The following is a 282,276-nucleotide window of genomic DNA, read 5'->3' on the forward strand; positions in this document are numbered from 1 at the left end:
GCTTCCCTCCCCCCCACCCCAGGAGAGTGGAAAGAGTTTAAAATGTCTAGGCTGCCTCTTCTGTAAGGTTACAGGTATGGTTGTATAGGTTGCACACTGCACAAAGGTACCTCGTCAGGGGGGACAAGCCTTGTGCCCGCAGGACTATAACTGCCCAGAGCAGGCAGTTTTTCTCATTCATATAAATATGTCACAGAGGTGATCAGTGGATTTGCCCCTCAGCCCCTAAGCAAGTTCTTTCCTACAGTGCCTCTTGGCTTCGGTGTCCTCAGCATCAGGTCAGAATGAGCTCAAACACTGACCTTCAACATTGGTCCAAAGTGCTGATGTGATTCCCAGGGCGGAGAAGTGGTTTACAGACTTCTGGGTGAGGCTTGGGGGTGCAGTACAACTCTGCGTTCTGACTCAGGCCCTCCGCGGGCTCTTTGACCTTGAGCACGCTGGCTACAACACGGCCAAGACGTTTGTGTCCTTAATTACCAAACTGACCCGGCGACGCCAGCTGGTAGGTGAGATGGGCGCCCTGGGAGGGAAAACTGTTGAAAATAGCCTGGGGATGTCTTGTGAACTGAAAACTCACATGCGGCCCTCGATGACAGCCTGGGGATTTCTTGACAGCCTAACAAGTGGATCTCCTGCAGCGTCTCCGCTGAGGCTTTGGTTCTGGCCCCTTGTGCCTGGGCCGCCACAGGATGGGTTTGGGGGGTCAGTCCCACGGCATTGGTGGGGCACAGCGGCCTATATGTTGCAAATATAGCTGGTGTGTGTTTCAAGTCTTGATAGGCAAGCACCAGGCTGATCCCAAGGGCTGGAAGCCTGCGGGGGAGGCAGCTTCAAGGCAAAAGGCCACGTGGAGAAAGCCGCCAGAGGAAGCACTATGGGTTTATTTTAAGTCTAGAAAGAAGGAAGGCTGAGGGAGCGTCATACGGTGCAGAAATCAGGGCCCAGAAGTCCCTGGCCTTTGCTTGGATAGCGCCCCTGAGGCAGGAATGAAAAGGAACTAAGTGTTCTACTTACCCTAATGCTGGGGCCAGAACCCAAGAGAGTCAGGAAGGGGAGAGGGTTGGGGACAACCGTCTTGGCTCAAATACGACCCGTTGGCTATGTCGGCGGTTCCAGACCCTAGCTGTGGATCAGAACGATCCTCTGTGGGCCAGAACTAAAGACCACTGGATGGTGGAATAATGCAGAGATTGCCCAACTGTGGCCCATTGGCCAAATCTGGCCCACCACCTGTTTTTATAGATAAAGTTTTATTGGAACACTGCCATGCTTAATCGTCTATATGTTTATCGGCGGCTGCTTTTGCACAGAGTTGAGAAGCTGTGGGAGAAACTCTGTGGCTCACGGAACCTAAAATATTTATTATCTGGCACTGTACAGAGAAAGTTTCTTGACTCTTGGAACGATGGAAGAGGCTCGGAGGGTCTAAAAACTTGGATTGAGTTTTGGGGCACCTTTCTCCTACCTGGCGACCTTGGGCAAAGCGTTAGACTCTCCAAGCCTGAGTATCTTTATCTTCCTTAAGTTGGATGGTAATGGTCTGCCCAGAATGGTTTACCCAGTTATCATGAGCATCCAATAGGTTATATATCTATTATATTTCTTTGTATTTTTTTTTTTTTACTTTTTTTTTTCAACGTTTTTTATTTATTTTTGGGACAGAGAGAGACAGAGCATGAACAGGGGAGGGGCAGAGAGAGAGGGAGACACAGAATCGGAAACAGGCTCCAGGCTCTGAGCCATCAGCCCAGAGCCCGACGCGGGGCTCGAACCCACGGACCGCGAGATCGTGACCTGGCTGAAGTTGGACGCTTAACCGACTGCGCCACCCAGGCGCCCCTATATTTCTTTGCATTTTTTAATGGTTATTTTAATGTTTATTTACTTTTGAGAGAGAGAGAGAGAGAGGGAGAGTACGAGCGGGGGAGGAACAGAGAGAGAGAGGAAGACACAGAATCCGAAGCAGGCTCCAGGCTCTAAACTGTCAACACAGAGCCTGACGCGGGGCTCAAACCCACAGACCATGAGATCATGACCTGAGCCGACGTCGGACACTTCACCGACTGAGCCACCCAGGCGCCCCAAAGAATATTTTTTTCTAAGAAGAAATTGTCTTTTATTTTTACCCAAACACATACCAATTCTGGTGTTCTCGATTCTTCCTGCAGATCTGACCTTTCATCGGAGATAATTTCCCTTTAGCCTTAAAGCATTTTCTTTAGTGTTTCTTATTGTGGTTCTACTGGCAGTAAGTTCTCAGGTTTTCTCAGCTTTTGTGTGAAGAAAATGTTTTCCCTGTACTTTTCACTAGAGACTTCTGGGTTGACACGTTTTCCCTTCAGCATTTTAGGCGCCATATTCCGTTAACTTCTGGTTCTTTGTTTCTAAGGAAAATCAGTCACCTTTGTTGTCCCACTGAAGATGCCCTTTGGCCTTTGGCTATTTTTTTTAGATTTTCTCTTTAACCCTGGGCCGCCTGGGTGGCTCAGTCTGTTAAGCGTCTGACTCTTGGCTTCAGCTCAGGACATGATCCCAGGGTTCTTGAGTTCGAGCCCCACGTCGAGCTCCACACATTCAGTGCAGAACCTGCTAGGGAGTCTCTCTCTCTCTCCCTCTCTCTCTGCCCCTGCCCCCCCACACACTTGCTCTCTCTCTCTCTCTCTCAGAGTAAATAAATAAACTTAAAAACAAGATTTTCGGGGCTCCTGGGTGGCGCAGTCGGTTGAGCATCCGACTTCAGCCAGGTCACGATCTCGCGGTCCGGGAGTTCGAGCCCCGCGTCAGGCTCTGGGCCGATGGCTCGGAGCCTGGAGCCTGTTTCCGATTCTGTGTCTCCCTCTCTCTCTGCCCCTCCCCCGTTCATGCTCTGTCTCTCTCTGTCCCAAAAATAAATAAAAATGTTGAAAAAAAAAATTAAAAAAAAAAAACAACAACAAGATTTTCTCTTTAACCCTGTATTTCAGTGGTTTGAGCTGGACCTGCTTAGATGTGGTTTTCTTTGTATCTGCCCTGCTTGGGGTTCATGAAGAGTCACGGGTCGTCGCTGGGATGACCTGGGCTTTGCGTCGTCCTGCCCCTCCCCTGCCCTCCCCTCACCACCCCTTCCTGCCCCTTCCGCCTTCCTCCCGGGCTCCCGCTGTCCGGACGAGGAAGAGACACCCACAGACACGAGCAACGGGTCTCTGAGACCCAGGGCAGCCCTGAGAGAGAGACGAGCCCCACAGAGGGTTTTTCCCTAAACACCTCCCCGGAGTCAGGCCCTCCGGGGTGTGTGGGCATCCACGCAGAGCCGCCGTGCCCCCCTCAGCGCCGACGTCTTGGGTTCGGATGCCTGCCCCCCCCCCCTTCCTTTTCCTCTCCATTTGGAATCCAGATGCGAGCCTGCTTTTCAGTACAGGCTTAGTGTGAGGTCTGTACGTACACGGGGGCGGGTGGGAGGGCACATTTTCAGCCCAAGTGACCCACTGCTCCCCGGGGGACGACAGTGCCCCACCAGGGCCTTATCCAGGCCCTCCCGCCTCCCCGTTTATTTATTTATTCATTTATTTATGTGTATGTATTTCTTTTGAGAGAGAGAGAGGTGAGGGCGAGGGGCACAAAGAGAGGAAGAGAGAGAATCCCAAGCCGACTCCACGCTGGCAGCGCTGACCCCGACGAGGGACTTGATCCCACGAACGAACGGTGAGATCAGGACCTGAGTCGAAATCAGGATTCAGATGGATGCTTAACCAGTGAACCACCCTGGCGCCCTGTGTCTCTGCATTTTGCGATCCATCTGTGAGAGGGGCGCCTGGCTGGCTCTGTCAGTAAAACATGTGGCTCTTTCTTTCTTTTTTTTTTAATATGTTAATATTTATTTATTTCTGAGACAGAGAGAGAGAGACACAGAGTGCAAGTGGGGGAGGGGCAGACAGAGAGGGAGACACAGATTCCCAAGCAGGCTCCAGGCTCTGAGCCGTCAGCACAGAGCCCGACGCGGGGCCTGAACTCAGGGACCGCGAGATCATGACCTGAGCTGAAACCAAGAGTCAGACGCTCAGTGGGACCGAGTCACCCGGGCGCCCCCAAAACATGCCACTCTTGGTCTCAGGGATGTACGTCGGGGTCCTGTGTTGGGTGCAGTAATTACTTACAAATAAAATAAAATAAAATCCATTCGTGAGAATTACCAGCCGGGGTGAAGGTTTAACTGGTGGGGGTTCCTCCCTGAATCTGGAATAAGTCCAGAACCCCTGACCAGCCCTGGGGGGCTGCCTCCTGCACCCTCGGTCCTGCCCCCAGCGGCCACAGGCTCCTTCAGTTCCTGCGGGGGGCGGGGGCACCTCCGTGCCCTTGCACCACAGCACCCTCCTGGGTTACTTTTTATTTTTTAAGCGTATTTATTTATTTTGAGAGAGCGAGGGCACAGCGGGGGAGGGACAGAGAGAAAGAGAGGGAGACGGAGCCTTGTCCCTCCTGCCCTACAGCGCTCGCTCTCCAGCTGGCACTTCCTACCACCGGGAACCCTCAGTCCCCTCGCGTGACCGTCAGTGTGCCCCCGCCGCCGCCCGTTAGGCCGAGTGCCACACGGGGGGGGGGGGGGGGGGGCGCGGCGGGCCCGGCCGCCTTGTTTCCCGGGGCAGCCCCAGCGCTTGGCGCGGAGCCTGGCACCGAGTCGGCGCTCCGTAACTGTTGGTTGAGTGAATGAGCGGAATGCCATCGCGCCTTCTCCAGATCTGCGTCACCGGCCCCGGGGGATTCTGACCACTCCTGGGGGCGCTGGTTGGAGGGGAGCCACGCGGGCCGCCCGGGGCCGGGAAAGTACCGCAACCCAGCAGTGGCAGCCACGGAAGGTTCTTCTGTCGCCACTGTCACCATTCTGGAGACCAGAGGTCCCACCTCGAGGTGTGGGCGGGGCCCTGCTCCCTCCTGGAGGCTCCCGGGGCAGGGGAGGGGGAGAGGGAGGGGGAGGGGGGCCCTTCCTTGCCTCTGCAGCTCCTGGGGAGTCCGCGCAGCTCCTGGGGAGTCCGCGTTCTTCGTTCTTGGCTTTTGCACCTGCATTACACAGACCTCCGCCCAGTGTCACGCGGCCTTCTCCTCCGGCGTCTCCGTGTCCCTTTGTATCAAGACGCGGGTCCTGCGGGACCCTGGAGCCGCCCTACTCCCACGCGACCTCACCTTCACTAGTTACGGCCGCAGACACCCCCGTTTCCAAACGAGGCCACCCTGTGCAGCTCCAGGAAGGGCGTGGCTTTTGGGGGGAACACTGCCACCCGGCCCGGGCCTCCCGCCCTTCTTTCCCGGCTGCTCTCTCTAACCTCCTGCCCGTTTTCCACTTCTGCGGCCCCCACGCCTCTCTTTGAGGAGGGGTCTGGCAGACACCCCCCTCCCCCCCCCAGCTGACAGGGACTTCACGACCCGTCGAGAAAAGGCAGCACCAGTTTCTCGGTAAATAGTAAAAATGACCCCGCTGCCCCCCACCCCTGCACCCTCCTTCCTCTCCCCCTTCCCTGCCCTCTGACCTCATGGCACCCAGAGTCCCTGGTTAGGGTCGGCAGGGTCAAGAGCAGGAACCGCCCGTTGCGCCCAATGCTCTCGGTTTCTCCTTGTGAGGTATCGCGGTCGCCTCACGCTTGAACATGGGAACGGCCAGCCCGCCGAGGTACCCATAACGGGGACACACAGTCGCCCGGGGGGACGGGATTGAGACAGGCTGGGGCTCGCCGTGCACCTCTCGGGAGGGCGTCCGTGTCTCTTCAGAAGGGGACAGAGTGACGACCCCAGTTACAGCCGGGCACTGGCATGAGACTAGAAGACTGACCTCACCCTCCTGGCAGTGAACGCCCAGGCTGTTTGCTGCGCTCCCATCGATTTCTAGACGCTTCGGGTGTGTTCTTTTGGATTCTCGGAGACGCGAATACTGAGATGGGATGTGCGAGGGGCTTATGGGGGGAAATAGGAGGGAGATGAAGGAAGGCGGGAGAACCCCCAGACTGAGCCCTGCTGGAGACTGCCGTCCAGAGGGGTCCTCACGTCAAAGCACCTGTCGCAGGGGGAGGGTGGATCTCGCAGGAAAGGGCCTGGGAGCAGCGGGGACGGGTGGCCTCGGTGCACCTGCGTCCAGAGGGTGGCATCTGGGCACCAGGCTATTGCGCCCCCCACAGTAGGAGTGGGGAGGGCTCGCCAGAGGCTCCAGACGCCCAGTCCTCTCTTCACCCTGCTGTCAGCTTGCCACCTATCCTGGGGCCTGCCGGGCACCCCAGGGTTCCCACCTAGACCAGTTCCCAAGTGGTTGGTGGGTGCAGGGGGGAGGCAGCCGTCCCCACCCGGGCCTGCAGGGCTGCCTAGGGTGGAGGTCACCCGAGGACAGCCAGCCCATGGCAGTGGGAGTTTCGATGAGGTGCTTTAACGTCAACGAGGGTCAGCTGTTCTCAGAGGAAACCAAACCATGAAATCTTTTTCAACACAAAAGGCCCATTTATTTTGACAAGGAAAAAAAAAATAGTGGCTCCAAGCAGCCCTCAGATGTGGCGAGCGCCCCGTGGACGCCCGCTATGCCTTGTGGTCCGTCCACAGCTCTCGGGCGGCATGGAGCAAAGCTTTCTCCATGTTTTTGGGTGGTTGTTTTAAGTCTATTTATTTTTGAGAGGGGTGGGGGGAGAAGGGCAGAGAGAGAGGGAGACACAGAATCCGAAGCAGGCTCCAGGCTCTGGGCTGTCGGCACAGAGCCCGACGCGGGGCCCGAACCCGTGAACTGTGGGATCATGACCTGAGCCGAAGTCGGATGCTTAACCGACGGAGTCACCCAGGCGCCCCTGAATTTTTTTTTTTTTTAACAGGCTTTGGGAATTGTGAGCATTTTGAACTTCCCAGTATTTCCCATGTTGAATTCCGCATAGATTGCTTGTGCCTGATTGACCGAACATGACACAGGGCTTTGGCCTTCAGGCTACATTTTTGGCTGAAGCTTAAAGGAGGGGGCCGAGTGGGCATGAAGACGCTGTGAAGTGACGCAGGTGAAAATAAGCAGGGCATTCTTCCCTCCTGCGTCCAGGGCTCACATTCTCCGAGCGGCCGTCACCTCTCCCAGGTCCTCGGTCCAGTCCCCCTGGCAGCATCGAGGGGCCTCCCCGGGCCGCCCTCCAGCTGGGAGGTGCCTTGCATCCGACCACGCCGATGAATGAAGATGTCCCAGGCCCTTTTACCTTTTTTTTTTTTTTTAAGTTTATTTTTGAGAGAGAGAGCGAAAGCCCGAATGGGGGAGGGGCAGAGAGAAAGAGAAAGAGAGAGAATCCCACGCAGGCTCCACACTGTCAGCAGAAAGCCTGATGCAGGGCTTGAACCCACCAACCAGGAGATCATGACCTGAGCCGAAGTTGGACGCTGATGTGACGGAACCACCCAGGCGCCCCAGCACTTTTTCCTTTTGGATGTAGCACAAATGTCCCCACGTCCTCTGCCCGTCTGGAGTTTCCCACTCCTTTATTACCCACATAAAAGAGGTGCAGGCCCGAGCCAGGAGCCTGAAGCTGGCCCTGCCAATGACCTCCACGTGGCAAGGCCCACGGGCACCTTTCCATCTTCCTGCTTCAATTTCCCAGACGTTCTCTCCTCGCTCCTCTTCCGGCCTCCCTCGCCGCTCACCTCACCCTCATTTTCTGGCTCTTCCGTCTCTCGGGATGGTTTTGGACTCAGTCTCGGGCCCTCTGCTTGCCCGCCGTGGGCACCTCTGTGCGCCTCTGTGTCTCCATGTGTAAAGTGGAAAGGATAATGGGATTTATCTCAGAGCCGTTGCAAAGATCAAATGAGGCCACTTGGGCACCTCTTATTGCTCCACGGATGCAGCTCTTACTGGCATTGCCATCGCCTGGTACAATAGCCCTTCATCCAGTACTTGAGTGGTGCGCAAGGTCCAAGGTGGACCCGAGGCAGACCCGATCTCCACCCTCACAGAGTTTGCAGTCCAGTCCGGCCTCTTTGTGGGCACACGGTGGTGTTGGAAACGGAAGGCGTGGTTCCCATTCGGACGTGGCGGGCGGCAGCCTCAGTTTCCCCTCCAGCACAAAGGGGTGGATAACGGAGCCTCTCTGATGAGCTGTCACAGCCGTAGATGGAGAGGGTGGCGCTGAGCGGGCACAGAGGAGGCGCCGTGACACGTGAGCGATCACGGTTCTTGTCGTGGCTCGTGCGCGGCTCCCACACTGGCCCCAGCGTGGTGGCGACCGGGGGAGAGTGAGGCGGACCTTCCGGGATGTCAGCGAAGAAAGAGATCCGGGCAACCAGTCGTTTTCAGCAGCCCGGTGGAGTGTTCGAGAACGTGCCTGCCTCGTGGGTTTACCCCGCGGAGATGCTTGCACGGGTGGGAGATGGCTTGTGAGTCAGCCGTTGCTAAGTGTGAAAGCAGCCTGGAGGCCTGTGAATAAGGGATGGGTTAAAAAATCCGTGACCTCCCCAGAGAGTGAAATATCAGCCCTCAAAAAGAACAAGGCGGCTATGAGTGACATGACGGGAAAAGATCTCCCAGAGGATCGTTAAGCGCAAAAAAGTGCTTCGTGTGTTACCAAAAAGGCAAGCAAAAAAGAAATGGACATGCCCGTGTACTTTGGTGATGCGACGGTGGCTGTCTCCGGAGGGGGCCCCGGCCGGCTAGTGCTCTGTGGGGGGAGGACACGCACTTTTCACTCCGCGCTCATGGACACCTTTTGAATCTGAAGCGACGTGCGTGTGTCACTTATTAAAAAATACGAAAGAGCAAGCAGAAATCGGAGCGGATTCGTAGAGAAGCACTTCGGTCCACTGTGTCCCGCTGAACATCTTTTTGGGGCTCTCAGAGCGGATGGCGCGGGGCGGGTTGGGCCAGGGCCAGCGGGCAGCCCCCCTCCCCTGTGGGTGTGTGGGAGCCACGTGGGGCCCTGTGGCCAGGCACATGCCTGCAGCTGGGCCTTCCTGTGTGGCACAAGGCCCTGGGTGCGGGGCTGAGGCCAGTGGAGAGTGGGTTCCAGGAGCCTGGCGGAGGCCGCGCACGCACGGCAAGGTCACGGTCCAGATATCTGGGTCTGGCCTGGGCCGCTTTCCAGGGCAGACGGTCACGACACAAAGCACCAGGAGGAGGCCTCCGTCACATCTGTTTGTCTCCATCCACGGGCCAGTTCCACAGTGCAACTCCAGGCTGGAGCCGCCAGGGTTCCGGGAAGCGGACCGGGAGGGGCCAAGGTTTCCTGGCCTGTTCTGGGCCCCGGTGGGATGGAGAGAGCCCAGAGGAACCTGGGCTCTTAAGTCTTCATCCATCTGCTCAGCTGAAATATAAAGATTCTTTTCAGCGTTCTCCCTGAAGTGGCCCTCCAGCTTTGGGACACACACGGCATTGTGTGCAGGGACATTCCCTGTAGCCAAGCAAAAGCGACAGAAAGGCCCTTTCAGTTAACTGCAAAATAAGCAGGGCTCTGTCTAAAGAACAGGGGCCCTTTGCCTCATGGGCCCCTTGGTAATTCACAGGCTGGCCGGGCACCGTTTACAGCCTGCTGCAGTCTCCTGGATTCGGGTTTTTTGAATGCCTTTTTGTCAACAATTCTGTATGCACACCTATATAAGAAATATACATGTATGCATGCAAACACGTATTCTTTTTTAAATTTTTTTAAATTTATTTTTGAGAGAGAGAGAGAGAGAGAGAGAATGAGCAGGGGAGGGGCAGAGAGAGAGGGAGACACAGAATCCAAAGGAGGAGCTGTCAGCACAGAGGCCGATGCGGAGCTCGAACCCACGGACCGTGAGATCACGACTTGAACAGAAGTTGGACACTCAACCGACTGAGCCACCCAGGCACTCTGCAAACAGATACTCTTTTTAATTTTTTTTTAACGTTTATTTATTATTGAGGACAGAGAAAGAGCATGAGCAAGGGAGGGGCAGAGACACAGAATCCGAAGCATGCTCCAGGCTCTGAGCTGTCAGCACAGAGCCGGATGTGGGGCTCGAACCCACAAACCGTGAGACCATGACCTGAGCCAAAGTCGGACACCCGAGTCGGCATCCTCGCAAATAGATATTATTAAATCAAATATCCTTTACACATTCAAATACACATGCACACATACATCTATATCTAGCCATACTCTTGACTAGCAAGATAGAGGATATATGATATTGATTAAATATTTGTACAAGGTGATCACCAAGCTCTACAGAAGGTTTGTAGTGACACACAAAGTCCCAAGAGTAATAACGTGGCCTCCTTTCTTTGTCTCTCCAAATCTAGGTCACCGTTAAGTCCAATCATTTTTTTCCACCTGTAGATGATAATGCCTGTACTCCCTTTTCTAATGTGACCCTTCCATTTATTTACCAAGCATTTTGAAGGGGTGCTACCATGTGCCAGGTGCTGTTCTAGGCTCCCGGGACATAACAATGAACAGAAGGGCCAATGACCCATAACCTGGGGAGGTTTGCATCCCAGTGAGGAGACAGACAGTCCCTGCCACGTCAGGTGGGGACAGGGATGGAGAAGAGTTGAGAAGGACTTCCTGGAGAAGGGACCGCTGGGTGCAGACCTGAGGGTTGTAAGCCAGGGAATCACACGGATATGGGACCTCGGGGGAGGGGGGCAGGGTCTAGGGCAACTGTCTTGCCCACTCTGGTTCCATTGCACTCACTTGGCAGACCCAGCGCTGGTTGGATCCAACTCTCCACCTACTTCATACCCACACGTGTGCAACTGAACTTGCCCAGAGAAAAGCATGCCACCGTGCTGGCTGGCCTCATTGAAATCCATGCCCCAGATCTCAGGGTGGGGGTTGGGAGCGAAGGGGAAGCCTCTGTGCTTCCATCACTCGGTGCTTCTCCGGGCCCTTTGCTCTCCCAGTCCCCCAGATGGCCAGTTCCCAACAGCAGCTCCCCTGGCCTCACTCTCAGCTAACTCTCCTTACTTCCTGTTTCACTGAGAAAACTAATCAGAAGAGCCTCCTATCACCCCAAGATTCCAGCCCCTTACGTACCTCCCTACCTGACTCTTGCCCACATCCTTCCTGTTTCCATGGATGAAATCTTCAGTGGAGCTTGGCCCTCTCTGCTGCTCAGGTGTGCCACTCCAAAAATCCCCCTCTCTCTCTCCTACAAGAGCGATTCTCCTGCCCCAACCCCCACCTCAGGGGGCCATTCCCGTCAGCACAGACACGTGTACCATTTCCCATATTAAAAAAAGAAAAAAAAAAAAGTCTAGGGATGCATGGGTGGCTCAGGCGGGTGAGCCTCTGACTCTTGATTTCAGCTCAGGTCATGATTCCAGGGTCATGGGATTGAGCCCTTGCCTGGCTCCAGGCTGAGCATGGAGGCTTTTTGAGATTCTCTCTCTCCCTCAGCTCCTCTCCCTAGCTCACACTCTCTCGCTCTGTGAAAGCAAGCAAGCAAGCAAGCAAGAAAGAAAGAAAGAAAGAAAGAAGAAGGAGAGAGGAAGGAAAAGGAGAAAGAAAGAAAGAAAGAAAGAAAGAAGAAAGAAAGAAAGAAAGAAAGAAACAAAGAAAGAAAAAGAAAATCTCAAAAAAAGCCTCTCTTGATGGCATTTCCCCCTCTATTCCACTTTATACCCTACAAAGCTCCTGAGAAGGGCTGTTTAGATGTCTGTCTCCAACATGGTTCCTTCCATTCGCTCTTCCTCAAGTCTGTGTTCAGTGAGGCCATCACTGGTGGTTGTATTCAAAATGGCGCCCCATCCTCTTCCTTATTTCATCTTTCACATGAGCTCCCCTCACTATCTAATGTCCTCCACAAGGCATGTATCTATTTTCTCTACTGACCACCCTGTCGCACTGGGATGGAGATCCAAACAGACAGCCACGTCTGCTTTGTTCACTGTCCTATCCTCAGCACCTGGAAAAGGGCCCAAGGCCTCCTAGGGGGGTTGGAGGGAAGTTAGGAGGTAGAGGTGGCCAGAGGCCCGGTCACATAGGGCCAAGGGGAGGGTCTTACTCTCCTCGTGGTTCAGGATGCTGCTCGAGGGTTTGGAGCTGGGCTGACGGTATATGATCTGATTGACGTTACTGAGATTCTGGGCAGGTCAAGTTGAAAATTCCGCATTTCACCAACGTGTTCACGGGCACGTGCTTTTTCTACCCACGTGTTCATGAAAATAAGCTTCAAGACTCAGGGAAAGCTGTGTGTTGATTATGGCTTCTGTTATACAGGCAGGGCCGTGGGGGACGGTCGCTGCCGTGGAGTGGCTTTATTGGTCAACTAGAACGTGGGACATTTCTCATTCAACAAAATATCATCAGCGAACACTTAAACAAAACCATCCATGCTCTGCCTGCTTAGTGGTAAAAACATTTAGGTCTTTAGTATTTTGCTTTTTAAACAACTGATGTGCAAGTCTGAACACAATTTTTGAGATTCTAATCAACGGATGTTTCCGAGCACACAGAACAGACAAAACCGGCCTACGTTAAATAATCACGGCTCGGATTCTCAATGTTGGGCAGAGACTTGGAAAGCATCTCTGCCTCTGGAGCGTTAAACGACAGCAGTAAAATACCCAGTGGCCTCCTGGCCGTGCCCGTCATTTCCGAGTACCCCTTCCCAGTGGTTTATGGCCCCTGGGATGCCATCTTTAAGAGCTGTTTTGTAAAGGTTTAAGGTACTCCACTGACCGGGAGGGGACAAGCCAGTCTGGTGAGGACATATGTAGATGGTGGGTTCAGGTGTGTGTCTTTAGATGCTGGAGATGGCGTAGCAGTTTCTAGAACCGCAGGGGGGACGGGGAGTAAGACCCGTGACTTCTGAGCACTCCGGGCAAGGCGAAGCGGGGTTGGGGGAGCGGGTAGGGACCAAGGATTATGGGCTCAGGTGCTGCCAACTTAGCATGAAAAGAGAAAACTGATTTACAAGAGGCCCTGGCTGGTGTCTGTGGCTCTAGTGTGAGGCTTCCCGGTACTTTGTCAGCTACGTTCCCGGTACTCAGGGGTCAGGTATGCTGGGCCGCGGCTTTCTACTCTGATAGATGCCCTCACCTCTCTGTATACCAACGGCCACTGCCACAGTGCCCAGAGCAGAAGCCTGGGACTTGGGACTCTAGTGGTTCTCAAGTGTGGTCCCTGAACCTCCATCAGCATCACCTGGGAACTAGAGCTGCAGATTGTTAGGCCGCACTCTAGAACCGTCGAATCAGAAACTGGTGGTCCCAGCAACCAGTGTTTAATAAGCTCCCTAAGGAATTCCGATGGGTGTTCACGTTTGGGAACCACAGGTCTAGACGGGTTCCAGGTGCAGCTGCTGCTGCTGGGCCCAGGGCCATAGTTGGAGAATCACTGTTCTAAAAAGTTCACAAGCATATCACTCACCTTATGAGTAAACCCAGTGATCAATTAACAAGTCTTACTGAATACAAAAGGATTGTTTAACAATTCTCTCTGGTCCAGGGGATCATGGGCAACTTTTTAAAAGTTGACGGCGTCTTTGTACTGTTCGAAGTTGTGACCATAAACATGTATTACTTTTGTAGACAAAAAAAAAGAAAGTTGAAAGACTTTGTAAAAGTAAAAATACCTCATTCTGTGTAGTTCTTCACAGCAGGGCTTCTCAAACTATTGTGCAAACAGAGCACTCAGGAGTCTTGTTAAAATGAAGATTCTAGGTTGGATGGTTGGATGGGGGCGGGGTGGTGAATTTCTACATTTTCAACAAGCTTCCTGGTGATTACAGCATACTGACTCACATGCAGTATACTGACTCGGGTAAACCACACTCTGGGTTTACAGAATACAGCGCACTTTTTACCTAGATTATCTTATTTGTTCCCTGTCAGTTTTGGCAGACGGATTCGCTAATTCACACGTTCAACCATTAGATACTACTATGTACTACTATGGACTATGCACGGGGTATACAGATAGGGTCTCAATGAGGTGGAAAACCCACCGACCATGACCAAAAAAAAAAGCAAAAAAAAAAAAAAGCATGTGAACAGATACATAAATAGTGATCAGATCTGATGAGAAAAGAAAGAGGGTGCTGAAAAAGATAGGCCTCTAGGAGGGGGTGATTTCAGCAAAGATGGGAAGGACGAGCCACGGAAGTTCAAGGTCAGGCTCTGGGCGGACACCAGGAAGCTTCTGCCTCGGGAACACAGTGGCAGAGGGGCCGCCCAGTCAAGTGGGGGGCGGCAGGGTCCGCCAGGGCCGAAGGCCCTGATAGGGAGCGGATTTCAATCCAGGCTCCGGGGTTAAGCATTGAGAGTTTAAGCAGGGAAGTGACTGGTCTGGTGTTCGCCTTAGGATCACTCTGGCTGTGGAAATGAATGACACCCAGGCAGGGTCGCCTCGGAGTTGGTGCCCCCGGAGCGCTGGGCCAGGCGGGGGCGCCCAGGAGTCAGGGCCGCCGCCCCTGCAGTAGTGCGGACCCGGGGGGGGGGGGGGGGGGGGGGGGGGGGGGGGGAGTGGAGGGGTGGAGGGTTGGAGGTGGGGAGGGTCAGGAATCCCCTTAGGAATAAGGAGGCACCGGGGCACGTGTTTTTATTGCTGCACTGAGCCCCTTAAACGCGCGCGCTCCGGGGAACAACGTGACTTTTTTCTTTTCCTCCTTTCAGAGGACCTGGGCTCCCACGTTGGCGTCTGGGACACTTCCCCCCGAGTGCCCGAGTCTGCCCACCTGTTAAAGAGAACTTCGGACCAGCCCCGGGGGGACATCCCGGGCTTCCGGTCGCGCACCCCGGGCAAGCCTGGAGGCCGGCCCGGCCCGGACGGAGGCGGTCTCGGGCGGCACATGGGGTCGACTGCCCACCCGGGAGACTGAGGCACGGTGGGGCGAGGAGCGCGGGCCCTCGGAACTCCCGCAGACTCCGAGGCGCACGTCGCGGGCCCCCGCGGGCTGCCCAGGCCGCCCACCAGCGGTCTCGGCGCGGAGGCCCCCGCCCAGCGCGCCCAGGGGCGGGGCCGGCCCGGAGCCCGGGAGCGGGGCGCGGATCGCGGGGTGGGGGGAGCGCGGCGGCGGCCGGGGCAGCCCCCGCGCGGTGCCCGCTCCCGAGCCGGGACACAGCTCCGCGTCCCCCCACAACGCCCGGCCGGGGAGCGGGCGGCGGGGCCTCGCTGCGCGGCGCAGGCCTGCCCCGGGGCGCCCGCCGCCGCCGACCCCGCCCCTCGGCCGCCTCCCCCGCCTCCCCCGCCTCCGCCTCCTCGCGGCCCGGGACGCGCCCGGCCGGCCACCGAGCGGCGGGGACTGCGTCCGGCGCGCTCACTTCCGCGTCCCGCCGCCCTCCGGCCCGCGCGCGCCCGGTCGCCGCCGCCATCGGACAATAGGCCGCCCGCCGCGGCCGCCGTGGACTTCCTGCCCGGCCCGCGCCGGCCGGTGCGCCGCTCCCCGCGCCCCTCCCCGCGCCCCTCTCCGCGCCGGTCGGGGAGCCGCGAGCGCCCGGCGCCCGGGACGTGCCTGCGCCTCCGCCCGCCGCGCCTCTGCCGCGGCCGGTCCGGCGGCCTCCACCCTCTCCCGCCGAGCCGGCTTCACTCCGGCTCCCTCCAGAGGCTGCGCTCGTCGTCCCGTTTCGGACTTTGATTGCTTACGGAGGGGATTTGTCTTCTTCTATTTCTTTTTCCTTTTACGATTTGAAAAGGAGAAAAGAACGCACGGCAAGCTGGGACGGTGAAGCGCCACCAGCTGCCCCCACGTGGACACCTCCGAGGCGAAAGGGAGTTGGACGCACACTTGGGCCGGCCGGCCTTGAGGCCTCCACTTCGGCCGGACTCCCAGGCCTGGGGTCATGACTCTCAGGCCCGGCAGGTGGAAGGCGTTGACTGTCCTGGGCTGGACCTGAGCCCCGGCCCCCCGCTGCAACAACCCTCACGCCCGTCCCGCGCTCACGGACACACCGGCCACCTGGGCTAGGCTCTGACTCGCGCCTGCGACATGGATAAGTACGGCGACCTGGGCCTGGAGGCCAGCAAATTCATTGAGGACCTGAACATGTACGAGGCCTCCAAGGATGGACTCTTCCGAGTGGACAAGGGGGCAGGCAACAACCCTGAGTTTGAGGAAACGCGCAGGGTGTTTGCCACCAAGATGGCCAAGATCCACCGCCAGCAGCAGCAACAGCTTCTGCAGGAGGAGACCTTGCCCAGGGGGGGCAGAGGTCCGGTCAACGGCGGGGGCCCCCCAGGCCCACAGGTCCGACGGGATGCCGCTGTGGGCCACAAGCTGACCCCGGATGGTGCTACCAAGCCCCCTCTCGCTGCCTCGACAGCGGGTCCTGGGACGGCCAGCGCCGTCGCCTCTGGGCAGCCCTTGTATCCACCCCAGGACCAGAGGGCCAGGCCGTATGTCCGCAGCGGAAGCCACGGCAGCCAGGACTGTGGCTCCAGGGAGAGCCTGGCACGCTGGGAGATGTCTGCTTTCCGCCAGCCCGGCCCCTGCGAGGATCCTTCCTGCCTCACCCACGGAGACTATTATGACAACCTCTCTTTGGCGAGCCCAAAGTGGGCTGATGAACCGGGAGTGTCCCCCAGCATCAGGGTGGGCGTCGGGAGTGGGTGGCCTGGCACCCTAGGGACTACTGAAGCACCACTGTCCAAACCTTCCGGGGACCATCCCCTGTACCAGCCTCAGCTGGCCCCAAGCTCCAGCCAGTCGTCAGAGACCGGCCAGGATGGCGGTGTTGGTGGCCGCGGCTGTGAGAAGCCAGCCGGGCTTTGGACTACCGCCTCTTCCCAGCGGGTGAGCCCCGGCCTTTCTTCCCCCGGCCCAGAGAACGGGGCCCTCAGGGGGCCCACTCAGCCCAGGACCCCTTCTTTCTTGGCACCCTTGGCCCAGAGCTGCCCCAGCCAAGGAGCTCTTCCCAGAACAAACTTGGGCGGGGGGAGCGAGGTATCGGGCACCACGCCCAAACCCACTGTGGACCCTCAAGCCTGGTTCCAGGATGGACCCAAGTCTTACCTTTCTAGTTCCGCCCCATCAACCTCACTAGCCAGCGCGGACGGTTTGCCGTCGGGTGCGGCCCCTGGACTGGGTCCCAAGCCTGTCTGCACGGACCCTGGCGTTGGTCCCAAGCTCAGCCCCACCAGCCTTGTCCATCCGGTGATGTCCACACCGCCTGAGTTATCTTGTAAAGAAGGCCCCTCCGGCTGGTCATCTGATGGCAGCCTGGGGCCTGGGCTCCGGGAGAGCCCCAGTCCCCCCAGGGTGAAGCTGCCCTGCCAGACCCTCATCCCGGGCCCCGAGCTTGGGCCCTCAGCCGCCGAACTGAAATTAGAAGCCCTCACTCAGCGTCTGGAGCGTGAGATGGATGGTCACCCGAAGGCCGATTACTTTGGTGAGTGAGAGATCGGTGGCATTGCCCACCGTGGGTGATAAGGTCCCTGCGTTTGGGGGAGGGGCTCCCCGTCGGGGATGCCGTCGCTCTCCTTGAGTGGCACTCTTTTTTTGGGGGGGGTGTGGCTTCCTCTCTCAGCTGCATCTCCTGATTCAGAAACTTGAAAGCATCCCTGAACAGAAAGCGGATCTTGCAGCTGAGGCATTACGCACGTGCAAAAGGCGAAGCGGGGTGGGGTTGCCCACGACCGCTCTCAAAAAAGGGAAATGCCGGGACGTCGGATTTCAGGGGTTCTGGGTGCGCCCTCAGAGCCTCTTGGCAGTGACTGGCTCATGCAGGACTTGAATGGACAAGCGTCTGGGGGCCGGTGCTTCTGGGCCAGGCTGGTCTGGCTATTTGAAGACCAGTGGTTGGGCAGGGGCTCTCTCTGGCCGTGTGTGTGTGTGTGTGTGTGTGTGTGTGTGTGTGTACGCGCGCAGTTGCACTACTAACACAGAAGACTGTTCTCGAGCCGTGGTTCTCAACATGTAGTCCCCAGACCAGCCGGACCCCTTCACTTGGGGACTGGTTAGAAATGCAAACGATACACGGCCCCACCCCACACCTGCTGAAACTTGGAGGGGGGACGGGGCGTGGGGGAGAAGGGGCCGGACACCTGTGCGCTAGGTGTCTCCTAACTCAGCCCCCACCCGAAGTTCCAGCCCCGCAGCCGGGCGACATCCACAGCCACGGCGCCCAGTGGGGTGGAAGACGCTCCTTACTGGTTTTACTCACAGTTTCTGGTTTTGTTTTATTCTCTTTTTGGAATCTCAAACTCTCGGAGACTGCGGGCTTCAGCTTTTTCTTTTTCTCTGTGCAGGGTTTGGAGGCAGCCGTCTTGCCCTGTGGGGTAACGACGTCGTGGTCTCATGGGAGAACTAACTAGAAAGCCTGTTTTTAGAAGAGTCTGAGGGTTGTTTTTGTCTTTTTTTTTTTTCCTTCCGGTTTTGAGCTCTGAATAGTTGGGGTCTTGACTTCCCCATCTGAGGGCTGAGAGCCTTGGGAAGCTGAGTCCCGTGAGGGTGGCCGCTGTGCCCCACGGAGGAGGGCAGGGCACTGGGAAAGGCCTACCTGTTTTTAGCCTGTCCTGTTCTCCGTGAATGACCCGCTCTGGCCTAGGGTGCCTGGAGGGACGGGGTCCCAGGGGCCCATGGGTGCACTGTGCTCCTTATCCTCCTGAAGGCTCATGGGACCAGCTCTCATGACACAGTGGGCGCTCGGAAACTGGGGTGACTTCTTTGGTTTATGTTTCAGAGCGCATGGCACTTACTGCTCTCTCTTTTCCTTTGTAGATTCCCCCCTTGGGGAATAATACTTAGCTGGAAACACTGGTTTTTAAAAGTAAACTTATGCTTAATTTAAAAAAAAAATTGTTTTTAATCTTTTTTTTTGAGAGAGGGAGAGAGACAGAGCGGGAGAGAGAGAGGGAGACACAGAATCCGAAGCAGGCTCCAGGCTCTGAGCTGTCAGCACAGAGCCCGACGTGGGGCTCGAACTCACCCAACGCAAGATCATGACCTGAGCTGAAGTCGGATGCTCAACCGACTGAGCCATCCAGGCACCTCGCTTAGGTTTAATTTTTATTTTCAAGGTCGTTAGACAACAAAACAGCAGTTTTATTTAGTCAGGGAGACAGGCTTACACACCGGATCGGGACCAAGGTATTCGCTAACACCAGTCGTTCAACATGTATTTACTGATCACCTGCCTTGGGACGTGCTCTGTTCGAGGCCTTGGCCTGCATCGTGAACAGGACAGACGGTGCAGTGGAAGGAGACAGGAGATGGACCAAATAAGAAATCAAGCCCTGGGGAGAGACAGGGGTGGAGGAGGAGACGGAACCCCGGGGCGGGTGTTGGCAGGGCGGTTTCCGGTTTTAACTCAGGGGGTCAAGGAACGCCCCATCAGGAAGGTGGCATTTGAGGAAAGGCCTGAAGGAGCAGCATTTGTCCCAGGAAAGGGTGTTCTCGGTGGGCAGATGGCAGGGGCAAAGGCCCTGGGGCCAGTCTGTGCTGCGCCCTGTGCTGGACGCTTACCTTCTACCATTTTATTTACTGGTTGAAAGCACCCTGGGAAGCAGGTTCTGTCATTACGCCTGTCTCACCAACTAGGACGGTAAAGCCCAGGGAAGTTAGATTACTTAACCGAGGCCTCCCAGGTGACGCCGGGTGGGGCTGGCAGTTGAGCCCTGCAGTTCGGCCGTGATGCCCATGCCTCTAACCAGCGTTGCCAAGCTGCCTCCCAAGCACAGATGCGGAAAACTGTTTTACGTCGGTACTTATTTACTCGTCTGCCCTTGTTTTTGTTTTTGTTTTTTTTAAATTGCAGCAAATGTCACCGTAAAATTAACCATTTTAAAGTACACAGTTCAGGGGCGCCTGGGTGGCTTAGTCGGTTAAGTGTCCGACTTCAGCTCAGGTCACGATCTCGCGATCTCGCGGTCCGTGAGTTCGAGCCCCGCGTCGGGCTCTGGGCTGATGGCTCAGAGCCTGGAGCCTGCTTCCGATTCTGTGTCTCCCTCTCTCTCTGCTCCTCCCCCGTTCATGCTCTGTCTCTCTCTCTGTCTCAAAAATAAATAAACGTTAAAAAAAAAATTTTTTTTAAATAAAGTACACGGTTCAGCAGCATTTGGTACATTCACGGCGTTTTCCAAACACCAACTCTGATAGTTTTCAAAACCTTTTTGTCACCCCGAAAGGACACTCCATCCCCCCACGAAGCAATTAATTGCTCCTCACTCTCCGCCCCTCCCAGCCCCTGGCAACTGCCAATATGCGTCCTGTGTCTATGGGTTTACCTATCCTGGATCACTCACATAAGTGGGATCATAGTTTCCTTTTGGACGAAGCGTCACATTTGTATGTAGAAAATTCAAAAGACACAAAAACACGCACAGTGAAAAATTCGTATGCTTCCTACCTGGGCTTCTGGTTGAGCATCCTGGGTGTAATGAGTGTGTGTGTGTGTGTGTGTGTGTGTGTGTGTGTGTGTGTGTGAGAGTGAGCCATGGTTCTCTGTGCTGTCCATCTGCTCTCTGTCTTTGCCACTGAAACTGTGCATCGTGGCAGCTGTCATACATCGGCACATGTGGAGTTGGCTCAGCATCACCACTGTAGAGACGTGCCCCAGGTCACGTAAACGGTCCCCTCTGGTGGCGCGTGAGACGGGCCCTTGTGTAGGACGCAGGCCCAGCTTTGGGATAAACTCCCTGGGGGTGGGGTTGCAGGGCTGGGGCCTTGGGCCCTTTCTGTGTTGCCTGGCTGCTGTCTGCAGAGATTGTGCGGGGACCACAGTGTCCCCCACCCGGGGGGAGGGGCCCCGCACTTTCTTTGACAACTGGGGTGCCACTCGCTCTTCCGTGACCAGCCGTGTGGCTGAGGAGGAAGTCTCTCACCGGAGCCTCTGGCGGTCAGTTCTTGGTCCAGCCCTGCCACGTGACCTTGAACAAACTCGGTTCCCTTCCAGGCCTCACCGCTTCATCCGTGGCGCGAAGTGTGTGGACCAGCTGAGGGGCTCACCACACGGATGCCTCCCCTTCCTCAGATCTGGCGTTATTTGGAAGATTGTGTCTGCCCCACATGCGGCATTTCTTACATTACGACGCACTTTTATTTGCAAACAGAAGAATATCTTTCGAGACGGGGCTCTCGCCAGATAGTCAGGGTAATGTAACCATTACCATCAGAGTGGATGTGGTTCCAGCCGGAAGCCAAGCAAAGTAGATGTTTGGGTTGGTTACTTAGGCCGTTTCCTGGGTCTCACAAAGGCGTCCCTTTGGGCGTTTACACTGTGGGAAGGGCTCGTGAATCCCTGCTGTTGCCTTTGAGAACACTTAGGTCTGAAGACACCTCAGTTTCCAGTAATTGGTCAACTCCTCTCCAAGGACGCTTCTGGCGCTTTCCTTGGCCGTCTTTGTGGGCTTGGTATGACGTGGTCCTAGCCACTGCTTCTCCCTGCTCTTTCTTCTGTGTTCCTCGGTGGCCCCTTTGTGTCTTTCCGTCCGGGCGGAGAGAGGCAAGGACGGACGGACTCTCGACGCTGCTTGGAGAGTGTTAGTGGTTTGCCTGGTGCAGTGTGGCTCCCGTTTTAACACCGCTGTTTATACAGCAGAGGAAGAGAAGAGGTCACCGTCCCTTTTGTTGGCTCTTCCTGGCCTCTCCCTCCATGGTATCCACTGTCTTCCTCACACTGGTTCCCTCCCCACTTCCCAAGGAAAAAGGGTACAGATAAGCCACCTGTCACAGCCTGGGTTTCCCAGGAAGCTGACTCAGACAGTTTAGAGGACAGGGGACTCCCCAGGGGGTGCCCTTGGAAGGACGCAGGCATGGATAGAGGAGGGCTTCAGCTGCAGTGCGGGCCTGACAGGCCTGGGCCCACCCCGCAGGGAGCTCGGGAGCTGGAAAAGCCCTTCAGAGCTGTCCCGAGTTGGGGCAAGATCGCCAGGCCTTCACGCTCCCCCGTGGATCAGTCATCCATGGTGGGCCGCCCTGGGAAGCACTTGACCTTGGGCGAGGCGGCCCCTTGTGGCTGGGACAGAGCCCGAGGGGTGGACAGGCGAGGCCTCCCTCCGGCTGCACCCCCGGCAGCCAGGCCACAGCCCCTTCGGTGAAGGGGGATCTGGGCAGCCCATCAAAGGGGCCACCGCAGCCCCCGGCATCAGGCAGACCAGACCCCTTTTACAGTGACCTTTGGGCCCCGTGGTTCTAATCCTAGCGACCGTCCGTCGAGTGCCCGTGACACGGCTGGCGTTGGGCGTGCGCTCTGCGTTGACTTTCACGGACGCCGGTAGTCTCTGTTCGCAGTTGGGAAACTGAGGCTCGGGACTTGCTCAGGACCACACAGGCGTCAGTGGTGGTGCTTCCACCCCGTTTGGGCTCTGACGGCTCCCCTGGTGGGACCGGGCCGTCTCTTAGCTCTGTGTTTGTCGCTCCGTCGGCCCCTCCAGATTCACTCCCCACCCAGCTGCTGCGGGGGCATCGGTTGCCTCTGGGCCTGTAGCCCCCCCCCCCACCCCCCCCCGCCGCCATGCTTTCCCTCCCGGTGGTGGGTCTGGGGGTCAGAGAGAAGCCCACTGAAGCCCTGCAGGGGAAGGGGCTCTGCCAGACTCGGTCGGGCACCAGGGGCTGCAGAGGCAAGAAGAGGTTCGTTGTAGGGTCTCCAACACCCAGTGAATGGATGGAGCCCCCCCGCCCTGCCCCGCATGGACACAGAGAAGAGGCCGGCTCTGCCCTGAGTTTTCCAGTCTCCCCTGGACCCTCCTTTTCTTTTTTTATTGTTTTTTTTTAACGTTTATTTATTTTTGAGAAACAGAGAGCAGGAGCGGGGGAGGGAAACACGGAATCCGAAGCAGGCTCCAGGCTCCGAGCTGTCAGCACAGAGCCCAGTGCGGGTCTTGAACTCACGAGCAGTGAGATCATGACCTGAGCCAATGTCGACCGCTCAACCGACTGAGCCACCCAGGCGCCCCATCCAGTGGGCCTTCCTGACGCAGCGGCCGACCCGCCTTTGCCCAGGAGCCTATAACCAGCCTACAACCTCCTCCGGAGAATGGCCCTGCCTGGGTGCCTGGTCTTTAGTAGACCAGGTAACCTCCTCAAAATCAGGAAGGCACGTGTATTTTGAAAAAAATGTTTACTTATTTATTTTGAGGGAGAGAGAGAGAGCATGAGCAAGGTAGGGGCAGAGAGAGAGAGAGAGAGAGAGAGAGAGAGAGAAAGAGAGAGAGAGGATCCTTAGCAGCATCCGACGTGGGGCTCGAACCCACGAACCTTGAGATCACGACCTGAGCTGAAATCAGGAGTCGGATACTTAACGGCCTGAGCCTCCCAGGTGCCCCAGGAAGGCGTATGTTTTGTAACTTTTTATGGACGTGTAGTATACACATAGGGTAGGTGCCCACAAAGTGAACGCACCCGCGTGAGCACCCGCGTGACCAGATCGAGGCAAGAACGTGAGTGGCGGTGACAGCACACGGCTTGCGCTGTAGCCATCGGGCCCACACTCGGGCCCTCCCCTGCCGTACTGTGCTCACCAGCCCCTTCACACCGGCCTCGCTGCTGGTCCCCGAGTTCCTGGAACTCCTCCCTCACAGGGTCCCTGTCCTCAGGGACTTCCCCAGCCAGCGCCCTTGTGGCACACAGAGCTGCCTGCCCCTGTGACCCTACTCAGGGAGGGGGTCTCCAGCTGAGCCCTGATGAACCCTGACGAGCCCTGACCTCGGTTTCCCACAGCGTGTGCCGTGACCCTCTGCCGTCCTCCCTCTTTGGGATAGTATGTTTCTCCTCTATTCCTCTGTGGCCAGGAAGGAATGTCTTGTTTTTTCCATTAATAGTTGACAGCATGGGAGCACTTGGGTGGCTCAGTCGGTTGAGCGTCCAACTTCGGCTCAGGTCGTGATCTCGTGGTCTGTGAGTTCGAGCCCCGCGTCGGGCTCTGTGCTGACAGCTCAGAGCCTGGAGCCTGCTTCGGATTCTGTGTCTCCCTCTCTCTCTCTGCCCCCTCCCTGGCTCGCTCTCTCTCTCTCTCTCTCTCTCTCTCTCTCAAAAATAAACATTAAAAAAAAAAAAACTTAAAAAAAAAAAAAACGAATCCACAGCATGAAATGGACCTTACGATGTGGCACTTCTTGCCGGAGTGTTTTGGTTTTTTTTTTTTTAAAGTTACATTTCTTTACGTTTTTTGGCTTATGACTCCCACCCAGGACGCAGAACTGGGCAAGAGAGGCCCAATCTGGGGAGTGAGGAAAGCGGGCGTCCCGCGCCTGATTTACCAGTGGCCCCGGGTGGGACACCGGGCACGCCGCTCTCCCTCAGCGCGGAGACAAAGCTGACCTCGGAGGGCTCGTCCCGGCCCGAAGGGCTGTGGCCGTGGCTTTGGGGACCCTCGGGTGCCTGGATTTTAGCGGACCGAGTAACCGGGCACAGCACTGTCAGCGGTGGTGGGAGCCCGGCCAGCCTGGCGTGCCCCGCCCCGTCCGGACCTCTGCGGAAGCAGAGTGCTTCCGTGTCTTAAGTTACGCTTGCGTTTGCTACGGCGAATGGTAATCGTTTTCATTTTAGGGGATCTGGAAAATACATCCAGTGGAAACGGGAGCCGTAAATCCCTGCCATGCCGGCCACCCTTGGAATAATCGGCGTTACAATTTTCTGCAGAGGTTCCGGTGCACGGTCGTGGCCAGAGCCCGCTGCGATTCGGGGCGCGTCACGTGCTGTCATTCTTGGCTCCTGGGCCGGACGCAGAAGCCTTCGCTCGGCTGGAGGTCCCTTTGCTCCGCAGAGTGCGTCTGAGGAGAGTGAGATTCGGAAGGAAAGGTCTCTAGGAGGGCGAGCCACTGGTGTCACACCGGTCGCCCACCCTGAGGCCTTTAGAGGCTCTCACTCTAATTACACTCGGGGTCCTCAACTTAGGGGGACAGTCAGTAGCACTGGCTGCGGGGTTCGCTGACCTTGTTTTTGCTGGCGTGGCCCAGGCTTCCTCCCTGGACTCCTGTGGTGTCCTTGGTGGTGCTGGGTCATCGGACACCGGAGAGTGGCCTCAGGGCCCGGCACTGTCAGGGCCCCACAAAGTGGGTGCTCGGTGGCTGTCTGCTGGAGGAGTGGAGGGCCTTCCGCTGCCGTGTGAAGGGAGCAGGGAAGGGATTTGTAGCTGGGGTTACGGCCCTGAGATGGTTTTGCTAAAGCGTATTGCCCTGTGCCAGGCACTTTTCCGTCATCTTACGTGCGTCGGCTTGTTCGACCCTTCCGATAACTGTATTTCACTAGCCCCGTTTTATAGGTGGGCAGACTGAGGTCAGGTACCCTGCTGAATACATTTGTTGAGGAGCGTGGCTGACGGAGGGCTGGTTCACCTGCTTTAGGTGAGCTCGAGCCCCACTTTGGGTGAGCCCTGCTTCCCTCTCTCTCTGTCTCTCTCTCTGTGCCTCTTTCTCTCTTCCCTCTGCCTCTCCTGGGATTCTGTCTCTCTTTGCCCCTTGCTCACTTGCACCCCCCCCCTCAAAAAAATAATAAATAAAGAAGGATCAGTGTCAACCCCAGACTGTGTGTGATGCTTAGAAGCAAACGTTGGACGAAATGATGCTTCGGGCCCATCGGGCAAACTGAACAGAAACCTTTCCCGAAAACAAAGCAGGCCTCCAAAATTCCCAAGGCCCATCAATGGCGGGGGTAGTACTTGCCAGCAAATATTTATATCTGCTTCAGGTTTTGTTTTTCACTTGTCCCCTCCCAGGGAAGCCAGCTGGACACGGAATGTCAGGGTCACGTTGGAAGGCTGGAGACTTTCTGCTCGAGTGTTTCAAAGGGAATACTTTAGGGTCCACAGCCGGGCTATTTTTAAGTTTTGAGAGCCATGAGTTTAGACTTGGCCAACTTCCCTCCTCATCTTTCTTGGTCTGTGACTCAACTCTGCGCGTCCCAGGAGAGCGAGGACTGGTTACTCCCGGTTACTGGAAGTCTGTTGGGAGCATATCAGGGACCTTCATCTTTTCTCCCCACGCACGTATCCGCAGCATATAAAAGGTTCTGGAAGCCTGCCCTGCCGCTGTCACTGGAGAGGAGGGGCCTCGAGTTCAGTGTGCGTCTGCCCTTCAGCCAACCCTGGGAAATGTAAAGACCCAGGTAATTTGAGGATGGGTGGCTGAGGCAGCCCGCTAATAATGCAGGCCCTGAGTCTGGGGGCGCACACACATCCCAGCGGGCTTTGGCCCGGACAGCATGTGACGGTCATTTCGGCATGCACACGGTAGCACGCTTGCTTGCCTCTTGCTGACCAAAGTCCCTCTGACCATAAGAGCAGCCTCCCTGTTCTCTCGAGCCCCCCTTCCGGCAGGGTGGGACCAAGTTGTGGCCGTGTTTGCTCACACGATGGTCAGGGCTCGCCCAGGGCATCCGGGTGGAGCTCTCGCGTCTGCTGAAACATCGCCCGGCCCGTTCTCTCTCCCCCCTCTGTGCCTTGCGTCGCTTCCTGATGAGGCGGGGAGGTGGCGAATTTTGAAAGATGGGCTCGGGGGGCAGCCCCGCTGACCGCTGGCCACGGTGGACTCCAGGGCGTCTGCTGACAGAGTCCCCATCACCGTCAACGTGCTGGCGGCCGGCCTGCCCGTGCCACTTGCCGACGGTGTCAGTTTGGGCATCTGGCTTCTCGTTTTTTGCCCTCGGTTTCCTCACCTCATGGGGACTGGATGTCCTGTGCTCTTTATCATTCTGTTCCCCTCCCCGTGCCGCGAGCCAGTGACGGGTTCAGGGCTCTTGGCAGAGAAGCCCGGGATGGAGAGCGCGTGAAAAAAACATGTGTGTGAGTGCACACTCCCTGGGCAGGAAACTCTTCGATTTGGCCCTGCCGGGTCCCTCCTTCAGGTCACTGTCCCCAACCAGGGGGACCCTGAAATGCCCTTCTCCCACTAATAATGCTCTTAACTGACTTCACTCATGAGATCAAAACCACATTCTTGGGGGAAAAACACTTAAGCTCATGTAAAGTGGCACTTGAGAATAATAAGGAAAATGAGGAAGTAAAATCCAACACCGAATTAATGGTAAGATTCGAAGTACAAAACACAGGGCCTGGTGTGTAGAAGAATAAAAAGTTAAGACGTCTCGGGGGCGCCTGGGTGGCTCAGTCGGTGAAGCGTCCGACTTCGGCTCAGGTCATGATCTCGAGGTCTTGGGTGCGAGCCCCGCGTCGGGCTCTGTGCTGACAGCTCGGAGCCTGGAGCCTGCTTCGGATTCTGTGTCTCCCCCTCTGTCTGCCCCTAACCCACTCGCTCGCATGTTTTCTCTCTCGATCTCTCTCTCTCTGTCAAAAATAAATAAAAACTTAGAGACGTTAAGATGTTTCAGTCACAAATCCACCGTTGGCTCAGCAGCAGTGGACTGGGAAACCGTGGAGGCCACAATGCCATTGCTCTGTCCCCTTGTGCCCGGCGGCGGTTGTGACGCTCTGACAGCCGATCAGGGCGGAAGGCTGAGCTGCTCGGGCCGGGACTTGGGTGCGCCACGCGGCTGAACCTTGGAGGTGCTGAACCCCCGGTGCCTTCTAAACTCGGGAGATGCTCTGGACCTTGGGGTGGACTTGACACTTGGCCACGTTTTGAGAAGGGAATTTCAGCGAGAGAGCACGAAACCGGGGTGAGTCTCTGGACCGCTCTTGCCTTAGCTTGGCCGGGTGGGGCTCTGGAGTCCTGAGGCTAGGCTTGTGGGCGTGACCCCCCCAGCGACCCGGTCACTGGCTCTCCTGCTGGGTCCCCGGGGCTCTCGGCTGCCCCTCCCCCACCTCTGTCCGTCACCACATCCAGTTCCAGGCCCAGATGACATACTCCCTCCACGGTCATTAGGGAACACCTACTGTATACAGGAGGCGGAATTAGGATTTGCGGGGCTTGCTTTGTGCCCAGACCTGTTGCTTAGCTCCGCTTGCTGGGATGTGGGCTCCATGAGCGGGGGCGGGGCGCGTCCCTTCTGTTCGTCCTTGTGTGCCGGGGCCCAGGGCAGTGGCTGGCACCCGGCAGGCGTGCGGGCAAAGACTTGCTGAATCAATGAATGAACACCGTGGCCAGCAGAGGGATGAGGAGAGTCCCCGACTCCCTCCCGAGTGCCGGCCCTTTGAGTGGGGACGTTCCTGCTGTGGTGCACGCACACCCCGGGGCCCCTCCACACCCCACGTGCACATGCCAGGGCGTGCGTGGGAGGCAGGCACACCTCACCCTGACTTGGAGGCACCCGGACGAGGTGCCGGCAGGCAGACGTGTGTGTTCTTATCTGAGAGGGCGTTCATCTTGTCCTGAAGTCAGAATTTGCGGAACTGCTTGTGGGCTCTCGATCGGCCCCGGGCCGACTCTTCGACGGCCTTTTGTGCCTCAGTTTCCCCGTCAGGAAAACGCGGCCATGGCTGGTGGGAAGACTAAATTAATTAACGTAGATCTGCACTGTCCAGCAGCTGGGAAGGACTTCAGAGTGTGCCGGTCCCCGTGAGAGGTGCTCTAAGGGTGATATCTCCTCCGGGCCAGACTTGATACGGCGAAAAAAATGTCAAACAGCTCCTTAATATTTTTACATTGGTTCTGTGTTTAGTGTTTGTCACTTTGTTTGTTTATTTATATTTGAGAGTGCAAGCGGGGACAGGCAGAGGGAGGGGGGGACAGAGGATCCCAAGCAGGCTCTGCACTGACAGGAGAGAGCCCGATGCGGGGCTCCGACTCACGAACCGCGTGATCATGACCCGAGCCCAAGTCAGATGCTCAACCCACTGAACCACCCAGGCGCCCCAAGCCCACAGGTGCTTAAGATGTAGTCTGTCCGGTCGCCACCGCCCCGACACAAGCGCACTGAGGCTGTGTGCCCGCCGCAGAGGAGACGAGACGGCCCTCACAGCCCCTTGAAGCGTGTCTGTTCTGATGGAGGAAGCAGGTACTCTGCGATCTGAGCAGGTGGTCCTCGTAGCTGAGCCAACGTTCCAGGACCTTAAAAACACACTCAGTTTCGCGAGGACAGGAGGGACATCCAGGGGGACTGCATGTCCCCTCGCTGTCCTTCGAGAAAGGAAAGATGGTGTTTCTAGTAAGAGCGGTGGCGGAAGGCCCCCCGGGACTGGGCTCCTCTGGGCCCCGGCCAACGGGCCCGCACCCCGCGCCTCTGGCTGGGCTGTGGAGGCCTCGCCTGGGTGTAGGGAGGGAAGCCGAGATGGGTGGCTTTCCCAAGGAGCCTCCAAAGGCCCGATTGTCTGCGGCCTGTTCCGGCGTGGCCGATGCCGTCCTCTCTGGCGGTGGGGCTTAGACAGAGGCCCTTTGGGGGCTGGCCTCGGAGGTCAGTGCAGTGTTAGAGCCAGCCCTCCCTCCTCGGCCTGTGGCCCCCGGCTGCCACCCCTCGGTGTCAGTGGCTGTGTGGGTGTGGGGCGAGGCAGCCCTGCCCTGGTTTAGAGCCAGAGAGCAAAGGAAGGGAAGGGGGAGGGCAGCAGGAAGAAGGGATCCGATGCTAAGTAAGCCAGCGGGGCCTCAGCCCAGCTGTGTGCTTTGTTTGTGGGGTTTCAGTCTCCGCACTGGGTATTGGCGGGCAGGCCCGGGGCCTTTCTGCCGCGTGGCCTTTTCTGACCCAGCCGTGGTAGTGGCTTTGTGTCACTTCTGCTGCACACCGTTGGCGAAAGCAGTCACCTGTGCCTGAATGGGGGAGGGGTGGCAGACTCCCCACCTGTGGATGGAAGGGGGCGTCGAGGAATTTGTGGCTGTGTTTTTATTTTATTTTATTTTATTTTATTTTATTTTATTTTATTTTAATTTTATATTTTAAAGTCCACTTATTTATTTTTGAGAGAGAGAGAGCATGCGCCTGAGTTGGGGAGGGGCAGAGGGAGAGGATCCCAAGCAGGCTCCGCACTGTCGGTGTGGAGCCCAACGTGGGGCTCAAACTCAAGAACCGCGAGGTCATGACCTGAGCCGAAACCAAGAGCCGGACGCTTAACCGGCTGAGCCACCCACGCGCCCCGGGTGGCTGTGATTTTAAAAAGTTACACGGAAGCCTGGAATGTGTCATTGGGTGAGTTGTAACAGATGCTGGCACCCGTGTAGCCCGCCCTCCTGTCAAGGTATAGTAGAGTTCCAGCCCCAGGAAGTTCCCTCCTGCCTCTTCCAGTCCGTGCCCACCCCCAGCCACGCACTGTTCTGATTTTTTTCATCGTTTGTTAGTTTCGCCTGCCCTAAAACACAGCATAAATGGGTTCGTGCGGTGTTCGTATTCAGCCAATATCCTCACTATTCACGGATTCTGTATTTGCGAGTTTGCCTAATTGCTAAGATTTATTTGTCACCCCAGAATCGACTCGTAGCGCTTTGGCGGTCATTTGGGGACACGTGCGGAGGGGTGAAAAATGTGAGCGCCCCCCCCCCCCCCCCACATTCCCCGCTGAGGGTGAGCGGGGCGTTGCTCTGCCTGCTTGTTTTAGCTCTCACACTGTAAACAAGTGTCTTTTTTGTGGTGGTTTTAGTGCCATGGTTTTTGCATTTTTGTGCTCTTGGTGATTTTTCTGTATAACATGTTCCTCAGGGACAGTGCTGAAGTGCTGGGTGATATTGGTAAACTCAAGAAGGCTGTGATGTGCTTTAACAGAGAAAATACCTGTGTTTGATAAGTTTCGCTCAGGCATATGTCCTGATGCTGTTGGCTGTGAGTTCAGTGTTAATGAAGTCAACAATATATGTTAAATAAGTCATCTTTAGGGGCGCCTGGGTGGCTCAGTCAGTTGAGTGTCCGACTTTGGCTCAGGTCATGATCTCTTAGTTTGTGGGTTCGAGCCCCTCATCGGGCTCTGTGCTGACAGCTCAGAGCCTGGAGCCTGCTTCGGATTCTGTGTCTCCCTCTCTCTGTGTCCCTCCCCTGCTTGTTCGTGCATTGTCTCTCTCCTTCTCTTCCTCTTTCTCACTCTCTCTCAAAAATAAACATTAAACAATTTTAAATAAGGTGTCTTTAAACAGAAACACAGATAAAGCGAGGTTATGTACTGACTGGTTGATGCCAGTGTTACGACCAGAGGCTGGCGGGAACCTAACCCTGTATTTCCTCCGGGGGGGGGGGGGGGGGGCGATGTTCACTATTCGATCATTCGGCATTGGCGGTGACTTCACGGAACATTATACCGCGAATATCGAGCATCGACTGTAGTCCTCTTTCGTCTGGCACCGTTCACGCAGAGAATGTCTGTGAAATTCATCTCTGTTGCTTCTGTGTGTCAGGTGTTTGTCTTTTTTTCTTTTGTTTTCTTTTTAACCAAGTAGCATTCCATTCGGTGAGTACACCACACTTTGTTTTTCCATTTCCCTATTGAGGAATGTTTGTCTTTCCTTCTGGGGCTGAAGGAGGAGTCGGCTATGGTCATTTGTGTCGAGATACGCTTTCACTTCTGCTGGGTAAATACCTAGGAGGGGAGTCGCTGGCTCATAGAGTAGGAGTGTGTTTAACTCTTTCAGCAGCTGCCAAAAAGTTTTCTGAAGGGACTGGGCCATTTAGCCTTCCCCCAAACAGTATGTGAGAGCCCCCGCCCCCTTTCCTTCTCGATGCGCTGTCTCGGGGGTTTCTTTCGGCTCCGCTGGCTACTTTCTAAACTGGCTCCTCCGTGAGGAGGGCACTTGGCTGACACCCTTCTAATTCCTTCTGTTAAAATAACTGTCTTCACAGCCGATTTTTCAACCCTTTTTTGGTAGTTACTATGGTCTCAGAAGGGTTTGATTTTTTTTTTTTTTCTCCCACCAGCTTTCACTAACGCGGAACACTTGCATGGTTTTGCCATTTCCAAAAACTCACGCGCAACTAACTGTGGGAAAGTCAGAAACTCTGTGCCGACAAAAATGATGTACAAGGGACCGATCGTTCCACTTGGGGGTAATCACTGTGAAGAGAGACTTTTGTTCTGACACACAGCTGTTTAATTTTTAGGCATCTGAGGGAACGAGAGTGAACTTTGTTGGAGCAGTGAGTCCCCGGTGAGAATTATCCTGGTGAAGGGCCCCAGGGGAGGACACACAGCTAGAACTCAGGAGCCAGCGAATGAAGCCTTTTCCTCTTGAGTTGCTTGTTTCTGGTTCTTGCTGGGAGACTTCGTGTCACCCTGGTGGCTTGATTTTTTTGAAGGCCGGCCAGAGTTTAATTTTTTGCAGGTGATCATAGGATCAGAATGGAGAGCTGGGGGCCCCTCCTCCCCCTGGGCCTCGGGAAGCTCTTCTCCGGACCCTCCGAACAACCCCTCTTCGTTCCTCTGGGGAACCAGCAGTGGGAGGGGGCTCTCTCTCAGGGGCAGCCAGAGTGGGAGATTGCTTCTGGTGGTTAGAGAGTCTTTCCTTCCGGGGGCACCTGAGTGGTCCGTCGGTTACGCGTCCAATTCTTGGTTTCGGCTCAGGTCATGAGCTCACGGTTCGTGAGTTCCAGCCTCGCATCGTGCTCTGTGCTGCCAGCGTGGAGCCTGCTTGGGGTTCTCTCGCTCCCTCTTTCTCTGCTTCTGCCCTGCTTTCTCTCCCTCTCTCCCTCTCTTTTTCTCAAAATAAATAAAAAACCTAAAAGAGAAAAAAAAAAAGAATTTTCTTCTGTCTGGCCAGCAAGCAGTCTAATTTAGGATCTGATCCCGTCAGCAGCTGGGACGATCCCGTGAAAACAAAACCAGGTCCTGTCACTCCTGAGCCCAGAAGGAATCCTCATGCCCTTCTTCCCGTTCCTCACTCAGCAAAATCACGTCTGTGTCTGTACTGCAGATGGCTGGCCTACTCTACAGATTCTAAACGACATATTCTCAGAAGCAATGATTGTGTCTTTGATCAGAAAGGGGAATTGACGACGTGCCCCGTCTTAGCCTCTCGGTCGAGCAGCAGACAGGTGCGAAGGCCCCTGGTTTGTGGCGGGGGCTCGGACCCAGTCCCCCCACGTCGTTCCCACGCAAGGCGTGGGGCCGGTTACGGAAGGAGGGCTGTGCCCGGCGCTTTGCCAGCACCATCTCACGTTTCCGGCGGCCCGCAGAGCGCCCAGTATTGTTTTCTGATTCGAAGATGGGGACAGAGCAAGGAGGTCACTCATCCAAGGCCGTGCATGGGGTTAGCTGCAGAATCGAGAGAAGTGTGCTTCCAGACTCTGTGTTTGTCCCAGGGGCAAAGTGTGGGTGGTGATACCTCCCAGCTGGCACGGGAGGGGGAGACCCTCCCCAGCCCGCGGTCTCCTGCTCCTGACTCCCTGGGGCAGCGGGCGGAAGAGAAGGAGCCAGGGCTCTGGAAATTGGAGAGCACCGACATCCCTCCCAGCTTGAAGTTTCCAGCACCTTCGTGTTCTTTTCCTTCTCTGTGACACCCTTTTTCCTTCTTTGGTGAATGCGTATTTAAAGCATCTCTAAATCAGCCTTGTGTTCGTCTAAAATCTTTTTTTTTAAGTGTTTATTTATTTTAAACATTTTTACTGTTTATTTATTTTTGAGAGAGACCGGGTGAGTGGGGGAGGGGCAGAGAGAGAGGGAGACACAGAATCCAAAGCAGGGTCCGGGCTCTGAGCTGTCGGCACAGAGCCCGACGTGGGGCTCGAACTCACGAACCGTGAGATCATGACCTGAGCCGAAGTCGGACACTCAATCGACTGAGCCACCCAGGCGCCCCCAGCCTTGTGTTATAATGAAAAAAGTTTAGGATTTTATTTTGCCTTAAAAAAAAAAAACAAAAGCCTTTTCTTTCTGGTTCCACTTGGATAGCTGTGGCTGTGGCATTGGGCTGTTGTCTGAGGTGGGGGTGTCTCGCTCTGGAGTGAACTTACGTCAGAGCCTCTCTGTGCCTCAGTATCCCTTCTGGACCCAGTGTGCATCCTGCACTCAGCCTTGCTCTGTCGTCTGTGGTTGGGGTGTGGGATGGGATCCTGGTCCAGATAAAAGGACATTAGTGGGACAGTTGGTAAAATTTGTAAGATTTGAATAAGGTCTGTAGATTAATACATATACGCATATCCATATATGTGTATATGCATACATACATGTATATGCAGGTATGGGTTTTATCAGTGTTAATTTTCTGAATTTTGGTGATTGGAATCATGTAAATACTAACATTTGGGAAATCTGGATAAAGGGTATATAGGAAGCTTTTGCAGTACTTAAAAAAATTTTTTTTGTAAGTCTGAAATCACATGAGAAGACCCCGGAAGGTGAACAGTCTTGGGGGTGGCGGGGTGGGTGTGGGGTCAGCAACTCCATGCATAGGCTGGCTGTGAGGCCACAGGGTGCTCTGAGGACTTTGAATTCTTCCCGTAGGTGTCAGAGACTGAGCATTTTTGAGCAGGAATATGATGTGGTGAATACACATTAAATTTAAAACATTCTTTAAAGTCTTAAAAAAAAAATCCCACCACTATTTCTGAATATGAAGGTAACATAGCTTCATTATAGAATGTTTTAAAAAAATGCGTAAGAGCTTAGGAAAAAGGGGTGCGCGGTGGCTCAGCCAGTTAAGCATCCGACTTTTGATTGAGGCTCAGGTCATGATCTCACGGTTCGGGAGTTCGAGCCCCGCGTTGGGCTCTGTGCTGACAGCTCAGAGCCTGGAACCTGCTTCGGATTCTGTGTCTCCCTCTCTCTCTGCCCCTTCCCTGCTCATGCTCTGTCTCTCTCTGTCTCTCAAAATAAAACGTTTAAAAAAATTTTTTTAAATAAAATAAAATAAAAACCACTCATAACCGCTCTTCATAGCGTATCTGCATTGTGTAAATATATTAAAGAAAAAGAAAAGAAAGCAACCTACTACGTACTGGGTGGTGGTCTCCTCTCCCTTTGTTTCATTTAACATTGTATGACGAACATTTTTCACGTCTTAAGATGAATTGGGCAGGACTGTGTTGTCCACCACATGGGGCTATTTAAAATTAAGTTTAAGTTAATCAAGATTAAATGTAAATTAATTAAAATGAAATGAAATTACAGATTCAGTTACTTATGTGTCCTAGCCACATTGCTCAGTAGCTGCCAGAGCTGACATCGTGGACAGTGCGGGTAGAACATTCTCACCACCGCAGAAAAGGCCCTATTGGACGGTGCTGCTCTCGAATAGTTAAAACTTCTAGAATACGTAAAAGTTGCCCAGCGTTTCTTTAGCTCTCCCTCTGCATTTGGGGTTTTATATTCTTTTCTGGTTGGCACGCTTCGGCGTCTTAATAACATTTTCGTGAGCTTGCTTGTTTCTTTCCTAACAGCTTCGTGGAGATGTAATTCACATCCCATAACCCACGCTTTGAAAGTCGACAACTTAGCGGTTTTTAGGATGGTCAGAGTTGGGCAGCCGTCCCCAGTATCTGATTTTAGAACACCTTTATCGCCCCCAAAAGCAAGACCCCACCATTAGCAGATGTCTCCCTGCTCCCACTCCCCCCCATGCCAGGCAGCCCCTAAGCTACTCACCGCCCCTGTGCACGCCCATCTTTGGCTGCATGTTTTTTTTTTTTTTTTTTTTTTGCTTAGGAAAAATCATCTTAAATTGCTGGGTCAAGTGGTGTGAAGGTGAAGGTTTTTTAAGGCTTTGGGTGCGTTGTGCCGCCCTGCCCTCCGGAAGGTGTTGTCCACATGCAGGCTTGCCCCAGCAGCGAACAGAGATGCCCTTCTCTCGGCATGCTGGGCGACCCCGTTGTTCTCATTGCTTTTCCTCTTCGCCGGTGGCCCAGTGCACGTGGCTCCTGACAAGGTAGAGCACGGTTTCCTGTGCTGAGTGGCCGTTACGCGTCAGATCAGATTTGGGAAAGGTTGCTGGGGGGGTGTGCCTTGAACCCTGTGTACCCCTGGGGAGCGGAGGGCAGGGAAGGTTGGAGGCCAGAGAGCGGGGGTGCCCTGGGGCAGGCGCGAACCTGCAGGCAGTCTGGCAAGGCTCGCTCTGGTCTGCAGTGATTGGGAAACTGATGGAAACTTCCTTCCCCACCGCGATGTGGCGAAGCCATCGCTGGTTTTGAGCAGCTTTCGGAGTGAAGAAAGCGGACTGGCGCAATGACCCCGTAGCCCGGAGTGGCCTTAAATACTTCCTTTGTGGCTTGGGGGGAGTTCCCTCCGCCTGACCCTGGAGCTTTGGGGTGCATGGGAGAGAAGGCAGAGGCAGGAGAGGCCCGGGAACCTGGTGGAATGCAGTTGGTTGTGTTACCTGCATCCATGGCTCTTGACCTTGGCTGTTCCCTTAGACTCCTCTGAGGTGCTTTGGCCACGCCCCCAGACTGGCACCAGAGTCTCAGAGGTCATGGTGGGCATCTGCACTGAGCGGCATAGCCAGACTAGAGAAGTGACCGTCTGCATGGGCCAGAGGACCCAGCACCCACTGCCTCTGGGGGTTTTTGTGAGCTTACGTGGGGCCAGGAGGGAGGCTGTTGCCGGGGTCATTGGTCCAGCTCTGCCCCAAAAGCTTGGCCCCTCTTCCAGAACCTGTTGACTCCCAGAGCCATCCAGGTCCACAGGCTGCAACCTTCGGCTGAAGACAAGACCTTGCTCGACTTGTGTCCAGAGTAACTTGTTCAGATGTGCCCCCAGGGAGACCTGCCCCCTCCCTGCCAACCCCCAAGCTTTGATCGGATGCCCTGACCCTTGCCTGGATCCCTTTCCAGCACAGTAGGTGGTTCGTGGCTGTGCGATCCCACCTGACACGCAGCATCCGGGTGGAGTAGAGAGGATGTTCTGTGATGGCCACAGCGGGGTCGGGCGGCTCCCAGACGCGCCCCTTCCTAACTGAGAGAGGGGTACTCACCGGGATGGGACGAGGCCCAGGTGTGAGCTGGGGGGGGTGCCTTCCCCATGGGCTAGCCCGGTGGAGCCTTCTTATTTCAAACCTTATCATAACAACAAAAGGTGCCAACCTGGTCATCACCCGGGTTGGCTGTGCGTTCAGGTAAGGGAAGGCTGCGGGGTCCTCTGTCTGGCTGTCCGTAGGAAGGAGGCAGGAATCCTGTGGCCAAACCTCACGCTAAGGCTGCTTTGCTGGCCTCCTTGTTTGTAAATCCAGCCTCTGCAAGGAGTGGGGAAGGTGCCGTGGCCCTAAACCTGGTTTGTCTTTGGCTGTGGGTGCGCGAGAGATCAGTCAATACCAGTTTGGAATAACCCACTTTGCGTGGAGCACTGCCCAGGCTGGGTGGTGTCTGTATTCGGTCAGTTATCCTGTGTAATTGGTTCTCAAATAGCCTTCCTGGAACTTGTGGACAGGGGCTGGAACGTTCCAGGAGGCAGAGGGAGAGTGGGCTCTGTCCCACCCAGACCAGAGTGGTTTTCCTAGTGTCTGTTATATGTAGTTGAGTTTCCACTGTGTTTTTTTTTGTTTTTTGTTTGTTTCTTTTTTTTTTTTGAGAAAAGTTTCTCCTGCTTTAAGCATTTTGAGAACCACTGCTGTGCACACAGAGAAGCCAGCCTGAATTATGTTTCTCCAGTGCCGGTAACCTGCAGCCAAAACAATGGCAGTGGTGGTAATGGTAATAATAAGATGTCAAATTGCTGTAGTAGTAAAACTTGTTTGTTTCCTTCTGGAGAGTTGGAAAGCTCTTAGGAAGGCCTGTTTTATTGCTTTGGCTTCTTAAGGACATTACGATCCGTCATAGCATTAGTAGGGGTTGTCGCTGGTGCCCGGTTTTTCCGCTAATCACCTGGAAGACCGGAGAGAAAGCTCTGGACGAGGGCTCAGTCGGTTAAGCATCTGATTCTCGGTTTCGGCTCAGGTCACCATCTCGTGGTTCGTGAGTTCAAGCCCCACGTCGGGCTCTGTGCTGGCAGCACGGAGCCTGCTGGGGATTCTCTCTTTTCCCTTCTCTCTCTGCCCCTCCCCCCCCCCCAAATAAATAAATAAACTTAAAAAATTAAAAAAAAAAGAGAGAAAGCTCTGGACAACCGCCCAAGGCCCTGGCCCGCCCACTATGGCCTCCCGGATGACAGCCCGGCTAGCCTGGGAGGGGCAGATCCTGTGTCGAGGTAGGGGCCCTGTCTTCCAGGAGGTTCTGGCGGGGGAGTGGCCCAGGACGTCTGAGCCACATGGGTCCGTGACCGTCTTGGAGCCTCCATGGAGGAAACCTTGGCCCCTTGCAGCCCCTGGTGAATCCTGCCTCCTACCTTCGGTGTGCAGAGTATCCTCCTTCTCCAACACCACACACACCTCCTGGGTCAGAACTTCACTTCCTGTCACTTCCCATGTCCCAGGGGGCCCTCCCGGGAGTTTCCCTGCGTCCTGTCCCCGCCTCCGGGCCCTGCTGGCTCGTTGCGGCCCATTAATCATCCCACAGTTGTGCGCGTGTCTCTGGCTTTCCTGTCTCTGCGCCTTCTCTTCCCTTTTCCTGAACCTGGCTCACCCTCCCCTCCCCTCCCCTGCCTCTGCCGTTTGAATGCACTCAGCGTTTATCTGGCACCTGCCGTGTATGGGGCACTCTGCTGTCCTTGTGTTTGTGGGGATGCTAAAGTAGAAAGCCAGGCCTCTGCCCTCAGCAGGCTTATTTTCCAATAGGTAAGCCCTACCTGGGCCACAGGCCGCAACAGACGGGCGGATGAAGTGCTTGAATAATCCTCGGGGGCTCTTTGCCTCCCGTTGTACATCATTTAAAACAGGAAACTGTCCCTAGTCCTTGCCCTTTCCTGTGGGAATATTATGATCTTTAAAAGCATCCCATACAGCCACTTTGGAAGACAGTTGGATGGTTGTTTTGGTTTTTTTTTTTAAACCAAACTAAACATACCCTTACCATACAACCCAACAGTCTTGCCCCATGGTATTTCTCCAAATGAACTGAAACTTACGTCCACGCCAGCATCCGCTACGTGAATATCAATAGCAGCTGTATTCGTAATTGGCCAAGCTTGAAGGCGACCCAGACGTCCTTCAGGGGGTGAACGGACGGTCCATCCTTGGCCCTTGGAAGGATGGAGGTCCCTGGAACTGTGGTCCATCCAGACAATGGAATCTTATTCGGCGCTGAACAGAAATGAGCTATCAAACCGTGGGAAAACATGGAGGAATCGTAAATGCGTATTACCGAGCAAGAGATACCGATCTGAAAAGGCTACATACCGTACGATTCCACTCCCACGACGTTCTGGAGAAGTGAAACTATGGGGGCAGTGAGAAGATCGGTGGCTGCCAGGGGTTGGGGGAGGGAGGGAGCACTAGGTGGAACACGGAAGATGTTTAGGGCAGTGAGACTCTCCTGTATGATGCTGTAATGGTGGTTACGTGTCATTCTCCTTTTGTCCAAACCCACTGGGTGGTCAACACCTCTGTAAACTACAGACTTTGGGTGATGATGTGTCAGCGTAGGTCCATCAGTTGGAACCAATGTAGCGCTGTGGTGGGGGGATAGTGATAGTGGGGGAGGCCGAGCATGCGCGTGGGGCAAGAAAATACGGAGACTCTCTGTACCTTCTGCTCAATTTTATTTTTATTTTTATTAAAAAAAAAAGTTTTAATGTTTACTTATGTTTGAGAGAGAGAGACAGACAGAGCGTGAGCAGGGGAGGGGCAGAGAGGGAGACACAGAATCGGAAGCAGGCTCCAGGCCCTGAGCTGTCAGCACAGAGCCCAGTGCAGGGTTCGAACCCACGAATCGGGAGATCATGACCTGAGCCGAAGTCGGACGCTTAACCAACTGAGCCTCCCAGGCGCGCCCCCTTCTGCTCAATTTTTTTTAATTTATTTTTTTTATTTAAATTTTTTTTTTCAACGTTTATTTATTTTTGGGACAGAGAGAGACAGAGCATGAACGGGGGAGGGGCAGAGAGCAAGGGAGACACAGAATCGGAAACAGGCTCCAGGCTCTGAGCCATCAGCCCAGAGCCCGACGCGGGGCTCGAACTCCCGGACCGCGAGATCGTGACCTGGCTGAAGTCGGACGCTTAACCGACTGCGCCACCCAGGCGCCCCCCTTCTGCTCAATTTTAATGTGAACCTAAAACTGGTCTCACAAATAAATTCTATTAACAAAAGTGCCAGAAGCAAATAAGCCAAACTGACAAATGTCATGTTAAAAAAAAAATCACCCCGATCTATTGGTTTTTTTTTTTTAAGATTTGTTTTAGGTTTATTTATTTTGAGAGAGGGCAAGCATGAGCGGGGGAGGGGCAGAGAGAGAGGAGAGAGAGAGAGAAGAGAGAGAGAGAGAATCCCAAGCAGGCTCCATACTGCCAGCACAGAGCTGACTCTGGGCTTGAACCCACGAACTGTGAGACCATGACCTGAGATGAAACCAAGAGTCAGACGCTTAACCGACTGAGCCCCCCGGGCGTCCCCAGGGTGGTGATTCTTGAGAGACGGGAAGGAAATGAGACGAGCCCTCTGGTTGTTGCAGCGTGCTAGCTTGAGAGAGTGTCCACACTGCACACAGGGAGGGAGAAGTTGAGGCAGAGCCCGGTGAACTCTGTGTGTTGAAATGCAGCTGACAGGGGCGCCTGGGTGGCGCAGTCGGTTAAGTGTCCGACTTCAGCCAGGTCACGATCTCGCGGTCCGTGAGTTCAAGCCCCGCGTCGGGCTCTGGGCTGATGGCTCAGAGCCTGGAGCCTGTTTCCGATTCTGTGTCTCCCTCTCTCTCTGCCCCTCGCCCGTTCATGCTCTGTCTCTCTCTGTCCCAAAAATAAATAAACGTTGAAAAAAAAAATTTTTTTAAAAAAAGAAATGCAGCTGACAGTCTGAGGAGACAAAGGCAGCGACAGTTGATAGGACTCTAGCAAAATCTTTACCAGGCGTGTGTCTGATAAAGGGCTCATAGCCCCATTATAAAGGGAATCCTCACAGCTCAACAAAAAGAAGAAAAATGGGCCAAAGATTAGGACAGAGCCTTCACCAGAGAAGGTGCAGGATGGTAAGTCAACACACGGGGAGGTGCTCAGGTACGACACCGTTAGTCAGTAGGGAAAAGAAACTGAAACCACAAGGAGACAGCACTATGGACCTCTTCGAATGGATGAAATTAAAAAGACTGTCATTCCAAGTGTTGGCAAGGATGCAGAGAAATTAGAACTCTAACAAGCTGCTGGTGGGGCTGTAAGATGTTAGAATTTCTCTGGAAAACAGTCTGGCGTCTTCTTAAGAGGTTAAACATACGCTTATCGTAAGACCCAGCCGTTCCACTCCTAGGTCTTTCTTTACCCGAGAAAAAAAGGAAATACATTTCTATACAGACACTTGTATACAAGCAACTTTTTTTGTTTTTTTGTTTTTTTTTTTTAATTTTTTTTTCAACGTTTTTATTTATTTTTGGGACAGAGAGAGACAGAGCATGAACAGGGGAGGGGCAGAGAGAGAGGGAGACACAGAATCGGAAACAGGCTTCAGGCTCTGAGCGGTCAGCACAGAGCCCGACGCGGGGCTCGAACTCACGGACCGCGAGATCGTGACCTGGCTGAAGTCGGACGCTTAACCGACTGCGCCACCCAGGCGCCCCTAAGCAGCTTTTTTTGTAACAGCCCCCAACTGGAGACGCCACAGACCTCTGTCATCAGGGGAGCGGATAAACAGGCCGTGGTATATCCAGGCAATGGAATACTGCTCAGTGCCGAGAAAGAATGAACTCTTCGTGTGACGACACGGGTGAATCTCAAAATAATTATGCCGAGTGAAGAAAACTGGGTAAGAAGAGAGTACATATTCTAGAGTCCACTTGTAGAACCTCTAGAAAACACAAACTGAGGGGCGCCTGGGTGGCTCAGTCGGTTAAGTGGCCGACTTCGGCTCAGGTCATGATCTCGCGGTCCGTAAGTTCGAGCCCCGTGTCGGGCTCTGTGCTGACAGCTCGGAGCCTGGAGCCCGCTTCGGACTCTGTGTCTCCCTCTCTCTCTGCCCCCTCCCCACCCCCCACTCGCACTCAGTCTCTCTCTGTCTCTCAAAAAGAAACATTAAAAAATTTTTTATAAATCTTATCAACTTGTACACTTCAGGTGTGTGACATTTATTATATGTAACCGCCACCTCCTGAAAGCTGTTTTCAAAGAGGTCCCTCCGGCCATGGTTTGGGGAACGGGTTTCAGGCAGTAAAGTCTAACTGCAGGGGGAGAAATGCATATCCCTTCCTCTCTTCTAAACATTTGGTTCCTTCTTTCCCTCCCTTTCTTCCTGGTTGACGCGCTCAGATGACGATAGTGACACGTGATGACATTTTCTTTTGTTGTTGTTGTTGTTGTTGGACATTTCTCTAAAATCCTATAGCTGAGGGGCCACGTGAAAGCAGAGGGGTCTGGTGGCCTTTCTTCTTGCTGAGCCCTGCTTTGTAAGAACTCACTTGCGTTTCTTCCCTCTACCTGCTGCCACTCATACTCGTGACGCCGGGACATCAGGTCTGGGGGCCCTTCCCACCCCGACCCGCTGGCCGTCGCAAGATTCCGTTCAATTCTGACACCATCTACCTGTCGGTAATAAATCCGAGTCCCCACGGCCCCCTCCTCAGGTTTGATCATTCGCTAGCACAGCTCACAGAACTCAGGGAAGCATGCCCGCCAGTTTATTTTATAATAACGTGCATGATAAAGGATACGGATGAACAGTGGGGTGAAGGGATACTTAAGGCGGGGTCCGGGAGGGGCCCGAGCCCAGGAGCCCCTGCCCTGTGGAGTCAGCCCAGAAGCTCTCTGAACCCCGTGCTTTGGGGATTTTTATGGCAGCTTCATGTAGGCAGGATGGATCGTTAACTCGTTTTCCAGCCCCTCTCTCCTCTCTGAAGGATGGGGCTGGGGCAGAACGTTCCGAGCTTCTTATCACGGCTCGGTCTTTCCAGTGACCAGCCCCCATCCAGGAGCCCACCGAGAGTTGCCTGGTTAGAACAAAAGACGTTCCCGCCGCCTAAGAAACTCCAAGGGATTTGGGAGCCCTGTGTCAGGAACTGGGGTCATAGACCCAATGTTAGAAGGAACGGGGACAGAGACCAGTATATATATATAATATATATATATATTATATATATATATAAAATATATATACGTATATATATGTTATATATATACGTATATATATTATATATACGTATACATATGTATATATATATGATTTATATATATGATTTATATATATATGATTTATATATATGATTTATATATATTATATATGTATATAATAATAATATAATATAATAATAATATATATAATATAATATTATATATATTATTATATATAATATAATATAATATTATATTATATAATATAATATAATATATAATAATAATATATATAATATATAATAATAATAATATAATAATCAGATATATATGTATATCTGATTTCATGAGCTGGAGCCTGTCCCCAGCCCTGCGCACTTAGTGAACTCACAGTGCAGGACCGTAGGTGGGATTGGTCAGCTCAGCTATCAGAGGTGGCAGATTCTGGTTCCCCGCATCCCTGGGTGACGGCTCCCTGAGGACTGTCACCTTGCTCACTGTCATCTTGCCGGCATCTAGCGGGAGCCTGGTTCTGAGTGAGTGACAGAGAAGTATCTGTGGGCTGAATGCTTCGGTGGCAGTGTCCCTCCAGGAGGGCAGGAGGAGCTAAGTGAGGGTCTGCATTGCAAAGGGAGGCGGCGGGGGGTGGGGGTGGGGGGGCTGTGGCTGGGGTCCCAGACGGGAAGACAGCCTGTGCACTTGGGGATAGGGCAGAATGAGTGGTGGGCCAGGGTGGTCAGTGGGAGCTCCGGGGCCGGGCTGGGCTTGGGGCCGCATCCCTGAGCATGTGGTTTGTTGAGGGTGAGGAAGGAGCCCTCTTTTTTTCTGAGTGTGGCAGGAACCCCCACAGCCTCCAACGCGGCAGGGATAATGGGACCTTTGAGTTAGAACGTGGGCTCGTGTCACATCTCCCAGACCGTGTGCTCTTCTGCAAGTTACAGCACTTTTCTAGAACTTGGCTTTGAGAAAGGGATGAAAACTCCCAGCGCAGGGTCTGGTAGGTACATTATTCCCTAGAATATGAAATTTACTTTTTTGCCCCTCGCAAAGGAAGACTAGATCTATTTCCTGCCCATGAAGTACTTTTTTATTTTCTTTTTTTCTCCCCCTCTCTTTCTTTTTACATTTTCTTTATTTTTGAGAGAGAGCGAGCAGGGAGAGGAACAGAGGGAGGGGGCAGAGGATCCAAAGCAGGCTCTGTGCTGACAGCAGTGAGCCCGATGTGGGGCTCCAACTCACCAACCGGGAGATCATGAGCTGAGCCGAGGTCAGCGCTCACCCAGCTGAGCCACCCAGGCGCCCCCGTGAAGTACTTTTCTGTGCATTTACCACAAGGCACGAGGATGAAATGCTTTCCCACCTACCTGGCTTCTTATGGGCTCTTCCTCGCTCTGTGACCGACGGCTTGGAGCATCAACGCCTTCCTTCCTTGCTTTGTGTCGGTGCTGGATGATCCGAGTGGTGGGATCCGAGCCCGGAGGATGCGGGCTGCTGGAGTAAGAGAAAGTTCCCGGGAAGCAGAAGTCAGTAGGTCAGAGCCCTCGGGCGAAGAGGAAACCAGAGGAGAGCGTTGCTGTGCCGGCTACGGGGAGCGAGAAAGACCCGAGCCGCCGTGCTAAAGTAGCAGGAAACCCCCGGGTGGCCCGTGCACCTGTTCTTGTCCACTCGATGACGCTGTCCTCCTGCCATTGGCTTTACGAGCGGGGGTGGGAGAGGGCATCTGATCCCATTCCCCAGATCCAAACAAGATGAGCGCACGTCCTCGATGGGAGGCTGGCCTCTTCCCGCGTCCGCCCCGTGCACAGATAGAAGGGCTGCCCACACCTCTGCGTCTCACCCTCCTCCGCTCTCTGCATCGCTACGGCGGCTTAAGCCACGAGGTCACCGTGGTTAACGGGGAAGAAGTGATGCCGCCTCGGCCGTGGTTTTGTTCCGTGTTTGTGAACAGAGTTATAGTCCCGGGGCTTTGACCCTTCCATCCGGTTCGTGGATGGTCTGCTTTGACTGTGCTTTCGCGGCTGCCTGACGCGCCAGCCTTTGTTGCTTGTCGTAGCGAGCTCCGGTCAGGTCGGTCAGCGGGCTTGGGACACTTGTCTGGAAGTGGATCGCGGGAATACCGAGTAGTATAGTTAATACCATCCCGTGGCCTGATATTTGATGGGTTTTTTTTTTAGAGAGCGTTTCTTCTTCAGGATCACATTTGCTGAAGATGGACGGGAAGGGCACTGGGGAGTTTGCGAGGGTGTTGGAAATATTCTGTATCTTGGCCGGGGCTTGCCTGATGTAGGTCATTTGTCAAAACTCATCGGATGGTAGACTTTCCGTTTGTGCATTTCGCCGTTTGTGAATTTTCTCTTAAAAAAAAAAAAAAAACAACTGTCAGCAAATAATGAAGTCTTCTTTTTTTTTTTTCAACATTTATTTATTTTTGGGACAGAGAGAGACAGAGCATGAACGGGGGAGGGGCAGAGAGAGAGGGAGACACAGAATCGGAAACAGGCTCCAGGCTCTGAGCCATCAGCCCAGAGCCTGACGCGGGGCTCGAACTCACGGACCGTGAGATCGTGACCTGGCTGAAGTCGGACGCTTAACCGACTGCACCACCCAGGCACCCCCCAGATATGTTTTTTTTTTTTTTTTTTTTAATTTTTTTTTTCAACATTTATTTATTTTTGGGACAGAGAGAGACAGAGCATGAACAGGGGAGGGGCAGAGAGAGAGGGAGACACAGAATCAGAAACAGGCTCCAGACTTCGAGCCATCAGCCCAGAGCCTGACGCGGGGCTTGAACTCACGGACCGCGAGATCGTGACCTGGCTGAAGTCGGACGCCCAACCGACTGCGCCACCCAGGCGCCCCAAGCAACCCCTCTTTGTATTTTGGCATATTTACTCCCTGAATTTTTGTTTTAATTTCATGCATCATTTACATAACTGTGATGTTTTTCATTTGACTGCAATGAAGTTCTTTGAAAAGGAAGCCCCAGCGACTCCTTTATGTGGACTGGCCCAGAGCCTGGGCTACAGCCGCAGAGATTCTGGGTTGGTCTAGACAGAGAGACTTCCCGCTTACTCACAGAGTACGATCCTGGGACGACTGGAACTTCTTAAAGAGCCCGTTTGACGTGGAAGCAACTTTTTGCTGAACACAGTAGCGTTATTGCATCCTTGTTACGTGTGTGCCTGGCATTGAACGTCTGCCAAGTGGAGGGTGCTGTACCAGGTACTCTTGGCGTGTCCTCTCCCCGTAAACCTGCCAGGGGCTGCCATCATCCCACCCTACGGGTGAAACCCCAGACGGTGGGGAGTTCAAATGATCTGCCCTAGTCACATAGTGCATGGATTGTGGGGTTCTAGTTGGGGAGCGGGCTCGATAGACAGCTTTGTAGCTGAGGCAGGACCAACTCCAGTGAACTTGGTGGTTTGCAGAGCGGCCTTTACGGCCGTCGGCCACTCCTGGGAACATGCAGGTGTTCCTCATTGAGAAGTGATGCTCCCAGAAGTTTCCAGGTTAACTCACGCCCCGTGGGAATCGAGTGGGCGGGGAGGCTAAAGGTTAGAGGCTAATTTCTGTTTCATCACGTTGCCGTCAGAGCCGGAGAGGGGAGAGGGAGGGAGGCCTGGGGACTTGAAGGGGCAAAGGGTGGGTGTAGGGTGCCCGGCAGGGGAGCCTGTGAGCAAAGGCTGAGAGCTGGGACCCTGGAGGGAGCTTGTTTGGAGGTGAGGGGCAGGGAAGGGCCATGGCCTTGCAGCCTGCCAGACGTGGGGCTGGGGGCCTGATATGTCTGCAAAAAGTGAGGCTCATCAGGGCACCTGGGTGACTCAGTAGTGTCTGACTCATGATTTCAGCTCAGGTCATGATCTCACAGTTCGTAAGTTCGAGCCCCACGCCGGCCTCTGTGCCGGCAGAGCCTGCTTGGGATTCTCTGTCTCTTTCTCAAAATACATGAATATACTTAAAAAAAAAAAGTGAGGATTGTCAACCCTAGTTGGTTCCCATTGAGAATTGAAGGAAAGGATTTTGTTGAAATCGCCCGACCCGCGTGCTTGGCAGGTTATGATCATGGTGCGGTGTTTTTGGATGCATCTGATAAACAGTGGGGGCCTTTGAAAGCTTTGGGCTGGGGCGTAGATCGGCAAAGCAGAGATTTTTCTGAATATCAGCACGCCATTATGGAGGTCGGCATGGGGCTCGGGAGTGGGGTTCTGAAGGCCAGCTCCTGGAGTTGAAAAGCTGATGGAGAGAGAGAGAGAGAGAGAGAGAGAGAGAGAGAGAGAGAGAGAGCACGATCTCAAGGGAGTAATCCACTGGATTTGGTGATGGTCCGGTTATGGGGAGGGACAGGCATCTCGCTTTGTTCATTGGCTTTTCTATGACTCAGTTTACTCTGTCTCTCGCCCCGACTCACTGGCGTGTTCTTACTTTGCAGGAGCCTGTGTGAAATGCAGCAAAGGGGTGTTCGGGGCCGGCCAGGCCTGCCAGGCCATGGGGAACCTCTACCACGATGCGTGCTTCACCTGTGCGGCCTGCAGTAAGTGTGGGGCACGTGGGGGGACAGGGACCATGGGGACCAAGAAAGGGAGGACAGGGGAGAGCATCCATCCTCGAGACACTTGACCCAGGCCTTCCACAGTGCCACAGAAAGGCAGGTCGGGGGCCTCGGGAGCCCCCAGCCCAGGGCCCATCGGAGGGAGGAGACGTGCCAACGATTGCCCGGGGCCGGCCTTGGGGAAGCGATAAGTGGGTTCCAAGCAACCTGTGATAACGTCAGGTTTGTAACGCCTATCAGAGGTCTCAGAAGGGTTGGGGGGGAAAGCGTTGGGATCCTCCATCATCTGCCCCATTGTCCGTCACCTCCCCCACCGTGGGACCAGCCCATCGAAAGTCCGTCAGTTACTCCAGTGGGAGGCGGGGCCCTTTTATAATGCTGGGACCCCACTCTTTGATTTGGAGGCTCCTCTGTGGGTGTGAAGTGTGAGCGTGTGCATGAATGCCCGTGTGTGCACCAAGGCGTCAGTGCCTGTGAGCGCACACGCCTAAAGGCCTCTCCACTCCGTACACGCAAATTAGGAGACCAGGCCTGTGCTCAGCCCCGCGGACCGCTCATTGGGTTGATGGCAAGCGCAGTGGAAGATTCTAGCCCATTCGGGATGTTTGCCAAGTCTGACCAGATCAGGAATTGTGCTTGTTTTATGGTCTCTACCGAAGGTTAATTTTGAGGAGGATTTTTTAGAAAACGCCCCGCTGATGTTCTCTGGTCCTATGCTGAGGCTAGCGGCTATCAATGACAAGGAAACAGTACGATAAAGCCGGAGCGTCTGGGACAAAGGGGTCTTGTTATCTGGCCCAGTGGTTCTCAATCCTGGCTCTTCACTAGAATTCCCTAGGAGATTTTCTTTCTTTTTCTTTTTTTTAAAGTTTATTTATTTATTTTTGAGAGAGAGAGAAAGATAGCGAGCACACAGGGGAGGGGCAGGGAGAAAGGAGAGAGAATCCCAAAAAGGCTCCATGATGCCAGCCCAGAGCCTGATGGGGGGCTCAAACTCATGAACCATGAGATCATGACCTGACCTGAGATCAAGAGTTGGATTGAGCCACCCAGGTGCCCCTCCCCTAGGGGCTTAAAAATTTTTTTTCTTTAATGTTTATTTGTTTTTGAGAGAAAGAGAGAGAGAGAATGAGCCAGGGAGGGGCAGAGAGAGGGGGAGACACAGAATCCAAAACAGGCTCCAGGCTCTGAGCTGTCAGCCCAGAGCCTGACGTGGGGCCCGAACCCATGAACTGTGAGACCCTGTCCTGAGTCGAGATCGAGAATCTGACACTTCACCGACTGAGGCACCCAGGCGCCCCTCCCCAGGGGATTTTAAAAGCCACTGATGCACCAGTCCCATGCTGACCAGCAAAATCAGGAGCCGTGGGGGTGGAGTTTCTAGAATGGGCAAGAGTGCTCTTCCTGTCTCCTCAGGCGACTCCAGGGTGTGGTCAGGCCTGAGTGTCTGGATTAGTGCCAGCCGAGAAAGGAGGGAGAGAGATTTGCTCTTGGCTGGTTTGCGGCACCCTGAGAGCCTCCTGCTTCCCAGCCTAAAGTCAGCCAGCTGGGTACGGACCCGGCTCCCAGCCTGCCAAGCTGTGATGATGGCTAGGCATACGCCCGGGTTCGAAACCTCGTACGTGCGTCCTCACTGCAATTTCCCATAAGACGCGTGCCGGAGAGGCCACGGTTTGTGTGTTGATGAGTATTCCCCTTTGCGGGGAAAACGTGAAAGCCTTGGAGGTGAGTCGGAATTCTGCGGAGCATCCGCAGTGGAAATGTGGGCGTCGTCCGGGGATCGGTTTCCCTGGGCCCCTGGCTTCTCCTTGTCTTTGAGCCACACCACACCGTGTAAGTTGTAGAATCCTGGTGGCGACCACGCTTCTTGTCCCTAACGATGCAGACTGTGTCTGGTGGAGGGTCCAATTGCCGGTCGCCCTGTGGAGGTTGGTTTCCCTTCTGCTGGAGCGAGTGTATTTCAGGACTTCTGATGGCCACGTAGCCCGAGTTCTCTGTGCTATCTCAGATGTAACGTCTTCCTGCTGTCTGCGTTAACTGATCAGTTAAATTAAATCTTTGGCCATGTGTTTGGGTCTTATCTGTACAAGAGTTGGGATCCTGCCTCTTGCTAAAAAAATTATCTTTGGGGCGCCTGAGTGACTCAGTCGGTTGAGCATCCGACTTCGGCTCGGGTCATGATCTCGCGGTTCGTGGGTTCGAGCCCCGCGTCGGGCTCTGTGCTGACAGCTCGGAGCCTGGAGCCTGCTTCGGATTCTGTGCCTCCCTCTCTCTCTTTGCCAGTCCCCTGCTTGTGCACTCACTCACTCTCTCTCTCTCAAAAATAAATAAACATAAAAAAAAATTATCTTTGCCTTTTGGCTCCTACAACTGGTTCTCAATATTTGCTGTTTTCCGGGGAAAAAAGAAAATATTAAGTGGAAGCTGTCTTTCATCTCAAGCAATTGCCATTTGAACAAAGAAAGGTTCTCGGGGGTCAGGGGTGGGCACCGAAAAGTCAGTGGGTGCCACTTGTGGCTGCCTGACCACCTGTCGGTTCCATGACGGGTTGAATTTATCGTCAAATGATAGCAGGAGCAAACACTTCAGGCAAACACAGCTGGTTGGGGATTTTCTTGGTGTAGCCTCTAAGGCCCTTGTGGTCTGCTCTCTGGCTTAATGCTTCCCGTAATTTATTACAAACTGAACTCTCTTTTCTACTTCCTTCTCCCTGATCACACTGCCCCCTAGGTCTGCTCTCCCCACTCACTTCATACATGTAAGTTCTGTCCAGCCGTTAGAGCAGCCAGCTCAAAGGCTGCCTCTTCCAGGAAGTCTTCCCCGTTCCCCTAGCAGGAAGAAACCGTCCTCCCCCCCCACCCCCCTTGAACTTGAACTTGGCATGCCCTGCTTTCTGACTGGTGCTGTCCTGTAGACTGTGAGGTCACTCTCTGTGACTTTGGAGCCGGCAGGCCAGGCCCTGGAACAGAGTCGTTGAAGAGGTGAGGACAGGACTCCTTCAGAAAGCGAGTGCCACACATTCCTGTTGGCCAAGGGCCTGCACGCTCCTGTGGTGCGTGAACAGACAGCTTCCCCCGCGCCCGCCGGGAGCGGTTGGAGACCCAGGCACGCGTCTGAGCGGCGTCTCTTGGGCACTAGAGGTGATTTGCCCTTGTGCGGTTGACTTATTGCCGCCCTGTGACTATTTTCAGCAGCAGGAGGCATCTGGGTGCTCTGTTTCCTGGCCCTGCCGGTCCTCGGGTGCATCTCTGGGAACACCGGCCCTGCTCAGATGGCTCGGCTGGGGCCGGGGCCGGGCCCAGTCCCCCACCCCGTCGCTGGTAGAAGAGAACATGGGGGCCCAGAGAGGGGAAGAGAATTTCTCAAGATTGAAGACCTACCAACAGAGCTGGCACCGGAATCCAGGGCTCCTGGATCTTTCTTTTTTTTTTTTAATTTTTTTTTTCAACGTTTATTTATTTTTGGGACAGAGAGAGACAGAGCATGAACGGGGGAGGGGCAGAGAGAGAGGGAGACACAGAATCGGAAACAGGCTCCAGGCTCCGAGCCATCAGCCCAGAGCCTGACGCGGGGCTCGAACTCACGGAGCGCGAGATCGTGACCTGGCTGAAGTCGGACGCTTAACCGACTGCGCCACCCAGGCGCCCCCAGGGCTCCTGGATCTAATTAGCTTTGCATATCCCACTTTCTCTGGTCGGTTAGTGTATATGTTAGTGAGTATATAGGTGTGTGTTTTCTGTCTTCCCATTCCATTATGAAGACGATCTAGCTTGGGGCGCCTGGGTGGCTCATTTGGGTAAGCATCCCACTCTTTTTTTTTTTAATTTTGAGAGAGACAGACATTGTGAGTGGGGGAGGGGCAGAGAGCGAGAGCGAGAGAGCGAGCGAGCGAGAGAGGGAGAATTCCAAGCAGGCTCCATACTGTCAGCACAGAGCCCGATGCGGGGCTTGAACTCACGAAACCGTGAGATCATGATCTGAAACTGAGTCGGACGCTTAACTGACTGAGCCACCCAGGCACTCGCCCCGCCCCGCCCCCCCCCCCCCCCCCCCCCGAGAATTTCAAGGGCAGAGACCTGGGTGTGTGATTCTAGCATAGGTGTTTTTACTCGTATGTTTTCCCTTCCAGGTTTTGCCCAGAGGTATACCCGGCTTGTAGACCTGTGATCATAGCATATAAGTCAGGTTCTGTCCTTTGTGGTCGAACGTGCCGTGGACCCATCCGCGTCTCTGCAGTCTGGATCATGATGATTTTAACAGTCGCAGAGCAATCGGCTGCGTTGTGCTGGAGGTCTATGGCACTCAGCTCGTGTGGGGTTCGCCGGTTGTTCCGCAGAGCCCGCCCCCTGCCTGCACCCCCTTTTTCCTCTGCTGAATTGTTTCCTTGGTGTCCTGCCCAGAAGCAAGCATTCAGGGTGCGGCGTGTGGACCTTTGTGCGGTCTGCTCAAGCCCCTCCTTTCTCAACTGCTCCTCCGGGGGCAGGGGGGCCAGTGTGTGTGGTTGCCATGGCGACGTGGGGCGTCTCCCTTCTCCCGGCCTCGGGTCCTGCTCTCAAGTGGCTGTGCCCTCAGCGGGATGCCCCGAAAAAGCCATTGGCACAGCGTGGAGCAGGAGGAGGGTCAGCGCAGGGGGCAGGCATGGCCTTGGCCAGCGGCCACACCGTGTCTGACGCCGGGTGTCGAGTGGCCCGAGGAGAAGCTGGCGCCCGGCTGTGGCTGAGAGAGGTAGAATGAGGCGGAAGGAAAGGTGTGGGTCTGGACGTGTGGGTCAAGAGGGGCTCTCCAGAGTGGGGCTCTGGCACCTTCCAGAACAGACGGTGAGGGAGAAGGAAGGCAAGGCTCTGTGTCCTTGCTGCAGGCAGTTTTAGATCTAAAACGTCAGCTTTTGTTGTTCCAAGACTAGACAGCCCCCATCCTGGAGTCCAGGTGAAGCCTGTTGGCCATGTGCAAGTTCATGGCTGCTCTGATGTTTCCTCTGTACCAGCTGGAAATGAGCGATCAGATAGGAGATTCCATGCGTGTTCTCTCCCTCCCTGAGGCCCAGAGAACACGAGGGCCCGGGCCTGGGCGTGGGATGGGGGGCAGGTCCAGGTGGACGGAAACTGTTGCCCGCATAGGCCTGGGCTCAGAGAAGGACCCCTGCGAGTCAACGGCGTCCACTCAGGGGACAGTGTTGGGATGTGCAAGTCACGGCCAGAACAGGTGGCTCTCAGTGCCGTACCTAGTGCTTCTACCCGGGGGGGGGGGGGGGGGGGGGGGGGGGACGTGCACGGTGACCTACCCATCATGCCTCGGGGAAAGCACACCATAAAGTGAGGACCGTATGCCGTTGCCCGTCCCACCTTCCAAAAACCAAACACTGGTGGAGGTGAAAGATGGCGAGTGAATTTCATAGTGAACTCTTACCTCTTTAGACCCAGTCATGGGAGTCTGAGTTACGAAAAATCTGTATCTAGAAGTCTAAAAAAAGCTCCTCGTCATTACTGCAGGTAAGGAAAACAGCCAGAATTAAGCCCAGCGTCATGGAACAGGGGTTCTTGAGTAAGCCAGTGGTTGGTGATTGGTGGTCCACCATCCAGTAGGTTCTAGAATTGGGAGGGTGCTCGTCAGCTATTTAGTTTTCTTAGGAAGTTTAAATGCTGCCTCTGAGATCATGGGTACTTTCTTTTTTTGATGTTTGCATATTTATTTTTGGGAGAGAGAGAGAGCCCGAGTGGCAGCGGGCAGACAGAGAGCAGAGAGGAAGACAGAGGATCCAAAACGGGCTCTGTGCTATCAGCACAGAGCCCAACGTGGGGCTCGAACTCACGCTGTGAGATCATGACCTGAGCCAAAGTCGGACGCTCAACCGACTGAGCCACCCAGGCGCCCCATGTTTCCTTTTTTTGTTGACTTTGTATGCAACCTCATCCACCCAGCGTTTGAAAACGCTCACAGATTCTGAAATAGCGGAGCCAGCACTAGGGAGGTCTTGCTTTAATTCACAGCTGGACTGCTTCCTTAAACCGGTAATCACAATATTTATAAGTAGCTTGTAGATGAGCCGCCCAGCTTGCTGTTGACCTGCCCCCACACCAAGCCTTCCACCCACGGGAGCTCGCTAAATCTGGAACAGTCCGGTGAGTTCAGCCTTATTATCGGCCTCCTTTTATAGGCAGGCAGACAGGGGCTTGGGAGTGTAGTTTGCTTGTGGCTGGTGACCTTGCTGTTAAGTAGCGTGCTCCGCGCCCGAGCCCAGGACCGTGTGGACCCACAGCCTTTGCTCCCGCCACCGCGTTAGTGTCAGATTACCCCTTGCTCGGAGAGAACGCGTGTCAGAGACAGGACGCTGGCCGCGCATTGCACTCTTGTGTTGGGGCTGCGCGATGGCAAAAGCTGGGTTTTCAGAGATTCTCTGGTGGCGAACGCCGGAGAACAGCCTGAGGCTTGGAAGAGGGGAGATACGAGAGACCTGGATTAAAGGCTTTGATGCCTGAATTTCTGAGCCGTTGACTCACGCCAGTGTTTCTCGCCACATTCAGCAGTTGTGAGTAAGCCGCATGAGTCAGCTGGATCCAAGGAAAACGCCGGGGATCAAGAATGTGAGAAAGGAAGAGTAGGCACGGGCTCAAGGAAGCCAGTGGGCGAGGAAGAAATCAGGAAGCAGCCAAAATAGACGAGCCGGGCAAAGGGCTGTGTGGGTCGGCAGAGGGCAGAGGGGCAACATCGACTTGGTGCGTTGTTACAAGGGTCTCCTGTGTTCGTCTCTAGCAAAGCTGGTTCTGCCGAGGCCCCTGACTCGGGGCCAGACTTGGTTTCCCAGATCAGACTTTGTGGGTCCAGAGGCCGTGAGGTCCCTGACAGGGGGAAACATCAGATTCTTCGTGCCTGTGACATTAGCAGGGTCTGGGGTATTGGAGCCCTGTACTGTAGGGGGTGACTCCTGCGTAACCCACGCCTACTTGCGACACGTACGTTCCAGGTGCGTGACAGCACACACACATGGTTTGGGTGGGTGTTCCGGTACGTGGGGGGGCACCGCGCCCTAATTAGCATGAAGACATTGTACCCGGTGCCTCATCTCTGAGCCAGAATTCTGGGTTTGGGGAATAAGGTCTTTTTTGGAGGTCTGAACTTTACTCTGGCACCATAGACGCTACTGGGGTCTCTGGCTCTCTTGCCAAGAGTGTCTGTTCTTTGCTTTCTTAAATGTTCTGTCTCTCAAATATTCTCTTAAATTTCTGTCCCCAACCCTGGCCCCGTGGTGGTGAATTCAGTGTGTCAGCTGGAATGGGTCACAGGTGCCCGGGCGTTTGGTCAAACATTATTCTGAGTATGTCTGTGAGGATGTTTCTGGAGGAGAGTAACAATTGGTAGGCCGAGTGAGTGAAGCAGATTTTTTTTTTCCCCCTGACACGGGTGGTCCTTGCCCAATCAGTTGAAGGCCCGCACGGAACCAGAAAAGCTGACCTTCCCACAAGTCAGGGATTTCTTCGTGCCTGACTGCCTTGAGCAGGGACATCCATTCTCCCTGCTTTCAGACTGGAATGACACTATCAGCTCTTCCAGGGCCTGTGGCTTGCCTATGGCTGATCTTGGTGCCCTTGTCAGCCTCCATAATCATGTGACCCAGTTCCTTTTTTTTTTTTTTTTAATTTTTTAAATGTTTATTTATATTTGAGAGAGAGAGAGAGAGAGAGACCAAAACAGAGCATGAGCAGGAAAGGGGCAGAGAGAGAGGGAGACACAGAATCCGAGGCAGGCTCCAGGCTCTGAGCTGTCAGCACAGAGCCCGATGTGGGGATCAAACTCACGAACCACGAGATCATGACCTGAGCCGAAGTCGGATGCTTAACCGACCGAGCCACCCAGACACCCCTGAACCAATTCCTTTTAATAAATCTCTCTGTTGGGGCGCCTGGGTGGCGCAGTCGGTTAAGCGTCCGACTTCAGCCAGGTCACGATCTCGCGGTCCGTGAGTTCGAGCCCCGCGTCAGGCTCTGGGCTGATTGCTCGGAGCCTGGAGCCTGTTTCCGATTCTGTGTCTCCCTCTCTCTCTGCCCCTCCCCCGTTCATGCTCTGTCTCTCTCTGTCCCAAAAATAAATAAACATTGAAAAAATATTAAAAAAAAAAATCTCTCTGTTTCTGTCTGTACATATACACATGGGCACGTGCATACACGTGCATGCACACACATATGCATATACCCTCCAGGTTCCATGCCTCTGCAGACCCCTGGCTAATAAGGATCCTTTCGTATTTCCTCTGCACTGTCTTCTCTTCCCTCCCTACCTTCTCCCTCCTTTGTGTCCCCTCACTGACGATTTCTTTACACCCACAGCCTCCATCATGGAATCCATGGGGCTTCTGTGCTCCTGTACGATGCAGACCCCTGACTGCACCTGCACGGATCCTGCTTCCGAGGCCTGTGTGCATGTGCATGATGGACGTCCTGGGGGATCTGCCACAGTCACCTGGGAATGTGTCTGTGTTTGCCTCACCACCCACCCCCCTTTACCTTCCTTTGGCCTGTAGCTCCCTATTTCCTGAACTCTAGATTCGAAGCATCCACTGTGGCAGCCAATGGCCACACGTGACTTTTGAGCACTTGAAATGTGGCCAGTGTGACTGAGGAATCGAATATCGTATTTTATTTTGTTTTCTCTTGAGAACATTTTTTAATGTTTATTTATTTTTGGGAGAGAGAGAGAGGCCGATGCAAGGGGCGGGGAGGGGCAGAGAGAGAGGGAGACACAGAATCTGAAGCAGGCTTCACCAGCGCGGGGCTTGAACTCCCGGAGCCTGAGATCATGACCTGAGCTGAAGTCGGACGCTTAACCCACTGAGCCACCCAGGCGCCCCTACATCATACTTTGTTTTAATTGAAGTTTTAAATTTAAATAGCCACATGTGGCCAGTGGCTACCATATCGCACAGTGCAGGTAAAGTCTCTCATTCCTAAACCTTATTAATTCCCTTATGGATATGAGATGGTCAGTGAAGCTTATTATGTTTCGTACTTTATACATCGTAAAGGTAACATAGTCACACGGAAAAAGAAAATACATACGGGAGAAGAAAGTTACCTATCGCCAAATACCGAAACAAGACCAAAACACGTCTGCCGTGCCCGCAGAGCTGTGCCCGAGCTCGTTGCTGTCTCCCTGTGTTCACTCTGCTGCCCCCGCTTTTTCCATTTAGAAGTATATACATCCTATGCCTTCTTCCTCATTGTTCTGCGTGCTGCATAAGATCCTGTTGCCTTTGATGAGTCAAAATCAGCACAGCCTTCCTGCCCGTTCAGTTTAAAGGGGAGGAGAACCCTCACCACGTGGCTGCCGGACTCTGTTCCGAGAAGGCACCAAGGCTGGGTGGCGGTCCCGTGACCCGGTTTTCAAGGACCGGATGCACCTCCAGGGCACCGACCGGCCTGGGAATCCGGCAGGTGCGGTGCTGGAGCAGAGGGTGCAGGCTTCCCTGTGATCAGGGCAGTGGGGACAGCTGTGCCCAAGCAGAGCAGCACAGCCACCATTGTTGGGTTGAACGATGCCAGCAGGGTCCCGGGAGGCCCCATTTGGGGAAGACCCTTCTGGTTCTTATGTGGATCCCGGCTGATCCCTCCCGACTGTCTTGGGTCCTGTTCGCTGGCCTGCCATCTCCATCCACACAGCCGGCCTTTGAGCACAGCTTTGTGGGGACCAGTCCCCGGCTCGGAGGCCTCCGCCACTTCTTGCCTTAGCAGCACAGTCTAGTTCCTTCGCTTAGCATTGAACCCATTCCTTAAGCCAGCTCCGACTCCTTGCCTGTCTTCCGTCTCGCCGCTGCCTCCTCCACCCGCCATCCCGCAGAGCCTCCTGGCCCCACGGAACACGCCCGCCCTTCCTGGTGCCCGTCACCCTCACCTTTCATCCGCACCTTGGTGAATGCCGCTCTCCAAGGTGCTGTCCTCCTGTGTTTAATTTTTTGAGGAATTGTTTCGCAAAGTGGCTGCAGCATTTTCCATTCTTACCAGCAGTGTGTGAGGATTTCGGTATCCCCACATCCTTGCCAACACTTGTGATTATCTGACCCTTTGATTCTTAACCATCCTAATGTGAAGTTGAATCTCAGTGCGGGTTGGTTTGCGTTTCCCTGACTAATGATGTTGAGTACCTTTCTTTAAAACATTTATGTTTTGGGGAGAGTGCAGGTAGAGGAGGGGCAGAGAGGGGGAGACAGGGGATCTGAAGCAGGCTCTGTGCTGACAGCAGCGAGCTGGGGCGGGGCTCGAACTCACAAACCGTGAGATCATGACCTGAGCCCAAGTCAGACGCTCAACTGAGCCACCCAGGTGCCCTGATGTTGAGCATCTTTTCATGGACTGATTTGCATGTCTTATTTGGAGACATGTCTGTTCAGATCCTTTACCCATTTTTTCATTGGGTTTTTAATCTCTTTATTTTTGAGTTTTGACAGATTTTATATGTGTTGCATATGAGTCTCTAGTACGTGATTTGTGAATATTTTCTCTCCTTCTATGCACTGTCATTTCCCTTTCTTGATGTTCTTATTTGCAGCACAAAAGTTTTAAATTTTGATGTCGTCTAATTTATCTATTTTTTTTCTTTTGTTTCTTGCGTTTTTGGTGCTTTGTGTAAGAAAACAGTGCCCAACCCAAGGTCATGAAGACTCATGCCCATATTTTCTTCTGAATGTTATAGTCTTAGCTCTTAAGTTGAAGTCTTTAATCTATTTTGAGTTGGCTTTTATATGGTTTGAGGTAGGGGTTCCACTTCATTCTTTTGCACATGGATATGAAGTGTTCCCAGCATTGTTTGTTGAAGAGACCACTATTGGGACATCGGGGTGACTCAGTCGGTTAAGCATCTGATTCTTGGTTTCAGCTTACGTCATGATCTTACAGTTCCATGAGATCAGTGCACAGCCTGCGTGGGGTTCTCTCTCCCCTCTGTCTCTCTGCCCCTCCCCACTTGTGTGCCCACCCTCGCGCGCTCTCTGTCTCTCAAAATAAATAAACATGAACAAACAAAGAAAAAGAAAAGACTACTCTTTCTCCATTGGATTGTCTTGGCAAATGTGTCCAAAGTGAATTGACCCTAAAAGTAAGCGTTAGTTTCTGGTCCCTCAATTGTTTTTTTTTTCCATTGCTCTAGTCAATTATCTTTGAAAGAGATTTAACTAATAAGAAAAACATCTCATTTATCCATGCAGTTGTTGCTATTTCTGGTCTTTTTCATTTCTTATTTAGATCCAGATTTTCATCTGGTACCATTTTCCTTCTGCTTAAAGGCCTTCAACTTTTTTTGTTTTTTTTTAACAGTGCAGATCTGCTGGTAATGAATCCTTTCAGCTTTTGTATGTCTGAATTCCTCTTTATTTCATTTTTGAGTTTCAAGGACATTTTTTCTGGGGCTAGAGAATTCTAGGTTGATAATTTTTTCTTCTACTTCTTTAAAGATATTGTTCCAGGGGCGCCTGGGTGGCTCAGTCGGTTAAGCAGCCGACTTCGGCTCAGGTCCTGATCTCACGGTCCGTGAGTTCGAGCCCCGCGTCGGGCTCTGTGATGGCAGCTCGGAGCCTGGAGCCTGCTTCGAGTTCTGTGTCTCCCTCTCTTTCTGCCCCTCCCCTGCTCATGCTCTGTCTCTCTCACTCTCTCTCAAAAATAAATAAACGTTAAAAAAATTTTTTTTTTAATTTCTTAAGATATTGTTCCATGAGGCACCTAGGTGCTCAGTTGGTTAAGCGGCCGACTTCGGCTCAGGTCATGATCTCATGGTTCATGAGTTTGAGCCTCACATCGGGCTCTGTGCTGACAGCTCGGAGCCTGGAGCCTACTTCAAATTCTTTGTCTCCCTCTCTCTCTGCTCCTCCCCGGCTCACACTCTGTCTCTCTCTCAAAGGTAAATAAACATTGAAAAAAAATAAAATAAAGATATTGTTTCATTGTTTTCATCAGAAATCCGATGTCCACTTTATCTCTGTTTCTCCATAGGTAACATATCTTCTTTCTCTGTCTGCTTTTAATTTTTCTATCATTGATTTTTTAAAAAATTTTTTTTTCAACGTTTATTTATTTTTGGGACAGAGAGAGACAGAGCATGAACAGGGGAGGGGCAGAGAGAGAGGGAGACACAGAATCGGAAACTGGCTCCAGGCTCTGAGCCATCAGCCCAGAGCCTGACGCGGGGCTCGAACTCCCGGACTGCGAGATCGTGACCTGGCTGAAGTCGGACGCTTAACCGACTGCGCCACCCAGGCGCCCCTCTATCATTGATTTTGAGAAATTTGATCATGATGTCTCTTGGTGTCTTTTGTATGTTTCCCATGCTAGGGGTTTGTTGAGCTTTTAGATAAACGTTTTTTGTATTCCTTTGAATCTTCTTGAGCTTTTCAGGGATGTAGGTAAGTTATTTGGAGACAACGATGTTTCTGGAGCAGAGGGCTCCAGGGCAAAACCTTCTTGAGCATTTCACTCAATGCCCAGTACTCACGGATTACGAGTTTTCCCACTCTGGCTGGTGGGAATAGGCACTGTTTTCGGCCCTTGTGGGTGACTTTCTCCCCCGGGCTTGGTTAGTTTCTTCACAGGCATGTGCTGATCCAAGACCTGCTGAATACTCAAAGGAGACCCTCTGCAGGTCTCCAGGATTTTTTCTCTGTACAGCGTTCTCTGATCCAGATGATCATTGTCTGGAGTAGTAGGAATGGAAAACAAAAGAGAGGTGGGTTTGTAAAACTGTAAGGAAAAAAAAAAAAAGACTTGGGAGCAGCCAGTGAGAAGAGAATTGGGTTGTGGAGCGGGTCTACTCGTAGCGTGACAGTGTGGTCAGTAAGGCGGGAAGCGCAGAAATTGTGACCATTTAGAAACGTTTGCAACAATTTGACGGAGTAGATTGGAGCTTGGCTTTGATGTTTCATTGTCCCACACTGTTGTATTTTCCAAGAAAAGAAGTCTGACAGATGGAAATGAAAAACAAAACAAAAACCTGGCCCTTTACAGCAGGTAAACTGAGAAAGAAGGGGCCACCGGAGGGTTTGGGCAGAGAGAGATGGGGGCGGATGAGATTTTTAGCTCATGTAGGTTTCCGGTGAGGAAACTGAAGGTCTTGATGGGATCCTGGCAACAGTGACTTCCGCTAAACACTTAGTATGAGCAAGCACCGCATTGGGCTCCCTACTGCGAACCCCCTGCTTTCTCCCTCTCCACAGCACTCTCTACCAAGGAACCCCCAGGGCCGGGTGACCGGCCAACCTCTGGTTTCTGGGAAAGTGGCAAAGCCAAGGACCCTCCCCTGTGTGCTTTTCTGTTTTCCACCTTCTGCCCGGTTCCTCGGCCCCCTGAGGCTGCGCGAGCCTAGGAAATCCAGGTTGATCGGTTCATTTGCACTGAACCAATTTGATTGGCTTTTCACTTGGTTGGTATTAGGAGTTCATTAAGGGCTAACCTGTTCTGGACGAGGCTGTTTGAAGAGGCAGATCGGGGAGAATTTTGTGCGATAAAGCAAAAATGTTCCCTAGCTGCCCTGGTCACAAGTGGCCACTGGCTACTTGAAATGTTCTCGTTCAAGTCCTTGAACTGAATGTTAAGTGTTATTTTATTTTTAATTAACTTAGATTTACATAGGAATGGCCACCTAGGGCTGGGGACCAAGGCGACCAAGCTGGTAGAAGTGACCGTCTTGGGACAGCACGATAAAAATAAAATCTAAACAGTTGCTAATTTTTACAATAAAAACGGAATCTAAACCGTTGCTGATGTGTACTTCCTTTCTGCAGGGAACTCCTCTCATTGTCCGGAAAACCTTGCATTTTTACTTTTCTTCGGGAAGGTATTTTGGACACTGAAATTTGTGATGAAGTCTTCCAGCTAAGGGCCAATTCCTTTTCCAGAGTAGACAAGCCGTTTCTATTTCTAGAAGGAAAGGAGAACGTTAGGTTTTATTTGTCAGGTCAGACGGCCGCCCTCTCTTTGCGACACCTGTAACTGTTGTCACAGCTACGCTGGCTTCATCCACATTTTTCTCTTTTCAGCTGAAGGGGGCCCTGAAGGCAAATATAAAATAGCCACTTGCTGTCCGTAGGAGGTGGCTTTTTGACGAGTTTGTACACTTGTTTGTCAATATTTTGTAAACTGTTGTTGTGATGGAAAAATAAATAGCAACTATGACTCTTCCAGAGCTCTGGGAAGACTGTTTATTTGGTATGGTTTTGGTGTGCACGTGACTAGGTGTTTGACCAGGAGGAATCACGTTAAACGGGAATGCTGGTTCAGAGAGCAGCCCGGGGCAGCCCCTATCGGAGCGGTTCTCAAAGTGTGGTCCGCGGACCAGCGCCTGCAGCGTCACGTGGGAAGGGGCACGTTCTCAGGCCCCTCCCAGACCTGCTACGTCAGAGTCTCCGCGGATGGGGCTCGGCAGGTGGTTCTGAAGCATGGAACTAAGCCCCTCGACCCTTCCGTTTTGGCCTCTGTATGAGCACTGACACAGCCACGGCCGGCTCCCTGGTGTCGCGCCTCTAGGCGGGTGCCGCTGTAGGAAGTGAGTGAGGACCGCGGAGCTCATCCCCATGGAGGGCAGTGGAGTGAGGAGGAGGTTTGGTCGGGAAGGCCAGGAGATCCGCCTTTCCCCTGCCTAGTTGACAGATACTCCTTTGGGTTTGTTTGTTTGTGTGATTTAATTAAAAAAAATTCATTTATTTTTGAGAGAGAGAGAGACAGAATGAGTGGGGGGTGGGGGGGCAGACAGCGAGGGAAACACAGAATCCAAAGCAGGTTCCAGGCTCTGACCTATCAGCACGGAGCCTGACGCGGGGCTTGAACCCACAAACTATGAGATCATGATCTGAGCCACGCAGGTGCCCCACTTTTTAAATTTTTTTTTAAACATTTACTTATTTTTGAGAGAGAGAGAGCGCGCGCACATAGGGGAGGGGCAGAGAGCGGGAGAAGGAGGATCCCAGGCAGGCTCTGCGGTGTGACCACGGCACTCGTGGGGCTCGAACTCACGAACCGTAAGATCATGACCTGAGCCTAAATCAAGACTCACCCAGGCGCCCCGAGAGATACTCCTTTGGGGACAAAGAGGGTCTAGTGTGGTGGGAAGTGTGCTTGCTGACTTCGCTCCAGAGAGCCGCGTTCAAGTCCCATCTCTCCTACCTCCTTGTAGCCACAGTAGGTGTTTGCCTGACTGACTTGGCTGTTGCATGAACAGGGTAGGTGGCGTTAAACTGCGTCAAGTACAGGTCACGTTGTTGCAGATGAGTGCGCGACAATGACCCGAGCCAGCTGGCTGCCTCCACGAGCCAGCCTGGAGTCCGTGCGCTGTGCTGTCCCGCCTGTGCTGGTGCTGGCTGTGGTTTGGTGCCACCTAGTGGTGGTTGGCTGCTCCCAGCGTGTACGTCCGTGGGTTCTGGATCCGGCACCTCAATGGAATTTTGAGGACGGTGAGGGATTCCAGGAATTCTCAGGTTAGTTGGTGTCTGTGTCATTGGCCAGATCTGGAGTGAACCAGCCTCAAGAATACTTTCCCTGCCTGGCCCCACCTTCCCCTCATTGTGCCTGCACTGGAAGATGGGAGCCAGTCACCAAACACATTACAGCCTCAGGAGGGCCGTCACAAGGGACTTTTATAGAATTGTCAAGCCAATGAAGTGAGATACAGTGTAAAGTGCCCAGTACATAGAAAGTGCTTTAATATAAGGGTTTTTTTTAATGCTTATTTTTGAGACAGAGAGAGAGAGAGAGAGAGAGAGAGAGAGAACATGAGTGGGGGAAGGGCAGAGAGAGAGGGAGACACAGAATCCGAAGCAGGCTCCAGGCTCTGAGCTGTCAGCACAGAGCCCAACCCGGGGCTTGAACTCACGAACCGTGAGATCATGGCCTGAACTGAAGTTGGACGCTTAACTGACTACGCCACCCAGGTGGTCCCGTATCACATTTTTATGAAGAGAAAAGGAGGGGCGCCTGGGTGGCTTAGTCAGTTAAGCGTCCGACTCTTGGTTTCGGCTCAGGTCATGATCTCACAGTTCGTGAGTTCAAGCCCCACATCGGGCTCCGTGCTGTTAGCTCGGAGCCTGCTTGGGATTTTCTCTCCTCCTCTCTCTCTGCCCCTCCCCTGCTTGTGCGTGTGCGCATGCGCTCTCTCTCTCTCTCTCTCTCTCTCTCAAAATAATAAACGTTAAAAAAAAAGGAAACCCAGAAAGTTGGGAGTGGTCCTGGGGTGTCATTTCCAGCGATTCCCAAGGATAATTAATTCCTGTGTATGTGCCCTGCTCCATGATACTGACGCGGGAGTGTTATTTTTGCCTCATTCTGCGCAAATGCCTTCCATGCTTGCTGCAGCCTGCAGGGGGCGGTCGTGCACTTGTCCATAGAAGGCACATAGTAGGACAAGAACAGAAAGGGGGGTGATGACGCCGTGACATGTGGCAATGGTAACGTTTCTTAAACTTGTTAATATAGGAAAGCTCTAACTACAGTACTTGAAACCCAGAAGGCGATCAACAGATGTTAGGTTTGTTTGTGTTTTCTCCTACTGATAAAATACTACCAAATGTGGTGTGGGACCCAGTTTCTGAACTCAGATGGTCTTTTAAGACTGAGCTAGAAAGTGGAGTTTGAGTCCTTCAGAGCACGCCCACCGTTTTCCCGTGGGGAGCCCTCAGTTATTTTAAGATTGTTTTTTAAAGTTGATTTTGAGAGAGAGAGAAAGAGAGAGAGAGAGAATCCCAAGCAGGCTCTGTGCTGTCAGCACAGAGCCCGACGTGGGGTTCAAGCTCTCCCAAACCATGAGACCGTGACCAGAGAAGAAATCAAGAGTCAGACACTTAGGGGCGCCTGGGTGGCGCAGTCGGTTAAGCGTCCGACTTCAGCCAGGTCACGATCTCGCGGTCCGGGAGTTTGAGCCCCGCGTCAGGCTCTGGGCTGATGGCTCAGAGCCTGGAGCCTGTTTCCGATTCTGTGTCTCCCTCTCTCTGCCCCTCCCCCGTTCATGCTCTGTCTCTCTCTGTCCCAAAAATAAATAAACATTGAAAAAAAAAAATTAGGGGCGCCTGGGTGGCGCAGTCGGTTAAGCGTCCGGCTTCAGCCAGGTCACGATCTTGCGGTCCGTGAGTTTGAGCCCCGCGTCAGGCTCTGGGCTGATGGCTCAGAGCCTGGAGCCTGTTTCCGATTCTGTGTCTCCCTCTCTCTCTGCCCCTCCCCCGTTCGTGCTCTGTCTCTCTCTGTCCCAAAAATAAATAAACGTTAAAAAAAAAAAAAAGAAAAAAAAATTAAAAAAAAAGAGTCAGACACTTGGATGCTTAACTGACTGAGCCACCCAGGTGCCCCCTCAATAATAATGATATAAATTATGTATTATTAATAACATAATTGATATATAATTATTATTATATTAACAATATATTATATAATATATGTTAATATATAATTGATATATATTAATGTTAGTGTATATTAATAATATAATACATTACATATTAACAATATAATATATTATATATGTCTATATTATAATGTATTGTATTATAATATATATTTTATTATATATTATGATTATTATTACTACTACTACTATTATTTTGGAATAAAGGAAAAGCAGATGTAGCCTTTAAGCCCTTCCTTTGGCCCCTGGGATCTGGACACAGGACTTCTCAGCTCTGGGGATTGGCAGCCACAGTATTTGTCTAGCCAGCTGGGCAGTTTTGTAAAGGATGATTAAAGTCCTACCTGCTCATTCTTAAAAGTTTGGGGAAGCACAGGAGAGTCTAAAGAAGCAAACAATTAGCAAATACCTTCCTCCTCCCCGCAACCATGCAGTTACCCGTATGTCCACCAGAGGCACTATTGGTCTTGGGCAGATTTTTTTTTTTTCCAGTCTTTTTTTTTTTTTTTCTTTGAATTTCTTCTTTACGTAGTTGAAATACACAGTTTTTAGATCTTGCTGTCTTACTTTTCATGTTATTACTTCAGGGGTTTCTTTCAACAATTACAGTATTGCTTTTCAAATTCCTGAATACAGAATTCCAGAGAAACATGCTATAAGAGCGTATAAAAGCAAACAGTGAAATTCTAATACCATCTACTGGTGTCCCTGATACTAGAAAAAACTTTTCAAATGTTGAAATGTCTAAAGCAGTAAGAGAAATTCCCCTTAATGCAACATACCAGTGCTGCATTTACTAGACACTTTTAAATAATTATCCTCTTGAAAGCACACGCGGGGGCGCCTGGGTGGCTCAGTCCACTGAACCACCAGCTCTTGGTTTCGGCTCAGGTCATGGTCCCACAGTATGTGGGTTTGAGCCCCACATCTGGCCCTGTGCTGGCAGCACAGAGCCTGCTTGGGATTCTCTGTCTCTCTGCCCCTCCCCTGCTTGTGCTGTCTCTGTCTGGTATTTTGAGTAACCTTGTATAGTGAAAGCATATGCAGCATCACTATAGCAGTTATTTGAACGGTATTTTATTTTATTTTTTTAATTTTTTTTTTTAACGTTTATTTATTTTTGAGACAGGGAGAGACAGAGCATGAACGGGGGAGGGTCAGAGAGAGGGAGACACAGAATCTGAAACAGGCTCCAGGCTCTGAGCTGTCAGCACAGAGCCCGACGCGGGGCTCCAACTCACGGACCGCGAGATCATGACCTGAGCTGAAGTCGGCCGCTCAACCGACTGAGCCACCCAGGCGCCCCATTGAATGGTATTTTAAATGAGACATAATATTGCATCATTTAGAGGTACTGTTTTATATAGTCATTTCTCCTCAGGTTTCCAATTTGGACCTAAGTAAATATTTATCCACATTTCTGATCCTTTCCTGAAGCGAAGTCCCAGACAGCCACAGTGAGTCAGAGAGAAACATTTTAGAGTTGCCTCCCCCGGGGGGAGCAGTTTATCATTTTACATGCTCATTAAGTAGCTTACAGAAATACGCAGGGCCAGCAGTCATAAATGACTGCGGTCATCTGAAAAAATCTTTGTTGATGTTATAAGTGAAAAAGCTCTCGTTTGATTTGCGCTTCTTAGACCACTAGAGCGCTCAGTGCTCTGGAGTGTTTAATAATCTTCCTCTATGATTTTGGAACAGAGGTAACATGCCCTCTATTAACACAAAAAGTTAATTCCCAGCTCAGGCTCCTTAGAACTTCCTGGACCCTATTCCTGGAATCAGAGCTCAGTGTTCTCAGCATTGGACCAGAGGCCTCATCTCTGTCTAGGAAGTCCTGGGCTGTTTCCAGATGGTCCACTGCTCTCTTCAGTGGCCGCGTTGGAAGCTGCAGCTTCCACTCTTTTCCTCTCAGAATCCAGGGGCAGCAAAACAAGGGAGCCCCGCTCACCGGGCTGGACTTGGACTTTACTTGTGGTCAGACAGTGTGGGCATCGTCTTCCTCGGGTGGCTCTTTGGGCTCTTTGTGGTGGGCTCTTTGTGTCCTTGTCGCCTTGGTTGCCAGGGAGGGACTGGAGGCTCTCACCCAGGTGCCTAGTGGGGACAAAGAGTGGAGAGGGGATGCTCTAGTTGGTTATCATTTTCCTTTGTAAAACTTTGAATTCTCTAGAATGTTCCCATAGAGGGGAAAGTTATAAGTAAGTAAAATGATTAAAATGAACTTCCGTGGCTATAAAGGGGATTCTGTTAGTGACCCCTGAAATCACTTAGCTGTAAGTGCTCATTCTTATTACCCTAGTTTCGCAGAGTCAGGAAACACTTGGGAAGGTTCTAGAACCTTCTAGAAATGAGGGTAACTAGCTTGAGGGAAGGACAGGAGAAAAGGTTTGGAGAACCAGAGACTTGCATTGTGGCCTTCTAGCGTATGTCCCATTGCTCTTTTCACACTCCCTCACCCCACTACAATTTGTTTCAGGCTATGAAAATTGATATATAGTCATTGTAGGAAAAAAACTAAAGATCACCCATTTTCTATACCCAGAGACAATGACTATGAACATCTGGTATACATCGGACGTGTATGAACACATGTAACTTTGCCATCATATAGGTGTGTGAGCCTGTGTATCCATATCTGTATACACACGCACAAACACGCTTTTATACCCCCTTTTATTTATTTATTTAAAAAAATTTTTAATGTTTATTTCTGAGAGAGAGAGACAGAGAGTATGAGTGGGGGAGAAGCAGACAGAGAGAGAGAGAGACACAAAATCCGAAGCAGGCTCCAGGCTCTGAGCTGTCAGCACAGAGCCTGATGTGGGGCTCGAACCCACGAACCGTAAGATTATGACCGGAGCTGAAGTCAGATGAACAACTGAGCCACCCAGGCACCCCTATACCCCCTTCTAATGTATTTTAACTGTCTGTGTCATCAAGTCCGTTTTTGAAAACAATCTTCGTTTATGGCCCCATAATAGTATAGATGCTATAATTTATTTAATAGGAATTAGATATTTGCTTGATGTTCATTTTTTTACGCTGTTTTAAGTAATGTTGAGACGAAGGTCCTTTCAACAGTCCAGTTCTGATTATTTCCTTAGGATAGATTCCTGCAGTAGAATTTTTTGAGTCAAAATAATTGGAGCTTTTCTAAGTTACACTGATATTTAATAACCAAACTTTCTTTTAAAAGCTTGTTCTATTTCTCCTGTCACTCACAGGGTGGAGAGTGTCTTCAGTGTCATTACAAACGCTGAGCAGTATTTTTAACCTTTGCCAGTCTGACAGACAAAGCATTGTATATTCTTTTTTTCTTTTTAAGAAATTTTTTAATGTTTATTTATTTTTGAGAGAGAGAGAGACAGAGCATGGGCAGGGGAGGGGCAGAGAGAAAGGGAGACACAGAATCCGAAACAGGCTCCAGATTCTGAGCTGTCCGCACAGAGCCTGGTGCAGGGCTTGAACTCATGGACCAAGAGGTCATGACCTGAGCCGAAGTCAGACGCTTAACCGACTAAGCTGCCCAGGTGTCCCAAAGTGTGGTATAGTCTTTGAATTTGCAAACATTTTTTAATCACGAGAGAAGTTAAAGATTTTCTATTTGTTGCTCATTCAATTTCTCTTTCCCATTCTTTGTCTTTTTTATTTGTTTGTTTGTTTTTATATTGGACCCTTAATTGGGTTATTTGCATATTGGAGTGAGTTTTTAAAAAATTTTTTTTAAATTAGGTTCCTTTATTTTTGAGAGACGGCGAGAGACAAACCACATGTGGGGGAGGGGCGGAGAGAGAGGGAGACACAGATTCGGAAGCAGGCTCCAGGCTCCGAGCTGTCAGCACAGAGCCTGACGCGGGGCTCGAACTCACGAGCTGTGAGATCATGACCTGAGCTGAAGTCAGACGCTCAACCGACTGAGCCACCCAGGGGCCCCATGGAGTGAGTTGTTTTGTGTCCGACTATGCAGATGTTTTCTCTGGTTTGTCATTTGCCTTTTGGCTTATAGTATTTCACCTAAAGAAGGTGTGTGTGTGTGTGTGTGTGTGTGTGTGTGTGTGTGTGTGTATACAGTTTCAAAACTACAGTAGGAAATAACTTATATTTACCTACCATCCAGAATGCACGGACATTTCTGTGTTGTCGTTTTGGCTTATTTCTTATAAAGGAAGTAGGATGTTACAGATGAATTGGAATCGTCCTGACTCCCCTTCCTGTATTCCATTTCCCCCTCCCCCAGGGCAGCTGCTGTCAAGAATGGAGCGTGTGGATCCTTCCGGTTCCAGTTTGTCTTCTGTTATCACACCTATCAATATCGTAAAGGGTCCACAGTACTAGTTTGTGGGTGCAAATGTGTGTTCATGCTTTAACTTGTATGTATATCATGTTCATGCGTCGTTGAGCAATCTGCCTTGTTTGCACAGCGGTGTGTTTAGTTCGATGCATAGTGACGTATACAAATCTAGTTCATTCATTTTGACTGCCGTGTGGTGTTGCATCCATTGACTATAACTTCCACAGTGTATTTTTTTTTTTTTAATGTTCACTTATTTTTGAGAGAGAGGAAGACAGAGCGGGTCATGGGCAGAGAGAGAGGGAGACACAGAATCCGAAGCAGGCTCCGGGCTCCGAGCTGTCAGCACAGACCCTGACGTGGGGCTTGAACCCATGAACCGCGAGATCATGACCTGAGCCAAAGTCGGACACTTAACCGACCGAGCCACCCACGTGCCCCTCTTCCTCAATGTGTTTTATCAGTTTTTCTATACGGGTGGACGGGGACGTGGATGGATGCTGCTGGCTGTCTAGGTTTTCACTGCAGTGCTGTAGTGAACAACTGTACATGTCCCTTGGGACATCTTCTCAAGGGGCGTCCTTAGGAGTATGTGGCGGGTAATGTGGATTTTCAGCGATATGGGCTCTTGCCAAATTTTTGCCAAAGGGCTCATGCCAATTGGCACTCCCACCAGCAGCGTGAAAGGCTTTCTGTTGTCCCCACACCTTCATCAAGACTCTGTACTGTCAGGGGCACCTGGGTCAGTTAAGCGTCCGACTCTTGATCTCCGCTCAGGTCATGATCTTGTGGTTTGTGGGTTCGAACCCTGCATCTGGCTCTGCGCTGACGGTGCAGAGCCTGCTTAGGATTTTCTCTGTCTCTCTCTCTCTCTCTCTCTCTCTCTCTCTCTCTGCCCCTCCCCCACTCGTATGCACATGCGTGCTCTCTCTCAAAATAAACAAACATTAAAAAAAAAAAAAGACTCAGGGGGCACCTGGGTGGCTCAGTCAGTTGAGCGTCAGACTTCGGCTCAGGTCATGATCTCGCGGCTCGTGAGATTGAGCCTCGCGTCGGGCTCTGGGCTGATGGCTCGGAGCCCGGAGCCTGCTTCGGATTCTGTGTCTCCCTCTCTCTCTGCCCCTCCCCTGCTCATGCTCTGTCTCTCTCTCCTTCAAAAATAAATAAACATTAAAAAAAAAAAAAGACTCAGTACTCTCAGGCTTAGTGATTTTAGCCCATCTGGGAATGAGATAGCATCTCATGGTTTTAATTTGCATATCCTGATTGCTGGTGGGCTTGAACATCTTTTAAAATAGTTACTGCCTAGAGTTTAACAGATTTTCTCTTCTCTGCACCTTCGCTGCTTCTCCTCTGCTCATTTTTTCCGTTGGGTTGTCTTGGTGGGTTGGTGTTCTTTATGTTTTAGATGCTAGTGCCTTGTTACGTGTATTGTAGCCATCTTCTGGCTTCCAGCCGGGCTTTCCTTTTCTCTCTTCAACGAAAGCATTCATTGCCTTCCGTTAGACCAGTTGGTAAACCCTCCTCATATGAGGCTCAGTTGAAACTACATTATATCCCCAAGAAGTGCAGCATTAAAATTCAGAGCATTAAAAAGTTCTTTAAAAAAATTTTTTTTTCGGGGCGCCTGGGTGGCGCAGTCGGTTAAGCGTCCGACTTCAGCCAGGTCACGATCTTGCGCTCCGTGAGTTCGAGCCCCGCGTCAGGCTCTGGGCTGATGGCTCGGAGCCTGGAGCCTGGAGCCTGTTTCCGATTCTGTGTCTCCCTCTCTCTCTGCCCCTCCCCCGTTCATGCTCTGTCTCTCTCTGTCCCAAAAATAAATAAACGTTGAAAAAAAAAAAATTTTTAAAAAAAAAATTTTTTTTTCAATGTTTATTTGTATTTGAGAGACAGAGACAGAACATAAGCGGGGGAGAGGCAAAGTGAGGGAGACAGAATCCGAAGCAGGCTCCAGGCTTCGAGCTGTCAGCACAGAGCCCGACGCAGGGCTCGAACCCACGGACTGTGAGATCATGACTTGAGCCGAAGTTGGACACTTAACCAACTGAGCCACCCAGGCGCCCCGCGTTTTCTTACGATACTTTTCCTTTTTTACGCTGAGGTCTGTAATCCATCTGGAGGTTTTTTTGCTTTTGTAGTTAAATGCATTTCCTTCTTTGTGACTTTGCCTCTGCACTGATACTCCCCAAGTCCTCTATAAGCTCCAACAGGTCGACATCACCAGGCTTTTCTCCGTCACCTGGTGCTCTTTGCTTGCTCTGGGAGTCCCAGGTGAGGCACTCAGTAGTTTGTCAAGGTCACGTCTCTGTCTCAAGCACTGTCAGTGTTTGTGACGTTGATGACTTTGCTTTCACGTTGTGGACCCTGGCTCCAAGGGGCGTCATTTCACCAGTGTAGACTTCATTCAGTTTTTGAAACTTCCACGTGTTTCAATGCCACTGGCCCTGGCAGTATTCTCAGATCTGAGAATGCTGCTTGCTGGGTCACAGCCCCAGGGTCTCCCGTAAAGACGCTCCTGCTTCACCTTGAACATGTGACCCTGTATTTTTTCATAAGGGGTCAACGGAATTGATAAAGTATGCTGTTCTTGTCAGCGTCCTAGCTTTACGGAAACTATAAAGCGACATCTAAGGAGCCCAGGGTGCTTTGTATTTTTCCCACTCCTTTTTGCCCCATTTAGATCGGGAGGAAACAGGAAAAGTCATTATCCGTCCAACAATGTGTATTTTCCGTGGTTGAAAAGATTTGAAAAGATACACGAAAGTAAGGAGAATAAAGTTGAGCTGTTGGGGCGCCTGGGCGGCTCCGTCGGTTAAACATCCAACTTCAGCTCCAGTCATGATCTCGTGGTTCGTGAGTTCGAGGCCCGCGTCGGGCTCTCTGCCCCTCCCCCGCTCATACTTTCTCTAACTCAAAAATATGTAAACGTTAAAAAAAAAAAAAGTGACCAATTTACAGGACTTTCCTGATAGGTTGTCATTGCCAATGTCCCCTGGAGAACCTGTCAAAGATAACGTCCCAAATACCTGTGGGAAACGGCTCCCCAACGGACTATAGCCCGTACCCCCACTGCGTGCACCTCTGTCGTCCTGTCGCCAAACGTCTCACTGGTTTCCTTCTCAGCAGAGTGGCAGTGGGGGAAGAGGGTGTGGGATGAGTCCCAAGGCAGTGCTGGGGTCCCCTGCCACACGGCACCCGCCAGGGGCCTAGTCTCCCGGCCCCAGCCTGCCCATCGCCACGGCCACCGGCAGCTTTCAGCAATCACGGACCGTTATTGACAGTTGACATTTGTTTTGCACGTTTGTTTCTGCTTAAAAACATTTTACCTTTGTTCCTCCTTTTTTCACCTCGTATCAACATTTTCTTCTTACGCCGCCTTTGCGTTTTCTCCTCAGGCCGGAAGCTGAGAGGAAAAGCCTTTTATTTTGTCAACGGCAAAGTGTTTTGCGAGGAGGACTTCCTGGTGAGTTCGTCCCCGGACTTGCCCTGCCCTGAGTCGGGACCGGAGTCAGGGGGAGACTGTGGGGAGGCCCAGGCCGGGTACAACAGTGTGGTTTCTCTCCGGGGTTTCCTGTGCTGGTGGAGAGCGGAGCGCTGCCGGAGAAAGGGGGTCCCGACTTTCCTTCTGAGGATGCCCGGGGTGGTGCTTGTCCCCGAAGCAGAGGACAGACCCCAGAGCTTTGTGCTTGGGAGGGACTCAGGCTCGCTTGGCCTGTCCTCCTGTGCTCTGCTCATTTCCACCTCTCCCACCGCTCTCTCTTAAACCTGTGCCCTGGGGTTCGGGTCTGCGTTACCTTGAACCCTGTCTGCGGGCATCCGGCCTCTGTCACGCTTCAGAAGTCCACCCACGGGCCAGGGACTCCCAGACCCGAGCTCCAGCCCGGCCAGCACCTGCCGGCCACCCCAGCCTTTCCATAGCCACTTGTCTGAAGCAGAAACACCAGGTTGCCTTGGGTCCTCATCCCTGAGATCTGTGTCCTAGGTTCGTCCTCGGCCCCTCCTCCTTCCTACCTCTCCCACAACGTGGCCAAGCATTGACCCTTGTGCCACCGCGGCCTCCCTGGGCCCCACTTAGCTTCCCAAAGCCAGTGTGGCTCAGCCACGCTACCTGTGTGTCAAGCCAGCCCGCCCAGGCCCCACGTCTCCAGGGCTCGAAGCCTGTGCAAAAGCTGTCTGTGGTCCAGAGCCTACCTGGTGTCTCTCCCGTTCCACTGTTTGTAGTTGTGTGTGCCTGTGTGTTTTGGTAAAGTAAGGTAGAGAGTCTTTACCGAGTTTCTTTGAAACTGAAGGCATTGGCTAACCAGAGCCAGACTTGAATATGAATCGTATCCTTACCCCTAATAGGCTGTGTGACCTTGTGCAGGTCGCTTACCCTCTCTGAGCTTCCCTTGTTTCCATCTGAGAAATAGTACGGTACATACCTTGTTTTAAGAATTGTCTTAAGGGGCGCCTGGGTGGCTCAGTCAGTTAAGTGTTCGACTTCGGCTCAGGTCACGATCTCGCGGCTCGTGAGTTCAAGCCCCGCATCGGGCCCTGTGCTGACAGCTCGGAGCCTGGAGCCTGCTTCGGATTCTGTCTCCCTCTCTCTGCCCCTCCTCCACTCACATTCAGTCTCTGTCTCTCTGTCCTTCTCAAAAATAAATAAAACATTAAAAACATAAAAAATGGGTTTAAGGACTAGAGTGCTGGTGTCAGGCTTAAGCCTGCGTCAGAGTCCCCTGCAAGGCTTTGTGAACACGCGGATCACCGGGTCCCACCCCAGAGTTTCCCAGTCAGTAGTTCCGGGATGGAGCCCAAATGTGCATTTCTCACAAGTTCCCAGGTGATTCCGGGGGACCCCTCTTTGAGAACCACTGGCCTAGAGACAGAGCCTGGCATGTCGTGGGTGCCCAGACGCAGCTGTTGTCAGGGCGAGTGGCATCAGTGTGAGCAATGGCTCTGTGGCACGGGATATTTCGTGATTCATCCCACAACCCACATCCCACAACCTGTGTTCTGAGAAATGAGAGATTCCGGCCTAGAGGGACACATCTCTCTGCGAAGGTGTCGTCCTCGTGACTGGCGGGCAAGTGGCCGGGCCATCTGTGCCCTGACGGGTTTACCTTTGCTTTCTTTCTCCTCCGCAGTACTCCGGGTTCCAGCAATCTGCCGACAGGTGTTTCCTTTGTGGACATCTGATCATGGATATGGTGAGTGAGTCGGGTCACCAAGCGAGATTATGGCAGCGGGGGGAGGGGGGAGGCGGTCACAGAAAAGAAGAAATCGGTAGTTGAGAACTGTGTTTCCTACCCTTGTTTGTGGTCGCATCTGGTTTTATTAAGAAAAGACCCTGTGTGACACAGGTCTGCTTGTCCGAGGAGAAACCCCGTTGTTGGCTTTGAGCGGCCTCCGCATCCTTATCCGTGTAGTCCCCACAATGCTGTGTTTCTGATGATGTTCTCTCCTCTGGGCTGTTGGGATCACACCAGCCTCCCTCTCGTTTTCTGTGGTCCTCGTGGTGTCCCGGGTGAGACGCCAGATGCCAGACGTCATCTACCTCGGAGTTGGGTACAGAAAGTCGGGTAAACACGGTTCTTGGTCCCCCACGTTCTGCCTGGCTCCGTCCGTTCCTAAGATGAGTTTGGGGGACAGGGGCGGCCGTCTTTAGTTCTGAGACTGCAGAGCAAGAAGCAGCTGGCTCTCTGAGCTTGTCTTGGGCCTCAGTGCGTTTATCTCTCCGGCGGGGACGGTTTTTCTTTCCTGGTCTCCTTATTGGGTAAGGTTGTGAGGTTAACAAACACAGAATCCTTAGTCTGTCCGAGGGATCAAATTGTCCAGCACCGGAGATCAGGCCTTAAGAATGTCTTTAACGCACCGGTCGAAGAAAATCATTGTATGATATTCTTTTTAAAGTTTCTTTGATTTAAAACATTTTTTTTTTTTATTTGAGCAAGAGAGAGAGAATCTTAAGCAGGCTCCGTGGAGCCCGATGCTGGGCTCGATCCCAAGACCCTGGTATCATGATCTGAGACGGAATCAAGAGTCAGACACTCAACCACTTACGCCACCCGGGCAGCCCTACAATCTTCTTTTAGTTGGAAAGAATTCAATCCCTCTCTAAGCTGACCCATTCATCCCATTCTGGAGAAGGGAATTGCTCATCATTGCTGTTTTTTCCTTTTACCTTTTTGTTGAGAAACAGCTCACGGAATAAAGGGTGTATGTTTTAAGCGTACAGGTGAATGAAGTTTTACATGTGCATATACCTGTGTAACCACCACCCAGGTCAAAATACGGATGTTTCCCACATCGCACACCCCAGAAAGTTCCTTCTTGTCTTCCTCCCAGTCCAGACCCCCTCCTCCAAAGGTCCCCTCTCTCGCTCCAGATTCGTTTTGCTGGGCCTGGAACTTCATGTAAATGGAATCATACAGTACCGAGTCCTTTGGGTCTGCGTTTTCTCCCTTAGAAAATGTTTTTGAGCGTGGGGAGGGGGGCAGGAGCCTGGGTGGCTCAGTCGGCTGAGCATCTGACTCTCGATTTCAGCTCAGGTCGCGATCTCATGGTTTGTGAGTTTGAGCCCCGCATTGGGCTCTGCACTGACAGTGTGGAGCCTGCTTGGGATTCTCTCTCTCGTGTGCGCGCGCGCGTTCTCGCTCTCTCTCTCTCTCTCTGCCCCTCCCTCACTTGTGCACACATACCTGCGCCCTCACTCTCTCAAAATAAATAAATACACTTAAAAAAAAAAAAAAGAAAATGTTTTTGAGGTTCACGCATGTTGTTGCCTGTGTCCGTAGTTCATTTATTTTCATTGCTAGATAGACTCCCATTGTATGGAGACAGCAGTTTGGGGGCCTATTATCCAGCCGATGGGGATTTGGATGGTTTCCAGTTTGAAGGCTATTTATGAATAAAGCTACTGTGAACACTCTTGGGCGTATTGTTGGACACAAGCACTCATTTCTGCTGGCTCTGTGCTAACATGTGTAACACAGAGGTGAACTGAGCCCTCCCTGTTCACGAGGAGAAGCCTACCGTTGTCCCGGGTCTGGCACACGACAGTGGAGCTCAGCCCCTGTGAGAGCTGGGTCCTCGTTAGTAGCCAAGACCTCCCTGGGGAGCATGGCTCTCCACCCACTTCCCCAGGGGAGGCAGGCGGGAGCCCACACCCTCACCCCTACCTTCCACGGATGCCAGCCAGTCTCCATAGGGATCTATTTCGTTAGGAGAATTTGTCCTTGATTTTCGAGTCCTTCTAACAAACCCTCCACATACGAGGTCAACAGTGTCCAAAGTTATGAATGCGATTATACCCTATTCTTACTTCTGGGTATCCTAAGCCTTCTTTGGGCCTCAGAGCACCTCATTTACCTATTGCTGCATAGTAAACCACCCCATGATGCGGTGGTTTCAAACAACAGTGATTTGGGGCGCTTGGGTGGCTCAGTTGGTTAAGTGTTGACTTCAGCTCAGGTCATGATCTCATGGTTTATGGGTTTGAGCCCCGCAGGGGGCTCTGTGCTGACAGCTCAGAGCCTGGAGCCTGCTTCGGATTCTGTGTCTCCCTCTCTCTCTGCCTCTCCCCCGCTCCCACGCACGCTCTCTCTCAAAAATAAACATTAAAAATTTTTTTTAAACTCCAGTGATTTATTTATTGTGATTCACGGAATTAAGTCAGGGCTCAGCGGGATGATTCTTCTGCTCCGTGTGGCGTCGGCTGGGGTCACTCACTCAGCTGAGTTCAGCTGGTGTCACAGTTGAGTGCCAGAGATGGCCTCTCCCCTCCAGGCCTTTCTCTCCGAGGCTGCTGACCTCATTCAGTAGTCTAGCCTGGACAACTTCCCTTCTAGAGAGAGGAAGGGAAGCTGTCAGTCTTCTTAAGTCCTCAGCTCAGAAATTTCTGAACATCATTTCTTCCTCATTCTGTTAATCAAAGAACATCACAAGGCCAGTCTCAATTCACAAGATGGGGAAGATCTCCTCCACTTTTTTTTTCTTTTTAAGTTTATTTATTTATTTTAAGAGAGGGGGAGGGAGAGAACAGGGGAGGGGCAGAGAGAGAGGAGAGAGAGAGAGTCCCAAGCAGGCCGTCAGCACAGACAATGTGGGAGCTTGAACCCACGAACCTCGAGATCATGACCTGAGCAGAAACCAAGAGTCGGACACTTCACCGACTGAGCCTCCCAGGCACCCCTCTTCAAAAATTTTTTAACATTTATTTTATTTTTGAGAGAGAGACAGAGTGTGAGCAGGGGAGGGGCAGAGAGAGAGAAAGAGAGACAGAATCTGAAATAGGTTCCAGGCTCCAAGCTGTCAGCACAGAGCCTGACGTGGGGCTCAAAGTCGGGAACGGTGAGATCATGACCTGAGTTGAAGTCGGATGCTTCACGGACTGAGCCACCCAGGCGCCCCTGTCCTCTTCCACTCCTTGAAGTGAGGGCCAGCCTTGCATACAGGAAGGGAAAGAACGAAGCTTTGGAACCATCTCTACCACACGAGGATAATGCAAAGTTGGACCTGGGCCCTTGCCGGTCTTCTCTAGGACTTGGAAACTTTTGGCAAATGCCTGCCTGGTAGTGACCCCCTCTTTTAAAACCAGAACCCTTCAGGCGTGCCTGGGTGGCTCAGTCGGTTGAGCGTCCGACTTTGGCTCAGGTCATGATCTCGCAGTTCGTGACTTCGAGCCCCGCATCGGGCTCTGTGCTGATGGCTCAGAGCCTGGAGCCTGCTTCCGATTCGGTGTCTCCCTCCCTCTCTGCCCCTCCCTGCTCGTGCTCTGTCTCTCTCTCTCTCAAAAATATATAAACAGTTAAAAAAAATTAAACCAGAACCCTTCACTGTTGCCAAGAGTTTTTACAATGCAGAGAAAGATCCCTTCAAAACCATTCTTGGTTCTCCAAGAGAACCAATCAGTTGTCCAATTCTTTGTATAAACCATCTGTGCCCCTCACCTGCTCCCTTAGTAGAGTGGAATACTCCTAGCCTGCAGGCTGAAACTAGGCATTTTCCCACAGTAAAACAAAAGATCACAGTGAGTCAGAGTGCACTTTAGGCACGTTGTGGGTTAAGTTAATTTAAGGGTCCCTTCTGCCAAGACAGCATTAGCCTGGGAGCAGAATGCATTCCAAGGTCCGGATTGCCAAATGGACTTTGGAAGCCCGGCTGGTGGTTCTTCCCACTTTGGCAGCTTCCTGCAGATTGAAAGGGGCCCCGAAGGTTAGTGCCACACCGGAGGGAATGAGGAAGGAAGCTGGAAAGCTGAGCCTTCAGAGCACACGAAGCCCCCGGCTCGCCCCCTTGGCTGCGGCGTGCGAGGTGTGGCGTTGGCCTTGGCGGGGGAAGCATCAGGCTCTGGAGCACACCCTTCCTGCAGGTGTCACATGCACCGACAAGGTTTTCCTCAGTCGCAAGCCCCCTTCCTGCTGCCTAGTTGAAAGCATTCTGTGTGGCCCCCCCCTCCGGGGCGCTGCTAACTGTCTGTGCGTTCCTCGCACCCGGGCATTTTAGCGACATCCTTGCGGGTGTTGACCCCGTAGTTCAGCTGTTCGTGCTACGTTTCGTGGCACGGGTGATCGCAGAAGTGAATCTTCCTGTTGAGTCGGTGAAAATGCTTTCAGCTGCAAATTATAGAAAAACCCAGACTTGTTGGAACGCAGACCAGTGGCTCTCAGACTTTCGCACGCATTGGAATCATGGTACGAACACACTACGTGCCAGGGTTTACCCTAGAACTTCTGATTCTGGAGAGCCGGGCTGGGGCCTGGGAATGGACATTTTTTGACACGTTCCCGGAGGGTGTGGATACTGCGGGTCCAGGGACCTCGCCGTGAGATGCGCTGACTTGATAGGAAAGCTGTATTACGTCACCCAGCAACGGGCTTGGAGGCAGGCAGTTCCGCCGGGAGGTAATTTGCTCACCGGCTGACCTCACCACGGGTGTTCTTCACATCTCTTCTCTCCCCTACCTTGTGTCGGCTCTGTCCTGGTTCCAGGACTGCCTCTTACCTCTCCAGGCATCGCAACCAGATCAAATGGCACTAAGGCTTGTGGAGCCTTCTCTCCGTGTCGGGTTTAAAAACAAGAGCAACCAAAGAGGCTTTGCTCAGGCTTGGATCTGAAGTAATCCGTGGTCGAGTCACAGTTCGCGGATTATCCCGCTGCGGAGTGAAAGCCGCTTAGAAGGGGCACCTGGGAGGCAGACGCGAAGGGGCTCGGGATGGAGCCCTCCGTGGCCCTGCTTCGCATCCTTTCCTGCAGAGAACTGCGGAAGAGCCCCCTGAATTCTCCCCTGGAGGGTTACGCGCAGAAGGATCCTGTCTGACTTCCTCCGGTGGATGCATTTACCTAGATTTGCCTTCCCCGCCCTGCCATCTCTTGACCTTGATCCAAGTGACTCTGGGATGGGCGTGTGCCGTGCAGCGTGATTGCGCCTGCGTCCCCCCCGAGGCGCTCCTCTCCTTCCCGCCGTGCACGCCTTCTCCAAAATCCCCGCCGAGCCCTGGCCTCTCTCGCCTTCTGCCCCCAGATCCTGCAGGCCCTCGGGAAGTCCTACCACCCCGGCTGCTTCCGCTGCGTCATCTGCAACGAGTGCCTGGACGGGGTGCCCTTCACCGTGGACTCCGAGAACAAGATCTACTGCGTCCGAGATTACCACAAGTGAGGAGGGGTGGGGCGGAGAGGGGCCGCGCGTGCGGGCCACACCGATCTCACGGAGTGAGGGACAGACACCCGCCGGGGCGCCTCCACAGGCCTGTACCTTAGTCCACAGTCGGGGGGTCGGCTGATGCCGGTGCAGACAGGAGGTGGTTACAGAACCACGCTTACTGGAAAACACAGAGCCCCAAAGCCCTGTGATCAGATCCCCTCGAGGCTCGGGAGGCATCTGTCAGGCCCGGTGGCTCCAGCTTTAACTTCCAAAGGCAGCGATTCGGCGCTGGGCGCCGCCACCCTCGATCTGCCTGGGCCTGTGCCGGGCACCCGGAGGGAAGCCAACAGGGCCGTCTCCATCCCTAGTAGGTTGTGGGGAGAGGGTCCGGGTTTGCTTGTTGCCGCCGGGGGAGCGATCCCGCGGCACGGCTGAAACACCCCCCAGAGAATGAGCCGGGCTGCCTCGATGCGAGGGCTGGAGGGGTTCGCTTGACGAGCGATGGGTGGGAGGCCGGCCCTGAGGAAGGCTCCGGGGTCTTGCCTCCCAGAGACAGCACAACACTCCCTTTACTGCTTCTGCGCTTCTCTCGGCAGGGTGCTGGCCCCCAAGTGTGCAGCCTGTGGGCTTCCCATCCTTCCACCCGAGGTAAGGCGCTCTCTCACACCTGCTCCTGGCGGCTCCCTGACATGAATACGTCCCTCGGGTCGCTTACAAAGATCTGTGTCCTGTCCTTCTACCTTCTAGAAAGTCCTTCTGGGGCGCCCGGGTGGCTCCGTCAGCTCAGCGCGGTCGTGACCTCACAACCTCGGCTCAGGTCGTGATCTCCCAGTTCACGAGTTCGAGCCCCGCGTCGGGCTCTGTGCTGACAGCTCGGAGCCGGGAGCCCGCTTCGGATTCCGGGTCTCCCTCTCTCTCTCTCACCCTCTCAGAAATAAATAAACAGGGGCACGTGGGTGGCTCGGTCGGTTGAGCATCCGACTCTTGACTTCGTCTCAGGTCACGATCCCACAGGATCACGGGATCGAGCCCCAGGTCGGGTTTCACACGGAGCGTGGAGCCTGCTTGCGATTCTCTCTCTCCCTCTGCTCCTCCCTCTCTCTCTCTCTCTCTCTCTCTCTCTTTCGCTCTCTTTCTCCAAAGTAAATGAATAAATACAATATTTAAATAAATAAATAAGTAAACATTAAAAAAAAAAATCAGAAAATCCTTCTGCGGTCTCACCTGTGACCCTAATAGTGTCCTCACCAAGAAGGCCCTTTCGTATTAACTGGCTTCCCCAGCCCAGTGCCCTTCTTGTGGCCCATGCGTCCCTACAGTCGTCCAACTGCCTGACTGGATAGTGACTCCTAGATTAGAAGGTGAGCAGAAAGCCTGCCTTTCGTTCATTTTCTCTTTTAAAACCTCACCCTCCACGTAGGTGGTTTTTTCTCAGGGTTGACCCTGACGTTGCAGAAGGTGTGGCTGCTGTCCCTCCGACTTCCTCTCTCATCGGTTCAAGGTGTCCTTTTTCCAGCCGGTGGGGGACTTCACTACAGAGCTGTGCTCTTCCGAGTCGCCTTGGGAATCTCACGGGTCCCCCAACCGGCCTCTTGTTCTTACTTTCCTTCCGTCCAGGGCTCAGACGAGACCATCCGCGTCGTGTCCATGGACAGAGACTTCCACGTGGAGTGCTACCACTGCGAGGTAGGCGCCTCCCTGCCCAGACTCCCCAGGCCCGTTTCAACAGTACAAGAGGAAGGCATCCTGGGTTGACTGGGGGCCTGAGGTGGTCAGCAGGGTGTGGTCGAGGGCTGCCCTCCAGAGCTGCCCTCCAGGTCAAGGGGAGCAGCCTGATTTGTGGGGGAGGTTGGAGGAGATGCAGGTGTTGGGGACAGGGGGGTCTTTGCTGCCTTCCCCGCGTTTGTTAACAGCCGAGTCCAGAAGCCACCGCAGCTGAGCGGTGGGGGGGGGGGGGGGGCGCGTGGGGGGCGTGGGGTTTCACGTGCCACATTGTCAGGCAGCTGAGTGACTTGGGGGAATAGACGCCCTCCCCTCCAGCTTGTAGGCTGGTCTGTCTGCCAAGAGCCCCTTTCTGAGCTGAGCCCTGGAGATCACGAAGAATCCCGCCCCTCCTTGGAAACAGGCACGTCCCTGGTTGGTGTGGAGTGCGTGCGTGTGGGGCCCATCTGCCCCCTCTCTTAGCTCGTGTCACGCCCGGGCTAAGGAAGCCACGGGCACCCCGTGACCGTGAGGCAGGCCAGGGCTCGCCCCCTCGCCAGCCCTTGTGAAGGGTGCAAACGCTTGAAGCGCCCGCGGAGGTTCAGCCAGGATTAAGCGGATTCAGCCATGGGAGGAGAGGAGAGTTAGCGTGTGACGCCGTGGGTGGGGTGAACGGGAAGCGGGTGAGGTGACAGCGGGAGGCTGCCGTTCACTGCCAGCCCTGGGGACATTTGCTCATCGTCCTCTCCACACGTTCAGTGCCATGCTGTCCCGTAGGAACCCGGGAGCCCCAAATTCAAGTCGTGTGTGTACTTTCGTTTCCTGGTAGCCGCCTTAAAAAAGTAAAAAGCGGGCGCCTGCGTGGCTCAGTCGGTTGAGCGTCTGACTCTTGATTTGGGGTCAGGCCCTGATCCCGGGGTCGTGGGATCGAGCCCCGCATCAGGCTCCGTGCTGAGCGTGTGGAGCCTGCTTGAGATTCTCTCCCTCTCCCTCTGCCCTACTCCCCCACTTTCTCTCTCTCTCAAATTAAAAAAAGAAGAAAAAAGAAACAGGTGGCATTCATTCTTGCAATATTGTATTCAACCAGTGTATCCAAAACGTTATTTCAATGTGTAATCGACACGAGGGTTTTTCATGAACTGCCTTACATTCATGTCCTGCCCTAAGTCTTGGGAGTGCGGGGTATGCATTTGCAGATGCCCTTCTTGGTTCTGACCGCCCCGTTTCAAGTGCTCCATAGCGACCTGCCGCACCTCCCCTCTGCTGGACCGCATGCCCACGCAGCGCCCTCTGCTGGTTCCCCGGGGCCGCTGGCCTTGGGGTCGGTCTTGGCAATCCTTTTGTTCTGTTCTGCTACCCCCTGGACATTTTTGCCTCCCCCCCATCCCCCCAGGACTGCGGCCTGGAACTCAACGACGAAGACGGCCACCGCTGCTACCCCCTGGAAGATCACCTGTTCTGTCACTCCTGCCACGTCAAGAGACTGGAGAAGAGCCCCTCCCCTGCAGCTCTCCACCAGCACCGCTTCTAGCCGGAGCCTCTTCCAGACCTCGCGTTGGCGACCAGAAGCCAGCGTCGCAAAGCCAGACATCTGCCTGCTAATTCCAGTGGCCCCACGGGGTGGTCGCGGGGGTGGGGAGGTGGGGAGGGGGGCCAGGCAGGTAAGTTTCTGTATACGCGTGGGGTGCCGCTCCTTCAACCTCCCTGTCTGGTAGGTGTTACTTTCCAAGTGCCTTTCTCCACTGCCCCGCCCTCATCGGATTACTCAGGAAGATACTCTAGCAGGTGCATGGCGTGTGACACCCCATGGTGTCCCTCTGGGCCCCTCTGGGAACAGCTCGTGCTTTAGAGGGAAAAGTTTGCGCTGAGCGTACTTCTCGGTGTCCTCTGAGGAGGGCTCAGCTGCCGATACCTTCAGCCCCTCCCTGTCCCTTTAGGAAAGCACCCGCACCAGACATTACCCCCGGTGGCCCCCCCCCCGCCCACGCACACGACATGATTTGAGACTGCACCCTCGACACGCACACGCAGCGTTATGGGAGACGTCTCTCCGCCCCAGAGACTCCGCTCTTCTGTCGGATGGCTGCAGATTTTAGAGCCGCATTGTGGCGAGAGGGGAGCTGTGCCCGTGCTCTGTGTCCGAGGAAGAACGGCTTGGGAAACCGGAGCCGAGTTGTGGACTGAGCGAGCCGGGGTTCCCTCCTCGTACGCTGACAACGTCTTGCCTGAGCCTGCAAATCTTCACTCCCCGACAGGCAGCTGGGAGCCCGGGCGGAGGTTTGCCCCGTTCGATAGCGAGGCGTGTTTGGGACGAGAACTTGGGTGCGGGTACCAGGCGTCCTTTGCCCTCCTGTTTGCACCGTCCTCCTCTGGAGCTCTCGAGAGTCTGGGGCTTTGGGGTCGCTCCCACAGAGGCAAGTCTCAGGATCCCGTGTGGGGACATCTCTGTGCCTGTCGTAGCTTATCTAACCACGGGCTTTGGGGAGGCCTTGCCCATGTGCTGAGAGCTGGCGCATACACGAGGAGACTCTGTGTGTGTGTGTGTGTGTGTGTGTGTGTGTGTGCGCGTGCGCGCGCGTGTGTGTGTGACAGTGACATCTCCAGCCAGCACGAGACGGAGAGCCTCAGGAAAAATCACCATGTTCGTTTTCCACCGTGTCTCGTCTATCTCTGGCCCAGTGCTTGGCTCGGGCGTGGCCTGCGAAGAAACCCGCAGAAGGTACACTGCTTCGGTCTGTTTCTTTTCTTGTTTTTCGTTGTTTCTCTCCGCTGGCGGTCTTCCACGCGCACAAAAATACCTCACAGGTCGGGGCTTCACCAAATCGCACGTCAGGAGGAACTCGGCCGTCACGCTGAACTCAGAGATGCCTCCGTGGGTGCGTGAGGGGTCTCGGCCTCCACGCGGGCCAGACTCCCGCGGGTCAGGGCGCTGTGATCTCAGCTGAAGGTCAGCTGAGAGTGGATCCAGTTGAATGTGGGTGCTGTTGCCTGACGCGTTTCATCATGTCGGTTCCCCGGGGTGGCGAGGGGCTAAGGGAGGGCCGCACCCCGGGCAGGATTTCAGGGCCACCTGTGCGCTGACATGTCACACTCCTGAGGCCAGACGTCAGTACGCCCGGTATTTCAATGAAGAGGCGGTGTAAAAAACTTAAAAAAGGAGGTTGCCTGCCGTTCGCCCTCTCGGCCCGTGGGGAGGGCCCCCTGGCCTCGGTGTTGTTGCCGGAGGTCGGGGGTCACGTCACTGCTGCCAGCTGGTCTGGGAGTATTGCCCTGGCACCCGCTCACCACCGCCTCCCCGCCTCGCACCCAGGGCAGCAGGGGCCACGGAGGGCGGTCACCGGAGCCCGAGGCCCACGGGACTCGCAGACTTTACAGTGGGCCCGGCTCCAGTTCTGCGCCGTGTTTTGACCCGTTTCGGGGGCAGTTGCTACAGGAGGCACAGAATGGGCACCGTGAGTTGCCTCCTATGTTTATTCAGTTCGTTCTGCTAGAATCCTTTGGTCAGATGTCCCTTCAGCCCAGGCTGCGTGCTCTCATCGATCCCATCCCACAGGCCGAGCCTCCAGAAGCCTGGTGCCGCGTGGGGCCGGGGGTGGGGAGAGAACCCCTCTCTTCCCAGCTGGGCCCAGGAAGCCAGCCGATGTGCCTTGTCTTTGCCAACCGAGGAACGTCTCTGGCCTTGCTGACACCCCTTTGCTCTGATTGCAAGTCGGGCAGAAAGTGAAGAAAACTGCCTGAGAGCGACTGTCAAAAGCAGGGATGTGTGTGCAAAGTGGGTGACTAGGTTAGTTTAAAAAAAAAAAGTCTCGGGATTAAATTTTTTAATTGGGATGTTTTAAGTGGCCTTGATGGACGTGATTGGGACATCTGCCAAAACGGGGTTTTATAGTGTTAAGGAAGGACAGTAAGAGAATTTCCAGGTACCCTAGAAGTCCGAGCAGCAAGTTCTCTTGTGGTCCGGGGCCCCGGGGGCGGGGGGGGGGGGGGCGCGGGTAGGAATCTCGCACCAGTTCTGCTTCTCGGGCTCTTGCGCGAGAGCCGTGAAGAGATGGTCGCCTGGGCGGTTATCTCTACGTGGTTCTGTAAGCTGTTAGCCAAACAGAGTTGTGATGGGGTTGTATTTATAGGCACCTAGAAAGAAGACACAAGCACCTGGTAAACCAGGATGAATCCATTTATTTGAACAGGTAGAGCGCGGAGCCCTCCCTGAGTTCCCTAGATAGCTCTTGGGCTTCAGATAAACCAGGAGAATTAAGGTTTGATCCCAGACCCCAAGGCCAGCCTCCGGCCTCCTCCCCTGCCTCATTTTGCCCTTAGTTGTTTTCTTCCCCACCCCCTGCCCCTTCCCCGGCGAGGGCCATTCAGAAACCGCCAGGGTGGTCCGAGAAAAGCCAAGAACGTAGTTTGGCCTGCTGTTCCCCCTCGCGGTTACTCTCCCACCTGTCGGTGGGTAAAGAGTGCTTTGTTCATCCCTCATCGCGGAAGCGCGTCTCATCCCGTCTGGGTAACCGCCTGTATGTGGCAGCGGGGTGTCCCCCTTTCTCCGAGGGCAGTGCTCCGGGGCAAACCTCGCTCAGCCGAATCGACCGAGGTTGTGCTGTTGAGTCCTGGGCGGCGAATGCAGTAGGGAGTTCTGATCGCCGTCACCCGCCGCCATCGCCCTGTGGCCGTGGGCTGCAGCCACGCTCACCCGAGGAAAGATGTCAGGACCTGAGAGAATGACTTGGAACCCCCCCCACGCTTGGCAGGCTGGTTTGTGCGGGCCATTTCCCGTGCGTGGGGAAGTGTGGCAGCCGTGATGCCTGCCGGCTCCCTCGAAACCACGTGTGCAAGACTTGACCCCAAATCCGCCTTGTTGCTGGATGCACCTGTCACGGCTCTGTCCGCCTTTGTGCCAGGAATACGTTCTAACTCCCAGGTGACTTGAAGTCAGTCTTAAAAGTAATAGGCTAAAACGAGTAAAATACAGTAGCTATTTGTTCTGAGCCGGAGCTGGACAGGTGTGGGAAATTTCCGTATAGTGTATGAAAATTTCACCGTGCGGGGAAATGATTTTCCACTGTATCTCGTCTTCTACGATAAAAAAAAAAAAAAAAAAAATTCTTCAAAATTGTACTGTTGCTGTAAGATGATTCCAAACATCATGACAATAAACTGCATCAATTTGTAGCCTATTAAAGTGCCCTCCAACATGATGGCGGTTAACGGGTTTTCTTTTGTGTGTGTGGAGTGTGCCGACAGTGCTTTTCGCAAACTGGGTTTGGTCTTCTTTTGGAGCTCTGGCTCCTTAAAGGAACGTGTGGGTCAAACCTATGAAAGAGGTCCGAGAGCTAATAAGGTAGCATGCGGTGATGTCATGGATCCTGCTGGAAGTTACGAGACTCCTAGGTCAGAGACAAAGGACAGGTTAATGCAGCACCAGCAGGAAGCGTTTTTTGTTTGTTTGTTTTTTGTTTGTTTGTTTTGAGAGAGAGAGCGTAAGTGAACAGGGAAAAGGGTCAGAGAGAGAATCTTTTTTCATTTATTTATTTATTTATTTTAATTTTTTTTTTCAACGTTTATTTATTTTTGGGACAGAGAGAGACAGAGCATGAACGGGGGAGGGGCAGAGAGAGAGGGAGACACAGAATCAGAAACAGGCTCCAGGCTCTGAGCCATCAGCCCAGAGCCTGACGCGGGGCTCGAACTCACGGACCGCGAGATCGTGACCTGGCTGAAGTCGGACGCTTAACCGACTACGCCACCCAGGCGCCCCTCATTTATTTATTTAGAGAGAGAGCATGAGCAGGGGAGGGACAGAGAGAGAGGGAGAGAGACACTTCAGCAGGCTCCGCACCTTCAGCACAGAGCCCAACGCGGGGCTTGAACTCACGAACTGTGAGATCATGACCTGAGCCGAAACCAAGAGTGAGACGTTTAACTGACTGAGCCACCCCAGGTGCCGAGAGAGAGAGAGAGAGAGAGAGAGAGAGAGAGAGAGAGAGAATCTTAAGCAGGCTCTATGCTCGGTGTGGAGCCCAACACAGGGCTGCATCCCAAGACCCTGGGATCATGACCTGAGCCGAAATCAAGAGTGAGACGCTTAACCGACTGAGCCATCCAGGTGCCCCAGTGGCATTTTACTTTATCGGCATTTACGCAGACTCCCTGGGCCCTCGTACCTCTAGGGCCCCATGAAGAGGGCCAGGTGGTCCCTGCACGGGCAGCAGGCTGCATTACAAGAGGAAACCCAGGCTCAGGAAACCTGAGTCTTACGATGACTGGTAAGCCTGCCTGACTTTGGCTCCAAAGAGAGACACTGTGTCTACCACCCAAGACCATTTACCACACCAGCATCCTTGAAAAGACATCTGGAATTGAGGGCGTGCCTAGCTCACAGGACGTACTGGAATCCAAGCGACCCTTGGAGAATGAAGAATTGGCAGTTTCTTTACCTGGGTCCTTAGTCTTGAGATTGGATGTCGTGGTGCAGTGGTGGTGACTTTGTCTCCTGTGAATGTTTCTTTCTGAGGAGGTACTGATCAAAGCAGCCCAGAGGTGAGTGGCCCTCTGGGTGTGAGGCAAGCTTGCACAGGAAGGCAGAGTGAAGGGCTGCGTGTGTGCCTGTAGTCCTTGGGGTGGGAGAGACGGCCCTGGACTTGCCTTTCATGGCTCAGTGCCCGGGCTGCTTCAGGCTTCGGGTGAGTTCTCGTGGCCACCAGGTCTGATGTGCCGGGGACACGGGGAGGCTGAGAACGAGTTGCTGATGGTGTCTTACTGGGAAATAAAACCCCTTTTTACGTGATGAGAGAGCACGTATACTGGTTTTACAAACACGGGCTGCCATTTTCTTATGACCCTGATGCTACAAGGGATGAAAGTATCATCAGGGAACGAGGTGGTTTGGGCCAAGGTGTGCCGGTGCCCCAGCCGTGGGGATTTGTGGTGTTTGATTTGTGGTGGTTGCTGGTTTCTGTGCTGTCCATACTCCCGTCACGGCCAAGTTCAGGCTGTCAACATGACATCCCTGCCTCTGGAGCTGGGAGGCGATGGCAAGGCCATGAACAAATGACTCCGGCCTCCTGGGCCACGTGAGGCTGAAGCGCTGGGGAAATCTGGCTCGGTTTTCGGTTCTGTGATCGAAGCAGTAACAACAGGAACGGCTGACATTTATCGTGTGCTCGCCATGTACTAGGTGCTGTTCCAAGGACCGTATGCTTTATAACCTTCCGTTTTATGGACAAGGCAATGGAGTCACGGAAGGGTGAGGTAACTCTCCAGACGTGAAGTACCCAGAAAACTGAGGCAAGACTTCACCCCAGGCCGAGTCTCACCCAGCGGGAGCTGTTGCATCACTGTGGCCGCTGGGAGCAAGAACGTGCCTTTCAGTGGCTTTGTTCAGGAGAGCCACTTGGCCGGAAGCACTCATTGCGAGGGGTAGGAGGGGCCTGCCGCTGCTCTCTGTTGGAGTCTGTATGGGTTTCTTATCGTTCTGGAATAACCAAACGTAGTGGCCTAAAACAACACAAATCTGGGGGCGTCTGGGTGGCTCAGTCGGTTAAGCGTCTGACTCTTTTTTTTTTTTTTTAATTTTTTTTTTTCAACGTTTATTTATTTTTGGGACAGAGAGAGACAGAGCATGAACGGGGGAGGGGCAGAGAGAGAGGGAGACACAGAATCAGAAAGAGGCTCCAGGCTCTGAGCCATCAGCCCAGAGCTTGACGCGGGGCTCGAACTCACAGACTGCGAGATCGTGACCTGGCTGAAGTCGGACGCTTAACCGACTGCGCCACCCAGGCGCCCCAAGCGTCTGACTCTTGATCTCGGCTCGGGTCACAATCTCACGGTTGGTGAGGTCGAGCCCCGCATTGGGCTCTGCACTGACAGGGAGGAACCTGCTTGGGATTCTCTCTCTCTCTCTCTGCCCCTCTCCTGCTTGTGTGCACACACGCTCTTTCTCTCCCTTGAATGTAACACACACACACACACACACACACACACAAATCCGTCATTCTACGGTTCAGGAGAAATGGGCTTTATGGAGCTCAAATCAGGGTGTCAGCAGAGCCGAGTTCCTTCCAGAGGCGCTAGGGGAGAATCCGTCCCTTGCCCTTCTTCAGCTCCTAGAGGCCGCCCACACTCCTTGGCTTGTGGCTCCGTTCTCTGAAGTCTGTTGTCACACCTCCTCTCTCCCCACCCCTCCCTGCTTCTTTCTTGTTCGGCCCCATGCAGGATTACATTGGGCACGCCCATGGGGTGTAGGATAATCCCCTCGTCTGGAGACCCTTCACCACATCTGCAAAACTTCTTGTGCTTATAGGATAAACTATTCATAGGTTCTGGGGATTAGGCCATGGACATCTTGGTGGGGGAGCACTACTCAGCTTACTACAGAGCCCAACAAACTTTTCAGATGGAATGACAATATCAGGGGATCATTAGGTGCAGTTTCTTCAAGCATTGCTAAAAGTGGGCTTTGCATTTCCCCTGGATTGAAAACGGAAGTGCTTCATATGTAAAAACGACGTGGCCAGGGCACCTGGGTGGCTCAGTCAGTTGAGCATCTGACTGCGGCTTAGGTCACGGTCTCGCAGTTTGTGAGTTCGAGCCCCGCGTCGGGCTCTGTGCTGACAGCTCGGAGCCTGGAGCCTGCTTCGGATTCCGGGTCTCCCTCTCTCTGCCCCTTCCCCACTCATGCTCTGTCTCTGTCTCTGAAAAATGAATAAACATTTAAAAAAAAAAAAAGTGACGTGGCCCACGGATCCTGGGTGTAGAAACACACCAGAATTGGTCGTACTCTGTGGGAGAAAAGTCAGTCAGTGGTCTGGGCCAGGAGAAGTCCCAGGTCTGTGACACTTGTAGGAGAGGCCCTGGTTACCTGGATGGTCCCGGCAGCCTGAGGCACTTCCGTCACTTGGTTGTATTCATGCCCCTCCAACTGATCCTGGCCCTCGAGGACAGGCGGCTGTGGGCCCCGAGTTGCCCACGGGACCTTTGCATTTACGCATATAATTTCACTACAGGGAAAACTTAGCTGAAGACGTCAATTTATATTATTTATCCTTGCCTGATTTCTTATTCTGAACACGGTTCTCCCTAGAATCTCATTTGGGCTGGTTAGGCATTTAAAACCCCCAGAAGAAAGTGTTTCTGCCTGGATTCATTTCCATTTTCCATCCTCGCAGAGTGTTCATAAAGGCCTTGGCTTGTCTTATACAACTGGCAAAGAAAGGCCGACCTTTGTGTCTGTGTTCTGTGGTGAACAGAACTTCCAACGATGACGCGTTTAGGGTCCAGGGAGGAGCTCTCTGCAGGGCGATGGCTGTTCCTTCTTTTCGTGGAGCCTTAAGAGGTAGGCTGCCGATAGGCTCACAGCTGGCGAGAGGAAGCGTCATCAGGATTAGAGACGAGATCTGATTGCTAACTAGCAAGGGAGAAAGGCTGGGGTGCATACGTGATCGCCATTTCATGCCCAGGTAGGGAATGACCCTGAGTCCACGCATGTGGTAGTCCTCTGGTGCATAGTAAGCACAAGGCCAGGATGGCTTTGGGGTCAAGAGCCCAGACTCGAGTTCTAACTCAGGCTCCACCACTTAATTGCTCAATGACCTTAAGCAAAGTTTGTTCCCGCACACGTAAAAATGGGGATCACGACTGAACTTGCCTTATAGGCTTGTTGCAGGATTGATCGAATTAGTCCAAGTAAAGAGTTTAGAGCTCTTAGTTGCTAATAAGGGTGAGAGGCTTTAGGACTTAGTTGATCTTTCCACTGGGAAGAGCAAAAAATAAATTACAAATGGATTAAATGGAAAAAACAATACAAACATAAAAGAAGTTGAAAAGACCACGTATATAATAAAAAAACCATAAAGTAAAATATTGGTAAATTGGAATATACAGTAGTGGATTTACAGTACTTTAGGTTCAAAAACAGTATAAAGAAAAGGTAAATGATAAGCTGGAAGTTTGCAATGTGTTTGAGAGCGAAAGAATATCCTTCATATATTAAAAAGTCTAAAAACACTGAATGCATACATCAAGAGAAAATCTATCAAGTAATACATATAAAAGGAAGTTCTGTTTTTCTCTTACAAAGATTGCAAAGAAATCATAGTGAAATCTGTAATATTTAGTGTTGGTTAGCAAACAAGAAAACGTGCTGTTAATGGAAGTGTGTTGGTTTAATTTTTTTGGAGGCAATTTGAAAATATGTTCCAAGTATCATTCCACATCCAGAAACTTAGAAGATATATGAGAAATAACACAGCATTATCTCTAAAAAGTGTTAAGGTGATAACCCAAATTCCCAACCAGAGGGTAATGCTTAAAATTATCTAGTTCTTGGATGGGATAGCTTCCAAGTGTATTTACTGACCTTAAACCTCAGAAAGCTAAGGGGCCCAAACGGGAACACAAAGACATACCTAGTACACGCTCAAATTTGGAAAAATACATGGGTAGGTATATCCATATTAAAAAGCATGGGGAAAAAAAACATCAAAAAGGAAAAAATCATATTAACAGTAATGATCTCGGAATGGGAATTCTTTTTATCCCAAAATGGTTTTCTGTATTTCACAAATTTTCTGTAACTTCTTCAAAAGGGGGGAAAAAAGTGATATTGGAGAGCTTTCATTGATCGATGTCCTCTGTCTTGGCCAGTCCACTGGTTCGGGTCCGCTTTCCTCCACAGAGATTCCAGACCTCAGGTCTTCGAGGCAGGCATAATAATGCACTCTGCTAGGTCACCTGGGGTCATCTCACTGTAAAAACACGCCTGCCTCGGGGCTTCCCGGGGAAATCTGATGGCAGGTGGCCTGTGCACGCGGACCGCTGCGTGGTCAGCGCGCTGCGGCCCGCGCGCAGCCGCACTACAAGCGTCCCGTCCCCGCGGCGTGTGAGCGCCGGAACCCAAGCGGGCCCGTTTCCCACGTCACTTCGGGGCTCTCCGCCCCGGGGAGACAGGCCAGAACCGTGCCTCGAATGCCCTTTGGTGTCATCAGGTGGCTAACCTCCGGCCACAGCGCGCCCCCCACTCCAAGCTGCCAACTTTCCAGGTGTATCTTCCTTTATGTACCCCTTTTCCAGGGGCTCCTGCATCATCAATGGGAAGCCGTGCAGTTTACGAACCACCTCGACCCCTGGTTCCCAACACAGCTGAAAAGATGACGTTTCGGGCAAAGTGGCGGTAAAAGTCAAGATATTTAACCCTCACACTCCAGCCAGGGACCTTTCTAGGGACACCCCGTAACTTGATCAAGCCCAGAAGGGGCAAAAAGTGCACCTCGAGCCAGCCAGGAGTCGAACCTAGAATCTTCTGATCCGTAGTCAGACGCGTTATCCATTGCGCCACTGGCCCTGTAGCAGCCCAACCCTCCCTGTGATGTAGATCACCCCTTGCGCAGCTTCCACAGGTTCCCCAGCCCTGGCGCAGCATTTCCGCCCCCGGGGACGCGGCGCCCGCCCACGGCTCTCACCGCGCCTCCTTTCTCTAGCAAGCGCCCTCCGCCAATCCACAGCCGCAACGTCACGGCGCTCTGCGGCGCGCTCCAATCCGCGCGCCGTACAGCTTCTCTAGCGGGCGCGGGCGTGCGCACAAGTTTGTCCGCGGCCGCCTCCCGTCCGCTCGGGTCGAATGGGGCGGGGAAAGGGGTGGGGCGAGCCGGGCGCTGCGGCCGCGGAGCTGGGTGAACGGTAGCGCCGTGGAAGAGGCGGCGGCGCGGGGCGGAGCGGGCGGAAAGAGGAAGAAGGAGCTAGTGGTGCACGATGGCGGCGACGACCTACGAGCGGCTGAAGCTGTGAGTCCCGCGGACCGAAGGGGCCTGAGGGGTGGCGGGCGGGGCGGCAGGTGCGAGTCGCCGCCTCGGGCAGGGCTCCGGAGTCCCGGGGCTGCGGGCCGGGTGTGGGAGCCCCTGGCACCCCTCGCCTTCCCTGCCCGGCGCGGCCCGTCCTGGAGCTTGTAGCTTGCGGCCGCCCGAAGGCCCCGCTGGAGTCGCCACAGGCCCGGGAGCCCGAGGATGACAGTCTCGCCGGCCTTTCTTCGCCCCGCTCGGCCTCAGCGCCCACGGCGGGAGGGCGAAGCTGCAGACCGGCTTCCAGCGAGCCCGGGTCGGCGTTGTGATGGCGACAAGCTCGGGGCGTGCTGCACCCCACCCACTTTGTTTGTTGGAGAGGTGGCGGCCAAATTTATCTTTATCGCTTAGTAGAGGAAGAGAGAAGTTTTTTGTGTTGTTGTTTTTTTCTTGTTTAATGGACCCATGACAGCACGTTAGGGTCCACACGCAAATGGACAAACCTTTAACTGGGCATCAAAGCCCGCCTGACCAGCCTTCGGGATGCAGGAAAAAAAGAACCGTCAAATACTCTTGAGATCCTAAAGGGTTTACCTGGTTTCAGCTATTATGCAACTCAAGCACGAAGCAGGTTAAGTTCGTGTTGACAGCCAAAGGCTGTTCTCGAGAATTTTGGCAGTGCAGGTGGACTTTTCCGTAAAGCCAAGTTCTTGAGGCTTTGAGAAATAGGCTCTGGTTGTTAAGGTTGTAAATTAAGTGTTTGTAGGTTCTTTTGGCTTGTCCTGGATAAATAAAAACACATTTCCCTTAGCATTACCGTGAGCTCTTTGGTTCTCTTGCGTCTGAATAACTTTCTTCTACTTTGTGCTTCATGCTTTCCCTCTAGACTGAAAGTCCACTTATCCTAGTGTGAGAATGTCCTTGGCCTCAGAAGCTAATGCCATTTTGAGGAAGCTTACCTATCCCAAAATGAGTTAAAATACCTTGGGACTTAGGCAGAGGTATCACATTTCCTTTGGAGGGATAGGAAGACATCCAAATGTGGTTTGGGCACTTCCTCTGCTCCCTGGAACCTCAAACTCACATAACTTTCTGGAAGGTTCAATTTAAAGTTAGGGATACAAAAGTGGGAGTGAGGTCATCTACTCGACGTGAGGTATTTTGCAGAAAAGGTGATTCCTTTCTCCTCAGCCCGCTCCCTTTGCCCCTTTTGTGTACTGTAATTCTCTTTGAAAACCTCAGCTGCACACTTCCCTCCACATTCTCCTTGCCAGGTTTCCTTATTCTCTCACAGTTGCCCCTTTGCAAGGTGATCACCTTGCTGGTGAATGAATCCAGCGAAATGTCTGAAATGTCTTTGACTCCGGTACCGGCTGGGCGGGTGTCACGTGTTCTCGGCTGGCTAACTAGGCTATTGTTGACTATCTGAAAGTCACTAAAGGTTTAATATGATCCTACGGCAGGTCTCAAATGTGTTCAAGCAATAGGGAGCCTTGGCTTGTTGCAGCTCAGGGTTAGGTCAGGGAATGCAGTTGAGTTTGTGGCAAAGATTGAATGGGACGGAGAACTGGAGAACTCTGATGATTGCTTATGTGTTGTCAAGGAGGCACTAAAGTCACCAGTACGATCTTTTAAAAAAAAAAAAAAAAGGCTCTATATCCATAAAAGAGAAAGGAAATTTGGCCCTTAAGTGGTGGGGATGGTGCTTTTGTATTGATTTTTATAGAAGTGGAAACTATGAATTTGAGTGAAAAAGTAAATCTGGGGTTATGTGAAAGTCACTCCTTGGTTTGTTGGACCTCAACATTATACCTCCCTCCCCCGCAACAAAAGTTTTGAGCGCTTGTGTCAGTGTGAGGCCACCATTTTGTGTGTGTGTGTTTTTTGCATTTCTTACCAAGAAGTTCGTGAGTTGGAGTCTTTGCTCTTAATCCTTCTTTTTGGCCCTTTCTGCTCCAAGGCATGCTGTTCAGGGTTTTTAAATGTGGCCTCTGACCTAAGGGATGGTTTTTTTAGATGCATTTGGGAGTGGCAGTAGTTTCTGACCCATGTAAGAATTAGTAGAACATAATAGCCATTTTTATTTAAAAATTATTTTAATTTTTTTAATGTTTATTTATTAAAAATTTTTTTTTCATGTTTATTTTCGAGACAGAGAGAGACAGAGCGTGAACAGGGGAGGGGCAGAGAGAGAGGGAGACACAGAATCCGAAGCAGGCTCCAGGCTCTGAGCTGTCAGCACGGAGCCCGACGCGGGGCTCGAACTCACAGACCCATGAGATCATGACCTGAGCTGAAGTCGGACACTTAACCGACAGAGCCACCCAGGAGCCCCTAATGTTTATTTATTTTTCAGAGAGTGAGAGAACACAAGCAGGGGAGGGGACAGAAAGAGGGAGGCACAGAATCCGAGGCAGGCTCCAGGCTCCAAGCTGTCAGCACAGAGCTGGACGCAGGGCTTGAACCCATGAACAGTGAGATCATGACCTGAGCCGAAGTCGCAGGCTTAACCGACTGAGCCACCCAGGCATCCCAGACATAATAGCCATTTTTAAAAACATACCTATAGATGTTTCAAGAAAGATCCATACAAGAGGTGGTTTGATTATTTATTACAAAACTGCTGTTACTGTTCAGTCTGTTACAGTATTGAAGTGCTGAGGATTTTAAATAATAATTTGTTCTGCAAGTATCTCACCCGTTTGCAGTCTGTCTCTGTCCTGCTGTGACGTTCACCTTGCCCTGGTTTTGTCCTCTGCTCCCCTGCTTACAGTCTCCAGTTCCACCTTGCCTATAGGGCTGAGCCCACATTTCCTAGTCATCTGGGTCTGGTCTCTTCCCAAGCTGTCCCTTAACCTTATGTCCCCTAATGGCCCAATGCATTTTTCCCCCTTCCAGCACACTTGGCCACCCTCGTTTAGCCTCAGGGTTGGGCTCGTTTATTTGGATCCTTCTACCCAAATGCCTTCTTCCTCTCTCCCCTCTTTCCATGCCGATCACATCCATGGGCCCATGGTAGGGCTGAGAGATGGCAGACGGTGTTAGTCAGAAGAGACTGAGAATCAAATGCTGACCTTGTTCCCATGCTCTATGTGATGGCCACGTTACTTAATCTCTGGATCAGTTTTTCATCTGTCAGATGAGCACAGAACTACCTCACAGGATTGTCAGAAAGACTGAAAGAGTGTAAATGTAATTAACGGAGACTCACTTTCTCCAAGAAGGCTTTCCCCGCGTCTTCCCCTTCACGGAGCTCCCATGACAGTCTGCTGTCATGGAGACCGGACGCCAAATGTGCATCTGGTTTGCACCTTCTACCTGTTAGGATTGACAAGCGGTATATTGTGATCTCACGGACGGGAGGGCTGGAAGTAGCATAAGTCTGTCGCGCTGTTTGAACCTCTCACTGCCACCTGGAAATGATGAAATCACTATAGTGCATATTCTTTGTTGCAAATAGGTAGAACATATTAGAAATGCCTTAACGTTGATTCTTGGCTAGTCCTCGGTACCAAGCAGAAAGCCTTGTGCAGAGAGACCCTCCTTGAATCACCTGAGTACATGAACTTGGCAGTGTAGAGCGTACATGTAAGAGTAGACGTACGATGTAAGAGGGAGACGTCACCAGCATTCAAAAAGAACCCAGCCTGGGGTAATTTTGGGATGTGTTCTGTTGAAGTAGCAGCAGCTGAGGTCGTTCCGTGTATAGGATTGTCTTTCCAGTGCCTCTGAAGTCATAGGTTGATGTGTATCCTCTGTCATCGTTGGAGATGGAGATCATTGCCCTTGGCGAGCCATGCCACGGCAGAACTGGCCGTGGAACGCAGCAGGCCCAGAGTCCAGAGATCTTTCCATTACACTGCATTATTCAAATTACCTTTTTTTCTTATCAGATTGCTCTCGCTTTAGTCCTTGGATGTGCCTGGTACAGAAGCGAGTCACTTAGGTTTGAAAACAGCTGACGTGTCCATTTGGATTTTTAATATAGAAAACAGAATGTTGATACATTCAGAATTTAAAATTCTTTTTTTAAATGTTATTATTTAAAACAATTTTTTTTAATGTTTATTTGCGAGAGAGAGAGAGAGAGAGAGAGAGAGCAAGCGGGGAAGGGACAAAGAGAGAGAGGGAGGTACAGAATTCAAAGCAGGCTCCAAGTTCTGAACTGTCAGCATAGAGCCCAACGCGGGGCTCAGACCCACAAACCGTGAGATCATGACCTGAGCCGAAGTTGGACACCCAACCGGCTGATCACCCAGGTGCCCCTTTTAATGTTATTTTTGAGAGAGAGAGAGAGACAGAGAGAGAGAGAGCGAGCGCAAGCCAGGGAGGAGCAGAGAGAGCAGGGGGCAGAGGATCTGAAGCAGGCTCCGTGCTGACAGCAGAGAGCTGGATGTGGGGCTTGAATTCTTGAACTGTGAGATCATGACCTGAGCCAAATTCGGGTACCCTTGACCTGAGCCAGATTAGGACCCTTAACCGACTGAGCCATCCAGGCACCCCTAAAATTCTTTTAAAACATCCAGGCCATTCTAAATAATCTACCTTGTGACTCCTTTTTCTTTTCAAGTTACTGGTGTGAGCATGAGTAACGTCGAACAATGAAAAATGTGAAATTACGACATGATTACAACAGAAATCCACTCTTGGAAACGTTTAAGGCACTTCCTGCCCCCCCCCCCCCCCCCCCCCCCCCCCCCCCCCCCCCCCCCCCCCCCCCCCCCCCCCCCCCCCCCCCCCCCCCCCCCCCCCCCCGCCCTTTAAGAGGTCAACTGAAACAGGTGTAAAACAGGAAATCCTTTAGAAAGTGAATTCGGCTGCCGCTTGCCTCTGGAGAAACACTGTTGCCTTGGTTAGCGGGTCCCCTTTCTTCTGAAAAGTTGGCCACGGTTGTGAGGTCAGTGGGGCAGATGTGATGCAACCCTGAACAGATATGAACCAAGCTGCACGGCGACGAAGACACAGGCGGTCTGCGCGATACAAGGAACCATCAGCATATTCACACATCTTTTTGTAAGGAGGGATGGAGGGAAGGGAAGGTTATAAATTTGGGCACGGGTAAGCGGAGTTTCTTTCCAAGGTATTAGTTGGGTCGGGGTTCAGGCTAGAGTGTCTAAGTTAGTGCTAGGCTGCGTCAGATCACTTGCTGCTTGTTTTAACTGCGTATTCCAGAGCCTCACAGCGAGCCTACTGAGTGAAAACTCTCTGAATGTGGGGTCTGGGAATCTGCGTGTTTAACTGGCTGTCCCGGTGGTTCTTATGCACACTACAGGGCATTTTGGGGCCGTGTGAAGCAGAGTGAGAACTAAAGCATACCGGTTGGTGAGTAGAACAGCATTCTTTGGGAGGCTTGGGGCCCTGGAAGATTTTGCTGTAGATCAGAGCTTTGCAGTAGATTAGAGCTTCAGATTAGGCGGCAGTTAGACCTGGGCCTGTGAAGGAGTCCAGTTTGGGGAGATAATGGGTTTTAGGATGTGCAGAAAATAGGAGGGACCTCAAGGTTCTGAGGAAGAAGATGGAACTAAAATGAATTAGCTTCCCGGAAATGTCAACTCTTTGGGATCGTGTTGGGCTCCTGGGTTGTCTGGGATGAACCTGGGTTCTAAGAGAGGTCCTGAGCAGTGGCTCAGTGAGGAGGAAACCCCGGGGCCCAAAGGGCAGATGGATGAGGGGCGGCGGGAACACCTTCTGGGTGTATGTGTAGTGGGCTCAGAGGACCGACCCTCTTTACTGTCTGAGTTCTTACTTCTTGCCAGCCAGATCTAGGAAAATGTTACTCCTGTATGTTTGGAACGAGAGATGGGGTAATTTTGATTGTGAGGGTTTTGATTTCTTTATCTAAGATTGTTGAGAATATGTTTTTTTGCTACAGTGTTGTGACATGACAGTTGACATGCTTCTGCGCAAGTGGAAACGTTATTTTAAATTGTGCTCAAACATACGTAGGATTTATCGTCTTAGCCATTTGTGGGTGTACACGGGTCAGTGGCATTCACGTCGCCCAACCGTTCCAGCCACCCATCTCCAGAAGTCTTCATCTTGCAAACCTAAAGCTCTGCACTCATTAAACAGCTCTCCATTCCTCCTCCCCTGGGCTGTGGCAGCCACCATTCTACTTGGTATGTGTGTGAGTTTGGCCCCTGTAAGTACGGCGGAGTCGTCCAGTGTTTGTCCCTTTGCGACTGGCTTATTTCCACTTGGCGTAACGTACCCAGCGTTCCTCCATGTTATAGTATGTGTCAGAATTTCCTTTCTGAGGCTCAGCAACACTCCATTTTATGTATCTGCTACGTTTTGCTTCCCACTCATCCGTGGACGGACGCTGGGGTTGCTTCCACCTCTTTGGCTGTTACGAATACTACTACTGGGAGCATGGGTGTGTAAATATCTCTGCGAGACCTTGCTTTCAGCCCCTTTGACTGCACACCCAGCAGTGGAATTGCCGGGTCATAAGATACTTCTCTTTTTAATCTTTCCGAGAGATCGCCGTGCTGTTTTCCCACAGTGGCCACACCGCTTCATGTTCCCACCAGCAGCGCACACTGTTCCAGTTTCTCGACATCCTCACCGACGCTTGTTTTGTTTCTCGTCCTAGCTGTCGTAATGGGTGTGAGGTCAGCAACTGGTAATCTTTTGGAAGTGGGTTAATTTTGCCCTCTGGTTGTGACAGGATTTTGAAAAGGTTCGTCGTTGCCTGGAAATGTCACTGTTACGGGGGGGGGGGAAAGGGGGATGTTTTCAGACACGAGAAAATCATATTGCCAACTCAAAAAAAAAAAAATTTTGTGTTTATATTATAATTAAATCTGTTGCTTTTAAAATTTGACAAGGGTAGTTTTTAAAAAACACTCTTAAGAGCTCGTGAATCCCAGTTGGCTATAAGATTAAATGCATTTCTATTAAGTATAATAGAATTGCCTTCGTTGAGTTCAGCTTGTAGTCCTCTGAATTTTCTTTTTTATCTCATATGTGGGCAGCAATCTATGAAAGCAAAACGGTCAGCCAAATGAAAGTAGTCAAAAGAGGAAGTAATTATTATTTATAAAGTATTCTGCTTTTTCGATGTATCTTCCAGAATACGTATTCTCTTACTAGGGAGCAGAACTCAGGGTGGAAAGAACCGAGGTAGTTGCCTTGTTCAGTTAGAGTTTTTGGTTCATGCCGGTGGGATCCGGACCACCTCACCAGACAGCGTATATCGGACCAGAGCAATTTTGAGTGTATGATATTACTGTGAACTTCAGACATCTCATACCATCAGCATAGTTAATGACCAGATAGCCTTCTTGGATGGAGTCTTCTGGCCTTGACTTGCAAAATCTAGTTCGTAGAAAAAGTAACGGGAGAGAGTTTAATGAAATGAGAGACTTCACAGCAATTGAGGGCCATTCTTTTGGCTGTAGAGAGAGGACCGTCTCCCAGATTTTCGGTTATCATGGAGTCTTCTGTCTCGGCGTCCATGTATTTATTAGCTTGAGAACTCAGTGTAGCCTGTCGACTGGTTAATTTTGAAAAGCTCCGGGCGAGATGGTCAGCGGCGACGCTTTGTGGACTTTCTGATCCGAGAGCCACCGCTTTTGCTCCTTCTTTGTCCTCCCGTTAGTGATACTGTGCCCTCCAATCCAGTTAACGTTTGACCTGTCAAGATCTTTCCTTAGCTAGGAGAAAGGAAAACAGTTTTTTAAATCCTTTCTACTTTCCCCCCCGAGCCAAAGAAAACATGAGTTAAGCACCATAGAAAAAACCCCAACCTGATGTAGGTATTTGCTGACTAATTATGTTATATTCTCTAAGAATACCGAGGGAGCTTCTGCTGTCTTCTTGTGCGAAATACCACGGGGAATGGACAAACAGAGTCCTTGTCTGCAGAGACTTGGTGGTCTGTTTGGTGGAACTCTAAAAGGAAAAATGATAACGAAACCGCGCACGTCAGCAAAAATTGCCCACCGGATGCTTTACTCCAGTGTTTCTGGTGGTTAGTGCTGGAGAGCCGCAGTTAATTTCACCAGCTTTTGAAATGAAATCCCTGGAGCATAAAACTTACCAAATACAATTTACTGGGTAAAGCTCAGATACTTCAGGTCAGCGTCAAGGCCAGTGAGAGAAGGGCGGGAAGAGGCAAAGAAGAGGAAGACAGCAGAGGAACGTGTAGACGTCTCTGAGTTGAGACGACACCTGCTGGGATCCTCGGTGGGGTTCTGAGTCCCCATGCATCCTTACTCTTGGAAATGCCCACCAGCTGGCGGTCACTGTTCATACCTTCATCGCTGCAGTTCGTATGCCGTTCTCAAGAACATTGTCCGAGCAGGCTGGTGGCAGCACCGGCGGCTTGGATTCTAGCAGCATCCTCCGAGAGGCAAGATCCAGCAACGGTCCGAGCACCCTTGGGCCAGAACTCTCTGTCTTGATCCACATAACTCTTATTTTTGTTTTTGCTATTTTAACACATTTTTAAACTTAAATTTTAATTTTAATATAATACCTGTCTATGGCTCAAAAGTAAACCAGACAGCGTATTTATCTAAGATAAATCTAAGAGCTTATCATAAAAAAGAGAGCACCCTTCTGCACTTCTAATTCCCACTGTCCCACAGACCTCGACTTTCAACGTTTTAATCTCTCTCTTTTGGTATTTTACTCCACATTTTTTTTTTCAAGATTTTATTTTGGGGATGGGGAGAGGCAGAGGGCAAGAGAGAACCTCAGGCAGGTTCCATGTCCAGTGGGGAGCCTGGTGGGGGGCTCGATCTCCAAACCCCAAGATCGTGACCTGAGCCAATCAGGAGTCAGACACTTAACCGATGGAGCCACCCAGGCGTCCCACATGACTTTTTTTTTTTTTTTTTCATGTGCCTGTTGCTAATTAATCCTCACTCCCTGTGACAGCAATAAGATTCCGCTCAAACACACTGGGTAACTATGAACTCAGTTTCTTCTCTGAGATTTACCTCTGGGAGCCCAGTACCCTCTGCTGTAATCTGTGGACTAGTTTTTCTTTAGGCCCGTTGCATAGCTGTTGTTCTGGACAATACCTTTGTTCAGAGAACTTCTTTTGCTTCTTTCCTGTTTTGGATTCTCAGTCTAACTCATTCCATTTTGGCGAAACAAACTTTCCCTTCTTTCTAAGAGTGAATGAAAGGAATCTTTTGAGATGTTGCACATCAAAATGTTTTCATTCTATCCTCATGCTTCTTCGACAGTGTGGGTGAGTATAGAATTCTCAGTCAGAAATTATTACCCTGTAGGATTTTATTTTATTTTTTTAATGTTTATTTATTTATGAGAGAGAGACAAAGTTGTGAGCAGGGGAGGGGCAGAGAGAGGAAGACACGGAATCCAAAGCAGGCTCCAGGCTCCGAGCTGTCAGCACAGAGCCCGACGCGGGGCTTGAACCCACGGAGTGTGAGATCATGACCTGAGCCGAAGGCGGACGTTTAACCGACTGAGCCACCCAGGCGCCCCCTTTTTTTTTTTTTTTTAATTTTTTTTTTTTTAATGTTTATTTATTTGTGAGAGAGAGACAAAGTGTGAGCAGGGGAGGGGCAGAGAGAGAGGACAGAATCTGAAGCAGGCTCCAGGCTCTGAGCCATCAGCACAGAGCCCATATCCTGTAGAATTTTATTTTAAAGACCTGCTGTTGAACAGTCCAGTGAGTGTGCTGTTGCTGGATAATCCAGTATTGTGGCTGTTGAATATTTCCATGCTTCTTTCTCTTAATTTTTTTTTTTTTCTGGTAACTTTTGGATTGTCTCTATGGTGTTTAGAAGTTTGATGCTTACTGTGCCTGTGTGTGTGTGTGTGTGTGTGTGTGTGTTTCTGTTTGGGGTTTATTTATTTATTTTTTTTCTTTGAAATATTTTCTTGCTTCTTTTTCTTGTGTGCTCTTTTGGAATTCCTGCTGTGAATGTACGTTGGATATCCTGGATCAGGCTCCTCTTTCTTTCCCCTTCCCTCCCCCCCACCTTCCTCCCCCTTCCTCCCTCACCCCCTTCTTCCTTCCTGTGCTTTCCTGTTTTATAGCTCTTATCTTTTTATTCTGTTCTCATGGAGAGTTCTTCAGTTTTATCTTCCAGCCTTTCTGCTGAATACTCAAATTATTATTTCTGCTCTCAGTCCAAGAATATGTTCTTGCTTTTTTTATTTTTGAATAACAATTTATTTGGGCTTTTCTTTCTTTTTTTTTTTTAATGTTTATTTATTCATTTTGAGAGAAAGAGCATGAACAGGGGAGGGGCAGAGAGAGGGAGAGAGAGCTCCAAACTGTCGGCGCAGAACCCGACGCAGGGCTCCAACTCATGAACCGTGCGTTCATGAACTGAGCCCAAGTCAAGAGTCGGATGCTTAACTGACTGAGCCACCCAGGTGCCCCTGTTCTCCCGTTCTGAACGTGCTTTTTTTGGGTCCCTCTGTCGTGAATGCGATGTCTTCTTTCTGAGGCTCTCGCCTATAAACGTGTTTTGAAGTTACAGTCTGTTCCCGGCAGAGTTTGTTTATCCAGTGTTACTTTTCTGTTTGTTTTGGACTCTGTCTTATGTGAGGGAAGCTTTTCCTAGTATCTGACGATCCTTGGTTGTCATTTCATGTTGAAGAAGGAAATTGATCGGAGGGTCTGCTTGTGGGTCAGGACATTTCAACTGGTGGCCTTCGCTGTAGAGTGATCGCACAGGAACTCAGCTCTTTGATGAAGCCACAGGTCGCAGCTGCTGGTCTGTGCTTTCGGGACAAGTTGATTTAGAGGGGGTGGCAAAGCTCCTGTGGGGGCTCAGGGAGAGGGGTGATGCGAACTGGTCCACCGGCTCTCTGGGAGTCTGACAGAGGAAGAGGGTTGGATGACGTTCCCAGTCTGTGGGTGGACCCTGTCCACGTCTCCTGGTTTCATCTGGCTGTCTCACCCTGGTCCTCAGCTGTGCCTGATGTGTGGAGGCCGGAGAGCATCTTCTGTTAACGGTTTAAGCATTCAGTCCCAGGGTCGGGGAGGGCAGGCGCCTGCCGTAGGTTTGGGTGGGGGTCTGAGTGCTTCTTACACCCCCTAGGAACCACCTCACCCCCACCCTAGTCCTCACTGCCTTTTCCTTCCGGCGCTTGAGGCTTTTCAGCATTCTGCTGCTGGAGTCCGCCTGCTTTGTTGGCTCTCGGCCCATAGGTGATTGGACCCTGCCGATTGGTGAGTCAGGCCATTTCCAAGCGCTGTCTGTCTTCCAGACCTGCATTTGAAGAGCTAGTGTCTGCCCCACGGCCTGCACCCACCTGTTGGTACCCCTTAGACTCCGTGTTCTCAAAGAATATCTGGGCTTTTTTTTTTTTTTAATTTTTTTTTTTAACGTTTATTTATTTTTGAGACAGAGAGAGACAGAACATGAATGGGGGAGGGTCAGAGAGAGAGGGAGACACAGAATCCGAAGCAGGCTCCAGGCTCTGAGCCGTCAGCCCAGAGCCCGACGCGGGGCTCGAACTCACGGACCGCGAGATCGTGACCTGGCTGAAGTCGGACGCTTAACCGACTGCGCCACCCAGGCGCCCCTATCTGGGCTTTTTTTAATGGAGGGTTTTCACTCTTGGAAATTCATTTCACTGTACTTCAGTTAAAGTTTTAATTTGTTGATCTCATTTCAGATGTGTCTGTCTAGACTGGAAATGTTATATATGATATTTTTCATATTCTTATAAAAATTGTCAAGTAGCAAGGTGTAACCAGCACTTCATGCTATCTTAAAGCCAACGTTGTCTTTTGTACTAAGAGCTTTTTTCTTGTTATAGACTCATATCTACAAATAAGAAAGACATTCATAATTTTTATTTTTATTCTCATTCTGTATTCTGGAATATTTGATAAATCAGAGGTCTGTTTTATGTGGTCTTCATATTTGGGGGTATATATTTAGTAGAATGTACTTTGATTCCAGCATCTACCTATCAAAGCTAAATTGTTCAGATGGGGTACATGTGGCAAAGATATCAGTACCTTCCGTTGTATTATGTCTTTAAGTGTGACTTGAATACCTTTTCTGGGCCTGTGTCACCATCCTGTCAAGAAAGTTTGCAGCTTTTCTCCCTTCCCTCTTAAGATGTTTTTGTTAATAGTAAAAAGTTGTCGTCTCTGTGAGTCAGCCCTTTTATTCTTTGCAAAGGTACTTCGCAAATGCCCGCTTAATTCTCCTGTTCTGTGAGGTAGTGAGGGTCAGCGTTTGCGTCCCCAGGCTGGATGAAGGGTTGATGTCGCGGGGCGGCGATGGGTGGGGGCAGGGGGCTGGCGGCCTTCACCCCAGGCGGAACAGTGACGACGGGAGTCACTGAGACCCACGTGGGCAGGACAGCAGAGGAGAGGCCGTCTGCCAGGAGGCGGTGGTGAGGGGCCATAGTTACAGGGCGACTTGGGGGCGTACGGGGATGTGTGGAACTTTCCCTTTTTCCGTGGCCTTAGGCACTGTGCCTGGTTGTAAGTAGCCCGTCGGTTACTGAGGGCCTACGGCTCTTTCCAGGTGGGTGGCTTCATAAACCTGTTTGCACCACCCGTCCGCCTTCCGCTGCTGGTCCCTGTGGGCCCTTTTGCCCCGTCAGGTGCCCCTTGCTCAAGCCTGTGGCCGGAAAGCAGCCCGGCCCGGACGGAGATGTCCTGTTGACAGAGATCCCTTGTCTTTGTTCACAGCCGCCAGGAGCGTTTTCACGTTTCATTTCATCCTCAGGAGGATTGATCATCTGCCCCGCATCCCCACCTTGGCCAAGTCACCCTAGATTTATTAATTTATTTTTTATAGCAGTTCCCTCTCAAATCACCGAATTACTTCCTTGCGCACTGATTGTCTCCCATTAGCACGTAGGCTCTGTGAGTCAGGGACTCTGGACTGGTACCCAGAACAAGGGCTGGCAGGAAGTGGACACTCGGAACTTGGCCAGCATTACGTCGCTGGTAGCGGGCAGGGTCAGGGGCAGAACCGCTGTATTTTTTTTTTTTTAATTTTTTTTTCAACGTTTTATTTATTTTTTTGGGACAGAGAGAGACAGAGCATGAACGGGGGAGGGGCAGAGAGAGAGGGAGACAGAATCAGAAGCGGGCTCCAGGCTCTGAGCCATCAGCCCAGAGCCCGACGCGGGGCTCGAACTCACGGACCGCGAGATCGTGACCCGAGCTGAAGTCGGACGCTTAACCGACTGCGCCACCCAGGCGCCCCAGAACCGCTGTATTTTTGACTGCAGATCTTGAGGCCTTTTCAGTGCGATGCTCCTAACACAGTGCTCTTCTAAAGTGTTGAAGGTAGTGTTTCGATCAGAGGCTTATGGTCAGTTATGTGAGTGCTGGTTTTTGATTTCCCATCCCGACGAGGCCTCCACGTGTGTGTTGACTGACCATGCTTCTGGGGGGTTGCTTTGCCACTACTGGGACGAGAACAAGTCACAGGTAGTTCACTTGATGGGGAGGCAGCATTGGCAACAGACTGCTCCTTATCGGTGCTGGAATCATTGTTTTAAAAGTTAAGACCACAGAGGAGAGATTCTTTGTTGTTCCTCAGATACTGGAGGTGGGACGGGAGGTCTCAGGATAGCGCCAGCAATTGTATGAAAGTACTTCACCGGGCTCTCTCAGGTCCTAAGCCTGTTTAAGCCTCAAAGAATGCGGTAGAACACCCATGCTGCACGGGCAATCACAGGGTTTAGTGGGTGGAGATTGGGGACTCTTAAGAGTGAGGCTCCGCAGAAAGGCATCTGCTTTGGAGACAGAACTTTCTTTGAAAGCTTTTTTTCTTCTTTTTCTAATGTTTATTTATTTTTGAGAGAGAGAGAGAGAGAGAGAGAGAGAGAGAGCAGGGGAGGGACAGAGAGAGAGGGAGGAGACACAGAATCTGAAGCAGGCTCCAGGCTCTGAGCTGTCAGCACAGAGCCCAATGCGGATTTCGAACTCGCGAACCGTGAGATCATGACCTGAGCCGAAGTCGGACGCTTAACCAACCGAGCCACCCAGGCGCCCCTCTTTGAAAGCTTTTATAAAGAAGTCTTGCTTTTGAGGTCTGTTTTTTTATTAATTTTTTTCCTATTTATTATTTTTACTCTGTTACCCACATCCTAGTCACTCGTGCTTGTGTAATACTTACCACACGGTTAGGTCTTCAGTAAAGTTCTTGAATTACTCTTAGAGGGCGACTTACATTTGCACAAAACATCTGCAGGTAACGACTGCTGTGTTGGTTTTGTTTGGTTTAGTTTCGATGATTTAAGACTAGGTGCCTACCCTGTGAGTAGATTGTCCGGAACTTTGTCATAGTCCTGTTGGTTGGTTTCAGGACTCTCACTTTTTTTTGGTTTTGTTTTTAATAGCTTTATTGGAAGTACAAAGTTTCCTGACATATAGAGTAAATTCCATATATTTCAGGAGTACAGTTTGATCCGTTTGGACGTATTTTTACACCCACAAAACCATCCCCAGTCTGAAGATAACGGACACCTCCCTCACCCTGGAAAGTTTTCCTCGTGCCGGCTCCGCCTTCCTTTCCCCCTCCTTACGAGGCAAACCCACAACTCCCCTGAGACCCAGCCACATTCCACCTCTAGGCGGTCACCCAGGAGAAACGGAGGGGAGGATACGTCTGCCTTAGACTTGTAGTAGGATGTTCATGGAACCTTTGTTAATATCCCAAACTGGAAGCAGCTCAGATGTCCACCGGCAAGTGAATGGGTAAAGAAGCTGTGATGTGTCCATCCACTGGAACGCTCTTCAGCATCAGGCCAAGGAAGGAACTGCTGTATTTCGTTTGAGTTCAAGACTGCCGTTTTTAAGGCCGATTTGTCTTCTTTGTTGCATTTTGCTTAATTTGTATTGAAATTGATTGATTTCCATTCCCTTAGCAACTCCCCCCCCCCCCACCATCCAATGGAGGAAACTAGCCTAATATTAAAAAGTTGGTTATAGATGAAGTATAAAAGGATGTAAGTTGTGTTTGGCTACTTAAAGGTTGAGAACTTGTAGTCAGTAATGGTCAGTACAGTTTCTGTAATCCCACATAGCTTTTTTTTTTATATATAAATTTTTTTTTTTTAATGTTTATTATTGAAAGTCAGAGAGAGTCAGAGCCGTGAGCAGGGGAGGGGCAGGGAGAGAGGGAGACACAGACTCCGAAGCAGGTTCCAGGCTCCAGGCTCCGAGCTGTCAGCACAGAGCCTGATGCGAGGCTCGAACTCACAAACCTCGAGATCATGACCTGAGCTGAAGTTGGATGCTTAACCGACTGAGCCACCCAGGCACCCCATTTAATGTTTATTTATTTTGAGAGAGGGAGCATGCGAACAGGGGAGATGCAGGGAGAGCGAGAGAGAGAATCACAGTCCAGTGTGGGGCGCAAACCCACAACCGCGAGATCATGACCTGAGTTGCTATCAAGAGTTAGATGCTTTACCAACTGAACCACTGAGGCATTTCTGTAATCCCACATAGTTTACACACCATCTGTATATGAGAGACGATGTCAGTGATGGTTGCATGCATTTGTATAAGATTTTTCATGGGCAGGGCAAGTGGAATAGAGGAAGTAGAATTTAAAAGGAAAGGAAAAGGGGTGCCTGGGTGGCTCAGTCGGTTAGGCATCTGGCTTTGGCTCAGGTTGGGATCTCACGGTTCACGGGTTCGAGCACAGAGCCCAGTGTCGGGCTCTGTGCTGACGGCTCAGAGCCTGGAGCCTGCTTCGGATTCTGTGTCCCCCTCTCTCTCTGCGCCTCCCCCACTCATGCTGTGTCTCTCTCTCTGTCAAAAATAAACATTAAAAAAAAATTTTTTAATGTGTTTCTTAGTATTTTTAGCTAATACGTCTTGCTTGCTAGGTGTCAGATGTAATTCTAAGTGCCTCTCACAGAAGCTCATTTTATCCTCACCCCAGTGTTGTTTGCTGTCTGATACGATCCCTATTTTATGAATAAGGGAACCGAAGAACAGAGGGTGAGTAACTTGCCTGAGGTCCCACGGCACACGGTCCGGTTCTGTAGACTGGTCCTGACTGCCATGCTACTTTCTGCACCGTGTTGGATATAATGAATTAGAATTTATTATGATTTTCTTGTGGGAGTCAAGCGGGGGTCCCCCCCCCCCACCCCACAAACCTCCTGAGCGTAATACACAAGGGAAAAGAGTTGCACCTTATGTGTGAGGACAGCACAACTGTTCTTCGGTAGCCGGGAAATCAGTGTGATGTCGGATGTAAGCACTGCTGAAATTCTTACAATAAGTAGCTTTTTAAAAAGTATTCCTATTTTTAGAAGTCTCCATTTTGTCTGGTTTAGGTACTTATGGCTTTACGTTTCTTTTTAGGCACATCACACCTGAAAAATTTTACGTGGAAGCTTGTGATGACGGGGCGGATGACGTACTTGTCATCGATCGCGTGTCCACAGAAGTCACCCTGTCAGGTATTTCACAGCCAGGGGCAGAGGTGGCCGGCAGGACTTTGTACCGAAGTTGCCGGTGTGGTCATTAAAGTAAACGCCGCAGGGGTGTGGCTCCCGGAGCTGCGGCGGCGGCATCTCACATTGTAACCCCTGCCACCTCGTTTGATTTTTATGCATTCATCTCGGGCTTCCTCCATTTCATGAAAAAGGAGGAATGGGCTTGAAAATTTTCCCATCTGTAAGGCTTTAAAAACATAATTATCTCTTGACCCGTTTCCTCTTCTGTGCTCTAACAGGATTGGTTTTGTTGGTGTCTTACTTCCTTTCTAGCTGTAAGATATAGGGTATTTGAGTGTAAGAAAGTTGTTTGAACATGAAGTGTGTCGAAATTTAACAGCTGCTTTTGATTTTGACAACATTCATGACTATGAGGATAATTCAATAAGTGGAAAATTATATATATATATATATACATATATATATGCCTAGATACGTGTCACTGACTAAAACTCACATTTTAGGCAAGTAGTGTTCCTAAGCTGTATCTGTCTACATCTTGTCTGTCTCTCCAGTTATATTTTGGTTTTGGTTCTCTGGGGTGTTGAAAACAATTTTTTTTCCCGATTGTATGGAACGCTGATTTCTGATTACGTGCGAAATAATTTTGGTGACTAACGTACCAGGTGGTATCACGTTTAGAAGGTCATATTTCAGTTGTTTCAATATTCACCTCTAGACAGAGTCCTCTGTATGTTTTTTAAGTATGATCTTTGAGTAACCAAAGAGTAAGCGTTCAGTAAACAGTATATATATATCCTTTGAGTGGAGAAAGTGAAATATGAAAATACAGAGGATAGTAAAGTATAAGAAGGAGATGGCCATAAATTTCTATTTCCTTGGTTACCTGGTTATTTGGATAAGTACCATCCATAGTTTTTCTTCGACCAGATGGAATTAGAGGTCTGTTTTCGCTTGATAATTTGGCATTACCTATATCTATTAGCTGGTAGCTGCTTTCTTGAGAGAGTGTGAGCAGGGGAGAGAGGCAGAGGGGGAGAGGGAGGGAGAGAGAGAGAGAGAGAGAGAGAGAGAGAGAGAGAGAATCTTAAGCAGGCTCCACAGTCAGCATGGAGCCCGATGTGGGGCTCGATCCCATGACCCTGGCATCATGACCTGAGCTAAAACCAAGAGTGAGATACACAACTGACTGAGCCAGCCAGTCTCCCTTCAATTATTTTTTTTTTCAACGTTTTTTTTTGTGTTTTTTTTTTTTTTTTTTTTTTAATTTTTGGGACAGAGAGAGACAGAGCATGAACGGGGGAGGGGCAGAGAGAGAGGGAGACACAGAATCGGAGACAGGCTCCAGGCTCCGAGCCATCGGCCCAGAGCCCGACGCGGGGCTCGAACTCACGGACCGCGAGATCGTGACCTGGCTGAAGTCGGACGCTTAACCGGCTGCGCCACCCAGACGCCCCTCCCTTCAATTATTTTTGACCTTTCAGTGACCTTTCTTTGTAGGTAGAGACCACAGACCCATTTGAAGGGTCAAAGCTGAAGGTCACGAATAGCTTGGACGTAGGAAGGACACCAAGCGGTCATCAGTAGACATGAGGAGATACTTGGACCTGAAGCCAGTGGTGATGAGGGGCTGACTCACTCACGCTCGCTCTGCTAGTTGTTTCCTGTTGTTTTGTTTTCTTTTTTTAACTTCTGGGAATCCAGACCATTGCCATGAAAAGAGGGGTTTGTTTGTTTTTTCCCTCCATGAAAAACTAACGTGTATTCTTGGGAATTACCTGTGTTATTGCTTTTGTACTCCAGTTAATGTGACTTGGAGCTCCATGAATCAATAGTACCTTAAGTTTATCAGATGATCTCCGTATATTCAGGATTTTCTCTAAGCTTTTCGGTGCACTGCCCCGTTTGTCACGTTTGGTCGTTGTGGCACTGCTGAGTAAATTGAATCACAGAGAAACAGAGGTGAATCTCAGACCTTATTCAGAATTACTTTGTTCAGGATAACGGGACGTGGATTGGCAGCGGTGTCTCAGAATGAGTTAGTTCTAGGATGGTAATTAAACTAGGACTGGGGGAAACATTGGGCAGCCCCCCCCCCCACGGCCGGCCCTGAAGGAAGCTGGGAACAGCTGTGTTTCCCTGTAGGCCTCGCCTCCTTTGTCCGCCCCTGAGGTGTGCGTCTGGCAGAGGGAAGAGAGGTGGATGTGGCAAAGTCAGTCCTTTGATGGGGAGGCCCGGCCTTCCCCGCTTCGGGGGCATTGTTCCCTAGACTTCTACAGGTGTGTTTTGTGAAACACCCAGGCTGAAAGTTGAATAATCATGAAATGAACCTTATCATCGAAGATGCTCTTTTACTAATAAGGGCGTTATTGGTAAAGTCACGGTTAATGGTGGTGCCTCCCTGTGCACCTGTGTTTCCTTCCTCTCTTGTCCCCTTGTCCCTTGGGTCTCGTCCACATTTGTAGAGGCGGACGGGCAGGTCTGTGCCTCCCATCAGTTTCATGTTGAGATTAAATTCAGGCCCCCCCCCCCCCCCCACCATTAACTTTCTAACTCTCTTAAATAGACAGGGACTTAAGTTTCTGGCAAGAGGTTGAATAAATTTGGTCGAAAAATGACCGTAGACGTATCCCACGATTTACCTGATGGGGATCCTGAAGCAGGTTACTTTGGGCACCTGACTCTAGACAGCAGAGGCCTTTACATGTCACATGGACGTAAGATTTCATATATTGCCAGCATGGAGGTCTAACACCGATGAAGGACTCCCGCTTCCTTAGCACAGATCATTGTGCTTAGGAATCCTTAGCACAGTATTGATTGTAAGGTAACTTCTGAAATCAGATTAAATTTCCTTTTCTATCAGTGAGCTTTTTCTATGTGATTTTTCTTTTTTTTTTCTTTTAAAGCCAAGAAAGACATTCCTCCTTCAGCTGTCACAAGACCAATATTTGGTATCCTGGGCACAATCCATCTGGTGGCAGGTAAGAACATAAGCTAAGACGGGCGGAGAAGGTAATTAAACTGACCCGGTAGGAGACGAAGGCACAGTCCCGTTGTGCTCTAGGCAATAATGTAGGTCAGGTATTTGTCATTAATTTCGAGAAGTGACATATTCCAAATGACAGGTGGTTACGTTTATCAGCCTGAGGTTCTGCTAAACAAAACAAAACAAAACAACCCACCGGTTTTGGTTTTGGTTTTATTTCAACTAGAGTTGAAATCCTTAGTCAACTAGACCTTTCCTCATAAATTCTAAGAGTACTTAAATAAACATTTTCAGGTGCTGATGGACCAGAGTATCCTATACCATCGGTCCCATCTCGAGGTTGAACATGACCTAGTGCATGTTGGAGAATATTACTTGGTTCTGAGTTACTAAGGAAAGTGATTTTGTTGATCTAAGTGTCGTTTCATTGAACTTAAAAAAAAAACTCCTATACTGTCAGGCAGCGTGCTAGAGGTTGAGTTAGAGAAGATGCTGGGCCCTTTTGTCCTGCAGTTTACAGTCTAGTGAGAGATGCATGTAAGTAGGGAATTACCACAGTACAGCGTGCCTGGTTCTGGGAGAGAGCTGTACAAGGAAGACTTCAGGAAGGGCACTTGTGGGTAGAGCCTTGAACAGAGCTTCAAAATTCATTTCATGGTAAAAGCTTAGTTTGTTTTATTTGCGGGAGGAGGAGGTGGCCAGGATCACGGCTGGGGTTCACGGTGCTGCGATGGCTTCTGAATTCTGGACGGTTCACCTTTGTGATGTTGCAGTGACTGATTATATTGCCCCAGTACGTTTCTCTGCCATTTATAATGACTTCGAGGAGATAAGGGTGGTATAGACGGGACGTTATCTATCCTGCTGTGGTCAGATCTCATGACCCATGATGTTTAGCTACGGACCGGGAAATGCATTAACAGAAGCCTCTATGCCTTGGGGATGGCGAGAGAGAGAAAGAAGTCTTTTACTCTCCATCTGTTAAGATCACTGCCTTTGCTTGTATTTTTTTGAGAAACAGTTTGACCTTTCAGTAGGAACTTTTCTAAATAATGGGCTGTTCTTTCTAGTCACAAATCATAAGGTCCCTTTTTAAAAAAGTATGGGCTTTTTTATCTGTATGGCACAGTGAGGTCTCGCCCTGCCAGCCTTTAGAGTTTAAACAGTAAGGAGTTAGGCTACTTTTGGCTTTAGAGTTGCCTATTTTATACTTCTGTGTGTTTGGCTCTGCTTTTTGCAGGTAATTATCTAATTGTCATTACCAAAAAGACAAAAATAGGTGAATTTTTCAATCATGTAATCTGGAAAGCAACAGATTTTGACGTCCTTTCTTATAAGAAGACAATGTTGCACTTAACTGATATTCAGGTAAGAACTGGACTCGCTTACTGATTGCAGAACCGGAAGCAGTACCATGGGGGGGGGGAGGGGAGGGGAGGGCAGAACAAAGGATTTTGATGGATTTCTGTTAAGCCTAATTATTTAAGCAGCGCAGAGAGCGAGGTTCCCCTACATACCTTTATACCTAGCCATAAAATATACTTTTTAAAAGTCCTTTGTATGTTTTCTTGGTCTTTTTTTTTTTTTTTACTGACTCAAGCTCTTAAATTATGACCTTTCATATGTATAGAAAAGGACAAACAGAAAACGAATCTCTGTCCAACAGCCAGATTTAACTTCATATCCTTTCTGCCAAGAAATAAAATATGAGATGCCTTTGAAGTTCCACTCACTCCATTTCATTCCCTCTTTGTCCGGAGAAAGCTTTCTTTGCTTTTAACACACATGAATAGAAGTGTGTGTGTATATGCCCAAACAGCCCCCCTTTGCGCGATTTCCGTATGCCCGGATTGCAGTTACTGTGGCGTAGGAATACGGCCCCCCAACAGCGCGGTATACATTTCAGTTACCTTGGTATATGAACGAACGAATTCGTCCGGCAAAGATGGGAGAGCAAAGAAACAAAAAACGGCAACTCTAGAGGTGAATTTCGGGTTGAACATAAGAGGGGTGGAGAGGATGTGGCTGACCCTGGTAACGCTGGCCCTTGAGGAGGCTCTCGGCGCTCGGCCAGAAGTCTTAGTGGACGTGAACTTCTCCATGTTCACGGGGAAGCTGTTGTGAAGAGAAGGTTGAGGATGACCCAGAGGAAGCGATGCCGGCGAGAAACTTCGCCCGGAAGGAACTCTCCGGGTGTCCCGTGACGTTGGGAGCGCAGGGATGAGGCGTGGGGAGCGGGCTCAGACTTGGAAAGGTGTAGGACGGTTGACCGGGGGTAGAGGAGAGACTCTGCATCATAGGTTTATGCGAAGAAGGTAAGCACCCTTCAAGCTACTCTTGATCAATGGTTTACAAGAAGGAAAACGTTTTTAATTTGCATCGTTTCTAATGTTTTAAGTTACAGGGTAACTAACTCACCGTGTTGTGGCCCTGAAGTTACTGTAACATTGTGTGTCCACTCTACTGGAAGTAAAACTAAAAAGTTAAAAATAAATAAAGTACAGTGTACTAAATAAATATTAGCTTCAATACTTTTTCATTTCCCTGTACATTTGTAACTTAGAGAAAGAGAGTTTTTAATGTTTTGGTAAAAAATTTTTAAAGCTCATATCACAATTACAATTTTTCTCATTGATTATTAAGATGGTTAAGGTGATCAACTTTAAGATCCCGTGGTCATTCACAGTCCCACCCTCTCATGCAAAATCAAGATCGCCTGTATTCATATTCAAACAGTATTTTTGCTTGAAGTCTTTTTTAAAAATTACATGAGTGGCATCACCCTGTTCTAGTTCTTGAAAATTACTTTTTTAAGTCAGTCCTATGTTTAGAGATTGACACTTACTGAGTGTTTGTCTTCTAACTGTGATTTTATTTACAGTGTTTACTTTTTCAAAATTTTAACTTGTATTTTTAGTCCCAAGATTACAAAAATATTGGCTTCCAAAAGAAAACGTAGGATCCTAAAACATGTGACACGCAACTCTCCCATAGTAGACGTTTCTAAAAATGAGCCCCAGCACTTGCTGCCTTGTTGACTAAATCAGACTGTAGGATATGCTCCTATACTGTAAACTTAAAATTTCTTTTTTACTAAATATGTTAATATATATTGACATATTCGTTTCCCGTAAGGCATGGTATTTAAGGCGATAAAAATGGTTGTATTTATTTAATAGCCCAATACCATTGACTTGAGCAATTTTTTCTTGTTGTTGTACTTGGTTGTCAGGCTGTGCAACTAATTTTCACATTGTTCACTGCATATAATTGGCTTATAACTTTTGTTCTTAAAAAAAAAAAAAAAAAAAAGGTGTGAGCCCAAATTAAAAATTCCGTAGTATGTAGGTTTGTAACATGCACATTAACGTGTTAATCGTTTGATAGTCCTCAAACACTACCAAACATCAGTTGTTTTATAAAACAAGGATAAAAATAAACGTCAAGCTGGAATATTCATTGGGAAAGCCAGCTAAAATAATTACCAGAAAGTAAAGATCAGTATTATTTTTACTGGACATTTCTTTTTCAAATCTTTGCATTAAAAGAATTTCATTCCCTTCCAGCCCAGTGAAGTTTCATAGGAGCGAGGACGGTATTATTCCCTTGTTATTTACTCGCTGTGTTATTTGGCCTCTCGTGAGTTTATGTTTTTCATTTGTCAGATGAGGGTAATAACACTAGCCCAGCTGGGGTGTTATGAAGAGGGAAGAATCTGTCTCCAAAAAGTCTGGCAGGAGGTCATAACCCGAGGCGGTGGTGTTGTGTTAAAATAACTTGTGCCCTTTAGAGTAAAGACTGAAGGATACCGAGGGCAGGAGTTCGACCCAGTCATCTAAGGTAACAACACCCTACGCTGTTTATCGAACTTCCTCCGTGTCAGGAAGTGGCCTCAGTCCTGGGGGACGGTGAGCATCGTCCTCCCTGCCAGTCCTTATGCCGGTGACGGTTAACAGGGCCGCACTTAATGTTTCTGGCAGATTCCCTTTCAAGTGTGAGACAGACTGATATATTTCTCCCTTTTGTTTATAGTTACAAGATAATAAAACTTTCCTAGCGATGTTAAGCCATGTGCTGAATGTGGATGGGTTTTACTTCTCAACGACATACGATTTGACCCACACCTTGCAGCGGCTGTCCAACACGAGCCCAGAATTCCAAGAAATGAGTCTTTTGGAAAGGGTAAGCTTTGTCTTCAGTTATTTTTACTTATTTTAGGGTTCTTAAAAATGTGTGTATTTTTATTTTTTGCGTTGTTTTCTTTTTTAAAAAATGTTTGAGAGAGAGAAAGTGAGCACAAGTGGGGGAGGGGCAGAGAGAGAGAGAGAGAGAAACTTCCAGCTAACAGTGCAGAGCCCCACAGAGGGCTAGGTCCCATGATCCTGGGATCGTGGCCTGAGCCGAAATCAAGAGCCAGATGCTCAGCCAGCTGAGTCACTCAGGTGCCCCTTGGGGTGGTTTTTTTTTTTTTTAAGGGGCATATCTCTATTTCATCCATAAAAATGTTTATCGATTTTTCTCAATCCTGGCTGTGTCAGGATCCTGTGTGGGGTTGAAAACCTACCACGTTCTCACTATCCATCACAATAGCAAAGTCGGGCTCCCAGAATCTGAACGTGTTACGCAGACAGGATTGAGAACCACCGGTGTAAAGTATTCAGAAATCCAGTCTCAACAGACATGTTGGTAGTTTCCTGGCTCTCAGTGTTGGGCAGTAGAACGGTTGTTCATGTTAACAACGTAATTATATTATAAAGTTAATGTTCCAGCAGGCAGCGTTCTTTCTGCAGTGGTGTCATTTGCAGTTTTTGCAACTAGAAAAGTAAGAACTTACTGATTTAAGAGCTTGAAAAATACCTTTTTAAGGTGGAGTTTTTTTGTTGTTTTGCCTTTTTAAAAAAAATTCTTTTTTAATGTTTGTTTTGAGAGTGCGTACATGGGGGGGACAGAGAGAGAGAGAGAGAGAGAGAGAGAGAGAGAGAGAGAGAGAGAGAATGAATCCCAGGCAGGCTCTGTGCTTTCCACATAGAGCCTGACGTGGGGCTTGATCCCACGAATCATGAGATCATGACCTGAGCCAGAATCAAGAGTCGGACACTTAACCGACTGAGCCACCCAGGCGCGCCCTGCCTTTAATTTTTTAACCTGAGTGTATCTTTAAAAGTAGGTCTCAAATGATATCAACCTAAAATTCCTGCTCTTCAGGAACCTGGATAATTGCTGCCTTGATTTTTTTTTTTTTTTTTTTTTATTAATGAACCTTAGATGTGTTTAGGGAGCAGGCAGAATTTAAAAGGTTGCTGTCTTACCTGTTAGGTTAGACCATATGGAATTGCCAGTAATCGATCATTTTTGACCAATAAAAACGACAATTTCATATAGTTCAGCCTAAATCAGTATTTTAGTTGGCTCTTCTAAGATATTATATTCTGATCTAGTAAAATCGTATGTGGGCTTGGATGCAAATTTAAATGTAAGCTAAGCAATCGTGAAATTTGGCTTGTAACCACAGAGGCTGTTGCTTTTAGAAGGAGTTGCTCTGTCACATTCTCCATCTGTTTATCAAATGTCTTGCGATGCCTGCTGTGTACCAGGCACTGTACCAGCCAGTGGGGACACAGAGGGGAAAGGACGGCCCCTCGTGGGAGCCTGCAGTCTCCTGGGGAAGCCCAAGTCCGGGCAGTCACAGAACAAGGAACCATAGCTGTCGTGGAGCCACGTACCAAAATGGGGTGGCTTCCGAGGGAAACCTGGGTCTCCCTGGGTCTGGGGGAGTTGGGGATGACTGCAAAGGAAGGTACTCTTGAGCGGACGCTGAATTGCTGAATAGGCCCTGTTGGTCAGGGGACAGCGGGAGAGGGAGGGTTCCAGGCAGGGATGGTGGCGGTACTGTTGCGAAACCGAGAGGGAAGCCATCTCACGTGTTGGGAAGTGAACTTGTCAGCTACTCAGACTCCGTTAAAGTCAACGCAGGAAATCGTGAAGGTGACAGATGAACCATATAGACCTTAAACATTGTATCTAACTTAAAACATAAAATTTTACCCTGGTCGATTTTTTGATATAGGACTATAAGCTTTTCTTCATTTGGGGTTCCTCGATTCCCGCGTAAAGTATATCCTTAACACTTTCCAGTTTGAGTCTGTAAAGATTCGGACACCCGCAGAGTGATCTGTTGGCAGAATCCTGTAGATTCTGTTTCTCTACCTGCCGCTCCTCTGGATCCAACAGCAGCATTATTTTAGCAGCTTGCCTTTTACCACTTTCAATTCCATATCGTTCAGCCGTACGTATGTAAAAAGTAGTTTGTTCTTAAGCCCTATTTCCTTGATGTGTAAGACATTTAGTTAATTTTGTAACGATGAATAACAGGTACAGCGGGCACACGGCGATTGGGGCACACGCCTGAACCTGGGAGGTGTGTGCTGAGCGAGGCTGGGTGCGGCTGACTGCCAGAGCCCCCCACCCCCACCCCCCACCTCCCGGGGACTCGGTTGTAGAGAGGCAGGGACAGTGCCAGCGCTGTGTTTTGTAAAGAGAATGGAGAGAATCAGTTAATCCACTGTGTGGCTGAGGGGACCTCTTCTGCATTTATCGTTTGAAAGAGTGGCCAGAGATGCCCTCAGGGAGTTGACGGAGGGGCTGGCAGAGGTTTGTTCTTCAGGGGACAGCGAGCCACTGAAGGATTCCCAGCAGCCAGGAGACGGGTCCCATTCGAGAGCTCCTGCCCGGCAGCATGCGGAGGGAAGGGTGGGGAGGGCAAGGCTGAGGCTGGAGGTGGGGTGGGGGAGGCTGTTGTGGTCGTTAGATTGGAGTCAAGTGTTGGCCAGGGCAGTGGGAGCAGAGATGCAGGAGATGGGGTGGATTTGGAAGATTTAGGAGGACTTGGCAGTTGACTACAGGTAAGAGAAGGCAGTTGACTACCAGAGGACGCATGGGTTTTTCTCTGGGCCCGCATCACTGGCCTGAGCTGGGGAGACCTGAGATACCCCGAGGAGGGGTGGATTTGAGGGGAGGTTCTGCTTGGCCGGTCAACGAGTCCTGCGTGTAGCCACCAGGTGGAGACATAGATCGTTTCATAGTTTTCTCTCCGTAGAAACTCAGGTTGGCAGGAGACATTTTATTAATTTTAAATCTTCTCTCTCAGGCAGATCAGCGGTTTGTATGGAATGGTCATCTTCTAAGAGAACTTTCTGCGCAGCCAGAGGTGAGGTCTGCTAGATAAAACCTGCTTGTCGTAGTCCCAAGTTTTAATTGAATACGTATTACAAAATGGCGGCCTGATCACCAGGGATTTTGGTAAACACTTCTCATTGAACTCACTTTATAACTTACAACCTTTGACAGGTCTGCCCCCTCCCGTTTTCTGGTTTGAAGAAGCCCAGTTAATTTACTCTGATCTCCTACAGAAGCCTTAAAAGAGAAAAAATACTTGCATAAAAATGCATTGCTTTCTATGAGTAAGGGAGAGAGAGAGAGATGGGCCTTGGTGGGTGAGTGATGGGAAGTGAGGGGCCCCAGGAGGTCCCTGGGAAAGTGAGAGCTCTGCGTTGGTCTTCGGTCATCCAGGAGAGACACGCACAGATGTCACCTTCCTCTGTCCTTCGTTCGTGCACATGCGGCGTGAACAGGGAAGCCCAGCCAGGAAGCGTAGCATATTGAATCTGGGTACGTAGGTTTGCCCAGTGTCTTTACTTCTTGGCATTTGCTGTGCTTTTTTGGAAGAGGCGTATGAGCTTCCAGCAGTTAGCAGGGGTGTCTCTTTTCCCTGGAGCAGTCGAGTCGTCCTCAGCAAAGAGGACGGGAAGGGGGATAAACCTCCTGCAGCTTCACGTAGCTTTGTTAGCGTTCCAGAATCTGAACACTTAGGCCCAGATGATCGTATCACGTTCTTAAACGTTTTTAATTGAAAAGACAAGGGGACATTAGAGACATTTTTTTTTTCTTTAAATAGAAAGTTATCCATAAGCTTCATGCCTGGTTGTATTTGCATGTTACCTCCGTGACGTGCAAATATTTTTGTATAGTATGAAAATTTTTTACGTAGCACCTTTTTGTTTATTTTGAAAGCGTATTTATTCCTAAACGTAACGTGTCTCTTCATTTCAGGTCCACCGGTTTGCTCTTCCCGTGTTACATGGCTGTATCCTTACGTAGCGTCGCTCCTCGGTTATCTGGCAGTCTTTATGTCAGTAGTTTTCATGGGGCAGATTTAGGAACAATCCCAGTTGTACGAGAAAAGCATCTTAGAATTAATCGAAATTGCTTTTGATAACAAAATCAAACCGCCATTAACATAAAAAAATCTTAGAATAGTGGTTGTACATGGGTCCCCTTCCTTTTTTTCTTTTTTTTTTTTTTTTTTAATGAGCTCTTTCGACTGAATTATTCTCTCTGTTCAAGAATTCTGGGGCTGGCGGTTTAAAGAAGGAGTACGCACACTTTGTTGTGTCTTCATGCGATTTTGTCCCAATAAACGAAGTAGTTCAAAGAGTAGTTTGAGCCTGGCTATTAAAAGGAAGACTTCCCCTTCCCCTTAAAAAAGTTAGATTGAGGAACTAGGGTGACAAGCAATGTGGAGAGGAGAACGAACATGAAAAATTATATTGGTTACGCGAAATAACGAATCTGTGAGAGTAGATGCTACACATCTATGAGACTAATGCTCACCGGGGAAGGTCTGCGCACATGCAGAATTAATCATGAGTATCCAATTGTAAGTTCATTTTATATTTTTTTAATATTTGCTTATTTTGAGAGAGAGCGAGTGTGTGCTCGCGGGGCAAGGGCAGAGAGAGAGAGAGAGAGGAGCCCAAGCAGGCCCCGCCCTGTCAGCGCAGAGCCCGATGTAGGGTTCAGTAGCAGGAAGAGCAAAATCATGCCCTGAGCCAAGATCAAGAGTCGGCTTAACTCTTAACCGACTGCGCCACCCGGACACCCTGTTGGTTCACTTTAAAAACTTACCAGCGACATCAGGATTAAAATAGGGAGGCAGAGTGAGCTGCCGTTAAAGGAGAAGTCTGCCACTGAGTGCCCGTAGTCAGCACTGTGATTTCCCTGCAGAAACGGAGGTGATCTTTGTATCAGGTACCCCCGAGAAGCTTACTAAGGAAACAGTCTGTGATTTATATGCTCATTACGTTAACATGAGGTCTTTAAATTATTCTTGTTATACTTAAAGCAGAAAAAGTTTGGAGGAAACACTTTTCACAGTCGTGGGAGAATAAAAATCAGAAACTCTGGGGATAAAAGCTCTTGTTTACTCGGTGTCTGTGCCCCCTCCCCTTCCCCGGAATATTTCTAAGTTCTCCTAAAACTAAAATAAACAACATATCTAGGTAGTGCTTTTAGGGGTTTGGGACAGTTGTGTGTGTGTGTGTGTGTGTGTGTGTGTGTGTGTGTATTTCTAAAATGAGATTGTGAATGGACAGATAGACAGCAATATCAGGTGAGATTACTTTTTCTGGGTGATTTTAGAAACAGCCTATCCGTTTGTTTAGCTTTAAGTCTAAAGCCTTAAATTCGCCTTTGTTTAACACAGTTTCAGTGTTTGACATGCATGGAGAGAGATAGGCGGGAACAGAGACCTGGAGGCAGGAAAGGGGGAGGTGGGAGCCACTCGTGGGAGGAGCCGAGTCCAGGTTATGCCCGGCCTTGTGGGCTTTGTCTGCACTGTAACCGGGACAAGAAACTTGGGATTCGCCGAGAGGACTGGCATGGTGAGACGGTCACTGTGACGGAGACAGAGAACAGGCCAAAGGCGGCCATGGGAGGATACAGGGGATAATTGGGAGACAGTTGCAGTGATCCAGGTGTGAGAGGTCGTGGTACCCGGGACCAGGATGGTAGCAGTGACACTGGTGGAGGTGGCCAGGTTCTAGAACCTTCTGACAGATTGTACGTGGGGAATGCAAGAAGGGGGTTTAGCATGAATCCGAGGTCCATGGCCAGAGTAAGTGGAAGGGAGCCCTCCTCTGGAGCGTGGAAGAGCCTGGAGGCGGGACGGAGGCCAGAGGGTCCGGAGTCCCATTGGGACGCGCTGAGCTTGAGGTCTGTGTGGCTTCTAAGTAGGGGTGTCATGGAAGCGGATGGATTCAGGGACTGGCCTCTGTGAGGGAAGTGCACGTTGGAGATGTAAATTTGACAGTCCTCTGGGCACAGACGGCATTTAAAAAGCCACAAAGCTGATGAGCTCATCGAAGGAATACGCGTAGAGAAGAGAAAAGGTCTTGGAGAAACAGAGAAGGTGGCCTGGAGGGAGTTCTAGAGAGCGAGGAAATGCTAGAGCCACGGACTGTAGGCCTCAGTGAGGACAAAGGGCCTGTGGAGTGGGGGCGTCAGTGTGAGGGAGCGCGAAGGGCGGGAGAAATGAAAATGAAGCAGCCAAGGCCAGTGAGGAAGAGGGGACCACGCAAGTGAGCGCGAGGTCCCCGAAGCAAGTGAGAAGACCGTCTGCAGGCACGGGGGTCGTCGGGTGCCGGTTGGTCAAATACGGGCATTTGAGAGGGACCTTACGTCCCTGCTTCCCCCGCCCTCCTCCCCAGATGGGAGATGTTACCAGATGCCGACGAGAAGGATTTGGAGAAGGGGAAAACGGAAGAAGGTGAGAGCACAGTCACACGCTGCAGTGACGTCCGTGAGCGTGTGACGGGTCGAGGCTGGTGCCCGGGCCCTCTGCCATTGTGGATGGGAAGCAGACGTGTGTACGCGGATGCTAGTTGGCAGACAGGTGTGGTGGGAGCACGTGGGCCTGGCTCTCATGCCCCCAGAGGAACAGGAAACAGCGGTGTGAGTGGAACAAGAGAGGATTGTCGCAGGCTGAGAAAGTGTGGCCTGGGCACCCGAGTGGCAGTGGATGGCCCTGGGCGGAACTCACTGGCAAAGACCGGAAGGAAGTAAATGTACTCACGTGGTAGAAGTTACATCACGGTGATGAGATGCTGTGTGATTTTTACTTTCTCGTTTCTTCCGTGCTCTCTGGATTTTCTGAAGTGTATGTAGATTTGTCTTGTAATCGGAGGAAACGATTCGTAAAGCAGTCAGTCATATTCTATGCTACGCTTAGTTCTCTAAGGGCAGGCTCCTGTCTGACTCATCTTTGTGCCCTGGCCCGAAATAGGGAATGGGTGAATGAGGGAAAGAATAAATACTGCCTCGGATTCTTCTTCGGTGCTGTGGGTTCTAAGGAAAAGTGAATTGTTAGCTCAGGATGAGTCAATGTTACGTCTGATGGTGTCAGGTCAAAGAGAGGGATGAATCATTAGGAATTCATACCGCTCGTGTCCCTCAGTACCATCATTTTGAAAGTGACTTGGCATTCTCTTGTGAACTTACCAGAACTTCCCCTGTGCCTACCCAGTAGGTTTATACCAGGAGGTGTTTACGGGAGTGTTCACAGCACCACTTACTAACCTAACGTGAGTTCCGTCAAAGAAGAGTTTGGGCTTTCGCAGTGTGGTCCTTACAGATGGCACAGGGCACTGAGGAGGAGGGGACTACTGGCTCACGCGGTCCCAGCGTGAATCTTGGGAACCTACTGGTGGAAATAAGGGCTGAAGTTTATCAAGAATGTGGTGCTTTTTTATAAAACTCAAATATAAGCAGGCCATGTGTTCTTAAGTCACAGTCGCGGGTGGTGAAATTAAAAGGCAGGATAAAGGGGTGCCTGGGTGTCTCAGGTTAAGTGTCCAACTCTTGATTTCGGCTCAGGTCGTGAGCTCGTGGTTCGTGAGATCAAGCCCCACGTCAGGCTCGACATGTCTCATGTCTGTGCTGACAGCGCGGAGCCTGCTTACTTCTGGGCAAGAAGATACTTGGATGCGTTGGAGAAGGAACAGATAATTAGACTCAGGGTTTCGGTACTGTTCTGAAGTTGGACAGTAAGTGCGTAGATAATTTATTGAGTCAAGTTACATGTTAAGAAAGTGTTACCTATAAAAAAGAAGCATGGGGCAAACCCAAATAAATGAGGAAGGAAGGAAGATAAGGCCGTTGAGACGATGAAAGAAGCCTTTCTGTTACCCGTGCAGACAGATGAAGCATTGGTAGAGACCAAGAGTCAGAGTCGTCCTTTAGAGAACTTGGCACTTCCTGATACAATCAGATGACAAGTATAGCCCGTGGCCTGGCAGTGCCGTCCCCACGTCCGGATGCAGGGACGTTTGCCGCCCCACCGATGCCAGCTAGAACCGGAAGCAGCCTGGACAGTAGGACGGACAGGCCAGTGCGGCCAGTAGGCACGCGGTGGATAGAACACGGCCGTAGCAGCAAGCGAGCCGCACGCGTGTCGTGGAACAGATACGGCGAGCCCGGAGAGCATACACAGGAGAGTTCCTTTTACGTGAGAAGGGTTAAAAACGATCCGCCTCAACCACAGATTGCTCGGTGCAGAGCTAGAAAGACCAGCGAGGGAGGGATGGGCTGAGTGGGTGGTGGTCCTCACTTGGAGGGCGGGACGCAGGGGAGCTAGATGCAGGGGGGTGACTGACCGCTCTGGGTGCTTGGGGGTGCTGGGGGCACACGCGTGGGTGGGCGTGTGCGTGTATGTGATGGTTTTTGTGACGCTCAGACATCCTTCGCCGCGATCGGCCGTGTTGGCCAATTCTAAGCATACGGTTCAGTAAGTGGCATCTCATTCATAATGAGGCACGAAGAGCATCAGACCATCTCCTTCAGCCCAACCGCAAGTCCTCTGTCCCTGAAGCAGTAGCTCCCCAGACGTGGCTGTTTTTGTAAATGCTTCGATACGCTGTGTATTTTTTTCTCTTTATTGTATCTCCTAATAATGGTTTTAACGGAAGAGGTCCGCCCTCTCCAGAAGCTCCTTCACCCTGGCCATGAGGTGGAGAGGCCCGTGCCTTGGGAATTTGCAGGGGTGGAGGCCTCTGCACGGCCGAGCGGGAGCGGGCGAGCGTCCAGCACGTGCCATTGCCGGGTCTGTTGGGGACACAGTTTTTATGTTAGGAAAAGCTTTTGAGGGAGCTGCTCTTTTTCCATCTTCAGTTTCACTTTTCCTGTTTCAAGGAAAAAGTAGAGTCGAAGTGTGTTGGTGGATAATCCTTAATTCACAGTTTGATCTGTAAATCTTCACGGGCTTACCGTTGTGGGTACTTTATATTCGTAATTAACGAATATGACATATTTTTGTTTTTCTTTCAAATTGCAGTAGCCAGGTCCCCCTCCCCCCCCCCCTTTTTTTTTCCCATTTCTTACTTGAAGGCAAAACTATTTTAAAGTTAGGTTTTTCATTCAGGGTAGGTTTTTTGGTGATGTGGGTAATACTTTACTTTTAGAAAGCGGCTGAGGCTAGCAGGGAAAGGAAATCATATTATTTAAATAGAAACAGTGTAGTGAACCACTTAAACATACTGTCTGTATGTCCTTGTATATAGGCTTGCTGACCTGACCAAACTTCACAATTGAATAGCACAGTGCTAAAGGCTCGTGAATGTTCACGAAGAACGCCAAAAGAATGCATATTTTTCACCCTTTTTCTCCCTAAAGATGGAGTCGTTCTGGCTGGGGTAAATGGACTCAAATGTCACCTGGAAATAATGCATACGATTTCTATAAATGTTATATTTTCCTTAATGGAGCTAAGTTATTACTATGCACTCGTGTTCTATTAACGGAAAATACTTTGATTGGATTCTCATCTCGAGGAGGAGTTGTTTCAGAGCTGGTGTGCGCTATTATGTAAGAGGTGAGGTTAACTTTGTCAGCCTGATTCAGTACCGGGTGGTCTCTATCCCTCATCCATGTTTTGTCCTACCGTGACTCGAATGTAACCTTTCGTATTCTGTTTCCATTATCATTTGATAGCCTCACTAAATATTTATCTCCTGCTTCATTATAATAATTAGGTAGGTCTTCTGTGCTTTAACCCAGCTACTGTAGTTACAGCGGAGATGTTAATGAGACCCCGTAGGCTGCTTCTTACCGCTTTGAGAGGAATTGTTCATGTTATTTGCCGGATGTCTGAAAGCCAGCTGGACTCTGAGTAGTTCTCAGTAACCTAAACTCATGTCAGAAAGTATTTTCTCTTAATTGCTTTTGGCTCCTTTGCATGCATAAAGCTAGACCTTTGACCTTATGCCTGCAACTTTAAAGATTTACGTTTTGAGCATTTAGCCCCTAGGGTTTGTACTAGCAACATGCTAATTTGCTTACACCAAGCTTTTAAAAGCTGCCTTGAAAATTAGGGACATTATGAAAAGGAGTTTCTCGACTCGTCTTATTTATTTATTTATTTTTATAGGCCACGCTATATCGGAATGAAATCCTATGGACCGTTAGATAAATTGTAGAAGTTTTAGGCCAGGAAGTTGTCAAGGTTATTCCCTTATTACGGGTGAAATAGCAGAAGAAAGGCACTTAGTAAGTGACCTGGCCAAGATCGCAGAACCAGAATTGGAGTTAGCGACTCCTTCCTGAGTAGGTTGTTTTGGATGGAGACATATGTTGAATTAAAAATTTTGAGTAAGTAATGTATTCACATAGTTCAGGTATCAAAAAGTATACGCATATATGCAGCAAAAAACATTTCTCGTTTTTTGAGCCCATCCACTCGATATTCCTCCGCTACCAGCCAATCAGTTGTTAGTTCCTGTTTATCCTTCCAGATCATTTTTATGCTGTTACGGTTGTATGTTCTCCTTCTCCTCTTATAGACATTGATTTGTATGCTCTGCCCATTTTCTTGCGCCTTGTTTTTTTCTGTCTTTTAAATCCATATATCTTAGAAATCTTTTCATAAAGGTCTGCCTCCCTTTCTCTCTCCCTCCCTCCCTGCACCCTACCCCCTCCATGCACACCGACCTCACTCTCATTTCTAAAAATATTCCTTAATGGGAATTACGGAAAGAATCAAGTATACGATGCTTCTGACAAGTAATTTTAGCAGGTATTGAGTTCTTAAACATAAATAAATAAATAAAAAGCCGGGAGGCACGCCTGGCTGGCTCATCGGTGGAGCAAGCGACTCTTAATCTTGGGGTCATGAGTTCGAGCCCTGTGTTGGGTGTAGAGATTACTGAAAAATAAAATCTTAAGAAAAAGAAAAAGTGTTGAGAAAGCATTTCGCGGCTAATTTGATTCAGTAATTTTGTCCCCATCAATATTAACAAAAACAGCTACCTCACCTCAAAACGTTGTTTGATAAATAGACCAAATAGAAAGGACATTAAGAAATATCTGAGGTGGTTAAAAATCTATTGATTTAAAAAAAAATTTTTTTTAATGTTTATTCATTATTCAGAGACAGAAACTGAGCATGAGCAGGGGAGGGGCAGAGAGAGGGGGAGACACAGAATCTGAAGCAGGCTCCAGGCTCCGAGCTGTCAGCACAGAGCCCGACGCGGGGCTCGAACTCACCAACCGTGAGATCATGACCTGAGCCGACGTCGGACGCTCAACTGACTGAGCCACCCAGGTGCCCCAGAGAATTTGTTTTTTCTTGAAAATATTTCTCAAGTTTGAAGGACGCTGTTTTAGAGGAATTGTGTATGTACAAACAACTGACACATTAGTGACCCACTTCACCTGTTTATTGATCGGTCGTTAATACCCCCCTTAAGCCTGTTCAGAGGAGTGAGCCGCTGGTTAGCTTTCTGATCATGGACCATGTGTATGTCTGAAATTTATTTTTACAAGTACTTTCTCACTGACTACAGTCGACTTAATTCCTTCCAAGTTAAACTGGATGTGTTTCTTACGTCATAAATATCGTTAACTTTAACTTTTTTCCAATTCAGGAATTGATTCCGAAGGCCATGCAGCCAACTTTGTAGAAACAGAGCAAATTGTGCACTACAATGGGAGCAGGGCTTCTTTTGTGCAGGCAAGTGGCAAGTGGATGTGTCTGTGAGGCAGCCCGCCAGCTGCTGCTTTTGCTTGGGTCGTAATCTTCTGCGCTGTTGTTGAAATTGCCCTCCCCCTTGCTGCTTTTTAAAGCGGCACCGTCTACAATGTGGAAAAAGTTCACTCAGTGCAAGCTACTCCATTAACCTGGCACTCACCTGCCCGTGAATTGAATCCCGAAGGAGAGGGGAGGGGAGGAGATTCAAAGGTTACGGAAGGGGAGCCGCCTGTCTGCCCCACCCTCCAGACTTCAAGGCGCTGGTGAGGGGGCCCCTGCCCGTGTGATGGCTTTTCCCACCCTGCACTTCTTCGTGGGACAGCCTGTCTCTTGTTGTCTCCTTGTGGGGTCATGGGTCATTTGCTGCTCCAGAGGAACAGCAGTGGCTCAGGCTATTCACAGGTTCATGAACTACTCATTCGGGAATGAATAAAGCAGTTTTCTGGTTTTATCATAATACCGTATTCTGTAAGACATAACTTACTAAGTTTTACTTGTAGATAAATTGATTTATTTTAGAGTTTAGGGGAAACAGAACTGTTTGTTGCCCAGGGACCAGGTACATAAAACCAAGGAGAAAAAGTCCTTTCCGAATACATTCCTACAAAATAGGAACTTGGGGAGTAGGCAAGTTCACGGACTCTTTCATGGTTGTAGGTTGTATTTAATTTTTTTTCCTTTGTAGTCAGTGACACACACGCGCCCCTGACAGTAAGTTAGCTGAGACAGTAAGTTAGCTGAGACAGGTGTGTGTGTGTATTTTCATATTTTCATATTTCTCTCTTTTCTTTTAGACTCGAGGATCAATACCACTTTTCTGGTCTCAAAGACCAAATCTCAAGTACAAACCGCTGCCGCTGATCAACAAAGTAGCAAATCATGTGAGTATCTTCTGTGCTTTTTTCATTGGCTAAAAACAGGAGCTGAGTGGCATCATAGTTTGCATGTGGAGCACATATTTATTTCTTGCACGTCAGAATTCAGCATCTCTGCCGCCTCTTTCCTGGGTTCTGGCGCCCAGTGAACCTCTGACCCACGGGCTGTAGGGACGGCCTGTTGGAAATGCAGAGAACAAGCTGATCGAACGGGATGGCAAATTTAGGTTTTTGAGCTCTCGTAACATTTGCCGCTTCGTGCTGTTCCGAGTACCTAGTATATTCTGTTTGACGTTGTGCGCAGAACGAAAGTATAGTATTGCAGCTCAAAATTGAATGGCTTGGAGTTAGTTTATCACACGGTATTTAGGGGACCTGGTCTCAATCGTAGTGCCAGTCTCTTGAATATACAAATAGGACGTTTAAGGAGATCCTTTAAAAATTGTATAAATGTTCTTATAGTATAATCTGGTAAAGTGTGTAACCCTTTTTTCTTTCTAGATGGATGGTTTCCAAAGGCATTTTGACTCACAAGTTATTATTTATGGAAAACAAGTAATAATCAATCTGGTATGTGTCTTACATGTTTCTTGGGGGAACAAAACAAAAAACGTCTTAAAATATGTAACATCTATCATTATAACTGTTTTTAAGTGTGCAGTTCAGTGGTATAATGTGTTTTACAGTGTTGTGCAACCATCACAATTGACCGTTGCCAGAAGTTTGCATCATACCAAGCAGAAACTCAGTCTCCATTAAACAGTAACTCCTCTCCCGTCAGCCCCTGGTAACTGTTCTACTAGCTCTCTCTATATTTTCCTATTCTAGGTACCCCACGTAGGTGGATCATAGAATATTTATTCCTTTGGCTCTTGTTTCCTTTACCGACTTAATGTTTTTAAGGTCTGTCTGTCCGTGTTACAGCACGTATCAAAATTTCATTCCTTTTCAAGACTGAATGACACTCCATTGTATGTCCCATATTTCGTTTACCCATTTGTCTGTGGATGGACATGGGGTTGTTTCTGCATTTTAGGTGTTGTGAATAATGCTGCTCTGAACCCTGGTGTGCAAGTATGTAGTTGAGTTCCTGCTTTCAGTCCTTTTAGGGCTACACTTAGAAGTGGAATTGCCGGATTGTATGATAGTTCTAGGTTTAACGTTTTAAGGAACCGCCGTCCTGTTCTTGACCGTGGCTGTACATTTTACATTCCCACCGGCAGTGCACCCGCATTCCAGTTTCTCCACATCCTTGCCAACACTTGGATTTTTCAGGATTTGTTTTGTTTTTTGATTATAACCGTCTTTATGGGGGTGGAGTGCTATGTCTTAGTGGTTTTGATTGGCATTTCTCTGGTGACTAATGACATTGAGCACCTTTCCATGTGCATTTTGGACATTTGTAGGTCTTAGGAGAAGCATCTTCTCGAGTACTTTGCTCACTTTTAATCAGGTTGTTGTTTTTGTTGTTTTGTTGAGTTACGGTAGTTCTTTATATATTCTGGAACGAATCCCTTCGTAGAGATGCTTTGCAAATATTTTCTCCCATTCTTTGGGTTGTTTTTGAGAACTGCTAGTTGTAGGTCTATTCAGATTTTGTTTTTTCAAGATTAATGTTTTGGTAGATTGTTTCTAGAAATGTGTCCATTTCATGTAGTTGTCCAGTTCATTGACATACAAATGCTCATAGAATTCTCTTACAAACCTTTTTTATTTCTTCAGAATTGGTAGTAATGTACTAGAATCATTCCTGATTTTAGTAAGTTGAGTCTCTCTTTTTTGTCTTGGTCATCATAGCTAAAAGTTTGTCAATGTTGTTGATCTTTTCAAAGAACCAAATTTTGGTTTCAGTGGTGTCTCTGGTTTTCTGTACTTTATTGTATTTATCTCTGTTCTAATCTTCATTTGCTTTCCTTTGCTAGCTTTGAGTTTCATTTGCTCATCTCTTTCTGGTTCTTTAAAGTGTAAGGTGAAGTCCTTGATTTAAGGTCTTATTTTTTTAACGTGTATGTTTATAGTTGTAAATTTCCTTTGGTGTTCTGCTTTTGCTGTATTTCATAAGTTTTGGTATATTTTCAGTTGTCTCCAGTTATTTTTTAGTTTCTCTTGTGATTTCTTCCTTAACGTAGTGTTTAAGAGTGTGCTGTTTAATTTCCACGTATTTATGAAATTTCTGGTTTTCCTTGTTATGAGGGTTAGCTTCATTCCACCGTGATCAGAAAACATACTTTGTATGACAGTTATTTTAAACATAGTTAAGACTTGTTTTGTGGCCTAAACATAATCTATCTTGGAAACTGTTCATGCATGCACACTTGAGAAAAATGTATCTTCGGTGGTGTTTTGGGTGGAGTGTGTGTTTGCTGGGTCTGATTCGTCTGTGGTGTTTAGCTTCTCTGTTTTCTTGTCGATCTTCCGTCTGGTTGTGCTCTCCATTGTTGAAAGGGAGCTGTTGAAATCTCTGAGTGTTATTGTAGACATGTTTCAGTGTTCCTTCATGTTTTTGGGCTCTGATGTTTGGCGCATATATATCTCGCGTGTTTGAGCTTTTTGGTGAATTGACTCTTTTATCACTATATAGTGTTCTTCTTTGTCCTTATAACAGGTTTTGACTTAAAGTCTATTTCATCTGATGTTGATAGAGCCACCCCTGCCCTGTTTTGATTACTATTTGCACGGACTGTCTTTCCGTCCTCTCCTTTTCAACTAATTTGTGTCTTTTGATCTAAAGTGAGTGTCTTGTACAGCATATGGTTGGATCAAATTTTTTAATTCATTCTGTCTGTGCCTTTTGATTAGAGAGTTAACCCATGTATATTTAAAGTAATTACTTATTTGTAAAGACTTATTTCTGCCATTTTGCTCTCTGTTTTCTGTATGTCTTTTTTATCCCTTGTCTCCCTCCATTACTGTCTTCTTTTGTGTTGAGATGTTTTGTACTTCTGTATTTCGATTACCTTCTCGTTTTCTTTTGTGTATATTCTACAGATACTTTCTTTTTGGTTACCGTGAGGATTACATATAATGTCATGAAGTTACAATATTTAATTTGAATTAAAGGTTCAGGTTGATACCAACCTGACTTCAGTTTGCTTACAAAACTCTACTCCTGTAAAGCTTTGTCCCTCCGCTTTATGTTATTAATGTCTCACATTACATCTGTTTCCTTTTTGTTCCCAGTAACATAGATTTATACATTTCTTTTAACGCATTTGACTTCTGAGTTCTGTAGAATATAAAAAACAAAACAAAACCAGACATACAGACCATTAAGGCTGCCTTTTATATTTGTCTTTGTCTTTACCTTTGTGGGAAATCTAAATACCTTCCCGTGGCTTCCGGCCGCTCTGTACGTTTTTTTCATTTCAACCTGTAGGGGACGCCTTTAGCATTTCTTGAAGGACAGTTTTGCCACATGGAGAATTTTTGGTCTCTGGGTCTCTTCTTCCAGTACCGTATAAAAGTTTGTTTATTTATTTTGAGAGCGAGTACGTGAGCACAAGTGGTGGGGGAGGGGCAGAGAGAAAGGGAGAGAGAGAATCCCAAGCAAGCTCCACTCCGTCAGCGTGCTGTCAGTGTGGAGTCCTAGGAGGAGCTCAGACTCCCGGACCGTGAGCTCAAGACCTGAGCGGAGATCAAGAGTCGGACACTTAACCGACTGAGCCACCGGGAGCCCGTCTTTCAGTACTTTAAACATATCAATCCCCCTGCCTTGTGGCCCCCAGGGTTTCTGAAGAGAGACTGACCTGTAATCGTACTGAGAATCCCGTGTCTGGGATGCATCTCTTCCCTCTTGTTGCTTTCCAGGCCTCGCTCTGTGTTTCAGTAGTTTGATTATAATGTGCTTAGCGTGGGTTTCTTTGGGCTTAGCATACTTGGAATTGGGTGATCTTGGATTTGAAGATTTATGTCTTTCATCAAATTTGGGCGATGTGGGCCCATTTTTTCTCTTTAAAAAAGATCTTTACTCCTTTCTCTCTGTCTTTTCCTTCTGGGACCCCCATAATGGGTGTGTTATCCCTGGTGGTCCCCAGACGTCTCCTGGGCACTGTTCACTTTTCCCCGTTCATTTCTCTGTCTGCCGCTCAGACTCGGTTATTCCATCCACGTCTCGTCTTCCAGTGTGCGATTTGATTTTCCTCCCGTGCAAATGTGCTCTTGAACTCCTCTCGTGAATGTTTGGTCTCCGTTTTGTACTTTTCAGCTCTAGACTTACTGTTTAGCTCCTTCGAAATTTTGTTTCTTCACTGGTTATCTTATTTTATTCATATACTGTTTTCCTGGTTTCCTTTCATTCCCTGTTTTCCTTGAATTCTGAGCACATTTAAGACACTGGTCTTAACCTTTTTCTGATAAGTCTTCTGCAGGGGTGATTTCTGTCACTTTATCCTTTTCCACTGACTAAGCCTTGTTTTTCTGTTTTTTGTGTGTGCCTGGATATTTTTGTTGTTGAAAGTTGGGCCCGGGTGGGTTGTAATGTGGTAACTCTGGAAGTCAGGTTCTCCTCTCCCGGGGTGTTACGGTGTTTTTGTTTTCGTTTTCCTTTCAGTTGTTGAAGGCTGTAGCAATCCATTTGTTTTGAGACCTGTCCAAACCATTTTTGAAAAGACTATCCCCTTGTTGTGTGTGCTCACTGAAACCTCTGTTCTCTTAGCTCGTGTTCAGCTAGTGTTTTGACAGAGATTGCTTTGAATGCCGGGAACTGAAACAAAGAATAAAACAAAAAGGAGAGAACAGCCCGTTTCCCGGACTGTGCAGACTGGTTCTGTGCTGGAACAGTTTTCCGCTGGCCGCCCAGGCTTGCTCGAGCGCAGGGGGGTCAGTCTGAGGGGAGGGCTGTCCCTAGGTCTTCTCGGGCCTTTGTGAGTGTGCATCTATCTCACCTGGGTGTACACGTGGCTCTCTAAAATCCTCCCCCTACCTGGCTGCTTTGGAAGGTCCTAATGTCTCAAAAAGCGTCACCCCAGCTTCCTTCTCAGGCTGTAGATGGTCTCTTATGTTTCCCAAACTCCCTGCTCGAGGCATCTGATGGCCCGTGGCGCTCTTGTAGCCTCCGCCTCCCTCCCGCTTGTGTTCCTGGTTACGTGAGACAGAGACAAACAGGCCAGTCCTTCAGGTGAGAACAAAACGCACAGGGCGATTTGCAAACCAAGGGCTGGTCCTCTCTCCGGTTGGAGGAGGGGAACTGAGAACCTGGTTGCCGTTTTTTTGAAGTTTATTTATTTTTATTTATCTTGAAAGAGGCAGAGACAGTGCAGCAGGCGAGGGGCAGAGACAGGGAGAGAGAGAATCCCAAGCAGGCTTCACACCGTCAGTGCAGAGCCCGACGCAGGACTCGAACTCATGAACTGCGAGATCATGAGCAGAGTGGAAACCAAGAGCTGGACGCTTAGCTGACTGAGCCGCCCAGGCGTCCCCTGGTTGCCATTTCTTAACACTTAAGACCGAGACCCTCACTGCCCCAGGGATGGGGTGGGGTGAGGGCAAGGAGAAATGGCACAAAACCGTCCCACAGTTTTGAAGAGAGCTTCTTTCTGATTGGGCATCTGCTCAGTTGCCTCTTAAACGTTTGGTTTTCCAGAGCTCCTACAAAGTTGGCTCAGACGGCTTCTGTTGTGTCAGCGTTTCTGTGAGAGTACGGAAGCTTGGAGCTTCCCGGTCCTCCATTTTGCCGATCTCACTCTCCCCTTTTAAAGGAACTTAAAAGAACGCTGTGGTGTTTTTGTTTTTTTACAGGTTAACCAGAAGGGCTCAGAGAAACCGCTGGAACAGGCATTTGCAACAATGGTGTCTTCCTTGGCGAGCGGAATGATCAGGTACCTCCCTAGAAATCTGTGCAGGTCTTTTCAGATCAGATGTGCACGTACATGGCCTGCAGCCCCCCCCCCCCCCCCCCCAGTGGATGCCTGAACCCGCACGCGGCACCGAAGCCCGTGGGTACTTTCATATGCATACCTGTGATAAAGTTGGATACGTAACATAGCACGGTGGGAGATTAACTAAGAGCAGAAAATGCCGGTAACTAGTAATAGATCGTTAAAACAATATGCTGTCATAAAAGCTGCGTGAACGTGGCCTCTCTCAGAACATCTGGCTGTGCTGTGGTCGTGCTCCTTGTGACGCCGTGAGATGCCAGGTGGCCACGTGATGAAGGGCGCTGAAGGTTGTGCCGACCTGACCAAGTGTCAGAAGGAGGGCCATCGGCTTTCGGGCCGAAGTTGGTGGCAGGGGACTAAACGCGTGGAAAGTGAAACCGTGGATGGGGGGAGACTACTGTATCCACGAGTTCGTAGCTCTCACTGGACACACGGGTGTCCCCCGCCCCCCAGAAGTTGGCTTCACACCATCTCGCTTTTACAAGAGCCCTGTTAGGACCTGTGCTCGCCAACAGAAAGAAATCCCCAGACGAGTTTTCCCTTTTACCAGGAAGTCACGACCGTGCTGATGAAAGTCTTCCGTGAAACAGCGTGGCCTGGGGCATAAGGCGAACTTCTGGAAAGCAGGGGCTGCCCTTTGCTACTTTAGGCTCCTTCGTAGGAAGCCTTCTTCTGGATGGCAGGGGAAGCCTGTATTCCATGTCTCTGCCTTTTTTTTTTCCGATGCTAGATCAAAGCATGATTACGTTGGCTTGAAATTTTCTCTGGCATAATTGACATTGCAGAGTAACTTCTTAACGGTCAGATTTTAATGTACTTCTGTGAAAGTTTAGTCCCTGATCACAATCCCCTCCTTGAGGCTTTGTGTTGCCTGGCCACGAGGTCGTGAATTTCAGTTCCTCGTGATTGCTTGGTGTGGTGTCTGTGGTCCTGAGCGCCACCCGAGTTGCAGAAACGTCCACTTGCATGGTGGCCTCGTCCGGAGCAGTGGCTTTGCCTCTGCAGGTCACCAGACAGCGGTTGCAGACTCTGTGCAGCCTTGTGCAAAGACGGGGGTCCTGAAACATCAGCAGTTGCCCTGTGGGAAGGTGCAAGGTGGTGAGCCCATTTGGAGCTTTTCTGCAGCAAGAAACTGGGCCGGAGGGGGGGGCGTGTACTGTGGTAGCAGATGGTCACAGGCGTGGGGTGGGGGGGAGACTCCCCAAAGAAATGGAATTGGGTTATTTGGGGAGAAATGTCTTTAGCCTAAGAGAAATATTTTCCTAATTTTCGTCAATGTTTGTTTATTTTTTTTGAGGGAGAGAGCATGCGTGCACGAGTGGGGAAGGGGCGGGGGGGAGGGGGGGTGAGACACAGAATCCGAAGCAGCTCCAGGCTCCGAGGGCCAGATGTGGGGCTCAAACTCACAAACTGCGAGATCATGACCTGAGCCAAAGTTGGACGCTTAACCGATTGAGCCACCCAGGCGCCCCTAACCTATGAGCAGTTTTAAACATGCACAAAAATAGAATGATACAGTGAACCTTTGGGGAAGATTTTCAGTGTATTTTGTCCAGCTCAAAAGCTCTGGCAAATTCATCAGACCTCCCTCCCCCCACCACACACACACTCCACGTACACTTCTGCCTTCTCACAGTAGAACTTCCTTAAACCCCCTTCAAAGGACTCCGAGGAGGGTTCCTAAGCAGGGTGTGCCTCAGAGCCCTCAGAGGAACTTACTCAAACGTACCTTAGACCTGGACAATAATTATAGTCTCTGGGTTTGGAGTCCAACGTGCATACTCTGGGAAAAGTTTGACTTCTGGCTCCTGGGCATACCCCTTGTTCGGGCCCTCTGCCCCAGAGGGCCTCCACAGGCCTGCTTGCCTCCGTGAGTTCGTAGCAGCGGCTAACTTGGGGAACTTGAGGCATAAGTCAGAGTCTTAGGTTATGCCCTTGGTGTTCTGGGGAACTTGCAGGGCACCTACTGCCCGCACCTGAAGAGGGAACTCCCAGAGCTATTGTCTTTTCCCTCCCGTGAGCTCTAAACACCACCAGACAGAGGAACATGTTAAAAAGTATATAATTTAGGAAACATAATTTTATAATACTTATGTATACACACACACATATACACACATACATATGTATATTATAGATTCGTGGGTTCAAGTCCCACATTGGGCTCTGTGCTGACAGCTCAGAGCCTGGAGCCTGCTTCAGATTCTGTGTCTCCCTCTCTCTCTACCCCTTGCCTGCTCACATTCTCTCTCTCTCTCTCTCTCTCTCTCTCTCTGTCTCTGTCTCTCAAAAATAAACATTAAAGATTAAAAACCATATATGTATAGTTTTTATTTAGTAGATAAGTATTCTGGCAGGGAGAGAAGAGCAGTCTGTTTGTTACAAAGTGAAATTAAATGGTAGACTTTCCGTCCCCTCTCATTTGTCTGTTGGACCTACTCACTTTTGAGTTGTTTCATGATTGTTGCTTCGAGTAAATTAAGTAAATTAAGTTGGTGGGCTTGTGAGTGACCCAAGGAGAAAGGTCATACAGTTGCCCTGCTGAGGAATGGTGGGCCTCGTTAGCAGTGGGAAGTTTTTCTTTCGGGAACCGGGTGGGAAAAAATGAGCCGTGCGAGGTGATGTGTCTCTAAGGGTTTCTTGCTAGAACTTTGAAAGAGGTAGAACCGCTGGACTGTCGGGGTCAGAAGCGAAACGATGTATTTAAAACCGTCCACTGTCCAACTACAACTGTGCAGCTCATTCTTAGAAGATATAAATGTGATTTTAGAAGGATAGAAGCTTAAGAATCCAAATGCATTGAGGTGCGGGCGAGCTGCTTCAGTCCTGGAAGCCGGTCCAGGGCCGTCGCTTGTGGGAGCAAGCACTGGGCGGGAGCACTCCAAAGGTGACTGTCACACTGCCGCTCTTGTGAGAGCTGCCTTCGGAAACACTCCCCCCTCCCACCCCCCTACCCCACCCCCCCTACCCCCCAGTCTTCTCAGAGTGTGGCCTCTTGGCTTGCTAGCCCCTGTTACTGTACTGATTCCTAAGGATGCCGTTCTCCGCTCGGTGGGAGAACCACTGAAGCAGTAAGAAACCACACCGCCCCGGGGTGGGAGCCTCCCTGGATGTGTGGACAAGCCCACGCTCCGCCGACGCTCCTTTGGTCTGTTGGGACTTAGCGGGGGGTCACATGAGAGCGGATATGCCTCGTCTGAATTTCACTCTCTGGACCAGAACATCATGCCCTTCCAGGCCTCTTGCTTTATGGCTTGACTTGATTCCTGGCTCCCTTGACTTTCAGGAACTAGTCCGTGATTTTTTGCCCCTCTCAGTTGGCAACATTTTCCAGCTCGTGGTAGGACACCTTCGCTGTCAGAGTGTTCTGACTTTAAGAATTGTGCCTATTAAATATCAGAGACCCGTGACACATTGACAGAAGGTTTCTCTCTACCACATCTATGCGAGATGTATAGATACTGATAAAGGATGTGAATGGTTTGATTTGTTAAAGCGATGAACAGAAACTAACCAGCCTGGGGACCAGACCATGCTGCCTGTGTTCCTCTCACAACCCCTAGGGCAAGTCCGACACTCAGTCTGATCCTCCTTGGACGGAGGATTGAGCTGGACCATTTTGAACATTTTAATCTGTTTGAAAAATGATAAAAAAAAGGACCCTATTCTTTGTACATCGGGGTAGAGAATGAGTATACACTGGGTACTCCATACTCATCTGGACAAGGCTCCCTTATACTCTATACCTGATGCTGTGCCTGAGCTCACTTCTGCATTTGCAGGACTTCTATACTCCTATCAGAGGGCCCCTAGAAGAACATGTGAAGATACGTGTGTGTGTGTGTGTGTGTGTGTGTGTGTGTGTGAGAGAGAGAGAGAGAGAGAGAGAGAGAGAGAGAGAGAGAAGGAGGAGCACTCTGCTCCGACAGAGAGAGGAAAGTCAGCTTATGAACACAGTAACGGCGGAAGGAAAAATGACTCCTCTTTGCTCATTACCTGCGGGTCTTTTCTTTCGGCAGATATGTTGCCTTCGACTTCCATAAAGAATGTAAAAATATGAGATGGGACCGACTGAGTATTCTGATGGACCAGGTAGCAGAAATGCAGGATGAGCTAAGGTAAGCTGTATCTTTTCCTGTGGAGGTCGAGGGAGGAGGTCCGCGTGTAGACGGAGCATAGTTATCACACATTGTCTAGTGGGCTCACGAACACAGCGTGCCGGGTTGACCGCGCTGGTTTGGACTCTTAGTTTTTAGTCCCTTTTTTATTGGAAAGATGAGACTTAGTGGCTTAAAAATATTTTTAGGTTCTTAAAAACAACCCAAGGCCAGGTATTTTCACATTTTTATGAATCCGCTTCCACACTTACAAAGTTTCCCTAATTGGAGCTAGCGTACTACTATTTTATATTCCGTTGTTTTGACTAAACATTCCATCACGGATACTTTGATATTTCGTCATTACCCTACCTGGTCTTCTTAATGATGGTGTTTAACGGCTTTTCTGTACTCCCCCGTGTCACCCTACAGGCTCAGCTAAGTGTTCCTTTTCATCCTAGGCATCCTGGTGTGTTTCCTTGTCTCTTCCCCCCCACAAAACATGCGCTGCAGCGAATCACCCTGGGCGTGTCTATTCTCACTTCTGTTCGGTGATTCCCTAAAATGAAGTCTTGAGAGCAGGGCTAATAGTTCAAAGGGTCCGAATAACTTCATGGTACTTTCTAAACGTGTTTGGCAAGTTATTGGCCGTGTTGGCCTACGGGTTTACTGTCCTCTAAGCATAGGTCAACCTTTACTGATTCTAAAGACAGAAGAAGGGATCTCTAAGTCGCTCTGTCATTTTGTTCCACCTGGGCATATTTCTGACCCCGACAACCCCCATGCATTTTTTCGTGTTAGTTCCACAGTAACACAGTAAAACCTGTCGTGTAGGCATTTCTCAGTTTTTAAAAATGTTTCTTATGCCTATTAAGTAGTCGGCGACGGTTAGTTAAATCTGCTCTTTTTCTATGCGGTTTTGTCATGAGCAGCTAGTGAAGGGCAGTTGACGTGCGCCATTATTGGGCTGCAGTGACACTGACCGGACCTGGGACGCTATCGGAGGAGGTGGCTCCTGGGGTTCGCCCATGAATCACTGCCCCACAAGAGCGTGAGAAAAGACGTCAGAGTCTGTCCCCCACCGCGCTCTGTGTCCCACAGGGACAGTGGAACTTTCCCCAGTGCCCTGCACAGGGCCTCTCTGGACACTTTCTCCTGGGGTTTTGGGGAAGGTGGAAAGAATCTGGGCTTTGGGGTATGACCTGTCTCGTTTTGAAATGTTTGCTTCTTATCAGCCATGTGACCAAGACAGTTGTCTTCAAACCTTGGTTTCTCCGTTTGTAAAGTGCAGATAATAATACCTACCTCATAGACTTAGTGTGTAGTTTAAGAAACGATATTTATCAAATACCCAGGACATACTCTGTAAGTACTAACAGCATGCTAACACCCACGTGCACTCATGCACACCTGTGTATACACACCAGCTCTAAACGAACCTCACCAAGTCTGCGTGAATCTCATGCAGATTTTTAGCCTAAGCGCATTCTTTTAGGCCCTTATTTTTAAGGTCATAATTTTTATTTGGCCTGTGGTGAGTCTGTTGTGTTTCCCTGCTCCATTTCGATTTGGGGGGAGTAATTGCAACGAGATTACTTCGTGGTGTTCATCGTTTGCTCGGTCCCACACGCTCCGTTCAGCGCTGCGTGTGTTACGCATTCCCGTGGGGACCGGGAGCGGCGAGACGGGTGCCGTCCCCTCCACCCTGTGGGTGAGAACGTTGGTTCTGAGAGATCAGGGCAATGACTTGAAGTTACACAGCCAGTGAGTGGCCTAAGCGGAGCTCGTTGCTCACTGCCAGAGTCCACGCTCTTCCCCACTACGCTGCGCGTTGTCCAGAGTTTGAGTTCAGAGCATTATCTGAGGAAATCGTTAAAAATGAATGAGACACAGGAACTGAGAACCGTGATTGGCTCCGGGGTGGACATGCGGGTGGTGAAGGGGAGAAAGGGAACCTCATTTTTCAGGTAACACCGAATTGAACTTTATAAACTCCGTGCTTTTGCATATTTAACCCAGGATTCTTAACGCACAGTTTCCAGCCTTTGCTTGAGAGATGCTGACTTGAGTTCATCTCGAGGCCAAGGGCGTTCGGTTTTAAAAAAAAAAACAGCTCAGGGAATTCCGATACAGACGGTGTAGGGACCGTGCTTTGAGAAGTCTGATCTACAGGACGTAGATGAACAGCTTTGTCGGAGGGGGCCTGCTCTGGCCTCCGGGACGCCCCTCGGCCCTGCCGGTTCGTGTCTCGGCGAGCTGACCTCCAGTGCCGCGGTGCGTGTTTGGACAGGGGCTGTCTCGCCTCGGCTTTTCAGACGTGTTGTTTTTTTTTTTTTTTGCTCTGTACTAATCAAATACGCCCCCCCCCCCTCCCCGGGGGGTTTGATTTGTTAAAGCGATGAACAGAAACTAACCAGCCTGGGGACCATGCTGCCTGTGTTCCTCTCACAACCCCTAGGGCAAGTCCGACACTCAGTCTGATCCTCCTTGGACGGACTTCTCATTTGCCAGTTGTCCACAATGTTGCAGACCATCAGCAGCAGGGCGCTCGTGCGTCGGACTGCCTTTGCTATGAGGGTGTTTATACAAATATGTTGTAGTTATTTTCTAGTGGACTCCGCCGGCATGGTGGTGGCAAGCCAGGAGGGCGTGTTCCGCAGCAACTGCATGGACTGTCTGGACAGGACCAACGTGATCCAGAGCCTGCTGGCCCGCCGCTCGCTCCAGGCCCAGCTCCAGGTGCAAACGCTTTTTTCCTTCTGTCAAGTCAACAGCGCAGCCCCGAAGTAGCGAAGCTACATTGACGAAATCGTTACCAGCCAAAACAAACAACAGAAAACATTTCACCTTGCTCCCCACCCTAAACCACCTGTTTTCGGTTTTGTGTCTTTCCACCTGTGGGCGTGCACATTTCTGTACCTGCGGTCGGTATTGTGTGTACGTGGTGTCGTTTGTGCGTTCAGATTTTAGTTTTAAGTCAGCTCTACACCCGACCTGGGGCTCGAACCCACAACCCGGAGGTCAAGAGTCGCAGCCTCCACCTGCTGAGCCAGCCAGGCGCCCCGTACAGTTTCTGATATTTGCTTTTCCTCCAGCATTATACACAGCCATCATTTTTAAGAGTTGCACTTTTACTAGGTTGTTGCATTTTCGGCCTGTAAGTAACACTGCAGAGAATATATCTTGGTGTGTTATTTTTAGCTCGAATGCTTCCCTTGGGGTTCATTCCTAGAAGTAGAATTTGCTGTGTCAAAGAATACGCTCTCTGAGAGGGTCATGGCACTTTACACTGGTAAACTGCTCAGCACGGTTGGTGAATCCGGTTCATGGAACTCTTGCCGGCCTTACGTGTTCTTATTTAAAACTTTGTTTTCTGTTTTAATAGTCAGAGTGGTGCCTCAAGGTTAAGTTTTCGTTTGCATCTCTTTTATTACTGAAGCTCAGAGTTCAGATAACATTGGCATTTATTATGAGGGGCAAACAGAACGCATGCCAAATGGCTTCCTGCCCCCGATGGTAAGCTTTGTTTATGACAGTCCAACTTCGTTTATGGTAATTTTACGATACCAGGAATTGTGGAAGCAAAACACCTCCTTTAAAACGAATTGTCCTTGACTCCTACTGGGTAACACAGGCCAGAGGAGCGGTTTCCCTGTTGGAGCATGATCTAGTTTGTGTTGTACCTTGTCCTCGTTAATCTGATGGATTTACTTCAGAGTGTATTTTTTGATGGAAACAATGGTAGCAAGGAAAGAAAAAGAAACAATAGTAACAGCGGTTGTTTCCAAGTCCGATAAACAAAACCTATTTAATAGGTTCTATAATCGGTACTTAACTGTTTCACATGCTAAATGCAGTACTAAACAACCTAAGCCACATTTCCAAGACTCTACGCATCAGTTCGGCTCTGGTGGGGACTCCAGGCATACCTCCCCCCCCCCCCCGCCCCCGCCCCCACCAGCTAAAGGTCACGGAGGGCAGGTGGAAAGGCCATTCTGGGGTAGAAATGGGGAGGTGTGGTCTCAGGTGAACAGTGAAGATGGGGGTTCTGAGAGGGCTGAGGTCCAAGACAAAGACCAGGGCAGGGGGTCCTGATCTGTGGTCAGTGACCCCTGAAGGGGGGTCCGCAGCTGGATTCGGGATGCCAGGGAATCCTCTGAGATCCTCTGAGTCTGTGGGGAGGAAAGGGAAGGCTGGAGGTGACGGGAACAGCAGGGAGGCTAGAGGGTGCAGGCGGTGGGAGGTGGGGGTTGGCAGGGAAGGACGAGGTGCTGGCTGGGATGCTGCCACCGCCTTCCCTTTCCCTCCCCCTTTCCCTCTGCCCCTCTTCCTGCAGGGGCGGGGGAGTGCTGGGGCCCGGGGTGAGTGGGGGCCGCGGGACAAGGAGCCCTCAGAGGCCCTGTGGCCTGGCCTGGGGCACGGGTGGGGGGACGTGGGGAACTGGAGCACCCCCTGTGTGCAAGGACAGCATCTCTGCCTGCAGCCGGGAACCACGTGCAACCAGCCGGGACTGTCTGCTCTTCTTCCCGAGCTGTGTGTGCGAAACCCGTTACGCTTGAGCACGGTGTGCTTCTTATTCCAGAGACTGGGAGTGTTGCACGTGGGACAGAAGCTTGAAGAACAACACGATTTTGAGAAGATTTACAAAAACGGTAGGTAACTTCTCTAATAGGGGCCGGGTTACTCACGTTGTGAAATAGATTAAAATTTTGGATTTAGAGACTCTGGCTCTCACGTTCGTCATCGTCAGTTGACTTTTCCTTGTTCTCACAGCCTGGGCCGACAACGCAAATGCGTGTGCCAAGCAGTACGCGGGCACTGGCGCCTTGAAGACGGACTTCACCAGGCAAGCCGTGCTTTCCAGCTAGCACTTCAGACCCGCGGCTCTCGCGTCTGGTGCACACGTTAGGATCACCCGGCAGCTTTGGGACGGTGGCCAAAGCCCAGCGCCCGGGGCCTCGGTTCATAGCAGTCAAGTCGGGCTCGGTGGGGGGGTGAGGCCCAGGCGCCGGTGGCTTCCCGGCCTGCCTGTGGTTCTGCTGCGTGGAGAGCGAACGGCGGCCCCTCGGCCCTTCCCGAGCCCTGCGGAGCCCCTGGGTCAGTGGGGTCTGACTCGGCAGGGGCGGGGCGGGGCCTGAGGTTCTGTGCCTCAGGGAAGCGGCCGGGGATGCCGATGCCACGTTCAAGGCCACGCTGCCAGTGAGAGGTTAAGACCTGGTGAGTTTGGTTTTCTGCCAGACGGATTCTCTGGGAACAAGTGAAGATTCCTAGACTCTGCTGTTCTAACCACCTCACCTGGGCCTCTCATCTCATTTTTTTTCTTCTTTAATGTTTATTTATGTTAAAAGAGAGCATGAGCGGGGGAGGGGCAGAGAGACAGGGAGACACAGAACCCCAAGCAGGCTCTGCGCTGTCAGCACGGAGCCCGACACGGGACTCCGTCTCCCGAACCCTGAGATCATGACCTGAGCTGAAATCAAGAGTCGGACACTTGACGCATTGAGCCACCAGGGATGATTTTTTTTTCTTTAATGTTTTCATTTTTGAAGGAGAGAGAGCCAGAGCATGAGAGGGGGAGGAGCAGAGAGAGAGGGAGACATAGAATTTTGAAGCAGGCTCCAGGGTCTGAGCTGTCAGCGCAGAGCCCGACGCGAGGCTCGAACCCACAGACTGCGAGATCATGACCTGAGCCGAAGTCAGACGCTTAACCGGCTGAACCACCCAGACGCCCCGGGATGATTTTTAAAATCTCTGTGATTCACTTTACGCCCGTACCACATACTTTCCAGCCATAAAACTGGGGAGGAACGTAATACACAAATCTGTAATTTGAGATTCACCTCTTTTGACCAGAACCGGGAAGAGAACGCAGCTGGGACTGGTCATGGACGGCTGGAACTCGCTAATACGCTATTACAAGAACAACTTCTCCGATGGCTTCAGGCAGGTAAGTCTGTATTTGCTGCTCGTCTTTGCTCATTCGGCCGCTGCGTCTTTGTACTGTCCCTGAGTAATGTGACTACATCCAAGTGGGGAGTTCTTAATCTCCTTTGTTCTGTTCTAGGATTCCATAGACTTATTTCTTGGGAACTACTCAGTGGACGAATTAGAATCTCATAGTCCTTTAAGTGTTCCACGGGATTTGAAATTCCTGGCTGTAAGAAACCTTTCTGTTTTTCAAGTTTGCAAAAGCACTGTGTCTGATTTGATTTGAAAGCTAATGTGTGGTCCTAAAGGGACTGTAGATACTCGGTTTCCCTGAGGAGAAGACGAGGGAGAGGAGTAAAATAACTTCGGTGTCTGTGTTCCTGCACACTCGACTGCCTTCCTGAGAGCACGCGAGCCCGAGGGAGGGTGGAGGGTCTCTCGCTCCAGGAAGATTCTACTCCCCTTTACGTTGGGGGGTTGCGGGAGGCACACCTGACATGTGGAAGGCAGGGTATGTTTTTGACGCTTGTCCCCTTTGTGACTCCTCTGTTCACCAGACTTAGCTGGGGCTTCCCTGGGGTCTCCTCCAGCGGGCAGAGGGTCCCGGAGTGGAGGGGGCTGGCGCCTCCCTCACCTGTCAGGGCCATCGCCTCGCTTCTTCAGCTCTTGTGACCTGACAGTTTGGCGACTTGGGCAGTTGGGGTCCCACCGCCTAAGTAATGATGTTTTGCTAGGGAAAGATACTTTGTGTGTTAGATTGCAGAAGAGTCTTACTTACCCTTTTTCAAGCGAAGACCCCCGCCGGTCGAGCAGAATTCTCGCCTGATGGTCTCTCTCTCTCTCCGTTTGCCTTTCCAGTTGCCTATTATCATGGTGGTGGCCTTCTCGATGTGCATTATCTGTTTGCTGATGGCTGGTGAGTCTGCCCTTATTTCACATTCTTGCATTAACTTCTGAGAACGTGGGGCTTCCTTGTACGGCATCTTGAGACTGTGAGTCTGCTCAGCCCTTGATGTCCCCTGCTGGGTTCAGTGAGCCGAGCGAGCAGCTGTGACTGGTCCTTACATGTGACCGAGGAAAAACACATACTCGCTTTTACTGATACTTGGTGTTGATTTATTTAAGATTTTTAAATATTTTTCTTTTTTTTTTTTAAGTTTATTTTGAGAGAGAGAGTGAGCAAGTGCACACACGTGTACGTGTGAGCGGGGGAGGGGCAGAGAGAGGGAGAGAGAATCCGAAGCAGCCTCCAGGCTCTGAGTGTCAGCACAGAGCCGGATGCAGGGCTCGAACTCACAAACTGTGAGATCATGACCTGAGCTCAAGTTGGACGCTTGATTGACTGATCCACCCGGGTGCCCCTGATGTTTTAATCTTCATAACTGTGTGTGATTTTTTTTCACAAGTGAAATATTATACATTTTTTGTAACCTTTTTTTTTTTTTTCACTGAGCAATGTAAACATTTCCCTGCATTCTCTATTTTTTTGTTGTTTTTTTTCTTTAAAAAAAATTTTTTTTTTAATGTTTATTTATTTTTGAGACAGAGACAGAGCATGAACGGGGGAGGGGCAGAGAGAGAGGGAGACACAGAATCGGAAGCAGGCTCTAGGCTCTGAGCCATCAGCCCAGAGCCCGACGCGGGGCTCGAACTCACGGACCGCGAGATCGTGACCTGAGCTGAAGTCGGACGCTTAACCGACTGAGCCACCCAGGCGCCCCTGCATTCTTTATTTTTAATGGCTGCATTAAAATCCATTTATGAGGGCACCCTGGCGGCTCAGCCAGTTGAGTGTCTGACTCTTGATTTTGGCTCAGGTCGTAATCCCAGCGTCGTGGGATCGAGCCCCACGTTGGGCTCAGCACGGGGTGTGGAGCCTGTGTAAGATTCTCTCCCTGCTCGCACTCTGTCTCTGCCTAAAATTAAAACAAAAGGGAGGGAGGAAGGAAGGAAAAGAAACCCATTTATGGGTATGTAGTTTATTTAAACAACCACCTATTAGTAGACAAATAAATGTTAATAATTAATACACTATCACTAAATTTTATCACATGGTGAGCAGAATTGCCCAAGAACTTGTGCTTAGGCATCTTTGCTGTTTTTCTCTTCTCTCATTATTTTCCTGTGTCACTGAAGCTGATGAGCACTTGGGACTAAAGTGTCTCCGTCGAGTGTGGTGCGGTGCTGTGGCAGTTGGAGGCCGGGACTCGGTTGCACTGGGCTCTGAGGGGCGGCCTCGGCGGCTCTGGAGGCGGGCCTCCTCCGGCCTTCCCCCTCCGTCCGGGTGTGCGGGCCGGCTTGTCGGGACGCCGCCTGGACGTCCCCTCCTCACCGCCGTCTCAGATCACGGCAGAAGTCTGTGAGCTGAGGACCCTTAACCGCCAGCCCCCTTACACGCACGCGCACGCCTTCTTGCTGGTGTGGTCCCTGTAATCCCCTCGGTGTTCGGCACCGTGGACGGTCCCGACCTGGGGGAGGGAGCCCCTCTTGTTACTCTAGGGCAGGGGTTAGCAAGCGTTTTCTGTAAGAGCAAGATAGTGACTAGTTTAGACTTCCCAAACTACATGGGGTCTCTTTAAAAATGTAAAAACCGTTCTCGTTCGTGGCACGAAAACAGGCTGCGGGCTCCAGAGCGCAGGGAGTGCCGTGCGGCATAACTTGGCTCCCGCGTCGGGTTCGGGGGCAGGATGGACGAGGCCGGGGTCGGCCAGCACGTGCGTCCCACGAGTCCTCAGATGCCCACACTCTTCACTCCCTACGTGCTGGCTTTAAAGCACCGCCTCGCGGATGCCCCTTTCCGGGAGCCAGTCAGTCCGCTGTTGAATTCGTTTTGTTGCTTTGATCTGTTCTGTGTCTTCTTGCCTCTACACCCGCGTGTCCCCGTAGAACCTCAGCGAGCTCGGCCTGCACAGACGGACAGGTCCTTTGGGGAATGTCCCGAGGCGGGCTCGGGAGGACCTGCCTTTCTTCTTTGTCCAAGAAGAATGTTCAAACTCAGAGGGGTGAAAATTAGCAAGAGTATCGGTTTGCGCGTGTTTTTGAGTAAAAAGAGACTGCCGCTACAGTTGGCAACGACTCCAGGCAGTTCATCTCTATAAAATCGTGGGTTGGTGTGCCTGGGTGGCTCGGTCGGTTAAGCGTCCGACTTCGGCTCAGGTCATGATCTCGCGGTCCGTGGGTTCGAGCCCCGTGTCGGGCTCTGTGCTGACAGCTCAGAGCCTGGAGCCTGTTTCGGATTCTGTGTCTCCCTCTCTCTGACCCTCTCCCGTTCATGCTCTGTCTCTCTCTGTCTCAAAAATAAATAAACGTTAAAAAAAAAATTTTTTTTTAATCGTGGGCATTGTGTCTAGGTGGGACGGCGTCTGGTTTCTAGCCCATGAACGGGAAGTAAGTGAGCTGGACCCCTGACCGCTCACTAGGGGCCTGCGTTTCTTCCCTGGCGCCCTCTCCCCGTCCCTCAGCCTGCGCCCGCGCCTCCCCGCCCGCAGGTGCCGACGGTCCTATTGCAGGGAAGAAACGACACCAGGTTCAGGTCCTCAAGTTGGAGAACACACAGTAGGTCTTTTCCCACTGCTGCCAACCTTCGTGAACTCTATATGCGTTGTACCAGGAGAGTTGTGTGAAATATGTCCTTAACGTGATATTGCGGAGTTTTGCTTTATACGCTTTGACACGCAACTTTTCTGAAGCATGTATGTGTTTGTGAGGTTACTTTTCGTGCAGGTGTTTTGATTGTAGCGAATGTATTAGTCATGGCCTCTTGTGATATAAAGTATATACTCTAAAAGGGATAATTATTTGCGTGATGTAACACGGAATAGTTTAGCCAGGTGCTTCTTCTCAAGGTGTGGCTCCTGGACCAGCGGCATCGGTGTTATCTGGGAACTTGTTAGAAATGCAGATTCTTGGGCCCTGGCCCAGACCTGCTGAGTCGGAATCGAGGTTGGGCCCAGCAGCTGATGCCTTACGGGGCCCCGGCCGGGACTCTGATGCCAGCCAGAGTTCGAGAACCGCCGGTTCAAACCTTAGTTGAGAGGTTCTTGTATTTTTCCCGTAGATGTGCTCATAAACTTTAATGTTGTCGAGACTAAACTTTTAATGTTTAAGCATCAGACTTAAATGTTGCTAAACAGCTGAAACTAGATGTGCGGTCAGTAACATGGCTTTTATTTATCAACTCTGTTTATATCAACAGGTGACACTTGGACAGAAACACTGGCCTATGTGCTCTTCTGGGGAGTCGCAAGCATTGGAACATTTTTTATTATTCTTTATAATGGCAAAGATTTTGTCGATGCTCCCAGATTGGTCCAGAAAGAAAAGATGGACTGAATTTGTGTCTGTGGAAAGCGGCTCGGCTTAGAAGATTCCATCATGCAGAACTGGAGTCTTTACTGACCCGCTTTCCACATCAGCCCGAGGTCCTTTTAAAGCCTCTCTCCAGAAGCACAGCTTGTGCTCCGTGTGGGGGGAGGGGGGGTGACCTAGAATCAGCCTGACGTTCCTGCCTCGGCGACCTCTTCACTACTGGGACGGCTCTGTTTATAATTTGAAGCTCTTCTGTAATTAAAGGGTGACCCGAATTCAGCTCCTGGAATGGAAGGAATCTATTCCTTGTCGATTCGATCAACTTTTGCAGGATAAGTAATATATTTAAGAAATCTAGCTTCTTGCGTTATTTAAAATGGTAAAATTATTTTTCTAGCTCAGTTTCCTTATGGTCGTTGTAGAGGCCGTCGCTGTTAGCAAGCGGACTTCGCCACACCTCTTTGGACTTTCTTAAGAGTTTGAGAATCCGCTAGCTCGACTGTTGGTGCAGAGCACGTCTTTCGCAGCCGTCGCGCAGTTTGACGGAACAGCCTGAGACTTCAAGGAGTCGGGTCTGGCGTTCTTCTGAAGTTTCAGTTGGGCTGTCCTCTGAGTTCAGCTTGAACTTGCGTATGAAGAAGAAGTCCAGATAGTACTTTATCTTTTGTTAAAGGTGTAAATGAAATCAAAGAATGTAAAGCCTGTGTCTTACGCTAAAGGTCCAAAGCCGCCTCTGTTTTCAGGATTTGCCTCCGTGTGGAGGATACCCCTCGACTGGCCAGCGGTCCCTGCCGGGCGTGCTGGTTTCTTTGGGGGTCGTTCGTCGAGACACGCAGGCCTCCGAGAGGCGCTCGTGCTGGACTCGGGGTTGCCCTTGGAGGCCGCAGCTGCTTCCCACGCATGGCACCACCCGCGCTCTCCTCTCCGTCAAGGTTTTGTTAGCTCCCGATCAATAAGTGTGTCTGCGGTGTTGCGCTTCTGGTAGTTAAGTTAGCGTTCTCCAAATCAAGGACCAACTTCAGTGTTAATTTTTGTGCAAAAACAAACCTGAAAAATCTGCTTTAGAAGCTGTGCATAGTTCTAATTATAAGTTGGACTGTGTATTCAAACTGTAATTATGAGGTTTAAAATATTAGAAAAGTATGTAGGCTAGTATAATCGCCACTGTTTTAAGGCAGTTCAATTAAATACGGCTACGGTATTTGTGTTGTGCTTGAAAATATGTACAGTTTATTTCACTTTCAATAGTAATACCTTATGTTGTCCTTAAATATCTCTCAAAGCGCCTTGATTTCAACATGACTTTTTTTCCCCCCGTTATCTTTTATAAACGTTAATAAGAGACGTTGCTTCTAGAAACTCTAAAAGAGATAATAGCTGGACACCCTCTGTAGCTTGAAACTCAGTCACTAAAATTCACAGTAGGGCAAGTCATTCTTAGAACTACCTATTCCCGACATGTACATAAGCGTAATCTGTTCCAAAGACGGAACGTGTGAAACTTGGTTCGTGTCTACTGTGCCCCATGACTCGAGTGCTACCGGGCACTTCACGGGAAGGACTTCCTCCCACGACCACAGCAGAGACCACCTGAGAGCCGCCGGTGCCCACGGACTGATGCTGGCGCGTCCGATCTGAAGGCGGCCGTGTTCCAGAAGCCTGTGGCGATTGCATTTCTGAATTCGTGTACTGTGCACCCATACGTGAAAATAAACGTCCTGTTCTTTTCTAGCCACTGTTGCTGTCATTCCCACACTTGGTCTCGAAAGGGATGTTCTTTTTTCCCGGAGAGGTTTTTTTTTTTAATATTTTTTATTTTAACGTTTATTTTTGAGAGAGAGAGAGAGAGAGAGAGAGACAGAACATGAACGGGGGAGGGGCAGAGAGAGAGGGAGACACAGCATCGGAAGCAGGCTCCAGGCTCCGAGCCGTCAGCCCAGAGCCCGACGCGGGGCTCGAACCCGCGGACCGCGAGATCGTGACCCGGACTGAAGTCGGACGCCCAACCGACCGCGCCACCCAGGCGCCCCTACCGGAGAATTTTTAAATCGTGCCAGGCAGCGTGTGCTTGGGCTTCATAGAGAATCGGGACAATGCAAGCGAGCCAGAAAATTAATGGCTTCTGAAATCTGGCTTTTCAGCGATGGCTTGAGAAATTGTGCTCCTCATTTTTTAGTTACAGATAAAAACAGGGAAACATTGGGGCACCTGGGTGGTTCAGCCAGTCGAGCGGCTGATCTGGGCTCAGGTTATGAACCCGTGGCTGGTGAGTTCGAGCCCCACGTCGGGCTCTGTGCCGACAGCTCGGCGCCTGGAGCCTGCTTGGGATTCTGTGTCTCCCTCTCTCTCTGCCCCTCCCCCGCGTGTGCTGTGTCTCGCAAAAATGAATAAATGTTAAAAAAAAAAAAACAAACAGGGAAATAATTTAGTAACGTATGATGTCCGTAAAAAGGTGTTCCCTGCCCGCCCCCCCACCTCTCGAGTTGTGGTCTGTTTTTCAAAATGATACAGGTCTCAGCTGGGAAGTGGTACCGTGTTGCTTATTAGAAAGTGGTCTCTGGGGCTGGGGATGTGTCTGAATGAGGCGGGAAACACCTCGGCGCCTAGCAGGCCCTTGCGCACGGGAGCGAGGCAGGAGTCCCTGGAGATGTTATGTGGGTACGCCGCCCCCCTCTGAACCGAGCAGAGCTGCCTCAGGCTGCGCCAGGCCGTCCCTGGGGTCGGCTCTCCGCGTGGGCTACTGCGGCCCCTGCCCCGCACATACGGATGAGGACAGCTGTCCCTGTGGCTTCCTGCCAAGGGGCTTTCAAGAATCTCTCCCACCCGTTCCCTGTGACCTTCTGTCCTCCCCTGATACCCCAGCCGGTGTTTCGAGCCTGGTAATCTCTAGCTCCTTCCTTCCGTGGGGCGAAGAAAAAGGGTGTGCTTCTGATTGTACTTACAGTACGAGAGAGATTTCGTAGTGTGTTACCCAAGGAATCTGTGCTCTGGCTTATTTGTAGCTACAGAATGACAAGCTTTGTCCCATTCGGGATTCAGGGACCACGGATGGGGGTGGGGAGAGGCGGGGAAGGTCCCCAAAGTTATGTGATGCAGATTCCTCAGTCCTGATGGAATGGGAGTTACTTTTGGTATCAAGATTGGAATTGGAGGTGTGCCAAACCCAGAGCCTGGCTAAGAGGGCAAGAAGAATGTAGGGGTGTGTGTACAGAGGGGCGGCTTAATAGCCTTTTTAAAAAATGTTTATCTATTTTTGAGAGAGAGACACAGAATCCAAAGCAGGCTCCAGGCTCTGAGCTGTCAGCACAGAGCCTGACGCGGGCCTCGAACCCACGAACCAGGAGATCATGACCCAAGCCGAAGCCAGAGGCTCAACCGACTGAGCCACCCAGGCGGCCTGGGGAAGCGACTTAAACAAATTAGGGTCTTGGGGTTTTATCATCCAAGGGTCCTGATGTCAGAAGAAAGCATCCTAATACAGATAAGTTATGGTAGGTTTTTAAAATCTGCTCCTTGCCTCGGGAGGCTCTCCCGACATGGCAGCCTGGCTCATCAAAGCCAGCAAGACCGAAGTGCCAGGCTTCCGTGACCTAATCTCGGACGTCACGTCTGCCGTATTCTCTGCAGCAGTTCTGGCAAGCTCATTCTGCAGAGCAGACCAGCGCCCTGAGTGGCACAGCACCCGGGTGACGTGGGCTTTGCTCACAAGACCCTGCGGTTTGGGCAGGGCCTCGTAGGCATCCCTCATCTCTGCTGGGTAGCCCCTGGGGCCCGCAGCTGGCTCTCACCTGGGAGGAGGGGAGGGGAGAGGGGAGCTAGGAGGTGGAGGGAGGAGGGTGCAAAGATGTCCCCGTCGTCCCTGCTCCCCGTAGCTCCCGTCCGCCTTCCCTCTGCCCGTAGGAGAATCACGAGCCGTGAAGGTACAAGATTAACACGGAATTGTTCTCGAAACTGGCTGTGCCATTTAGAGGCCTAGTGGCTCCCCGTGGCTACCAATGCTCGGGAAGCCAGACTTCCTGACTTTTTAATCCACCGGGTATAAAACGGCATCCCATTCCGGCATCTCTCCGATCGCTGGTGAGACGGGAGCATCTTTTCATAATTCTTCGTTGGGTCGTCGCTGTTCCTGTTCTGTGCCTTGTTGGGGTCTCTTGCCGGCTGCTGTTAGGTTGTTTGTCCTTACTGATTTGTGGACGTGCTTTATATTCTAGAGAGTAGTTCTTTGTTGGTTTTACGTGCTACACGCTTACGTCTTCTCCCGGCAGCTCATGCAGGGAGGGCCCCCGTGTTCACCCCTCAGTGGGGTTCCGGTGCTCTTTGAAAACCATCTAAGCTCCTTGCCTGGCCCACAAGGTCTTTCTGACCAGACCCTGCTCACTCCCACCCCCGATCACTCTCCCTCCCCATCACAACCACAGGCCTCCTTCCTGCCCTTTCCCACCTCCGGGCCTTTGCACATGCCGTTGCCTCCTCCCGGACAGACATTCGGTCCGCAAAGCTCCTCAACCACCGGACTGACGCACTGTCCCTGCCACACCACCAACTGACCCATGTATTGGCTTCTTAGAAACGGTCACCATCTGTAGTCATCTCGTTTGTTACCTTCACTGTGACTCTCCCCACCCCCACCCCCCAGAATGTAAGTGCCATAAAGTCCAGGGACCGTGTCTGTCCTGTTCAGCACTGTCCCCAGCACCTGCCTCCGGACTGACTTGTAAGATCTCAATAAAGGCTGATCCTGTCCACGTGGGCAATAGAAGAGAAGTGATTCCCATGTCAGAGGCCGGTCGAGACATTCTGGTTAAGAATTTCCTATTTGTCGGGGCACCTGGGCAGCTCAGTCAGTTAGCATTCAACTCTTGATTTCGGCTCAGGCCATGATCTCACGGTCCACAGGCTTGAGGCCCACGAGGGGCTCTGAGCCGACAGTGCGGAGCCTGCGTGGGATTCTCTCTCTCCCTCTCTCTGCCCCTCCCCACTCACGAGCTTTCTCTCAAACTTAAAAAAAAAAAAAAAAAAAAAGAATTTCCCATTCGTCAATGATGGTTTTTTTCTGCAGCAATTTAGAAGGGCTCATACCCTGTTTTAAACCCATCGAATTAGACCTTTATGATTTTTCTCTTTTTTTTCTTAATTTTTTTTATAGTTTATTTTTTGAGGGGGGGGGGTGGGGAGAGAGAGAATCCCAAGCAGGCTCTACACTGTCAGCGAAGAGCCCAGTGTGGGGCTTGAACTCAGGAACCGTGAGGTCATGACCTGAGCCGAAACCAAGAGTCAGGCGCTTAACTGACTGAACCACCCAGGCGCCCTTTTCTGATTTTTCTTACGGACTCTAACCATCACCTCCCGTGAGGGTCACACTGCGTCAGTGTGGCTTCTCTGGCTGCCTGAGGAGGGAAACGTGGGGAAGGTGACAGAAACGAGAGACTGGGTGGATTCTCTTTTATTTGCCATGTTTTCAAAATTAGCTCATCTATTTACATAATGTGGGCATATCTCATGTTACGAGAGGGGGCTCAAGACTGCAGCCAGTACGTGACACAAACCTACAGAGACACTTGTCAAAGGTTTTATCTATGACAACAATTGCTGAGCCCCCAACCATCTCCCTCCCTGATTTCTTAGAGCTAAGTCAAGGACCGTGATGTCTCCAGCATAAATAGAAAACTCTCTGGAGTCCGTGATCTGGCCACGACGTCATGGTGACTGTTACGTGGATGAGGGTGGCACATCCCTTTCTCTCTCCAGCCTAATGGAGGAAGGTGGACAGGTGTCAGATGACCACTTTGGCGCAGCACCGAGAAAACAGTCAACAAAGAATTTTTTGGAGGCACGACTCACTCCTGGTTCAAGAGGACTATTGAAGAGTGCTCTGTTCTTCATGAAGCTCACAGAAACCAGAATAAAACTGAATGGGAAACCTGAGGCATTTTCACCTGGAGCACATTATTCTAGAACACCGTGACCTCATCCGTCCGACTTCCGTGAGCAAGCATTATTCTGTAGAAGTGGCTTTTCCATGCAATTGGAAGTGCACGAAAATGCTTTCAAACGTTTAAAGGTCACTTAAAAAAATTGTTAACATTTACTTATTGTTGAGAGAGAAAGAGTGTGAGCGGGGGAGGGGCGGAAAGAGAGGGAGACACAGAAGCCGAAGCAGGCTCCACGCTCCGAGCCGTCAGCGCACGGAGCCCGACGCGGGGCTTGAACTCACGAACCGTGAGATCGTGACCTGAGGTGAAGTCAGACGCTTAACCGACTGAGCCACGCAGGTGCCCCTAAAGGTCACTTTGGACGTAAATGTTCCTACATGTGTGACACATTACGGAGCCCTGGTCCTCCGGGTGTGGCCCGGGTGGGGCGTTGGGAGTTATACATGCTCACAGGCTGTTCGAATGGGAGGCGAGGTGTGGAACCACAGAATAAAGGAACGATTTAGGACAACATTTGTCTCCACGGTCCTGAGGATACTTGGCATTTGGGGCTGAGACACCCTGCTGACGACGGACCCCAGGAGGGGCGGCCCGTGTCGTAAGACCGTGACCATGACTGGGGCCCGAGGGGGACCCGCTCCGCAAGGATTCAGGAACGGAGGGCTGTGCGTTTGCCACTGAGTGTACCTACTCTTCAAGCCTTGACATCTACAGTTTTTCAACGCTAGACCCTCTGCTGAGAAGTCCGAAGGCTGAGTACTTGTGCTTGATAAATGCTGGTGCATTTTGAAGGCTAGTGATGACCTCCTCATAAGTGGCCATCAGGTGCAACGGGGAAGCGGTGACAAGACGGCTTGTAAAAGCAGAAGATCTTTCTGGTGCCTATGTTTGTTATGTGGGCATTTATAAATACACGAAAAAGAAGTCAAAACAAAACACTCCAGCCGGCGTCCCAGGGGAGTGTTTCAGAGTCTTCGAAGATGTCTGTACAAATCTTACCCAAAGAAACTCGTGAATTCTCTATGTCGGTGAAGCACAGAAGGTTTGCGGGGGGGCCCTCCCCCTCAGGAATAACCTTGACCTGCTGATTGCTGTGAAAAAAGACAGGAGACCCTAGCCTGGTAGACTAATGCCGCGTCATAAATACAGTGCCTTCAGTTACAAGATGCTCTGTTTGAGTTACATATACGCTTTAGAAAACTTCCGTACAGGGGCGCCTGGGTGGCTCAGTCGGTTAAGCATCTGACTCAGGTCATGATCCCACGGTTCCGAGGGTTCGGGCCCCGCATCGGTCTCTGCGCTGACAGTGTGGAGCCTGCTTGGGATTCTTTCTCTCCCTCTCTCTCTGCCCCTCCCCTGCTCATGTTCTCTCTCTCTCTTTCTCTCTCAAAATAAATGGATAAACTTTAAAAAATGTACAAATATGTTAAAATCGATTGTAAGTGAGGCTCGTGGTCTTTGCTATAAAGAGTTGGCCACCGTGTCCAGGTATAACGTCATCTGTGGGAACGTTAGATTTACTTTCACCCTCAAAGCGGCTCTGGCGCCTTTCCTAACGCGTAAGGCACTGGGGCAGGGGCCGGCTGCACGGACTGCTCACGGGACCACGCCCGGGGCTTTGGGGTCGCATCCTGTGGTTGGGGTGACGGGTCCTCGACCCGCTGTGAGAGACCTCAGATCACAGGAGCGACCCCAAACAAAGGCCTCCCTTCGTCGTGGCCAGCCAGTCCTCTTAGTGAGAAACACAGTCCTGGCGTATTCAGTATGGCTGAAAAAAGAGAACTGATTTTGCACCAGTGACATTCAGATGGCTCATCTCATGGCGCTTAAAAAACCTCTCTTCACACTGATCTAAAAGCACCTGCCCTCTGTTATGTTGGGATTTCTTCAGGGGGAAAAACATTGCTTAAATTTTATCCCATAAAAATTATAGTCGAATTTCAGCCCATGGTGTGCCTGGATTCTGGGCCTTCCCTAGAATCGAGAAAGCAGTGGTCTTCAAGACTGGCCTTGAAAAGCCCGTGTCTTTGGCGGAAAGGAGCCAGCTCGGTGTGACCTTGGGGGCAGGCAGAGGGGAGCAGGGGCCGCTCCGTGGATGGGCGTGGGTCCTCCCGAGGGAGCCTTCTTCCTCCACACCCTCCTAATTCTTCTTGATGGGCTCAGGAAGATGACGGGTTGAGTATTTCTGGAGTAAATATGCTTAAAGGCAGCCAAGGAGATTCCACCTATAAATACAGCCGCAGAACAGTGAGCGGCCGACCGGAGTCTCTGGGAAGCCCAGTCCTCAGGCCACGGGAGGCGTGTCTCCCCTCTTGAGGCAGCGCACGATGAAGGTCCCCAGGGCCACCAGGGGGATACACATGGTGGAAGAGGCCACGAGCAGGCCGATGATGGCCAGTGCGTAGAGGGGGTAATCCTTGGTCACAAGCTGACCCTGAAAGGAGAAGCCGAGGGTCAGCGGGAAGAGCCACCACAGGCAGAGCCCCGCTTGGCGGAGAGCATCTGGGGCTGGGCATCCTTACATCTGGGGCCACCTAAATGGAGGGGGCTTAACCTCAGCCCCGTGCTGCCCAACAGGACCTTGTATGATGATAGAAAGCTCCATCTGGGTGCTGTCTGACATGGTAGCTAACAGACACAGGTGGCTACTGAGCCCTTGAAATGTGGCCAGTGGACGTGAAGCACGGAACTTCACCTTGTACTGAATATTCACGAATTGAAATATTAATCACCTCATGTGGTGGTTGGCCGCCATCTTGAACGGCACAGCCCTAGTCTTGGGAGGAGGCTTGGCGGACGTCTGGATTGAGTTGGGGGATGCTTCCCTGAATGCAGATGCATTAAAGCTGATGAGAAAGGAGGCCAAAAAGCCAATAAATGCCACCTTTCCACGAGGGGGCCGCAGAACAGCTACGGCCGACGGATCACAGGCCAACCGCGCGTGGCTTGTAAACCGGAACGCGCTCGGAGTGTGGTGTGGGCACCAGCCCACAGACTTCCTGTTACTCGTCCTATGACTTGTTGTTGCTGTTGTTGTTCTGCACTGACCGGTACAGAAACCGGGGTAAGCGTTTAGAAGCTGTTTTAGCAATGTGACAGCTTCGTCTCGTATCTGTTGATACAAGAAATAATGGGAGCTTGTAGTCCATACGTGGTTTTGTGTGTACATTCTCCCTTTTCAAGGGATTCACTGCTACTGCTTTTGACAAAAGCGTCAGTCTGCTCCGGGTTGGAGAAGACACCCAGGTCTTTCTCCTGCCGGGAGGCAGGTGCGGGGGCGCCTCGCAGCCGCCATCAGTCACCTGCTCACTTGGAGCGGCGTCCTTCACAGCCACCATGCACGCTGGGTGCTAAGGGACAGCGTCTTCTACCCATTGGAAAGCAAATGCCAACTGGCTTGCAGGATTACTTTCCTCCCAGCGTAAATGTTCGCTGTGAGAGTCTGCCTATATGTAAGGGCAGCCAAGGCTGGCCCTCAGGCCAAGTGCACTGACACGGCCGCCCTGGTTGTCAAAATGCTGACACACGGCGCTTCTGGTCGGTGAACGGCAGTTGCCTGTGGCCTGAGTGAGCCTGTTGCGTCCCAGCCACACACACACCCAGAGCCAGACCCTCCCGGGATGCGGTGACTCGAGCACTAAGACGGGTCCTCTCGGGCGCCTGCCGGGGCTCAGGGACCATGCCCCGGAGGCTGGCTCTGCCTGTCCCCAGGAGGCTAAGTGGACAGAGGTCGGAGGGCCTGAGGCTGAGGAGGAGGGAGGAGGGCGCAGCCCCGGGGGCAGGAACCAGCGCCTCTGCAGGGGGCTTTCTCCCAACCCGCCCCCCCCCCCCCCCCCGGAAAGGCCCCCTGGGAAGTTCTAGGAGGAATCTTACTCTTTAAGGAGCCCACGTCGCAAAACTCAAAGCCCAGGTCTGCTCTCCTGGGCCGTTTTTAAATACCCGGGTGGTGTTTCCATGCCGCGACAAATAACCTGCCCACACCGCGGAAGCGGATCTTTGGTTTCAGGAAACTTAAAGCCGCTTCTGGAGAGTGAGCCCGGGGGGCCCCGAGACAGGGGGTACCTGGGAAGCGTCCCAGGCTTGGTATTGCAGCGTCCCCGTGAGGATGTAGTCACTCAGGTAGAAGACAAAGAGGCTGATGATGAGGAGCGGGCTCACGCCGGCCCACATGGCCTTCCAGTACCAGTTCAGGGTGCGGCCAGTCATGGCCTTGAGGTCACTTTCAAATCTATTTGGGAAACGGGGAGAGAGTCTGGATTATGCACGCCGTCCACATCCCTGTTTGTTTAGGAAGATTCCGTTCTGAGTGCCACTGAGCCTTGGGCACGACCCCTCCGGGGTGTCTGACCCCTCCTGGGCAGAGGGGGTGTGGGGTGGGGCAGGGGGAGGAGCCGAGGCCACCACAGAGCAGGGGAGCAGAGCAGTCCCCCCAGAGTCAGGTGCACGTCAGGAGATAATCTTCCCCGGGGCCACCTCCAGATGAAGGCTGCCGGTGTGGACCAGAGGGCAGTTCCCGGAGATAGCAGAAGCCAGCAGCCTGGAGGGTCACTTATCAAGCCAGACCTCCACGCTCGGGGACCCCGAGGGGCAGCTCTGCCCCCACCCCTCCCATCCTGGTATCAGCAACTCTACTGCCCATGAAAACGCCCCTAAGAGAGGAATCTCTTTTGTACCCTGGAGCCACAGCAGGTTCTGGGACAGAGGGAGAGCCAAACCCGGGAATGCAGCACTCTGGCCAAGACCCGCCGGAGCGGGCGTAAGAGAAACCAGAGCAGTGCCCCCCAAAGGTGGCTGCTCTGGGATTTCGTAGTGTGCACACTACGTCTCCCCCACCCCCACCTTTTAAAGAGCTAATCACGTTTCCTAACACAGACTCAAGTATGGAAAGTGTCTTCAGCACTTTGGGAAATACTGACCCAGCCATCGTCACCCCCATTTAACGGCAGCAGGCACCGAGGCCCAGGCCGTGAGGTCACTTGCCCCAGGGCACCCGGGTAGCGGCAGACCCAGGCCCAGACCCGGCTTGGCCTGCTGTCTCCCGTGCAGGGCCTTGAAACCGCACCCAAAGCAGAAGTGGCCCTGAAGAGGGGCGGGGGTGGGGTGGGGTGAGACGGTCACCAGCTGCAACCACAGCCACCTGTCACACTGGGGCCTGGGGGTTGTCCTGAGCTCCCACCTGACATGGCGCTGTTGCTAGATGTTCACTAGATGGCGCTGTCTCCCTCCCCGTCACTCCCGGATCCTGCCACTTCCACACTCTATAGTATAGAGACGACTTTTTGGTTCTCCCTCCCTCCGGCCTCACCACTTAGCACCACCCCTTTGCATGGACTTGTGCCCTTTCTCCAGCACCTCCAGTGGGCCCTGGGTTCTGTTCCTCTTTCCTCCGCCTTCTCCCTTCCTGGGAAACACCTACCCTCTCAGGTGACCCATCTGTTTCTCCCTCTAGACTGGCGTTTCCCGGGGGACCAACTTGTCCCAGTGTACCCAGGACTTCCCCAGTGTTAGCACTGGACAGCCCGCACCCTGGGAAAGCCCTCGGTCCTGGGAAAGTAGAGTGGGTCACTCTAGCTCGAATGTCCCCAGTAGGTAGCAAATGGGAGGTAGGCTGAAAAAAGGCTTCCTTGACCAAAACGGTTTTGGCAAGGCTACCATTTATACCCCGTCTTTGAGATTCGCAATCGTCTTCATGGCTCCAGGAAGTCCTAGAGGAAAGAAATTCTGACTCTGTTTAACTTATGTCTTGCAAGTTATTTGATCATGGACGTCCTTCAGCATGGCACGGGACCCCAGTGCTTCTGGGGACACAGTGGGAAACGTGGCTCAAAGGGGTCTGGTTTCTAGAATGTCATGGCTGGTGCTGCTCCCTACCCCCACCCCCTCCAAACCAACGTGGGGGGTGGGAAAAGACTGAGGGTGGGGGGGCACAACTTGGCTCACCTGTCTGATCGGCTCATATCTGAGCAGTGCTTCCCAAATGCTCATGTGGACCCCTCCCGTGTGAACGGGTAGGATCTGACTCACCGGGCCCGGGAGGGCCCGAGGTCCCGCATGTACGGTGAGGCTCCCCCCTGGGCCCACGCGGAGGGGCAAGTCTCTCTAAACCAGTGGCCTCAGCCCGGCGGCACAGCCCGTCACCCAGGGGGGGATCTACAACATTCCAGTGCCCGGCTGTGCTCTGGGATCGAGAGCCTGACATCCTGAATCGGCCACGTTTTTTTTGGTTTTAAGTTATCAACTGGACTTTGGTCAGCGTGCCCGAAAAATACTGATGTTCACCGAGGGTCAGAGTATGTGGTGCCTGGAGGTAAGGGATCCCTGCCCCCACTAAGCCGCTGGGGCCCGGCACGATCAGCAGGCGAACGTCCTATAATAAAAAGTAAAACCACGGGAAATGGGGAGAGGAGGTGTTGGCGGCAGGTTGAGCGAGGGCGGGAGCGAGGCCGAGGATGAGCTGAGAGATGAGGGCAGAGGGAAAAGCCATGCCAAGTGGAAAGGGGAAGGCCAAGTGCACGTGGGAAGGGGCTGCTTTCCCGGTGGGGGCGTGGCCTTCGGGGCATCCCCACCCCCTGCAGGTGTTGGGGGCGGGGCCTCCTCACCGCCTCAGCCCGAACACGTAACACACGGCGACGATCTCCACCAGGACTATGAGCAGCAGGGGCAGCGTGGCAGCGTAGTCGTTGAATATGTCGAACCAGTAGTTGCCGGCCTCCATGGTGAACACCAAGCCGATGAGGCAGTTGACGAGGCACACCAGACCTGGGGCCACGAGACCGCACGCTCACCTGCCTGCCACGCCGCCCCCCCCATCCAGTTTCCTGGGTGGCCGCAGAGCCGCCGACCCCGAGGGGACTCTGCCGGGGGCCGGCCTCTCTGCGTGCTTGCCACGGGCGTGTGTGTTCCGGGAGGGGTGGGGGACAGCAAAGGTGTCCCGGGGAATGTGTGTCAGATGTCACTGATGTTAATTCTCGGCGCTGTCCTGCAGGGGGGCCCTCAAACTCGAGGGGGAAAGAAAGTTGTGGGCACGGCTATCTGCGGGGGGCCCACCCAGCCTGTGGGTCTGGTGATTCTGTTTATCCCAACTCAGCCCCTGAGCTCCCGGGAGGTGAGTCGGGGCAGAGGGTTTGCCCTGCAGGGCATCCCGAGGACTCCCGTGGGGAAGCAAAGGGCTCAGAGATACGGAGTAAATTTCCCAACATCCCACAGCAGGTCAGTGACGGACTCTGGGCTCAGACACTGGCCCTTCTGCCTCCAGAACCCGGGCCCTTGTCCCGGTCTCCTTTGGCTGACTCCCTCGGGCACTCCACAAAGTATCTGACTCGCAAGTTCCCACCTCCCACCTGCCCGTCCCGCCATCATACCATGTGCCGTCACTCACCAAACCCCAGTGCCATCTTGAGGGGACACACAAGGACAAGGGGCTACGTGCTGGCCGGGAGCTAACGGCACACAGGGTGCTGCTACAGAGACCAGGTGCAAGGGGAGATGCTAAGTGCTAGAAGGTTCCGACGAAGGGTGGGCAGCTCCGCCCAGGCGGTCAGGGCTTTAAGGCGATGGGGTGGGAACTGGATTGGATTTGGGCTGGGAGAGGGGATGTCCCGGATGCGGTGGGATGGCGCCATCGTGGGTAGGGTGGGGGCCTAGGCGGTGGGGGGAGGGGGGCGGCCACGTACTGATGGGAAGGGGTGGGAAGGGGCTCTCGGGGCAGGGGCGGGGGCTGGAAATGCTCTGTGTCTCGACCTAGGCGGTGGTTACTTGAGCGGGAACGTGTGAAAATGATGGAGTTTGTGTTTAAGAAATGTACACGTTCTGTTAACACGGCAGTGGGAACAAAGGCAGAAGCAGGTTCTCTCCTGGCCTGGAGAGTTCTGAGCGCCAGGTCGGTGAGTCCGGCCTTTCCCGGCGCTGGGGCGGCCACTGCGCTGCCTGGTGAGGGAGAACCAGATGCGCGGGCGAGACGCACACGTGCCAGGTCACGACTGCCCGAGAGGCGGCGAGAGCCACGGCAGGACCGCTGGGAGGTCGCCACCTCCACCAGCACATGGCCCCGCGGCAGCTTGTCCGTCTGCTCCGCGCCCCACGCCCCGCCCTCCCCGACCCCCATGTCCTCCGCGGATTGGCCCACTCACCGGAGATGGCCTCCTTGGGCAGGTGGCTGGAGATGACCTTGCTGTCGGTCAGGGGCGTGAGGATGGCCGCCGTGTTCCCCAGCATGCTCCCGATGCCCAGCATCAACAACATGAAGAAATAGAGGACCGACCACAGCTGGGATGCCGCCATGTTCTTAATGGCCTCGGTGTAGACGATGAAGGACAGGCCAGTGCCCTGGACCGCCTGCCCGTGTGAGAAGACACCAGTTAGACACCCCAGAGGACTTACGGCTCCTTGAGCACGCCCAGTGCTAAGCATCCTGGGGGCCCTGGGGACTGGCCACGAGAAGCCACATGCTGAGGCTGGGTTTTCCGTCTGCAGACCAGCCCCTCGGGCTTAGCTGGGCTGGATAGAAGCGTGAGTCGTCGGGGGTCCGTATTTGCAAAGCACGAGGAGCATCGGGTTCCCGCACGTCTGTTCGGGATGAAATACGACAGATAATTTCTGCTCCCGGTATCATGACTGACTAGGTGCTCCGAGGCCTCGGTGGCTCGGAGCTGAGGTGGGAGGGGGGAGCCAGAGCAAGAGGAGCCCGTAAGGTGGGGAGCTGGCCTGGCCAGCAGGCAACCCGGAGGGCAGTTGCCCCGTGGCCAGATCCCCGCCGCGACAACACTGTTGTGGGGATACTGAACCGCGGAGACAGAACCTAGAGCTCCCTGCTTAAAGACAAACCCCAGGAAGGGGTTGAAAGAGGTCATGAGCTAGGGGTGCCCCCTGGCTACCGGCAGCAGAAGCAAACCCTCTCTGGGGGACAGCTCCCCCGATTTAGACCCGCAGGACCACCAGAGATGATCAAGCAGCGAGCTTGCAAACGGATTTGTAAACCCACGAGAAGACAAGCCACCATAAGTAAAGAGTCAGCGGGACTAAGGTTTAGAACACCCTTCCCCAAGAATGGCAGACGCTGGGGCAGCAGATTCAGAACAGAGGTCAGCTCCATGGCAAACCAGTGAGCACAGTGGGATTCGCCAGCGCTGGGTGCAGACGAGAGGGGGTGATCGCTGGTAGGGAATTTACAAACAGTAACGAAATTACTCAGGTTGGCTTTTTATCATTACTATGAGCCAACACATTCTCAACAGTGATCAAACATTCCTCCCCTTGAGGACAGACTGCCTTCCACTCTCCTGTCCAAGGCCACCAGTGGATCAGCTATGTATGACGTGTTTTTCTCGGAGAGAGACAGAGAAAGAGCAGGGAAGGGGCAGAGAGACAAGGAGCGAGAGAGAATCCCCAGCAGGCTCCACGCTGTTAGTGCGGGGCCCGCCCTAGGGCCCCGTCCCACAAATCTTGAGATCGTGACCTGAGCCGAAATCAAGAGTTGGGCGCTCAACTGACTGACCCACCCGGGCACCCCTATGCATGACATTTTTAAAGAAACAGAAGATAAAATGACCAAGATAAATGTATGACAAGAAACCATTGGAATGAAAAGCAAATTTGAGAGTAAATAGCATCTAAAAACATACTGGATGAAAAGACCACTGACAGCTAAGGACTGCTTGCACCTGAAGAGAAAATTAGTGGACTTGGAAATATATCCCAGGGAGGAATCCATAATGAAGGAAAAAAAAAAAAAAAGATAAGAAGGTGGGAAAATATCAAAGAGTGGCCTCGCAGGGTGGGATGAGAAGGTCCAGCTGGAATTCCGAACGGGGAAGACAGGCGGAAGTCAAGGCGATGATTACGAGGACATAGGGACGAATGTTCCAGAACTGGTAAGATACACGGGTCCGTGGATCCAGGAAGCCCAACGTCACCCAAGCCCACGCTGGATAAATAGAAATGCATCCACGCTTGGATTGCGGAGGCCAGAGTCCCAGAGAAGATGACAGAGAAATCGGAGGGAAGCCGGGTCCTTTGGAGAAGGACTTTCGAAGGGCAATGATGGAATCCAGAACCACAAGGCAAAGATCTCCAATGAGTCAAGAGAAAAGAGCCGTACACCTGGAACTAATATAACACTATATGTTAATGAGGCTGAGATTAAAATTAAAAGCAAAAAAAAAAAAGTTTATTTATGTATTTTGACAGAGAGACAGAGCGAGCATGAGCGGGGGGGGGGGGGGGGGGGGGGAGGGGCAGAGAGGGAGGCAGACGCCAAATCCCAAGCAGGCTCCAGGCTCCGAACGGTCAGCACAGAGCCCAACATGGGGCTCGAACCCACGAAGGGCGAGATCATGACCTGAGCCAAAGTCAGATGCTTAACGACCGAGCCACCCAGGCGCCCCTAAAGGAAGGCATTTTAAGGGGCTGCTTGGAATTCTCTCTCTCCCTCTCTCCCTCTGCCCCTCCCCTGCTTGCTCTCTGTCTCTCAAACACGCACTGAAAAAAGTGTATTTTATTTATAAAAAAATAAATAGATAAAACTAGGTGGACAAGGTGAAAGCGTTCTAAAAATCCTTGTTCTTTCTGTTTGGGTGGGAAGTCACGATATTGTTCAATTTCAGATTTTGTTAAGTCAAATACGCACAGGAAGAATTCGGAAGGAGAAATACACCGTGTCCCTTCCAAACAGTAGAGAATAAAGCGGAACGAGGGGGAGAGACGAACAAGAACAAACACAATCGGGGAAAAAAAGGCCCCAGGTTGAATAAAGGAATAACCACGTAATTCTTGGACGCCGAGCCAAGCTTAAAAGTAAGTCAGGAAAACCCCCAAGTGTCCAAAACAAAAAGGAAATTTGAAATGAGTTCACGGACCAGGAACCGAAGCCCACGGAACCGATCAAGGCCTTGAGGGCTGCGGCTTGAGGGCTGGGGCTGTGACACCCGCCCAGGAGGGGGTCAGGCCACAGGCCGGTGTGAGCAGGGAGCCGGGAAAGACTAAGCGTGGCCCCACCCGTGAAATGACCTGATAAGCGAACGTGATGCAAGCCGGATTCCGGAACCAGAGCCAACGTTCCCCGGGAAGTTGGTGCCAGTGGACAAGCCACCAAATGCAGGTGCGGTGGGGACTGGCCTTTGAAGCTCCTGAGCCATGGAAAAGTAGCTCTGGGGGCCTCATGACGAGCTGTTTAAGCTCTTTATCTACATCTTTGGTTGAGGAACCAGACATCGCGAGCCACGTCTTAAGAGAAGAATGCACACGATCCCGGCGTGAAGGCGATAGAAACCACTCTAGGCCCGGGATCCTCAAACAGGGCCCCGGTGGATGGACTTGGGTGGGGAGGAAAGTTAGTAACAAAGGCCTCTCGCTGGGTCAGAACCAGTAGGTCCTCGCCGCCCCCCCCCCCCAGCCCCCCGGGGGGGAGTGGCTGCCGAATCGAACAGGCGGCATCTGGGAGGCAACGCACAGGTCTGACACCAAAGGCTGACCGGAGAATCTTCCTTGGCTTCTCTCGGAGGAGAGAAGCGGGCCGAGATCCTGCCTTACCGTGGCCAGCTCTGATTCCAAGCTGCAGTTCCTAATTTGTGGGAGCACCTCGCTGTATTTGCCGGGGAAGGCCGAGGCTAGATAGCCCTTCACCTGCTCCAGGTTGCTGGCTGTCAGAAAGCCATCTTCAAGGTCAAAGGAGTTGGTCAGCAGCAGAATCACCCTGCAGAGCGGAATGCCAGGTTGACCTTCACTGAGTAGAAAGGCCGCGGTCGCCAACCCCTCTCTCGGAAGCCGGGGTGCTGGGGTTCCCTCCCCTCGGATTGGGCAAGGTCTCTCCAACAAAGGGAATCTGTTGATGGGTGACCTTTTTTTCTTTTTTTTAGTTTTTTGATGTTTTTAAAAAGTTTATTTAGTTTTGAGAAGAAGAGAGCAAGCAAGCAGGGGAGGGGCAGAGAGGGGGGGGAGAGAGAGAGAATCCCAAGCAGGCTCGCGCTGTCAGCATAGAGCCTGACGCTGGGCTCCATCCACAAACCGCGAGCCGAAATCAAGAGTCGGACCCCTGACCATGTCACCCAGACACCCCGGTTGGTGACCTTTTAAAGTCCGGGGTGACCTTGAATGGCTTTGAGGGAGCCTGAAAGAGGGCCAGAGATGAGAAACCAACCCACACAGCTAGGCCGCTTAAACCTCTGGGCCCGCATTGTCCGACGGAAATTTTGCGACGATGGGACCGTTCGGCGTCTGTGCCGTCCCACGTGGCGGCTGAAGCCTTGAATGCGGCGGGTGTGACGGAGAGACCGACTTAAATTCATTTACATTTCAGTGGAAACCGGTGTGAACAAAAGTGCAATGAACTGATTGGATGTAACTAACATTAATTAAATCAGTCCACATTTAAATCTGTAGGTGGCCCCTTGGGGCTAGTGACTGCCGTATGGGACAGCCTAGTCTGGATGATGTTTATTATACGTTGGATAAGGCGGGCGGGCGGGGGGGTGGGGGGCAGACAGGAGATTCTGTAATGGCCCTGGCTCACCCAGAGGGTTCTGGGTTACTCCCAAGGTCAGGGAGACGGGGCAGAAGAAACCGAGGTTTGGCTGTTCAGTGCCTCCCTGTGCTAAGAGCTTTGGACGTACGAAGCTGCCCTCAGCCCTCCGGCGGGGTGCCCGGGGTTGGGCCCGGGTGGAGAGCCGCAAAGCCGGTGTCCTCTGTCCCATGCCCCTTGACTTCCCTGTGCCATCTCTTCCCAGGCGGCTCTCAGAGCTTGGGGGACGGCGGGACGCACCCCCAACCCCAGGCCCCGGGGCTCACGGGGCGGCTTACTGGTTCAAGCAGCTCTCGTAGTTGAAGGTGGCCTTGAAGCCGTAGATGGAGAAGGTCACGACGCTGGCAAAGATGGAGGTCGAGCTGTTGATGAGGGACACGATGATGGCATGCTTCTGGCAGTTGGTGGAGGGCTGGTTGTAGCTGGCAAAGGCGATCAGGCTGCCGAAGCCCAGGCCGAGGGAGAAGAAGATCTGCGTGGCCGCGTTGATCCAGGCCTTGGGGTTGGCCAGCTGCTCCAACTGCAAAGCCGGCAGAGACGGGGCTGGGGGACCCGGCCGGGTGGCGCTCCCCCTCCCCTGCCCCGTAACCCACCGACCGGCAGAGGGCGGGAGGCCCGGGGAGGGGGAGTGATATGTAAAAGGAACCTCTGATCCATGACCAGGCACTGTGCGGGCCCGCGCCCCCACGAGATGGAGGCGGTGTGGGCTGGGGCTGGAGCTCTAGGTCTGGGGTGACGGTGGGGGGGCATTTGCGGGGGCGGGGGGGGGCTACCACAGCCATCTTGTTTCCAGGAGCCAGATTTGCCAAATGAACTTGTCCCAAAGGCGATAGTGCCCCCCCCACCCTCTGGCGACTGATGAGCATTGGCTGTGGGGCGTCGGGGAGCGGGGGGGGGGGCTAGGGAGGGATCACAGAAAACCCTGCGGGGTGTGGATTCACCTCTGTAAGGGAAGGGGTGCGGGCAGGTGTGCGGGAGGGAGAGAGGTGGCTGGGTGCTAAATCCGTAGACTGCCAGGAGGGTGTGGGGTGCGAGTGGGGGCCGGGAAGCCAGATGCGGGGCTGGGGTAGCAGTCACTCGGGGTGGGGGAGGCGCTGAGGAGGAGGAGGGTGGGCGGGCCAAAGACTCAGCGTCCCAGAATGAACAGGGCTTGGGGACGGCCTGGCTGAGGAGGTGACCCAGTGCCCGTAGGTAATCCACACCGCCCCCACCCACCTCCCTGGGTCTTCCCCTCTTTCCATCCATCCTGGAAGATGGAAGGTCCCCTTCCCCCCAGCCCGTACCTTGGGTGTGAACATGTACGCCAGGCCGTTGGTGGCTCCGTGGAGCGTGAGGCCCCTGACCAGGTAGATGATGAGCACACAGTAGGGCAGCAGCGCGGTAAAATACACCACCTGCGGGCACCAGAGGGCAGAGTCAGCGTCCTGGAGACACGGTGCCCACAGTGCCCCTCTTGTCCCTGCGACAGACCTGAAGGCCTCACGAAGCACCACACTATCACACGTCCAGCTGGCAGCTGGCAAGTGCAGGGGGGCTGGGTTTGAGTTTGGGCCGGCGGAGAAAGTGGGGAGGTGGGATGCATTTGCCCACCTCCGTAACTGCCGGGCAATCTGCTTCAGGAGAAACAGGAGACCTGTGCCTGCCACTCTCCCTTCAACCGGACGTTATTCCAGAGAGGATTTGAGGCCGGGGTGCTTGGGGGGTTCAGTTAAGCGTCCGACTTCGGCTCGGGTCATGATCTCACGGTCCGAGAGTTCGAGCCCCGCGTCGGGCTCTGGGCTGACAGCTCGGAGTCTGGAGCCTGCTTCAGATTCTGTGTCTCCCTCTCTCTCTGCTCCTCCCCCACTCATTCTCTCTCTCTCTCCAAATAAACATAAAAAGTTAAAACAGGAAAGAAAGGATTTGAGGCAGCCCACAAAAATATACCTAGCACATTAACATTAAAAAAATGTTATTTTTTTTAAGTTTATTTATTTATTTTGAGAGAGAGCGAGGGGAGGGGCAGAGAGAGAGACAGAGAGACAGAGAGAGAGTCCCAAGCAGGCTCCACTGTCAGCACAGAGCTCTCCCCGGGGCTCGAACTCACGAACCGGAAGATCATGACCTAAGCCGACCTAAGTCAGACGCTTAACCGACTGAGGCGCCCTGCTTTACAATGTCTTTAAAAGAAAGAACAAAACCAAGAGAAACCCCCAAAAAACCCGGGGGCTGGGAGCAAGGCACGTCTCTCCAGAACGGAGCCCCGAGAGAAACTTGGCCCTGAGAGGAGCTTGTAAGGGAAACGTGATGACGTGGGCGTGGGGAGCGTGTCCCCATCAGGAATATGACACAAATTCGATGAGCTGATGTTTTATGAGCGGCTTCGCTGTCGCGGGGTTGAACGCTGGACGTGAATGGCATTTCTGGTCGACCAAATCGTGATCCTGCGGACACGACACGTATCACGAGTCCGGTGGTGTTCGTGGTGGTTTGGGCGACCGCCTCACGCTCTGGTCCTGCTGACTCTTACACGGCTTCGAACAGGGATCTGCCGGTGCCCGGATGCCCGTCCGGGAACTGGCGCCTTTCCCCCCTATCGACTGCGTATGCGCCCCAGAGCCCCTTTACTTAAAGCCCAGAAGTACTTCGCGAAAAGAATCTTGCGAAGGCGGTTTTTGCTTAAGGTGTGGGTCCTCCGGTGAGAAATGTGCCTGGGGGCCCATGTCCAGATGGGCCCGGATCGCACTGGGCCCCCCCCCCCCTCCCGCTGAGGCATTGGCGCCACCTTCCCGGCCACTCCCGAGGCCACCAGAGGAACAGTTTGTTTTCCCTCACCCCAGGGGACGGCAAGCAGAGGTGGGGCGTGTCTTTTATCACTGATCCCCGAGGTCATCGTGACTTGAGAAGTCATCAACCCAGCTGGGATGACGGGTATGGGGCAGAGACAGATGAGGGCGAGGGCATCGGCCAGCGCGCTGAAGGACATCAAGGGCAAGAGAGGAGGGGTGACCGATGTCCACAGCCAGGGGACACGGAAGGCAGGTCCCTGGAACTTCCCTCCTTCCCCTCAGGTAAACAAGTGTCCTGGGTGGGGGGGGAGGGGCTCTCCGGGCTCCCTCCTCCCTCATCAGGGAAGCTGGGCATGTGGCCCAGCCTACACCACCGGGAGAAACCATTTCTGACCAGTCTGCAACAATTCATTGGAGGGGAAAAAAAGGAGATTCCAAAGAGAAGAGGCCAGGAAATGGTACACGGTTTTTAACAGAATTAGTCCCCATAAATAAAGCTGTGGGGGCGCTCTGTCATGGAGACGGGGTGTGGCTTGAGCAGAGGCAATGGATTAAGTGTTCATGGCATGGCATGACCTCATACGGCACTTGTATAAATGATCTGGGAAAGAGTTGACAGATACTGCCCTCGGGTCTTCTGTATCACGCTCATAATCATCTGGCGGAGACACATGGCAAAACCCATGTTTTTATGAGCATAAAATACTAGCCAAGCTTCGAGATGGGACAGAGTGAGTAGCCACGGGCTCTAAGTTCTTCCAGAGAAGGTTCACTAGTCTTTTAGCTTGGCCGTGGGACGGGGCGCCGTTGGGGCTACGATGCTGGCCGTCACGGAGTCTTGGAGACCAACAGAAGACGCCAGGCACAGTACTGGGCTCGTCGCAGGGTGCCTAAGATACTATGGGTCATTCTGGTCCTGCTGCCTCAAGAGAAACACGGTGGGGCTGGAGGAGGCGACGCAGGCGGTCAAGACGGTGAGGGCAGGTGGCCTCTTAGGAACTTCTGAAGGGAAAAGTTGGGATGGATCAAGTCACCAAAGGTATGGAGAGAGCAAACAGGAGGCGATTCACCGGACAAGAGGGTGGGGAGTCTTAGGGACAAAGCTGGGTGTGTCCCAGCTCTGCCCTCACTGGTTGGTGCCCCGGGGCTGGCTCCTTTGCCCCTCCACACCTCGGGTGAGTGGGATAAGGAAATCCACTCCGAAGGGCTTTTGCAAGACTGAGGCAAGGCGCACGCCCAGCCCGCAGGGGACCGGCTAGGAGTGAATGGGTATGAATGAGGCAGGTGTCACCGGGGGTCCAGGGCGCCTGCCGCAGCTTGAGAAAGATGGCAGGTGCTGGAAACACTGCAGGAAACACTTTCCACCTGGGGCAGATTAGAGTTCAAGAGCATCTCAGCCCCCTCCCGCGCCCCCGGAAGGAGTATAAAGCTGGGGGTGCACCAAGGAGAGAAGGTTTGGAAATCAGGCCTGACCAGCAGCTCAGAGCAAAGGTTCTCAGACTCAGCTGCAGATTAGAACCCTCCCGGGGGAAGCTTTTAACATCCCGAGGCTCAAGTCCCTCCCTGCCCTGATCACTCCAGGGCCTCTTGGGGGAGGACCTGAGATACCAGAGTTCTAGAAGCTCTCCAGGTGACCCGGATGTGCCGTCCAGTTTGAGAGCCAGCGGCCAGGGTGTCTGGGGGACGTGCGCAGTCACTTAAGGCTTTTAAAGAAGGGAAGACTCACTGTCGAGGTGTTCGGTGCCGCTCAGGTGGTGTGGCTTTGGGGACAGCTGCCTGGCACAGACATGCTCATCCGTGTAGGGACCGGGAGCGCCCCCACTTCAAGACCGCAACTTCAAGCACCTCCGGCCACGTTCACGGTCGCCTCGCAGGGGATTCGTGCCGGTGACGTCGCCGCTGCCCTCCCCCCGCCCCGTCCCCCCCCCAGCACGGCTTCTGCGCCCTCACGAGCACCGCCCAGGTCCCGGGCGGGGGGGGGGGGGGGGCGCTGTGCGGACCCACCTTGCCGGTGGACTCGGTGCCCCGCAGGATGCAGAGGTACACCACGAGCCAGGCCAGGAGGAGGCAGAGCGCCTGCTCCCACTGCACGCCCCCGCTGTCCTGGATGGACGGCGAGATGTTGAGGGTCTTCCGGTACCAGAAGTACTGCGTCGAGGATGCCTTCTCACACTCCTCGTCGTAGCCTGTGCGGTTGCCGTTCAGCGGGCACACGGACCACGGCAGGGGGTCCTTGGGGATCAGAACAAGCACACGGCCAGGTGAGGGCTGGGGCCGAAGGGCAGAGCAGGGAAGGACGGGAATGGGCCTGACGGGAAGGGTGCCTGGTCCCCAAAGGCCAGGAGCATCCGAAGGCAGACAGGGACCAGGAGGGCCGGTCAGGGGCACAGACGGGCTTGGGGGGAGGAGAGAGGCGGGGAGAGGGCTTCGCGCACCGTGCAACCCCACGGGAGTTTGTTGAGGATCACCTGGCTCTGCCGTGGGTCCGAGACACCGGACCAGACAGACGACGGCCAGACCGTCTACGAGAATAGAACCCACAAGCTCTGCAGCAATGAGCCCGCGGACTCCAGCCACAGCATCTTGCAGGGAGTGGCCTGGAGTGGGGTGGGCAGGACCTGGGCAGTGACAGCCAGTCACGTGCTCCCCGACCCCAGACCAACCGGAGAAAGCCCAATCTGCTCCCCTCACCGCACAGATAGCCCCCCCCTACCCCAGTCCGGGCACACCGGAAGCCGTGCCTTTTTTCCCCACTGACACACCTTCCCCATTCCTCTGCCTGCCCTGGGGTCTCCGCCGAAGGCAACGATCGCAAGCTCTGGATAAATTGCTTCAGTCTGTTCTCATTTGGGTGGACTTGGCTGATTTTCACACATTCCTAGCAAGTCCTGGCTTGAATGAGACTCAGGTCCTTCCCTCACTAACAGGCGGTGGGGACTGGCTTCTCCCAGGACAGACGCTGGGTTTAGAAGTCAGGCAGGGGTGAGGTTCAGCCTCCCTGACTTCAGTGGAGCCTGAGTCAAGCTATACCTGAAGCAGTTCCCCTCCTGGACTTTGTAGATAGAGTCAGTAAGAGCCTCTTCTGCTTCAGCCAGTTTGAACTGGGTTGTCTGTCACTTAGGAACAAAAGAGCCTAGAGATGCGTGCACAATGAACAGGATAGAAGTGGGAGCTGAGGAAGGGCGGGCGGTGGATTTAATTCTGGCTCTGGGGGCAGGGGGCAGGGGGTAGGAGTCCCACCTCCACTCTGCCAAGCCCCACATCCATCACTTTTGCTTGTTTCTGGGTCCCGTAAGCTCAGATGTCATTAGACAAAAGTTCTCCACTGACAGAAGCAAGTCCTGGCCCCCTGGGTTCCATCTGTGTGTTTCAGGGGAAACAGACGTCACCTCATGGGCCAGGGCCACTCTACCGATGAGCAGCTGGAGCCCAGCTTTGTCCACCTGGAAAATGCTCGGGACCCGTGCAGGGGTCGGGGGTGGACCCCTGGCCTGTTGAAATTCGAGTCCGTTTCTAGCTTTGACCAGAACAGTTCTGAAGATGGTCCCCAGCAGTTGCTTCCGTGGGAAGGCGGCATTTACGGCCCCTCCCCGTGAATCTGGGCTGGCCTGTGACAGAATGCAGTGACGTGACGCAGTGTCCCTTCCCAGCCCGGGCTTCCTGGGGCCTTGTAGCCCTCATTGCCACGCTCCTGGAAACCAGCTGATGTGTAAAGACCTTTGGCCATACCGCTGGGCAACAGAGACTCATGGAGAGAACGGCCACGTAGAGCCAACTGAGATGCTCGGCGGCAAACCGGCGCCGTACCCCAGGCGGGTGGGGGGGTCCCTCGTGGGCTTGGAGTCTGGTGGAGCTACCCAGCCCACAGCCCCCTTGGGCCACTGGTCCGTCCACTGGACCATTGCTGAGCCAGCCTGGGCTGGCGTGGTTCCCAGCCTCGGCTGCATGACTGAATCCCGGGGAGAGGGGAGGCTTTAAAAAAAAATACCGTGCCCAGGCTGCACCCCCAGTGACTCTGCATCGGTCTGGGTGGGGCCCGGGCCTCGGAGGTTTGAAAGCTCCCCCAGGGGGAGGAATTTAAGTGAGTGCAAGGACTTACGAAACTGACCATTTCCCAGCAGCCAGCCTCCCCTCCTCAGAATCAGTGGGTCAGGCTCGCATTTTGTATCTGGTTTCCTAACAGCCCCCGGTGCTCCTTGTGGGCAAGGTCCTAGACAGGAGGCTGGGAAGCCTGCTAGGGGGATGGCCAGGCTTCAGCCCCTGAGGCCAGGCTGCTGGCGTCCAGTCTCACAGCTACTCAGTTCCCCTCCGCTGATGCGGGGCACCCCACATCGCAGGGCTGTGGTGACGGTTCCTGCGTGATTACCTCTGAAGGGCTTGCGACTGTGCAGGGCCCTGAGCTGGCTTTGAGGGAGCGGCCGCTGCTTCGGGTACTATCATTACGTGACCACGGAGGAGGGCTCCAGAGTGGGGGAACTAAAGGAGAAGTCCCCGGGGCCTGGGAAGGACAGACCGAATGGATAGTCGAGTGATTTTCAGGAGTTGCTGGCCCTTGCACTTTTTGAGACAACCTTATTTTCACCTTGGGAAGATGGTCAAATTTATTCCTGATTTTGTTAGAACACGACACGTTGCTTCTACCTTTGGAAAACTGTTTCTGTAAGTATACGGAGGCATAATGCTGGCAATGCATACGGCAACTCTTCAGTTGGAGTTCCATTGTGCAGTGCACCACCCGCCCAACTGTACATGATAGCTCTGCACAGAGGAGGAGGAGTGGCCACCAGGGGGGAGAGTCAGAGGAGCTGTTTCCACCCAGAAGGTAGAGGAGAGGCAGGGCTGTGGCCAGTCTTCATGGAGTCAGGGAGAAGATGGGGGCTGCAATTAAGCTCAGAGCAGAGAGCCCTTCCTGTCAGGGATGCACACGAGGCATTTCCCCATGGGGCGACCCGGGTAGGGTTGACCGGGTGGCCAGAGTGGGGCGTGGATGTAGCATCTTCCGAGTGTAGATGCCACGTTCTGACTACTGAAGTCATTCACCCGGGCATTCCTCGGGGCGCCAAAGGCTCACGGCTGTGCCCAAGTGCTCCAGAGCGTGGCCCCACAAGTTGGGGTTAATCCACAGTCCCTGGTCGGCCCTGCCTTGCTTTTGGACCCTGGGGACAGTGTCTGTCCTGCAAAGACCGGGTTCAGTGGCAAAGGGCGTGACGTCTGCCCGGGGAGCTTCTGTCCGAGAGGGAGGAGGCTGCTGGAAGGCAAGCCGGGGGCAGCGGGGAGGGGGTCCCCGAGAGTGAAAGGCGGGTGCCGAGGAAGAGCCGTGAGCACAGACGGCAGAAGGGAAGACTCCTCTCGGCTTGGACACAAAGAGCACCTCTCAGTGAGGAGTTAGGGTTCTCGCTTCTCTACGATGTTCGGCCCCTTCCCATTTTCTGCCACGAGCGTCAGCTATGGCCGTAAATCAGAAATACAGGTTGAAAGTGTTCATCTTTGGGAGGAGCCCCTGCTGTGTTACAGGGGTGCCGACGGTCGTTCTAGAAGAACTTTGGTCTGCAGGGAAATAAACGTGGGGGCTCCGCCTGGAGCCAGGAGGCTGGCAGGACAAGCGACCAGAGCCGGAAGGGGGAGGAGGAGGGGAAGGGGGCATGGGTGGGGGTGAGGGGCGTGGCAGGGCAAGGCCTCCTGCTCTTCCTGGGTTGGTGGCTCTCTCCATCCACACATCCTCCCCTGGAGCCTCTGGTGGTGCTTCATACTTTAGGGGGGGGGGGGCGTCGTCACATCTTTCAGAACGTGACGCAAGCCAGAGACCCGCTCCCCAGAAACGCGCGCACACGCGCGCACACACACGCACACAACGGCAGGGTCCCGTGGCTGGCTGGCTCGGGAGCCCTCCGCTCGCGTGGGGTGCTCAGCCTCCCCCAGCCCCTGAGGCCGCCGCCCCGCCCATCCTCACCCCTGTCCCCGCCCCCCCCCCCCCCCCGCCTCGGGGCGTGGCCTTGCTCTCCTCTCCCTGCCCCGCTCCCCGCGCCCGCTCCGGCACGGGCTCGCTCACCTGGAAGGAGTTGAAGAGGTACCAGAAGGCCCAGGCGTTGATGATATTGTAGTACGTGGAGAGAAAGAAGGACACCACCACGCTGGCGAGGCCTGGGAGGGGGCAGACGCGCGCTGAGGACTCCCGCGTCCGCCTCTCTCTCTGCCCCTCCCCGGCTCGCCCTCTGTCTCTCTTTCTCTCTCTCTCTCTCTCTCTCAAAAATACATAATAAAAAAGCATTAAAAAAAGCAAACTTAGCACGAGAGGCAGGCTGTCTTTGACAAGCGCCACCCTGATGCCAGACGTCACAGGTGCTCCCCCCTTGGCTTCCCTGACGCTGAGTCACTTGTGCCAAACCCTGCCTCGCGGTGGCCAGGGACGGGGGTACGTGGAGGGGGGTCTGGAGTGGAGGGGCCTGGAGCCCACACCGCCCCCCCCCCGCCAACCCAGAGCCACCGTGCGCATCTCCACCCACCCCCACCCTCGGGGACATGTGGTTGGCCGTCTGAAATTGGCCGGGGCGGAAGTGTTTACACCACGGGTATCAGGGGATGCCGCAAACAGGCCTCCCCTCCCCCCCCCCCACCCCGAGAGCTGGCCGTTAAACATTCACCGGCGCCCCTGCTTGGCACACACATCCGGTATCTTTCCTATTAGGCAGCAAATGCCACCTCTGAGAAGCCCTCTGTGATTGATTACTCGGGCGGATCGTAAAACCACACACCTCCTTGTTAAAAAGTAACAGCCCTTCGCGATGAGGAGGCAGTTCGGGTTCAGAGATGATGCCCGAGGCCACGGACACACTTCTTCTGCCTCCGAGACTACATGCCACGCCAAGCATACACCCTCCTTGCTCCTGAAACACCGCTCCGCTTCCCTGCCCACCTGGCTGGAGGCGGGAGGGCTGAGCAGAAGACACCGTGGCCAAGGGCTGGCCAAAGTTCCTCCCGCCCACAGGCAGCCCTGGAACGTGAGGGTTGTGCAGGGCGGGTTAACTAACCATCGCCGAGAGGCGCCGGGGACGCACCAGCTCGGAGGAACTCAGGGGACACGGGAGGCACAGCGCGCCCAGCGCGCCACCCATGTCCCCCTCTGCTTCCCCGCACTGGAGACATTAACGGGCCACCCCACGGGCCCTCGGTGGTGCAACAAAGATATCACGAGCTCGTGTGCAGGTATCATACAGGCTGGCACCCGGCACGTAGTAGGTGCTCACGAGAAGGAGCCATTAGTAATCATTAGCAAGGAGCAGTTAGAGCTCCCAGAGCGGTAGCTGCTGGGAGACTGAGTTGCAGCTCCTTGGCTGGGCAGCTATTTCCTTTTACAGAAGAGCCAGCTGAGGCTCACGGAAGAGAAGCAGTGTGGTATCGGCCCCCCAGAGCGTGTGCCTCCCCGCCGTCTTCACCGACCTGCGGGTAAGGGATCCAGCCCCCGTCGGCCGACATCCCGCGGCACCCCCTCCGGGCCTCTCTCTTGGGCCTGGCGCTCGCCCCTTGCTCCGGCTGCCCTGCCAGCCAACGGGCTCCCACCCACACCCCCTGCTGTCCAGGATCCAGGAGAGTGCCCACTTACCAACACCACCAAGGTAGGGGCTGATGGTCCTCCAGGCACCGATGCTGCCCTGCCGCATGCGCTGGCCCACTGCCAGCTCCAGGTACAGGAGGGGCATGCCCTCTACAACAAGCATGATGATGTAGGGCACCAGGAAACTACCTGCGGGTGTCCAGAGCCAACACCAGGCCATCACCGATGAGTTTAACTCCGGAGCCCACCTGACCTCCATGCACATCCACCCTCCCTTCCTTCCGTCTTTCCACTTGTCCATTCATCTTTCTACCTTTCCACCCACTCATCCTCCCACATCTCCACTCATCCTCCATCCTTCTGCCCGCACTCTCTCCCACCTTTCCCACAGCCCACTGTTCTTTCATTCCCCTCGCCCGTACATCACCTATCCATTTTCTTCTATTCATCCATCCACCCATCCAAGCATCCATCCATCCACCCACCCATCCACCCACCATCCAACCATCCATCCATCCACCCAGCCACTCATCCATCCAACCAACTATCCATCCATCCATCCACCCAGCCACCCATCCACCCACCCATCCAACCATCCACCCATCCAAGCATCCATCCACCCACCCATGCATCCACCCATTCACCCATCCATCCAGCCACCCATCCATCCATCCTCCCACCCACCCACCCGTCCATCTATCTACCTACCCACGCACCCATTCAACCACCCACCCACCATCCAACCATCCATCCATCCACCCACCATCCATCCATCCATCCAGCTATCCAAGTATCCATCTACCCATCCACTTACCCACCCATCTATCTACCCATTCACCCATCCAAGCATCCACCCATCCAAGCATCCATCCACCACCCAACCAACCATCCATTCATCCGCCCACCCATTCAACCACCCAGCCACCATCCATCCATCCGTCATCCACCCAGCCACCCATCCATCCAACCAACCATCCATCCATCCATCCACCACCCATCCAAGCATCCACCCATCCAAGCATCCATCCACCCACCTATACATCCACCCATTCACCCATCCATCCACCCACCCATCCATTCATCCACCCACCCACCCACCCACCCAAGCATCCATCCATCCACCCACCCATCCATCTATCCACCTACCCATGCACCCATTCAACCACCCACCCACCCACCATCCATCCATCCATCCATCCAGCTATCCAAGAATCCATCCACCCATCCACTTACCCACCCATCTATCTACCCATTCACCCATCCACCCACCCCCCACCCATCCATCCACCCATTCACCCATCCATCCAACCAACCATCCATCCATCCATCTACCCACCCACCCATCCATCCATCCACCCATCCAAGCATCCATCCACCACCCAGCCATCCACCCACCCACCCACCCGCCCATTCAACCATCCACCCACCATCCAACCATCCATCCATCCATCCATCTACCCACCCATCCACCCATTCACTCATCCACCCACCCAACCATCCATCCATCCATCTACCCACCCACCCATCCATCCATCCACCCATCCAAGCATCCATCCACCACCCAACCATCCATCCACCCACCCACCCACCATCCAACCATCCATGCATCCGTTCACCATCCAACCATCCATCCATCCATCTACCCATCCATCCATCCACCCATCCATCCATCCATCCTTCTATCCTTTCTATCTTTCTCTTTCTCCATCCAGCCATTCATCCATCTGTGATAACATGCAGACTTGCTAGTTAAAAACTTTAAATACTTCCATCCTGGGTGGTAAACTGCCATTGTCCCAAGCCCCTTGAGTGCCTCCCTCAATGCCTCAGCTGCCCCAGCCCCTCTGCCAGAAACCCTATTCCATCTTCTGTGGTAGCAACCAATGGCAGAGGCAGGGGCTTGGTGTCTATGCATGGGGAGACAAGCGGTCCTCAACAGACAGAGCCTAGGCCACCATCTCCTTTTACAGAGCACCTCCACTGTATGTGTATCTGTTTTACACAGTGGCCCTCAGCTTAACATTTTGTTTTAATAAAGAGTACTATGGCTAACGCAAATTTAAAACCCACCGGTTCCTCGGTTCCTCGGGGCCATCTGCAGATAAGAGCCTGTGGAGATAGTACGGAGCCAGGGGGTGTGGATGGACTATGGAAGCCCTCCCCACTGCTGGCACCTGGACAGAGGCAGGCAGCCTGCTGGGGGCTCCCCACACCCCTGCCCTGCACAGCCCTGCCCAAAGCTTCTCCTGTGAGCCCCGCCCCTCCTTCCCTGAAGTCCTGCTAATCCCTCCCCCCTGCTCCCAGCAACTTGGCAGAGAACCCGGGAAAAGGTCCCAGAGGAGAAGAGGGCAGGACTCTTGATTAAAATAAAACCCTGACATTACAGCTGCAGGGATTAAGGGCAGGTTACAGAAGGAACTGGTTCCAAAAGTGTTCAGGTAAAGAATGAAATACGTATGCTTCCGTGAACATCGGATATTTACGAAAATGCCTCCGTCGTGCTTACGTGTTGCCCCAGAGCCTGGTTTCCTCCCCCGACCACAACACGACCATTTGTGTCACCCTCGTGTAGCTGTACGTCATCCCACTTGGAAAACACACCCAGATTCATTTCATTGGTCCTCGGACACTGGGCTGTAGCTAGGTCCCTGCTATCATGTAAAAAAATTTTTTTTTAATGTTTTTATTTATTTTTGAAGGAGAGAGAGACAGAGCATGAGCGGGGAAAGACCAGAGAGAGAGGGAGACACAGAATCCGAAGCAGGCTCCAGGCTCCGAGCTGTCAGCACAGAGCCCGACGCGGGGCTTGAACTCATGAACCGTGAGATCATGACCTGAGCTGAAATCGGTCGCTTAACCGACTGAGCCACTCAGGTGCCCTGGGTCCCTGCCATCCTCAACAGAGCAGTGGGACCAAGCTTGGTCCACGTGTTCGGTTCTTTCCTCGGGACAGAGATCCCAGAAGGAGAGTGGCTGGCACCAGGGCCACGCAGAGATCAGGCCGAGTCAGCTCCCACCGTGGAGAGAAAGCCACGGCCGTGCGCGTGGGACCACCGGGCCTCACATTCCCGGCCTCGTCCTCCCTGCTCACACGGGGGCCTACGACAAGCGCTACCCTCTCACTTCTGGACTCTGTTCTGATGACTGCCAGGCCCCGCCCCCTACCTGCCCCAGGGAAACGTGTTTGGACGTCTTACCAGGTGCCTCTCAGCAGCAGAGAGTCCAAGAGGCCGGCTGCTCTTGGACTGGAAGGGGGCTGCCACCTACAAACCCAGCAACATTCAAACCCTCAGTGGTTCTAAGAAAAAGCTCATTTTTCCCCAAGGCGTTAAACAGTAACCACAGGAGGCCTGGCAAGGTCTTTGACAGGGCCGGGCTGATGGCCCAGTGCCCATGGGAAGCTGGAAATCCAAGGCCCGTGCCCAGGTGATAGCATGGGGGCTCTTGAGGCCTGCCCATCAGTCATTTCCATTATCCATCCTCCAAGTATCCAAACGCACGATCCCAGCGAATTTGCTCAGCCACTATTTTCTTTTCTTTTATTTTTTTTTTTTAACGTTTATTTATTTTTGGGACAGAGAGACAGAGCATGAACTGGAGAGGGGCAGAGAGAGAGGGAGACACAGAATCGGAAGCAGGCTCCAGGCTCTGAGCCATCAGCCCAGAGCCTGACGCGGGGCTCGAACTCCCGGACTGTGAGATCATGACCTGAGCTGAAGTCGGACGCTTAACTGACTGAGCCACCCAGGCGCCCCAGCAACTATTTTCTTAACGGGTGATGTCAGAACAACTGAACGCCCACACGCAGAAAAAAAACGAATCTCCACCCCCATCTCCCATTTTATACCTCCTCCCCCAAATCTCAAAATGGATCACAGACCTATGTGCACAGCTCAAAACTATAAAGCTTCTAGAAGATAGCCCAGGAGAACATCCCTCTGACCGTAAGGCGAGGCAAAGATCTCTTGGATACCACGTCGAAAGCACTGTCTATGAAAGAAAAGTATTGATGAGTTAGATCTCATTTGAAAACTGTGTTCCGTGAAAGGCACGGTTAAGAAAGTGAAAAAGGCAAGCTAAGAGGCTGGGAGGGACTTCTGCAAAACACGTGTCTGGAAACGACTCGGTGCCTAGAATTTATAAAGGACTCTCAAAACTCAACAATGATGAAAAAGAAAAAAAGAAACCCGTTCAATAAAGGTACAAAAAAATACACGCATGGCAAATTAGCCCACGAAAAGATGCTCAACACCAGCTTGTATTCTGAAAACGAGCAAATGTCAACCAAATGAGACGCCACCACATACCTCTTGGGATGAAACGGCTAAAGTAAGAAAGGCTGAAAGCACAAAGTGCTGGCGAGGCCCCGGGGGGAACCCACCCTCGCGTCGCTAGTGGAATGCAAAATGGTGTAGACACTCTGGGAAGCGGTTTGGCAGTTTCTTGTGAGGCTAAGCACTCACTCACCGACCCTACAGCTCAGTGAGTTGACTCCAGCGTGTTTATTCTAGAAAAAAAGACAACGTACGCTCACACAAAAACCTGTATGTGAATGTTTACAGCAGCTCCCTTCAGAGTTGTCGGAAACCGGAAACAACGTAATTAGCATCCAGTGGGCCAGTGGATAAGTAAATTCTGGGACAGACTACTAATTCCCGCAACAACATCGGAGACTCTGAGAAGCATGATGCCGTGTTAAAGATGCCAGATTCAAAAGGCTACAGACTGGGACGCCTGGGAGCCTCAGTCGGTTAAGCGGCCGACTTCGGCTCGGGTCATGATCTCGCGGTCCGTGAGTTCGAGCCCCGCGTCGGGCTCTGTGCTGACAGCTCGGAGCCTGGAGCCTGTTTCAGATTCTGTCTCCCTCTCTCTCTGACCCTCCCCTGTTCATGCTCTGTCTCTGTCTCAAAAATAAATAAGTGTTAAAAAAGAAAAAAAGGCTACAGGCTGTACGACTCCATTTATGTGACATTCTGGAAAAGGCAAGCCTGGGGGGACAGAAAACAGACCTGTGGCCGCGGGCCGTTGGGAATGGGAGGGCTTGACAGTAAGGGGTGTTACTTGGTGGTGGGAATACAACCATACATTCATCAAAATTCATAAAACTACACCAACAAAAGCGTATTTTTCCGCACGTAAATATATCTCGCTAAGAGAAAAATCAGTTTTGTGATCAGTTGGAAAACGAACCCACTAACCGACCCTCTTCCCACTGGAGTGCTCCCCATGCTCCTTTGATGTAAGACCTCTGAGGGGCACCCGGGTGGCTCAGTCGGTTAAGCGTTCGACTCTTGATCTCAGGGTTGTGAGTTCAAGCCCTGTGTTGGGCTCTGCACTGGGTGTGAAGCTTACTACATTAAATTAAATTAAATTAAATTAAATTAAATTAAATTAAATTATATAAAATACAACCTCTGACACTGCCTTAGCATGAGGAGACCCTATCATCAGGGAGAGGCAAAGGCCTTCACTCCCGTGTGTCTGGATGGGGCACGTTGTGAGAGATTCAATATGGCCACACATTCCCTGAAGCTGCTCCTGTGAACGGATTCCTGTCTCCCCCGCCCGTGAATCTGGGCTGCTCTTGGGACCAGTTCTGTCCAACAGGATGTGGGGGAAAGGACGCCATGATGGTTCCAGAGCTTGGGCCTCAGGACGCCCTACAGCCTCACCACCACCTCTTGGAGTGCGTGCCCTGAGGCTGACACGTTTGGAAGCCGGTCCAGGGGACCCGGGGATGAAAAGCCCCACTGGAGGAGAACCGAGGGCCCATCCAACTCAGCACCAAGCACGCACGTGTGAGGGCTTTCCAGCCGCCAGTGGATGCCACCATGAGAGCCAGGCCCGATGAAGCCGGCAGAGAACTTCCCAGGCACCCACAGAACTGTGAGAAAGAATTCACTGTTTCAGCCTCTACTCCCCCCCACCCCTATTGGAATTTGACCAACGACCCCACCCCTGCCCTCCCTCCGGTCTCACCATCACGCATGGCACCTAAGGTCACATCTCGTCTGTCAGCTTCGACGGGACGGCCTCCCAGGCTCTCTTTGTCTCTCATGACCTTGACCTGTTGGACGGTACTAGCCAGTTATTCTGTGGAACGTCCCTCGCTTTGGGTCTTGGCAGGAACCCTGAAGCGATCTGGGTCTTTGTCCAGAGGCAGGTGATGCTGCTTCGCCCCATTCCCGGCCAGGTTAACTTTGCTCACTTGGCCAAGGTGGGGTCTGCCAGGTATCTCGGGGGAAAGTTCCTGTGTGCCCTTAGAAACGATTCCGTGTCTTGCCGGGAGATATTCTGAGATGAGGTAGCCATCCTATTGCCCACCAGACCTGTGCCCTCTAGATTTCGCTGGAATCTTGCCGGGAACAACAGTCTCCATGTTGGTTGCCGCTCGGCGACTTTCTAATTCCATCCTTCCTTCTAAGTCCTTAAGTTCTAGGGTGGCCTGTTGAGCCGAGATGGGTCACGACAAGCGGGTGGCCCGGCCCCGTGTGCGTCTGCATCACTCTGGGTGAGGTGGATGTTTACAGTCACTGAGGACACATATTCCGAGGATATAAAGACAGTTCTGAGCCTGGAGAACCCTTGCTCGCGGCCAACTCCCCAGCACCCGCCATGATGTCTCGGCCGCAGTCCTCTTGGTGGTTTTCTCGCGTCTGCTCTACAGCTGCCCGCGACAGCTTATTGTCAGAGAAGCCCCCCGCCCTCCCACTTGGGCAAACCGTCTTTGGCTTCTCCTCACACCTAGAATAACACCCGCACTCCCGCCCCTGGCCTCTGCGGCACGGGGCTGGTGGCCTCCCTCACGCCGCTGCAGCCACGGGGCCCTTCCTGTGGGGCCGGCCTCTGCACGCTCGCCCTGGCTGTTCCCTCAGCCTGGACCGCTCTCTCCCTCCTCTCATTTCTCTGCCGAACCTGCCTTCCTCAGAGGGGCCTTCCCGGTCTGCCTCAGTGACAACAGTCCCCACGCCACAGTGAGCCTTCAACCCCTCACCCCGCTGGACCTTCCTTCTGAGCAGTTACCCACGTGAAATTCTGCTGTGACTTTGACTAGTTGGTGTCTGTCTCCCCTTAGCACGGATGTTCTTGCTCCCTGGTCTGTGCAGAACAGAGCGAGCAGCACTGGGCAGAGAGCAGAGCCCCGGGAATATTTGTTGGAGGCAGGACAGAATCCTTCAGGCCTCACCAGAACTTCCACGCACATCACTTCCTCCAGAAACCTTTGCAGGTCACCCAAAGGTAAGTGGGGTGCCCCCCTCACAGTCCCTGCTCACTGTCTACCGCTCTCTCCGCCCCTACTTCCCTAAACAGCTTCCAAGTACAGAGACGGGGTCTCCAGCCCCTAACAGGGCCGGATATGGAGTAGGGGGTCAGTAAGTGTTTGCTGAGTGACTGCTTGATGGTAAGAGGCTCTCCGATGGTGGTTCTACTTGGGTGGGCAATATGGGAAGCTATTACCAGAGAGAGTTGACAGAGAGGCCTGGTACAGTTCATCATGTTGCTAAAATTTCATCCAAGATTCCTCTGAACTCTCGCTTTATTTTGTGGCTGTATTAATATACACCTTGGGCAAGTCTATATTGGCCTGCACCTCCCTCAGAAAGGCTGAGCCCTCAGAAGGAAGCCTTTGCACCTACGATAATACACCGTAGATCAAAATACAAGGGCCACTTTAAGGCATCGGAGCAACTGTCTTCCTCTGAAATTGATTTGTCATGAGAAACAGAAGAAATGTGTTAGCAAATTTCTAGTACCTTCTCTTAGGAGAGCCAAGAGGACCCCGTGTTTATGGAACAGCATTGGACGATGATGAAGGATAATCTAAGAAGAAGAAGAAATGTCTGAAGATGAAAAACATACGGCAGGTGAATTTAAAGCCAATGGAGGCAATAAGCAGAAACAAACAAAAAACAAGCAAAAACAAAACAAAAAAACCTAACAAACAACAACAAAAAACCCTACAACCTTGAGAAATTACCCTGTAGCTCAAGGAGAAAGGAGAAAGTGGAAAGGACAGGCGATGAGGCACGGATGGCAAGCCCAAGCACTTCCTGTGTCTCTAGGGAGAACCAAGCAAGACAGAAGGCTGCCAAGACAGCATCCGGAACAGTAACAAATTCTACCAGACGCTTCCCTGGCTGCGTTCCTGAAAGGCCCCACTAGTCCCAGGTTAAAAAAAAAAAAAATTAAGTTTTGTGAGCTCTCGTGTCCTATGCACCAGGGGGCAAAAACGGTGGGCTGTCTGGAGGTCTGGAGACACAGGTCTGAGTGTTCCAGCCTGGAAGATTCGCCCCACGGAACACGACGGTCGTTCAGCCCCACCTGCAGCTGAGAAGTTAGACCTGACAGAGTGGCCAACTGTGGGAAGTGTATGCCCATCTCCCAGAATCCGAGGGAAAATCGGGCAGGGGGAGGAGAGAGGCACCCTGAGAGGAGGAGGGCACCCCAGGGGACACAGCAGCCCTTTCTAGCAGGGTGGACGCCTGTCCCTCTCGCCAGGGAAGCCCACCCCCCTGAGGTGGGGGTTTCACCGCGTCGGGCAGCCCCAGCGGCCATTCACAAGGACAAGTTGGCTGATATCTACAAAAAGTACTTACTTCCCAGAGAGACCTCTGGTGCACCCTCCGGGGGGTCAAGAGCAGGCTCAAGACATTTGTAACCAGCAGAGGACATGGGGGAGGGTCTCTAGCTGGCCCTCTCCCCCTTCGTGCTAGGAGCCATACGGTCCCGAGGCACCACTGATGCAAATGTATTTCCCACCTAGACATACAGCTTGCAAGTTGTGCGAGATGAAGTTCCACACTGGAGAGTGGGTACATAAGCTGTTCCGTATGTCCACGGACCCGCACGGAGCCGTTTTAAGTTCATAGCTTCAAAGAGTATCGGACGGTTTTGGAAATGATGGTCAGAGGTGAGGTAAGAAATAGCAAGACACTAAATTACATACAAAACATGCTCTTAATTTTTTTTAAGCAAAAAAAAAAAAACAAAAAACCAGTAACAGCATGACCTTGGGTATTGGAATTGGGGATGGTTTTGTATTTTCTTTCTTTGTATATTTCTCTAGTTTTCCAAATGTTCTACCATGAACACGTATCACATTTGGGACCCCCCCCCCCCAACACACACACGCGCGTATGTCCTTCTAAAACACGTTGCTGCTTATTTTTCTAATTATCACAGCCAGCGCCGTATCTGTTTGCTGCTCCCAAGAGGCTCACGACAAAGAGAAAATCCTCTCTCTGTATGACGTTTATGTCCGCGAATCTCGCTCTGGCCTTTGAGACCAACAAAGACCCAAACAATCAGATGCAGCCACTTTCAGGGGAAGGTTTGCTCGGACGCATGCTCCCTTCCTGCTTACACACCTTGGTCTCTACCAAACCACACGAGGACTTTTTAACCTGATTCTTTTTTCTTCTTGGGGTGTGTACGTGTTCAGTTTAAGGGGCACGGATCACACATCCCCAGGGGAGGCTGAAGCTGCTGGCGTGGGGACCACACTTTGAGGAGCGCTGTCCTATCCTCTGCGCCCCTCCACCCCAAGGCCTTCTCCTCCTCCTCATTGACCCCTCCCATCTTGGCTTTCCCCCAACAGTTTGTTATTTGGAGTCGACACCAGTCAACTTTTGGGAAACGGAGAAGGAAGACACAAGTAAGAAAAATGAAAAGTACCCACCCCCGCCCCCCGCCCTTACCCTGCCTGACGCCTTGGTCTAAAACTTGCTCGTCTGCCCCCACCCCTCCTTGCCCACCCCCTGTGCCAGCATGGCCCCGGCCCCTGTCAACTATGGCTCTGAGGGTACCGCACCCCACCTGAGATCCTGATTCTGCTCCCCAAGGGAAGTTCTAACTTCCCAGCGAAGCTGTTGAGGGTTCTTTGGTTTGGGTTCATGCTGGAACCTTCCTCGCCTTCCTCCTCTCCCCTCCCGCCTTTGCCCCGGCGCCCACCCCATACGTCCGGGCCACGTAGAGTTTCCAGCCATTCCCCTCGGAGGCATACCCTTCTGTGTCTTTGGCACACGGGGGTTTCTTCTGCCTGGAAGGTTTTTGTCCCTAAATCTACCTGATGAGCTCGGACTCCTCTGTCAAGGCCTAGATGAAATGCCACCACGGCCGGGAGCCTTCCTGGGTTCTCTCGGGCAGTGAGTCCTTCCTCGAGTCATTTCAGTGAAGCCTCCCAAAGAACCGTCCGCGGAAGCTCTTGCTGCCCCCCGTGTGGAAGGGCCATTTCCGTGGTGCCGCCCCCTTAAGGGCGATGACCACCTTTGCCCCTGGCCTGCAGCAGATACTCAATACTTGTTGAAGGACTGAAATTAATTCCTAGGACGTTTATACCGCTGAGCGTGTACTTCTCTATTCTCCTTCCTGTTTGGAACAGGATAGACGACGGCGGTTCTCATCCCCGTGTACAGTAGGATCCCCTGGGGAGCTTTAAAACTAATGTTCAGGCCACACATGAGACCGGCTCAATCAGGATCTGGGGAGGGACAGACGTCGGCGTGTTTCACAGCTCCCGGGTGATGCTAACGTGTAGACGGGTTTGAGGCTTCTCCACGGGCAGGTGGGCACTGTATCTTGGCTGTTCCTCCGCACCGTGGGGGACGGGGGTGAGCCGTGTCTGAGCCCACGGTGCTGTGCACGGTAAGACATGGCTTTAGAGTCCCTTTTAACTGAGGGAGGAGGAGGTCTCCTGGAGAGGATGAGGAGTACAGGGTACGCCCAGCGGAGGGAGGGCACCAGACATTTGGGGGCAGGGCAGAGGCGCAGAGGGGGTTGGCCTGACAGCCATAGGAAGGCTTCCCCTGGGGACACTGCAGACAGCAGGTGCTGGGCCAGGCCCCCTCCGTGGTTGAGCGTCACAGGAGACCGTGCGGGAAAGTAAAGTGCCCTGAGTCACGGCGAGTCCGGGCCTGGGACTCCCATCTACTGCAGGTCACTCCTGGCCTGCTCGGATCAGAAGATGAGACCCCGACGTAGGGGGCCTAGAGAGAGCCCTGGCTCGGACGCAGGAGTGGCCTGAGCCCCAGCTACACCTCCAGGAGCCCCCTTTTCTTCTCTGGACTTGTCCCCCACCTCTAAGTGGGGGTGACAGCACCGACCGCCGGAAACGCTTCGCACGCTGCTGTCTCCCGGGGCACCGAGTCCCGAAACCCCAGCCCGGGCACCAGACGTGGCTCCTCAAGGGACTCGCTGACCACACTGCCTCACGGCCGGAACCCAGCCTCGGGAGCCGACCTTGGAACCTTCATGTGTTTGACAGACGACAAAGCCCTGAAACTCAGCTTCCCGCCCCACGCGGGCACCCACATGCGCGCACATACATGTGGCTCGGTCCCAGGCCGGGCGCTGGCCTGGAGGGCTGCGGCTGCAGGGGCGCGTGGGGCCGCTGGGGCCAGCTCGCGCACGAGAGCCAGCTGCCCACATCTCTGCCACCGCCACCTGCTGGGACCTTACGTGGGGACATCACAGTGTGAAATCGGCCCTGGAGGGAGCGTTTGCACTGCGATTATCATCAAATGCTACACTTGAGGTCTTACTTCCTCCCCTCCCCTCCCCCCCCACCCTGTCCCCGGCAGCTGATCAACATTTCCCAGCACCCCACTACCTGGCTCCCAGCAGCTGGTGGCCCTGGGGGGCACCGGAGCAACCCTGACCTTCGTCCAAGTTGTGCTCCGTGGCCCCGCAGCATCCGTACCCCTTAGGTGCTGGTTAGAAAGGCAGATCCCGTCCCTGCCTCACTGCAGGTCTGAGTCAGGGTCTCAGGGGGCAGGGGTCACAGACCTGCAGTTTATGGGGCTCCCCAGGGAGGCTACAGTTGGAGACGCACAGCTCTAAGGACCAGAGAGGAGGGAAGGGAGGTGCAGGGGGGGCTTCGGGGGGACGTGGGACATCCAGTCTGGGTGTCATCCAACCACAACACAGGCAGGTGTCCTCCGATTTCTTCCTCTTCACGGTTCAAATATAATAGAGAGAAGACTTAGGGGAAAAAACGTCCACGTCGCCACCAGCCACACCACTGTTCTCAGGCGTCCCCGTTTCTTCCGCGACTCGAGCGCCTTTACGTACAAATCAGGCGCTGGGGTATCTAGTTTCCTCACGGGTGTGCGCAGCGCGTTCGTGTCCCGGCTCCGTTCTGGAACCACACGGTCTCCCACCCTGACACGGCCGCCGAGGCCAGGGGACTCGCTCAAGGTGGGGTTTTGTGCTGTCTTTTACGTCTGCCAAGCGCCGGGGCGCTGAACGGCGGGGGTTGGTACCCGGAATGTAATCTTCCGAATTAACATTCCTCGTGCTGGGCCTGGCTCGGAAGGGCAGGACGGGAACAAGCCTCCGGGTCACAGGCACAGCCCCGTGGAAGGGCGCACGGACCCCCTAATCCGTTTTATTCTGGGAAGTATTTCGGCACGGCCTGGCTCTGTAGTTTATAAACAAGCTCTTTGTTGGCGGGAGGTGGTGGGTCATTTAGAAGGTTAAACGCTCCTCTGGAGGCTCTCATGAGGTGCTTGGCTTCCCTTTTAGCTTTAGGGAAGACAGTGGGTCTGCAAACGGCCTGGATTTGGGGCCACATATGTCACCTATCAGCAGGTGACACTGCCGGGCAGGGCAAGGCTTGGGGGAAACCACCGGCAGCCCCACCTCACGTCTCCTGCACTCTTCCTAACAGAGCTTGCTCATCCGTCCAACAAATACCGGCGCCTCTTCTGACCCGGCTGCTTCACAGCGTGGGGCTGGGGGGAGACCGGGAAAGGGGGCCCCAGGCTAACGGCGGCTTCCCAGGGGGAGGAAATAACCTCGTGCAAAGTGTAGAGGCAGGGAATGCCCATTCTCTGGACAGAGAAGTGGTCCAGAATAGTTGGCGGGACTAGAAGATGAACGGATAGCAGACGGTGGGGTGGAAATAGGGGCCGGTGTCAGGTGACGAAGTCCTAACTGTGCCTGGATAAGCTGTTTCGTCTTTTATTCTGTAGACACTTATGCTTAAGGGGGTGCCACCGGCCCAGCCTGTACCTGCCCACCTCGGACGCCTCCAGCCGGCCACCCACCCGTCCTCTCCTCCGTGCCCGCCCATCCATCAGCCAGCATTTCTCCATCCACCCATCCAGCCCAAGTATACACTATGTACCAGACCCAGGATTTCTTCTTCCCTTTTTTTTTTTTAATTCATTTATTTTGAAAGAAAGAGAGAGCGAGCGAGGGAGGGGCAGAGAGGGAGAGGGACACGCAGAGAATCCCAAGTAGGCTCTGCTCTGCACTGTCAGCACAGAGCCCGACACGGGGCTCGAACCCATGAACCGTGAGATCATGACCTGAGCCGAAATCAAGAGTCAGAGGCTCAACCGACTGAGCCACCCAGGCGCCCCTAGGGTTTCTTCTTCTCTCCTTTTCTGAGTCCCGGAGGGCTTGAGGTGTCCCCAGCAACTCCCTCCATATATTCTGTTCCAGAACGACTCCAGCCTACCTGTGTCACCTGGAGACGATTCAGGGGACGGTGTTGTTATTAACAAGGAATTAAACAGTCATGTGACAGCAAGGCTCACCTGGGCCGATGGTTGGAAAACACGCAGCCAGGAAAGAGGTCTCATGGCTGGGTGTGCCGAGCACAGCAGGACGAGGAAACCTCATGCTGACAATTCTTTGAAAAGTCAGTTATGAAGCTGTTACAACATATGGCAACACAGGCCCTTCGAAGAATTATAATGTATTTATGTCCTTCAAATGAATAAAGGAATCAGAGAAGGGCACCTGGGTGGCTCAGTCATTTGAGCGGCCGACTTCGGCTCAGGTCACGATCTCGGGGTCCGTGAGTTCGAGCCCCGCGTCGGGCTCTGTGCTGACGGCTCAGAGCCTGGAGCCTGCTTCGGATTCTGTGTCTCCCTCTCTCTCTGACCCTCCCCTGTTCACACTCTGTCTCCCTCTCTCTCTCAAAAATAAAAAGTAAATGTTAAAAATGTTTCAAAAGTTGTTTTACTTAAAAATAAATAAATAAGTAAACATTAAAAACTTTTAAAAAAGGACTCAGAGAGTTAAGATTCGCTATGTAAAAAAAAAAAAACAAAACCCAAACAACTCCATGGATTGACTTTTTGTCAAGCTTTGGGTTTTTGTTTTGTTTTGTTTTTGAGCTGGTGGGGAAAGGGGAGGGGGAGCAGTGTTTTACGTCTTGGTCCTTCTTACACGGGTTACGTTTTGTGAATCCTTTGGTCTAACATCTCTTATTGTCCTTCATGGTGAAAAACATTTCCGATTATAGAAAGCATCTCACACACACACACACACACACACACACACACAGACACACACTCACATGCACACACACAGTACAAAGCAGAGAAAAATCACTCTGAGATAACTATTATTAATATTTTGGAGTGTTTTTTTCCTCGTCTCTTTTCTTGGCATATTTTTAAACATAATTGAGATCATCCCTTTTACACAGTTTTGATTCTGACTTCCCCTCCCTCCACTGAATATGACAGGAGAAAACTTACACGAAAGTTCTGAAAACTCCTTCTTAGTGGCTGCAAAGAACACCATTACATGGATGTTCCATAATTTACTGAACCAACCCCTTTAGTTGACAGCTCAGGAAGTTTCTTTTTTTCTTCTTCTTCTTTTTTTAAGTTTATTTATTTTTGAGTGAGAGAGAGAGAGAGAGAGAGAATCCCAAGCAGGCTCTGGGCTGTCAGCACAGAGCACGATGCGGGGCTCAAACCCACAAACCGTGAGATCCTGACCTGAGCTGAAGTTGGCCGCTTAACCGACTGAGCCACCCAGCTGCCCCAAGGGCTTAGGAAGTTTCCAACATTTTACTCTTATTAAAAGATGGAGACCAGGGGCACGTGGGTGGCTCAGTCGGTTAAGCAACTGACCTCGGCTCAGGTCACGACCTTGCGATTCATGGGTTTGGGCCCCGCATCGGGCTCTGTGCTGACAGCTCGGAGCCTGGAGCTTGCTTCGGATTCTGTGTCTTCCTCTCTCTCTGCCCCTCCCCCACTTGTGCTCTGTCTCTGTCTCTCCGTCTCTTTGTCTCTCAAAAATAAATAAAATGTAAAAAAAAAAAAAAAAAAAAAAGATCGAGACCATCCTTCCACCCTCGGTCAGAGCTCTGATCATTTCCTTCAGGTAGAATTCTAGAAATGGAACCGAGCAGAAAAAACTGTTCAATGCTGAGGCTTGAACCCCTCTTGCCACACTGCCTTCCAAAGCGACAACCGCATGCACAGAGGCTCTGTGGCATGTCACGAAGGTGTCCCCGGCGCTCTGTAACGTTAAGGGAAAATGAGGTGCGTGTGTTGGTCTAGCTGGTGAGTGTGCATGATGCGTCAGAGGAAGCACTTGTAAAATCAAACCAAACCCGCAACAACAGAATTGCAGTGACTTGCCTGTCCTGTCACCTGCGGTTCCAAACCCAAACCAATGCTGTAACAAAAAGATTTAAACAGCTGGCTCAAGACCCTTTGACCCGGAGTTTCAAATCGCGCTGCTGGGAATACGCTTCTGATTTGAAAACTGGTGTCAGGAGTTTCTGTCGAGCAAGCCAATTTCCTGCTCACTGTTCCCAGGTAAAGGGCAGGCTTGCTCAGAAGTCAGACTACTGCCCCAGGGAGAAAACGCTCCCCGGCCCTCCTAGGGCGCTCAGCAAGGATGTGAGGCGCTGGGCCGCCCCTGGGATGGGATTGGGGGGTTGCAGAGAGCGTCCCCCCCGCCACGAGGTAGGCTCTGGAGGAAGAGCTGGGCAGCGGCGCGCCTCAGTTTACCGGCCGGGAGCACGGGCCCAGCGCCGGCTGGCGCGCACCCCCTCCGGCGCACTCACCTCCGCCGTACATCTGGCACAGGTAGGGGAAGCGCCACACGTTGCCCAGGCCCACGGCGTACGAGATGCAGGCAAAGACGAACTGCAGCGGGTTGGCCCACAGCGGCCGCGCCTTCTCCATGGCCGCGGGCTCGGCGCGGGGCTGCTTCGGAGCGCGGCTGCCGCGCGCGTCCCGCCCGCTCGGCCCTGTGGTGGCCCCGCCGCCGCCGCCGCCGCCGCCGCCACAGGCTCGCTCGCTTTTTAATTGCTAATCTCATTAACGCGCGCCCGCCGAGGGGCGAGGCTGGTAAATGGATGACGGCGGGCCCCACCCCGCCCGGGGCCGCCGCGGCCGGGAAGGTGCCCGGGATTGCGCGGCACGGGGGCGGCGCCCGGGGTGTGTTGCTGCGCGGCGGCTCTTGGGAGCCGTCGGGTTCTCCCAGCCCACCTACCCGTCGTTTCTTGGGTGCCTGCCGGGTGCTGGGCTTGGGCTGCGGATGAGGCTGTGAACAACAGACATCCCCGACCCTCCCTCCGGGACGGGGTGTTGGGACATTCCCCGCAGGGAAAGGCTTACATTCATTGGACAGGATAAAATGTCCCATTTTCAACTACCGTTGAAATTGAAAGGACAATTTCATATGGTTCATTTTAGTCCATATAAAAGCCTGAGGCACGAAGAAGACAACTAAGGCAAAGAAAAAGGGTGAGCAGTACTGGGGTATAGGCTGGGGTGGTCAGGGAGGGCTTCCCAGAGTAGGAGGTGTAACATTGCCCAGAAACTGGGAGGAAGGGAGCGAGGGAGGGAGGCACTTTCCACCCTCCTCCACCGTCCACAGACACACACTTCTTGGAGGAAGAGCCATCCAGGCGGCCAGGTTTCCCTCCATCTGCAGACAGGCCCTACTTGCCTACTGTGTGCAGGGCGGGGAGTCCGGCTCTGTGATGCAGGGTGGGGCCAGGAATCCGGTTTTGAACAACCTCTGTGATTCTGATTCATGACACTGGCATTGAGGCCTAAGAGACCAGTCTGGAAAGGTTATTTGGTTCAGGGTGGTCACTAGACCTGTCTAAGCATGGTGCTTTGGAGAAATGCTTCTGTCACTGACTTAGCTGTGTGACCTTGGACAAGTCACTTAACCTCTCTGAGCCACTGTTGCCTCATTGAAACAATTGAAACAAACCTCTGCCTCTCCCAAGGGCCCACGTGAGAATTAATTGATAGCTTACTCAGTGGCATTATAGTAAGTGCTCGATACAGGGGCCACTGTTATAAGTCCCCAGGGGTCTGGATGAATGAATGCGTAACGCGCTAAATCAGTTCATTAATATTATACTTTGAACAGTGCCTGGTACACAGTGAGCGCTATGAAAATTCTTGATATATGATTAAAATTAAAAAGAGATGAAAGGTGGAGTCGCCAGTGGAAATCTTCCTTGAAGCCAAAATGAAATCATTACTCTGGTGTCCCCAGCGCTCCTGCCCGGCCGGTGGCTGACAAAGGGCAGTGTGGTCAGGCAGGTAGGGGCTTCTCGGACGTGCTACCTGTCCTTGAAGTTTTTGTCTCCAAAAGGCAGAGCAGGAAAAGTCCACAGTGCGGCAAGGGGCGGGGGACCATTTTGGTTGTTAAACTTTGGATTCTGGTGAGTGTTTTTTCTACAACTGGCCTCCTCCCCAGAGGGACCCACCAGCCCAGGCTAGTTTCCGCTAGTGCGGAATGCGCTCTATGGTGCCTGGCTTCCTTGTGGGATTCAGTCCGCTGCAGCGTGTGGTTCTAAGGCTGTTCTTTCTCACGGCTACATAGTATTCTATGCGGTCAACATACCCTAGTCAATGACCGCAGGACGTTTGGGGCTGCTGTGAATAAAGCAGTGAGGAACATTCTAGTACTTGCCCTCGGGCAGGCGAATACACGCAACGCTGGGAACTTCCGGGCCGGACGGCAAGTGTGCGCGCGGCCTTGGCAGGTGTTGCCAAACTCTTTTCTAGAGAGGTGGTACCAGTTTATACTCCCACGAGAGTTTCGGTTGTCCTGGGTCCTCACCAACGTCTGTCATTCTGTTCTCAAAGTGCTACCCGGCTTTGTGGGCGTGTGGTGATAGTTCACCGTGACTTTTAATTGTCACTTCCCGGATACTAATGAGGCTGCATACCTTTCCCTAGGCGAACTGGGTCATCTGGAGAACCTCTTTCGCGAAGCGCACGTGCCTTTGCTGCTCTGCAATTCACTTGCCTGTCTTTTCCTTCTGACCCAGGGTTCCCTGCACATTCTGGATACGAGCCCCCTGTCAGTTTTATGCGGGACAGATTTCTTCCCTCCGTCTGCGAGCCGCCTTTTTCTTCCATCGGTGCTGTCTTCTGATGAACAGACGTCCTTGAATTTAACAAAGTGCAATTGGCCAATCCTCCCCTTTCGGGGTTCTCTGTTAGTTTTTTGGTTTTGGTTTTCTTTTGTTTCCTTTTAAACAAATGTCCTGTTTGAGACACGTCTCCCTTAGCAACTCCAAGGTCACGAAGGTATTCCTGAGAATTTAAATCTGTGGCAAGAGGAGTCGCGGCGGTCTGTAGACGGGGCCGCCTTTTTAGTGTCGCTGACTGGTTTAGACAGAAGGCACGTTGCCGCCTCCAGCTGTCTGCTTGGCGCGGTCTTGTCCTTGGAAAGGAGTTTTCCTTGGAGGGTGCCCGGCCGCACGGTGGCATTCAGGAACCGGGCACCCTGGAGGGACGCCCAGCACGGTCGCCTGCCACCTAGAATGTGAGGCTGTGCTGTTTGCGGGTTGTTGGCTTGACCAGGCAAGGCCCCTCTGCCATTTCCCGCTTCCAGGGCTCGGGCACTCACACTGCCAGACGCCCCGGGAGGCCGTCCGGGGTGTGAGGTCCTGGGTGGGGTTTGTGGGAAGCACGGGGAGATGCCCCCCAGCAGGACCGAGTGACTCTTCAGGGGCGGACGCTCAGGACTCCCGCCAGGGTCCCCACACCTTCCTGACACCCACCTGCGAGCTAATCCGCCAAGAGTAGTTGTGTTGCTAGAAAGGTGAAGAACAGGCCTGAGGGGGGCGGGGTGTGCTTTCATGGGAGCCAGCGAAGGGGGGGGGGGGTGGAGGTTAGTGGTGTAGCGATGGCAAATGCTTCACACCCAGCTCTCTGCGAACCCTGGCTCACGGCCCTCGCCGATCTCGCTGTTGTCAATACTCCCACCGGGGCCGATTCCAGGCTTCCCACGGGGGGGCCGCTGAACGTGGCGCTTCGCGGGGACGTGCAGGAGCGCACTGTTGGAGGGCTCTCCATTCTCCACACGCGGTGCACATGGCCTCACCGGCATGATGGAGGGGCAGTAGGTCATTAGGAAGCGGGGGCGGGGGGGGGGTTGAGTATTTGTTATTTCTGTTTTAGATCATTTAACTGTAGTTTATATAACCTAAGTTTTAATAATGGCTCTGTGCTTTTTTTTTTTTTAATGTTTATTTATTTATTTGGAGAAAGAGACAGAGAGAGAGGCCCAGGCAGGCTCCCTGGCTTCAGTGCAGAGCCCGACGTGGGGCTCGAACCCACGAACCGTGAGATCATGACCTGAGCCAAGATCAAGAGTCAGATGCTTAACCAACTGAGCCACCCAGGCACCCCGACAAGGGTTCTGTTTGGCAATCAGCTCACGGTCTCGCAGTCCGCGGGTTCGAGCCCCGGGTCGGGCTCTGTGCTGACAGCTCCGGGCCTGGAGCCTGCTTCGGATTCTGTGTCTCTCTCTCTCTCTCTCTCTGCCCCTCCCCTGCTCACACTCTGTCTCTGTCTCTCTCTGAAAAATAAGTAAACTTAAAAAAAAAAAAATCAGCTCATAAAATTCTGGAAAAGGTACCAGCTGGCACTTGCAAGCCCGTGGGACCTGGCTCCAGCACCCCATAGGGTCTTGGGGCTGGGGGGGCAACCTCTGTGTCACGGAGAGCGAGTTCAAGTGCCCAAGGGCAACAAGGTTCTAGGCTTGGTGACGCCCTGCCCTGAGTGCTCCCCAGTGCTCCCTGCCAAAATGGAAGAAATCTTCCCCTCTGACCAGAGGACCTGTCCCGTCTTAGCCTGCCACGTGTCAATGAGGACGCGGCTTCAGAAGGATAGAAGGCCAGCCTACCAGAATCATCTGGCTCAGGGAAGAGGGTGGAGAAGGAAGGGGCGGTCCTGACTCAGTTGCATAGGTGTGGTCACAGATTTCCAGGATTCCAGATTCTTACCCCACCGATCGCAGCCAGGCCACTTTCAATCATGTGCTCACCCCAGCGATAATGCTGTTACTTACCCCCACCAGTCCCTGGTTCCCCACGAGATAAAGTCCAAACTCCTCAGCCTGTTCTGTAAGGCCCTGAGGAATTTATTTTTTAATGGGGCCAAGAGGAATTTGATCCTTGCTCACCTAGGTTCCAGAGAAACTAGACTTTTCACCTTCCGGAATCTAATGTGCTTTTTTATACCCGTGGGCAGTTCCCTCGACCAGGAACACCTTCTCCCTTCTTGACCTGGGAAAAGCCTCCCCCTGCTTCCTGACCCAGATGGAACACTACCGTTTCTGGGAAGCCCAGCACCCCAGCCCTGGCCAGACTCTGTTGCTCTCTCTTTCCTGCTCCCAGCCTGGGGCGCACATCTGGTTTCTAATGCTCTCCGCGTGGCCCTGTCACGAAGAACGCAAGATATGTGTCCCCTCTGCTCCGTGGCTGGGTCACGTCTTACCCACCGTTTTCTCCCCAGCCCAGGGGCGTGCTTGAGTCTCAGTAAAGGTTCGCTGATACGTGAAAAGGCTGCCACAGAATCTGGGCACTTCAGTGTCAGTCCATAATCGACAGCCCGGGCGCCCACATTTCAGGAAGTTTCTTCAGACATTCGAGCTTTTATGGCTTGCCTATGGCGTGCCAGGAGCCCGCTCGGCTTGGGGACTGGAGGCACGGCTCTGGATGGGACGGCGCCCCCTCCCTGCTGCCCAAGGTACCTGCTCGTTGTCCCTGGGGCGGCACAGAGACATGCACCTCGAGATCTGGGGGAGCCCCTGCCTCTGGGCTGAGCGTGTGCATGCATGTGTATGTGTGTGCACATGCCTCTATGTGTGTGGGGGGGGGGGGAGTGCGTGTGTGTGCTTGTGTGTGTGCTTGTGTGTGCGCGCGTCATGTTGAAGAGGCAGGAATTCCCATGAGACCTGAGCCTTTCCTGGCTGCAAAGGGAGCTCCTGGGCTCGACCCCTGGACTCTCAGCGCAGCCAGCCCCTTCGACCGTGCTCTGCAAGCACCCATGTGCCCACAGATGCCCTGGGTTATCGTTAAAATGCAGGTCTTGGGGCGCCTGGGTGGCTCAGTCGGCTGAGCATCCGACTTCGGCTCAGGTTATGATCTCACAACTGGTGAGTTCGAGCCCCATGTCGGGCTCTGGGCTGACAGCTCGGAGCCTGGAGCCTGCTTTGGATTCCGTGTCTCCCTCCCTCTCTGCCCCTAACCCACTCGCATTCTGTCTCTGTCTCTCCCTAAAGTAAATAAACATTAAAAAAAATTTTTTTTAATGAAGCTTTATATCATTGCCCTACAGGCAAAGCAGGGGCTTTCCTCATGCATTTTGACAGAAGCTGATAATTAAGGTGGTAAAAGTCTTCGTGTCTTCCCAGTGCTATGTGTGCCATGGTGGTGGGGTGGGGGGGTGGGGGCGCCACGGACCTTGCCCACACTCTGTGCCCACACAGCCCCAGAACGCTGAGGACATGTGTCCAGGGCTTGGGAAGCAGGAGTGGGCCCCCGAATGGAGCCGCCCCGCCATGATGTTTCTATATATTGGGTGTTCGTGCAGAACTCTGGCAAAAGAGTTAGGGTCCGAAGAAAGTACTAGAGCCCCACTGCCAAGCCCATGCATTTAAAACACTATTTTTTATTTAAATAATTTTTTTTTTAACGTCTACTGATTTTGAGAGCGAGCGAGCACGAGGCGGGGAGGAGCAGAGAGAGGCGGGGAGAGAGAGAGACAATCCCAAGCAGGTTTGACGCTCAGCCCGATGCGGGGCTCGATCCCAGAAGCCATGAGATCAAGACCTGAGCCCAAATCAAGAGTCGGACGCTGAACTGACCGAGCCCCCCAGGCGCCCCCCAAGCCCACGCCTCTGTTTTAGAGGAAGGGTCCGGAGCCGGGCTGCCCAGCGTGGCAGATAGCTTTTCTCCTTCACCTCTTACAAGGGAATGATGTGCCACCTAAATTATACTGAGCCCGCCGGGTCCATCCCTTCCGCTTTCCCCCTGTGATGATGGAGACCCCTCCTCCTCGCTAAGCCCCCTCCAGCGCCAGGACTGTGTGTGCGCCCAGCTCCCCCTGTGACCTCGCGTGCCCAGACCCACACCGAGGATACAGCAACTTTGAAGACTAGACGACTCAGTGAAAGGATGTCACCGTGGCAGTGAAAGCGGAGGTTTGGGAGATGATGGTGAGTGAGTAGAAAAAAAGCTACTGGGGCGCCTGGGTGTCTCAGTCGGTTGAGCGTCTGACTTCAGCTCAGGTCATGATCTCGCGGTCCGTGAGTTCGAGCCCCGCGTCGGGCTCTGTGCTGACAGCTCAGAGCCTGGAGCCTATTTCCGATTCTGTGTCTCCCTCTCTCTGACCCTCCCCCATTCATGCTCTGTCTCTCTCTGTCTCAAAAATAAATAAACATTAAAAAAGAAAAAAGAGCTACTGATGAACGATATTCCTTTTTTCCCCTCTTTTCACAGCGAAATATAATACCCATGCAGACAACTGCATGCGAAGATATACGGCTCAGAAATGACCGTCTCACCCAGGTCACGAAAGGGATGGCCAGCGCCCCAGCGGTCCCTTCACCGACCCTGCGCGTCGCTCCCGCGCCCTCCCTGCAGAAGTGACCCCGTGCTGACACCGTCTTGCTTTCCTGTATGGTTTTACGTCCCGGGCGTGAATCCGACTCCAGTTCTGTTTTGTCTGGGTTTAAACTTTGTATCAGGAAAAAATATAATGGCTATTCTTCGGTGTTTGATTTCTTTTCACATCACATTATTATTTTCAGTTTCCTCCAAGTTGGTATGTGTAGCTGTGCTTAATTCCTTTTTTTTTTCTGGCCACTCAGTTGTATTTTCTGTATGATTATAACTGCAGATCACTCATCCACGTTTGGATTATTTTTGGATTTGGCTCTTACGAAGAAGGCTGTTGGGCATTCAGGTACGTGTGTCCTACGGGCGTGTGGACAAGCGTTTCTGTGGGTGGGTTTGCTGAAACAGAGGCGTGTGTATTTTTAACTTTGGTAGATGAATCTTAGAATGGTTGCTGCCGATTCGTGTGTATGTGCCAAAACTCTACAGCAGCCTGGACTTCTGGTTGCTTTATATTCTCGCGTGGTCTGGTGAAAGTAAAAAACAAACGAACCAACAAACAAAAACAAAACAAAACAAAACAACGGGGGAGGGGGAGCATTAGTACCAATTCAGAACAAATGGCAAGCAAGAAGTCAAATGGGGAAAGACGTCCAAATGTGTCCGTAATTATCGTAAATATAAATGGAGTAAATGGACCGGGTGAAAGACGGGAGTAAAAAGTTCATTTATAAGACACACACTACACATAACAGAAAAACTTATAGTAAATGGGTGAAGGGGAGATACCAGGAAAACATCATTCAAAAGAAAGTCACGGAGAGCTGGGTTGCATCAGACAAAACAGACTCGAAACCAGAAAGTGTTATGAGTGACAGAAAGGACATCTATCACTGGCAACATGTGACATTTTCAAAGTTGAATACAGTGAATCAGCTAGCTTCAAAAAACGGGAAGCAAAACTTGGTAGGGCCACAGGGAGAAACTGACAGGTCTACCGTCAGGAGAGAGATTTCGGCCCTTGTCTGTCCATGATGGATTGTCAAAGGGGAAGATAGAAAGTGAGGAGCAGAGAATGGAAAATGATACAGATCATTGGAATAAAAACCAAGTGGAGCTTCTGAAACGAAAAATGCCATAAAAGTGAGACACCGGAAACCCGGTGGATGGGTTTAAAAGTGGGTGAGAATCCCCAAAGGCAAGGGAATTAAAAGCAAAAATGAATTACTGGGACCTTATGAAGATAAAAAGCTTCTGCACAGCAAAGGAAACAATCAAGTAAACTAAAAGGCAACTGACGGAAGGGGAAAAGATATTTGCAAACGACCTATCGGACAAAGGGCTAGTATCCAAAATCTATAAAGAGCTCACCAAACTCCACACCCGAAAAACAAATGACCCAGTGAAGAAATGGGCAGAAAACATGAATAGACACTTTTCTAAAGAAGACATCCGGATGACCAACAGGCACATGAAAAGATGCTCAACGTCACTCCTCATCAGGGAAATACAAATCAAAACCACACTCAGATATCACCTCACGCCAGTCAGAGTGGCCAAAATGAACAAATCAGGAGACTATAGATGCTGGAGAGGATGTGGAGAAACGGGAACCCTCTTGCACTGTTGGTGGGAATGCAAACTGGTGCAGCCGCTCTGGAAAGCAGTGTGGAGGTTCCTCAGAAAATTAAAAATAGACCTACCCTATGACCCAGCAATAGCACTGCTAGGAATTCACCCAAGGGATACAGGAGTACCGATGCATAGGGGCACTTGTACCCCAATGTTTATAGCAGCACTCTCAACAATAGCTAAATTATGGAAAGAGCCTAAATGTCCATCAACTGATGAATGGATAAAGAAATTGTGGTTTATATACACAATGGAGTATTATGTGGCAATGAGAAAGAATGAAATATGGCCTTTTGTAGCAACGTGGATGGAACTGGAGAGTGTGATGCTAAGTGAAATAAGCCATACAGAGAAAGACAGATACCATATGGTTTCACTCTTATGTGGATCCTGAGAAACTTAACAGAAACCCATGGGGGAGGGGAAGGGAAAAAAAAAAAAAAGAGGTTAGAGTGGGAGAGAGCCAAAGCATAAGAGACTGTTAAAAACTGAGAACAAACTGAGGGTTGATGGGGGGTGGGAGGGAGGGGAGGGCGGGTGATGGGTATTGAGGAGGGCACCTTTTGGGATGAGCACTGGGTGTTGTATGGAAACCAATTTGACAATAAATTTCATATATTAAAAAAAAAAAGTGGGTGAGACGCAATCAGGGAGACATTCGCTGAACTCGAAGGTGTGTCAGAAAGAATTTTCTGGAACCCTGCTCAGAGAGACAAAGAGGTTAAAAGACTACGAGAAAGGTTAAGATAGGTAGAACAATGAAGTAGTAACCTCTGCCTCCTTAGTATCCTAGAAGAAGGAGAGGGAGAAACTGAGGCAGAGCAGTATTTAAAGTATGAAAAGCTCAGCATTTCCCACTACAGATTCACGCAGCCTAACGAATCCCGTGTAGGGGTTAAAAAAAAGAAAAACGTGTCAAGATGCATCATGATGCCAGGACATCATGGTGAGCCCTGAATCCACGCCAAAGATCTCACTGCCGAGGAATGTTTACTGCGTGGGATTTTGAAAAAGTAAACAGGTAAAAGTTAAATCCTGGGCCGGCAGCTTGGCGCGACAAGAATTGAAATGTGCTGAGGAGGTAACTTCAGACTTGGTCGAAGCATGCAAAGTGACAATTTCAGGGAGTTGACCCCAAATGCCATTTTTTAGCCACCCAGGAGCCGGACAGGGTTCAGACATCGCGTTTAGTTGTTAACGCATACAGCTGCTTTTAGGACGGCCTCCCCACCTTTTTATTTTCATGACACAGACTTTCCGGAGAGACCGGGCCAATCGTTTTAATTGCAGGACAGCCTGCGCTCAGGATTTGTCGCATTGTTTCACTGGGGGTCATTCAAGACTGTTTTTTTTCTCCCCCTCCCCGCCTAGCAGTGACATAGGGAAATGCCGAAGTGAACGGTGTGAATTCGTACACTTTAGAGTGTATACTGTTGAAAACAGTTGTAAATTAATTGCTGACTTTCCGTGTCTAGAGTAGCTAATTTGCGTGAACACCACCAAGGGGGCGTCCTTTAGGAAAGGCCTGAGTGGAACCGACAGGATTTTTCAGGCCAGAGAAAACAGACGCGGAAACGAGTTTATGGGAACACGTTGTGGCCTCTCCCCACGACGACTAGGCTGGTCACCTGTTGGGAGAGGCAGCCGCGTGCTCTGTAAACACCGGGCCCCAGGGAGCGGTGGAGAGGCCCCTCCGTCCTTTCTGTTGGTGTTGGCCAAGGTTATCTCTTCGCCCCACATATTTGTGCCGGGAACAAACAGCCGAGACCAGCAAGAAGGCGTGATCTGCTGAGGAAGAACAGACGGGGCATTGTGAAAATATTTTCCAGGGCCAGAACAGACCTGGGGCCACACTGTCCCGATCCGTGACCCCTTGAGGACCTGTCCTGTGTCCCGCTGTGTTGTTTTGTGCTTGTGCTTTCCTTTCGTAGCAGGAGGTGGCCCTACGAATCGCACTCTGCCAGGAAACACACATGCTTCATTTCACAAGCTCAATAGTTCAGATTATATTGGATTTCTTTGGTCTGTTGATACTCAGAACGTGGTCTGTGGACGAGCAGGGGCACCCCTGGGGAGCCTGTGAGAAAGGCAGACCCGTGGGTCCCTCTCCAGGCCTCTTAAGTCAAAACCCACATGCTCTCGTGGGACCCCTGGGGCGGGGGATGTGGGCACGTTAAAGTCTCCAGACCACATTGGTTCTTAAACCTAGCTGCCCATCAGGATCATTTGTGGAGCTTTTTATTTTTAATTAAAAAAATATTTTTTTTTTTAGAGAGAGAGTGTGTGAGCAAGTGGGGGTCGGGGGGGGGCAGTGGAGAGAAAGAGAGAGAATGAATCTCAAGCAGCCTCCATGCTAAATGCAGAGCCCGACTCGGGACTCGATTCCACGACCCTGGGATCATGACCTGCGCCGAATTCAAGAGTCAGATGCTCAGCAAACCAGTGCCCCATCTGTGGAGCTTTAAAGCACAGATACCCCCTGGGGCGCCTGGGTGGCTCTGCTGGTTGAGCATCTGACTTTGGCCCAGGTCATGATCTCATTCATGAGTTCGAGCCCCATGTCGGGCTCTGCGCCGAACAGCTCAGAGCCCAGAGCCTGCCTCCGATTCTGTGTCTCCCTCCTTCTCTGCTCCTCCCCCGCTCACACTCGGTCTCTCTCTCCAAAATGAATAAATGTTTTTTAAAAAGTTGTTTTAGGGGCGCCTGGGTGGCGCAGTCGGTTAAGCGTCCGACTTCAGCCAGGTCACGATCTCGCGGTCCGGGAGTTCGAGCCCCGCGTCGGGCTCTGGGCTGATGATGGCTCAGAGCCTGGAGCCTGTTTCCGATTCTGTGTCTCCCTCTCTCTCTGCCCCTCCCCCGTTCATGCTGTGTCTCTCTCTGTCCCAAAAATAAACGTTGAAAAAAAAATTAAAAAAAATAAAATAAAATAAAGCTATTTCTAGACTGTATTTATGTTTGAGAAATTAGCTTTCATGTAATTTCAGGTCTCTTGAAGGGGAGAGCCAATCTCCTACAGATTTCCCCCCAGCAAAAGAGAGACTTGATAGGCATATGCTATTTATTTAAAAAAAATTTTTTTTTTCAACGTTTATTTATTTTTGGGACAGAGAGAGACAAAGCATGAACGGGCGAGGGGCAGAGAGGGAGACACAGAATCGGAAACAGGCTCCAGGCTCTGAGCCATCAGCCCAGAGCCCGACGCGGGGCTCGAACTCACGGACTGCGAGATCATGACCTGGCTGAAGTCGGACGCTTAACTGACTGCGCCACCCAGGCGCCCCATGTTTGTTCTTGTTTTTATATTGCCTCCTCGACAGCAAGACTCCTCAAGAGGCATCGATACTCCAGGTTTCTCTCCTCCCCGGACGCACCGCACTGTCACCTGCACCGGGCCTACCTCCCCCAGTCTAACGGAACTGTCTTCTCAAGGTCACCCGTGACCCCTTGTGGCTCAGGCCAAGGTCGGCTCTCAGCGTCCCCTTCTTGCCCTCTCTGCCGTGTCTGCCCGGGGTGATGACTGCTTCCTGGGGCGCATCTCCCCGGAGACCTCCTGGACGGCCCCGGTGTGGGCTCCTGGGTCCCTGCCGTGGCTGCTGGTCTCCTCTGCTGAGTCTTTCTATTCTCCGTGATCTCACAATCTCGCAGCTCCCCGGCTGGTCACCCACGCTCGCCTCTTCCGCGCAGTGATCTCGTGGCTTCAAGCCATCTACACACTTGTGACTCCCACGCTGTCTCTCCGGCCCCCATCGGGCCTCAGATGTCTGTCTAGACGGACGTCTGCCGTCTCCCCATTGTCCTCATCGGGATGTCTGCGAGGCACAGACAGGCTTCCTGCACTTCACCTCCCCGGCACCTGCCAGGTGGTGAGTGAGCCGTGGAAGGTTCACGTGAGCAAACACCAGCTGGGGTGACAAGGACCGTCCACGCTCCAGGTGTGTGGGTGACGCACGCACGGTGTACACGCGGTGACTCCGTGTACGTGACGTTCAAGGGCAGCCACGGGAACCTTGGGTGCTGGAAGTCAGGAGAGTGGCGGCCTCTGGGCAGAGATGGGGCCACGGCGGAGGCGGGGGCACGGGAGGCCTCTCGGGGCAGAGAATGGGCGAGCCTTCATCTGGGTGCCGGTTAAACCAAGCGTTTCCCCCACGAATGTGCCCTGAGCTGGACACTAGGATCTGTGCACCTTTGCTCCAAGTTTGCCTTCGATTCAAAACACCCAGACTCAACTGCTCTTCACCGCTCCTCTCTCGATCGAAGCCCCGGGCTCTCACCTGGATGACTCCTAAGCTGCCCTCTGCTCCCAGTCTTGACCGAGGATGTCCGCTCTCAACGCAGCCACAGGCCGGTCGGGTTTCCTCCTTCCAAAGCTCACCCGTGCCACGTTTCCTTCCGAGGAAAGTCTCAGCTCTTCCCTGTCGCCGGCTCCTTGCCACCCTTCCACAGGTCAGGCCCCTCCTGTCCCAGGCCCTTGTCGGCTCTTCCCTCGGCCTGGGGGTGCTCGTCGGCCAGGACCGACCCCTCGAGGAGGGAGCCGGCCTACTGAGCTTGCGCTCGACACCCCCAGCTCTCTTTTTCTTCCTTATTCGACTCTACTGTCGTTCCTTTACCCTAGCACCTTCTTTTCCAACACACCGCATGGTCTGAATGGCCGTCCCCCCCTCTCCCGCCCCAAAATGTCCACCCAGAACCCAGGGCTGTGACCTCCCTTGGAAAAGAGCCTTTGCAGGTGTAACCAGGTGTTTAGAGATGAGAGCATCCTGGGTAGGGAGGACGCTAACCCCGATGACAAGTGTCCAAGGGGATGTGAAGACGGGGGCAGAGATAGAGGTGATGGGTCTACCAGCAAGAGTTGCAGAGCGGAAGGAGCCAGATATAAGAGAGAGCATATGGTACGATACCATCTGAGCTATCACGAGAGAGAGCGGATCCGTGGGGGGCCCAGAGCCCAGGGCCCAGGAGGGTCCCCGTACGGGAAGCCGAGCAACTTTTGGGGGTCGATGAGAATGGCCTATGTGTTGGCTGTGGTGGTGCACACACGGGGTCCCCGCGTTTGTCCAGACGCGTCGAGCCGCGCGCGCCCTTAATACGGGGGCATGTTCTTGCATGTAAATTCTATCTCCAAAAGGGGGCAGAAAGGAGGTGGTTGCTTTGTCTAGAAAAAAACGTAATAATTATCTAAAGCCAATACCCACCGTGGACCCTGAGGCAGGTCTAAAGATGTGATTTTAGAATCTCAAAACATGTGGCAAGAATGTACAGTGCCAGGAGGCAGAAAATATAAAACCGAAGGGACTGAGAAACAGACGGCGCTGGCTGTTTGGAGCCCGACCCAGGACACACCTGCGAGACGGCACCCCCGGCAGAGCCCACGTTTCAGACCATGCGCCTCCAGCCTCGCACCTGCCGCTTCAAGCCTCTGGACCGTGTCAGCAGCCGCAGCCAGGCCGGAGGACCTTTACTGAGTGAGCAGGACAGCTGTCCTGGGGGACCCTGGCGGGGAGGGGGGGGGCTTATCAACCCCGCCCACTTCTCTATCTGTTCTCTCCTTGGGGGCGGGGCCCAACTCCGATAACAGATCAGTGATTTTAGTTACAAAGTGAGTTAAGCACAGGTCAAAGGGTTCAAAGGTTTTGTTGAATACGAACCAGTGACCGGTTCGGAAACGCCGTTGGTGGCTTTCCAACAACAGCTGTTTTACAAGGAAGGAAAATCCCACCCCCGTCTCTGACGGGAATAGGGATGCAAACCCCCCAAATAAGATGTCGACTAATAGGAACCAATAAGATATGAAAGGATAGTGCCTTGTGACCGCTGCGGGCCGGGCCCCTCGGGAAGCAGACTGAGACAGAGGTCGGTGTGCAGGACCCCAGTTGGGGAGGGTCCCGGGCAGGCCCGGTGGAAAGGCTCTTGACCCAGGGAGGGGGTGTTCCGAAGGGGGCGGGAGGGCCTGGCCTTTATGCTTTTGCACTGACCACTGTCAGATGCTGTCGCCCTGCCGGGCGTGTAAACCCAGGCCACGTGGTTCCCTTTAGTTGGGCAGTTTGCAAAGGGCAGACAGCTGAGGACCAGTGACATTGCCAGCAGCCGGGGTCATGGTCCTTTCTTTATCCTGAAGGGGATTACAAAGCACGCAGCAGCAGCCAAGGTGGGGCTGAGTCAGAGAGTGAAGACACAATTTAGAATCAGGCAGTGTAGACAGTGACAGGAAGAGAGCAACGCAAAGGTGCCGGCTCCCTGGGTCCTTCTCCCTCGGGTCCGAAGGGGCAGGATGGCCGCCCCACGAGCTGGGGGCCGCCGCGTCGCTAGACTGTTCATCTTGTGGGTCTATCCTGAGCTCATCCGAACCCTCCCAGGGGAGGTGGGCAGGCAAGGGGGAGGTGGCTTTAGAGTAGTTCCTCACTAGTCTCGCACCCCCTCTCCCCTCATCAACTGGGAGAATCGAAAGACGTCCTGCTAGGACTCAGATGAGCTGTGGTTCAAACTTGCCCGAGGGGCTGCTGTGCCAGTGTGCCTACAGCACCCATCAGTGACCAGGTGACATGGTTGCAGGACTCTGAGGACAGTTGAACACCAGAAAATTAAGTGCTGTACTTTGCGGTATTAACAGAAGAGAGAGAGAGAGAGAGAGGGAGAGAGGGAGAGAGAGAGAGAAAGTCCATCACCTCAATAGATGCAGAAAAGACATCTGGCCAACTTCAATACCCATTTGTAATTTGTATCAATGCTCTTAGCAAACTGGGAATAGAAAAGAATGTCTCTAATCTAATACGGAATATTACAAACGTTGTTCTTATTCATGAAGTTATTTAGAGTGTTGCCCCGGAGGCGGGGAACGAGGCAAGCATGGCCTCTGTTGCCTTCTATTCAACATTGTACTAGAGGTCCCGGCCAGTGCAATAAGGCAAGAGAAATAAATAAAAGACATAATTTCCTACTTATCCAGGCCTAACAAGGACGGGAATTATGCTCTGTATGAAAGTTTTTCTCGTGGCTGAGTTTTCAACAAGTTTGGTCACCGGTATGGGGGAAATTTTGGTATTAGAAAACTTATAGGTAACATCTAATATCTTGAACAGTCTACCCAAGGGTTTCCATGGCTTAAGCAATGCTTGTGCAGAAAGTGGAGGTTCAGTCTCACAAACATTGGGATTGAGCTCGTATAAGGGGCCCTCACGCTTGAGTCCCAATGGGGAGGTCTGGTCTGGTGCTCAGTCCGGGGATATCCTTTCTCTCAAGAGCTGTTACTATTTAAAGGCAGCTGTGGCCCGGCCACGTGAGCGCACTGGGCTGAAGAGGCCGAGCAGGGTGTGAGTTTGCCCTCTGATAAGGAAGGACTGACAGCATAGAACGTCCATGGCGTCTACCCTTTGGTCTCCTCAGTTCATCGTGGGACCACATGCTATCAATGCCCCCCACACATCCACTTCTCCTCGCCAGGAGGTGACCGGCGGAAGGTTCTTTGTGTCTCTTCACCTTTCTTGGACACCGGAGCCTGCTCAACCCAGGCACGAGAAGTGCCGGGAGTTGATGCCCCGGGAGCAAGGCGCAACCCGAGAAGCAGGGAGCTGGTGGGTGACGCCCTGACCCCGCACTCCGGAGAGGGATGGGGCTTGGCGGAGCACCGTGGCACCCTGCACGTGAGCACGCCCTTTCCCGCCTCGTGCCCCCGCGCCCTCACCGTGCTTCCTGGGGTCCCCTCCCAAGTGAGTTGCCTGAACCAAAACTCTTGTCTTAGGGAAAGCCAACTACTGGGCCTGGATGCCAGCCAGAGGACAACAGGATCCCAGGGCTGACGTTGAGTGCGGTGGTAAGACTCGAGCACGCTGCTGGGCCAGTCACCTAACTCCAACCGGGGCAGGACTAGGGTGAGGAACACAGCAGCAGGCTCTGGTCGACCAACTGCCACCACTGGAGGTGCCGTGACAATGAGGATGCCCTATGGCACATGCACAAGAACAGGCCGAGACTCAGGCCAAGGTGGGATCCCGGGTGGCATGATCAGGAAGTGGACCATATTCAGAGGCCTGGAAAGTCCCCTTGGCTCAAGCCACGCCCTGATTAGGAAGGCAGGGGACTCTGGATGGGACATGGGCCCGTCTGGGCAGATGCCCTCAGGAGCCTTGACACCCCAGACCCCCCTGAATGCTTGGGTCTTAGCAAGTGGCTCATGGCCGTCATAGAGGGCAGCTCCCTGACCTGGAAATCGTTTGGAGGCCTCTCTCGAAGCGAAGAGCGGCCAGATAACCTCTGTCCCCCCAAGATCTGCCGTCACTTGCACTCAGTGCTCCTCGATCAGACCACAGGGGCGAGTATCAGCATGGCCTGTGGAGAGAATTACTGTCCTGCTTGGAAAGAAAGTGAATCCCCCAAAGCGCTGAAGCAGCTGGCTAGTGCGGACCGCCAGGGGCCGGAAGGGGCATGTACGGGCACGGAACTCAAGGATGCTGGCCCAGTGGGCGATGGAACAGAAGCCGGCTAAGGAGAGCTATTGACAGAGGGCTTCTCCTCTGGGACTCGGTGTTCGGCACCTGGGCAAGGACCCGTGAATCCAGTCCTAAGGCACTGCTGAGTGGTTCCCGGGAGGCTGGAGACCGTGGCGCACTGAAGTGGGACACGGAGGCTTGGAGGGAAGGCCTCTCCCTCCTGGGACGGACAGCAGGTAGGCAAGCCCCCCTCCTGGAACAGTGAGAGGAGCTGGGCGGGCCGCTGTCCTCTGCTGGCCAGAGCACGCAGGGGACGCTGCTTACACCGGCTTCCCAGGACTTCTGATTCACACACAGCCTGACGTGGGGCTTGAACCCATGAACCGCAAGATCAAGACCTGAGCCGAAGTCGGACGCTTAACCGACTGAGCCACCCGGACACCCTCTTACCGTCTTTTGATTTTTTTTTTTTAAATATAATTTATTGTCAAATTGGTTTCCATACAACACCCAGCTATTGCCTTTTACTTTCAAAAGACTTGCTTACATGAGAGGAATTAGGCCTTGAACTTCTAACGGAAAAGCTTTAGAATATAAGCATTTCTACATCAGCGAAAGAATCATTAGTGTCCAATGTGTGCATGCCATTTAAAAATGTAAGCATCTCTACGGATCGTTTCAGTTCTTAAGAATGGACATAACAAATAGCAAAGTTTTTATCAAATAGGATTACTCACTATAGACTCAGAATGTACTGCATACTGAGAAAAAACAAGCCCTTAAATGCTGAACAGCAGAAATTAGTAACAAAACCCCTTTATGCTTCTTGTCATCAAAAGGTCTGAGCCATAATTGAGCAGGAGCCTTGAATTTTTAGGCTGAGCCAAAGCTGCGTCCTGACAGCCAGGAATGCACCATGTAGACAGCTCAGCACCATCGAAAGTTCAGTCAAGGCTCGAGCCAACATTCTTAGGAACCCAGAATATATAGACCAAAGAGGCATGCCTTCTTGGTCAAATGAGGGAAATCTCAAAACTAGGTAAATGTGCAAAAAATAAACGTTTAACACTTCATTTTGCTAAAGGCCCGAGTTAAACAGACACGCGAAAAGTAGCAAAAGCAGGGCACGACGTATTTGTATGTGGAAGAGTCGTCATGTTGGTTTATGTCAAAGAATATCGTATTTATCTATCTGCACGTGGGACAGTTAGGTTTTAAGGTTTCAAGGCTTCGGCAATGCTTTTGACTTTATTATTGATCTGGAACACACTACACAGAATATTTCAAAGTCGCTACCGAAAACCAAGTTGAAATCTTACTTAGCGGTACGGGATTCTCAACACCTCTTCCTTCCCTGTGGGCATCAAACTAAGGAAGATGCAGGGAGAACATGATTAAATGCCTTCTGACCAATAGACTAGCAAGTTCTGTTTCCAAATATCCCGGTCCTTAAGTAACGGAACAGATTTTCGGAAAGAGTATCAATTCTGGGCTGAAGAAATATGTGGGGACACTGGAATCCTCACGGAAAGCTCTAGAAGGAACAGAGATTGAGTGACATCCATGGTGAGAGGTAGGTGCGGAAGGAATGCACTATGGAGGCTGGCCTGTCGGATTTGTCCCTCCCTTCTCTCACTCGTTTTTGTTTTTGGTTTTTTTTGTTTTTTTTTTTTACATTTACTTATTTTTGAGAGACAGAGAGACAGAGCATGAGCAGCGGAGGGGCAGAGAGAGAGAGGAAGACACAGAATCCGAAGCAGGCTCCAGGCTCCGAGCTGTCAGCACAGAGCCCGATGTGGGGCTCGAACTCACGAACTATGAGATCATGACCTGAGCTGATGCTGGATGCTCAACTGACTGAGCCCCCCAGGCGCCCCAGTGAGCCCAGAGACTTTAACTGGGCGGCACGGGATGGATCTGACTGCTCCATCAGTAACCCAGTAATCCAATGGTAGATTGGGTTGCAAAAAATGTCTGCCCTCCTCTGATAAACACAGCGTTCAGCTAGAGAGACGGATGTTAATCGAATCCTCATGTTTGCTGTTCATTTTCCTTTTAACTGGTAAAAATACTGCCTATAAAAGTTGATTGTCACATTTTCAGGGCATTTGTATCTTTTTTTTTTACGATGAAACAGAGAAAATGAATTAGATTTTGAAAAACAAGGTTTATTTGTAGTAACTATCTTTAATAACTGTTTTTATTTTTAACATTTACTGAAATGGTATATGCTCTGTGCTAATGCGGAAGGAGAAGGCTCTTCTTCCCGCTCTAAAATCTCTTCTTTACCACAAAGAATTCTCACCGCGTCGGAACGGAGGCCCTGGAATGCTCGCAGAGGGGCCTGGGCCGGCCGGCTGGGATCGGGCAGCAGGCTCCCCTCTGCTCAATCAGGTAGCTGCAATAGGGAGTCTAGTTCTAAATAGTAGAAGCAAAGTCTATATATTAGAAAAATAAAGAGAGGGAATATAACAAACTGCTTCAAAATACGTGTCTGAGGTGAGAAACAGCTTGTACTTTTATGCTGTGGCAGCTTCCAGAAGAAATCTTCTTTGGGTTTTAATCTTCGGGTTCGTATCTGGAAAGAGATAAGAAAATTCAGGGAAGACCATAACGTCATGATACTTTTTGTCGTTGTCGTCGTCACCAAATGAGTTTACGCGAAACATCTCTGGTGACCAAACCAGCAACGTGGCGTTTTTCGCTCGAAGTCACTGCTCCGGTGGGAGCCGGGCCCGGTCAAGGCAGCGTGACGGTGACGCGGAGGCGGCTCTGGCAGCAGGTGGGAGAAAGGGGCAACCGAGCGTGAAGCCGCTTCTGGACTCTAAGTCTCTACAGCTGGCGCTTAGACCCACGGCAGCTTAGCACAGCAGAAACTCAGTAACCACCCGAACTGTCAGATGGACGCAGGGTGCTGATACGACCACGCGAGAAGGTTAACCAACCCCCTTCTCTAAAGAACTAGATCTTGGATTTACTTCCCAGCTCTGTCCCCCTGGAATCCAGGTAACATGTCAGCTGAGTTTCCAGGTGAACCCGCCGAGGACAGAAATGAGCCTGAAGAGCAGACCACGTCCGGACCGGGACGGCTGTGGGGGCACCGTGACCGCGTGGCGGGGGCCACGGCTGCGGGCGTCCCCCCACGTGGTGAGCTCCCGGAACCGGACACGGCCCTCGCTGGGTATCGCGCGGAACATGAACTCCTAGGCCACGCCGGCTACGGCGCCCATCTGCAGGGACCGCATTCTCTGGCACCTCAACTGTCACGGAGGGCACAGTGTGGCCGGGTCTTAGGCTCCTGTGAGAACACTCCTGAGGAGAAACGCCAAGGCCGCCCGTAAGCTGGCTGGGTTTCCTTTCTGATATCCTGCTTAAATGACCGTTGCCAAGAGCGGCCTATCGTAGCCGTGTGTCTGAAGTTCCAGCCCTGGCGGGCAGTACGGACAACGCTTTCCTCAGACGCAGGCTTCTGGACTAAATGACAGAGCAGCTAACTACCCACTGGCCCGACCTCTCCGGACACAGGCTGAGATTTCACGAAGAACAAACATCAACCCGGCAGTGATGCAAACCCGAGAGCCGCGCGGGATCAGCAAGGCTTACTTGGCCAGTCTTCTCCTCAGGTCTTTGATTTGGTCATTCTTCCTGGTGAGAATCTCTTTCATGTTTCGATAAGCTGCTGTCTGTTGGAATTTCTTGTCTAATTCCTGCGCGGTGAAAAAGGTCAGCCCGTTACTGAGAAACGGCGATGGAGAGAAAGAACCACCTGATAAAAACGTATATTTTGGCTTTATTTTTACTAATATTCTGCTTATGTTATTTTCTAATTTCTTTTTAAAATTTCCTTACGTACCATTAAGATTGTTCGAACTTAAAAATACATTCCTTCAAATGAGAAGTCAAAGAGCCACACTGTCAACCCATAACCGTGTACAATGTTAGCACAGGACTGAAGCATACTGTGCCCTAGACGTGCGACGTCTGTTTGAGACAGTAAACTCATTCTCAGGTGAAATAAACATGAGCTTTTCCCCAAATCCCCAAGTAGTGTCAGTATTCTGGGAGGAGGATTTTTCATTCAGTTACATTTTAGCCCCTGTATGCTTAAGAGTCTCATCCTTAAACTGAAGAACAGTTTTCTATGCATTTCATATAAGTTAAGAGCAAGGCATAGTATCCTTTAAAGTTTGTTTGTTTGCTTTTAGAGAGAGAGAGAGACAGAGCGAGCAAGGGAGGGGCAGAGAGGAGAGAGAGAATCCCAAGCAGGCTCTGCACTGTCAGCACGGAGCCTGATGCGGGGCTCGAACTCACAAACCGTGAGATCGTGACCTGAGCCGAATCCGAGAGTCGGACGCTTCACCAACTGAGCCCCCAGGTGCCCCGAGGCATAGAATCCTTTAAAGAGAAGTCACCTATCCCTTTGCCAGGCAACGCGGGGATGGGCATCGCAGGGCACAGGGCAGCACACGTAAGCCGTCCGTGCAGGAGTATTTTACCAAACCAGAGGAAGGAGTGGAGATTTTTTTATTTCCACAGATAGTTTAGTGCCAAAGACAGAAGACTCTCTCAATGCCCAGAAATGATTGATCTCTAACCCGCACTGGCTGACACCTTGAGAAAAAAAACAAGGTAAATCCGCAGCTGTCCTCCCGCATCTCCCTCAGCTCCCCCTCCTCCCCACTTGGGCAGACACACGCGGACAAGTCTGACCTTTTCAGCCATGCTCAGCTGCTCCTGGACCCTGAGTAGGTCGTGCTTGGCTGTTGCGAGATTCTCCTCCAGGGACTTCTGGTTTTCTGTCTTGTCGTTAAGTGTCTTCTGAAACTCACTCTTTAAAGCAGCAACTGTGTTTTCCAGGTCGTTCAAGTCTTGGGCCTTTATAAAATCCTACGGAAAACACATGCACTGACATAATTTCATGTTGACATCCGAACCGGCAACTGTTCTACGACAGTCATTCAACCTCGTGACATGAGAGCAAATGTTTTGGGCATGCACGTCGGCCTCCCCGGCCGGCCTGGGTAAGCTCCAGATCCCTGAGGGTCGCCGGCGCGCCCAGTCACCCTCGGCCCTAGAGTACGCTGTCCTGCACACGGCAGACGCTCAGTGGCCGCTGATCTCCAAATCTGCGAATTGTCATGTATGCGTTGCTGGAACTCCACAGAGGGACAGGAGAGAGGTGAGATCTCAAATCTGACAAGGTTGTGTGCGCCCCGGGGTAGGGAGGGCGGACGGGTTTCCGTTTTGAAAAGTCAACTTAGAAAACATCCTGAAGAAATGTTGAGTAACACAGATGGTAAAATAATCAACTTAATACAAAAACTTTACATCAAAAATTTAATAGACGTAGGTCTTAGTCATTATTTACTTTAAAATATCATGAGAGCCTAATTAATGCTTACTGGTTATATGGTTTGCTAAATTTAGAAGATCTTAAGTTTTTGTTTTTTAAAGCAATATGCATGTTTGCACACCCTGTCGGCACAACAAAAAGCAGCTGGATCTTGTTTTTGACTGGATAAACTTATGATGGAAAAAGCTGTATTACTAGGCCAGGAAAATGGTCGATAATTGCTAAATACGAAGACGGAACAGAACTACCAACGACAAACTCCTCACTCACGTTTGAAGTCTGGTCCTTACGAAGGTTTTATTTCTGCACAGCTAGTGAAAGCGTGCACATATTTTCTTTTGCCCAGATCTTAAAAGTAGTTTTAAGAGAAATTCTTCATCCAAAAATGTCTGCAATTGTTTTGAGAAATTATGAAGCTGCTCTGGAGTGTTTAGCTCTGTTTTCTAAATCTACAGTCCTTGATACAGGATTGAAAATCATAGATCTCTCCTTTGTTATTTTTGTAGCCATCTAAGAATTATCCTATTTTATTTTTACTTATTATTTTTTTATCATTTTGTAAGTGTTTATTTTTGAGAGAGACAGAGCACGAGGGGCGGGGAGGGGCAGAGACACAGAATCCGAAGCAGGCTCCAGGCTCCGAGCTGTCAGCACACAGCCCCACCAGGGGCTCGAACTCATGAATCATGAGATCATGACCTGAGCCGAAATCGGACGCTTAACCGACTGCCACCCAGGTGCCCCAGAATTATCCTCTTTTAAAGACGTCTCCAGATGAAATGACGTCATGGCTGAGACTTGCCTCAAAGAAACGTGAAGGGAGGGGCGACGGGGAGGAAGCGGGAAGGCAGCCTGGCCAACCCCAGGGGACCGGGAAGCCGAGTGACGGGCACCGGGGTGCATAGTGCAATGAAGCAAGTCGGGGACTGTTTGGCGGACATCAGCAATGACGGTACAACCACTAGAAAAGCCGGGGCTACGCTGAAAACTCCCTCCAGCGGCCCCGCTGACCGGAAGTCTGTGGCAGCGTCTAGCGTCCACGGCAAGGCCACCTGTGCACGCGAGAACCTCCCGCGGGCAGAGCCATCCTCGGTCACGCCCCTCGGACGGGCCTGGAGAGCCACCACCGGATTTGGGTGCGTTACACGAGTGCCACCAGACGGAGGTGGCTTTGAAGACGCAGACCGAGTAAATTCACCCTATTCTGTCACACTCGCCAAAGGCCGACTTAATCAGAAGTTCTATATAATAACGCCAAATACCAATCCAATGAACTAAAAACCCCTCCTTTCGTCATTTCCTTTCCCCCCATTGTAGTTGGAAGGTCAAGGTAAAAGGGAGAAGAGCTAAAAAAAAAAAAAAAACAAAAAAAACTTGAGAATATCTTGTATGCTGGCGGACTCTGGGGACCGTGAGGCGGGTGAGCGGCGGGCCTGTCCCTTCGGCCCTCTCCCGGCCTTCCCTGGACAGGGATGTCCCCCTGCAGGACCGTGGTGGCATCCCTCTCAGGGAGTGGCAGAGGAGGGGCAGAACGAACAGTAACTAAGGCTTCGCGTTAAGGTTGTACTTTTAGTCTATTTATTCTACTAGAAAACCACGACAAAGATAGCTAAACTTATTCCGCCTCTTCAAAAAATGGAAGGGTACGGGGCGCCTGGGTGGCACAGTCGGTTAAGCGTCCGACTTCAGCCAGGTCACGATCTCGCGGTCCGTGGGTTCGAGCCCCGCGTCGGGCTCTGGGCCGAGGGCTCGGAGCCTGGAGCCTGTTTCCGATTCTGTGTCTCCCTCTCTCTCTCTGCCCCTCCCCCGTTCATGCTCTGTCTCTCTCTGTCCCCAAAATAAATAAACGTTGAAAAAAAAAAAATGGAAGGGTAACTGACGTGTAATATCCTATCAGCCTCAGGCAGACATCGTATTGATCCGAGATTTCTGTACCGCTCAAAGTGATCCTCGTGAAAAGCGTGGTTACCAACTGTCACAAGATCATTACAGTGTCATCGACTGCGTTTCAAACGTCTTTCACCTTTTGATTTCCTTGGTCAAGCTGTAAGTCCTGCAGTGCTCTTTCCAGTTTTGACTTCTCATCTAATGCCTGTGTTGCCTGTAATCAGATTTAAACAAAACACCCTCAGTATTTACTCTGTAAGCAGCTCTTTCAAGAATTTTGGTGAAGTATTTCTCGGTTACCTGTATTTCAATGGTCTTCAGCCTCGACTTCAATTTCTCATTCTCTTCTTGAAGTCGTTCAATTTCCTTTGTGAGTAAATTCAAGGTTTATTATTTTAGCTACGGTCTTTTCAATACTTGAAGTTGTTTCGCTTCAAAGTTCAATTTCAAAACTAAATTTAAGTATTTGTCAGCTCAAACATCTGCGTGCCCTGGTTCCTGGTGACATCCAGTCCCAACCAGCCCATTGGCCTCCACAGCTGTGTGTCACTGGCGGTCTCTAAGCCTCTTTCACAGTCTCTCAGGCTCCCTTCAGGCCTCCGTTGTCAGCCTTCTTCCAAAGTCTCCCTCTCCTGCCACCTCTCACCTAGCTGATCCTGCAACTCTTGGGGCTTTTCACGGCCAACACCTGCACTTATCCTAGAAACACAGCCTTTTATTTTTTCTTTTAAAGTTTTAAAATTTTATTTATTTTGAGAGACAGAGGGAGGGGAGGGGCAGAGAGAGAGGGAGAGAGAATCCCAAGCAGGCTCCACGCTGTCAGCAGAGAGCCTGATGCGGGGTCAATCTCACAAACGGTAAGATCATGACCTGAGCCAAAATTAAGAGTCGGACGCTTAACCGACTGAGCCCCCCCCCCAGACACCCCCTAAAAACACAGTCTTTATCAGTACAACGCTCTACACCCAAGCCGCTAGGCGCTTCTGACTGAACTTGGCCAGAGGCCTTGGCTCCAAGCAGCTCCATCCGAGGGTCGGCAGGGAGGCCAGTCCCTACACTCAACACACGCATCGGGCCCGAGAGCACCGCACTCTGTGCCTAATCACGCCGGCTCCCCTTCCGGCCCCCACTGCTGCCCACGCCCCCTTTTCTTCCCACAGACAATTTAATCTGCCTTTAGCCTTCAGCCCAGCTCAGGAACCACCTTCCCCCAAATCTGTCCTCAACCACTTGGCTCCGGAACTGCCTTCTCTGCCACCCTGAGGCACAGACGTTAGCATTCTCCTGTTTCTAGACTGTTAATTCTCCCTTCTCAATGAGACCACAAGGTTTTAGAGGGAGACTAGGGACTACACTGCTTTTTATCTAACAGCATCCAGCATAATGTTGGGAACATAGGAGCCATGAAAATTGTTCGTAGATTAGTAATTAATTTTTATTAACCTTCCTAATAAAAAAATCCCATCGTTGTTATTGCAGACTGTAAACTTCAAATGTCCGTCAATAAACACTGTCCAAAACGCCATGCCCTTCGCTTCGCCATCAAGACACAATTAAGAGCTGCTTCAGACTTTCTGGAAGGTGAGTGCCCTCTCCCGGCCCACTGGAACCACGAAATAAAGTGACTACGGTGGACTGATTATCTTCCATGGACCCGAGCCCCAGTCAAACCCCCCTCCCTCAGGGTCTCCCCCCTACAGTTGTGCAGGCACCGAACGAGAGGGTTTGCCTTTCTCCAAGCGAGGGCAGCGTTACCTTGTTCAGGAGTTCTGTTCCGCCCTCATTTAGTGGAGCAAGCTTTGGCTTCAGGGTATCTAGGACGGGCTGACACAAAAGAAAGAAACCAAACCAAAATCACCACAGAAGAAATCACATGTAATCACTCAACATTTGCACTTTCTTTCCTTTTAAAAAAATTTTAAGTTTATTTATTTATTTTTGAGAGAGTGGGAGGGGCAGAGAGAGAGAGAGAGAGAGAGAGAGAGAGGGAGAGGATCCCAAGCAGGCTCCACAGCATCAACACCGAGCCTGAGGTGGGGCTCAAACTCATGAACCACGAGACCATGACCTGAGCCAAAGTCGGACGCTCAACTGACTGAGCCACCCAGGCGCCCCTCGACATTTGCACTAAGTGGAAAACACCGTGTAAACGTATCCACTGGATGTCGGCTCCACAGGGTGGGTAGGGGTTTTTGTTGGTTTGGTTCTCTGCTACATCCCGAGACTACGACAGTGCCTGGCCCACAGCGCCCAAACATCAGAAATGCACATGAAACCCACCCTCCCCAGATCCTTTAAAGAGCTACAGACGGAAGGGAAAGGCGGGAAGAAAGGAAGAAGGGAAGGTGCTCGAAGCCAGAGCGGATAGAGGTCCCAGCCTCTGCGGACAGGAATTTTCACCTGTTTCAGGGAGTTGAAACAGATGTGCGCAGGAGCCCGGGTCTGGGAAAAGTGCACGAGCGCAGCTGCCCCACGGGCGAAGGAGAACTTGGCCCAAGTTCCCTGGCAGTTTGGCGATGCGCATTAGCAAGTGAATCCACGCCCTCTGACCCGGAAACGCGCTCGGGAGGAACAGGTGGCAAATCGTTTCGTAAGGAAGCGTATGGCGTATGTCCGTGGATTCAGCTCGGCGGTACCCTTCTATCGGGCGCCACGGAGCGTTCGGGGCGCGGCTGGTTAAGGGCTCGTTGCAAATACCGAGAATGAGGGAAAACAGAAGTAGGTGACTGGTCACTACGAGGGTCGTCTCCACCGGGCCGAGGAGCACAGCAGGGCCCGGCTGCCTCAGGCAACCCGCTCAAGGTCACTCGGCGAGAGAGCCAGAGCCGGGACGAATGCCCGTGCTCTGCACCATCTGGGCGAAGAGCTTATATGGCAGGGAGCGGGGTGGACGGCAGGGATTCCACGTGTGAGTGTGCGAATGTGTGTGTGTGAGTGTGGGGGGGGGGGGGAGGCAGAAGCAAGTGTGCACAGTTACTTTTTCCAAAGCTCTCCTTCTTTGGCCTGAAAACAGGAATGTTTGAATTCTGCTCTTGAATTAAACGCGTTCCCTTGAGGGTTTGCACTTGCTCCTCTGAACCGCTCTGAGCACCTCGAGGATACTAAACGCCGGCCACTAGCGTGTGGGCTTAGGACGACGCCAAATTACCTTTTTATTCGAAGACGCAAATTCTGCTTTTTCGAATTCTGCAACTTGTTCTAATAATTCTCTGGAAGATACAAATGTGAAAAAAAAAATCCATTTAAAATAGATCTGCATCCCAGACACAGAAGAATAAAGTCACTGGCACCAATCTCCCACAACACGCCGGAGAGAACAGAGCACCCTGTCGAAAATGATTCCTAGTTACCAATGGCCCAGAGCCCAACCCAGGGACCGGATATGAATATTCCACGGCACCTAGGATCGTGCGCCTACTGAGCATACGCTCTAATCGCCAGAACGAAACTACAGTGTTAGTTCAAATCTGGCACAACTTGCCCTCAATTCCGTATTTCTGAGGTGTTAGAGGGAGACTGCTCTCAGACATGATTTACATCGAGCGGTTAGCTAGTGAATGTTCAAGAAACGCAGACTGGCTCTCAGAGAGTAAGTAGCCTCGGAGACATGGGATTAGTTCCGTGATACCTACTGAAAAAGAGAGTATCACCCCTACTGGGAAGGAATATGCTGTACCTCTGAGGGAGAAAGCTGGTTCGGGAATGAACCAACCACCTGACTGCTCCCTTTCCCTGCCCGGGTGTGGTCCCAGTCTGGATCCCGGGGGTGGCCCACGCGGGCGCCCGGGAGGGGACGTGGTAACCACTCTCCCAAGCTTACTGTGGCGCTTTCTCCAAGTTTTCTCAGCAGCTCTCCCTGGCGGCCAGTGGACTGAACCGGTTTTCTTCCCCGGTTCAGGAAGGCCATCCCAGGGTGGTTCACCAATCTCTGCCGCCGTGCCTGGGGGCGGTCAGTCTTTCCTCATTTCTGGCCCGGCTTCTCTTAGACTAAGTTTGAATTTCATTTTACTTTTTTTTTTTTTTCTAGTTTTGAATTTTTTTTCACGTTTATTCATTTTTGAGAGACAGAGACAGAGCAAGAGAGGAAGGGGCAGAAAGAGAGGGAGACACAGAATCCGAAGCAGGCTCCAGGCTCCGAGCTGTCAGCACAGAGCCCGACGCAGGGCTTGAACCCACGGACCATGAGATCATGACCTGAGCAGAAGTCGGATGCTTAACCGACTGAGCCACCCAGGTGCCCCTACTTTATTTGTTGTTGTTGTTAATGTTTATTCATTTTAAGAGAGAAAGAGAATGAGGGTGTGCATGTGCGAGTGGGGAGGTGGGTAGGGGCAGAGAAGGAGAGAGAGACACACGACAGAGAGAGAGAGACAGACAGACAGACAGACAAAGAGAGAGACAAAGAGAGAGACAGAGAATCCCAAGCAGATTCTTGTCAGTGCAGGGCCTGATGTGGGGCTCGAACCCATGAATTGTGAGATCATGACTGAGCTGAAAACAAGAGTCGGATGCTTGACCGACTGAGTCACCCAGGCACCCTTCATTTTACCTTGTTTGAATTAATGAGCTCTTTGATACCTTCGAGATTACAAAACAGTTTTGTTTTTTGTTTACATGTCCTATTTTAAAGTAAGTATATAACTTGAAACGTAATTATAGAAAACACTGCAATCCTCCCGGTCTGAACTGACGGTGTTCGAGTGCATCTTTCAGTTGTTTCATAATCTTCATCCCCTCATCGACCTATTATGTCTAAAGACTCATTATAATACAATGCGACCAACAAAGAAATGGGCAGGGATCGTCAGGAACAGCCCGAAAAGCCATTCCATGCATCTCAAACGCCTCTAGAACACCCGGGATTCGGAGAAACAGAATCCTGGAGGGGACACCTAGCGGCACCTAAGAGATCACTCGGTGGGTACCCAGAGGCCGTCCTGCTGTCCACCCCACGCTTCCTCAGGCCCCGGCCCTGAGAGCAGAAGCGGCGCAGACATTCGCTAACTTCTGAGACCGTGCCGGGGCCTCTACCGTCCTAGCCGCAGGGACGGACGTGTCACCTGTTTTCAAGTTCCGAGATGTCCGTCTGCAGTTTGAGGTACCACTTCTCGGCTTGGGAGAAGAGCTGCCGCAGGAGTAACACGTTGGTGTGCGCCGTGTTGATGAGCTCAGACTCCACCTCGCTGTAGACCACGGCCTGCAGCCCGCTCAGGACCTCGGACACCTCGTCCACGGTGAAGGTCTCCTCCACTAGCCTGCGGAACAACCACAGTCCCGGACTTCCGGATGAACGACCCAAACCGTTTACAAAACAAAACAAGGCTAAGAGACCCACGTTCGGGTCAACGGAGGGGGTGACGGGGTTACTGGGAAAATCTCTTTGGGAACGATCTTCTTTATGAATAAACCGTACTGAAGGTACCTGAAGCTCAGTTCACTTTTGGTGTCCGTCTGAACGACCCAATTGCGGGTGTACGTGCCCTCTAATACAAAGTAGGTGCTCAGAAACATTCCCCCAAACGTTTACTTTTTTCTTTACGTTCTCGGTTGAAACATTTTTTTATTTTAATCTCCGCTAAAATCAGTCTTCTCACATTTAGCAGTTTCAAGAGTCCCCTAGAAGGTAGTGTTTTTCCTTTCCTTTCCCTTTGTCTAGCATTTCAATAATTGTATGAACTACTCCAATGGTAGCAAATGATTATAAGAAAATAATTATGTGCTGCTTCTCTTGGCATTCCTTTTTTTTTAAAGTTTATTTATTTATTTTGAGAGAGCCAGAGACAGTGCGAGCAGGGGAGGGGCAGAGAGAGAGGCAGAGAGAATCCCAAGCAGGCTCCGCACTATCAGCACAGCCTCCGACACGGGGCTTCAACTCACGAGACCTCGAGATCATGACCTGAGCCGAAGCCGAGAGTTGGACGCTTAACTGACTGAGCCACCCAGGCGCCCCTTTCTCTTGGCATTCTTGAGGCCCAAATGAAAAAACAACAAAAAACAACTAACTTATCTTAGGTGCAGCTCCTCTGAGCACTGACCATTCCCTAAAAAGGAAGTCATCATCAGCATTAAAACCCACTCTCCCACGGGGAAGGTTTAGGTTGGGAGGGACCTCAGAGACATTTTCTTCAACCCCCTGGCGTTCCAGATGGGGGCGGGGGATGCAGGCTCAGAGGGCAGGGGTGACATGGCCCTGGTCCCACGGTGGGGGTGACTCAAGCCCACAATCATTTCCGGGAGTCTCAGCAACATGCCCAACAGCCGGATCCCGAAAAAGCTCCTAATTTAAAGGATAGTTTCACAGTAAGACCGTCTCTCCCCTCCTGGCCCCAACCCTCAGCCGCTCAGGGGACAGGATTGATGGCCCCATCACTCCTCACTTCCAAAAGGACAGAATTAAGGAGCCCGCCAGTTTGACCAGAGTTATACTCAAGTTAGTAGTATTTGTTACCATTCTTCAATGTTTCATTTAGCCAGAATGAGCCAGTCTAAAAAAACCACAACTTCAACTATTTTTGGGGAACACCCTTATTCAATACATCAACCATCTTCCTCTATTCTTTAGTAGAACAAACCAAATCTGCTTCCACTTTTTTTTTTTTTTTTTTTGGCAACCCAAGTTCATGGTTATGAACAGCAATTAAGGCACTCGCTGTATAAAGTGAGTGATGAAGTATCACAGCCGGGCCAGTGCAATTGTTGCTTTCATCTGCTGGGGGTCAGGAGACCAGCTGACCAGGTTACATCGGTGGGTCGAACACGTAACGGTCTACAGCTGGTGGCGTCCCCTATCGTGTGCCGCGATACGTGTGGCTCACGTATACGTGGCCCACGTATCGTGGCTTTGCGACACGTGTGGCTCACGCGGAGGCCTTTCTCATTTCCATCTCATCTGACATTTAACCGTGCCAAAGTCTGATCCCCGAGTAATCTGGGGTCTCTTTACTACTTAGTCCTTTCCTTTCATTGGTTTCCCTATGTTTCTCCACATCAAATATGAATTTTCCACGGACTTTAATTACATCCCACGACAGGCTCAACCAAACTAATGATCATCTCTTGCCGTATAGCCACGAACAGTGTCAGTACCAGCGCAAGCTTTCTGTGGCTTCCTGCTGTCTTCCCCCCTCCCAGGTCTTCAGTATCAACGGCGTAGGTGTCTTCTTGCTAACTGCCACGCCTTAGGGCTCGAATCCTTTCCTTAATAGCTCAGGTAATCCAAGTTCTGGGATCTTTAATACAGCAAGGCAACCATTAACCTACAAGCACTTCGCCATTTCCTGACGGCCCTTCCGAAACTTTGCAATCTCGTCATTAGCCTATGTGTACGTTTGGTAACAGATTGCTCCCACCACAACCCGCTTTCCCGAATTTCACCTATCCACGGGGCTTGGTGGAGTCGCTCTCAGGGGGGACCCGATCACGAAAATCCCGGCAATGGTTCGTATGGCCTCCGCAGCCATATCCCCACACCGGCTACCGGAGAGGATCCGGGTTTCCCCTGGGGTTCCCTTTGAGTCCTCTGATACCTGCTCTCCTTGAGGTCTTGGAAGCAGGAATCGACAGTTTTGAGTCTCAAGCCTCTTCTGGAACGAGCAAAACGCATGTAGTTAATAACTTCGTTTTGATGGTGTTCATTTAGGCCCAACTCTGCCTAAAAAAGAGAAAAGCAGATGTTACTCTTGGAGGTGTGATGAAGGAACCAACGATGAAGATACGGAAGGGACCGCTACATGTCCACCAAATTCCATTCTTCCCTTCCTCCCGGGGAAACGGCTACCCAACGGGAGGACGCTTCCCAGCCCTTCCTGCGGCCACTCGATTGCTGCTCAGTACTGGATGTGAGCGGAAGAGGTGAAGCCTACTCCAGAGCATGGGCCTTCCGACAGGGTCGGGTCTTTGCCGCACCTATTTCCCTGAGACCTGGAGCGGGGGGGTGGCTCAGCTGAACCTCACAGACATTGCTCTGGGGGTTGGGCAGACAGCACCATGAAAGGGACCCTTATCCCGACCCGATGTTGTGGAGCAGCACTGACCTACAGACCTAGATGAGCAGGGAAACGGCTGCTAAGTGAGAAACACACTTAGGTATTCTTGAAGCCACTGTTTTGTTTGTTTGTTTGTTTGTTTGTTTGTTTTGATATATATGATAGCGACTTAACCTTACCCTGGCTAATGCAGCTTTAAGAAATGTACTGGGTTTTTGAAAGAGTCATGAAGTGGTCTTTATTTTAAACCAGCTGAGAGCTGGACAACTATGAGCTAGAAATTAGTGAAGTTTTTTGTTTTTGTTTTTTTCAGTTTATAGCCACGCTGAAAAGAAAAGGATACTACGCAACTGAAAATCTAATGTAGGGACTCTATGAGTCAGGAACGATCTTTATTTTAAGAACAATCATCTACCATGGCCTTCCTGTGGGAGACTAAGGTCTAACCTACGAGCCTCTGTCTCAGACTTGTCACCCTCTCCACAGTGTCGGAAGCAAACACCAAGGCCATCGGGCATGATCTCCTTCAGCCCCCAGTCCCTCACGGTGGCTTTTCTGCATCCACACGGCTCCCCTCTGCAGTCTCAACTTTCTTAGGACACGGGTCTCTGAAGGTCAGGACCTTGCCCACCTGGTTCCCTAAGGTACCGCCATCCCCGGTACTAAGCACAGGGCCTCACAAGCAACAGACAAGTGGCAACAAATGAACTTAAAGAGCTTTCCTCCTTTTTTTTTTTTTTTTTAATTTTTTTTTCAACGTTTATTTATTTTTGGGACAGAGAGAGACAGAGCATGAACGGGGGAGGGGCAGAGAGCGAGGGAGACACAGCATCGGAAACAGGCTCCAGGCTCCGAGCCATCAGCCCAGAGCCCGACGTGGGGCTCGAACCCACGGACCGCGAGATCGTGACCTGGCTGAAGTCGGACGCTTAACCGACTGCGCCACCCAGGCGCCCCAAGAGCTTTCCTCCTTTTGAAGGTCACTTCTTCATCGGGCCTTAATCGGTTCTTTCAAACTCCTGGAGGACTTTATTTAACCAATTATTCCCCCGTCTCAACATTCCATGGGTTTCTTCCCCCCTTCAGACTACAGGGAAGACTATACATATAAACCTTATTATTTATTTATTTTTTTTTTAGAATTACCGGGGGCTTTTATTTATTTATTTAGAAAACCTTTTAAATTTGGGGCGCCTAGGTGGCTCAGTCGGTTAAGCATCCGACATCGCCCCACGGTGGGCTCTGTGCTGACAGCTCGCGGCCTGGAGCCTCCTTCAGATTCTGTGTCTCCCTCCCTCCCTGCCCCTCCCCCAAGAGAGACTCTGTCTCTCAAAAATAAATAAAACATTAAAAAAAAATTTTTTTTTTTTAATTTGAGTACAGCTGACACACAATGTTACTCTCGTTTCACTGCCGAGGTATTTCAGTGGCCCATGGCAATGGTGCCCCCCAACTCTGGCATCATGCTTTCTTCCGAACCTAACTTTAGGACTGTGCATTGTTCTAAGCACGGCTGCCATGCCATACCCGCTGGAAAGAGGAATGGATCTGTTTCTGCATACAGGCCTGGCCTCTTCGGAACAAGTCAAAACAAAAGAAGTTACACCACCCCAGTTCCTTCAGCTGTACAATGGAGGGCTCGGACTCTTAAAGTCGCTCTCGCAACCGAAAGCTGGATTCCATCACGCTCTCGCTCCTCAACTCGTTAAAGTACACAACTGTTCCTGCCGTCAAAGGGGTGTGCGTGTGAAAACTTGGGACTTTTAGGACCGGAGCGAGAATCCCGCCCTGCGCCGTGGGCTGGCAGCCGTTCCCCGCAGCTCCCCCGACCTTGGAGATGTGACTGGGCCGGGCCCGCCCAGGTAGGGGTGAGGCCCGACCCGACGCGGGGGAGAGAGGCGGCCAGTACGCCGAAGGGGCTTGGGCCTTGGTTAACGGAGCCTCGGCGGCCGGGAGGCCCAGGGGCCGGACTGGGCCCGGCGGCAGCCACGCCCTCCCTCGGCCCCGGCTCGGCGTCTCCTCCGCGCGGGGCGGCGGCGCCCGGCCGGCTACTCACCATGGCGGCGGCGGGGGTCGCAGCCCGGAGGGGCGGGAGAGGCCAGGCGGAGCCCCGTCAAGCGCGGGGATCGCCGAGGGTGGCTGGGCCGCAGAAGATGCGGAGGGCGGGCAGCTTGTTTGGAAGCCTCCGGTTGCTAATGGGAACGGAGACACGTGACCCCAAGTGATGCACTTTTATTGGTCCTCGAGATCACGCGACAGGAAGTGCCGCGGGACCCGCCGACTGCCGCATGCGCATTGGCTTCCAGAGCCCGGAAGTCCCGCCTCCTCGCGCCACGCCGACTCCGGCGGCCTGTGCCGTTGCCAATGGTAACGGGAGCGGAGAGGTCGCCAGGACCCCCAAGGTCTGGCGCGCACCCCTCCGGTCCTCCCAGACCCCCGGCCACGGAGCCTCGGGTTGCAGGGAACGGCTGGCGCGCTCTTCCCGGGCTTGGTGATGCCGAGGGCGGTGGCTTGGACGTCTGCCTCCCCACCTTTCAGTGGTCTCAGGGGGCCTGGCGTGGGCGCCCAGGACTGACTTCTTGTCTCTCCCGGGGAGCCTGCGTGGCTGGGATAGGCCGGCAGCCCCAGCGCTGCCAGGTGCCAGGATAGAGCTTTGAACGGCCGTCTCCCCGCCACGCTCATCCCCCCCCCCCCCCCCCCCCAGTCCTGGTGAAACTAATAGCACCTTTATCGTTAACAGATAAGCGCAGAAAGATTGATGACAGAGCAGCAAATTTCAAACTGTCGTGCCTAGAATCACCAGGGAAGCTTGCTGAACAAATGCTTCCCGGGTCTCACCGCCAGAAAGTGGGAGTCAGGAAGTCTAGCCTGGGGGGCTTGGAATCTGCAGTTTGTATCACATAGGAGTGGTCGGGCACCACGCTTTAAGAAACGCTGTCCTAAATCATCAAGGAAATGCAAATCAAAACCGCAAGGAGGTAACACCTCACAGCTGTCCGAGTGGCTAGTCCGGTGACAAATCCCAAGCGTTGGCCAGGATGTGGAGAAAAAGAAACCCTCGTGCACTGTTGGTGGGAGCGTAAATTGGTACACGGTGCCCTGTGAAAAACAGTATGGGGGTTACTCAAAAGTTAAAGACAAATATCCTATGAGCCAGTGATTCCACCGTTGGGTATTACCCAGAGAAAGCCAAAACATTAATTCCAAAAGATACATGCACTCCTGTGTTTATTGCAGCATTATTTACGATAGCCAAGATATAGAAGCAACCCAGTGTCCGCCAACAGATGAATGGATAAAGATAATACGGCACACACATACATATGCGCACTGGAATATTACACAACCGTAAAAAATGACAAGATTTTGCCATTTGGGACAACATGGATGGACCGACAGGGTATTAGGTATGCTAAGTGAAATAAACCACGAGAGAAAGACATAATGCGTAGTATTACTTACATGGAGAATTGGGGAGAAAAAGTCAAACCCCTAGAAACAGAGTAGAAAAGTGCTTGGCAGGGGCTGGGAGGTGGGGGGAAATAAGGAGATGCTGGCAAAAGGGTACAAACTTTCATTTATAAAACAAGTAAGTTCCGAGGATCTAATGTACAACACGTTAACATGGGGACTATAGTTGATAACACTGCATTGGATCATTGGAATTTGCTAGAGTGGAGCTTCAGTGTTCTCACCAAGAAGAAAGGGAAGAAGAGAAAGAGGAAGAAGAAGAAGAAAAGAAAGAAAAATAAAGTACATGTGTGAGGTGACGAGGGGGTGGCCTTGTTGGTTAATTCAAAGAAGGGAATCCTTTTCAATGCGTATGTACAACAAATCATCAAGTTGCACACTAAATGTATTAGAATTTTCTTTGTCACTTTTACCTTAGAAAAGCTGAAAGAAAGAGAAAGAAAGGGAGAAAGGAAGAGAAAGAAAGGAAAGAGAGAGAGAAGGAGAGGGAGGGAAGGGAAGGGAGGGAAGGGAAGGGAGGGAGGGAAGAAATCTTAGGAGAGGCAAAGCTGCAAGGTGAAACAGATTATTACAGATACCAGGCGCTCGGGGCTGGGTGGCTGAAAGCAGTTGAGTGGGCACAGGCCACCGAGTGGGCGTTTCAGCAGGCTCAGAAGACAGAAGCGTGACCCAGATACACTAAGGAGGGAACGAACAAGCTAAAAGCCAGCTTAGCCTGGTAGACCCCAAAGAAGAAGGAGAAGAGAGTGGGGACCTTCCTGAGAATCTGGGAGACTTAAAACAGAGGAGAGTCCAGAAAGGATCTGACACTTCTGCTTCTATCTGCTTCATCGATGGATACAGAGATGGAGAGCAAAGGCCACGCGTCCAAGTCCTCAGAGGGCTAGGTGGAGGCGTCTGAAGTGGGAGTCTGTGATAAAGCTAATACAAATGTGTTTTCAGGAGAAAAACCAGAGGGCAGGTGTGAACTATTCTGGCCCGGGAGGTGTTAAATCATATTCTGGTTTTGAGCATCTCATTTTGCTTTTCATCTCTGGCCACCTTCCTTTGATTCAAAATACAGCACGTACCACATTATGCACGAGGCTTGGTTGTCCCGAGGAGGGAGCTCAGTGCTTTTAAAACTGAACTGGAAACTTCCATCGCTAGAACAGAGTGGTGGCGGATAGATTCTGTAGAATTTACAAAGGGAGGTGAGCTTGAGAAAGAGAGGCAGGCCAATGAACACACATTTGTCAAGTTAAATGGCCAACACGGCGAAGTGGCAATGACCTGAGTGGGTGAGGTTCAAGTCAGGCAAAACAAGAGTTAGGAGGAAACAGCATTTTCAGATGAGGAAAGACAGCTCAGAGAAGTAAAGGGTTTTGCCCAGGAGCAGAGGCAGCAGAGCTGGGACCGGAATCCAAACCTCATGAGCAGAGTGGTGAGAGTTTCTCAACCACTTTGACCCCCCCAAATATAGGCGCCAGGGCTTTCTCTCGCAACTTTATCCCCACGCCTGCGACTGGAAGTTTCCTCACCCTCTATTTAGGGGAGCTTCTGAGTGTCCCATGGCTGTTGAAAAGCAGTGGAAGAAGGTGTGGTCTTCCAGTTTGGAGGAGCCTTGGCAAAGCCTTGGTGAGCGGCCAGGAGCCCTTCATGCACACGGTCAAGGGATGATATGCATGCAGTTGACCACGGAAGGACCGTGAACCTGAGGGACGAGAAGAACAGCTGGCAGGGCACCCCTGTGTATAACCCGGAGCACTCCCAGGCACGGTGGAATGTTCTGGAGGCACCAGCTTGGCTGCCCCGCCTCACCATGGCCTCCTAGGGGCATCTGGACACGGACACGATCTCAGTCTCCCTGCAAGGCCCGTGAGGGCAGGTTCTCAACACCCACCCACTGCAGCGTGACCCCCTCCAAACTCAGTTCAACGTCCCCTGTATCAGGCCATCTCTCCCATTCCCGTTGAGTGAGTGTTTGTTGAATTTGACAACGGTGTCCATTTTTCAGTGCCAACTACGGGCTAGGCGTACTCCGGTCCAATAGTTCATCCTCACCATCTGGCTCTTTCTTGCTACCGTAGACATTCATGAGTTCACATACGGGGAAGGTCACTTTGCTGGGTGCTGTGGAGGCAAGATGAAGAATGGATTTCATAACCACTTTTATGACATTTAAGTAAAGGTGTTCAGCACTGTGCGTATCTAAGGAAACTGAAGTGTGTTTTCATGCGATCTCCTGTGTTCGCTAAATGCTCGTTAACGCTGCGGGACAGAAAGAGTGGGTAGATAATGCACACGTGTCACCTGTGAGTATGTTTGTGGCTTGGGGATTTTTCGAGTTGTTCTGCGAAGCTGCGTCAGGTAGTCATTTTAATTGAAAATTCCATCTGACTCTAAAATCTTCGGCACCGAGGATGTTACAACGATCACGGTTAGCCCCTCTACCCAGCTGGGTTGCTCGTTGTTACATAAGCTGTCCAAATAGTGTCAGCAAATGTGAACATGCGTTTTTGGCCCTAACTTGATGAATTTGGCTCACGAAGAGGCTGAGCTTGTTGTTTACAAGCTTGGGTTGATTACCAGAGCAAACAATTCGAGCTGCGGGGGAGAAGAACTCTGCCCTACTTTGATAGCGAACTTCTTAGCCTCACCCTATTTTTTTTTCATTGCCGTGACCATTTAAAAAGTGTGTGTGTGTGTGTGTGTGTGTGTGTGTGAATCTGGAAGGAGTAGATAGGAGGCATCCAAACGAGGTCATTATATACTTTTCAGCAGAGTTCAACATAAATAAAATGAAGATCAGCTCTGTCTTTTTGGAGTCTTAGAAAATGAGACCCTTTGTGCGTTCGCAGGTTACCAACCCAACACGCTGGCACCACCAATTTCGGGGCATTTGCAACCCACACTCGGAAAGGAGGGCTTGGGGGGCTTCTTAGCGGTGTTGACAGATTCACTCATTCTGCCACTATTTACAGAGCTCCCTGCCCTCGTGGGTGCAAGATTCTGAGGTTGTGATGGTGAGGATGGGAGGGGAGAAATGGGGGATTCAGGAGGCCCCGGCGTTCCCTCCTCTATAGGTTTTTGCTGAAGCTCGGGATGGGGAGGGCGAGACCAAATAGTAGAAAAAAGGACTTGAATAAGGCAGAGTCTTTGGAAGAGGGCTTCTTGTACGTAACCGGTCCTCTCCAGTTTCCCCAATGTGACCCAGTTACGGCTGAGAAAGTACCCAAGACTTTGAAGAAGGGAAGAAGCCAGGATTGAAAGAGACTTTACGGGACTGATGGCCTCTGCGTGGGTCTCTTGCGGGCGAGAGATTATTTTTCAGTTCTTCCGCTTGTTTACTCCCTCAGTGGGTTGGTTTCAGAATGCTCTAGTGACTGGCTGAGGAGTGGAGGACACTGACAAAGTCGACCAGTGAAATCACTATCACATGCATTAAAAGAGGTCAGGCAAGGAAGTGGTTCACCATAAAATACTACAACTCGCTTTACGATTATGTAGATGACAGCAATTTCTTAGCCCAAAGGATAGATTTCTTTCAGCGATTATCTCCATGTACTGAAACACCCCACAGGAAACGAACACCCAAACCATCAAACAAGGAAAGCCTACCCAAAGAAAATGTTAGGAATTGGTTGTGGAGAATGCCTTCTCGGGAAGTCCAAGAGACATTGGTTGTAAACCTGGGGGCATGCCCCTAATCCTTATTCCATAGCCCCGCATGCACATATCCGTTTGTGTTAGATCTCCAGGCTCACCTCAAAGCAATTGAGGTCACTTAAGTTCATTTAAGTACAGGTGGTGGTCACCTCCAGCAATTGTTCGTGGAAGACCTTGAAATGCATTGTGGGGAAGGGAACAGTAAGCCAGACAGAGTTTGTCCCTTTCAGGTCTGGGTGGGCGGGGGAACGCGGTAGGGGCCGTTTATAAAATCCTCTACAAACCAACCTGTGTGTGGGGGGGGGGGCAGGGCAGATGACTTTGAACATGGAACACACGGGATGGATGCCCTTATGGTTAGATCGGAGAGAAATGGTCTCGAATCGCCCTCAGCTCATAAAATTTGGTCTTTTCTTCACAACAGTGAGATGTGCGCGTAAACTGAACGACAGCACAAACTTTAGTATCTGTCTGCACAGTATGGAAACACGTGTGCATTTTAAGAAATTTAAAGTATGAATTTCTACGTGTGATTTTGCGCGACACACTGGGGAGATCACGGAGTTCGTTTTTTACTAGGGCCTCTGCTTGTATCCAATAAGCAGGTTCTTCCGTCTGTGTGTTGAGAGACTGTCCATATGCTCAATGTGTCTTGTAAAGACTCAGAACTTATAATATTGTGAATATTTGCTTCTTTAAAATGGATATATATATATATATATATATATATATATATATATTTAAACCCTCTGCGAAGGGAATCATAGCTGTCATTTGTTGCATACTTACTGTGTCCTAGTAACAAGCACTTCCTATCTAAAATGCAGTATTTTTTTAGGTTTATTTCTTTATTTGGAGAGAGACAGAGAGAGCACGAGCGGGAGAGGGGCAGAGAGAGAGAGAGAATCCCAAGCAGGCTCTGAGCGTAGTCAGTGCACAGAGTCTGACGCGGGGCTCGAACCCACAAAATTGTGAGATCGTGACCTGAGCCAGAATCAAGAGTTGGATGCTCAACTGACTGAGCCACCCAGGCACCCCTTAAATGCAGTATTTAATGGAATCCTCAAAAGAACTCCATGAGATAGATACCATGATTCGTCTCCTTCTCGAAGGGACAAAATCGAGGCTGAGTGAGCATAGGTAACTTTTGCGGGGTCGAGCGGCTATTTGACGGCGAGGCTGGGACCTGGATGGATCTGTGGAGGACAGCAGCCAGGAGCACGGTCTCCCAGCCCCTCCAGAACGTGTCACTGTCACACCTCCCGACGGCATGGCCACAGCGGGGCACCAGGGCACCTTCTCCCGGAAGCACCACGTGGACTATTCCTTCCTTCCATCCCTTTTCTGATGCTCTGATTCCCAAACCCCTTGATCCACATTTGATCCACAGTCAAGCATTTCAGGGCCCCTTACTTGCTTATCTATCCTCATCAACACTTGCCTTCCCCAGCAGGCTCTGTGCCTTCTAGAATACGCTTTCCATTTCTTGGTGCCCCAAGAGCCAGCCCCAGCTCTTTCCTCAGATGCTCCTCGTCCAAGAGGGGGGGCTTCCTTCTTCCCACGGCTCCTCCTCTCAAGTCACATCAGGGCAGGACGGGTGGTCTGTGCCTCCTTTGCGGTCACTTACAGACCCTCAAACTGAGCTTCCCTCAACTGGCCTTTGTCTCCAGGGACCCCACTGCCACCTGTCTTCCGTCCACCGCCTTCCACCACCCCCCGGATCGTTCATTGGCTCGCACACACTCCTGGTGGCCTGTGACATCTGGCCCCAGCCTGTCCTGCCGTCCCTGGTACTGCCTCTTCCGGGCTCTGCGAGCTGCAGCCCTGCGTCACGTTAGCACCCGCTCTGCTCCCGCACCCCCTCGGCACCGGCAGCTGTCCCAGCACGGCGCTCAAGGCTTGAACTGAGACACATCCCTCTGGGGTCCTCAGCGGCCATCTGAGCGCTGCTCCGTTCTGTCACTGCCCTCCAGCCCTCCTCCCCCGCCTGGTCGTTTCAACCTTCGCTTTTCTTCTTCTCTGTCCTCCTTTCTCCTTGACTCGCTTCTCTGGGTCCCGGCTCGGAAGGGCCGTGTCATCACCCGAGCACAAGAAGTTTCTGTTTCTCACCAGATGAGTCACTGTTAATAACCCCAACCTGAGCAATTCCAGCTTTAAATTCGTGTCGGCCCGTAACCCACTGTATTGGCTTCATAAATGCTTTTTGACCTCCCCCCTCCCTGTCCCCAGTGTTCTGTGGGCCTTTCAGCTGCTTAAGACATTTTGGGTCAGCTCCCGTCCCCGCTTCACCCACGGGGCTGTCTCTTAAAGTTTTCCTGGTCCTCAAATATCCTTCTGTCTCTCCCTCTTCACTCCCAACGGACGATTCCCCTTCTGCGTTTCTGGAAGGGTAAGCTTCCTTGATGAACCTGCGTTTCCATTCAAAGTGAGTTCCCTCATCAACAAGGGTGGAAATACTTCCGGATCATGAAGGCTCAGTATGGCCTGGGGCATGAGGGAAAAAAAAAAAAAAAAGAAAACCAAACAAACATTGAAAAAAAAATTGACAGGTGGATAAACTAATATGGCTTCCTTTGGGGGGGCGGGGGGCAAACTGGAACTTCGTATCAAAACTGAAAATGCCCACGCCCTTTGACCCAGAGATTTGCCTTCACGTCTAAGCGCTTAAGAAAAAACAAGCGTGCAGAGATGTGTGTACGGAGATGTTTACTGTGGTTTTGATGTGGTTACGATCTTGAGGGGGTGTGAGTGTTTCTCCTTTGGGGGGATGCCTAAAGCATGCTGCAGACAAGTGGAATCTTCCGCCGCTGTCACAAAAGTATGAAGAAGAGTCCATGTGAGCTGCCAGGGAAAGGTGTCTGTAATACACAACAAGACGAAAACTGTCACGCTGGGGACCGGTGGTCACGGGGAGGTCTCGCTTACTTGGCTATTCATGCGCACACGCATTCGGCAAGGTAAAGCCAAAAAGTAACTACGCTCCAATCTGGGCTGGCTGATGGATTGGGGACAGGCGTGGGGGGGCTGGGGGATGGCTGGCCTCTGCTCTATTTGAATCGTGTTATTACGTGGGCATTCCTTATGTCATTCGATGATGTAAAGAGAAAATAAAATCGCAAGCCGGTGCAAAAACACCCTTTGTCACAGCCGCCATTGTGTTCATGCGCTCACCACGGTCAAGGCGCCTTCCTAGGGGCCAGGCCTCATTTCTGTTCCCTTTAAAGAAGCAACTTCAGGTCAGAGATTCCAGGGTAGAGACCACCCGAAGAACCACGTCCTTTTTTTTTTTTTTTTTTTTTTTTTAAATTCTTCACTCCAAATGCTATTGCTAATGTTTTAGATGTTTTCGCTTTGGTTGGAGCCCTCTGCTGTCTGCTTTTTTCCTTTTTCTCCAGATGGCCTCGCAGACCCAGGCCTGGTGGGGCGGTCGGAGGGGGAGAGCCAACGGGAGGGCTCCACCTGCCCTGGACTGTTTCATAACCTTGTTCACGACCTCTCTGAGGAGGAACGTCAAATTTCTGTCCGATTTGAATTGGGTTCACCAGGCGCTTCCCATTCAGGTATCTTATAGCAAAATCAGAATCAAACAGGAAGCTCGCATACATCTTTGGATACAAAGCTATACCTTATGTGAACAGTACAAGCATTAGGGTCATTTTCTTTACTGCCTTATGGGGAATGTCTTTGATGGGAAAGGTGTATTTCAATTTTGGTGTGACTTACTTTGAGAACAATGATTATCAATCATGATTTATTATTGTCAGTCTTTTTTTTAAAAGTTTATTTATTCATTTATTTATTTATTAGTGTTTATTTATTTTTGAGAAAGAGAGAGAGAGAGAGAGCATGAGTGGGGGAGGGGGCAGAGAGAGAGGGAGACACAGAAGCCAAAGCAGGCTCCAGGCTCAGAGCTGTCAGCACAGAGCCTGACGTGGGGCTCGAACCCACAAACCGTGAGATCATGACCTGAGCTGAAGTCCGACACTTAACCGACTGAGCCACCCAGGCGCCCCTATTTATTTATTCTTTGAGAGAGAGAGAAAGAGAGAGAGAGAGAGAACACAAGTGGGGAAGGGGGAGAGAGAGAGAGAGGGAGAGACAAAATCCCAAGCAGGCTCCGCACTGTCAGCGCAGAGCAGACGTGGGGCTCGAATTCACAAACCATGAGATCGTGACCTGAGCCGAAGTCAGACTCTTAACCGAGTGAGCCACCCAGGTGCCCCATTATGGTCAGTCTTTTTCCAGAAATAGACGACACAATTATTCGATGTATGGCAAGTTAACACAGGGGCTACCCAGAGAATCCAGGCTCTCATCCAATCTTCTAGAGCACCCATGTACTTCTCCTTGCCTCACTGGTTCTCAGAGGGACGCCCGTCCAGGGCTGCGATCCACTTCTGGCCCCTTTCAAGCCCTTCTGCTTCTGCAGGGACTCAACTCCACCAACTATCCTTAAAGATTTTTCTTTGCGTGAAAGTTCCTATGCTGTCATGTTCTTCCTCTCTGGCTCCTCCTCAGTTTAAAATCATGCTCGTGTTCGCCTGCACGATAAAAATGGTCCGAAACAGGGGTGCCTGGCTCAGTTGGTTAAGACTCTGACTCTCGGTTTCGGCTCAGGTCGTGATCGCATGGTTCGTGGGTTCGAGGCCCGCATCGGGCTCCGTGCTGACAACATGGAGCCTGCTTGGGATCCCCCCTCTCCCTCTCCCTCGCTCTCTCTCTTTCCCTCTCAAAGTAAATAAATAAACTTTAAAAAAATGAACCAAAACAATGACAAACATTAACCCCAAACCCACCCTCCCTGTGTTCAAACGTTTCCTATCACTGGCTGCCCTCGCCTGTTCCTTCTGTGTATTGCCGAACCCCCGGAGAGAAGCTCCCCGGTGGCTGTTCACACCCCACCTGTCAGTCGCCCGCAGCCTGGCTTTCCCCCTCGCCTCCCCCTGACACAGATTTCTCCCAAGCCCCCCCCCCCCCCACCCGAGTGATCATGTGATCATTGAATGATCTCCTCGTTGCTGAATCTGATGTCTGGTGCCTCCACAGCCTTTCCGAGTTGAACCACCTCCTTCTTTACGCTTCCCTTGGCTTCCCCTGCTCTCTCCTTTCTGTCCCTCCTCACCCTCAGGGTTGGGTCCCCCTCTGCTCACCTCTCACAACGGGGTCCCTTGGAAGTCTGTCCTCAGCGGCTCTGTGCGCCCACGGTGCCCTCCTGGTCCGTGTCACTCCACTTACGTTCAGGGTTCCGCGTGTCATATAGGGGCTTCTATCCCCCGGAGCGTGATCTGTGAACGACATGATACACCCGCTTTGACACTTTTACCTCGGGTCACGGAGGTAACCAATTTCTATCCCTAATTATCGTTTCTATCCTTTGTTAAAGTGGCAATCCCATGGCGTATTTCATTTCTGTTGTCGTTGTGGCTTACTAAAGTTTATCTTTTTATTTATTTTCGAGACAGAGCGCGTGAGCAGGGGAGGGGCAGAGAGAGAGAGAGAGAGAGGGAGAGAGAGAATCCCAAGCAGGCTCTCTGAGCACAGAGCCTGACGCCGGGCTCGAACCCACAAACTGTGAGATCCTGACCTGAGCCAAAATCAAGAGATAGAGGCTCAAGTCACTGAGCCACCCAGGCGCCTCTCACACCTCATATTTTGTAAACTCAACATGTCTGCTATATAGGCTATAGAAACACACACACACACACACACACACACACACACAAGCCGCCTCAACTAAAAAGAAATAGAAACCTTGAGAGAATGAGGAGGTGTAGATGCTATTTCTCTGCAAGGGCCTTTGTTCAGATCCAAAGGAAAAGGGAATTGTGTTCAATTTGGATTCCTCTTTTGTCTCATCATCAAAAGGTTGAGTCAGTCTCTACTAAAGGAGCGAAGGCTTTTCTCGTAATGCTATCATTAAAAAAATAGTTCTAAGAATGGTTTATCTGCACCTTGAGGTTGCATTTTTTAAATGGGATGTTGACTTCAGAGATCGGTGTTTGCTCACTTCACGTTATCAATTGTGGTTCTCAGAGAGGGTTGATTCACTTCATCATTGCTGAGATGAGCCCATCGACTATAGACAATGAGCCTCCAGGAAGCTCTCTGAGAAGTAGGGACAGAGGTGGAAATTTTGTTCTCCGTAAAAATTATTTCCAGGTGAACACAAACAGGGTTCTGACAGTCGAATTGAAAAACAAGATGCAGGAAAAACCCCCAACAAACCCAAAATGCAGGATCTTGCTTCATTGGACAGTAGAAGTTGACAATTCAGCCTACAGGTCAGAAATGGGAACTGATCTCTTCCTGTATTTTATTTTCTATTTTTTTCTGGTTTTATTTAAATTTCAGTTAGTTAACATACAGTGTGATCTTAGTTTCGGGTGTGTGCCTGTATTTTAGAAGAGTTTGCTGTGCAGAAGTAATCGTCATCTTGTGATTAACCTGCACGCCTGATCGAATTGCTTTACTCTGCTCACACCATACCTATCAGAAGGATCTGTGACCTGGGTCCCCGGTTTATGCGGACACTTGTATCTTTCACTGACAAAAGACACCACTGCACTAAGTTTTCATTTTCAAGTGGGAGAAGTTAATAAATGAAGGAATGTGGATCTTTCGCAGAACCTTACATGAAATACTCACTAAAAAGTGTAAAGGATTGAAATAAAGTTCACTTCTTTCTTGATAAGTAAGGAAAGAACGAAATCTTGCCATTTACAACGATGTGGATGCAACTAGAGAGTATTTTGCAGAGCAAAGTAAGTCAGCCCAGGAAAGACAAATACCATATGATTTCAATCATGTGTGGAATTTAAGAAACAAAGCAAATGAATGTAGTTGGGGGTGGGGAAGAGAGGCAAACCAGGAAACAGACTCTTAATGGCAGAGAACAAACTAAGGGTTCCTGGAGGGGAGGGGGGAGGAGATGGGCCAAATGGGTGATGGGTTAAGGAGGACACTTGCTGTGATGAGCCCTGGGTGTCGTATGTAAGTGATGAATCACTAAAGGCTAGTCCTGAAACTAATATATTACACAGTATGTTAACTAACTGGAACTTATTTTTTTTACTTTTTAAAAGTTTTATGTACTTATTTTGAGACAAAGAGAGAGAGCATGAGCAGGAGAAGGGCAGAGAGAGAGAGAGAGAGTGTGTGTGAGCAGGGGAGGGACAGAGAGAGGGAGAGAGAGAGAATCTCAAGCAGCCAGACATACCGTCGGCGTGGAGCCGGACTCGGGGCTTGAACTCACAAACCGTTGAGATCGTGACCTGAGCTGAAATCAGGAGTTAGACACTTAACTGACTGAGCCACCCAGGCGCCCCAGACACTGTTGTTTTAAAATTTTTTTTTCAACGTTTATTTATTTTTGGGACAGAGAGAGACAGAGCATGAATGGGGGAGGGTCAGAGAGAGAGGGAGACACAGAATCGGAAGCAGGCTCCAGGCTCTGAGCCATCAGCCCAGAGCCTGACGCGGGGCTCGAACTCACGGACCGCGAGATCGTGACCTGGCTGAAGTCGGACGCTTCACCGACTGCGCCACCCAGGCGCCCCGACACTGTTGTTTTAGAGGGAGAAAATGAACATTAATGTGGACTTAAAACTTTGCACCTATGGGTAGTACTTTATTCAAGAAATTATACCAGGAGAACGAAAGAAGAGTGTGTGTCCCTGAGTGTGTGTGCGTGCACGCATGTGTGTGTATGTGTTGTGTGGGTGCGTCTAAGTGTGTGTGAATGTGTGCACGCATGTGTGTGTGTGTGTGTGTGTGCGCTGTGTGTGGATGTGTGTGGGGTGTATTGTGTGGGGGTGTGCGCGTGTGTGTTGCATCCAGGCGTGTGTGTTACGGGCGCTTGTGTGAATGTGTGTATATGCGTGTGCACGAGGGTATGGGGTGTGTGTACGTGTGTGTCAGCGGGGAAGAGGAGAAAAGAAGAGGAAAGGACTCCGGGGCCCTAAAATAAACCAGACGGGGGATGAGCATTTATCACAAACTTACGTTAATACGCGCTTTTTGCGGGGCGTGAGCGTAAGCGCATCGGCAACTGTGATGAATCTACTTATCTGGTGATAGAGTCATGGGATTCTTCTCTCTGGCAGGCGAAGCCTTTCTTTGCCTGAAATTAACCTTTTATAGTTTTAGATGTTGGCAGTGTAGCCAGGCCAGGCTCATATTCTTCTGTAAAAAAGCCACCCTGCGCCTTTCTAAGCACGGGGAGCACACGAGCCATGTGAGAAGGGGCTCCTGGGGCCAGGGTGGGGGGAGTGGGGCACAGGGAAGGCTGGTCTCATCAGGGGCCTCGGCTCACGGGGTTTACACACTGAATATGGAGCAGGGGGGCCGGTTAGCAACGCGCGAACCGGGTTCGTCTTTTCCCACCTTCCTGTTAAACGGCTTCAACCTCTCCGCTGATTTCTGGACCAATCCATTGCCAACCGTTGTTGTTGTCGTCGTTGTTGTGTTGGTTTGTTTGGTTTTCCTTGGGCATATTTCTTCTGGGTCTGTTTTTAAAGTGTTTATTTTTGAGGGAGAGAGACAGAGCACAAGCAGGGGAGGAGAAGAGACAGAGCCCAAGCCCGACGCGGGGCTCGAACTCACGAACCGTGCGATCATGACCTGAGCCAAAGTGGGACGCTTAACTGATGGAGCCACCCAGGCGCCCCTCTTCTGGGTCTTTTATTGGGGATTATCTTTGGACCCTATTGAGCACAGGGTCCAAGCACGCTGGCCTTGCAGGAGTGCGCTGGGGCTGGAGAGGCAGACATCATTTCTGGGAAACCAGAGAGAGGGCCCAAGAGGAGTATTTCTTACAAACCGCTTAATCTCGGTACAGACACCACTTGTGGGTATTACAGTTATTTTGAAAGAATGCAGAGGAGCAGAAAGAAAAAAAAAACACCCTCCAGAGATCAAACCTACAGAGGGCAAAAGTTCAAGGCGGGGTGGGGGGGATTTATTTTTAATGTTAAAAGGGAAGATGGATGGTGAGTGAATTCGAGAACACTGATAAAAATGTGAAAGCTCAGAAAAGCCCCAAAGTGCTGTTTGGTTTGCTAAGTGTTTGTTTTTTCTGAGCCAGAAGCTAGCCCAACATATCTGCCTGATTCCTAAAAGGTTTTTTTCTAAGTGGCTGCTAGCCTCAGATGAAAACCATTTACTGAACAGCTTCAACCTGTACAGAAGTGTGTGTGTGTGTGTGTGTGTGTGATGCCTGTTTATTTGTCGACACAGGAACAGAATCACAGATGAGTAAGATCCTGGGCAAGACCACAAGCCTTATATGCTTTAACACAAGCTAAAGCATATAACCGATTTGAGGTCCATCACTTTCTTAGGCTTCCCCAGTCATCCCTCTCGGTGTAACGGACTGGAAGCCTTTCCTCACCCCTTCCTAAGCGAGACCTCTCCTTCCAGAAGCTGGAAGCCATGAGGCACATACATGTCATTTATTACGCACCTGTCTTGGGGGACGGCAGAGGGCTGAGACAGCCCCACGACTTGCCTAAGGGGCCCCGTCACGGCCAGACGGTTTATTCCCCACTCGGTGGTTTTTACGATCATCACTGTTTTCTGGAGCTCACTTGTCGTGAGAAGGCAAAAATGATACATGGCCGGCTGTGGACTTTAGGACGCCAAGTTCATCGAGGTGTTCATCAAGTGTGTACTGAAACCCAGCATGTATGTCGGGCACACCTTAGGTTGTGGGGTCGCAACAGTAAGGAAAACAGACGCGCTCTCTGCTCTTGGGGGGCATAGCGGGTCTTAACGCCGTGTCGCACGAGGTGGGGAGGCTGGGATGCACGGCTTCTCTTCGCCAGGTGGATCTGCTCCCCAGGGAAGGGGCTGGCGGTGACCCAGGACAAAATGAAAAGGCAGACTGGCGAGGTCATGCTGGCTGTCGAGGAGACAGGGTTCCACAATACCCCCTCCCCGGCGGTTCTTGCGACAAAAACCATGACATCGCGTCCCCTCCTTGTTTCTTCCACAAACTCTGGTGGGGAGACCGGGACGTGGTGAGGATGGGCTCTGAACCTGTTGTTTCTACCATCTGTTACACGAGAAAGAAAAGAGCCTAGCCTGGGTGCAGGTGAAGAAAAAATTAGTGGCTCTTGTGGCTCGGAAGCATCTTAAAGTACGGCTCAGTCGATCGTCTCGAATAGGAGGGTGTCTGAGCTACACTGGTCACAGCTCACGCCTAGGTCGCCGACCGTCAGGAACGTGACACAAGTGTGCAGCCTCCCTTCAGGCGCGCATTTGGATTGTCCCGCATCTTGGAGAGGAGGCGAGAACGTAAATACGAGTAAAAATGATAACGATAACATATTAGGTTATCTCGCCACTGGTCTCTTAGAAAGTAGCGCTTCCTCTTTCCAGAATGTGTGAAGGTTATATTTGGACCCACGCTTGTTTTGAAACTTTGTCTTAAATTGAACTTAGTTTAGGCTGGGCTGGGTTCTGATGAGAATAGTCTTATCCTGGTGGCCAAGAATAGCTCAACAAAAACACGCCCAGTGAATACACGAAAATTCGCGAATCCATAATGATCCTCGAGAGGAAGCCAAAAGAAATCATCTGAGGCAGCCGGTACCGACTCCTTATTTGGAAACTACGTAACTAAGGGGAAGCACGTTTCACGTCTTTCCAGCAGGAGCTATATGTCAGGGTAACCCACCAGCTCCAGGTGACAAGATGCAACTATTTTATGGACGAACGCCAGCCAACTGTGGAAGGATGCTAGACTTAGAAAATCATCATCTTGCAATCCCACTGAGAGTGTAGATCCTAGAAAGGACCATCAGCTTGTGTGAAGGACATTAGGTGGATAGCTGATGGCATCCGGGCATTTACACGGATCCAAAGTAACACCACGGCGATGAGGTTTGGATCATCAGGAGAGAAACACAATTGTACAACGCGTGGCTCAGACTGCCATCACCCTAACTAATGGCTGATCTTAGCATCAGAAATGGTGGCACAATCATATACTACACGTTCTCCTGGTGTCGTGTAGCTGAGGTCCCAGAATCACCTGGGATGCGGTCTAGCCAAAGAAATTTACCTGGGGTCTAATCACCCTGTCAATGTAACTTCTGGAAAGTACGGAGAAGAGAGGAAGAAGTTAAACGATGCTACAGGTTAAGCAAGCAGGTATGTGTGTTTGGGGGGGGGGTCTCTAATCTGGCCCACCGGCTGCAGTACGAAGATTCTATAATGGAAGAGACTAGTGCCTCGGTTAAATGACAGTGAGGGGAGCGCCTGCATGGCTCAGTCGGTCAAGCGTCCGGCTCTCGATTTCGGCTCAGATCATGACCTCACGGTTTCGTGGGACCGATCCCCGCGTCGGGCTCTGCGCTGACAGCATGGAGCCTGCTTGGGATTCTCTCTCTCTCCCTCTCTCTGTCCCTCCCCTGCTCGTCTTCTGTCTTTCTCGAAATAAATAAATAAACATTAAAAAAAAAAAAAAGGACAACGAGAGCACGTAACAACCAGATGCAATATGTAGTTTGAGACTGGTTTCTGGTATGAACCAAAAGGCTATGAAGGATACTTGGAGGGACATTTGGGCAATTTGAAGATATATTGGCTATTAGGTGATGTTAAGAGTATGATTGCTAATTTTAGGTGTATTGTTTTTTGTGACATGGGCAAGCATTACTAATTTATTAGAAATGCATTTTGAAATACTTAGGGGGTTACGTCATGATGCCTCTGATTTATTCTTCACACACACACTGTTTGTCCTACACAGCGGGACACTCTGTGTGAAACTGTGACCCGCAGGTGCCCCATGGAATGGCTGAACATACACAGACTTTTAACCCACCACACTTGTCAGAGATCGGCAAGTAACGGGCCATTGTGAGTTGTTATCAAATAATGAGGAAGAGATTTTACAACATTTTCTGAAGATCAAAGTCTTTTTTTTCAACGTTTATTTATTTTTGGGACAGAGAGAGACAGAGCATGAACGGGGGAGGGGCAGAGAGAGAGGGAGACACAGAATCGGAAACAGGCTCCAGGCTCTGAGCCATCAGCCCAGAGCCTGACGCGGGGCTCGAACTCCCGGACCGCGAGATCGTGACCTGGCTGAAGTCGAACGCTTAACCGACTGCGCCACCCAGGCGCCCCTGAAGATCAAAGTCTTTAAAGTGAGTCATGTGAAAATGGCTAGCGTGAATATTTATTCGAAATAATGAGGAAGGCATTATCCTAAGAAGATAAGTAACGAGGCGCCTGACTGGCTCAGTCAGGGGAGGGTGACTCTTGATCTCGGGGTTGTGAGTTTGAGCCCCACATTGGCTGTAGAGATGACTTAAAATGACAACCTTTAAAAAATAAAAGAAGATAAGTAAAAAGGAAAATGAAGACCCGATAACTAACTTAATTTTAGTGTTGCCACTAAAACCTAATTTCCCCTGGTTGCAATTAATGATTTTTTAAAAATAACTTTTATTCACTTAGCTGCTCAAAATGTTCACCTACTAGTAAAAATCCGTCAGTCGTAACGGAATGGTTAGATCAACTATGGCATGTCTATATCGGAAATATTGCGAAGTCATTACCAGTTAAGATTTGGATTTAACTCTTGGATTAATATTCAATAACATGAACATGTTTACGATACAACATCGAATGCAGGAGATACGACTACATCTCAAAGGAGTCATGATTTTATGGAAGTGTAAATGATTGAGCCCCACGTAATTGCTAAGAGAGGATAAAGAGTGGCATCTCATGTGGTCCCAGTAACATTGTGACCGTCACAAGAAAAAGAGGGGGGAAAAAAAAGCCCACAGAGGAGACAGGACAAAACTGTAATGCTCACCAGGCATGGGTTACATCGTTGTCTGTTTCGAACAAGAAAGCATCTCTCACCACATTGGACAGATGTGGTAAATTTCCTGACATGAGAAAAAGAAACCCCTAATTGTACTCATCTCCAAAACTGAAAGTTGAAGAGGTGAAGCCCTTTTGCCCTTCAGAACAACTAAACTCAAGAGAGCCTCCTTGCCACCAGGCACAGGACCGGATGGTGGACTGGATAAGGCAATTCTGGTCTGACAAACACGGGAGAAGCATGTGCCATGCACACGGCACACGGCAGAGCTGTTGAAACGTGTGGCCAAACCATCATCACGTTGTCAGTGAACATTCTCTCACTCTCCAGGAGGGTGGGCAAGCCGATGGTGCCACCAGGATCAACCAAAAGAAATGGAATCCTTTCTGGGTGGGAAGAAAAACGAAATTCACCGAGTGTCACATCCATTTAGAATTTTGAGGAGACCTGCTTCTCTCATGGGATGCACATATAAAAGTCTGGCTCAGTGGGTTAAGCGTCCAACTGTTGGTCTCAGCTCAGATCTTGATCTCATGGTCATGAGTTCAAGCCCTGCGTTGGACTCCACACTGGGCATGAAACCTGCTTAAAAAAAAAAAAAAAAGCCTAACCGTGTTAAACAATCCTAATTATTGAGGTAGGATTCTTAGCAACGATTCAAAAGATTGAGGTAGAGCTATGTGCATTAAGGAAAGATCTCTAGGCTTCACTGTGCATTGGGCGACCCCAGAACCAGAGTGGAAGATCTCACAGAATCCCACTTACACACCCAAATGCACATGCAAAGAAAAGCCTCTCAGTGAATGCACGCCAAATTTTTAATAATAAATATGTATGAAGAACTAGGAAAGGAAGGGAATAAAAGAGAAATTTACTTTTTCTTCCTCTATATATTTCTGAATTAAACATTTTTTCTCTTTAGAGCAGTAGATACTTACTTATTTCTTATGTACTTAAAAAAAAAGTGGGGGGGTGTCTGCCTGGCTCAGTCGGAAGAGCATATGATCTTGATCAAATGTCCACCCACTGCTGAGTGGACAAGACTGTTATCTGCGTCGTTGAAAATGGTTCAGCAAGAATAAGAAACAACAATGTAGCCCCTTGGATGAATCTCAAAATAGTGACACTCAGTCCAAGAAGCCAGACAAAAAAGAATACGTGCCAATTTTGTATCCAAAATTCTAGAAATGCAGACCAAACTAGGGTGACAGAAAGCAGATTGATGGTTGACTGGGGAGGAGAGGCGGGGCGAGAATAGAGGAGGGAATTAATCACGAAGGATCACAAAGAAAGTTTCTAGAGTGATGGATGTGACCGCACCCTGCACTGGGCTGATGGTCTCACTGCTGTATATGGTACCAAAATTTATCCAAATGTACACTTTATTATTATTTTTTTTTAATGTGTATTTATTTTTGAGACAGAGAGCGAGACAGGGCATGAGTGGGAGAGGGGCAGAGAGAGAAGGAGACACAGAATCTGAAGCAGGCTCCAGGCTCTGAGCTGTCAGCACACAGCCCGATGTGGGGCTCAAACCCACGAACCGTGAGATCATGATCTGAGTGAAAGTCGGATGCTTAACCGACTGAGCCACGCAGGGGGCCCCCCAACTGCACACTTTAAATAGGTACAGTTAATAGTGTTCCAATTACACCTCAATGAATCTGTTTTTTAAAAAAAAAAGTTGCACATGTTTAATACAGAAAATTTGGAAATAACCTAAGAGTGAAGGAGAAAACTAAATAGCACCCTTACTCCCATGAGAAGACAACGACTGACAGGAGGGGGCTTTTCCTTCTCAGCAATTTTCATACCAGACTGTTAGCCCCTCAAGGTCAGGTCCGCCCCATCCACTGGCTGTATTCCCAGCACGGTCCTGGCAAAGCAAATGTTTGACAACTATTGTGAGTAACTAAGTGAACAGGTAAATAACTTGCTCTATTTCAAATCCTCTCATTAGAGCTTCTTCATGTCACTAAAAAGTCTTTGAAAATGTATTTGTGGCTCCAAGTCCTTCCATTGTCTGGATATAGATTAGTTTTGATTTTACACTGGGTTGTTTACCAATTTTCAATGTAACCAATAGCGTGTTGTGATATCCCACTCCGTGTACACACCTTTGGGTGTATCGTGGAAGGCTTGTCTATAGCAGGGACAACTCCCAAACAACGAACGGACCCAATTAAACAGGCTAACAGCTTAATTTACATCGCGCGTGAGGGCACCTGGGCGGGTCAATTAGTTAACGTCCAACTTAGGCTCAGGTCGTGATCTTGAGGTTCATGAATTCAAGCCCCGTGTTGGGCTCCGTGCTGACAGCTCGGAGCCTGGAGCCTGCTTCTGATTCTATGTCTCCCTTTCTCTCTGCCCCTCCCCTGCTCAGGCTCTGTCTCTCTTTCAAAAATAAATAAACTTAAAAAAAAAATTTACATCACGCAGATACAAGTAAGGCAGTTAAGTTTTCTACCTTTTAAGTGCGCTTGTCGATTAACTTCTCCTTTCCTCAGTTTGCTCTTCTATAAAATGGAAGTCTAATCGTCTCCACCTGTCCAAGTGACTGAGGATTCAAGGCAAGGGTGCGACCCGGGCGCCCAAGACAATGTCGGCAGAGCACAGTTTAGGGCTGGCACATGCGGGCATTCTTGGGCCGCCGGCGCTGTCCATGGTTCCTGCTCAGTTCCCTCTATGCAAGTTCTTTTTCTTGGGATCTGCCAGTTGAAAAGCACCTGTCAGCCTGGCTGGAAGAGCCCTTTGGAGAGGTTGGAATTAAGTACTAAGCCCTGCAGTTTACATTGTTACCATTTAGCACCTCTTTAGATGAACATTGGCCCCAGTGGAATGGATTCCAAGTTCCAGAGAACTCTGGTGATGGGAAGGGTTCGGTGAAGCAATTCTCTTTCGAGTGGATTTCCCCAGCTTTCTGCTGAATTTCAGGGCTAAGTGACTCCGGACTGAAACCAGTAGCTTCATCAGGTTGTGGTGGCCGCCTGTAAATCATTCTGGGTTTCTCGGGCTCTGTAAACCTTAGAAAACCAGATGACTCTTAACAGAGCTGTTGGATTTCACAGTTTTGGAGTGGATTTTTAGTCAACCTCTGGTTCCAGCTCCCCAGCATTTAGCAGAAACCTTTAGTGAGTTAAACACACACACAGATAAACACAGAGAAGATGAATATATAACTATATATTGACTCAGACTATCTATGACTGTGTCTTTACTGAAACAATACCCTCCCATTTTATAGCTAGTGAAACTGAGGCTTGACGAAATGGTGTGGCTTGCTCGAACTGCTACTTAGTAAGTGGCCAGAGGACTAAATCCAGCTCTCTCTGAAGCCAGGGTAAGCGAGTAATTTATATAGCAGAAAGCAATAGCAGTCAACATTTTCCTTGCCCACCACAGTTTGCAAACCCCTTTAGGTACACTGTTTGGACCCTGACACTGTTCTCTGCCAGGTGGCCACCGAGAGGCAGCGTGTCTTGCTCCAAATGTAGAAATAAGAAAAAGTAAGAGCGTTCTCCGACTTCGTGCCATGCCAAGCGTGGTCCTGGCCCAGCCGCATGGACATCGCCTGGAAGCTTAGAAGAAATGCAGGCTCTCAGCTCCCTCCAGACCTGCCAAGTCAGAATCTGCATTTTAACAAGATCCCCAGGTGACTTGTGGGCACGCGACCACTTGCAAAGCCCTCTCATCAAGAGAGCCATCGAAGCTACGCGTCCTGATCAGAGCAGAGACACACAGAGTCATGGAGACAGAGGGTCCCCCAGGCCAGCCAGTCTTGGGTGACGCTGGTCGAAAAGCTGAAGAAAGCATGTGTGCAAAGAAGATGCCATGCCCTGCCAGATAAGTTCCTCTTTGCTTACCAATCACGTTTCTTTCCTCTTTTATGTCTCTCTTGGAGAATACTGCCAATGTCTCCAGTGACATGAGTGTCGGATATCCCCTTGCGCCCTGCCTGTGGTAAGGACACAGCCACAAGAGGGAGCGTACCTCCCGTGGCTTGCCTCTCCTTTTTAAGGGAATGTGTCCAACTCTGAGCTTACGATTTGCTCCTATCATCGATGATCTCCTCCTTGGGGACAGGTGGCGGGAGGCAGCGTGGGGAATGTCTGGAGGTGGTTTGGCCACTGCACTGGTAGAAAAAAACGAAGATCCCAAGAAGGCTTTGACGGGCCTCTTTTTGGTACCCTAAAATCCCCATCTCCTCAAAACAAAAAAAAATTTAGATATGTCAGATCCAGAGAGGGGAGGTCATCCCAAAGTCTCGTAGATCCCAAGATGACACTGAAGTCTTCTTCTTACCTCTTTTTTATTCTAAAATTTTCTTAAAGTTTATTTACTTTTGAGAAGAGAGAGACAGCATGAGCAGGGGAGGAGAGAGAAAGAGGGAGACACAGAATCTGAAACAGGCTCCGGGCTCTGAGCTGAGCACAGAGCCCACCGCGGGGCTCGAACTCACGGACCACGAGATCATGACCTGAGCCGAAGTTGGAAGCTCAACACACCGAGCCACCCAGGCGCCCCCTCTTCTTTGCCTCTTAAACCATTTCTTCAAGGCTTCTCTTTTGGCTTCTCCGGCGGGTCTGCCCGTGGAGTGCGGTTCCACCCACAAAAGTACTCAAGTTTGTGTGACCTCTGGTCTTAGACATTTGCCCCCAAATATACAACTGCCTTCTGAAATGGGGTATAAATTGGAGTGTTGAAATGAGGATATTTCTGGATGACTTCTGCCAGACCAGTAACCCCGTAGGACTTCTGTTATCACTCCAGTGCCCCTTCTGAAGCCCAGGCTGTTGGGAGGGATGGGCTAGAATGTTACAAGGGATGCTCGCGAGGCCATGTGGGGAGTCATGTGGTTTGGGGTCAGGAAACCAGGTGCCTGCTGTCAGGCTACACCCACAAACATAGGCACCAAGCCGGGCGTCTCTTCAGTTCGCAGCTCAGAAATTATGAGCTGCCAGTCAGGTGGCCCGGAAATCTGTAAACAAAGTTATCAGCTAATCAGAGAAATCTGCTTGGATGTGGTTTTAGATATCCTGAAAGTTAGCCCAATGTGGCATAAGGGTGGAAATTGCTGTGCCCAGGGTGTGTGTGTGTGTGTGTGTGTGTGTGTGTTTGTGGTTGGACCCAGAGAACCAACCTCTGTTCTTAACTCCCAGCTGAGCGAAGGGAGATGCTGACAAATGGAATAGTTTGGTAATAACTTTCTGCAGAGAACTAATCATATATTTGCACCAATTCGAAGTCTACACTCAAGACAAGCTACAGAGGTTTTGGGCCCCCCAACAGATGGGAACACTTATTAGAATACTAAAATGTTTAATGTTAATTACATCATTATGCAGTCTGTTCCTAAATACACTGTCATAGGAAAATATTCAGTGATTATAGACAAAGCTGAACTCTTTCTTGGCCCCCCCACCCCCCACCCCGTAACTTCTTTCCGGAGGTAAGCAGTGCGATCATTTGGGCATGAAAGTCTTTTCCTTGCAGTGATAAAACATGTCTATGCTCCTAGACAGATAGTCATTTTGGTGTTTTGTTTTGTTCCCAACAGCAATACCATCACATGGAATCTATCATGTACGATTTGCTCTGTCCCTTCAGAGATCTCAACAACCTGGAGATCTCTCCATGCCAATATGTATATATACACCCGATTTTTTTCCTTTGAGAGAGAGAGAGAGAGAGAGAGAGAGCACAGAGCGCAAGCAGGGGAGGGGCAGAGAGAGAGGGAGGCACAGAATCGGAAGCAGGCTCCAGGCTCTGAGCGGTCAGCACGGAGCCAAACGTGGGGCTTGAACCCACAGACCACGAGATCATGATGTGAGCTGAAGTCGGACACTCAACCGACTGAGCCACCCAGGCGCCCCTCGATCCACCCGATTCTTTTGTAACCTTTGCATCGAATTCCAGAGAATGAATAGACCATCCTTTACGCAATCAATGTCTTATTGATGGACAGGGAGGTTGTTTTCCATTTTCACCAACACAAGTACCTTTGTTGTGATTCAGCCTCGAGGGCATGCGTGGATGTTCTCTAAAGAGGCCACCATCCTGGAATGGCTGAGACACAGGGATGCAAACTTTGTACGTTAACACACCCTCCCATCATCTCCTTGCAATGGCTGAACCAACTCACACACGCTGGGAGTGTGAGAGCGCCTGGTGCCCTTCCCCCATGCTCAGTATTCAACTTGTAGAGCTCTCTGCCTTTTGAAGAGTGAAAATACTGCTGTTTAATGTGCACTTCCCCGGTTATGAGTTAGGGCATCTTTTCAGATGTTTTTCTTCCCTCGGTTGGGAAAAGCCTCTGCATATTTTTGCACATTTTCAAATTGGGGTTATTTGTCTTTTTCATTTGGGTTTGTAGAAGCGATGCTTCTTTTCTAAGAGGTATTGCAAAAAGCAAGTAGTAACAGACAGTTTCTTTCTTTCGGAAAGTCATAAAAGCATCTGCTTGTGTAGAAACGGAGGGGAAAAAAAAAGCCTGTGGTGTGTCTGTGCATGTGTTTTTTTCCATAGCGTGGCTTTAACACCCACACACCTTTGGTAAACGGAGTGAAGCCCCCCAAAGATTGCAGCGGCAAAGATGAAAAACAAAGAAAAGTAAAGTAGTCCCTACCAGACGCTTACTAACGAGAAGGGCAGTTTCCAGTTAACAGCTGAAATATGGCTCTCACGTTCTGCAGAAGGCTGGGTTTGCAATCCCGGGGCCAGCTCTTTCCCGTAGACATCTTTTCTCTAGCGGCGGCTTGGGATTTGGGTTTGCGCTCATCGGTTGCCCATCTGAGGAAGTGATGTAAGCCCGTGGCCCTTGTCTGGGTTATCTGAGGGGCTCATCGCTCCTGGTCGTGACAGAGGGGTGCCAGGTGATAGATAACAAGGAGTTAGCAGCCCAAGTTTCTTGACTTACCCTCAACCGCAAGGGAACTTATCTCCAGAGGGCATCTTCCTGGGTGAGAGCTGAAGTCTCGAGAAAGCAGGGCACATATGGGGCACAAAGGGGCTGGGGAGGGAGGGGGCAGGAGATCCGTCCTTTCTGTAGGCGGTTCTGGTATGTGTGTGGATGAAGCCAAGGAGCAGATTTAAAGATCATCTCCAAAGGTGGGGGAGGTGTGGAGTAGAGAGCTGGATAGGTGTGACGCAACCCTTCTAGCCTGCCCGTTTTATACAGCCTCCAAAAAGAGTCAATCGGGGGAGGCTCTAGACATTTTACAAAAAACAGGCTTGAGGGTGGCAATGCTTCCAGCCTCTGTGAAAATGACTCGTGAAACAAAACCATCGCTGGGAACCCCAGGCAACGTGTGCAGCGAACAGACGTGGAAGCGGGGGCAGCTTGCGGGCAGCAGGATCCCCTGGACAGCCTGCTGAAACACAGATGGCCCCGCCAGGCCCCACAGTTTCTGACCCGGCGGGTGTGACGTGCCCCACAGCTGTAACGAATGTCTGGGCGCCGCTGCTGATCCAGGGAACACACTTTGACGACCACTGGGCAAGAGAGAAGTTGCCCTTTAAACAGGGAGAAAACAGATGCCAGGAGGTGCTTTAGACAGTTGCGTCTGTGGTCTCTCCTTAGGCTGCTGGGGGAGGGGAGTCAGAGGAGAAAGATCAACGGAAACAAATGCTCTATGGCAAAGTCTGCAGGTGGTGGGTGAGGGACTGCGTCTGCCTGACAAGCTTCTAAAGGCAAGTGAGGTTCAAGTCCTTGGTGGTACCGGCTGTGGGGCTGTGATACGTTAGAAGGATCTCCCTAGGTGAAGGCCAGGGCCAGGATTAGATTAAGCCGGGATGGAGAATAAATATTAGTGAGAAAGAGACCACATTCTACCCAGGTATTTATTAATTTTTTTTAACGTTTATTCATTTTTTTTTTGATAGGGGAGGAGAGGCAGAGAGAGAGGGAGACACAGAATCCGAAGCAGGTTCCAGGCTCTGAGTGTCAGCACAGCACAGAGCCCGACGAGGGGCTTGAACTCACAAACTGTGAGATCATGATCTGAGCCGAAGTCGGACATTTAACCGACTGAACCACCCAGATGCCCCCATTTCGTTTCTTAAAAAGCCTTTTGGTTTTCCCAGAGTTTTGGATTGTCTTTCTTTTCTTCATACAACATCTTGCTCATAATCATCCTCTGTTTCTCTTCCAAAAGCTCACAGTAACAGACACTCTGTGAAGTCCGCTTTTCTCTTGAAGACGTCCCTACCTCCACTCACTTTAATTCTTCCCCAAACTCAAAAACAAATCCTTCCTACCTCTGAGCAGCCCTCAAGTCATTCATGCCTCCTAGAAAATCATCCCCCTGCCTACAGTCTCCCATGTGCAACTCATTGCTCAATCGTAACACAATCTTCCAAAGCCATTTAACTGTTTTACCCCTATCAGTAGAAATGTGTCTCTGTGCTTTTCTTTATCTCCCTTATTCCTCCATTGTGCATCTGCGTGTGTATGTGCTTAGGCACACACACAAGTATATTTGCATACATACATGTGTGTATACATATATGCGCATACCTCATGATGGTTTCCTATTCTGTCTTAGGTTAATTATTTGGCATCTGCTTTTTCTCATGCAGTAGACAGTGACCCCATCCATTCATGGATTCTTCAAGAATCTACCAACAGCTTACTGCATGTCAGGGTTGTTTCTATCCTTCTCCTTCTGGCTCTTCCCCCTTTCTTGTTATCATTCTCCCCTGTCTGCATTCTTTATGAAGGCACTTTTTTTGCTTCGTTCTTTCTTGCATGTCCCTATTTTAAGAGACATCTTTTTCTTTGGAACCAAAGCTAACTTATGAAAATAAGAGCCACTGAAAAAAAACCTTCAGGCTTTCAGTAGCCAGGTGGCGGTGGAGGGAGGTGAAGGGAACGTGATGATGCCATGTTTATGCCATGCTGCTCACCTGCGAGCCCGCTGTTCGGTCCTTCATCTAGTATATGTCTTCCCAGTAGATCTGTGTGCAGGATACGGACATTTGGCTGTAGGGATTGTATCTTTCATAATAACTTCTTAGAGGAAGGTCCTCCCTGCATCTTATTTTTTTTTAAAAAAATTTTTAACATTTATTTATTTTTGAGACAGAGAGAGACAGAGCATGAACGGGGGAGGGACAGAGGGAGAGGGAGACACAGAATCGGAAGCAGGCTCCAGGCTCTGAGCCATCAGCCCAGAGCCCGACACGGGCCTTGAACTCATGGACCGCGAGATCGTGATCTGAGCTGAAGTCGGATGCTTAACCGACTGAGCCACCCAGGTGCCCCGTCCCTGAATCTTCAAATGGCTCTTCTTTTCATACTTCAGCATAAATATCATCACCTTGGAGAAGGCTTCTCTGTCCTGCCCTCTATCCCAAAGTAGCCCTATCCTCTCCCTTTCCCATCAGCCAGCCACACTCTCGCACATCAGCCTGTGTGGTAGGTTAATTTCATCGATGTCCCCAATCAGTAGTGTCTCTTTATGCCTACCTGCCCTTTGGAATGGACTTTGCAGCTCTCTGCATCCAGAGGTAGAGTCTCCTTCCTCACTACTTGAATCTGGGCTAAACTTGTGACTTTGGCCATTAGGATGTGACAGAGGTGACAGTGGCCAGTTCTGAACCCAGACCTTGAGAGGCCTTGTGCACGTCTAACTCTTTCTCTTAGGACCTCATCATCAGCGTGTGGACAGACCCAGGCTGGCCGGCCGCAGGACGGGGGACCACGTGGATGAGACCTCAGGCCATCCTGTACAGCCAGCCCTGGTCAGCTTGTTAGTGGACACAGACATATGAGCCGTCCTGGCTTTGGTTAGTTGAGGGTGGTTGAGACCAGAACTGTCCAGCTGAGCCCAGGTTTAAACTGTAACTTACAGAATCAAGAGCTAAATAATAAACATTGTGGTAAGCCCCTAAACTGCGGAGTGGTTTGTTATTCAGCAATAACCAACTGATACACCTTGTTTATTTCCTTTAGAGCACTCCTCAGGAAATTCAGCTAGCTGCTCAAAGACTCTGCGTCCTCATCTTTAAAAAGGACGCACTCTTTCTTGTAGAATTGTTATGGGATTCCATGGGATGATGTTTGTAAAGCTCCTGCACAAACTAGGTGCCCAGGACATTTGTTTATTTTCTCTTTCCCTGGAAAAGAGCCGAGATCACAGGCAAGAGGAAGCCTGAGCCGTTCTCCCCCAAGAACAGGAGAGAAAGCCCCAAGAAAGCTCGAGAGACCTTGGAGCCACAGGAAGAAAGGTTGTTGGAAAGGGGAGGCCAGACAAACAAACAAAAAGCAGAAAGAGGCCCATAAGTACAGAGAAAGGTGATGGTTGCCGGAAGGAAGGGGGTGGGGGGTTGGACATGATGGGTGAAAGAGAGCTGGGCGGGGGGGGGGGTGGGGAGAAAGGAGAGCCCAAGGCCTGCTAATTCCGTTGAATTTGCGTGATGTTCCTGTATTGTCATTTATGGGATTTCTCTGTAGTGTTTAGAAATGAAGTCTCTTAACAGAAAAACGGCCAGCACTATTGCTTTGGCACCTGCAGAATGCCAGGAGCCCCCTATAGCAACCCTAGGGCATAGATACCAATGTCCTGTTTTACAAAAGAGTACACTGCGGCTCTGAGACAAAGAACACGCTGTGAGTAAGCGCAGCGTGGGACAGACCCAGATATAACGGTAACGCTGTGACGACAGCGTTCAGCAGCAGTTACCGCTCACGGAGCATGGGCCAGGGGCCCCGGCTGGGCTCTTGCCCGAGTTAGCTCTTTATGCCCTGACGGCAACCCTCCCAGGGGCTGCTAGGCCCACATTTTAGGGATAAGGAACGTACTTCCCGGGGCACACGGTCCACGGCCGTCGCCCAGCACTGCTCTGCTAAGTGTGGACCTTTCACTCTCTTTCTGGGCCATCTGGGGGAAGGTTGGGGGTTGGTTCGAGAAACTAGGTAGGCAGTAGGAGCCTTAGAAAGGAACGAGAAATGAGCAAAGTCTTTGAAGGCAGCAGGAAGGAAGAACGGGTCGTCTCAGTGGTAGCGGCAGGACCGAGGGGGAGAAGGGGACCTGTCCCCCAGCCTCTCCTCAGAGCTCCCTGGTTGGTGGACAGCAGACGTCTCCCTCTCGTGTCGTCTGGCGTACAGGGGAAAAGGCTTCATCAATACACGTCAGAGAGGGAGACGAGACTAGGGGTCCCAAAGTCCTACAGCATGAGATACGCTGAAGAAACCACTCAACGCTACTGAAAAACAAGTTCCGAGTTTAAAAACTGTCAAGCAGGTTTCTTTTCTGCAGGGCTCCTCCGAACCTTCAAAATGCTGCTTTGCCCGTGTTGCAAACCGTTTCACATTTTGCTGAGCACCTACCCACACTCTGGGCCGTCGGACTCCGATAGGTTGTTCTGGGACATACTTTTTCGAAATGTGGTTCGCATCAAACACTGGATGACTGTTTCTTAGATGGAAGCCTGCAAATACTCTGAGGCCCAGGATGGCGACTTAATTCGTGGTTCCCCGCCGGAGGCTCAGTAAGGGACTGCGTGCTTGACAGGTGTGCTGCGCCCCCCCCCCCCCCAAGAAGCTCTACTTTGGGCTCCGTTGTAGGGACCTGATCTTTTCATGTGGTTGTTTTGATGTGGCCATTTTGAAACTGAGGACATTTTGACACAGCTATTTTAATGCCCTGGAAATTTTCTGACTTTTAAAAAACACCAGCCATTTTGAACGTTCAAAAATGTATCACGTATCAGTGCATCACGGGGTCAGGGACAGGGCAAGAGTCGACATCATGGAGAAAACAGGGGACAGGATGAAGCTGTGGGATGGGGGGGGGGCCACTTTTTAAAAAAAAAAATTTTTTTCCAACGTTTTTTATTTATTTTTGGGACAGAGAGAGACAGAGCATGAACGGGGGAGGGGCAGAGAGAGAGGGAGACACAGAATCGGAAACAGGCTCCAGGCTCTGAGCCATCAGCCCAGAGCCCGACGCGGGGCTCGAACTCACGGACTGCGAGATCGTGACCTGGCTGAAGTCGGACGCCTAACCGACTGCGCCACCCAGGCGCCCCGGGGCCCACTTTTATTTACATTTCTTATAAGGAAAACACGTTAAAAGTTTAATGGTCTGATTTTTTTTAGGGTCACCCAAAAGCCCCCAAGTTTATAAGCCTGTCAGTAATCCAGACCGTGTGGTATTGGTGGGAAGAATAAATGAATAGATCAACGGAACACAGTAGAGAGCCCGGTGATGAGACCCCCATAAATACAGTCAAATAGCAAATAATCATGGGTCGTCGGCAAAGTGTCAATAAAAACGATGCGGCATTACCACACGGTGACAGGAACGCTTGCTCGTGGCTGACGGGAATGCAAGATGGGTACAGCTGCTTTGGAAGACAGTTTGGGGGTTTCTTAAAAAGCCAAACGTGTTCTTAACGTCTCCTCCGGCCATCGAGCTCTTTGGTATTTACCCAGAGGAGCTGGAGATTGTGTCCACCCAGAACCCAGTGCATGGACGCTTACGACCGCTTTGCTCGTAACTGCCCAAACGTGGAAGGAACCACGATGTCCTTTGGTGTAGGTGAACGGGCAAACGAGCTGCGGTCCATCCAGATGGTGGAGTATTTTTCAGTGCTAAAGAGAAAGGAGCCGGGAAGCCTTGAAAAGACGGGTGGGGAACTTAAATATATTTTACTCAGCGAAAGAAGCCAATCTGCAAAGGCGACGCGAGGGAGGCTTCCAACTGTAGGACACTGTGGAAAAGGCACATTAGGGAGACCACGAAAGGATCAGCGTTTGCCAGGGCTCGTGGGGAGGGAGGGATGAACAGGGGAGCACAGAGGATTCTTAGGGCAGTGAGACTGTTCTGGACGATACCGTAAAGGCGCTTACGTATCATCACAGGGTTCATTTGTCCAAACCCATAGAGTGTACAACACCAGGGGGACCCTAAAGTAAACTACAGGTGTAGAAAGATCATGATATGTCCGTGTGGGTTCATTGACCGCAGTAAATGTACCCTCTGGGGCTCCTCTGTGGAAGAGGGGATACGTGGGGACTCTCTGTACCTTCCGTTCGATTTTGCCGTGAACTTAAAAGTGCTGTGAAAAATAGTCTTTTTATAAAAAAGAAAAAGCGCCTCCAGCACATCTGGCTGTAGAAGTTGTCATCGTTTATGGCACAGATCGGCCCTCCCTGCATCTGGGGTGTGGGGAGGGAGGGAGGAGGTGAGGACTCTGAATTCACCCAGATGCCTCCCCGGAGGCGGAAGTCGGTGGAGGGACGGTGGTGGCAGGGCCGGGGTTCTGGCTCCTGCAGTGGCCCAGCTAAGGGGAAGCTGTGATGCCTCTGGCCGGGGGTGCCCAGCCGACGGCCCACACACAAACCTGGTCTCGCCGTTTCTCCTGAGGTTTCCCACACAACAGCCTGTGAGCTGTTAGAAGTGGAACTTGGCCGCGTCGTTGCCTACATGAATCCCTTCGGGGACTTTCCATCACCCCGGGCATCAGATCAAAACTACGGCCTCTTGGCCTCCAGTCCCCACAAGATCGGGCCCTTCCTGTTTCTCTGGCTGCAGGCACTTCCTGCCACCTGTTCCCCCCCGCTGGGAATGGCCAACCCAATCCCCACCTTCGTGGGAATGCCCTGGGATTCGGGTCTTAAATGTCGCCTCCTTAGTGAGCCCTACCTCATCACCCCTCACCACTCCCGCATTTCTGCCATTTTCTACCCCACGCCATGTGCGTCGCTGTCTGCTCAAACCCACGTTTCCGCTCACGTGCCCTCTCCATCAGAGGCATCTGCGTGTTTCCAGGGCCTCCCCATGACCTTGCTCCCCCACCCCTGCAACATCCCATCGTTCGCCAGCTCCTGTGGGTCACACGTCTCTCCCTCCCTCTCATTCCTTCTGCTGCTGTGTGGTGTGGACCCCACACCTTCTCCCCCCCACTCCCTCTCCCCCTTCCTTCATCTCTCTCTCTCTGTCTCTCTCTCCAAACATGAGCAATTTAAAGAATCTACAGGTGTCCTGCAAAACCAATGGTGTGAAAGCCTGTGTTGGCTTTAAGGCTGCTGGGGCAGAAGGGACTCCCCTTCAAGCCCCTCTGTGCTCTAGGAGAGGAGAGTGGTCTGCCCTGGGCCGGCTGCCCCCGGCCTGTATCAGACTGAGCCATCCCAAGGTACAGATATTAGCTGCAGCGTCGACCTGTCCTGTCCTGGCCACTATGGTGGCCACTAGCCCTGTGGAGTTATTTGAATTTAAATTTAAACCCACGGCAATAAAGTAAATACAGTGCCATGCAACATATCAGTTTCTTAGGCACGCTGACTGCCGTTTAGACCCGCATCAGCCACCCGTGGCTGGCGGCTGCCCGCTGAACGGTAGAGATCTAGAACGTTCCCGCCACCGTGGAAAAGCTCGATCATTGGATGCCACTGTTCGACACCCCCAGCACTTCCGTGAGGTTTGTCTTTTCCATTAATGCAGTCAAAAGATGAGTAGTAAGCCCCTAGATGCGCCACGGGCAAGACGCCACGGGCCCCGTCCTCACGGAGTTAGCAGACAAAGAGAGAAATGCCCTCCGTGAAAGGGAGTCGGCAACCTCAGAAGCACCCAGCTCTGAATTCTGGCTGCACGTGGCGAAACAGGGAGAGGGAACAGGAAAGTCAGGGGTGCTCCCTGCAAGGAATACACCCACGCTGGGTGGCGGCCAAAAGAATCACGTTGGTCTTGGCTCCTTTGAGAAGTCGGCTGTCTCTTCTCCCTCTGCACGCCCCCCTGCCTTCCCAGCCTCGGGCCTCCTCTCGGCCGCGCCTTGGTGCTGCCCGAGCCTCCCCACCTCACCTGGACCACGAGGGTCCACACAGAGGAGGACGTCTCCCCACGACAGCACGTTTGGCCCTCTCTTCTTCCCTGAACCCCCTCCCCGACTTCCCTTCCTCTCGCCAGCCTCACCCCGCCCATCTGCCTGGTGGCCGGCCGTGTCTCCCTGGGATGCCCTTACCTGGCGAAGAGACAGCTTGAGTCGGGAGGACGGGGAAACACGGCATCTTCTTCGCCCCGGGGGGCTCTTGCATCTATAGCAGTGTCTCAGCCTCCTGGGACTCCCCCAGGCCCCGGTCCCACGCTGGGGACAAGCAAGTGCCCTGCTCCGCCTGCCCGAAAGACAGCCAAAGATCAGCTCAGGGAGCATTTCCCCCTCTCCATTGCCCCTTCCTTTTCCATCAACAATTGCCAATGTAGACGTGAGAGAGCCAGAGCCCTTGGCTGGTCTACCCTTTTAGGCACGACGTTCAACGAATATGGGCCAAGAGCAGGGAACTCACGGCTCCCTCGAGGCTGCTGAATCAACCATTGCTTTCATTCTTACAGCTCATGGTCTGTAACTTTCGGACGTGCTGTTCATTGGCCTTTCCCATTTAGATAATCAGTCCAGATGCATCGAATGCGTCACTTCATTCTGCATGGATGGACGGTGATTGAGGGGCCACGCGTCCGGGGAGACCCACTCTGCCAGAGGGCACCGGTGGGTCCGCAGGACGACAAAAGTACCGTAAAGAGGAAATCAGTCTTCACTCGTGATTGTACCCCGCAACAAAAATGAGAGAGAGGCCTCTGTTGCAATAACGACGAGGAACGGACTGGGGTCTTTTCCTCTGTTACAGACAGTAGAAGTTATGGGCTGCGGCTTCTAGGCCATGATCATCCCCTAAACACCCTTCAACTACCAGGCACAGCACCTGACCCTGGGGCCCAGAAGGGGGTGTGACCGTGTTGTGACGGAGGGCCCTACCATAGCGGTGGGCCGGAAAACTTCACCTGTGAGCTTCATTAAGAGTATAACTTCGGGGCGCCTGGGTGGCGCAGTCGGTTAAGCGTCCGACTTCAGCCGGGTCACGATCTCGCGGTCCGTGAGTTCGAGCCCCGCGTCGGGCTCTGGGGCTGATGGCTCGGAGCCTGGAGCCTGTTTCCGATTCTGTGTCTCCCTCTCTCTCTGCCCCTCCTCCGTTCATGCTCTGTCTCTCTCTGTCCCAAAAATAAAATAAAAAACGTTGAAAAAAAAAGAGTATAACTTCATGTATGCTTAAGCTTTTTTTTTTAATGCTTTTTTTAATGTTTTTATTTTATTTTTGAGAGAGAGAGACAAGGTGCAAGTGGGGGAGGGGCAGAGTGAGAGGGAGACACGGAATCCGAAGCAGGCTCCGGGCTCCGAGCCGTCCGCACAGAGCCTGACGCGGCGCTCGAACTCACGGACCGCGAGATCATGACTTGAGCTGCAGTCGGACGCTCCACCGACCGAGCCACCCGGCTGGCCCTGTGTATGCTTAGCTTTCTAAAAAAAATGTCATCGAAACACCCAACCTTAATCAGATGAAACGTGTTGTCAGGGTCTACGTACCTGATGTATGGTAGTTACGTGAAAATAAAATCTTACCGTATCTGACCCCAGTTTTAAGGTGTTTGTGACCCTCCAGCATTCCCCGTGTTCCTGGGTGTGTATCACATCCATGATTTTCTAAAGGAGTGCCACCGTTCAATAGGATTTTTTAGACATCTGTGCTGCCTGCCATGGAAGCCACCAGCTACGGGTGGCTATCCAGATCTTATGATGTGGTTGGTGTGACTACGGGACCAGTTTCATTTCAATTAGTTTGAACTGAAAAAGGCACACGTGGCCAGGAGCTACCACGTCGGCCGGCCCAGCTCTGTGGGTTGAGGTCCACCTGTCAAGGCCCAAAGGGGGTTATGTGGTAGGAGATGCAGCTGGGGGTGACGGTCCCACATCGGCCTGTCCAGGCAACACCGCCCGAGGAAACCTTGCACGCCCACACCGGTAGCCTGGCAAGGCTTGTTTTTCCACAGCCCCTCCTTTCCCCTTTTCCCTGGAGTGGCTGTGCTGTCTAGGAAAAGACCTTTTTGTAGACCATGGGTCTGCGTGTGCGTCTTCAGAGAAGATGGTCTCCCTTAGCCCAGCACGTCTTGGCTTTTCACTTCTGGTTGCAAATCATCGATTCTGCTGATTGCTGAGGTTGCAGCTGGTGACTCCCTGCTCCCCACCCTCCCAGGCCACCCCACCAGTGACAACGCAGGTAGGGGTGGCCTGACTTCCTCTCTCTGGTGTTTTTACCGATATTGCCTGCACAACACTCGTAGAAGCCTTGCCCCTCATCCCAGGCAGAGAGCAGGCCAGCCCTTGCCCCCCGACGGAGCTGGTGGGGCCCACCTTCTCCCGGAGCATCTCCCGCTGCCCTCCACAGTGAGTATCACCCTTCTCGGTGTCTCCTGTGCCCCCCCCCCCCCCCGCTCTTGTGTTTCCTCGATGGCTTCTAAAACCCAGGCTCTCACTCATTTGTTCAGTGGTCGTGAGCCCCAGGCACTTTGCTAGAAGCTTCCAGGAAGGCAAAGGCGAGTCCGGTAGTGGCCTGCCCAGGTTTCCAGGGATGAGTCAGAAGACTCCCTCCCACCCACACGTGTGAAGTAAAGGTTCGAGGCAGTGAGTTCTGTGATTTGTGACTTACAGGAGGGAGAAGCAGGTGCTCGGGACAGGTGACAAGAAGGGGGTCAGGACTGGGAAAGCGAAGCCCCCAGGAGGTCCTCGGGTCCGAGAGGCAGCCCCGCGGGACGGATGTTTGGGGCAGCCTTCTCCGTAGCAGGGAAAAATCGGGAACAAGCAAACTCCGCTCTAGGCGGTGACTGGTTAAGTGAAGTGTGGCATCGCCAGACAACAGAACACCCCACAGCCATCCAGTCCGATGACAGCCCCGCGGTCACTGGCGTGAAACGTGGACCGGAAAGAGGGGCAACGAGAACGCAAGATAGAAAATGGGTCGTGTGGTCCGATTCCCTTCCCACCAAGGGTGCATGTGTGGGAAAAAGTGCAAAGAAGGTGAACAGAGGCTGACCCAAGCAAGGGGTGTTTATTTTCTTCCCCGTATACATTTGCTTTGGGTTTTTTGTTTTGTTTTGTTTTTCTGGTACATTACGAAACGTGCAAAATCTCCTTTATAATCGGGAGGAAAGCAAAGCTGCTTCGTTTTCAGCGACTCATCCGTGACTACGGCTGTGTCCTTCCAAACACCCCAACCCTCTCCAGTTCTCTGTTCGCTCTTGCTCGGCACCTGCCGTAGCTGCCGGGCCGGAAGGGCCACTGAGGAGCCCAGAGCTGGAAACGCGGGGCCACCACCAGCCCCCCAGGGCCCGTCTCCTCCTCCCCCTGCTGAACAGGCCCAAGTCCATCTGCCCTTTCAGCCCCTGGAGCTCGACGCCTCTTTTCTCCATATCCGTCTATCTGCTCTGAAGGCTTCCTCCACACCAGCCGCCCCCCCCCCCGCCCCCTCCCCCCCCTCCCGGCCAAGTTCAAGGACTCCCCACGCACAGGCTGCAGCGTCTACTGGGGGGCAGGGAGGCGGGCGCCCGACCCAGGCTTGGCGAGCCGCAGGCCCGAGAGACGGCTCAGAGACGCCACTTTCGTGCGGGGGGGTGGGGGGCGGGGTGGGGTGGCGGGCAGAGCTACCAACAAATAGATGATTCAGTCTCAGTGTAGCGAGTCGGACAAACGTGGAAGCGAGACCTGAATTCCTGACTCCCGTCAGTATCTGTATCCAATTCACTGGCTACAGGGAGCAGGGACAGGAAAATGCTGCAGCCGCAGCCGCTCCGCGATGGTTTTGTTTTATTTACTTATTCACTTACGGAGAGCGAGCGAGCAGGGGAGGGGCAGAGAGAGAGAGAGAGAGAGACAGAGACAGAGGATCCAAAGCGGGCTCTGCGCTGACAGGCTGACAGCAGTGAGCCCGATGCGGGGCTCAAACTCACGAACCGTGAGATCATGACCCGAACCAGAGTCGGAGGCTCAACCCACGGAGCCAGCGAGGTGCCCCTCCGTGATGATCTTCGTGGTGATTATCTAAGGACGGCAGGGAGCAAAAACGCATGGCCGGGGGCAGTAATGGATGTCAGCCTAACTTTTCTCATAGGTTCTTTTTTTTTAAATGAATTAGCAGCCCTCCCTTCCCCCCCGCCCCCACCAAGGTTCCTGTACACGCTTCCTGTTTTGTGGCCTTCATGCCTTTGTTGATATGTTTCCCTGTCCTCGAGCGGGGTTCCCTCCCTTCATCGCATGTCTCCATGCTCTCCAGCCTTCAAGGGGTCAGCAAAAATGTCACCTCCTCAGGGAAGCCCTCCCGAGTTGCACTGGAGTCATGACTTCGGCCTCCTAATTCCCAAAGCGACTCGTAGCATTTAGCCTTGCTGGTATTTTGCAGCGATGAGGAGCTCATTACCCTTGAACGTGAGCTTCTGGACGACTTGGATCATGTCTCATACAGAGTTCAAGCCAAGCAGGTGTTTCGGGTGTCAAGACACATTGCAGGGGTGAGCCGGGCGGGGGGGATGAAGCATGTTCCCTCTCCTTCCCACAGAGCTCTCTGCATTCCGCAAAGAGCATTGCACTTGACCTTGGCCACGGGGCCCTGCAGGAGGCTGGGCTCTCACCTCCATTTTACAGCTGAGGAAACTAGGCATGTCGCTTCTTGCCAAGGTCTCCCAGGCCCAAAGGGCTGGACCAAGGGACAGACGGGGGCTTTCAAACGGGGGTCCATTGTGCTCCCCCCACCTCAGCCCATTATGCTAGAGCACAGGGGCAGGCTTTGCAGGTCCCAGTGGTTGCAGAACCGTAATGGGGCCACCGGGAGCACCACCGGGGAGAGACTGGGGCCGCACTGAGCCAGACGCCAGAGAGCACTCCCAGCAGACCGGAGAGGGGCCTGCTTTCAGTACGCTTTGTTGTGTGTGGGTGTTTGCCTCCTTCTCAGGGCCTGAAGAGAAAATGAAAGCGAGCCTGGAGACTTCGCAACTGGTGCAATGAAATCTTTGGAAAGTATTCTGATGGAGGAGAGAGGGGATACGTGGAGAGCAGCGTCAGCAGCGTCTTTCTTTTAAAAAAAAAATTTTTTTTTAACATCCATTTATTCTTGAGAGAGAGAGAGAGAGAGAGAGAGAGAGTACAAGCCGGGGAGGGGCACAGAGAGAGGGAGACACAGAATCTGAGGCAGGCTCCAGGCTCCGAGCTGTCAGCGCAGAGCCCGACGCGGGATTTGAACCCACGAACTACGAGATCATGACCTGAGCTGAAGTCGGACGCTTGACCGACTGAGCCACCCAGGGGCCCCCATTAGCAGTGTCTCCGTGAGCCAGAAACACATTTATCACAGCAGAAAAAGAAACCTTCACGGAAAGCTGATGGAGGCTCTCAAAGTTGCAAACCGAAGCGGCCGAGAATTCGATTACTAGTCCTGACTGCCTTCCAGTCCCTTCACTGGGGCAGCTGTGGGTACCTCCTGGGGATGAGATCTGCAAACAGGTGTACGGAAGGGAAGAGAACTGGGGCTTCTTAAAAAAAAAAAAAAAGGTTGACAAGTTATCTTTATGATAGTTCTTAAAATAAAATTTCATGCACAAAGGAACATATTTAAATAGTTTACATAACCTAAAGGAAAAAAAACGAAAGTCTCACTTTCCACGGGTCATAATTGTTCGAGCTCCTTGCAGAAAATGTTTCAGTACTGATGAGCAGTGAAGTGTGTAACTTTTACATTTTTTGTTTCTTAAAGACCGTGCAACACAGTCTTCTACCTGGCCTTTCTACCTAATACTCTTGGTGACCTCCTTACATCAGCGTGAGGTCTATTTTATTCCATTTATGGGTGACTTCTGTACGTTTTTTTTTTTTAATGTGCACTTATTTAGTTTGAGAGAAAGTGAGTGAGTAGGGGAGAAGCAGAGAGAGAGGGAGAGAGAGAAAATCCCAAGGAGGCTCCGCACTGTCAGCACAGAGCTCGAGGTGGGGCTCGAACTCACGAGCCGAGAGATCATGACCTGAGCTGAGATCGAGAGTCCGACGTTTAACTGACCGAGCCCCCCAGGCGCCCCCGGGCTCCTGGTGTTTTATTGAAAGCTGTATCAGAATATTGCCAATTGTTGGGTATTTAGGTTGTTTCCGGTTTTTTTTTTGTTCTGCAAAAAAATTGCCACATACATCTCCATATACGTATCTTTATTTAGGCTCTTTTGTGAAAACAGCAATAGAACATGTTCCCGGCAGATGAAGTGCTGAGTCAGGGCTGTTGTGCTTTGTAAATTTGACAGATGTAGCTTAATACTCCGAGAAGGTTGCACAGGGCAAGAGGGCAGGAGAGGTGCAGATATCAACCATCCTGTCCCCAGCATTGGGGAAACCCAAGAGGGCTTCATTAAGGAGGTGACTTTTTTTTTTTTTTTTTGCTGGCCCTTGAAGGCTGGAGAGCACGGGGACACGCAATTTATACTCCCCACAGCAATGTGGAGGTCTCTTCCCCAAACCCTTACCAATATCATCATCATCAGTCTTTATTTTCAACCTAAAACTAACTAGCTATAACGAACCATAACCAAAGCCACTCTTTCTTCTTTATGTGGCTTCTTTCCTTGGGAGCTTGTTTCCGTTGATGTTATCCGGCGAATAGTCAAGTCTTTATTTAAATTTCTTTTTTAACGTTTTTTCATTTTTGAGAGACCGAGAGACAGAGTATGAGCAGGGGAGGGGCGGAGAAAGAGGGAGACACAGAATCTGAAGCAGGCTCCAGGCTCTGAGCTGTCAGCACAGAGCCCGGACGCAGGGCTCAAACCCATGAACAGTGAGATCATGACCTGAGCCGAAGTTGGGTGCTCAACCGACTGAGCCCCCCAGGCTCCCGAATATTCAAGTCTTTTTATGCAGCTACTAGAAATATATGTGGTTTTTTCTGGCTAATTAATGTCTCGAAAACCGATCTCTCTGTTCCCCAAGCTGTAATAAAATTAAACGAGCTGAGTGAGGAAGATCCAAAGTTAACTGGGTATTTCAAAAAATGATTTATTGGTTCAGAGCACGATTCAGGGAGGAAAAAAAAGAGGATGGTAAAGTCAATGGGATCGCATGTAATTTGGGGAGTGGCCCTCTGAGAGGAGGGAAACACCCTTTCCTCATCAAACATCCACCCGCTAATTTCAGCAGCCATTGGCGAGTTTCTAATCCCAGGATTCCTTTATATATGTATTAGTTGGCACTTGCGAGAAGAGGTTTTTCACCTCTTTGTTCATGGTTTCATTTATTTTCATTAGTACGGACTCCTGGATCCTCACGTAGTTGGACGTGCTACGAGGATGGCCATCATGATTTAATTTGGTGCCCAAGTTGCCTCTGATTTGGCTGGCGGGAGCCCCATCGAGTTGGCAGCTGTGTCCCTTTGACGGGTCCTCCTGGTCCTTGGAACACCTGCTTGCTTCCTGATGCAAAAAATCAGTTCTGGGTGCATCTTGCAATTGCCCTAGCTGTGGAATCAGACATTTCTCCAGAGTCCTGCTTCCTTTCGGTGGAAGAAGGTATTTAGAGACCAAGATCAGGGCACTAGGTGCTTGTCTGCTGGGTCATTGTTTTGGGGCCCTCGGGGGACAGTGCCAGGAAATGTGTGTGAAACACAAATACATGTGCGTATACACATAAATTATCTGTCTCTATCATCTATCATCTATCAATCAGTCTATTTATCTCTAATCTATTATCTATCTATCCACCTATTATCTATCAATCACTCTATCGTCTATCTATCTGTCATCTATCAATCTATCAATCAATCAATCTATGTATCTGTCTATAATATGTCTATTATCTATTATCTATCTGTATATCTATCTCATCTATCATCTATCAATCTATCAGTCTATCTATTTATCTATCTCTAATCTGTCTGTCTATTATCTATCTCTCCACCTATTATCTATCTATTTATCTATCATCTATGTATCTGTCATCTATAAATCTATCATTCTATCTGTCTACAATCTATTATCTATCTATTATCTATCTATCTATCTATCTCATCTATCATCTATCTATCAATCATCTATCTGTCTGTCTATTATCTATTTATCATCTATGTGTCTATCATCTATCAATCTATCAGTCTATTTATTTATCTATCTCTAATCTATTATCTATCTATCCACCTATTATCTATCTATCTATCTATCTATCTATCTATCTCATCTATCATCTATCAATCATTTATCTGTCTATTATCTATCTATCTATCTATCTATCATCTATGTGTCTATCATCTATCTATCTGTCTATCTCTCTAATCTAAGCTTGAAAACCCGAGTTCATCTTGAGCCCTCAGTTCCGTGAGAATGGCACAAGGCACTCCAAGGCATTTTCAAGAAGCAGCTGGCAAGAAGGTTTCAAGGAAGAAGTTCTGGCTGCCTTCCTCCCCACCTGCTAAAGGCCAGATAGGACTCTGAGGAGGGAAGTAAGCCAGAAAATTTCCATTAGCTCTCACTCACTTTCTTTTCTTTACTTGAATCATTTTACTGAGGTCCAACTACAAAAGACTACATTTATAGTGCAGACTACAAGCTCTGACATACGTATACCCGTGAAACTTGCACGTAATGAGTATCGTGAGTGTATGTGTCACCCCCGAAGGCTTCCTTGTGAGCCTTTGTGCCCTCGCTCACCTCACACCCTCCCCCGCCTCTTCTCCCTCTCTCACCAGGAAATCATTGGTCTGTGTTCTCTCACGCTAGATTCGTTTGCATTTTCTAGAATTTTATGTAAGTGGAATCACGCTGTATGCGTGCTTTGGTCTGGCTTCTTTATGTAGCATAATTATTTTGAGACTCATTCGTATGACTGTGAGTATCAGTTGTTCATTCTGATTCCACTGTGTGGCTATGCCCACGGTCCACGTATCCCTTCCTGATAATGGATAGGGTATCCAGTATTTGGGTTATATCCAGTAATTGCTATTGCAATAGAGCAGCTATGAACATTCCTGCATCAGTCTTTGTGTGGACAATGCTTGCCTTTTTCTTAGGGAAGGACATCGCAGGGGGATGGTTAGGTCACGTGCTGGGTGTATGTATAACTTTTTTTTTTTAATGTTTATTTACTTATTTGTGTGAGAGAGAGAGAGAACACAAGCAAGGGAGGGGCAGAGAGAGAGGGAGACACAGAATCCCAAGCAGGCTCCAAGCTCTGAGCTGTCAGCACAGAGCCTGACATGGGGCTTGAACCCACAAACCAAACCATGAGATGATGACCTGAGCTGAAGTCGGACGCTTAACCGACTGAGCCACCCAGGCGCCCTTATGTTTAACTTTTTAAGAAACTGACAAACGGTTTTCCAAAGTGGTTGTACCACCGTTAGGTGCTGAAAACCACCACACTCTCAGAAAAGGAGGATGAGTCACGATGTTGTGTTATAGGAAGGAAACCAACGGGCGAGGGTTGAATCTATGAAGGAGAATTGTTTTATTCTGAAAACTTGGGGTGTGGTGCTAGATGCGTTTCTTGGGAACTTTTCCTTGCTAAAAATATAAAAAGAAATGCCCGGCTCAGGCGGAGACACGTCCTCGAGTGAAGCAAGCTATTGTTCCCTTAGTCATACAGGGGTGGGTTTACAGAGATTCAAAACACACACGCACAACAGCCGAGATTTATGGAAGTCGGCTTGGAGGCCCTTCGCATTAGGGAACTACCTTTTTTTTTTTTTTTTTTTGCTAAACCAAATCTGGGACTTCCAGGAAATAGGGCCCCTTTTCCCATCCTGGGCTTACAAATGAAGCATGTAGGTAGGTGCTGGGGCCCAGAGAGGTCTCAAGCCAACCTCTGTCCTGTGATCTTCAGGAGCCCCCTGGTTGGAAAAATAAGGAGAGGGCATTTAGCAAAACAGATCCTGAGAAGTGGAGTCGAGAGCAAATGAACTCAGGTAAAAAGAACGCTGGGAAAACATGAAGTCCCCAAAAGGGCTCTTAGGGGAGAGGTTTCTCTTGTTTCTGTGTTGACAACCAAGATCATTTTGGAATCTAGAATATTTGGCTTGGTGTCGATGTAACATGGACTGTAACTCTCGCCTGGGATTTTTATATTTTTCGCACGAGGACAAAGAGATATAACCTCCCATCTCCATCGTTAGGCGTTTATCACTGTTCATTTATAAGACAGACCTCTTTTTGATTTTTGCCTTCTCTTCCTAGAAGCAAGCTTGCATCTGACCCATCATGGTGCCCACAGAACTCACAGTGAGTATCGCCATGTTCCTCAGGCTCCTCGAAATGCACTGTCAGAAAGTGGTCCAGGTTCATTCTTCTGCATGTCTCCGTCCAGTTTTCCCAGCACCACTTGCTGAAGAGACTGTCTTGATTCCATTGGATTTTCTTTCCTGCTTTGTCAGAGATGAGTTGGCCATACGTTTGTGGGTCCATGTCTGGGTTCCCTATTCTGTTCCATGGATCTGAGTGTCTGTTTTTGTGCCGATACCATACTGTCTTGATGATGACAACTTTGTAGCATAGCTTGAAGTCCGGGATTGTGATGCCTCCTGCTTTGGTTTTCTTTTTCAAGATTGCTTTGGCTCTTCGGGGTCTTTTCTGATTCCATACAAATTGTAGGCTTATTTGTTCCAGCTCTGTGAAGAACGTTGGTGTTATTTTGATAGGGATTGCATTGAATGTGTAGATTGCTTTGGGTAGTATCGACATTTTAACAATATTTGTTCTTGTAATCAATGAGCATGGAATAGTTTCCCCCCACCCTTTTTTTTTTTGTGTGTGGAAATGCACTGTCATCTTGCCTGTTTTTTTGGGGGGGTGGTGGTGTGGGAAGGAACCTGCTGTGGAGGAGAGATTTCTCTGTGTGGGTTCCCAGGGGTAAGGTCTCTGCCGAGCAGTGCCCCATATGGGCGGCCAATGCCAGCACAGAGGGCTTTACAAACTTGAAAAACCGGAAGAGCCTCAGGGTTTGTGGTGAAGTGAGAGGAACACACTATTTTAGATCTCATTAACAGGTAAGAGTTTTTATGATTGGATGTGTCTGTTCTGAAACTAAGACAAAGGAGGATATGGGACAACCCTGAATTTGTAGATTTTTTTAAATGTTTATTTATTTATTTTTGAGAGAGAGCATGAGTAGGGAAGGGGCAGAGAGAGAGAGAGAGAGGGAGAGGGAGAGAGAGAATCCCAGGCAGGCTCCTTGCTGTCGACACGGGGCTTGAACTCACAAACCGTGAGATCATGACCTGAGCCAAGATCAAGAGTCGGACGCTTAACCGACTGAGCCACCCGGGTGCCCTCATCATTTGTTTTGAATAAACCCGTGGTGAGCACATCAGTTCTGTCTCTTACACAACAGGACATAGGCTTTTCAAAAACCACACAAGAGCCTATATTTCTCTAAACGAGACAAAGAGGCTAACGAACATACTGGGTAAAGCCATCATCCAGAGAGTCATTTGGGATTTTGTAGCCAAATGTAATCAAGGACAGAATCACATCAGATTGCTCCGTTTTTTGCCGTCCTCATAAACGCCTCACAGAAATATCTAACTGGTTTAATTTTGCTTTTCTCAAAGAGAAAGTCTGGGTTTTACAAGTCGGTGGTTGAAATCAAGCCTTCTTAGTGGGGCTAACAGACTGCCCTTCAAGGTACCCTGGTCTATGAGTTCCAAGGTCCACGGAGCTTGGTGGTCGCAATTGTTGACCTTAGACAAGTCGGCGATGCCACGCTAATGATGTTTAGTATTGCATGTGTATTGTTGCATATACCTAACAAAAAAAGAGACGATTAACTTGGATCTGCTGAAGTAAACGAGGTAAGTCTACTTTTCTGACCAGAATCAGACCCTTCGTTTCTCCTGTAGTTAGAATTTGCCTTTCATCCCGGATGCGGTGGAAACAGCTAGGTTGGGGCAGCCGAGTCGGGGCTGTGTCTCAGTCCGATTCGGTTTTGTCGTCTGGGATCTTGGAAGCTATCTAGACTCTGCAAGGCAGGCCCAGAGAGGAAGAAAAATACACCCCGATGATGACCTCTTATGGTCAACAGGTGCCCAGCAGCGCCTAAATGGGGAAAAGATGGGGCTCTCAATGGCTATTGGCAAACAGCCCATGACATCCCAGTGGCCACTGTTCCGAGGAAGGGCTGTGCGCCGGTCAGTACCCAGGACGCGGCCTTCCTTCGACCTCACAGTGAAGGCAGAGCCATGTTTGCGGATGAGGAAACCGAGGCTGGGAGGGTGGGGGAGGGGTCAGGGTCATGGCGAATTGGAAGAGGAGACCCGCAGAATGCTCTCAGTGCCCACAGCATCCCCGGGGTGCTCCCTGTAGACAATTGTCAAAGGCGCTGAGATTCAGGTCTTACTGTTTGGAAGTCTTACTTCCTCAAGTGTGGGGACAGGGCGCCTTAGAGACGGAGGCCAGCCATTCCCGCTCCTCCTGACCAGCTCACATCCCTCCCTCCCTCCCTCCCTCCCTCCATCTTCCCTCCCGCACCCCTTCCCCCACGCAGGTGCCCACTTTGGTGCTGAGAAGAAAGAAGGGATGTGGCCTCGCAGGACACGGGCTTTGCCCTTGGCCCTGTTCTCTGCCTAGAGGTGCAGGCGACGGGCCTGGGGCTGATAGAAGCCTTCCAGCCTTCCGGAGATGACCTGAGTCAATGCAGGAGGCTCCTGAAAATCCGGAGGCCTTCTTCCTGCCCCAGAAGATGCTTAGCCCTTGATGCTTGGCCCTGCTTCTTCTTCCTCTTCTTCTTTTTAAAATTTTTTTTTTAACATTTATTTATTGTTGAGAGACAGAGTGCAAGCAGGGGAGGGGCAGAGCGAGAGGGAGACCCAGAATCAGAAGCAGGCTCCAGGCTCTGAGCTGTGAGCACAGCCCCGATGTGGGGCTTGAACTCATGAACCGTGAGATCATGACCTGAGCCGAAGTTGGACGCTTAACTGACCGAGCCACCCAGGTGCCCCTCTTTTTGCTTCTTTAACCAAGCTTAGCCTGGGGTTTCTGTACGTTTCTACTGTGCAGAGCTGGCCTAAGGGGTCTTGTCTGATGACTGTAATTGGGCTACAAGCTTGGCCGAGCTTCCCAATTAAAAAGGGGCCCTGATATGGTTCATGAGGGAAAAAGAGACCCTTCCTTATTCTTCAAGAGATACGAAAGCCTTTCTTCACATCTCCTTTGTATTTAAAGGCCTAACGTCTTGGGTAGGTCTTAGTGAGTAGGACACAGATGTCTGTGAAGCAGCCCCTGGAGGCCCTGCTCTCAGGGGAGAGAGTGGACCCCACGAGGGTTCCTTAGACACCACCTTGACGGAGACTTTAGGAAGGGTGCCCAGGAGAATGTGGGAAGTTGTTCTAGGCATTGCCCAAACTAGAAGGTTCTGGCATGGGCTCCTGGATGGGAAATAGACTGGAAACATGCAGATTAGCCTGTCATTCCACCGATTCTCTCCTGGGATCTCTTCCTGCTGTGCAAGGCTCTGAGAGCAGCCTGCCTAGGTAGCTTCTCCAGCAAGAACAGTGTCTCTAGGACCGCTCAGAGAGCAGGCGAGCTGGAAGGAAGGAATTCATTATCTCAGAGTCCTCATGGAAGCCTGAGCCTTCATCTGAGAGAGGTCTTCCTGCCCTGGAAATGTGAGGATTATGTCACACATGCATGTCACGGCGTCGGCACTGGGTCTGGCATGCCCTAGGTACCCCAGCTATGGCGAATAAAATACGTTGGTAAATAGTGCCGTTTACGTCTGCTGGGAAGTTTTCGAAGGGTACCGTGTCTAACATCCAAAGGATATATACCCATCGCGCATGTGCAGAGCTAGAAGCGCGAGTCCCAGCATGGTGGGGGGACACGTTTGCCCAGGACTCCCCTAGCCTGGGAAGTGGACTCTTCCTCATAAAGGCAGCCAAACCTTTCATCTTGTATGGATGATGTAGCCCTACCTTGGTCTTCACAACAAATGTGGCCTCAACGACACGTGTACAAAGCTAGGGTTTTTTTTTGTGAGTCAAACCACTTTTAAAAATACACCGGGGGGGGGGGAGTCCCTAACTAAATATAGTTCTATGCTGGACCACCGGGCCCTCCACCCTCAGCCAACCGGAGAACACACGCCTTGGGCTTCAAGCGGGACACATTCTGGGGGTCAGCGCTGGGGAGTGGTGGTCGTGCCCGCTTACTGGGCAGTGGAGAAGGCTGGGTCTCCTGGGGCACTGGAAATGCTGAGGTCCCCCCCTTCCCCCCGCCACCCCCTGGGGCTGTATCTGTGGATGGGGACGCTGTTTCCCTCCCGGATTTATAGCTTGGGGCTCAGGTGCATGTGACAGTCTCTTAAAAGTATTTGATCACCCCCAAAAAACGTAAAAAAGAAATAAAAGAAAGAAGGAAGGAAGGAAGGAAGGAAAAAGAGGAAAGGGAAGGGAAGGGAAGAAAAGAAAAAAAAAAGAAGAGAAAAGAAAAAAAGAAAAGAACCTCTACAAAAGCAGTTTCACGCTTACTCATCGTGTGGATTCACAGTTAACACCTGCTCATCTGCACGAGCAGATGACTTTTCCCCAAAATGTCACCGTGCCGACCTATTAAAGCTACACTGATCCCCATCTTGGGGTCTCTGTGTTCTTCATATTCTTCCTTCCTGCCCTAAAAGTTCTTTTTGCCCCAAGTCTACTCAAGCCCCACCTCTCAGGGGACAACCTCCCTGGGGGGCCACGACGATGCCAGGCTGCCAGGTTTGGCTTTGGGAGAAGTCTCCCGGCATCCTCACCAAAATATGTGTCTCCCAGGGAATCTGTCCTCCCAAGACACTGGGTTTCTGGGTAATGGCTGAAGCTGGAGGGAAATCTTTATTTTTTTTTTTATTAAAAAATTTTTTTTAATATTTATTTATTTTTGAGAGGGAGAGAGACAGAGTATGAGCAGGGGAGGGGCAAAGAGAGAGGGAGACACAGAATCTGAAGCAGGCTCCAGGCTCTGAGCTGTCAGCACAGAGCCCGACACGGGGCTCGAAGTCACAAACCGTGAGATCATGACCTGAGCTGAAGTCGGATGCTTAACCGACTGAGCCACCCAGGTGCCCCTTAGAATTCTTAACAAAGTTTGAATAAGGGATCCTGAAAGCTATATAACCTGTCCCAGTGCTTGTGCACGTATGTGAAAGGGTATGAATGAGTGTGTGCATGTGAGTGTGTGTGTGTGTGTGTGTGTGCGTGTGTGTTGCTGTTTCAGGAGCAGAGGATACATAGTTTGCAGAAGTCTCAGAAGAATCTGGACCCAGAAAAGTTTAGGAGCCTCTGAGGACCTTTATGGAAGAATGGAATAGAGAGGAGAGGGGTGCCTGGGTGGCTCAGTCAGTTAAGCGTCCGACTTCGGCTCAGGTCATGATCTCACGGCTTGTGAGTTCGAGCTCCGCGTCGGGCTCTGTGCGGACAGCTCGGAGCCTGGAACCTGCTTTGGATTCTGTGTCTCCCTTTCTCTCTCTGCCCTTCCCCAGCTCGCACTCTGTCTCTCCCTCTCTCAAAAATAAATAAACATTAAAAAAATGTTTTAAAAACTTTAAAAAAATGGAATAGAGAGGAGAAATCAGAATCATTCAGAGTTCAATACAGGTTTGTGCCCATCATTGGTCCCAAGGGGGTCCTACCACATCCGATCACTCGTCATGTGTCCTGTAACTGTTCATGTGTGCCCTCCACCAGCAGGTGGGTTCCGCGAGAGCTGGAACCACATCTGACTTACCCACTACTGTGTTTTTGGCATGCACGCGGTACCTGACACGGAATAGGCGTGCGAGAGGTAGTCATGGACTGTATAAATCTGTTGTGATGTGGGCAGATGCCCTCAGAAATTCCTGCTTGCCCTGCATGCATTTCTCTGCCTCGTCGCAGATTTTGGGGGCTGGGAGGGTCACGGGGTCCGGGCCCCTGCCGTTCTGAGATCCTCCGAAGGATCGTCCTTGACCTGATGGTGTCTGGTGTCTCCTTGCAGGGTCTTGTCTCTAACATGTCTGACGATTACAGCTACCATCCCACGTCTCCTCTGGATGACTACCTAAACCTCCCTGAACTTTACTGTAAGAAAAACAACGTCCGGCAGTTTGCGAGCTACTTCCTCCCGCCCTTGTACTGGCTCGTGTTCATTGCGGGCGCCTTGGGCAACAGTCTGGTCGTCCTTGTCTACTGGTACTGCACGAGAGTGAAGACGATGACCGACATGTTCCTCCTGAATCTGGCAATTGCTGACCTCCTCTTTCTCGCCACGCTTCCTTTCTGGGCCATTGCCACTGCGGACCAGTGGAGATTCCACACCTTCCTGTGCAAAGTGGTCAACAGCATGTACAAGATGAACTTCTACAGCTGCGTGCTGCTGATCATGTGCATCAGCGTGGACAGGTACATTGCCATCGCTCAGGCCATGAAAGCGCAGACCTGGAGGCAGAAAAGGCTCGTGTACAGCAAAATGGTCTGCTTTGCTGTCTGGGTGCTGGCGGCCATGCTCTGCATCCCCGAAATCCTGTATAGTCAACTCAAGAAGGAATCTGGCATTACCATTTGCACTATGGTTTACCCTAGTGACGAGAGCACCAAAGTGAAGTCGGTGGTCTTAACCTTGAAGGTCGTCCTGGGCTTTTTCCTTCCTTTCGTGGTCATGGCCTGCTGCTACACCATCATCATCCACACTCTGTTACAAGCCAAGAAGTCATCCAAGCACAAGGCCCTGAAGGTGACCGTCACCGTCCTTACTGTCTTCTTCCTATCTCAGTTCCCCTACAACTGCATTCTGTTGGTGCAGACCATCGATGCCTACGCCACGTTCATTTCCAACTGTGCCATTTCCACCAATATTGACATCTGCTTCCAGGTCACTCAAACCATCGCCTTCTTCCACAGTTGCCTGAACCCCGTGCTCTATGTTTTTGTGGGCGAGAGATTCCGCCGGGATCTTATGAAGACCCTGAAGAACTTGGGTTGCATCAGCCAGGCGCAGTGGGTCTCGTTCACGAGGAGAGAGGGAAGCGTGAAGCTGTCGTCCATGCTGCTGGAGACGACCTCGGGAGCGCTCTCCTACTGAGGGGTCTTGGCTCCGACGTGGATGGCCCTCTCGGAAGTAATGAGAAATACAGGTACAGCTTCTCCACTGATGGGACCAGAGGGAAACCAATGAAGAAAAAGAAAAAGGAAGTCGGGGGGTGGGGGGAGGAAAAGCCCAGAAAGGGATGAATTTGGACAATTACTTTAGTTAGAATTTCCAAGTCAGAGTTTTCCACATGGACTGGCCATCCCGTGAGACCATGGACTGGCTCTTGGCTGCAATGTGTACAATTTTCAGAGAAGGACCAACAGACAGCTCTTAATAGACCACCCTGGCTTCGTCCCTCGTCTGAGCGTTAATGCAACTGGAAAAGGCGTTCGATTTTCCCAGTATACTGCGGATGGCTGTGGCTTCGGTTCTGAAGCCACCCCTTCCAAAAGGAGACATGGACCCACTGGCCGCTGCCACCAGGAGTCCACAAAAGCACAAAGTTTCCTGAAAACTTCTATCTTGGGGGGGGAATTTCTACTGTGACTTTGGGGCCTGGTGCCCATGCCAGGTCTTCTAGATTCTTGATCAGAATCTTTTCAAACAACCTCAGATCGTCTCCTCTGGTCTCCTTGATCTGTTCTGGGCCAGGGAGGGACCCTGAGCCTCTTTTGAACTACCTGCTTGACTAGCCAGCAAGCCCCTGGACTAGTAGCCATATCCGAACATCATCCCTATTCTCTCGGTGCTCCCGTGTCCATTTCTGGGTCCTTCCGGGGGGTTCTGTGACTCCACAGAGCCTGCACGAGGACTCCGCGTATCCACTCGTGTCACGGGGGCGGTCAGCCTGTGCGGGGACTCTGAGAACCCGAGCGCCCTGGCTCTGTTGTGGGCTCAGTCTGCCAGGTAGCTTTTGTGATGGTCCACTTTTCCACTTCCCATAAAACGGGTTGGTTTTACGGACCCTCTTGTTTCTCAGGCGGCTGGAAGGAGACCTGCGTGCATACCGCTCCTTTTCTTAATTGATAGTGCTCACATGTTCAAAAGCTTTCGATTTAGAGATTAGGCTGGAAAAAAGTAATAGAATTCACTTTTGCTTTGTTTCTTTTAACTATTTGGCTAGCACATTTGAAAACATTTTATAGGGGCCCCTGGGTGGCTCAGTCGGTTGAGCATCTGACTTCGGCTCAGGTCACGATCTCACAGTTTGTGGGTTCGAGCCCTTCATAGGGCTCTGTGCTGACAGCTCGGAGCTTGGAGCCTGCTTTGGATTCTGTGTCTCCCTCTCTTTCCTGTTTGTGCTCTCTCTCTGTCAAAAATAAGTAAAAATTAAAAAAAAATTTGTATATTAGAAAAGTGTTTTTTAATGATCATTACAAAAATACCCATACTTGTCACTTTCTTCACTGTCTCTGTATTTTAAATGTGTCCAACTGAAGATCCAAAAGCCATGTTAGAGGGTGAGGAATAAGGGTGGGATAAGGAAATAAAATCTCCAAAATACTTTAAAGCCATCTTGGCTGCCTGGTCTTCCTCTCTCCTCTGGTCAAACTTATTTCCCAGGCTTGTCCCAGTTAGCCCAGTGGGATTTCCAAGGGGGGGCTATTCGAGCAGCCCACGAATCACCCTGGCTTTGCTACTTGCTCTAGAGGAAGCATCTGATTTTCTAGGTGTGCTATGAATTACTGTGGTTTCAGTCCCAAGACCATGGCTTCCAAAGGTGGCACCGAAGCCTGGACTCTGCCACCTCATCTTCCCCCTCCCTGTCCATGTCTCAAGTGTGTGTCAGTGAGAAATGAAGGGAGCAGAACATGGGCAGTGACACAAAGACCTTGCTAACCTACCCTGTGTGCAGGAGGCTGGAGGTAAACAAGCATTGGTCTGGGACCAGTCCAACGACGTGGGCCCCAGTGCAAGAAACACCACTTACGGTAGGGGGGAGGGTGATGTCCCCAAGGCCACTGTATGGACAGAGCCATCACTCGGCTACCATTTCCAGGAGACCCAGGCGGCTTTGAAGGAACCCAGGAGAATAAGCAACAAGTATGGGCCAAACCTAAATAACATTGCACAGTTAGGTGGAAAGAACACGACCTAGTTTGGCTTTGCCATTCAGCGCCCTTCTGATACTGTGCTTCTGATATGTGTCACGGGGGCCCTGGTGGAGCTGAGGAAGTGGGGAGAGATGGAGGGAGAAAGGGGTGAGCCATGATGTGCTTGCTGGGTCTACGCTGGCTCAGATTTACCTAAGAGACACTGTAATGGAGATTTAGTGAGAGTTGAGACATAATGTACATTTGGCCAATGCCCATGAGTTGGAAAAAAATGCCGGGGACTATACTTTTCCCCTCTCTGATTTTTAAGGAGGGGGATGTGGGACACCATGAGAATGTCAAACCCTGGGTCGCACTTGGACGCATGGTAGTCATGCTTGGTTCCAAGGGTTTCTTTTAGGACATGATTGTCACTATTGCATCATCCCAGACCTAACAGCTCCAAAGGAGGATTAAAGACAGGCTGCAATTGAATCATATGGCAAAGACTGAAAGTATGTTTTGTGGAAAACTGTTTTCATTTTTAAATGATTGCATAAATAGGACCATTTTACATTCAAACTAATCTAGGTGTTGGCAGCAGATTTAAGCCACTCAACATTTCGAGAGAATACGCGGTGTGAGTACCTTTTGAAATAAAGATAAAAGAGGGTTATCATATATGATTACGTTTGACTAGATAGAACTTTATAAAGGAGAACAACCAAGAAACTGAACGAAATGTGATGTGTTTTCATTGCCAAAAGAGAGATTGTCTTTTTTACCAAAATTTTTTTTAGAAAACTAATTTTAAGTCCATACATCACAACGTGTACATCCAAGTGGGGTTGTTGTTTTGATGTAGTCGACTTAGATGACTGGAGATTTGGTGTCTTGGGCTGTCTTTCAGGCCTGCCGAATGCTAATTCACTCAGCAAACATTTGTGTCTATACTAGGAGCCAGACCCTCTCTACTCACCCAACAGGGTTACAATATGCTTTCCCTCAAGATGCTTACACTCTGGCAATGTGGAAAAGCCAAGTGCCATGTGGCCTCCAACATGGAAGATAGTATGGAAGGCTCTATCAGGTGATATCCCTTGGCTGACAAACATGAGGTGTCCATGTATGGCTTAAAGACTGGTGTGTAGATAGTTCCCAGGACAAGTTGCATATGGCGACCTTGCCCAAGAGCAAGGATGTTATGTCCTTAGGGTAGTAATGCAGTCCTGTTGTCTACGGGCAGCCTGAGAGGAGCCAGTGGTCAAGGGTGGGCGGGCTGAGCAGGACTGGACACGGTGCTTTCCCACGGCCTGGTGAGTGGCCTGGGTTGCTGCCTGTTGGCTTTTGCAAGACAGGTGTGCGGTTATAATGTCTTCCATTTGCCCATAGCAGTTGTTACAAATAGTCCTGCTCAAGGAAGCCACCAGCTCCAGTGGGCTCCTTCCCTGGATCTGGTCCCCCTTCTCTGGAGGCCATCACCACTGCAGCGTGGTGGTGATGGGTAGTGGCTCCACGATGGGCTTAAATACCCAGCAAAGGCTGTCACGAAGCATGAAACCTTTGGACATCATCGACTTTTGGCTCCAAGAAATGAAAAGCTGTCACACGTGTCCACATGGCCCTTTTGTGTTTATAATCTTTGAATGCTGTGCTTGGTTCTCTAATTCTGATTTGGCCTCATAAGTTGGAGCTTCCCATGGGGTCCAGGGCAAAGGAAGGGCAAAAGTATCCCCCACCTCCCCTGGCTCGGTGCCTGAGGATTTCTGTCCCACACTGGACTTGACCTCTCTCCATTGGAGCGTCTCCTCCTTCTCCTACACTCTGGTCAAGGGGCTCCAGCACACTCACCTTATTTATTTATTTATTTATTTAGAGAGGTCACAAGCAACAGAGGGGCAGAGAGAGAGGGAGAGAATCCCAAGCAGACTCCAAGCCCAGCATGGAGTCTGATGCAGGGCCTGATCCCATGAACCATGAGAGATCATGACCTGAGCTGAAATCAAGAGTCAGATGCTCAAGTGGCTGAGCCACCCAGGTGCCCCAACCTTATGCATGTTAGATGCTCAAGAGAAATCTCTTTATTCAAGCTGTTTACTGTGCATGATCAGTAAGCACCGTGGCTGCAGAGTGCGGTTGCCATCACAACCAAGAGGCAACGGTGCTTCTGCCATACCATCCTTTCTCCCCCATCCCGTCGGCCCCTCCCATTGCAGTTGAGTGTGGTCTGAGCCTGCATCCTCCCGGACCGGGACTGTTTCTCTAATCAGGTCTATTTTACGGGTACAGGTGCCCCAAGAGCCAATGTCCCATTCCATGTCTTTCTTTGCTTTTATATCATTAAAACCTACAAAAGACATGCAAATGTATCTCTCCAACATTAGACTCTCGATGAGCTCTCTTCCACCCTTAACGTGCTTACTTGTTACACTCGATTGTGGTACCAGGGGCGAAGTAAGAAGTCCCTCTGGTTGGGTGGAGGTTCCCCATCAACTGAATTTCCC

The 282,276-nt window shown here is 51.4% G+C and overlaps 5 protein-coding genes, 1 long non-coding RNA gene and 1 other non-coding gene across 10 annotated transcripts; 4 read left to right on the forward strand and 3 right to left on the reverse strand.

The window, feature by feature from the left end:
* Positions 1-15,147: 15,147 nt before the first annotated feature.
* Positions 15,148-86,388, forward strand: LIMD1 (LIM domain containing 1). Its single transcript, XM_043587213.1, has 8 exons — positions 15,148-17,269; positions 47,097-47,198; positions 72,264-72,331; positions 73,995-74,057; positions 79,373-79,503; positions 80,089-80,140; positions 81,110-81,178; positions 82,587-86,388. Exons 1-8 carry the CDS (start codon positions 15,871-15,873, stop codon positions 82,722-82,724), a joined length of 2,022 nt encoding a protein of 673 aa, XP_043443148.1. The 5' UTR covers positions 15,148-15,870; the 3' UTR covers positions 82,725-86,388.
* Positions 86,389-92,458: 6,070 nt separating this feature from the next.
* On the reverse strand, positions 92,459-92,531 carry TRNAR-ACG. The gene has a single exon. It is a non-coding gene; the product is annotated as a tRNA-Arg (tRNA).
* Positions 92,532-92,814: 283 nt separating this feature from the next.
* On the forward strand, positions 92,815-151,010 carry SACM1L (SAC1 like phosphatidylinositide phosphatase). The gene is made up of 20 exons (XM_043587214.1): positions 92,815-92,970; positions 109,256-109,353; positions 112,260-112,334; positions 113,580-113,707; positions 116,372-116,521; positions 119,487-119,546; positions 120,449-120,482; positions 125,940-126,041; positions 128,092-128,177; positions 128,990-129,076; positions 129,572-129,640; positions 134,807-134,886; positions 138,966-139,064; positions 141,644-141,782; positions 143,626-143,695; positions 143,817-143,889; positions 144,897-144,990; positions 145,108-145,200; positions 145,830-145,887; positions 149,167-151,010. Exons 1-20 carry the CDS (start codon positions 92,939-92,941, stop codon positions 149,301-149,303), a joined length of 1,764 nt encoding a protein of 587 aa, XP_043443149.1. The 5' UTR covers positions 92,815-92,938; the 3' UTR covers positions 149,304-151,010.
* Positions 151,011-156,580: 5,570 nt separating this feature from the next.
* On the reverse strand, positions 156,581-194,176 carry SLC6A20 (solute carrier family 6 member 20). Its single transcript, XM_043587215.1, has 11 exons — positions 193,864-194,176; positions 178,095-178,235; positions 176,544-176,635; positions 172,499-172,726; positions 169,010-169,120; positions 168,005-168,246; positions 166,739-166,901; positions 163,342-163,546; positions 161,812-161,971; positions 159,275-159,440; positions 156,581-157,646 (listed from the first exon to the last, which is right to left on the reverse strand). The coding sequence occupies exons 1-11, from the start codon at positions 193,982-193,984 to the stop codon at positions 157,497-157,499; spliced, it is 1,779 nt and encodes a 592-aa protein (XP_043443150.1). The 5' UTR covers positions 193,985-194,176; the 3' UTR covers positions 156,581-157,496.
* Positions 194,177-197,819: 3,643 nt separating this feature from the next.
* On the forward strand, positions 197,820-200,843 carry LOC122486397. Its single transcript, XR_006298142.1, has 2 exons — positions 197,820-198,808; positions 200,563-200,843. It is a non-coding gene; the product is annotated as an uncharacterized LOC122486397 (long non-coding RNA).
* A 12,038-nt stretch (positions 200,844-212,881) lies between these two features.
* Positions 212,882-228,173, reverse strand: LZTFL1 (leucine zipper transcription factor like 1). 3 transcript variants are annotated; one of them, XM_043587217.1, is made up of 11 exons: positions 228,016-228,163; positions 225,501-225,625; positions 223,035-223,229; positions 221,123-221,183; positions 219,730-219,798; positions 218,275-218,340; positions 218,111-218,188; positions 215,445-215,621; positions 214,338-214,441; positions 213,252-213,312; positions 212,882-213,152 (listed from the first exon to the last, which is right to left on the reverse strand). In XM_043587217.1, the coding sequence occupies exons 1-10, from the start codon at positions 228,016-228,018 to the stop codon at positions 213,294-213,296; spliced, it is 897 nt and encodes a 298-aa protein (XP_043443152.1). In that variant the 5' UTR covers positions 228,019-228,163; the 3' UTR covers positions 212,882-213,152; positions 213,252-213,293. The 3 variants fall into 3 exon arrangements, with proteins under 3 accessions (XP_043443152.1, XP_043443153.1, XP_043443151.1); XM_043587218.1 differs by having other exon boundaries at positions 212,882-213,172; XM_043587216.1 differs by having other exon boundaries at positions 212,882-213,312; positions 228,016-228,173.
* A 34,831-nt stretch (positions 228,174-263,004) lies between these two features.
* On the forward strand, positions 263,005-278,896 carry CCR9 (C-C motif chemokine receptor 9). 2 transcript variants are annotated; one of them, XM_043587219.1, is made up of 4 exons: positions 263,006-263,136; positions 268,020-268,280; positions 270,936-270,980; positions 276,708-278,896. In XM_043587219.1, the coding sequence occupies exons 3-4, from the start codon at positions 270,960-270,962 to the stop codon at positions 277,788-277,790; spliced, it is 1,104 nt and encodes a 367-aa protein (XP_043443154.1). In that variant the 5' UTR covers positions 263,006-263,136; positions 268,020-268,280; positions 270,936-270,959; the 3' UTR covers positions 277,791-278,896. The 2 variants fall into 2 exon arrangements, with proteins under 2 accessions (XP_043443155.1, XP_043443154.1); XM_043587220.1 differs by lacking the exon at positions 268,020-268,280 and having other exon boundaries at positions 263,005-263,136.
* The last annotated feature ends 3,380 nt before the right edge of the window (positions 278,897-282,276 follow it).

Source organism: Prionailurus bengalensis, chromosome A2 (genome assembly GCF_016509475.1).
Source record: "Prionailurus bengalensis isolate Pbe53 chromosome A2, Fcat_Pben_1.1_paternal_pri, whole genome shotgun sequence".
Lineage (NCBI taxonomy): Eukaryota > Metazoa > Chordata > Mammalia > Carnivora > Felidae > Prionailurus > Prionailurus bengalensis.

Bases quoted from the DNA above. Each gene is read 5' to 3' on its own strand.
- LIMD1 (XM_043587213.1), top strand. From the start codon at position 15,871: ATGGATAAGTACGGCGACCTGGGCCTGGAGGCCAGCAAATTCATTGAG. The intron at 74,058-79,372 runs GTGAGTGAGTCG...TTCTGCCCCCAG, and splicing joins GACATCTGATCATGGATATG to ATCCTGCAGGCCCTCGGGAA. The intron at 79,504-80,088 runs GTGAGGAGGGGT...TTCTCTCGGCAG, and splicing joins TGCGTCCGAGATTACCACAA to GGTGCTGGCCCCCAAGTGTG.
- SACM1L (XM_043587214.1), top strand. From the start codon at position 92,939: ATGGCGGCGACGACCTACGAGCGGCTGAAGCT. The intron at 129,077-129,571 runs GTGAGTATCTTC...TTTTCTTTCTAG, and splicing joins TCAACAAAGTAGCAAATCAT to ATGGATGGTTTCCAAAGGCA. The intron at 145,888-149,166 runs GTGAGTCTGCCC...TTATATCAACAG, and splicing joins TATCTGTTTGCTGATGGCTG to GTGACACTTGGACAGAAACA.
- SLC6A20 (XM_043587215.1), bottom strand. From the start codon at position 193,984: ATGGAGAAGGCGCGGCCGCTGTGGGCCAACCCGCTGCAGTTCGTCTTT. The intron at 176,636-178,094 runs GTAAGTGGGCAC...GCCCCCTCCCAG, and splicing joins CCCCTACCTTGGTGGTGTTG to GCCTCGCCAGCGTGGTGGTG. The intron at 159,441-161,811 runs GTGAGGAGGCCC...TTTCCCAAATAG, and splicing joins TACGTGTTCGGGCTGAGGCG to ATTTGAAAGTGACCTCAAGG.
- LZTFL1 (XM_043587216.1), bottom strand. The intron at 218,189-218,274 runs GTAACCGAGAAA...ATCTGATTACAG, and splicing joins TGAAGACCATTGAAATACAG to GCAACACAGGCATTAGATGA. The intron at 215,622-218,110 runs GTGAAAGACGTT...TGTTTTCCGTAG, and splicing joins TTGACCAAGGAAATCAAAAG to GATTTTATAAAGGCCCAAGA.
- CCR9 (XM_043587220.1), top strand. From the start codon at position 270,960: ATGGTGCCCACAGAACTCACA. The intron at 270,981-276,707 runs GTGAGTATCGCC...GTCTCCTTGCAG, and splicing joins TGGTGCCCACAGAACTCACA to GGTCTTGTCTCTAACATGTC.